This window comes from Phalacrocorax aristotelis, chromosome 6 (genome assembly GCF_949628215.1).
Source record: "Phalacrocorax aristotelis chromosome 6, bGulAri2.1, whole genome shotgun sequence".
Taxonomy (NCBI): domain Eukaryota; kingdom Metazoa; phylum Chordata; class Aves; order Suliformes; family Phalacrocoracidae; genus Phalacrocorax; species Phalacrocorax aristotelis.
In genome coordinates this window covers 17,685,993-17,950,268 of record NC_134281.1, presented here as the reverse complement: position 1 = coordinate 17,950,268, position 264,276 = coordinate 17,685,993, and the positions used below count along the sequence as shown (strand labels likewise).

The window sequence follows — 264,276 nt, the reverse complement described above, 5'->3', positions numbered from 1 at the left end:
ATTTTCACTATTTTTGCTAATGTGACAGATTTAACGCAAACCTTGAAAGAGCAGCTGAGGCCTCTTGAGCAACTTTGAAGAGCATCGTGCTTGGGGCAGCCCTTGCTGCCATGGCCACTCCCCAGCTCCTTTCTTCTCCTCCTCTTCCTCCTCCCCTGTCCTGCTGTCAGTGCCTCCTTCCAGTGACCACACCCAGATGCTCCCAGAGGCTGTCACCCATCTCCTGGGATAGTGAGGGACAAAAGCAAAGCAGGGGTCTCCCCAGGGATGAGCCCACCAGTGCAGCTGCCAGGACTCTCCGCAGCAGATGTGGTGCAGAATCAGGCCCACCCTTGCAAGGGGGTGAAGGCAAGGAGTGGGCTCATGCTGGCCTCACCCCAAAGCAGCTTGGCACCCCTCGCCTGCCTCCTGAGAGGGCTGGGGAGCCCAGGACACAGGACAGAGCCCGGGCTGAGGCCAGCAGCCCTCCTCCAGCACCCCAAGGATCGCTTTGGTGGCTCCTCTGAGGCTGGTTCCCATGGCACCGAGGCTCTTCTTTGCTGTAGGACCCTGTCGCATTGCACGGCTTCAATCCCTATATGAAGTGGGATGTATAATCACATAGGAATAAAAAGCCATACAAGACGGCAGGCTGCAAGTTGCTTGATGCTGGTGGGGTAACAGGCCAGTCCCTCTGCAGTGGCTGCCATGGCCCCGGCTGGGATGGGGCTGGGCCCCAGGGCGCCCCCCTGAGGGTGTCCGTGGGGAGACAGAGGAGCCCTGCATCAAACAGAGAAGAGAGGTGATGTTTCAGCCAGGAGAAAACATGGGAGGCCCGAGCCACTGGAGAGGGAGCCCTGCAGGATGTCAGCACTTGCTCCCAGCTCTCCCTACTAACAGCCACCTCCCACCCCAGGCCCCACCTTGGAGCTGAGACAAGACTTGCCCTGTGTTACACCCAGGGCTCCCCTCTGCCCATCCCCGTCCTGGGGCATCACCCTCCAGGGCTCCTCCAGCCCAGGGACCCTCTGCTTGCACCACCGTTGTCCCCAGGGCTTTATCAGCCCCACCAAGGCAATGGATACCACAACCCTCCAGCACCATTGCAAACACCTGGTGGGCAAAGTAAAAAGGAGCCAGCCCCCTCCCCGTGGCAGTGGGAGCATCCTCCGCTGACTGACCGAGAGGAGAGGAGCCCAGCAGGTGGAGCGAGTGGTTGCAGGGAGCTGTCAGTGCCCGGCTGTCAGAGCACAAATCCCTGGCAGCCCATGAGGTGCAGTACCTGGCTGCCCACAGGAGCTCTTGACAGAGGGCCAGGCACCGGCACATAGAGAGCAGATCCTCCACTAAGAAGTTGGACATGGGTGGAATGAAACGGGATCTATTGCCCTGGTGAATGCTTACCAAGCAGCCCCACATGCTGGGGTAGGGGGGTGACTAGGGCAGGCTCTCGCAGTAGCCCACCCAAGCTATGCTGGGGATAAAGCCAAGTGGTGGCCAGCAGAAAGGGAGGTTTTGTGCCACCTGCGCTCCTCCAGCCTTTCTCTGGAAGCTGCTCATCCCAGCAGCAATTCTGGCATCCATGGGATGGGAGACCCAGAGCAGGAGAGGATGGGTGGTGGATGCAGGCTTGTGCAATGCAGTCTGGACACTCACTGAGAAGGGAAGAGCTGCTTTTCGCTAAAAAAGGGCAAAGCCGTGATGCATGGCCATGCTTTGCTCACTGAGGGCACCAGAAAACCTCTTTTCACTGGCCCAAGGGACCACAGCTGATCACCAGCAGCTGGCCAAGAACTGTGGCATTGCCTTGGCAGTATCAGAGCAGCCAAGCCACCCCAGAGCTATCCTCCTGGGCTTCCCTTAACCCACGAGGAAGAAACTTCAATCTCTAAGCTGCCTTTCTAAGACACGTGGCAGCACTGGGAAGTATCAATACCCTTCAAAATACTCTCAGAAACCTTCTTCCATCCCCAGGGTCAGGGTTTCTCCCGAGGCTGGAGCAGCTCAGCAGGTTGGACTCTGCACATCATCCTTCCTGGGATGCTCCTGGCCAGCCAGACCCTGCATGGTGGACAGGCTGGGGTCCCTGAGCAACGGTCCCCACATGTCCCCTTGCTGGGGCAGTGCAGGCAGGGGCCTGCCAGGCTCTGAGAAAAGGGGTAACATTCCTTGTTCAGCACAGGGCAGCTGCAATTTGGAGTAAGGGGCCTTTATTTTGTGCAAAACCTGGAGGGTTTTGCTTTCCGCGTCCACATTTCAGGAGCTCTCACCCACCTGCTCCAAGAGCTGTGAAGAGGCAAGGGTTGAGCCACATCACAGCAGAGTTCTGGGAGGATGGAGGGGTCATCCCCACCCTGGAGGGGGGCAGCCCCAGCTGTCCCCTGGCCAGGCCGTGCCATGGCAATTGCCAGATGATGCATTGCAGCTCTTCAAAAAGCACAAATACCACAGCGTGAGGGGCTCAACCAAACCAAATCCCCAGCAAAATCCACACAGGAGGTGAGCAGTGATGACTGTCAGTGCAGCAGCAGGGAGAACCGGGCAAGTGACCATAACACCAGAGCAAACCAGGCATGGTGACAGTGCCACCAGGTCCTCGATTGCTTCTTAACTGCCTCCAAACCAAATTGGCAATTAAGGGATCATCATTTGATGATTTGTACAAAACGATGCATTTGTGAATCACTATACCCAGGCTGGGTAAGAACACCACCGGTGCTGTATTTGGGCATAATTACTCTCCATGAGCATGTGAATCATTAGGTATAATTACCCTAATAAATAAAAGGGTGATAACTCCAGTCTCTAGCCTAATCTAGCACAAGCGATTTTCAGAGTGAGCTGTGTGAAAAAATAGCAGGAGCACAAGGCAGAGGGAAAGGAGAAAGAGGAGAGCTTCAAAACCTGGGCACGCTGTTAATCCCTCCTGCAGCGACTGAAGCTGGCTGGCAGCGATGGAGTCTTTCCCACAGGTCCCCACCAGAGTTTGGAGGCAGAGGATTTGCCATAGAGGGATCAGGTTTGGCTGCAACAGGGTTGTCCCTTCCTGGGGCATCGTCCCACCAGAGCATGACTTCTCCTGGCAAAAGTTTCTCTGCTGCAAAAACATAATCAGGTTAAAAAAATATTTTTTTGGGGGGTGGCAGGGGGGCAACAGTTACTCAAGTCTAACGAAACCATTTTGCTTTTCCCCTGGGAAACACTGGAATAAAAAAAACAAACTCACCCCATTCAAAGTTGACATTTTGAAATGAAGCAGCAATTTTCTTCTCCACTTAAAAAATGTCATCGCAGTCTTTTGCTTAATATAAAAAAAAAAAGGCAGCCTTCCCTGAGTGACATTTTAAGGGGAAATGTTGACTTAAAACCAGAAGGAAACCCCCCAACCCATGCAATGAAACATTTTGAGCTGCAATGAGACTCCTTGCAGGGAAATCAATATTTTGGCAGAAGAAATACTGCAAGTAACTACAGATATTTTGTGGATTGAATTTCCCACAGGACAAACCAGTCCTTGCAGGTAGCATCACCACCCTGTCCCAGAGGAAACAGCATCCCCAACTCTGGACAAGTTTTCTCAAAAGCCCAGCAAAGCAAAGCAAAAAATTTGGAGTAGAGGCTGATTTTGTCCTAGAGGTGTAGCAGAAGAGCGGTGCTGGCTCTAGGCTGCCCCCACAAGATGCCAGCGCAGGAGCTGCCCCTGCCCAGCCCAGCCCTAGGGAAGATGCTGATGCCAGGGGATGCTGGGACTTGAGTGGGAGCCACAGCAAGTGATAGTGGGGTTTATTCCGCCTCCTCCAGGGCTCCCTGCAGCCTCCACAGGATTTAGTTTGCAACTCATGGGAATCCCTGCTTTCTCCCCAGGGAGCAAGAGGATTATGGCTCGTCCCTTCTCTGCTTCCAAGAAGGGCTGGGCTCTGCCTAGAGATGCTCCATGAGATCTGACGGTGCCGTACCATGCCACACTGTACCATGCCACCTCCACCTACAGCCCTTCTGCTGGATGGGGTTCGACCAGGAGCAATCTGTGCTCAGACTCCCCTGGGGCTGCAGTTATTGCTGCCTGGGTTTTGGTTTTTTAATAACATGTAATATGAGAAGCATGCCCGGGGGAGCAGAGGGATTATTGGCAAACATCACTTCCCATTTGCTGGGCTTTGAGGGGCTTTAGCCACATGGATTAGCCAGGAGTGGAGAGAGGGACACAAACCACCCGGCTGGGATAGACCAGGGTTGAATCCTTTTAACACAAAGGATGCAACAAAATCCTGGAGACAGCAAGTATCCTTCAGCCTCCAAAGGAAAGGGACAGGTGGGAAGAGCTGTGGAATTCTAATTAGCTCTTTGATATTAATGAACTGGCACTGAAGAAAACAAGCCAGCAACTGCAGCTGGCACAGCTTCTGCCACCACCTCCCAGTCACAGCACCGGGCTGCCTGCACCAGGGGGCTTGGTGGCACAACCAGGGGCACAGGGACCCAAGAAAAGAGGGGACATGTGCGACCATGGGAGAGGTGCCACATGGGCTTGGGCAGGGAGGATGCAAAGCAAACAGGACACAAGAACACATGGCAGGACATGCCACAATCCTGGTCCCCATCTCCTCAGCTGACACTGGGAGACGCCACCACTTCTACAGGGACACCCACCTTGCCAGGGGCTTTCTATAAGACCAAGGCAGAGTCACTTCATCCTCAGATGAAGCCAGCAGCCCAGGGATGGGGCAGTCTGTGACCAGCTATGCCAACAGGTGCCCACTGGCTTGGAAACCTAAAACCTAGCAGCTGGAGACACAAGGCATGCAAATAAATCCTTACGCTGGACATCAGTGCCTTGGTCCCTATTTATGGGCTCCAAAAGCCTATAGGGCACCCAGCAGGCAAGCCAAGAGGGAGCCTTGGGGTGCAGAGCCAGGGCTCCATGCCAGAGGTGCTGGGGACATCCTGCAATATTAATTAGCACTATTAGTTATTAAATGCCACTGGGCACGGAGAGGGAGTTTCCCACTTGCTCAGAGAGAACCAGTGACTGACAGCTCTTTTCTTGTCTCCAGGGCTAACACCTGCTAAGAGGGGGCAAAAGGGGTCCCTGCACATCATCTCCAGCACCCTGGGTGCAAACTGGGGAGCCACCCACCAGCAGCTGCTGGATGCACAACCCAGCCACAGCTCCACCACAAGCAGGGAACACCCAAAGAGCATGAAAGTTCTGGCACCGCGCAGGCTACAGGGGTAAGCCCTGCAGAAAGCCACCCCTGAGCTCAGGGTGATGCCAAAGCCAAGCAACACAGGCAATTATGCAGTGGCATCACCTCAGGCACAACCCTTGAGCCCAGCTCAGCTCCTACTTGCCCTTATCAGCATCACCAGCAACAAGCCCAACCCAGCAGAACATGTAAATCTTATCCTAGTGCTCAGTTAACTAGGTCCCACTCACCAGCACAACACCACAGAACCTACAAACTACATAACACCCCTCCTCAGCCGCTTTAACCTCTTATAAACCCTCCTGGAAAGGGAGGAATCCCTGTGTGCTGTGCTGAGCCACCAGAAGTTGATTAAGCCCTAATTAATTGCATTAAGGTTAGCCAATGTACTCTGTTAAGGAAGAAAGCCAATAATTAAACTCCACGTGGGGCATGCTTCTGCCGTTAGCTCCCCAGGCTGCAGCACCGGAGTCGGGCTCGGCAGGGTCACAGCCAGCGCATGGCGGTGGCAGTCAGGGAAATAATTAAGTGCCAGGCATAAAACCATCAGCACTTCAGCAGCTGGTTGACAAAACCCATCCAGTATTGTTGTCAGCAGCAGGGCTGCTGGGGAAGGCTCGAGGTGGAGGGGACCACAGGAGCACATGGGCTGCACAAGAGCATCCTTTATGGGTAGCCCTGTGGAGTACACAGCTGTATCCGGCCAGGCTGGAGCAAGGAGAGCGGCAGGGGATGGTGCAGGTCCCTGCCTGGGGAGAGAAGGCGTGTGGGTGCTGACAATAGCCTTTTATGTAGCCCAGACGAGAGCACCTGCCCTGCTGCTGGGAACAAGCCAGGGGCACCATATGGAGGGGACCTGCCCCTTGCTGCAGCAGTGATGTCTCAGCACAGGGCCAGCCTGGCCAGGGATGCAGCCCCTAGCACAGAGAGGACCCTGGGTGCTGAGCCATGCAGGATGGGGCCATGTGAGCCCTGCTTCCACCCATCACTGGTCCAGCCTGGAATTGCAACTGCCAGGCACAGCGGTGATGGGTGTGAGATGGGTATGACCATCAGGTTGTTCCTATCCACCCTGTCCCCGGGTTCTACATGCCCTGAGAAGGTGAGGGTGCTGCAGGGGAGCCTCAGCCCTGAGCCAAAACCTTGCCTTGGGGCTTTGCAGCAGAGCAGGGAGTGATGGGGCAGCATGAGCCGTTCCTGGGGCGAGGGACAGGATCCTGTGGCTTCTGGGAAAGGAAAGAGCATGGGGCACTGGGGACTCTTCCCATTCAATCCCTCTCTGGCAGCAAGCTCATTTAAGGCTTTTCTTTGCTCCCAGCTGTAAAAATAAAGGCCAAGGTAATCTGCCTGCCTGTCCCTCTTTGTCTCGGGGATAATAGCAGCCAGTGCAGTGTGGAACCCCCCAGGGCTTTGCAGATTACAGCTTTCAGAGATGTCTACAGTGCCTGGACAAAACTGAGAGGTGGTGGAGCAGAGCAGGATGGTGGGGGCGTCACAAGGTCACCCGCGCTGCCTGCCTAACCGCATCTCCCCTCTCCTTCCCGACTGGTCGGGTGATAGGATGACAGGATGGTGGCCGGGCAATGGGATGGCGGCAGAGCGTTCCTCTGAGCCTCTCAGCTCCAAAGGCTGACCCCTCGCTGAGGGCAGAGTTATGAACATTTCACAGAGGGTTTTTGCTTTATAATTTACACTTTGCCAATTCTGATAATTACACATCTGATCTGGGGCAGGGTGGAGAGAGACAAAACCACATAACCCACCACAGTAACCACGACAGTGCGAGCTGTTGCTCCTGCACTCAGGATGACTTGTTTGCAAACCACCTACAGACCTGAAATGACTGGCTGGAGACACATGGGAATCACTGTACAGGGCTGAGCGGCAGCTGGCTTTTCAAAAACTCACAGGGTCAAAACATGGGAGAAAAAATCCTAAACCAGTTCCTCCATTTCCTATTAGTTTTGTCTGGCAGGAGGCATCCCAGCCCCAGCAATGAATATCCGCTCAGGAATGTCTCATGTCTAAAAGCACAAAAAAAAAAACCAGGAGGTGGGAGGAAACCCTACGCCTGGCCTTCTTTCCCTGTGGCTGAGTTCAGCTAGCTTCGAGAGGGCAGGCAGGGGCTCACAGCACCTTATGCTCAGCAGCGCAGATGCAGGTAGAGGGGCAGATCGGAGGAAGACGCCATCCCTTGTGCATCCCTCTCTCCGGCTCTCCATCCCGCTGCAGCTGCCCATGCCAGCCCCGGGTCGTGGCCAGGCTCAGGCTCCCGCTTTTCCCCTGCATGCCCTCCCTCCCCCCTGTCACCACACACGTCATCCCTCCGAACACAGCCCATGTAGCTGGCACAGCAGTGCCGACACCAGTGAGCTGGAGGGGGCCTGACCAGCGCACCCCATGGTGTGGGGCTTGGCACCTTTGCACTCCACTCCCACACAGACCAGGTTTATCTAGTTTATCAAAACCATCGGGTGCCCAAAGCCACAACAGCATCCTCCAAAAAATCTTCCTGGGAATGAGGCATCTGTGCGGGCGTTTTGTAGACCCTAGTGTGTACGTACTCCTGTGAAACACCCCACATGCCCTCTGTGTGCCACCCACCCCGAGCATCACCTCTTTCCTGCCTTTTAGAGCCAGCCCCAATACAGAGAAGGAACTAGACAGAGCAGAGGGGAGACGGAGGCACCAGACAATAAAACCATGGCTAAACCCGCAGTCCTCAACAGTCCAGCTCCAGGCTCAGCAGAGCTCGTCACTCCTCTGCCCTTCTCGGGGTGCCCACACCTTCCCCTGGGCACCCCTGAGGGTAGCACCCACCCCGGCTGCTATCTGGGGCAATCTGTAGCATCCCATTGAAATTCTAGCTCTGGCCTCTGTAGCAGATGGAGATAAGGACAAAACTACTCCCCCACTTATAAACAAGGGGCCAGATTCTGCTGCCAGCATCCGGCAGGCGATACCTGAGCCTGTGAGGCCAAACCTGACCACACAGCAGCTCCATGCAGGGATCGCAACCAGCATCCAGCAGCCTGCCCATGGTACATGGAGCAGGAAGCATGGATGAGTCCCAGCTTCTCCTTTTACCTGGGGCCGGCATGAATCCCAGCAGCACAGGAGGAGCAATGTGAAACGAAGGCGGCTTGGGGAAGTGGGATCCCCTCCTGGGGATGGTATCAAAAACACATGCAAAAGGGATAATAAAAGACCAACCCCCCCATCACCCAACCCCGTCCCTGCTCCAGACAAAGGCAAACCTGGGCATAACAGCACACTCATGAAACACAAACCCCCAGAGATCCCAGGCTGGCTGAGACCCCCCCAGACCTGTGGGACCTGAAGGACCAGCACCATGCACAGACCCAAGCGACAGAGATGCCCAAACCGAGACACGGGGCCCATGATGAAAATTGTGCCGGGAGAAAAACCTGCCCTGGGGAAAGCAGCGCTGGGGAGGTACCTGTGCAATCCCCAGTCAAACCACCAGTGCCCCCCAACTGCGGGGCATCCCAACACCACCCTCCCTGGGAGGTAACAAGTATTTATTGGGGCGAGTGGCTGTCCTCCCCGCTGTGGGGACTGCGGCTGGAGGGTGGCAGGGGCTGCCATTGGCTCCCACGCCACCCGGGCAGCATCGCTCTCCAGGGGCTCACTCTGCCAGGGCCAACTTTAGAAAGGAAACAATTATTAATTTTTTTCCCCCCAGCTGAAACAAAGACAAGGGCTAGAACCAGTGAGAGCATGGATGAGAAAACAGGCGGGGGGTGTGGGAGTGCTGGGAAAAAACCACACTCAAACCCACAGCGCTTGAAACAAGAGGGAAGGATAAAAAAGGAACTGGAGGCTGCAGAGGTAGACGTGAAGATGGGAGCGTAAAAAATTGCAGAGGGAAGAGGCAGCAGCCAGGAGCTGAGCGGACAGCTCAGCCGTGTCACAAGTATTGCACCCCCAGGGAGCCACCGGCCTCCTCAACGGTCCTCTGAGGCCACCCTGGGGGATGCCATGCCCCACCGGGAGTCAGTCCCTTGTGGGCCAGGGCTCTGTGGGAAGAAGAGGGTGCAGGGGAGGCAAGGTCTCTCCCCGCCGCTGGGCATGGCCTCTGCACCCGAAGGGCACTCCCCTCGCGGGTGGGCTCCCACCAGGCCCCCACGTCCCCAGCATGCTGGCCAGACCGCTGAGGACGTGGGGGGACACAGCGAGCAGCCGAGGGGTCCCACAGAGCTCTCTCTCGGATCCACCTGCCGTCACGCAGCCGGCGCCCCAAGCCCACGCCCACGCCAGCGCCCAGTGTCCCACGACCCCGCTTTCCGCGGGGCAGCCGCGAAACCCCCCCCTCACCCCCGACATCCCCGCGACCACCAGCCCTCCATCCCGGGAGCCTTTTCTCCCCGGCCGGCAAGGCAACCGCCTCTCCCCCGCGCTGGCTCCGGCGGCAGGATCCGGCGCCGGCTCCAGTCCAGCGGCCCCCGCTCCAGCCCAGCGGGGCGACCCCCGCCCTCTCCCCGCTCCCCATGCTCGGGGACGCTCCCGCCAGGGCCGGTACCGGCCGGGGAGGGTCCGGCTCCGCTCCCCGCCCTCACTCCGCACCCAGCAAGCCCAGCCGGGGCGCACCCGCCCCGCTGGCGCTCCTGCCCCTGAAGCGAGGTCCCCACCGCCCGATCCCCATCGCCCGGTCGCGGTGCCGGTACCGGTCCTACCTGCGCGGCGACGCCGCCGCCGTCCCCGTCTGCAGCCGCCGCCGAGTCGCGCTGCCGCGGGGGCGGGCAGCGGGGAGGGGGGGGAACGAGCGCCCCCTCCCCGCCCCCGGCCTCCCCCCGGCACCACCGGTCCGCCCTGCCCTGCCCGCCCCGGCCCCGGCCCCGGCCCCGGCCCCCAGCGCTGGCTGGAGCTCCCCGCCCCCTCCGCAGCCCCCCTCGCCCCTCGCCCCGCACTGCCCTACATTCCCCCGGGACCCCCACCCCCGGGGCCGCACCGGCTGGGCACCGGGCTGTGTCCCCCAGCAAAGCCCAGGTAGAGGACATAGCCCGGGATGGAGGGCACCAAGGGAGTGCAGCCCGGCATGGGGGACACAGCCCGGAGTGGGGGGCACAAGGGGAGCACAACTCGAGATGAGGGCACAGTCAGGGATGGGGGGCACAGCCTGGGATGGGGGCACAGACCAGGTCGGGGGTTACTGGGGAGCACAGGGAGATCACAGCCTGGGACAGGAGCACCCACCCTGAGAGAAAGACCAAAACGATCTCAGCCAGGACAGAACATCATCACCAGCCTCTTCCCCACTCGCTCCCCACTGAGCCGTGGAAGGTCCAGGGAAGGGGCTGCGACTGTCCTCAGACACATGGCAGTGGGGTCCTGCAGGTGCATCCCACACTGGTGCTGCAGCCCTGGTGCACGCAGGTCCCCAAAACCATGCACACATGGGCATCCTTCCATATCCTCAAGCTGGATACCACCATCTCTGCCTGATACTCCAGGGCAAGGCAGCTGCCACTCACCCCCTGTGTGACACCAGGTCAGAGGGGACATTGGGGCTGGTGTTGCATCCTGTTCACACGCACACCTCCCCCTTTGATGCCTCACAACCAATTTGCCTCCCCCTTCATCTCTGAGGGCTGGGGCCAAGCCAGCAGAAAATCAAAGGGAAAGCACAGATGGTACCCAGGCTGGTGGACGCCAGCCTGAAGCACTTCCCTTCATGCCAGGCAGAGAGGGGGACAGTGAGAGGGGGACACCAGGCTGCAAGAGGTGGACCATGGCTTTCCTTTTTCCCGTGCCAGTCTAAGGGCAGCAACTTCATCCCAAAACCATGAGGGAAGGTGGCCCTTGGGGCTGGGGCACAGCTTAAGGATGCAGGTGGTTTGGACTGGTGTCCTTGTTTGGCCTCTTCCGAAAAAGCCCCCCTTTGTCCTTTCACTGTGTCCTGCCTGCTCCCAGCCCCGCAGCACTGCTGGCTGGAGGAGGGCACAGCTGCCGGGCTTTGAGCCACAATGGCAGAGGTGGCCCTGGGGCTGTTCCTGAAGAACCATGGGGACAGGGAATGTGTGGGAGCTGCATCCTACCAGTGCCGACACCCTGGGACAGCCCTGGGCTTTGCCTCCACACCCTGGGTTCACCCAAGGTCCCCAGACCCTCATGTCCACAGCCCCTGGGCACAACCTGTGCCATTCCTCTAGCATTAATAAAGCCATTAATTAATTAATAGATTGGAGAGACGGCTCAGAAATGCTGCTTTGCAAGAGAGCTGGAAGTGCCTCAATTCGGATCACAGCAATAAGCAGGCTCAAGGAGGCAGAAGACATTTTAATGCTGGGGCAGCTGTTTAATACAGGCAAATCCTTCCCGGGTCGCTTCTGAAGCCCTGTGCACACCAAGCACAAGCCTGCAAAGAAAAAAAAACACAGTAAATGAGCTGGATTTCCCAGGAGAAAAGCCCAAAAGGGGAGCGGAGGAGCCCGGGCCACTGTGCTGCACAGAGGCGCCTTTCATTACAAAGGACTGGGAAGCAGCTCAGAGCTGCCGGCAACACCGACACGATGCAAGAGGGGATTTTTCAGGCTGATGCAGCAACAAAGGCAGTTAAATCTAGCCAGGTAAGAGGCTTTCGAGGTTAGCTGGCCATTCCCACAGCACAGGCTTTTTCCTTTCTTTTTTTATCTTTCTTCTTTTTCCTCTTTTTTTTCCCCCCTCTTTTTCTAGGAGGAATTATTTTTGGTAATCCGTGCGTTGCTGCTTGTTGGGCGCTGGAGCAGAAGTAAGCAGGTAAGTGGCGCTTTCATCCCTAGCCTGGCTTCCCACTGCGGCCGGGAGTCCAGTGAGGGGCTTTGAGCCTCAAAGGGAAGCGGCGAGGCTGGGCCAAGGCAGCTGGAGCAGCGCTAAGCTCACGGCAGCTGGGAACTGCTTGTTTTATTTGATTGAAGTGATGGCAGTGGAAAGCTACCTGGAGATGAGCAGCTTTCACACCAAACGCCTGCTGCACTGGCGAAGGCTGGGTGCCATAAGGCATTGCTGGGTGGTTCGGGGTGCTGGCACCCACCCGGGAACAAAGAGCAGGGTGAACCTACCACTTCTCCTTGCCTGGAAAGGTTGGGGGGAATGGGGGCATCTCTGCCACCAGGAGTGGCAGAGAGGTGACCTTGCTGTGCAAAGCAGGGCCTGGGCCAGCTTTGGGTGACACATGCTGCCTGGACCCTCCTGCCAGGGCAGAGGGGTGCTGGGATTGGGGAAAGCCAACCATGTCCATCCCTCCCAGAGAGCCCAGCACCCTTGCATGGGGAGAAGTGGGTGCTGTGATCCTAGGGCCCCCATCACTGGCTCTGCAGGGAGCCCAGGTGGTTTGTGGACCTCGGTGGGGTATTTTGGGGACCTCAGTGGGGTATTTTTGGGATGGACCAGGACGGGGCTCAGACTTTGAAGACTGTTGGAGGCCAGGAGGGTGTTTCTGAAGGGATCTGTGTCCCCAGATACCTACATACCAGCCCTGGTCCTCCCTGGGGAAACACCCTATGTCAGGGTAGGCTTTGCACTGGACAGCCACCTTCCCATAGTTCGGCCAGGTGGAGGATGTACCAGTGGCCCATGACTCAACACCTTCTCCCAGCGCTTCACATCAGCAGGTGAGATGTGAAATGAACTCAAAGGCTGTAAAGAGCTGTGCAAGTAAAGGCAGTGCCAGCTCAGCGAGCTGTGGCACCACGCGGGGAGCCACAGCCCCTTGCCATCCCACGGGATGTGACCGTGACGGAGGGTGGCCATAATTCATCTCCCTGATGGAGCTCATCATCTTGTCCTCCTTCTAGTGAAACCTCCTTGGACATCATCCCACTAAGCCCAGAACACCCTGTGGTGATCCAGCCGGTGCAATGATGCTATTGCACAAACTCCATCCATCCTCTCATGATGCCTTTTGCATCACATCAGGCCACGTGGTGACCCAGCTGTGCCAGGACAGTGCCATGCAGCATTTGTGCCTGCTCCCCACTCCGGTTAATGGTGCAACAAGAGCACCCCACCACACTGTGCCACCCAGCACCCTGCCCTTGCCTGGGGACTTCGCGCCCTGCCTTGGCATGGGGCGAAGGCAACAGAGGATTTCTCTTGCTCCCCATCCTCCTCCTCCTCCTCTCTCTCTGCCCGGCCAGCATCTGCCACCACAACAAGATTAAACCAATTGCACTGTTATTTGTTTCATATTTAATAAGGACTTGAGGAGCAGATCTCCCAGCAAGCCCCTGCTATCAATCAAACCCACACAGAGTCCCCCTTTGCGCCTGCCTTTCCAAGAAGAAAGAAAACAAAATTGGACTAATTTATTATTCATTCATTCATTAAGTCTGTATTAACCAGACATATTATAAAGGAAAACAGGATTGCGTCTTTTGATCAGGAAACTCTGCTCATGAATATCCATGAGGGTCCCCCCCACCCCGGCACCTCTCCGATGCGCGGAGCAAGCCAACAGTGGGTGCCAGTGCCAGGCTGGGTCCCAGCACACAGCAGGGCTGGGAAGCTGATCTCTGGCTCTCTCTGCTTGCATGGTGTTGGGGAGCGGCTGTGCCATCCCATGGGACTCCAGAGCTCAGGCCACCCATGGGTTCCCAAGGCTGGAAGGGGGAGGCCGAGCCCCGCTGGAGGCAGGGGACTGATGGGGACATCCCAGGGGGCACTGGGGCAATGGGCTCCCCTCGCGCCTGCCTGGGGCTGAGCAGGGAGCTGAGCAGGTGTTGTTTCCGTGGCGTGAAAAAGCAGCATATGTCCCTGGGAAGCACGGCGGCAGGCGGCAATGCCCACAGCTCTGCTGATGCTGCGGAGAGGCAGAACAGGACCCTGAGGTGCTCTGCGGGACTGGCACAGGACCAGGGCAGCATGTCCCCTGGCTCCCTGGGGCACCCTCCATGAGCTCCTTGGTCCAGCCCAGGAAGGATGGGCCAGGGCAGGACCAGGGCCCCAGGATGCTGTTGTAGGGACTGGGTGGCACCAGGTTGTAAGCTCACAGCAATGCATGCCCAAGTGAGCCCAGGCAGCAGCAGAGTGCAGGAGAGCCACATCCCAGCCCAGCGGGCTAGTGGATCCTGGCCATGCCCAGGAGGTGCTGCACCCTGCAGCAGCACCAGGCACACATGGAAAGATGCTGGCAACACAGTTGCACAGATGCCCATGCACCCATGCAGTCCAGCAAGACCTGAAAATAGGTTGGCTTAAAAAATGCATTACTTTGAAGTTATGTAAATGAAAGGCAGTGGCAAACAGAGCACACTGGCAAAAGGTTTCCTTTTTTTTTTTTCCTCCTTGCCAGCTTCCTCCAGTTAAAATTGGGTTGCAATTCATTAATAAAGGAACAGTTGTACTGAATAAGCTCCCGTGCTTAAATCAGGACATAGAAGTGTAATTAACCCAGCTCCAGTCTGATGTGATGGAAAAGGAAAATGCTCGTCTGTTTTGGTCCCTTCTCTTAAAAGCCCATCGTGTTCTCCTGGCCTCTTGGGAATGGAGTCGAGCTTCTTATTTAAAAATGAAGCTTGCAGCCTGGCAGAGCAGGTTCATGTATATATATAAAAGCTGTCATGATGATATTTTATTCATACCCCTCTTCCCCTTCCCTTTGCTTGGAAAATCCAGGAGCAGACAGCAGACAGCTTGGAGGGAGAGACAGCGAGAATCCCCTTTTAAAAATAAATTAGAGATGCAAGTCACATTAGTTGAAGCCTCATGAGGTGGCAGATTCCTGAGCTCCAGGGCTGGCACCAGTGGCTTGGCCAGCCTGGACCAGGCACAGCAGCTTCCCACCCCGAATGATACCCCCAGGGAGCCGGAGGGGACAGGGAGGGTGGCTTCAGCTCCGGGGTTACACTGCTGATTTATACAAGCTGAGGGTGAGCTCTCGCTTCTCTAATTGGAGCTAGCACCTAAATTACAGATGGGACCATGAGGAGCTCCCATCAGCGGGTTCCATGGGTGGGATTCAGCCCACCGGCCCCAGCTTGAGGCAAGGGGACTTCTTCTCCACTGTTATATTTGGGGCTGAATTTGCCACCTTTTCCCGCAGCTGTTTGTCTGGGAGAGCTAGACACCATCCGGCCACTGTCGAGCTGGCACGCCACCCTGCATGTTGATGCAGCATCCCTGCGGCTCGGCCCTGCTCTGCCCAGCCTTGCTCCCCCCTTCCTCCACTGCTCCTTTCTCACCTGCTGTAAAAATAGCCGTCTGGTTGCGTGGGAAGGCAAAGTGTACTTTGGGTGGTCTCAGGGCAGGGAAGAGCTGCCCACAGTGACGGGCTTGGATTTGTTATGCCAGGGCAGAGGAATCCTGCAAGGAAGAGCTGGTCCATTGAAACTGGGAGTGCTGCAGGAGGGTCCTGAGAGACAGGAGCTGCTGAAGTCCCCATGGGACCAGCCATGGGCCCATCAGCATCTCCTCTGCTCCTGCTGGGGTGAGCTGGGGTGACTGCCTCAGGCATGTGCCCAGCCAGCACCAGTGCTGCCACAGGAGCATCCCCACAATGAGGATGTGAGGGAGCAGCCCTGAGACGGGGATATACAGAAGCACTTCTACAATGGGTATGTGCAAGAGCACCTCTGTGACAAGGACATGCAGGAGCAGCCCTGCAATGGGGATGTGCAAGAGCATCCCTGTGCAGAGACGTGCAGGAACACCTCTGCAACAGTGACACGCCATGCCTCCTGTGCCATGGGCTGCCCATATTCCCGCTGCAGCCTGCCTGAAGGGCTCTGTCCTGAGCATGGAGGCAGAGCAGGGGTGGCAGTGCCCCATGGCACCACTGCCTCCACCCCCATCAGGGACCTCCCTGGGGACCTTCTTATCCATATTTGTTCTGCTTCACTCCCAGTGTCCTGTGCCCATTTCCCTCTTTACCCACTTGAGCCCTACCCCAGGGATTTCGAGGCTGCAGTAGTTTTATTACCTGGGTTGATTCCCAGTGAATGGGGGGTGCTGGACCCTGCCATGACATGAACCCAACATACGTCCTGCAAGCAGCCAGGCTGGCACCACTGGGTACTGGCATGGAGAAGCAGGAGCATTGCCGGGGCTCATCCTCCCCTGCCATGCGCAAGTGAGCCTGGAAATCCTTGGTGGGGCAACCTGGGATGCCAGGGCTGGAGAAGGCACGGCGTTATGCCGGCCAGCCCTTTTGTGGCAGAGATGCTTCTGGTGAGGAGGAAAAAAAAGAGAAATCAGTGTTTGTTTCTTTTGGAGAAAATTGCTCTCTGCGCACTCCTTGTATTTAGTTATTATTAAAGGGTTGTTTTGCTGTCAGTGAAAGCCTACAATTACGGGCTCTCTCTTTTTTTTCTGGCTGTCACTACTATTCCTCATGAATGCATTGCCCACAATGTTAGCATTTCTGGAATTCAATATGAAAGAAAATAAATTTGAGATTTGAGCCGATGCTTTCATGTGCACATGGCTGGTTTCAAACTCCTCCAATTGTTTTCCCCCCAAAAAACATAATTTTGGGGGCTCAGACCAGAGCAGGATGTAGCTGTGCACTAGCAGGGGCTCATTACTCTTTCCTCCCTTGCTTGCTCAAGCCACATACCTACAGGCAAAAAGCTTACAGGAATCCCACCAATGCCAATGCTGTGGCCGGGAAGCAAACATCACCTCACACCCTGCTCCCACAAGCGCTGCCAGGGAAGAAAAATGTACTATTTTCATTGAAGACCCTTATAAATTTCTCTTGGTCAAATAAATAACAGCTGATGGCTGGAAACATGCTTCATGCCCTGCATCTGTCTGTGGCAACTCTGCATCGTGCCTCCCATGCCCTACATCCCTTCCCTGGTCCTGTGCAGTGTGGGATATCCCCAGCTGGTGCCAGATACCCATGGGAGCCAGGGGTGCAGCAGATAGGGCAGACCCAGCTCTGCTGGACCCTGAATCCTTGACTTGCCTCAAGGAATTCCCCCAAAGTTCATGGGGACGCAGCTCCTCTCTCTGAAACCCTCCTCCCCAGCTGTTTTGCTGCTAATCTAATGTGGCTAATTTTAAATGAAACTGCCCTCCCTTGACATGCATCCCCCCATGGCACTGAAATTAAATGTAGGCTGTAATTTGGCATTTGAGAAGTGAACGGGATGGTGGCCCTAAGGGAAAAGATAACAGCTTGGCTGTTTGTGTTAAATAGCTGTCTGTGAGCTTCAAACTGCAGCCGGAGATTCAGCTCGCTGGTGGGCAGGCTGCCAGCCACTGGCCTGCTTTTTGGCTACAGCTCCTTTGCAGCAGGAAGCTCAGTGGGGATATCTCAGCCATGACCCCAACATCACATCTCACAGGGCATCTGCTTTTTCCCCACTGTCCATGGCTTCTGCTAAAACTATCTCGCATTGTCCTTGCTCCAGCAAGGGTAGGTGTGCAGGGGGCACAGCCACTGGGCAAGCACCAGGGACCGATGCACAGCCTTGGGGAAGGAAGAGCATGCTCCTCCAGGACACCCAGAAACCTGGCATGGGGCAACACAGCCTGGCAGGGACATCCCCGCTGCATGTTGCAACTTGCACATCACACCTTACACCGTGCATGGTTGGGGCAGCCCAGCAGAGATGTTCCCATTGTCCACTGCATGTTGCACAGCGGGTGCTGCGCCACCAGGGAGGAGGAACACACAGGGTGGCACAGGGTCAGGGCACCGTGGGTGGCACTGTCCCTTGTGCCAGGCCTGGGGTCCGCACCAGGCGAAGGTAAAGGCTGATTTTGCACAGAGCAAGGAGGAGCTGCCACCAACCCAAGCAAGCTTGAAACTTGCTTGCAACAGGAAGCGTAACCTTGGCTGCCACCAAATGCCGCACCAGCACAGACTTGCAGCCAGCGGTACTGGGATTTGGCCTCAGCATGGCACAGAGGTCTCTAGAGCAGCTCCAGCCCCCAGCACTCCTCACAGAGGAAAGCTGCTTGGCACCTGAGGACTTTGCTTTAAATAAAACTTTGCTTTGCTCAAATAAAATGTTTCTCTTGGCCCGAAACAAAAATTAATTCTAATTTCAAGCTTGCTTTTTTAAAATTTTAATGGATGTTGTTAATAAAAGGGAGACTTTGAGATAGTCATTTCTAGCAGCAGAACATGCCTGTTTTGGGGGCAGTTTGTTTTAAACCAGAGACACTTGCCAAGCCTGTGGGAATTTGCCTGTGCTCCCTTTGCACAAAGTTCTTGTCTGGTGGGCATGTGCCTGCCTGGGACAGGGACCCTGACCCCCAAAACACCTTTGCAGGGAACACCATGACAGGCAGGGAATGGTAATGGATGGGGAAGAAGAAAACGTCCCCACGCCAGATCCAGCTGCAGCGCAGGGACGGGTCTTGGTGATGGAGCAGGTGACCTGATGCACCCTGCAGCCCCTTGACTCCCACAGGACACCCAGCCCTCCCACCACCCACCTTCATCCCTCTGCCCTCTTCTTCCTCGCCCACACTCAGTTGCCATTTCCCAGGAGCTGCTCGCCCCTCCCAGCCCTTTGTACCGCTCGCCTCCATCGTCCCCTTTGTTTAGCATTTTAATTATTTTAATTACCTTGTTTGCCAGCTTATCGCAGCGCTCAAACCCATCTGTGTGCACGCAGGCAGATACACAGACTTTTATCTCCAGCCCACCGTCAGTCCGATTAACATTTTCTGCTCCAGCATTTGGTGGAGGAAAGGAGAAATTAGCATTTCTGCCTCAGCCAGTGGGGCAGGCACTGCCACTGTCCCTCATCTCGCAGGGTCACTTCATTCTTCCCAGAAGAATGGGAATAATTTATCTCTCCTGCCCTTGTATCCCTTGCAAATGAGAGCTTAAAAAGATAATAACTATAAAGCCCAAGTGGGGGGCAACGCCTGCACCCTGCTGTGGGGTTTTCCCTCCCCAGGGAGGCCGCAGTGCGCAGGTGAGATAGGTGCCATCCCTGGGGAGCACCGTTGGGTTGCCAAAAGCAAGGTGTATTTGGAAAAAAGCTTCTTTCTGTTGAATTTAGATACCAAAATGCTGCTTGGTGTGGGAGGTGGGGGTCAAAGGCAGGGATGCCAGAGCTGATGGTGAGCAGGAGGGGATGGGAACACAGTCACGGGCTTCACACCTGGTTAAAACATCCATATTGCTACAGTGGTGGGTGTTTTTTGGGTGGGCTGCACAGCTGGAGACCCCTGCTTTCCTTCATGAACAAACGACAGATTTCATTGCTGGAAACACTTTTCCAGGATTCTCTTAGCACTACTTAAATGCTTCTTCCAAAAAGAACTGGCCACCAATAAATGTGTATCAGTTCACTTTCAAATGCACTTTGGTGCCCTATTTTCTCTCTGCAACAACAATATTATAGCCCTGGTTTTGGAAACAGCTGCCAACCCCCCCTCTGCCAGGCTCCTCTGAGTGACTGGAGACCCCTTTTTCCTGCAGCAAAGCATTGTTATAGGTGCACCATGAGCTGCCCTGGAGGACCTGCCCATGGGGACGGGTGTGTAGTGAGGGCATTGCAGGGAGTGAAGCTGGGTGACCAGCAGGCCCTTGGGGGAGGCTGGGGTGCCCAGGGAGTTCATGGGTGCCTGGCTGTGCTATGGTATGAGCAGGGTGGAAAACATCCCATGGAGTGGGGCTGGGGAGCCAGAAGCCCCATCTTGGACAGTACATCTAGGGGGACAGGACACCTCATGGGGACAGGATGTTCTGTGGGGACAGAATACCCTTCAGAGAGAGGACCCCCATCCAGGGAAGGATGACCTTTGGGGACAGGATGTCCCTTGAGGACAGGACCACTGTCAATGACAGGACATCTCTCAGTGAGAGGATCTCCCCTTCCAGAACAGGATGCCCCTTAGGGACAAGACCGCCAGGGAGGACAGGATATCCCTTGGGGACAGGACACCCCTTGGGGAGAGAATGCCCATGCAGGGCATAACGTCCCTTGGGGACAGGAATCCCATCCAGGACAAGATGTCCCCTGGCGTTAGAAATCCCCTTGGGGCAAGGACACCCCTTGGGGACAGGATGTTCCTCAGGGTCATGATGACCCCAGGGCACAGGCCAGCCCCTTTGTTGCCAGGGGGTGCTGGTCAGCCCCACCAGCAACCCTCAGAGCCCTCCCCACTCCCACCACCTGCTTCTAAACCCTCCTTCCTTTAAACACTCAACATACTTTAATATGTGAATAAAGGGCCCCACACTTCTGATTCCAGTCTTTGGGGAGAACAGAGTGAATTAAACAAATTCTGGATCAGGACAAATCTCCCAAATGCCTACATGCCTTCTCCACACCCAGTAAAATTCTTTAAGATGCAGGAAAGGCAAGAAAGACAAATTTATTGGTCCTAAACCCATTAAACAAATGAGCCAGAGGCACAAAAGCATCTGTCAGCCCAGAGAGGCTTGAGGGAGGCAGGCAGAGTGGCCCATGGGATGGGGTGCAGGGACAGTGGCCCCAGCAGCTGGGGACCTGCTGCAGCTCTGCACCACAGCCTGCACCAGGGAAGCAATAGGCAAGCGCTTTGCCAAGGTTTGGGGAGCGGTAACTTAATGAGGAAGAAATTAGAAATAGAACTTTATTAAAATAGTGTTAGGACATCATCCCACCAAAGGGCTGGGATGAGGAATGATAGAAGGTGTAGGGACAAAACCTGAGGGAAGGTAATATCTGACATGGCACTGTTCATTGAATCTGCTTGGGCAAGAAGACGAGGGTGAGGAGGAAGGGCTGCCCGACCGCCTTGGCGGAGCCCAGTGCCACTTGCTGGTGAGGACGGGCTTGGCTGTGCAGTGACAGTGGTGGCAGGGCAGGTGAGAGAAGAGCACCGGTCCCAAGGTGTCCAGCCATACTGTGCTGTGCCATGCCATGGGGGACAGCGACTCCATTCACAAGCACGTCACGAGCTCGGCAGCTCCACTGCTGCTGGAAAGCGCAGCAAATTTGATCTATAATTTACAAAGATGTCCGTCTGGGGAGCAGCTCAATAAGCCTGCGAGAGCAGCACTGCCCTCTTGGCTCTCACTCTTCTTTTAATTTTAAAAAAATCTTTACATTGAGGGACAGTATCAATAAGGGCTGGTGAGAGGTGCCATCACCTCCCTACTCTGCCACTGCCACCCACCTTGGCTTGCCGCAGTGGGTCCCCACACCCTACTTTTAGCCTAGACAGGACGTGGTTCGGAGGTGCTGGCTCCTGCACCTTTTACTCAGGCTGTCAGGACGCACTTTCTTAGGAAGCCTCTGGAGAAATGCTGCATCTACCAGGGCTGGGCAAGATGATGCTGGTTGCTGTGGAAACAGCAGGGCCAGATCCAGGGACCGCGGCATCCTCCCTCCACCCAGCACCAGCTCCTCTTGCCCAGTTTGCAGCTGGAGAGCATAGGACACAGGAGAGCGATTCTGGTGGCATTGGGCCATCCCAGTCCCCAGCCTGCCTCAGTGCCATCTTCCCCAGGGACCAGTGGGCTCACCCTGTCCCACCCAACCTGTGTCATGCAACCTCTTCCCTTGCACAGGACTTCCCAGGATGGGAGACAATGCATTGGACCTTGGCCACTACCTCTCCTCCCAGCCACCTGGGGGGCCAGATCCAGCCATCCCACTGGGCACTGCATGGCACAGCCTAGCACCTCCAGGCCATCATGCCCCCAGGAAAGCCTTTTGCACTGGCACCAACACTATGCCCACCCAGTGCCCCACCACAGGCTCTCCTAAATGTCACCCAGACCTGGGGAAGGTGGGACACAGTGACAAGCCACGCAGAGTCCCCCATGAACATAGCCAAACCCTATCACTTGCCAGGCAGGTGCACACCAGGTGCCAGGTTCCCACCCATCCCAGGCTCATCCCTGCTCTGTTCACAGGCACCACAGCTTGTTAGGGATGCCGGGATGATGGAGTATCCTGCCGGAGCAGAGGAAACCAGGCAAAACCTCTCCATCCATCAGGGCCCCCACTTTCTGTCAAGCCCATTAGGGGATAATTAAGTAAAAATAGGCCTTCCGACCAGTGTAGCTCATTAAGGCCTAATTAAGTTAATTAGTGCCAGGTGTGGATTGCAGCGCTTGCGCGTGTGGCTGTTGTTTGCTGTAATTGCATTTTCTCAGCAGCTTCCTGCGCCAGGCTGGAGCGCAGCCAACAAGGAAGGTATTCAGTGCCCTGCTGTTGGTGCAACACTGAGCAGCTGATGGGCACGGAACATGGCACTGCACCATGGGCAATTAACCCTTTTCTACCCATGCCCCAGGGTGAGTGTCCCATCCCAAAGGCAAGGCTTAGCCATGGGGCAGCATGCGCAGCCCCAGCCCATTCCTCTTCGTGTGGTCCTCCTGCCTACATGCAGGGGAGGGATGAGAGCATTTGCCATAGTGGTCCCCAAAAGCAGCCAGGAAGGCAGAGGACAGCAGCAGGCAACATCACCTCAGAGTCCAGCAGGGTCACAAGGACTGACATCTCTGAAGGCATTTGAAGGTGAATACAAGCAAAGATGAAGCAGCACAGAAAGCTGAGTGATCTGGTTGTATGGGTGCTGGCAAATGAAAGAGGGAAGGCAGAGAAAAGGGTGGAGAGGATGAGAGAAAGGCAAGAAGAAAGCATGAGAGAGCAAGAAGAGAGCTGCCAGGCCCTGATCTCTGCTCTCCACACCCAGGAGCAATTAGAGCTACTCCACCTGTGTCCTGCAGAGATGCTGGAGGGATGAAGATGTGACAAAGACCAGGCTATTTTTTGCTGAGGTTACTGTCACTAATAAATGGAGACTGTCCCTTGCCACATGTTCCTGCTCCTTCCAGTGTCTGGGCATTTGGCATCCTCTGAGTGCAGCCCCACCAGTAGCAGCCTTGCTCGGAGCTGACCTGTGCTCCCTCCAGAGAGGCAAGACTTGGAAACAATCCTGTGAAATATGGCTGGCAGCCAGAGAGGAGACAGAGAGGCCACACAGGCACTGGGAGCTCTTCCCCCATCCCTCTCCCCACACCATGAATCAGCCCCCACCGAAGCAGTAGCCCAGCAGGGAGTCCCATCTATAACCCAGGACGGGTGCCAGGGAGCACCGCCAGCATCCTGGGGGGCTGCCTTGCCTGCACCCTCTGGAAAGTAACTGGAAAGTTACTGCTGCCTGAGCCACCATGGCAAGCATAGCGGGGAAAAGGCAGCTGGACGGGAGGCAGGAGAAGAGCTTGGTACTTGCACCCCCACTGTGATCTCTCAATGCCAAGATAATTGCCTGGAGGTGACAGATGAGGTCAGGCATGACGGATACCTTGGGAAGAGCTCCCGGCTCCAAGACTTCCCTGCAGCAAACCAGTTCAATACTGGGGTTGAGAAGCAGTTTTTCCAATCTCTCCCAGCACAGGCTCTCTCTGCGTGGGGCAGGGTTCAGGCAGTGACCCTTCAGGCATCCATTCCTTCAAAACGCATGCAGCCCCATCAAACAGCTCAACACACAGACCATGACCCCCAGTGAGGGATGGGGAGTAGTAGGGTACCAAGCTTGAAGTCCTGGAGCTCCCATGGGGTGCTCCAGGCAGAAGCAGTGCCCACCTGGGTGTTAGTGGAGTAGAGATAGACCTGCTCCTGCCCTTTATTCCTCCATAACCAAAGGACGCTTTTCCACCTTCCTCTCACTGCTCCTTGCCACCCCATCCTGATGCACCAGGGATGCGCAGAGCACCAGGTAGCCCCATTTCATCTGCCACAGGGGAGGGGGTGTCCTGCAGCCCTCTCGGATGGCTGGGAAGCTGGTGGCTTCATCCCTCCCTCTTCACTGGGCTTGCTGCCGTGGGGCTTTGCTTGCCTGTCCCCTACTCTGGTGGTAGACATGGGGCAGGGCAGGAGAGCTGCATGTTGTGCACAGAGAGGCCAGGATGAGACACAGAGTGTGATGCCACAAACTCAGCACCCGCAGGAGTGAGCATGTGACCAGGCAGAAAGGAGCAGGCAAGGAAACAGGCAGGCAGCATGCACCAAGGCAGCTCCACAGCACCCTGGCTGCCCTCTCCCCAGAGCCGGGCATGGAGGCTGACAGGATCATTACAGCCGCTATCTGGGCTCACTGGCTCGTCCCTCTCCCCTTTGCCTTTTGCATAATGGATAGGCTGTGAGTAATGGGAAATGGCAGCCCAGCCGCACTTGCTGGCAGCCCCTTAATGAAGAATATGGAAATCTCATCAGTCCAATCAGGCCAGCAAATGAAACTGCTTTCCCCTGCCGATGTGAGCAGAAGGCTAAAGATCCACACTCCCCAGCTCCATCCCTCTCCCAGGAAGCCCCCCCTTCCCCTTTCCGTGTTGACAAGTGAGCTGTGAACTTAATTTTTTCTGGCAACCAGAGCCCCAGCTCATCTTCCTTGCCCCCCTTCTCCAGGCTTGGACCAGCAGGTATTCCTGGTCTGGGATCTCAGTCCACCCCAGGATATTTAGAAGGATGGTTGCCTTGGATGAAATCCTGATGGATGCAGACTCAGCTCTGCCTTGGACTCTCTGCACAGGCTGTTTGCCCAAAATCTGCACCAAGACTTTGTAGGTAGACTTGCTGGGTCCAAAACGTGGCTGAAAATAGGTGTTTGCACAGCACCTTGCACCAGCAGGTCCTGGCCTCCACAGCATCATCCTCTGGCCTTTGCAAAGCTTTAGGCAGGGGAGAGCAGCAGCATCCTCCCCTGCATCTGTCTGCTCCATGGACAAAGGCTGGCAGGGAAACAGCCACTCGCTGGTTTGGGGGAATGTTCAATTGCTGCCTTTCACAACCAGCATGTAGCTCCTAAACTGATGGTGTGCTTCAGCTGTGAATTTGCCCAGAAGTACTGAGGTGGGTATATGTTTTAATAAAATCCCAAACTATGTATACACCCAGGATATTCATCCACGCATAAATACATCCGTAGCATATGCTTTTTGTACAGCAGAGGATGCTTGCTCAAGGCTGGAGGAAACCATTCGTTTTCATGAGTTATAAGGTCATACCTGGAAACACCTCTAACAAGCCAAGATCAGCGCGGTGGCTAAGCTGGCGCTGGTCCCCAGCACAAGCTGTTTGCACACACCAGTAATGATGCGAACGGGCTGCCATTCAATGGGCTGATCAACATCAAACCATTGAAATTAAAGGCTGAGGAGAGGCAGAGCCATAAACATTTATTGCAACACTCTGCGTATCATCAGCTGCTGATTTGGAGGCAGTGGAAATGTGCTGTTGAAGTAACAGGATTTATCAGAGGCTGAGATGAACTGTCCTTGATGGATGGTTGTAGAAGGGAAACAATGTGCCATCTCCAGCACAAGACCATTCTTAAAATACAGCAAGGGGGCAGGGGAGGGGGCGATTGCCTTTATTAACAATAATCTCTCACGATTTGAGAGCCCACACCAGCCGTCAGACCCAACAGTAGCTGAATGAGAAAACCAGCTGGAAGGTGATGCACTGGAATATCCCAGAGGACTGGAAATCAAACATGTGGTCTCTAAACACTGTGTAATTTGCTGGAAAGCTGACACCATTTCTACTTCACCTTGATGCATTTTCCGTTTGTTTGTTCCCCTTTACATTTTTATCTCCATTCTTCAGACAGAAAAAGCAAATCTAGGAATTTCTTCACTGCTCTCTCTTTTCTTCCCTATTTTTTCTGTTGCTGCAGTGACACAACTCAAGTTCATTAATAAAGACACACACAGTTCGCCTTTTAAAGCAGAAGCACCTCCATCTCCTACCACCCACCAAAGCAATGGATGTCCATGTTTGGTGGGGAGACACACAGCTGCCGTGCTCCCTGCAAACAGCAGGTTAAGGCAGGAACCAATGGACCTTGGAGCTCAGCACTGCTGTAATCGAATTGTCTCCTGTCACCTCGGAGCACTCCATAATGGTCCTCCAGCTAACGGGTTGGGAGGAGAATGTTGAGAAAAGCAGTGTCAGAAGAAAACAGGAAGAAAATAATTTTTTTTTTTTTTTTTACATAGATCTGAAAATTGAGGTTACGGATTGGTTTTTAAAAGGGACCTTCAGGTAAAATCTCTCTGTCTTTCTCTCTCTCTATTTGTGCTAGAAGTGATCCCAAGGAAATATTTCCATGTAAAAGTCTCTGACCAAGGTGTCAGACCAAGCTGTTTTATGGACGTCAAAGTACCCAATAACTGAAACAGGAGACAAACCTCATTTGACTTCATCAGATTTACAAACAATTTAGCTTTGGCTGCATCGAATGTCTGCCGCAGGCCCCATGGAGAACTGTCTTGTACCTCTGCACCTAAACCTCTCCTGGGGACCACTGGGCATGGCTGGATGCAGAAAGGCGGCTGCTGTGACAAACTGGCCCTAATTTGCCCTCTAAAGAGGTGTGGGGTCAGCATTACAGCTAATACTTTGTCAACCCTCTATGGCACTGACAGGACAAACCCCGCTGGACCGAGGCAAGAGGGAATGCAATGATGTCCCTGTCCCATCTGAGACATCCCTGACAGCCCAAAATTTAGTTCTACATTCATACCCCATTGGTCTCTTATCTAGCCCTTCGACACCAGCATCTCCGATAAAAGAAGCCTCCCCAGGAGCCTCTACTGTATCTCATTTTTCTTGCTCAAATGGGTTGCAGAAAGGACTTGCTTTTGTTTCCACCAACACAAAGCCAAAAAAAAACCCCAAGGCTACATCAGTATGGGACATGGGTGGTTGGAGAAAAATGGGTTTCCTGCTGCTTTGTATGTCACAAAGCCTATTAAATGGTACTCCATCTCAACCACTTCTTGTTTTGCCTGACAGGTTAAGCCTGCATAGGCTTGATGAGACATTAGCGGCCAAACTTCTCTTGTGCCAGCCTGCCATGATTCCCACTCCTACAATTCAGATGCCCAGTGATTAGCTGCTGTTGAAAATGGTATTTGAAGTCACTGCACTGCCTCTCCTGACTGAGACCTCAAACAGACCCCGTAGCCCTCTGAAGAATGTTGTGAACTACATAGAAACAAAATTGGTTTCTTCGAGATGAGGTTGGATGCAGCGAGTGACCAAGACAATTCTGGGGCTACAGGGGCATCTAAGCAGAGATTTGCTGCTCGCTCTGCTGCTTTGGGCATTTGGCTTCTCGCTGCCCAAGTCCCTGCATGCACAGAGGTCCCTGCAACACTCACTCCTCCCTGGGAATCCCTGCTTCACAGACCTTCCCTCAGAAATGAAGCTGGTCATCCCATCTCTTTGTGAAGGTGAGAAGCAGCCCACAAGATATCTGAAAGGGCTGGGATGGGGTCTGGAGGGGGTCTTTTCCATAGGGCTGCGGTGGTCTTGCCTTGATGTTGCAGATCCCAAGAGCAGTGGCCACATAATGTCCTTTCCCAGAGTGGCCTGGGGCTGTAACCTGGGACTGAAAGATGTAGGATCAACCCCTCTGCTATGTTTTCAGGTATAGGAGCAAGTACCTTTTGACCAGTTGCTTTGGGTGAAATCAATCTCCTGTGATTTCTGTTGTTTAAAGGATTAGAAGCCTAGTGCTCAACTCATCAGCTAGGCTCTTCCTATCACCAGAGGAGAGAGAGGGGCTGCTACAGAAGATGAGTTTCCATCTGCTCAAACACGTTTCTCACAGTGAAACAAACCTCCCTTTCAGAAAAAGCCTCAGATCAGATGGCCCATGTTTCCGAAGAGGAATCCCCTCTCTGGATGTCTCTAGATGATTATTTCTGCTGGATGGTGTGTGATGTGGAGGAAAAGGGGTAGCTGGAAGTTGACATCTTTCTCTCTATCATTGTCCTGGCTCCTGTGCTACTACTGGGTGAATAGTTGGAGGGGAGCTCACAAGGCCACTTACCAGATTGCATGCCATGTCAGTTCTCCCTGTGTCTCAAAACTTTACCTAACAGAACTGCTTTTTCCCCTCCCTCTTGTGCATTAAGGATCCCTGTATCAGCCTTTGCTCTTCCCCCTGAGCTGGCCTTGCCCCCTCCCAGCCTTCCAAGAGGCCCGTTCCCATCAGCGGTGAGAACTTCAGTCCTCATTTCTTCTCATTCAGAAGCAGGTTTCTTCTGCTGCACTTCCTAATAGAGACCTATTTGTGACTGCATCTGAGCCTGCTTCCTTTTACCTGACCTGAGCCTTACTCAGTCCCATGAGGAGGAAACATAAGAAACATGAATGCTAACACTCCTACAAATGCAGGAAAAGGAACCTTTTCAGTCACTTCACGTCTCAGGGGTTGCTCAGAAGCTCTTCTCAAGCAGTTCAAATTACATATTGAAATTTACAGTTCTGCACCTTTTGAAATGGAAAATCAACAGTCAGGTAAGCTGCCCAAAAATGAGGGGTCAGCAGGCTGGTGTGAAGGAGGCGCAGGTGATGGAGGAGCAACGGGAGAGTGCCTGCAGGTGCGTGATCCCTCACTGTGCCTGAATCATTAACCCCTGAAACACATATATCAAACCCAGCTCAGGGATTACTACACCTGTGGGTATACTCTGCTTGATCCAGGAGGGCTCATCATAGCAGCAGCATTTGGAAAGACCTTGCCAAGACTGGATGACAGGAAGGAAGGGCTGCCATGTGTTTCTGTTTGCATTGACACATTTCCCCCATTATTCGTGGCTGGCGTGCATTTTGCTTCCACTTGGCTCCCAGCTTACTTTATAGCTGGATTTTCATGCCTTCAAGGCAAGCAACACTGAAATGGTGCCAGAGTGATAATCCTTTGCCAAGAGCCAACTGGGCATGCCCTGGGCTTTGGTTTTCATTGGTGATAGTCCCAGGAGGTATTTATGGTTCTCCATTGCCTGTGTTGCCTCTCCTCTTCCCAGTCCAGCTCACTAATAACTTTTTAAATTTACTAGCTGATTTTTTTTAAGTAGACATGATGGAAGGGTAGGAGTCTTAAAGACAAGTGTTACGAAAACAGGTGTCTAGGTCTTTTTCCTCCATCTTCTTTCAATGCCAGCTGAAGGGAAAGGCTACAATGTATGAGCTCACCTTTAATTAGACATCAGATAATCCAGTTGGGAAAGAGCAATACCATATAAATCCATTCAGGGCTAAAAAAAGCTTCCACTAGTGCCTCTCACCATCCAAAAGACACTCACTGTCTCTGCCAAGAGTTGCAGGCTCTTCTCTGCCACCAGATCAGCCAGGGCAGAATCCCCCAGGATGGCTGAGCACTGGGGGAAGGAGGATAGCTGTGGGATGCTGCCCACAGCAGGAGACACTCACTTCTGGATGGGTCCTTGCCCAGCCAGACAACATTGACTCGGTCTTTATTTTCCATTTATGCCACCAGCAGAACTGAAGAAAACCAAATGCCCATCCTGCCCAGCATCCCACTTCTGCCCATGCCTTTTGCTTTGCACAGTTGCCCTGAAAACAGAGCAGCGTGGGGCAGGGTACATTGGAAACAGCACTGCCTTGCAAGTAACAGGTCTTCGAAGTCTTCTGCCCAGACCGTGGATTGATTAGCCTTCTCCTAAGACACTATGAGGTCTGAAGGCCAGGAAGAGAGTGATGCTATGGGACCCACCCCTGAAATGAGCTACATAAACCCAGGCTCAGACCTGGTCAAATCAGGCAAGAGTTTCTCCAGGGTGTTTTGGCTGCTGCTGGAGGTGCTCAGCAGCACAGCAGCACAAGGCTAAAGACTTGCTTGCCTTTCCTCCACAAAGGCAGAACTCGGACTGCACCCGCATCACTTTTCCCCTGCAACGCAGCACCAGGAAGTTGCTGCTGCTCTCCCAGTGACAGGCACGAGGAAAGCAAACTGGCCATCCTCTGCATTTGATATGAGGCTTTCCACAAACACCAGCTAATAGGAATTCCTCAGTGGTGTCCCTGGGAGCTTCGATATTGGATGTCAAGGCGGCCTTTTGTCTTCTCAGCGGGCAGTCAGACCTGACGCGCTTAACCCTTTCCAGGCTGAACCAGAGGGCAAGGGCCTGAGCATGGCAGGATCTCAGAGCCAGTGGGGTTCCTGCTCTGGCTTTCTGCCATGCTTGGCTGCTCCATGCCCTGGCCTCAGCCACACAGTGGTTCTGCTCCTGTAAACTCAGTGCATGTACAGCTTCATTTTATTGGCAGGGGGCCTCAGAGGTTGGGGATCCAGGAGGATTGAATGTCTTGCAGCTTTGAGCTGGCAGGCACATGGGGCATGCTAAAGGGTTTTGTTTGTGCCTGGTAAGAGCAGCTGTAGGCAGGAGTGGGTGAGCAGGGAAGTTACAATAAGAGAAATAAGGAAACAAAAGGCATGTTGGGGCAGGGGGGGTATGTTTGCATGGGGGAGGGCAGGAATTTCTTTTCTTTGCCCAAAAGTCTAAAGTGCCTTTCTTTAGTGCCTCTGTCGCTGCATGGGGCCTTGGTCAATAACATTCCTCCCTCACCCTGCGGAAGGAGACAGGCCAAGCAAGATGCAGCTGAATGAAATTCCTCTCACCTCACCCCATAAACATCCCGAGAGTCTGGCCCCATTATTGCTGGGTACAAAAGTCTGGGTCCGAGGCTGAACAAAAGGATGGGGAAGAAAGTGCAGGTTGCCAGGGCAACGCTGTCCAGGCCGCCTGGTTTTATCAGCAAGGGGCCTGGGTTTTCTGCCTGAGTTACAGGAATCTGAGGCAATTTGTTTCCACCACAAGACAGAGTCTTTAGAGGGCAGGCACGGTGAGGCTCCAGCTTCGCTTTTGGTGTTCACAGCAGGGCAGGTGAGGTGGGAGCAACCAGCACAATCTCCAGGGAAGCTGGGTACCCAGGCAGCCAGCAGCATCCTGGGCAGTGTTGGGAGCAAAGCAATGGCCAGGACATCTCCTTCAAAGGTTAACACAGAGTGGTGACCCTCTAGCGGGTCTGTCTCTCCTGCCCATTACAGGGTGTGGGCTCTGTCCCAGCCTCCTCTGCAACATGTGGAGTCCACTCATCCCTCTGTTCACTGAATCTATTCATCTCTGTTCACTGAGGATGGATTTACCCCTTTCTCCCTGCTCAGGGATCCCAGTGACCCAGCAAGTTGGATTAAATGAGGAAAAGCTGTTTTTCAGTGGCTTGACAGAGAGGGTTTTACAACTTAATCAGGGCACACTTTCTTATTTTCCTTCCAGATACAGGCTGGTGACTCCCAGGTCTAGCGTTGTTCTCACTAGAGAGGATCTTGTCCATCCCCAGAAAGCATCAAAGTTGCCTCTGACAGGCCTGGGTTGCAATGGGAACATCTGGGACCCAGTGCCTGAGGGTCAGAAGAAGAGGGACTACCAGGAACCCTGGCATGACATTTAGCAAAGCTACCATAAGACCTTAAAGCTTCCCGAGCCCCTGAGGGCTGGATCTGGGATGTGTTGGTCTCACATTGGCAAGGAAGAGTTGAGCTATGGGAAGCCCAGTTCCAACTGGATCTATGTCCTCCCCTACCAGTTTTGGTGACAAGAGAGACAGTACTATAGAGACCTGGAAGCAGTAAGGATAACATGGCAAGTGAAGCCGAGATAAATCTTATAAAGGGTGTTATGACACAGGGGAGAATACTATTCGGCATCAGTTCAACAGAGTAGGTCTGTTGGGTGGCAAAAATGTTTGTGATGTGGCTCCCAACCAGTCTGAAGGAGATAACAGTGCTGAGTGTAAGGTCAACATGCATGATAGAGAATGATGGCATAAAGACTGAATGGTATAACAAAATAAGAGACAAAAGTCAGATATTGATGCACTGCAGCCAGGACAAGCAGGTATTTGTGGTTTCCAAACAAACTAATGTGCAAAACTGCAGGTATGGTGGCAAGGTTTCCAGAGGCAGAACCTCTCACAGAAGAGAGAACCACACTGAAGATTGTGAATATAATACCTGTTCTTCCTCTGTTTTATTTTTTTTACTGTGGGGCTTGGGGATTTTGTAGGATGGGTCAATAGCATGCAAAGACCTGGAACAAAACTTGCAGACCAGCATGGTTAAATGGCTGGAGGAAAACCAGCTCGGCATGCCACAGAAAGCATTTAGCCGAGACAGCCTGCTCATCTCAATTTATCTAGACAAATTCCTAGACAAATGCAGCAAGCTGTGCTCAATAGAGTAACAGGGAAATTGCTAATTAAACTGAAGATTATGGGATTAGTGGAAGAAATAGAAGCTGGGTACAGAAGCTGTACCTCTGGACAGAGGCAGTAGCAGGCTAGACAGAGTTCACGACTAGAGTTTCTCTGGAATCGATCCTGAGATCTATCTTGTTTATTCTCTCTATGAATGATGTTGTCATAAGAAGTGGAAGCGCTTAGGTTAAGCCAGCTGATGACGCAAGAGGGGGAGGCATTGTGAATGCAGAGGAGACGGGAGATCAAACAAAAAGCAGCAGACAACCTTGAGCACAGAGATGCAGAAACAAGTTGAAATTCAACAGCATGAAATGCAAGACTAATCACAGGGTTGGGTTTTTTGTGCTAGAACAGGGAGTGTGTCAGTTGGACATGACTGAGGAGGAGGTGAACTTAGTTGTAGCAGTCATGAGTGATTATGAAGCACCAATGAGCTAAAGGCACAAAAAGGTGAACGAGACCTGAAGGGCTTGGGATATTTCCAGCAGAAGCAGAAAATTATTAACAGCATTTGCAAAGTACTGACAAGACCTTGTCTAGCATTGGATAGGAGTCCTGGGCAGGTAGGCTGAATTCACGCCAGAAGCAGTGCAGAAAAATTCTTTGATTATGATCAAGAGACTGCTGATCCTACTTCACAAGTAAAACAAAGGATGGAAGGAGCAATTTTCTCCATTGTTTTGGTAGCCAGCGTGGTGGAAAGAGCACATAGGAGGAAGAAAAGCTATATAAAATAATGGGTGATGTTGGCCCAACAATGAGTGATATCCAAGCACACCAGAGAAACTCAGTAATTAGAAAGCAAGGGTCTTGACAACCCCAAAGACCCTGTGCCCCTCTGCCTCCAGCCCACCTGAAGCTACCTGTGCTCTTGCCTCCCTCAGGATCTCTTGCAGAGTGATTGTTTGCGCCCTGCTCCTTCCCCCTCCCTGCCTTCGTGTTTGGAAACTGATCCCCACTTCAACTTTAAAGAGGAAAAAAGAAAAGGAAAGCCAGTAGACTGGTCCTTTTGTACAGCAAAGCAGATTAGGGGCCTCCCAGGGACTTGCATCTTGTGTTCAGAAGAGGGAAGGGCTGGGAAACGGAGGGAGGGAGGGAGGAGGGAGGGAGGGAGGGAGGGGAGGCTCTGCTCTCATCTGCTGCTGGGTAAAATTCAGACCTGCCTTTGGTCTGCTCCTTGCAAACTCTTTTTTGTCCACCTTCCTTCCTTTTTCTTCCCCCTGCTTGACACCGTGGATCAGCATTTTGGGGACTAGGATCTTTTCAGCTCCTGCAACAGACTTAATTTCTGAAACGTGTGTCATGTTCCCCCACTCCCATGCTGAATCAGGAAAGCATTGGCCCAAACAAAAGCCAAATCACCCTCCTAGGGCCAATCAGGAAAAGGGGTCCCAGCAGTGGTTTCTGGTCTGGTGACAAAAGGGTCCTTGGACTATAGACAAGCAAGTTAGTGCTGCCATGGATTATAGAAACAGCTGTGGATGGCAGGGATTAGCTACCACCTGTGTGATGAAGGCTACGTGGCTCCAGTCCCAGGGACAGGAGGACACATGCCAGATGCTTTGTGCTACCTGTCTGCCCAAGCTTGACCCTTAAGGTGTTTTCTTTATTTTCAACTCGCCCCCCCAAATGCAAAGTGCCAAGGCTATGATGAGCCACAGTTGCCTAGACCCAGGTTTGGATAATCTCAGAGTGTATTCAATTCAAATGACTCTTTGGTTCTGGGCTGTAGGAAATTATTTGGCACCAGAGAGCATCCAAAGGTAGTGCAATGACTGGGTACAGTACTAGCACAGACCCCTCTGCTGCCACCCAGGCACAGAGATGCTCTTCGTGCAGCAGCTTGGTTGAGCAACTCCTTCCACACTGGTGTATGCTTAACTTTCCAGGTGTCTGCTGTGGGGCAGCTGGCATTCAGAAAGACTCCTGTCCTGAAGAGAAGCTGCTACACTTTTCTAAAAGTGCTCTGTAATGTCCCACCTGAGGTGTGTCCATGCAGCACCCCATAAATCCCATCTCTTTAGCCCTTCTGGGCTCAAGTTTTGTCCTCTGTAAAACAGCCATAGCACAGACCCATCCTGTGGCAGGGGAGTTGCAAAGCTAAAATCATTAATGGTTTCAAAACATTCAGCTATTTTAGAGAACTCAATTGAAAAGCTTTTTAGGAGACTAATAATCTTACCTCCCTCGCAGAGATTGAATAATGTGCAGTAAATCCTGCCTAAGGCTTCATGCATTGAGCACCACAGTGGAAATGAAGTACTGCAAACTTTTTGCTAACCATGCAATGTTTGTCCTGTGTGTGGGATGAACCAGGGTCCTCTGGAAAACAGCTCAGCTGTTCAATTAACACAAAAATTAAAAAATCTGTGCAATAAAAAAAATTAAGGTCCGTGCAAATGACTTTGAATGTAGCATTTCTCATGCTGCAGCCAGGTTGGTCTTTGGGTAATTTTGTGTGTCTATAACCATGCATGTTTTGTTCTGTAATAGTCACCTATACAGTCCTTTTTGCCAAAGAGTTTTTAATTTTGGCCAAATTTGGATATATTTCACAGGGATGACAAGAGCTGAGAAGAACAAGAACTTCTGTTTAAACATTAAACAAAAACCTTTACTGTAAGGGTGACTGAACACTGGAACAGGCTGCCCAGAGAGGTTGTGGGGTCTCCATCCTTGGAGATACTTAAAACCTGATGAGATGCAGTCCCGATCAACCTGCTGAAGCCGACTCTGCTTTGAGCGAGGTGGTTGAACTACATAGTCTCCAGAGGTTCCTGGCAATCTCAACTGTTTGATGACTTTTAAGTAGCTGTAGAAGGTGACAGAGTAAATGTATACATAAACTTCCCCCAAACTTAAGAAGTAGACGCATTATAGAGAACACTCAGTGAAAACAATTAAGTTGGGCAAAATTCTAAGCAGCTGAAAAATTGGTCTTATAAGTGGGAAATGTTCAGCAAGCCTAACTGATACTTCTGACCCTGCTGACAATGGGGTTCTCTCTTCTGTTTTAATTATCTTCTGCAAACTCTAGAGCTATTTTAGGTGTTTGGAGATGCTATCTCCTATAATAAGATAGACAGAAGCTTGAATTTTGACAGGGGATGTGAAGAAACTAGTTTTTCCAATCCCTTTTCAGAATATCTTAATCGGGCTTATTCATCATGTCGGGTCAGCCTGAAGACTCACCTCCTATACCACTGCTTCTGCTGGCAGCCATGGGTGAGTTCTTGGAGGAGAGATGGTGTGTGACCCTTCCCTCAGGCTCCTGAAAACCAGCTGTTTAGGATGTCAGTGGATTGGGAGAAGATGGTTTAGCCTCTAACCTTCAGGAAATGAGGTTTGCCATGGGCACTGACCAACTAGATGCAACAGCACTGAGCCTGTGATCCCTTGTGAGCTGAGGGCAAGGTGACACCCTGCTACCCACAGAACATGAAAAGACTCTTTTTGCTTCTTCCATTCTGTCAAGAGAAAAAGACAGTGGTGGTGGCCTGAATTATGGCACTTGTGGCTGTCCTGTTGCTCGCAACAATGAGGGGCATCATTAGTTTCCAGGCAACTGATTTTGTGGCTTTCTGAGGGCCTCTGGCAGTGGGGTTTCTCACTGAGGACCCTGTTTCCTTCCCCTACCTTTGTGAGCGTTACACTTTCACCCAAATTGCACAGACTCCACTCTCCTGGTTGTAGGGATTTTGCAATTCCTTGGCTTTGATTTTCAGATCCTCACAGCTGCTTTTTGAAATATAGGCCAACATGGGCTCTCTTCATGAAAACCTCCAAAGCAAGTAGGTCTGGAAGGGCAGCAACACAAAGTGACAGTGGCAGAGATTAAAGAACTGGGCTGGTGAGATTGGCAGAAGACACAGTGGTAAGGTACAACCCCACATAAGGACATGTAAGCTTGGTGCTTCTCATAGCCTAGAGTAATTAGACTAAAGAAGACAATGAACTGGGATCAGCACACAGCTTTGACAGACCTTCATACCTACAAACACTCAAAGCCACTCAAAACAGATTTGGCTGAACACAACAGAGTCCTCATCTCAGGTCATGGTGCTACTGCAGAAGGACCTAAGGAAAGAGATACCCATGATGCTGCTAAACGTCACAGCCCATTTCCTGCTAAAATCAGGGCTATCTCACTGCTGAGCCTGTAGCTTCTGAAAAGGAATAAAGCCAAAATACTGGTCTTTACCAGATAAAGTTGAATAAAACTGGATATTTCCAGGTACAAGAGAAATTAAATTCTCCAGACTGTATTTCAGAAGTGGTCCCCAATGTTCTCTGGCCCAAAACCACCTAAAATGTAGATATGGTTCTTTTAACCATAGAGACCTGACATTTTAGAACCAATGTGATGGGTATTTTTTTCCTGTACCTATACTTTTTGTCTTTAAAACATGAAACTCCAAAAAAGGAGGAGAGCTTATAGGTTTCTAGGAACAGCAAGGATCAACTGTTTCCCAATGGAAAGCAAGCCAGGAGTCAAAGGTGACCCTGTACAGACATTGCCCTCACAAGTCAGGGCACAGTCCCACAGCATCTGAACCTGGCAGGCAGAGCCAAGTGCTGGTAACAAGGGTCACAGATGGTCCCAAACAAGGGACCATCCATGGAGTCCTGTTAGGAGCACAACGGCCAGAGACAGAACTGGAGACAAAGCTACAACATGGGTCTAAAGTCCATCCAGGAGGCAGGGCCGGAGACAGGACTGGAGATAGACACACCTGTAACATAGCTCAGGCAAGAACTGGGAGACCAGGTCCGAGCTTGAATTGTGCTCCTGGAGCAGACTGGGGAGGGGTATACCCTCGGTGAGGCTGGTCCAGGCCACTAAAGCCTATTAGTGCCCTCAGAGCCCTGACCATATGCTTCACAGCCTTGCTGGAAACAATAGAAATACTTTAAAACCCTACAAAACCCAAGAGGTAGATCCAGCTCATGCCTCTGCTAATAATCACTTGAATATTTCCCAGTGCCTCCTGTGTATTACTTGTGTCTGAGAAAGGGGTGGAACTGGAGCTGGGAATCAGAGTGCTCAGATCAACCCCAGGGACACAGCAAACATACCAGACATGCCCAACATGAAATGGGATCTAAAGGGGAAGAGAACAGGGAAGGCGGAGGGGGATCCATTATTCATGAAGGCAACAGTAGCACAACACAGCCTCCACAGACCCATGCAGCATCGGGTAAGGTTACTGCAGAGACAAGAGCTGGTAACAGCATGCCAAACCTTTGCTTCTTCAGTGCAGAAAACAGAAAGGTGTTGAGCCCTGCCCTTCCTTTACCTTCCCTTCCCATAATACCCTCCTGGGTTATATGACAGCAGATATAAGCTTCCTTGGGAAGTTCTACTTGTGATCTTTTGAGGAAGATTTGGGAAGTTAGAAGCCCACACAGCACAGGAAGAGAGAGAAGCAGCTCCCCACAGAGGCGGGAGACAAGTGAGATCATGGTGGCAGAGAAGCAGAGGAAGCATGAACACAAATCAGGTGGTCACAGGCTTTTGGTCGGCCAGCCTCAGAAGGTGGGGTAGGAGAGCTTTGGTGCAAGCTCCTGCATAGATGCATCAGAGCTTCCAATCTCCCTGTGTGTGCTACCTGCCCCCCTTCTCCTCCTCTTATCAAGGCTGATCCTGATTTCCTTGGGAAACCTATCAGGTCTTGGCACTAGTCTCAAACTACAGCATGTGTTCGCTATAGCTCTACCATTTCTCACAAAAAAAAAAAAAAAATTTCTATTACATGTCCTAGATGTCCCTCTTTTTTCTGTTCAGGGCTTTCTCTCTTCCCCTTGCAGCCAGAGACAATGGCTCCTGTTTGGCAGGCTTGCTGCAGGGTGTCTCTTGCATCTGGGTGGGTGAGCAGGTATCTATCTGTGTAATGCTGACTAGTACAACACAGAAGATACATCCCAGCAACTGTCCCAGGGAATTAAACATCCCTGGCTGTTGGGACAGGAGACCAGGCTCTGGCTTTGCACCATTTGGCTTAGGAGCATTCTCAGAGTATCCTGGAGTATTTGTTACAAAGAGGGGAAGCCCCTGGCTCATGGGAAAATGGAGGTTAAAAGAGCTAGATTGATTTGTGGAGAAAGGGCTGTAGCCTTTATAGCTCATTTCCCCTGGAGTGATGTCACCTGCAATGGTTTCTTTACTAGGCTACTTACATTGTGCATGATAAGCTAGATCTAGCCCCTCTTTCAGGTTGAAAAAGGTGGCTATTTTCAGTATCACTGTAGCTGCTAGAGCCTGATCACGTCTGTGGGCAAGGAGAGGGATTGCTTCCTGGGCCCTTGGTGGTGTGTGTATGTATAACACAGATGTTGGGTAGGACAAACGTGGAGGCATTTTTCTCAAACTGTTATGGTCCTGCTCACTTTTTGGGTCTGTTTGGTGTGTAGGGGAGAGGATTATCTATTAAAATTACAATCAGATGTTGAATGTGAATATGGACTATCATCCAGGGGAAAAAATTCACTTCTCCAATGTTTTTGTTCTGCCTTAAACAGAATCAGACCTGAAATCCTGGAGCTCGTAGAAAATGAAGTATTTCCTACCCTGGACAGCTTGTGCAAGGCAGAAATGGGTGCAGGCTTGCAAAGCAAAAATGATCTCTCAACTTAGCAGGTGAGGGTGCAGCAGCAGATGTAAGCTCATGCTGGCAAAGTGGAGGCTCTGGGACTGCAACACATTTGCAGAGGCCACTGTGATGGACTAGAGTGCAGGCTGAATCAGGCCCTTGTGTAAAGAGCTCTAACTCGGCTGAGGAAAGCTTTTCAGGATCAGACCCTGTTGGTACTGCAGGAGGTGCTAATAGCAAATCGGTGCATGTCACTGTCAGGCTATACCTGGAGGGATGTATGGCTCGAGCATGCTGGTTTGGATCATGTCCCAGGTATAGTACTGGGGCTGCCAGGCACTGTAGCCAGGAGCATTTAGTGCTCATCTGGAATATGTTGCATGATATATTTGGAAACTCTTTTTTTTTTTTTCATTGTTTTTAATTACATCCAGCTTTTCTGCTATTCCTGCTGGTGGTCGGCCACATGGTTTTGCAAAAAAAAACCTGCCACCCAGCAGTGTGTGGGCCCTGTGTCTGCCTGTGAGCCAGGTCCCATCTGGCTGTAATTACTAGCTTCACATCAGCAGACGAGTGTAATATTTAAACACAAATGTTTGATGTTTGCATAGCAAACCTCAGGATGGAAAGCTCTTGATAATCAGGCTGCAGGAGAGGAGGTAGGCCTGGTGCAGGTGAGTATTGAGGTATATGGGTTGTAGCAAGACTTTGTCGCTTTTCACAGGAATAGAGGGAAGAGCAACACTGAGTCCAGGAGCCTGGGAGACCTACATGCATTGCTCCAGGCAGAAGATCTACACAGCCTTGCAGTCCTCACTTGCTCAAAGAGGAGCTGCAGGCAGAGGAGCTCCAGCTGCAGGCTACGCACCATGCAGAGCAGTGCAGAGCAGGCAGCTGACCCTGGCAGGGGTCTCCCATCTCCTCCCATTCAGTACTTGTGAGATGGTCATCAAGACTGGCAAGGTGATAGAAGAGCTACTGAAATCAGCAGAGGCTCCTTGCCCAGAGCAGTAGCCATCAGGATGGATAACAGTGTCTGGTGGATCTCAGCAGCTCAGTGACCAGCTATCCCCAGAGAGGAGCACAGGCTCTGCCATGTTCCTTGAGTACCCAAGCTCACAGAAATACAGACAGTGTATTGCACTGGCCGCTAAAAAGTAAGACTCAGAGCGTAGCAGGTGTTAGCTACTACAGGGTGGACCTTACCTCCCCCAGAGAAGGTGGCTGATGGTGAGCCCCAGCCCTTCCCAGGGGTCTTTCCCTACCCACAGGGGACCCAGTCTGATCTCTCCTGTGTATGAGACACTGCCTCTCCACCCTTCACTGCTGATCCTTTGGGGAAGGAGTACAGCAAGCTAGTACTTCACCCTGCTCTGAGTGGGATGACAAGTAAGAAAACAGTTTCATCTGTTCCCAGGCATGTATGGAAGGTGACAGAGACACACATGCTGTATGCAGCATCCTCTTTTTGGCATTAAGGTCTGAGGATGACCTGGCACACCCAGCCAAATGACAGTCCTGGAGCTGCTGGTCTGTGTGCCACCTCCTGTAGGGTAAATGGTGCCCTCAGTTTGCTTTCCTGATGGAGAAGAAAAGGCATGCCTGGATATGGCTTTCATTCATGATGCCACCATGTGGCTAGTGACTTTCTCTTCCTGAGCTTGTCCAGCCAGGGCTCAACCTGTTGCAACTTGTCATTTTATACCAGCAGGAGGCCAGAGCAGATGCAGCATAACAAACACCTCCTCACTGTCTCAGGATTTTGGGGCCTCTTCTCTGCAGTGTGTGCACCCAAGGCAAGCCAGCCCTACCGTCGTCATTGCCTCCGAGAAGCACTGCTCATCTCGGCAAACTTTAAAGCTGCATCCCGACAGACCAAAATAAATCAATCAATAAATAAATTGTCTGCCTCATCTACTGGATTCTGCAGTTTATTTCCTCAGTGCTGATGAAAAATAGTTGGATGCTTAGTAGCTTCATGAGACTAATTATGATAAACGGCCCCATCACTGCTAATATCCGGCCATTAATTCCCAGATGGAGCTGCAGAAAATGTCAGGAATGGAAATGTCAGCTCTCTAAAAGGACCTGGCAGGTATTGAAGTGGGGACTGGAGCGTCAGCAGGGGAGGGAGCAGGGGGAGAGCTAGGAATTAGCAGGATGACGATATGCATTTGGAAGCTATAATTCTTCTGACTTGATTGCCCAGTTTCTCCCAGTTACGTCTCTCTCAAGCAACGCCACGACCATGGCTTCCTTTGGATTTTGCCTACTCTGAGCTCTGTTCCCAGCACCGAGGCAAAAGATTTGACACTCACTAAGTGGGTGACACTTCCTTTGGGCAGAAGTAACTCAACCTTAAGCTTCAGGAATCTCCTACCTGCTGAGATCCCCAGAAATGTCACCCTGCTCTACAGGATGGACACACCAATAATTCCCTTTACACCAAGCACAGGGAAGGCAGGCTGACTTGCAACAAAAGGTCATAACAAAACTCAACTTACATTCTCCTCTGGGTTTCATATTTGTATTCACATTCATATTTACATTGCTACAATAATCACAGCTGCATACAAAAATCAGACCAAAACCAGCAAAAAACCCCACTTGGGTTGTTTTGCTTTCCATCAATATTTTTTAATGGTTTCTCTGAAAGACCTTTCTATGGGAATATTCACTGTTAAGTGAGAAGGTACTTCAAGAGCAGATGAACCAGCCAGATAAATGATACGAATGCCCAGATATTGACAGCGCTGTGTTACTGATGGCAGGAAGTCAGGCTGGCACCTGGTGCAATAAATCAGCTGATGAACAAGTGTCAAGAAGGTATGTTTTGAAGCCATTCTAAATAAAAAAATGTTGTGTTGTTCTCTTTGTGCACAGATGCTACTCTGACACATTGGCATGCTTGAACCTCTGCTTCCGGTGGTGTTACCCTTCTTCTAAGGCCTGGTGCAAAGAGTTGCATTGATTTTGTTGCTCTGTTCAGCTCATCAGCTCGGGTTCTGCTCCGTACTGCTTCTGAAATGGTGTTGTTCAGATGAGGATCTATCCCAGCTTTTGGCACATGCTTTCAAGGGGAAAAAATCTGAACAGGTTGGGGATTCCTTGATCAAATGCCAGAAAGGCTTTTTTTAGGAATCCATTCCTGTTTGTCAGCAAAGGATGGAATTTTTGCTCAAAACAGGATGATTTTGATGCTTGCCTGCTGAGAGGAGATACAACACTGAGCCTGGTGGGTCTGGTCCAGACCACAGATTTGAACCAGAGCTCCCCACACCCCACAGCAAGTGCCCTTATGGTAAGGAGCCAAGATGTCTCTGTCTCTCTCGTGAAAAGTTTGATGTTCCTCTGGAATCTTCAGGGGAAATTTCCAGCCTTTCTAACAGCAGGCAAGTAATTTCTTCTGATTTTATTAAAAAAAAAAAAAAGTGCCCCCCTGAACTCCCTTGAGCATTCAAAATTCAAAATTAATCGGCTGAGGACCCCTATCCCTATATGTTGTCTGGGAATGCCTGAGTTGTAAGACTGCTAGTAACTCTTCAGAAATGGCTTGCAGTTCTTTTGGTATCATTTTCACTGGGGGCGGGTGATAAATTTCCTATAAGAGAGCAAACTCTATCTATAGCCTCCTGAGTGCTGTGTTTTGCATGCTTGAAGAGTGTTTATGTGTAAATCTCTGAAATTTCCGAGGAATGCCAGGAAACGTTCACCTCTCAGGCTACATCCTCTCCAGTACAGACTGGGCATATTGGCTTCCTCATGAGGCAGACCCTGGTATTCTTTCTTGGGATGACTTGTGTCCCAGCTGTCAACAGCCCCCTCCCAGCAAAAGCAAGGCTACAGCCAACTATCTTTACGCTCCTGGGTGCCAGTGGTTAGACTGATGGCTCCATTTTGATTCTTTCTCCTAGGAAGACAGGAAGTGCCTGCACCATATTTGCTCGGGGAGCTACAGAGCTCTAAGCCCCCTGTCCATGTTCTGACAAATGACTTGTCTGCACCTCTGGCTGCATAAACTCTGGCCATTTATCTGGCTGGCGCTTCTGAGGAATTTAACTCTAAGGGAATTGGAAGCCAGAGGGTGAGATCTTCAGGACCATCTCTGCCACTAACCCTCTCTGAAATCAAGGTCCTTATAATGCACATACAGGCTCCTGGAAAAATCTTCCAGCTCAGTGGTAGCTGACAGGCTCTTTCTACCTGCAGCCATATGGAGAAGACAGCAGTGTTGCATTAGAGACAGTTCAGGCCAGTTCAGCTGAACCTGAACCCATTGTGTAAAAATGCTTACTGCAAGTGTCCCTGCCTGCCGCTTCTGAGATCTCATCATTGAGGCTTGCTTCACTTCTCCATCCCCACCACTCCCTGCCTGCTCAGGCTTGGCCTTGGCAGTCTTCATTGCCATCTTCCTACTTCTGGCCAGGCCCACACTTTCTGCTCACCTTCATTGCAGAAGCAACCTCTGTCTAAAAATTCCTTTGGGTAGCCTTCTGGCTGGGTTGATGGTGTGATCCTGAATGTGAAAGAATGCACCCTGGGGAGATGATTTGTTGCACTATGGTGGTGGAGGCGAGGGAGAAAGGTAACCAACAGAAATGTCACTCTGTCAGGTCAAAGTCTCATTCATTTTTTGAGGCTGCAGTGAAACTGTGGTAGAAAGCACAGAGTTGGCGCTGGCTGCTACAAACTGCTCCACCGGTCCCAGCCTGTCTGAATTCAAAGCAACAGCCTTGCGTTGAGAGAGCTGTTGAAAGTAGCAGGAATAGAAGGTGAATCTGGCTTGATACCGCCTTCCCAGAATCAAACTGCCCCTTCAGGAGAAGGGTGCAGGCAACATGAAGCTAGACCTCATCCTGACTCTCCCTGCTTTATGACTTTCTCGTGGGTTTGTGTTTTGGGGTTTGATCTAAGGAGTTTCTGTCAAATGTACTCTTAGCGTTGTCAACATGTGGTGATTTACTCCAGATTAATGCTGTATCTTGTGTGTGGGAACACATGTAGGTGTGGAGACAGAGAAATCTAGGGCCTTATTCTCCAGTGGCCTTGTGCTTTGAGGATCATTTACACCTTCTGCAAAATGTGTGTGGGGTGGGTATGGAAACACTGCTAAATCTGAAGGGACCTGACACCCACATCGGGTAGGTGCAAATGATGAAAAAAAAACAACCAGTGTATCATCTCTGAGGTCCACAGAAGTTGAGGTTCTTGATAGTTTATTATTCCTCCCATAACTAGAGGAAGGCTGTTCTGTGTAAAAGCAAACTTTGGTATGATATGCTGTCCTGCCAATCATGTTTTCTGAGCTATAGGTTTGGGATAGATGCCTGAGAGCCAAAGGGTTGAAAGTGGAGGGGAGGGGAGGAAAGGTGGCTCCAACAGCTCATGTGCTTTTTGGCTCTTTAGCCAAAAAAGAGCCTTAGAGACAGAATCAACCATTAGCACTTCTCACATATTTCCCTTTCCCAGTGCCAGCTCACATCCTAACCCCTACTGAAACCGGTTTGATTCTCATGTCTAGTAACTGGGGGAGATGAGACCTCTCTCCCTCACTGTGGGTGCAGAGTCTGCTAACCCTTGCTTATGCTTTCACCATGCCAGTGGTCTGGCTGGTTGTACAGGGAGAGCAGTGTTTTTCTTCTCCCAAAACAGCCTTGCACAAGGGAAATTCCTGGATAAGTCAATGATCAGCCTGTTTCAGCAGGGACTTGGGAACATCTTCTTGAAGAACAGTTTTCTTGGGAACTCAGCATCACCTGTAATTACAGGCAGATCTGTGGCCTCAAAAGAGCCCATGGCAGAAAAGGAGCAGGTAGAAGAGCTGTTGGAAGACAGACAGCACTAAACCATTTGTAGCAGCCTAGCTGAGGACAGGATCTCAGCCCAGACTGATATGAGAAAGGGAAAGCACAGAGATGCTCATCTGTGCCAACTGCTGCCACCACCATTTTGAACCTGCCTTTTGCAGGTGATTAGGTCTCATGCTCCTCTGCCTGGCAGTCCTGGGCTAAAGGAGCACCCATGGAAGCAGAACATGGTGTCAGTGCACCCTGCTGCAACCTCTAGGAGCAAGTCTCTGGGGAACCTCAAGGCCCTTTTGAATGCAGGTCAGGAAATTAATCAGTCATGGCAGCACATGGATGGAGAGCGAGGTCGCTCACACACCTGTCTGCTTTCTGTTCTGGCCTGGTGGGTTTGTGAAAGCCCAGACAGTCAAAACAACTTGGCTTTCATCTTCTGACTTGCTGAAGCATTTTGTGTCAAACTTTGAAAGCTTGGTCAAAAATAAAGCACAGCTAACCACAGGGACAGCAAGACCTGCTGTGAATCCCAACCTGCTGCAGGGGAGATGAAGCCGGTGTGAAATGGATGAGTATTTTTCCCATGCAAAGAGTGAAGGGGTTCCACTGTTGCTTCCTCCCAGCCAGAGCAACCATCCAGGATGTGACTCCAGGGAACTCCAGCAAAAGCTGTAATTATATCAAACTTAATCGAGACAAGCCAGCAGGCACTCCTTTCTTAAGTAAAGTGCCGAGGCCAGCAGTATGACAGAGAACCTACACCTGGGAGTTTCTCCAGCAGCCGCTGCTTTGAGCAGGGCCGGGGCAGTCCAGTGCAGAGTACAAATCTGCACAGAGACCTCCCTGCTGTGTGGGGCTGATCCAGAGAATGCCTTGGCAGGAGCTGAGTGTTGCTGGGAGGGAGCTTCCTTATAGGGAGAAGCTTGTGTTTCTTCCCTGAGGCTCTGCCTGCCACAGCCTCCACCACTCTGCCCAAACGTCACATCCCCTTGCTTGCAAATTTTTGGATGGCACAAGTGCCTCTTCCACCCTTGACTCCCAGGCCCTTTGCACCCAGCGTCAACCTGACTGCCAGAGTGGGTGCAAGGGTGGGTGCCTAGGCGGGGGAGGAGCTGGTGCTCATCGCCTGGGCTCTGCTGCCTCCCTGTGGCATGCCACACCTACCCCCCTCCCCCCCGCCGGTGCCAGCCTGCCTGAACCTCTGCCCCCATGCAAGGCCATGCAGGCATCCCTCAGCCAACCTGCCAGCTGTTTGTCTGCAGGAAGCCCTGCAGAGCTCTGCTCCTCCAGTCCTGTTTTCTAGGACATGCACCTCTCCTGGATGCAGAGCTGTGCAGCAGCAGGACTTGCCCTCAGCTCTCCGCCTGCCTGGACAGAGCCATCAGGCATGGGGGGGCAAAGGGCCTGTGAAGCAGTCCCTGCCCATCCACCTGCCCGCAGCTCCCCTCCTGCAAGAGCCTCACACTGGTCTCCTGCTTCATCCTTTCCTCCTCCTCCTCTGCCCTTTGCCCTTCCTCACACTAGATATCTTACTTTTACAGCCTTTTTTTAAAAAAATTTAAATCATCTCCTCTCTGCTTCTTTCACCTCCTCCCTCTCCCCCAAAATAATCCAAACCTGTTCTTCCTCACTCCCCTGTGAGGCTGGCACTGCTTGTCCCTTCCCCAACACCCCCTCCCTGAGGGACCAGCTTGATAGGGCCCTCCCAGCAGGTCCCAGTGCCGCCTTTCCCTCTGTAGGGCATGACATGTTCTCCAGGGTCATAGCACATGGTAGTAGTCACCTGTCCCCACCTGACATGACCCCCTGGATGTGACCACTCAAGAATTCCATGGGTACATAAGCTTGGCCATCTTGCAGGTCTACATCCCACAACCCACCTGCCTACAATGTTTTTGGCGCTGGGATGAATGAAGGAGAAATCTGCTGGACCTTTCTGGACAGCCACCAGTGGGGTTGGTGGCCAGCTGGCACGGAAGGTGGCACCAGAGTAGCAGGCACCCAGCCCTTCGCCTCCCTTGTGTGGTAACTGGGGGCTGTCCCCAGAGGCACCCTGGGGCTGGCAGCCTTGGAAAGCAAGGGCTGATGGTGGCTCTGTGGTGGCCCCACAGCAGTGGCCTCTAGTGGCGGTTCTGTGGTGACTCTATGGCAGGGGTCCAACGGGTGGCTCTATGGCTCTGTGGCTGTCCTATTGCAGGTCGATGGTGGCCCTGGGGTGGCAGTGGTGGCCCAGTGATCACTCTGTGGGGGTTCTGTGGTGGCTCTGAGGTGGCACTGGGGGCTTTGTAGTGTCTCCGTGGTGGTGTCCCTCTGGCGGTCTCCCCGCGGCTACGGTAAGGGCCGCCGACGCCTGCCTCGTCCCCTCCTGTCCTGTCCGACGGGACCCCTCCCCCCGCCCGGGGCACCTCCCCAGGACCAGTCCAACCGCCCGCGGGGGGGGAGGGAGCCGTCCCCCGCTTCCAGCAGGGTGGTTGCGCCCGCCCCCTCCTGCCGTAGCAACGAGGCCCGCGCCGGGCCGGCCGGTGCGTATCGCCCGGTGCGTACCGCCCGCCGGGAGGGCCCGGCCCTGGCGGCGCCTCCGCGGGCCAGGAACTTCGGGGTGCAAGGAGGGGTTGTGGCGGGGCGGGAACGGGGCACGGGGCTCCGCTCCGCTGGGCTGGGCCGGGCCTGGCCTAGCGGGGTTGGAGGGAAGGGGGCCTGGACGGGTGGAGGATGAGCGGGTGCAAGGTGGGCGGCTGCACAGGCGGACAGACGGACACGCAGGTGTGGGTAATGAGGGAGTCTTGTGTTTTGCAAGACGCTGGAAATGTTGGGCAGGGGCTTGAGTTCCTCAGACCGTGAGAAGTGGGGTGTGCCCCTGCCGCTGGTGCAAAGCGGGGGGCGCGGGGAGCTGTTCCCCTTCCCTCAGGGTGCCTCACTCTCTCCCATCTCCACAATTAGCACAATTAGTTACTGGCCTTGGGTTGCTTCTCCTGCACCCAGGCAGCAACAGAGGCTGTTGTGCTTCATAAATGAAGCAAACGTTGTTGGAGTCACGGTCTAAATACTTTGTGTGGTGTCTTGTAACACCCGCCATGGCAATAACCTCAAAACGTGTGGTGTAACCTTGTCGTTAAGGCTGTCTGTGTAATGAGGAACACTGTTTGCCATCACTCTTGCTGTTCCCCGCTGTGTCCTCACGTTCTAGTGGTGGTTGTGCAGTGCTTTCCCATGGAGAAAGGAAAGCATTTAAAAACCTGGAGGAAAATCAATTTTAAAACGATGTAAATTGTCGGAGGGAATGGGCTGCTATAAAACTCAAAATTACTTTCAATTCCCTTTTTAAAGTAGAAGAGATTTTAAGTAGAGGATAATGTTTAAAGCAGATTGTGGAGAGTGCATCACCTTGTCTGAGCTTATATTATATGGCTTAAATTATAGGAAGGAGGAATTTCTACGTGTTGGTGTCTGGATGGTGTAGTAGTTGGGGTTCTGGCTAATCCACAGGTAAATAGATTTCAGATGACTAACTACTACATTTCAATCTGTGGTTTTGCTTAGGGGTTAGATAATTTTAAAGTACTTTTCTCTTTTTCTGTTGCAGTTTTTAGCCATTCTGAACCTTATTTGAAAGAAAAGAGCCCGTTTTGTCAAAGCTTTGGATCAAAGAATCGAACTAGAGGCAACAGATCAAAAAGCTCATACCAGACATTGAGCAAGACACGTGGGAGTTTGACTTCTTGGATATGTAAACCCTGGATTTACCAAGAAATTGTAATTATAGTTTTGCCACAATGACACACAGATGCTGTAGCTAATGTTGTGTCAGCAGTGCCATTAGAATACGCTCTCATTTTGAATAGTTCGATTTAGCATAGTACAATGCCCCTGGTATATCTAGGAAACATGCTTTTCAGGTGTGAGAGAGCATGACTGAACTGCTGGAAAGATAGGCATTTCAGTAGTTGTGAAATGATTTTCAAAGCTTATTATAGGTAAAGCTGGGCTGGCTGGGTGCAAGGCAGATATTTGCTGTTGAAGGGCAGGGAGATGCTCCCAAGGCGCACTGGGGCAGAAGGGAGTGAAAGGTTGTTGAGGTGGGCAGAGGATCTGCTTTCAGGAAGATATCTCATCTGCCTGCAATGAGCTGAACTCCTTTTCCCCCCTGCACTTTGAACCTCTCCTTGTTGAAGGGAAGCTTCAGCCTTGAGGAAAGCTTCTGAGTAGGAAGGGATTGAGGGCTGTGAACGTGGCATGCAGCCGGCCTCCTGCCCGCAGCAGCCAGACTGTGACACTAACAGGGCCCTGGCCAGTTTCACTGCTTTTCTTCAGGATTCCTTGGGCAACCAAGAAATCTTCAAGTGTGAGCAATTTCACGCTGTTGGCAGTTGCTCTAGCAGAGCTGCCTGAAAGCTTGGGCTGCTCACTGCAAGGTGGAAGCTGTTCCCTGTCGCCCAGGGGTGAGGGTCCAGGGTCACCCTTGGATGGAGGGTGGGGAGGACAGACAGGAGGAGTCTGCATGCTGCTTATCATCTTGGGGGTAGTGGGGAGGTGGAAGGTGCCAGTGGCAGAGTTGGAGGCTGGGGAAGAGTGAGCTGCTCTGCAATAAACCCCTTGGCTCAGCAGCTAGGCTGAATAAAAGAGAGGTTCTCTCTTTTCATCTTTTAAATCAACCTGGAGACCATTCCTGAGAGCTGGATAGGAGCACCAAACCACCCGGTAGCTGGAGGCTGGCACTGGAGCTGGCTCCCCAACATGCTCTGGGAAACCTTGCTGGAAACCCTGGCCACATCTCAGCAGCTGAGGTGGCAGAGGAGCAGGATTCCCTTTGTGCTTAGCAGTTCTCCCATCTCTGTATCAGCTTTAGCACAATCAGACAAGCTGTTTTACTGATCTGTCTGGGGAATTGCCGGGAAAACTTTGGAGGCCTGATTTTGTTCTTTATTTTGGGTGGTGTGTGTCAGGTTTTTTTTCAGTTACAAACATCAGACCCTCCCTCTGCAGCTGTGAGAGCATGACAGATGGATGTTTTTGAGCTGGACACTGAGCAGCAGTTTGTTTTATTTTGAGAGAAGTGCTCAGGAAGGACTTTGCAGAGGTGTGAGTGAATACACAGGGAGAAAAGCAGTGAAGAATTAGGCCTGCTGTGGGCAGGCTTGGTACATGCTTCCCCCTGTCACAGGAGCTCAGCCTGTCATCAGCGGCAGCCACATTATTTCGGTTCTAGACAGATGGTCCTGCTAAATTGGGAGTGGGCTCAGTCGGTCACCCTACTAAGGGTTTGGATGAACCCTGTACCCTGGAGTTAGCTTTTTTGAATTGACAGATTTAGGATTCTAGTCCTAAGAGGTAAAAGTACAGCAAGGCACATCACCACCTCCGCCCCTGCCCCAGAAAGAGGATGCTTAGGTGACATATGAGGAGATCCACTGCAGGGTCATTCCGCCTTGCTGCTGTTCCCTGTGCCAGTGCAGCAGGCGCAAAAGAGTCCAGCAGTGGTTCATATGGAATCCTTGAATCTTGGCTGATACCAATCAATCCTGCTGGGCTGCTAAAATATATATGGCCAGAGCATAAAATAGCTAATAAAACCAAAATCCTCCATGGAAAATTAATTCTTCAGGGTATGAGGTTCCAGTTGCTGTGCCAAAGAGAAGCTGAGGGGAAAAATTTGAGATTTTCTAGTTTGAAGGAGGGGAGGGGGTGTTATTGATCTTGTCTGTCTCCCAAGTCTCTCCAATCTGTTCGTTTACTCCATTTCACTTTAAAGGATTCGCATCATGGTAACCTTGATTTATTACCTGATTTCTTTTTTGAATGAACATCTCAAAATGGTGCACTGGCTTGAACCTGCAGTAATAAACCAGCACAGTTACTCCCTCTTATCTCCAGCATGCATGTAATGCTTTCTCTGCTGTGTGTACCCGATTCATTCTTGCGGACAGACAGCAAGGTGAAATTTAGAAAAAATTGCCCTCTCTGATCAAGAGCATAGGACGGGCAGAGTTTTTGTTCTGATAAAGAGTAGAGCAGAGAGGGCATGGTAGGAAGGGATGCTGTGCTGTCTCCACATCAGGATGAGACTCCAGACAGGTACTATACCAGCTGTGGCCTACAAGACCAGGCAAGGTCATTCTAACACTTAACTGTGGCAAGCTGGAAGAATCCCACCTAGCAGCCTGTTGCAGAGGCTTGGCTTCCAGAAGTAAGCAAGGCAGTTGTGTGGCTCCTAGCAAGGGTGCAGGATACAAACCATTAGTCAGGTAGGATGAAAAGTCTGGGTCTAGCCCCAAGCAGGCATTGATGAATAAGCCATACTGCACTTGGAGTATCCTTGAGAAACACCACAGAGAGCTTTGACTCATAATTTATAGGAATAAACTATGTGGATATGTGTACATCATTACATCGGTGCATGTGTGTGCAGGCTGGAGGGGCTTGTGTCACTTCAAATGTACTAATTATTTACAGTAGTCATCTCTGTTTAGACAAGCCTAAAATCAAGAGTTGCATTTTCATTGTGCCAGAAGCCTGAGGGCTGCTTTTAATTAGTATCTCTCAGTGCACGAAGGTTTGTGTAAAATAAAGCTGTGATATTTGCCTGGACTTGCGTCTCCGAAGGTGGAAGAGTAGAAATTTTTTGTGAGCTGCAATCACCAGCAAGAATATCTCCTGCAGGAGAAGAGAGAGGGGAGCTTCTGGCTATATTTTAATATTCGTTAGGTGATGCTTAAACATCTCTCCTGCATTATTTAAATGAGAGAGTCAGACTTTACACCTGGGAGTAGCTGTGTTGGTATCTAGGCTGTAGATACCTGGAGTCAAGCGTGACAAGGTTTTTAAGGGATTTGGGTACAGCAAAAGTAGCACTTCTGTTGTAGTCCCAGTTTACTAAAATTCTCTTCACAGCCTTTTGAATGCTGCCACAGGTCCGGAAAGCCCCTGCTGCTTCAGGAAAGCAGCTTTCATTGTGTATACTGCTGGTTTTCCACCTCCAAAATCCATTTGGAATAATAAAGTGCCCTCTTTCCCTAGGGTTAGTGAGCCGTTGAGTCAGCCACGTGAGCCCAATGGCCCCCAGGTCACAAAGGCAATGCTTGGTACCGAAGCAGGGGGTCGAACCTGCCTTGTTACCCACTCATCGTCTTAGTGAGCAAACGATATCCAGCACGGTGGGAGGGTGTGGAGGAGTGCCAAATATAGTGTTTAACGGGCTGAATGTCTTTCTGCTCTAGCAAGTCCAGGGTTGCATCACAGCATTGTTCCCCTAAGAAGATGGATAAAGCAAAGAAGGATTTGACGAATTCTCTGGGTAGGAGCCCCAAGCCTCCTGACACCAGCAATGAGGCTTTACAATGGGACTGCAGTCCACAAGCAAGTTTCTTGCTTCCCGATAGCTGCAAACAGGGGCCAAAAAAATACTCGGACTTCAGACAAAAGACATTTCATGCTGATGTCTTCACTCCAGCAGCCTCCAGCATCTCGGAGGTAAGTGCAAAGAGCAGTTCTTTTTCTACTACTGTACTTCTAAAATTGAGAGACCTACAGTACACCTGGTATAGAGAAATACAGCTTTCACCCCAGGTCCTAGCCTTTCATTTTGGTCAGAGGCTTTTGGGCAAGACGTTGGCCCTTGCAAAGTGTGAAGCCATAAGGCTCTTCCTGATTGTAATTGTGCTGCCTTCCTCAATGGCCAGTGCTATCACTTTCATCATGATGTTGCCTGGGTTTAGGATGCCAGTGTGGCAGGGCAGGCATATGGTTCTGACTGCAGATGATATTTGGAAGTAAAATCTTAATGACTGCCTACCTCATCAGCCCTCAATCCACGTTTTGAGCTGACACCAGGCTCCACTCTGCTGACAAATCCCCTGCCTGTCTGTGCATCAGGCTGAAGTTTCCAGGTATTTGAGCCTCCTTGAGCCTTTTTCTGACCATTACTCACAGTCTCAATTGTCCCTAAAGCTCTGGTAAATTCAGTCTTATAGTCTCACTTTCTCTCTGGACCTGTGCTTCCCACTGTGCTACAACTGTGATTTGTTATCTCTGACACTTCCCTCACGTGCTACATTTCAGGATGTTTGTGCTGGCCCCCATATGTACCGTGCTTTGCTAAGACAGGCGGACCTCGAGCAGTACACCCCTAAAGGTAAATATACTGAGAGGAAATGTGACATGGCAGGAAATGGGGCCATAACTGTTATGGTTGCTTATAGTGAGCATGCTGGGAACTAGGCTGATGACTTTAGGTTAGCGCTCTGCTTTTGTTCTCCCCTCAGTGAATGTCCTGTGAAAAGTGAATTGCATTTAGAGATGGAGCAAAGTGATCTGACTGGGCGGTAAAACCATGCTCCCTTTTCTACTCGATAGATCTCCCCAGGGTTCAGGGTAGACTGCATTGCTGCTGATGGGAGTATGGTTCCACAGGCCATACGCCAGGAAAGCACTAATTTGCATGCATTATGATTGTGTACGGAGCCAGCAATGCCCCTTTCCTGTGAAATGGGACCTGCCTGTGAGAGCTGTATTCAGCATCTACGTACCCATAGCTGAAATCATGGTCCTTTCTCATTTATTCATTATGTATCCAGCTGTGCCCCAGAGCGGCTTGTTCTCCTTAGATGCAAGGGATCTTTGTGTATATGGAGCTGCTGGTCCTACCTGCTTTCAAGAGCTTGTTGTGTCATGGATGTTCAAATATAGAAACAGCATTGCTGAAAGGTTTGCCAGCACTTTCCTAGCCCCTAGAGCACTCTTAGGAATATGGATCATAGGCTGGCAGCAGGTGGGGAGAAAGTGTGCATGTGAGAATTTTCGTCTTAGAGAAAGATGGTAACTATATATACCACCTTACTGTGCTTAGAAATGACATTTATTTTCATGAGTGAGGACAAATGACTGCATCCTCAAGTGAATCTTGACAAGCTAGACTCATCCCTAACAAGTAGAGACAGATCTCTATTTATGATCTGCTGCTTCTTCAAGGGGGAGGAAGCTATCAAGCTGGAAATGTAAATGCAAATGAAACGCTAAGTATTGGCATAAATAGTTGATAGTGCACAAAGTGCCATAATGGATGGTGCCATGGATTTTGCAGCAATGAAGTGACAAAATTGGAACAGCTGTGCTCCCTGACAACAAATATAAATCAGGGCCTTTCTGTAAAGACCCCAAGCAAGAGATATGCAGGAGGCTAAAGGAGATGTAGTAAACCCTCTGCATTTTAGGGATTCCTCAAGATTACTGTAAGCATGCATGTCAGTATGGACAATGGAAATGTTTAGGATCATATTTATTCCAGGCTAGGAGTCATTCCTAAGAGAGGGGAGTTCAGTGGCTATTTCCTTTAGTCCCTAAGCAGACAACAGGACCCTATAGGAGTTGTTTCAGGGGCCATTTAAGAAGGGCAAGGGAATGACCTCTTAGAGGACCCTTTCTGTGCCTGATCGTCCTGAAACATGTCTGGTTTCAGCATTATTGGCTGCTCTGCACAACTGCTTTGAAATCAAGGGGTTGCATCCATGATGCAAGGAGAAATACACAGAGCAGGGTGATTGGATCTAAAGCTTGATGTCTCAAATACCGGCTTACGAGCCAGAACCTTAAGTTTCTCCTTGGTAAAGTGTGAAAGTTCATGAAATGAAAAGCTCATTTCACTAAAATCTATTTTTAGCTCAGCGCTTAGCTCTGTCTGGGGAATAGTGCTTTTTAAGCTTGCATGCAATTACTTAATTTAGGTTAAGCTTCAAATTCCCAGTTCGCTGCTGTTCTATTATTTGTGGCTTGATTAACAATATAAACAGTTTAGTTTATTTATGGGTAAATTACATGGTTTAATTTTAGCCAGTTCTTAGAAATGTATATTTTTTGCTTAGTCCAAATTTCCATTGAAAACATTTGGCCAAATTGTGAGATTGTTAGCTGTTTAATTCAATTTTTTTCTCTCACCACTGCTGATGTGAGTGGGAGGTTCTCTTGAGCAAGAACTGAGGAGAGGTTTGTCCCAAGTAAGGTGTGGAGAGGGACTTTAGCGCATACAGGTGACCTGAGCACCTCATTCTCTCCTGCAATATTCATAAGCCTTTTATCACTGTCTCGACTGAGTTCCTCCCAGCTATGACTGACTCTTGGTCTCAGGGCACCCCAGGGAGGCAGAGGAATCCCACCCCTTTCTGAGAGTGAGGGAAGCTGCGCACTAGAGACAATAACTTGCCCATGATCACGCAGAGAGTCTATAGCAAAGCTGGGAATGGAACGGTGCTCCTTAAAGCCAGGCCAGTGCCCTACCTCCTAACAAGGTGCATGACACTAATTCTTCTTCTATGCCATCATTTTGATACTGGAAAACTATGACATATTGCAGCAGGAAAAAAGTCTTCCCTTCTGTTTCCCATTTGATGTCCGCTTGATTTCTCTCACAAACCTGGTGAAGTAACTTCTGCAGACAACCCAGGAGACAGCACAGTCGTCCTCTGTGTGTAAATGTAAGAGTGATGTCCGGTGGTTTCAGATGTGTGTTTCTCTTTGTCTCTCAGTCACAACCTTCAAGATGCCTGAGGACTTTGGAAGTGTCCTGGATAAGCAAGTGATTGGACCAACCACTGAGAACCTCATCAAGTCAGATTTCCCAGTACAATCATTTAAGCCCAAAGTGCAGATATCCTTCCAAGGGCTTCCAGGGCAATGCCCTCGGAAGATTGAGGCTGAGAGGTAAGTAACCAGAAGGTGGCTAGAGACATCATTATGGAATGGGCACAGCAAATTAGGGTGTTGATTTTTGCTTTCAAGGCATGACATGCCAAGAATCTTTAGGAAAAGACTATCCTGTAAAGCAGTGGTCTTCAAAGTGGGGTGTGCACATCACAGGGGCTGCACAAGGCAATTCACTGGGATGCAGGAAGAAAAAATTTTTTTAAAATAGTGTTTATTTCATCTTTTTCTCATCCTTTTTTAACTTCTATTGTTGTATATGCTCTATAATGTACATAATATATTAGTACAGTAGTACATGTATATAATTTATAAATTGGACTAGATGATCATTGTAAGTCCCTTCGAACTGAACTAACTGAACTAAACATTCTGTAGATGAGGAAATATGCATGTTTGCGGTGTGTGCTCAAAACCTTTTTTACTAATAGAGATGCATGATCAAAATGTGGAGTTACAAGCATGGGAGCCCTTCTAGGTGCATTAAGTGATTATTTCCCCCTCTGATTCAAAACAGGAGAAGACGGCTATATCTCACCTGTGATATTGCTCAGCTGTTAGCCAGCAAGGGGATAGACTCCAATCAGCTGATGCCAAGGCACCATGATCGTGACAATATGCCAACTATTGAGGAGAAGAAAGATCCTGTCTTTCCCATCTACCTCCCACTAAAGGTAAGAGAGTGTGGTTGGCATTTGCGGTCTGTCTCATTGTTTATACCAGAGGATGTTTCTGAGAATTGCAGGGCACTTAGCCATCATTGATACAACAAGCAATAAAACAAGAAAATGCTTTAAAGCAAGCTTGGGCCCTCAAGAATCTCTACAAGATACTGAGCGTCTTCTGCAGGGTGCTCACAACTTCCATCAAAACTAATAGTCCTTGAGGGTGCTGCTCACTGTCATTTGTGTGTCCAAAGAAAAGGTGTTGTCTCATGTTTCCTTCTGGATGCAGTAGTCTGCAATATTACTGTGTGACACCTCTCCAGGTGGTGTCTCTGCTCCCTAGGAAAGGGCTAGAGATACAGAAATTGCTGTTTGGGAGAAGAGTGTTGATCAAAGATCAGCACAGCTTTTGCATCTGGACTGTTTTATCTTTTTTTAGCCCATTTAGGAACTGCATGTTAATTTTCCTCCCATGAAATCTTGTATCAGGCATTTCCTTCTTTCTGAAGTAAGACTTCATTTCACTCATGTCCTGGCTTTTTAGATATTTGACAATGACAAGTATGACTGTCGAACTCCAGAAGAGTGGATCTCACTAGGACTGGAGCCAGGATCTCACAATAGAAAGCCGGTGCCTGGAAAAGCGCTTTTACCTACAGATGATGTACTGGGACACGGTAAAGGCTGAATGAGTTACTGCTCAAGGGAGGCAACAGTAACAATTACAGGCCCACTGAGGAGCAGGGAGCACGTAGATTCTGACAAATGCAGCTCTGAATAGCAGAAAAAAAATAACTCATTGTGATCGGGTGATGTGGATGTCTGTCACTTTCATATCACTCAGAGCCTTCACAATGAGAAGGCATCACTAGGTACAACTGTACTAGTGTCCAGTTGTGGCTGCAGCTCATATCAATACATCTGCACTAGGTTTAAAGTGTAGGAACTGGCATGCATACTGACTGCAACTCTGGGGAGACCTCCAGGCGTGGCTGTCTGCAAAACCTAAGCATAAAACCTAAGCTGTGTGGATCCTCGGACAGCCAGAAAGTGATGGCTGAGTTATGCTTGCAGTTGGCTTGGGGAACACTACACCTGATCACTCCCCAGACTGAATGAACTGTTCTGTACACAAGTAGTCAGACCCTTTAGGCCATGGGGGAGGTGAGACCAGTGGCATCTGTATAGCGCCAGCACTGTTGCATATTCATATAGTTCAGACCCATGGTTAACAGCATCCGTTCTCAACTTCGGTATACTGCTATCCTGACCTGTATCTATATTGATAGCAATATAAATATACCAATCTGGATAGCACTTCCCAGCATTTAAGAGCATCCAAACATTTAAGAGTTAGATGCCCTGGGAAAGACCCAGAGAAATAACAGACTGGGGGAGAAGGCACAGGGTTTTATGCCTGCTCCCAATTACAAGAATGAGGACTTGTGTGAGAGCAACACAGAGCTAGAGCCTCACATGGGAAAGGAGAATGGGATCCCCACAGAGCCCATGAAGGGTCCTGGATCAAGGGGTGAAGGAGTTGGGAGGCAGAAGAGTCCCCAGGCATGGGCTGAAGGAGAGGATGTAGGGGCATACAAGACCCAAATATGAGACTATGGCTGCAAAGAATGAGTGGCAGTGCCTGAAGCAGGAGGTGGGAGGATGATCCACAGGGAACCCGCAGAGGTAAGAGAAGGAAAATGGAGGGCTCTGGTGTGTGCAAACAGTTGGAAATGCTAAGCTGTAAGACCTGAGTTCATTATGTAGTTTATTACAGCAGAAATTATGTGAGATTGACCAAGATTCAAACTAGTGAATGGATTTGACTGTAGCGTCACCATTTGCTGTAGTCTCCAGGAGAATGGACTAACACTGTTTTAATCCTTGATTCTCTCAGAGGACCCGAAAAGCCAGAAGTTAATCTACAAGTGGATTGATGTTGGTGTTCTGGAGTATGACAAAGAGTCAGAGCTCTACTTGGTCCATAAAACAGATAAGAATGGGCTGGTGCGGGATGAAGAAGGGAGACCCATCCTCAGTGGAGGAATAACTCCACAAGGTGTGTTTCAAGTAGGCCTTTTGGAACTCTGAGAGCCAGTCCACTACCCATGCTGGTCCTAGGTAGAGACTGGAAGGATGTCAAGAAGTAACTTAATTCTTCTCCCTGTTATCACTCTTGACATGTCTGTTTCACCTGTCCTGAAAAATCTCCAGGTGAGAGAACTCCACACTTTAGTTTGACAACCTATTTGAGATTTTTTTTTTTTTAATGTCTCCCATCTTTCCTGCCTCCAAGAAAAGTTACATTGTGGTCTTTCTGGGCCAATGCCATTTTGAGGGGGAATGTGAACAGATTAAGATCAAGTACCTCCCTTTTGAGAGGTTTGGAGATGCTGCTAATTCCATGCTCTTTATGCCTTAGTGTCCTCAGTTTTGTCCCTCATTTTGATGTCCAGTAAGCCGGCCCAATTATATTGTCCTTCAAAGAGCTGCTGTCAGCGTTGCAAGCTTTGTTCTTCCTGTAGACTTTTGTAAGTTTTACTTTCATTTTCCAGGAAGAACCCTATTGTTGTCGTGTCAGTACTGGGTGCCACGAGTTTGCCTGCTGTTTCTGGCCGAAGATCCCCAGGTGTTTGCAGAGCGGGTAGTTTCTGCCAATAACTTGCGTAAGAAAACGCAGGCGCTGCTACTGTATCACCTGTATGTGGACTGCATGCCCACAGATGGACTAAATAGCATCAGCGAGAAAAGCATGCAGAGAATGAAGCAGTTGGCTATGCACACTCCCAAACTGAAGAATGAGAAGAGGTAAAGCATCAAGTACATGTCTGGGGTCTCAGCCTTCAGTCCGTTAACATTGTAGGATTTCATAGGGCTACAAAACAAGTGGCAATTGATGCAGGTGGTCAACATCCAGCTCCATAGCCTGTGGATCATATCTGCCTTCCAGCCTGTGCATGTGCACACCACCCTTTTGCCCAGAGTGTTATCAGAAGTAGGTAGGACAAGAGCCCCAGGGACACATGTACAGGATGGGTGATCTGTCAGTGTTCCGAGATGAAGTAGATATACTTCTTATGCAGATCCATTAAGCCATGCTTACAGCTCCAGTCAAGTGGTCTTCAACAGCAGGACAGATGGACAGAACTGGCGTGGCTGACCTTGCTGTTTCCCTGTGCTTTCAGGGAACAGGTCAGTCGTTGCTGAATTGACGCTGTGCAGACCACCAGCTGTCTCCAGAGAGCAGGTTGTTGTCTCCTGGTGGCTCTTCTACTTATTAACAGCTGCTAAAATCAAAAGAAGGTCTGCACAGCATGAACGAAACAGAACAGGAGATCTCCATCTGGATATACAGTATCTCTTTAGGATGCAGTTCATATCAGGAAGGCGTTTTAAGAGTCCCTGGGCTGATGAATCATGAGCCATTGGTGGTGTCGCTGGGAATCAGCTGTGACCGATTGTCCTGCTCACAGACAGGAAGGTGTGAAGGGCTGCATGGTCTGCCAGCCTAGAGAGTAGGACAGTAATTAGTCTCTATTTGTGAGCAGAAATACAGATATAAAGAAAAGCACTCTGCCTGCTTGAGGTGAATGATGATTTCCTAGGGTAAACAGAGCAGGGTTTCATACTTACACACATGTTTTGGCTGAGGAGACTGATTTCAAGAGGTGTTCAGCAGGAGGCAGTTGGGAGGACAGCTCAGCCCAGCTTTTCCAGGACTGCCAGCCAGCTTCCTCAGTTCTTGGGTTTTTTCCCTCTCCCCTCTGTAATGCTTCTTCCCCTGCACACCCCCAGTGGAGATTTTGCTTTGATCTGCAAAGACACTTGAGAAGGCTGCAGTCCTAGTCCCAGGTCCCCGCTTGCCTCTGCCATTAAATGTCCAGTTGATAGCTTTGCTGGCTGCTTCATTGTCTGCACAGCTCTCCTAATATGTTCAGTAGTAGGTGAGCTTCTGGGTTAGCAAATACAGGAGGGAGGGAGTGAAGGGTGGGTTTCACAGTAGAGCTACAGATATGCTTATGCTCAAACACCATGGGTTATAATTGTTTCCATGTCTTGTAACAGGGTGTTAGACCATATGTGCTGCCTGGAGAGAGAAGTGAGATTAGACTATGAACGCACCATGAACAGGCTCAGCTTTGACAGAGTCGTCACTTCCAAACCTCAGACATTTTCTTATGTCACCCTGCCAGACAAAGAGGAGAAGAAAGTACCAGAGAAAGGTACAGGACACAGTGAAGCAGTTTAAACTCTGCGTGGTTAGAGGACCTCTTGTCTTGATAGGATTCATGCTTTGTTGTAGAAACTCTTGAGGTTCATGTTAATGATTAGGGCTTATAAGGGGCAGCTGCAGGAGATTATATGAGACTTTTGAGTATGTCTCATCTTTTTTAGGGTATATTTGCATGTTCACGTTACCTCAGTATAACATATTACCATCCATCAGCTAAGCTTCAGTAACTCTGCAAATGTACCCTTAATGGCACCAAATGCAAGGCATTGTAATTAGCTTAACTGCCTTTTGCTCTGCACGGTATCAGTGGAGCTGACCGCCTTCCATTTGCTGTGCTCAGCTGTGGCATACCTCAGGTGTGAAAGAGGGCTCAGGCTCTTAGAGTCCAAACTGGAGGAAAATGACCACAGTAAAAGGTGGGGTGGAGCTTATTTTGTGCACTTTGAACTTCCAAATATTGGAATGGCTTGAGGTGGGTCACAAGTGGCCTCTCACAGATGAGATGACTCAGCTGTGCCTTGAAGCCTCAGTGGGAAGATTCTTCAAGTCTAATGTTCTTTCTCATGGAAGCTTCATGAACCCAAGCCTCAGGAAGGTCAGGCACCAAGACAGTCCCTCAGCCCCTAATGGGAGGCTGCAGAATGTCTCTGCTGCAGAGCAGAGACTCTCTTTTAATCCAGCCATCTGCTGAAACTGCTACATGATAAGGCCTGTGCACCAGAGGAGAATCCTTTTCACAAGGGCTGTACCAAAGAGAGCTGCACTCTTCCTCTAACACAGAAGCTGGAATGGCTGTTGCAGGCAATAATGTGTTCTTTTTTTGGTGACAGGGCTCATCTGGATCCCAGACTATCCTTTTGATGAACGACAAGCAGATTTCAACTTTGTCTCACTCTTGACCAGGCCACAAGTCATCCTTCTCCTTACACAGGTGCAAGATGAGTGCAACAAGGCAGCCACCATGTCTCTGTTTATCTCAACCTTAGACAAGCATGTCTGCCTGGAGGAGTTTGAACAGATCCAGACCCAGACCTTTGCTCAGGTGAGCAAAGGAAGCATAGAGGATGAACACATGGAGCAGCCAGCAGGGCTGTCAGCATGTATTAGACAGATGCAGCAGCTGCAGATCAATTCCCTGGAAACGGATGAGCTTTCAAAGGAGACATTGTGTGTGGGGCAGGAAGGAATTTCCGTGTCATGTTTATTGGGACATGGGGAGAATGGGCTGAAAGAGCCATAGCCCCCTAGTTAGCATCAGCCAATGCTGCCCATGTTCTTAGGCATGTGTTGAACAAGTGGCCACATAGGGCTACAGTCCCTCTTTCCTCCTCCTAGTCTCCATGCAGATAACAGTCCTGGTTTGCACTCAAAAGTTTCCTTTTTTTTTTTTATTTCCCTATCCCTCCAGCTGCAAGGCACAAGAGCTTTGATTCTCCCCTGAAGCACTCATAGGAGTAATGCTTTTCTACACTCTGTTTGTAATGTACTTAATTAGATGACTCTGCTTGCAATTCCAGTAGACAGACTAGGACAAAAATTTGCAACTCTGGTAATTCTTGCCAGAAGATCTTAATGCCCTCTATATGAGGGTGGTACATAGCATGCTGGATGTGGCCACACAGAGTAGCTTGCACAGGGTTACACAGTAAATTGGTGGCAGAGAGCGTGTGCTGGCCCTTCCCAGTCCCATGCTGTTTCAGCTAGGCAGTGCTGTCATCCACTCAATGACAGAGGTTGTTTTATTACACACAAACAGCAGCTGCCTGCAGAGCAAAAGTGACACTTGGTGGTATTTTAATAAATTAAAACACTGCAGACTGCTGCTGCCCATGACTTCTTCCCCTCTTTCTCATCGCTTATCAAGAGAAGACAACATTCTGTCCTCTATTTGCTCATCATACTGTCTACACAACTTTTTATGAGGGACCCTGACACAGGCAGCTCCAGGGATACTGCTCTATAGAAAAGAGAACAAAAAGAAAACACAGTTATAAAAAGAAAGAATAGAGCACTCCAGCTTTTTAATATCCCTTTCTTTTTGTAGGTCTTTTGTCAGTGAAAGAGATGTATGGCCAGGTTCAGATGCTACGTGTGCATGCATGAATTTGAGAGCTACTGTTTAGCTGCCACAGCTCTGAGAGAACAGTTATTTTTCACAGCAGAGAAAGGTCCAGCAGTCCCAGCTAGCAACTAACCTTGTCATACTGCTTTCCCATCAGCCCTTGGAGGATTACATAGCTTGCTTTGTTTCTTTCCCCTAGGTTCAGGTGTTTCTCAAGGATACTTGGATCAGTACTCTAAAGACTGCAGTAAAGAGCAACCTGAGAGATGCAGGCAAAGACTGGTACAACCTAGAACAGAGTCACTGGGATGTCTACCAGATGTCCAAACTGCATAAGCTGATGAAGCGCATCAGATTAATCCTTCAGGACTCTGTGCGCTCTCTGGTCCAGAACTCGCTGATGAACTTCACCCAGCTTTTGCTGGATGCTTGCCATGGTGTCCTGAATTGCTCAGAGGACATGGAATGGGGAGATGACCTCATCAATAGTCCCTACAGGTAAGGAAGAGAGAGAAAAAAAAAGAGTAGAAAGAGCAGAAAAGTGTAGTACCATTGCCTTTCTAACTACTGTTTTTGCAAGCAAGCTTTGCATTGTATGGGGGCTTTAGGCTGGGCTGTTCCCCCCAGTCCACCACCTGACACATTTGCTTGAGTCTGGAAGAATGACACACAGCTGGCTGTTCTGTTAGTAGATTTTAAGTTGCTGTTAGTGATATGAGGCAGCACATCAGAACCTATCTGGCAGTACCTCAGTACTTCGACACACTGTTATAAAGATTAGCCACTTCTAGCACTCTAGGAGGAGCAAGTAATTACTACTAGCTTTTTTCTGGAGGTCTAGAAGAAGAATACCAGGAGGCACGGCTGCGTAATTCCGTTCTTGAATTAAACCTCAGGAGTAGGATCTGGCCTGGGATCTCTAAAGAATACCAAATTCAGGTTGTACCAGTGACTAGAATTTTCTTCTCTTGGGTATTGATTTAAGGATTTCTGTCCTTCATGGTATTAAAAAAGGAAGGTTTAGAAATTGAAAACAGGGAGAAAAGAAAAAAAAAAAAACTAACCCTGCCATTTACCTTGCCTTTTACCTTGAAATCAGTGGGAGTCTTGACACTGACTTCAGCTGATCCTGAGCTGTGCTGGTAACATACAAGATTGGGAGATACTGAATGTAACTTTCAGAAGGTACATTTTAAGAGTATATTGGATATGCTGAATGCCCAGTTTGAAACGCATCTGCAATCTTTCTGTAAAGCAGCTCCAGTTCTCAACATAAGGTTATGACTTTTGGGGATCTTGGTATGTCATAATTGATACTTCCTTCACCTGTGATAGGCAAGAGTTCTCAATGTCTTTACTCGTAAACTCAGAATGAAGTGTTTCATACCTTCATCTGCATGGGACAGTCCTCTTCTCCTCTGCTTTCATTTCCTGCCTAGTAGGTGTTTTAGTATCAGCACCAGAGGATTATAGTTGTGTGCTATCATCTCAGAAAGCATCCCTGTTTTTCCTTATCTCTTCCCACTACAGGCCTCAAAGGAATCCACTCTTTGTAACAGACCTTGTGCTAGACAGCAGTGGTGTTCACTTCAGCCCCCCTGTGGAGAAATTTGAGAAGTCCCTCATTTCGCTGTTTGACAACGGAATCCTGGTGACTCATGCTGTCCCACAGCTGGAGAAGGTGAACTCTTCTGTGATCATACAGCTGTGCAAGTCTTCTCAGTGCATTGCAGCTTGGCATAGACACCCCTGACCTTGTACTGAGGGAGAAAGTTGAGAAGTGGGTAGCTGGGAATCCAGTTTATTTAATTTGAGCACAGCATTTTGCTAATGCGTTTCTATTGTGACACAATTTCGTCAAGCTCCCCAGACCTGTAGCTCTTCTATGTGGTTGCTATCTCTGCTTTGGAGCTACAGGTTCTGTGGAGATATGTCCTAAGTATCCTGGTTGCCCTAAGTTCATGGCAGTTGCCAAAAGCAGACTCATAAAGGAAATAGCACCTTTTCCAGTTCTGTCAGTCTGGTGCAGATCTCTTCTGCCTATGCATCCTTCTGCCTGTTACTGTGAAAGGCCTGTCTCCCAAGGTCTTCCTTCTTTGGGGGCAGCAACATAAAACTAATAGAACAATTCCTGACACAAGGTAGACGGCTGGACTGCATAACATCCCAAAGATGCCGCTAGTGGTTGTCTCACCTCTCACCTGAGGAGGCATGGTTAGCTCTGCTAGTCCTGAAAGACCCTCTCCTTCCTCTTCCAGTATGTGTTGGAGAACATACTTATCACAGGCACACCCTTGCTGGACTCAGTGGGCTTGCATGAACCAGAAGTGGAAGAACTACGTGAGGCTATGCGATCTGCCATTCAAAAGGCACTGATCCCTCTCCAAGCCTATGCCAAGAGATATGAGAAGTTCTTAGAGCTAAACAACAATGACATCCAGTACTTCCTAAGGTAAGTGGCTTCTGAGAGAGGCACCTCTAACCCAAATAGCAAGCCTTTTCAGAAGCTGTTGTGTGGATGTGCGTGAGAATGCAGGACCTGTTCTGAGACCACAAATGTGCATGATGTGCCTCAGGTCTGAGGTCAGGCATCCTATCAGAGGCAGTCTTCAGCCATGGGCAGTGGTCCATGCTTTTTAGAGGACCTTGGTGGTAGCAGTGAGAATTTCTTCCTGCCTCTGACAGCAGTCACATTCCTGTCATGTTTGTAAGTGTAATTGGAGATATTAATGGCCCTAAAAATGACTCATCCTGTTTGAAAATCCAGTTAGCATTCTTGACTCTGACCTCCTTCAAATAGGTCTGTTCAGGCTGATAACATTCTGTAGAAAGTAATGCTTTCTTTCATTTCAGCCTCATTGTTTTCACGGCCAAAACTCTCCACCTATTCTGTCCTTTAGCCTCTGTTACTTTAATGGTTGTCTTTTTAGGCCTCATGTTTTCTCCAAACAGTGAGAGTGAAGCCCTTTTTTTACTTTGTTATTTCAGCTTAATCAATTTACAAATTCCATCTTACAAATTTCTGTCGCTTCCCAGAACATGCTGAAGTGCCTGCTGCCCCCCAAGGTCCCTGCTGATCTTGACCTGTTTACACCAGTGCTTTTATTTTGTCTCTCTCTCTCCTCTTGCCTTATTACCTCTTTCATCTCTTTCTTCCACTCCTTTTCTGCAGCTAAAATATCTTGTGCTCTTATTCCACTGCATACCTGTTATGCTTTAAAACCCATAGTAGATTTGAGTCTGTCCCTTCTCTTGCTCCCCAGTAATGTTCCTCAGCTACATACCAGTTCCATGTCTTCTCATATACACATCTTCAGAAACTGTGGGCCTGACTACACAGCTACATGGGTGTGGCTGCAGTTAGGTAGGCATAGGCAGCCTGGCTTCCTCTGCTTGGTGTTGGTAACCGTAGCAATGAAGACACTGAAGCAGAGCCTTCAGTGCAGGTTGGTCACTCAAACAGGTGGACTTTACATGGGATGTCTTTGCTACTATAGCTTTCCATGCTCAGCTAAAGCTAGCACTCATGTACTTGACTGTGATGCAAACACTCCTTGCTTCCTACATAGGTATATCTTAGGTTGTAAGGTCTAGAAGACATTGGTACCCTCTCAGTCTGTGCTTGCAGGAAGTTGTATACATTTTAATAGATGCATGTTTTGGTAACAGCAAGCATACTCACTATTAATTTAATGTCTTGATTCTTCAGTTGGACATGTCTGGACTTCCTACAAACAGTGTGGATGCTCAAATAATCTTAATGTCTACGTTACCTTTTTTTGTTGGTGTTCTTATTTACAGAGACTACAAAGAGCAATGTCCACCTGCCCAGGAGGTGATGAGTATAGTAAATATGCACTTGTCTGAAAAGGAGAACCTGGACAGTACCCTGCCTAGTTCTATTGTGATTGGTCCCTTCCATGTCAGCATAGAAGGTGTTAAGCAAAATCTGTCTGAAAAATACAAAGCACTTGCCACTTCCATGTTGGACATACTGGCTAAAAACCTCCATTTGCAGGTGGAGAATGTAAGTTACCTGGTTCAATAGATTATCTGTCCGTGTCTTGTCTTGTCCTTCTGCTTTTGAAGTCGCTGTGTTTGTGAAATGGCCAAAAGACAGCAACTGAGATCACATTAATGAGGACATTTTAAAGATTTCATTGGAGTGATTATTTTTAAAAAATGACCAGAGAGGAGATATGCAGACTCATCAAAACAAAGTATTAAATATACTTAATAAATTATGTGTCTGAAAGCTGTATCTCTTGAGAAAAAATTCTTCCAAGACCCTGCCATCTTGTAAAAATGTGTTGGTGAATTGAAAAGATCGTCCTAGCAGACAACTGGAAGGTCCTTCTGCTTGCTCTGAGGAAAACTGGAATATAGACAATTGCGTCTGCCAGAGGGTTGTCTAAATCTGTTATTGTCATCATTTCGAATACATACCTGCCGTTCCTCTTCCTCTTTTTTTTTTGGCAGTCTCGTTCCATTTGAGCTCAAATGAGATGGATAGAGAAAGTCTGTGGGGAAAAAAAAAGATGGAATGGGACTGTGTACTCATCGCTTTAGACTACCTTCAGAATGGGGAGCAGGTGGATCATGGCAGGTTTTCCAGTTTGCCCATTAGCAATTAATGACTTTTTTATGGTCTTTTCTCTGCTGTGTCCTCCTGCAGATCTGTGATGCATACAAAGCCATCAGCTGCAAAATGCATGAGAAACCAAACAGCATCGAGGAGTTGGCTGAGCTGCGGGAGTGGATGAAGGGAGTCCCCGAGGAGCTGGCTGTGCAGCAGGTAGGGAATGCTCCCCTTATGGACAGGGGACACCAAGAGAAGGGAGGAGGAAATTTGTCAATGCAATGTGTGATGTCTCAGAAGCAGAACTCCATGTTTTTTGCTTGGATGTCTTTGCATGCAATGCCATAATATGCCTGGTTTCGTATTTTTGTAATTCCTAAGATTTGTATTTTTAAATACACATATGAATTTAAACACCTATGCAAAACAAAATAACAGTTAATAAACTTGGCTAAAAGACTTATGTATGCTTTTTTTGCTACCTTCATGATCCATTCCACATTTGTGTACTGAATAGCTGTCTTCTAAAAACTAATGTTTTCAAGAAAATATTTCTGCTACCAAATGTTCATATTGCTGTTAGCGTATTTCTTGTAATAGGACATTCTAGTGTCAAGTTATTTCAAAGCTATTGGAAGTGTAGGTCTTCTTCCAGCTGAACAAATGGGGAACAAAGGCATCAAGCTGTAAGCTGACTTGTCCATGCCAAGGAAAGAACCTGGAGGATAACCCAAAACACAGTTTCTCTCCAGCACTTTATCTACTAGGTCACACTTCTTTTCATTCATGTAAAACAGAGGATGATGATAGTATGATCACTCACAGAACAAGGGGTTGTAAAATCCATTCCCACGGTTCACACAGCAGAGAAGTGGCCTACATCACATTAAGCTTGTGTGACTAACACCCTTCAAAGGCACCTCATGAAAATGAAGTATACACCAGAGAATTGGAATCAGTATGGCCTAAAGGTGTCTATTTTTTGTCTGTTTCTCACTCTGTGCAGGAACAGATTCACGAAGTCATGGAAGATTACAAGGTCATGGAGGAATTCCTTTACAATCTTACTGAAGAAGATTTCAATGACAAGTGAGCACAAAGCATTTCTCCCACTGTCAAAGTGGGACACTTTGCAGCAATTGCCATTCTCAGTGCTTCAGGGGCTATGTGTCTACAAGGGCTCCAGCAGAACTTCTAAGTGACTCTCAGGCTATATGAGCGCTAAATTCTTGAAATGAAGTTTATAGAGAAGCAGCATGGGTTCATGCTGCCTTCTGGCCTGGGGCAAGACAAACTGGTAGCTATTAACCTGTTTAATGTATTAAAGCTCTTTTCTCTTGTGGGTTTTTTTTTTTGAGATATTTGCAAGGTCTCAAAGTCCACAATTTAGTCAGTGTCTGAAACTGAATGAACACTTCCAAGGTAGGAAAACTCCCAGGGTTTTCTTAGGACTAGGAAGGAACATGAACCCTGTATTATTACTGCATTTCTTTTCAATGCAGTCTCCTCTTAGTTTTATCCTTGGCTATGTTATTCAGATTGGGACCTGACTGTGCCCCAGTAGCAGAAACAGATCAAAACCACAGCTATACAACTTCTAAAGTCAGCTCAGCCCTGGAAGCACCTCTCATATGACATGGACTTTGTCCAGAGAGTTGCTCAGGTTGCAGACACACTGCAGAGTGCTTCTGAAACTAGAAACATGGGATGCACAGTGCAAAAACCCACAGAAGCTGCATAAAAGCAGCTCAGTTCTAGGACAGCTTAGCACAGATGTAGCTGTATGCCCAGACCGCACCAGACTGACCAACCTGGCACATGCAGAACTAGTTGGAGATTGCTGCATCCCCAAGTGCTGGGAGGGGAATGACCTCGAGCGTAATGCTGCAAAGCTTGCATCTCGCATTGTACGCAGGCTAACAAGTCCAAATGGAGGAATGGGTGGGCTACAGCTGAGCAAGAACCAAGAAATCTGCCTTGGCAGGAGCAGCCACTTTGTGCAGCCTTTCATGTATCTGCACTGCACTCCCCAGGGCACTCTGCAGAAGCCTTGCTATCCAGGACTTCACTGTATCTGGGTTACCCTGGCCCCTCACTGCTCTGCTTAACAGGAGATGGGCTTTTTCAGTAGCCCTGAAAAGCCACAAGCCAAGACTGACCCGATTTTTTTCAGTTCCTTGTGAATACGTTCAAAGACAGACATTCCCTCTGGATGCCAACCGTTATTTTGCTGTCTCCTAGCTTTTCAGCAACATACTGGATTTGTTCATTTTAAAAAGGCCCTCCACTTTTCCCCAGCCCTCTCCAATTGAGTAGCCTAGTTACAAGCACTGCATATCAACAAGACAAGCTGGAAAAAAAAGTTTTGTTGAAACCACATGTTTCTGTTATTGTAAAGCTTCCTTGTTTGGTGGGAGTTGGCTTTCTCATTCTGTTATTTTCAGCATTTCAAACATATGCTCAAAAAGCTTCTCTCTCTCTACTTTTTGTTTGTTTGTTTGTTTTGTTATATCATGTGAGCACAGGTGGGCTGCAAGTTACTGGCCACTGAAAATAACTATGCAAGCTGAGTCCATTCAGCTCCAGCACCTGGAAGATGAAAACAAATTTCGCAAAATCCATGTCATAGATCAGAGTGGCTTTCAAGACAAGCTGGAAGAGATGCAGGTATTAAGCCCCTGACTATAAACTGTCCAGAGAAGGGGACCTTGAAGCTCTTGTGGTCAGACAGGTGGGAAATTTTCAGATGAGATTTTAGTTAGATGAGTTTTTAGGTCAGTGTATTGTTGGACCAAAAATTATCAAAACCCCCCAGTTTTTTATTGGAAGCTGGGCTTTTGATTAAGAGTTTCATTTTCATATGAAAGACAGTACTCTTTGCAGAAATACTGATTTTTCACTGGGAATGTTTTCACTGAGATATAATATTCTGATTCTTGGTGCTTGGGCAACATATGCACCTCCTTTTTCTCTCTTGTGCACTCAGTTCCCTGCGAGCATCTCCCATGGTTCACTGCCATCAAGGGGCAAAAAATACAGCATTCAGTCATGGAAGTCATCTCGTGTGAAAGAGCCTAAAACAATAGCAGAGTTTTGGAGCTGAGTTACCTCTGGTTTCTGCTGAAATAGTTTGAATTTTAGTTTTCACCAGAAACTCTTAAATGCAGGAAAAAAAATCATATTGAAAAGGCTGTAATCAGTGACCTAGATTATCTTGGAAATAGCCTCCCAAAATTATAATACCCCAACACTGGATTAAAAAAAAAAAGAAAAATCCCACCAAAACCCCCACACAACTAAACAAACAAACAAAACCAAACCACCAGAACAGAAAAGTTATTAGAGAGGTTCTGTACGTGTCTTGTTAAACAATTCTTGGAAAGAAACTGAGTGACCTCGTAGAGCTATCATTTTCACTTCACTGATTCTGTAACTAATGACAATATAAATTCAGTAGCAAGAAATTTGAGCACAGACTCATTGCTCCTACTCCTCAGGGATTAACTATTGTCACAAAGATGAAAAGCAGCTGGTCATCACATTTGCACTTTCAGCCACCTGAGGTTATTGCTTCTCCTTACCACTTTCATTGTCTGAACAGAAGTGGAACTGGATTAGGGGAGGTGAAATTGTGAGCATAAAAATCTTGCCTTTGAATGTAACAGAGCACACCAGGAAGCTGAGGTGTCCAGAGGCAACACTCAGCCTCATAGCCACACATCATGCCTGCTTTTTCTCTTCCAGCTGACTGTAGGTGGATTTTCCATCCAGGCAGACGTTAACCAAGCTCATGAGTTGGTTAACAAAGCAAGGGAGGTCAGGAAGCAGCTGAAGGAGCTTCAGAATTTGGCAATTCTCTACAACAACAGGGAAAGAATCCTTGGGATGAAAGTTACTAATGTAAGTGTCAGGTCCTGTACGTGCAGGACCTTGATCTTTGTTGGGCCTTCTAGGTGGTAGGTAGAGCAAATAATGAGACGCAGTTCCTCAGGAAGGAATCCTTCATGCTGTTTTGGTTTATCTGACGAACTGCTCCACGGTCATGTAGAGCGACCACACTGCTCCGTCACTCTGCCGTGCTGCAGAAGTGCTGATCCCAGGCAAATGTGGAAGGCTGTTCATGGGCCCGATATTGCCACTTCTGTGAGAGACTTTGGGTGCCCACACTCAGATCTGAGTGATGTTAATGAGGAGGAACTGGATGTGGAAGGTCTTGAAGCAGCAGTTAAGATGCATCAATTTCTGTAACGCTGTTACTGCAGTTATATAGATGTGCATGGGAGTGGTTGCATAGTGGTGTGCAGGGAGCTGGCTGGGCTCGGAGTATAACATGTTCTCCAAAGGCAACAGTTTATGTAGTTGCAAAGACTCATTTTGCCTGTAGCTGTTCAGCTGCCAATGAGTCATTGTTATCCATGTCCAGCCTAGTCTCGCTGCAGAGTCGAAGCATGTGATCCTTTCCTACCTCTCCGTCTGTGGTTACTTCTCCTTCACTGTAAGGAGCCAAGTTTTGATATGATGTGCAGTGTGTGCTTTCACTGATGGTGTGTGGACTGCCCACCAAAATCTCCTTATTCTGCAGTAAAGCATTTGTAGAGGCAAGTGGAGGGAGTGCTTTCCATGCCAGACACATGGTGCAGGCACAGCTCCACCGGATGCATTTTGGCCTGAATGTGTAAAGCCCAGCTCTGCTAGTTGCTCTCCCTTGGAATCTATATTGTGGTCCCAGGAGAAGGTAGCCTGAGACATCCTCTTGAATTATATGTTATCTCATTGCTTGCTTGAGATTCCAAAAAGAATTGTGCCCTTTTCTGCCTTTTGACACGCATGCTGTTGTCCAGAGGGTAATATATTTGTTTTTTATGCTTGCTTTTTCTCTATGTCCAAAGTACAGTAAGCTGTCCAGGATGGTCAAGGACTTCCAGCCATACTACAATCTCTGGACTACAGTGTCAGACTGGATGCAGTGGTATGAGAGCTGGATGAATGATCCTCTTGCAGAAATTGAGGCTGAGCAGCTAGAAAAGAATGTCAGTGACGCTTTTAAAACAATGCAGAGATGTGTGAAGCAGTTCAAGGATTCACCAGGTAGATAAGCAGTCTGGGGAAAGGAAGTTGGTGCATATCAGCGTTTTGATGTGAGGAATGTCACAGACTGTTCTGAACAGGGAGTGTCAGGATGTCACATGGATGTGTTTTGCGTATTAGAGCCAGCTGAGAAAATGCTAGCAAAGTTATTTTCCACGTTTTTTTTTCTGGAACTATGATGATTCACATCTAGATGTTAGTTTCCTGCTTGAAGTACCAGTTTGGCATGGAAACAACCAGGCTGCAAATCCCTTTTATACCTAACTCCCAAGACAGTACTGAAATAAAACCCACACTCTTATGTTGCAGTTAATATTTACTCATTTATATAAACTAAAATAATCCAGACTAGTCATAGAGAATTACTGTATAGCCCAGTGGCTAGACATGTGGGTTTAAGCCCTTATGCAAGTCAGGCAGCAAAGGAACTTGAATCTGGGTCTTCTAGGTGCTGTTTTCTTGGCCAATCTGATTTTCTCTATTGGCCAATGAATTTAATGGAAAACCAGAAGAGATCTTCATTTTGCTATGAATAAAATGAAATTGCAAAATCTGAAAACGATCTGTGGAATGTAATGGATTTTCTTTCCTGCCTGAATGTGTACGAAGTTTACATGATCGTATCCAGCCCTTGCAATTCACACGAAGGTCTTTTAATCATGACTTCTAGTAAAGCTGGCATTAGGACTTCAGTTGTAGCTTAACTTCCCATTCCATGATTCTCAGAGATGCATTGGTCATTCTTCAGAGCTAATTCTAAAATCTCATGCCAGATGGCTTAGATGGAAATATATTTTGCAGTGGGAGATTTTTGATTCATCCTTTTTAATGTGAACTCGCTCTTAAACAATGCCATGAATCAGCCCAAATGGAGGAGGTGATGAGTGGATGCATGAGTAACTATGAATCATTATGGTAAACAGAAATACTAAGAATACCTGCTCATAGTCATTGCAATACTCCCTGGCACCTGGTATGCTTTGTCCTTGAGTTTGCCTTGTCTTTGCATACCACCCAGCAGGGAGGGTGAGGTGATCACATCCTTGCTGTGAGTGTTCAGCGTAGCCACACAGGGTGCAATAAAAGGAGACACATGCTGTAGCCAGATTTTGGAAAGGAAGCAAGCAAGTCCCATGTTCTCTGCCTGTCTATTGCTTTACTCGCAATGGCACAAGCTGAAAAAGGGCAGGATGTGGACAGTGCAGAGACCTGGGCTTCCAGGATGCTCCCAGAGAGCAAAGCACTTTCCTTGACTTTGTCCTTCCTACAAGGCAGAAGTCCCTTTCCCTATAGTGTGACCGTAGGCTAGCAGGACCTTTCCTGTATGCTTTCCATTTCCATAGTCGGCTGTGATCCTAGCCTACTTCTAGCTCCTGTGTATAGTGTCCATCTTCTATTTAGGATGGCCTGGGCTGGGGTGAGGTAACTTGCAGCCCAGTCCTGTTAAGAAAGTGAAGATCTTGGAATGATGACTGGATCTTCTAAAATAACTGTTGGCAGATGGGGCTTCATCATGCTTGGGCCCAAATTAAGGAATTAAATTTGTCTGCTTCTCATCTTCCAGTGAGCTCTAGGCTAAGGCACACTTCTGCTTAGCATGGACTTGCATATAACAGACTTTTGGCTAATAGGCAGGTCTGCTTCTGGGAGTGGACTTGAATCCTTGCTTAGTAGCTGCGTAGAGAGCACCTTTGTGTCCTCGTTACTTCAACCTGCATTTTCCAGTCCTCTCTTCTGCTGTTTACCTACCCCATACCATGTGTCTACAAGCACATCAGGCTTTAGATAACCTCTAGGAAGTTCCGTAAGGCAACTTTCTCACATAGTGTCGTTGCTGATGTTTTTCTTTTTCTCCCCTTGAAAGCCTGCCAGGGTGTGGCAATGGAGTTTCGAGACAAGATTGAAGAATTCAGACTGTATGTCCCCTTAATTCAAGGGCTGCGCAATCCTGGTATGAGAAACCGGCACTGGGAGATGTTGTCAGAAGATACTAACATCAATATCAAGCTAGAACCCAATTTGACAGTTGGTTGCTGCTTGGACATGAACCTGCTGGACCATATTGAGAGCATTACCAAAGTAGCTGAGATAGCTGGCAAGGAATACGCCATTGAGAATGTGAGGAGAGAGGGACTTCCTGTGTATTTGGTTGTTTCTCAAATATGTTTCTGTTGAGCAGTCAGTCATTGCCTTGGGTCATGTTCCTGTTGCCCCAGAGCATTAGACACATTCTGCAGCACAAGTAAAAAGACTGCTGCCCTTAGAGAGGGGAGCAAGGCTACGCAACTGAGTTCACACACAAGAAGTCGTCATTTTGCCTTGCATAGAATTTACAGTTGTAGCATAACAGCGCTGCCTGATGGTTATGCTGATCCACTGGTTGGGTCTCATACTTCAGTGTGGGATTAGTAACTGTTTAAGTTAAAATAAATCGTTTGTCTGCTTTCTGCCATTCAAACATTGTGTCAGGGAGACTAGCTGTGACTGGAAACGGAGGTGGCAAACGCTTTAACACAGTAAATGTACAAGGAAGACTTGCTGGCTCTGGAGATTCATAGGTTAGATAGTCTTTCAGCTTCAGTTCACCAGGTGAGATGTGACCTAAGATGGGCTTGATTGAAAGTCATTACCTTCTGGCAGCTTTTTTTCTCTGAATTCTCAGAGTTCCCAATGGATAGCTATGCCTTTCACAAAGGCACCACTAACCATAATCATTAGTAGGCACTTTCCTGGCAGCCTCTGTGCACCTAGTAGCATAAATAGGCCTGGAGATAAAATTGCCCTTTTTTCCCCTCAAGGTTTTCCTTTCAGGACAGCAATGAGGTGTTGAGTCCTTGGGTAGTCCAGAGGAAACGTGCTGTTACTGAGTGTGTCATGCATTGAATACATGCCTTTAGTTTCCAGTAGAATCCCAGAGCAAAAATCTGTCACTTGATAGATGGAGGCATTAAGAGAGTTGTGGAAGCTGGGATAACCATTTTACAGGTTGTATCTGAAAATTAAATTGCTTATCCTTCTGTTCCAGGCACTCAACAAGATAGAGAGCAAATGGAACTCTGTTTTATTTACTGTGACGCTTTACAAAGACACAGATACCTTTATTCTGAAAAACACTGATGAAGCTTCTCAGCTTCTAGATGATCACATTGTCATGATTCAGAGCATGGCCTTCTCACCATTCAAGAAACCATTTGAGGAAACGATGAACACATGGGAAAACAAGCTGAAGATGACACAGGTATTGGTTTCTTACCTGCACACATGTGGTGAAGGCAGGCAGCTGGGATGTGCTGTCGTGCTTGAACATGGACACCGTGCTGTTGCTGCTAGGGAACTGGGAGGACAACTATCAAGAGAATATTAGTCTTTAGGGAGGAAGAGAGTGCGTCAAAGCCCTCTGACTCTAATAAAAGAGGGAATGAACTCAGAGCCTTATTCTGCAAACAGCAGTGATGAAATTGCAGCTCTTTTGCTGCCCATTGCAACACTTTTTGGTAGGTCCAGGACTCTCCCCTTGCTGTGAATAGTCCTACTGGTGTCTCTAATCATATTATACTAGGTGGACCTTACAGATTCTTACAGGCCCTGTGAAATCCATGCTAATCATTCACATCTCAGTGTAGGAAAGCACATGGAAGACACTTGTTTAGAGCAGGATCTGGCAGACCATGCCAGTACTTCATCAGACCAGAGCCTGAATGCTCAGCACAGAGCAGGACTCAACCAGCAGAATAGCATTTTGCTGCAGGAGAAAAATTCCAATACAAGTATGTGGCTGAAGAACTCTGTGTAAATGCTGGTGTTTGGTTCACGGCACCATTATTATCTGTTATTCATAACTACCTTAATGTCTTTATTGATGCTTACCATCTGGATATGCTTGGGCCATGGGCTGCCAGAGGGCTAGCCTTGTCTCATGAGTTCACAAATATGCTACTCTAAGCCCTAAGGCAGTAGGTGACATGGGGAAATTCAGTTATTTACTGTGTGGTTTTGGCTGTAATGTTGTCCATGTTCTCACCTTGCCTTTCCTACCCCTTCTTTTGATTTCATTAATTCCTGACACTAAAGACCCATGAATCTGCTTCTGGGAAGTGGCTTATCGGGATTACCTGATGGAGTATGGCAAACATCATTGCCTGTATTACTGGAAAACCCCACCTCTTGCTAGGTCAAGTGGCTGCCTGTGCTCAGGGAATGGTATAATGCCGTGTGACTAAGGCACTCTGAAAGGGAGTCAAGCACTTGAGCTGCTTTGCAGTGTTGGGCAGGTTCCCCATACCTTCCCATCTCCCATGCCTGAAAATGGAGGAGGAGGATGTTCTTCCAACCTAATCCTCTTGCTCCTTTGAATGCCTGACAAACAGAGTTTCCTGTCTGGTGTCTAACTTCAGTGTTTAGCTTTTCATTTATTCTCTTAATTCAGTGTGTTGTTCGAAGATCTTCTCATGGATTATTCTGTAGGCCAAGACTGGGGCTGAGGTACATCAGGCAGAAGAGAGGATATGACAGAATTGCAGTCTGGCATATTTTATTTGTCATTCTTCCCCAGAAAAGCTCTTTTCACAAAATAAAATCCCCATCTTACTATGGGCTGATGCTGTGTTATCTTCCATAAAATACAGAAACACGAGCCACAGAAATTTGACCTAGCACCACAAAGTCCCTTTGAGCTTCAGTATTGGCTTACGTATATTTCTAGACTACTCCCATTAAACTAGTGGGTGTTGATTCTGAGGCCTGCTAGCAACAGTTAACAAAGGGGATTGCTGGGAAATTTTTGATTATTTGGGAAGGAAATTCCAGCTGCTGATGCTGCAGGTAGATTTTAGAATTGTAGAACGTCTAAGTGCAGCATCACCTCTTTTATCTTTTTTCCTTTGTTTTTTTTTTAAACTCATTCTGGTGCACACCTTGAATGGTTTAGACAAACAGGTTCATAGCATGGTGTCTGATACACTCTTCTTGCATCCCACTAGGATGTCCTAGAGGAATGGCTGAACTGCCAGCGCTCTTGGCTCTACTTGGAGCCCATCTTTAGGTCAGAGGACATCAAAAGACAGCTCCCATTGGAAAGCCAACGCTACCAGGCCATGGATAGGGACTGGAGGAACATCATGAAGAAAGCTAATGAAAACCCTGAGGTGTGTGCCTTGACAAAAGCCAGTGCAGGTAGCCCAAACTCCTCGGAGCTGTGCTCACACAAGGACTGCCTTGAGTCATTGTTTTTGGAACAGTGTGGGCATGAGCAGCACTATATAAACAGTGCAACCTTGCCCAGTGTGGTGTGCTAGTTTTTTTCTCTTGGAATTTGGCCTTTTGTTCTGGTGTCCAAATGGACAGAGTCATTCCCTGTGATGCCTTGTACCAAGCTGTCCACCCCACCAGATACCTTCTCTGCAGCACCCAGACTCCCTACCTCCTATGACTCTTGTAACCAGCCCTGCTATAATCCTAATCCATAAAATAACTCCTTCAATTCCTCCTCAAGACAGACTCTTTAAATTGTTTAGAGCCATTGTTTTTGCCTGTTTCTGTGTCCTGGTAGCAGTATTCTGCACTCTTCTGTTCTCCAGACTCCACTTCCGAGGACTCCATCACCACTTGTATTCCATATTACAAATGTTGGTATTTAGGGGAATCTGGAAAAGTGTTTGTCACATCCCTAAGGGCTGTTTCCCCTCCTTGCCCACAAAGCTCACACCTCTCCAGATCACTGCGAAAATACCCCTGTGAATGAGTCATTTGAATCCTATCAGTAATATCACTGAGTAACCCAATTATCTCTGCTGCCTTATCTCCCACATGCTCAGAATACTGATGCTTCCTCTGTTCTCCATTCTGTTTATAGGTGATTTCTTTGTGCCCTGATCCTGTGCTACTAAAGAGCCTGCGAAAATGTAACAAATTACTCGAACTTGTGCAGAAGGGGCTGAGTGAATATCTGGAGATGAAGAGAGGTGCTTTTCCCAGGTAACCCCAAATTTCAGTAGGCTGGATCACACTCCCTGGTTCAGAAAATATGAAAGGAGAGGCTCACTCCAGTTTACTCTGCCAAGAAAGAGCAAAACAACCTAAGCTTAGGATATTGTCATGAGACTGCAAACATAAGCAAGATTGCATCCTTCAATGCTGCCATCTGATGGGGAGAAAACAGGCAGACACAAATGTTATGAATTAAGGGCAGTCTGGTAGCATTGTTGCATATCTGTGCCTCACGATTTGTCTAGAAAGGATGGGGTAAAATGAAAACCTCCATGTAACTCCATCCCTTATTCCTGAAGGAATACTTCTATTCTTGATACTCATTTAAACCCACTTTGCATGGGAATAACTGACTTCTGCAGACAGAGAATTCTTCTTCTATGGAAAGGTAGAAGGCTGGACCGTGGCTGCTACTGTCCTGCAGAAATACAGAGAAACCAGTGAGCAGCCAGAAACAGTGTCCCTAGCAATAGGTTTGTTCCTCATCTTAGCTCCTGATCCTACAGTGAAGAGAGCCACTTCTCATGCCTCACTCTGTGTTTCTAGGTTCTACTTCCTTTCAGATGATGAGCTCCTGGAAGTACTGTCTCAGACAAAAGACCCCCCTGCTGTACAACCTCACCTCCGCAAATGCTTTGAGAACATTGCACAGGTAAGCAAAGCAAGCACCCTAGTGGCTTGGCCCACCTTTGGGAAGCTGGTGTCATGGGAACTTGGAGGCATGCTGTGATCTGGAAGAGCGTTCACATTCTGCTCTGTGGAAATATATCTCCTGGGAACCTTTAACTGTACGCAGGCATTGCAAGGTGCTGCCTGCCCTGGAGTGGGATTCAACAACCTGACTTTAGAAATTTCAAAGCCAGATGTCTACCTATGAACTGGGCACCCTCAATTGTTTTTTTAGACAATGAGGGGAAAATAGGCATCTGCAAAGGTCAACTTACAGAAATTCACTCCTCCATATTAGGAGGAGAACACACTCCCTCTGGAGATGTCTGTCCATCCTACTATAGGGGCCAAGAGAAATAGCTCAGACTTAGCTCTCTACTCGCAGGCACCTGGTTAGGATGGAATCCCACTCTTGCTGACAGCCTTGGGAAGAACAAGGAGTGAACAAGCCTGAGTTGAATTACGTTTCCGCCTTCATCCCTGCTTAGGAGCTGGGGTTAACCTGGCTATTTTCCCCCTTTATTTTTCCTAATAGACTTCAGACTCCATGGCTAGTCACAGCTCACACTACCACAATACTCAGACACTAAAACCAATCTCTTAGTCATTAGCTTGGGAAAATAGAAAGGAAATTGAACTGGAAACCTGGTACAAAATCATTTGAATAAATAAGGGGACTTTCAGTGATGTGCAGGGGCATTGGAGAAGCTGTTAGAATTTTACTCATAAAACCAGGCACTCTGACCTCAAGGGAAATTATTTGAATCTGCTGAATTGAATGGGAGTCAAGGGTTTGGGTCCTAGACAGGCAATGAGAAACATTCATCCTACCTATAACTTGATTTGCTTCACTCAAGTTAATCCAGTGGTGTGAATCTCTTGTTCTCATAGAATCATCCACTGTTTCTTGGAAAGGTTATTTTACACATCTGTCATACACTTCATTATCACTATTGACAACCAAGCTGGGCACCAGATTTATAGTGAGCATAGACTACTGCAGCCTAGCTCACTCCCAGTGGCAGGAAGGCAGGGATAGAAAGGAAAACCTCCATTCACATCTCCTGTTATGCTTCTTTCATTAGCTGCTGTTCCAGGAGGACCTACAGATCACACACATGTACTCCGCAGAAGGAGAAGAGGTGAAGCTGTTCTTTCCCATCTATCCCACTGACAATGTAGAGGACTGGCTGCTGGCAGTTGAGAAATCCATGAAGGCCAGTGTACGGGACAACATAGAAAGGTCAATTGGTGTTTATCCAGAGGTAAGAGTGTTATCACAGACGTGCAGGTCTCTGATGTCTTGGTTTCAGGCTTGCTATAGAGGTCACCAGTGATGGGGCTGATGAGTCTGTGATATTGTGCTATTTTTAAAATACAACCTTTAATCCAACTGTGTGTGGGTCAAGTGCAGAATGCGCAGTTGAGCAAGCAGCTAATGGTCCAGAAGAAGGCAAACCGTGCACACTCACTTAACAGCCACAGAACACTTCCCAGTACCATAGAACAACCCTGCATGAATCCATTTCTATTCCTTTCTCCAGGCAACTTCCTCTTTATAAGGATCTACCCTCTTTTGTCTTCTTCAGCTCCCATGTCTTACACAGTATGGTGGTAAAAGCAACCAAAGAACTGTGAACTACTCATTTCATTCAATGCATCAGGGGATGCATTTTGGCTCTGGTTTCTGTGTAAAAGCTATGCTGGTAGAAAATCCAAATTTTTATTTGTTTGGGTCTAGGGAGAGAGAAGGGCTGAAAAAAGAAATGGTCTCAGATATTTCTTTTACTGTCTTCTACTCAGTCTGAAAAATTGAAGCTAGGAAAGTTAGAACAGGTCAGAAGAGGGGAGACATTCACTTGGGTCTCAGAGATTCATCTCAGAGCAGGGAGATGTAGAAATAAAAATAATTGTCTTACAACGTTTTTGTTTGGTTGGTTTTGGTTTTTTTTCCTTCTTGTTTAAGACTCCACGTACTACATGGGTCTTGCGGTGGCCTGGGCAAGTGGTCATTGCTGGCTGCCAGATTTTCTGGACAAAGGAAGTGTCTGAAGCTCTGGAAGCTGGAGATTTGTCCAGCAGGCTTTTCCCACAGCTGAGTACCCAGGTATGAAAATGAATGTATGGGTGAGATTTTGCCAGATGGAGACTGTTCAGTCATCAGACCTTACATAACTTATAAATACAGACAGGACAATACTGTAGGAGAAACAGAGATGCAGTCCTGCATAGCTCAGCACAAAAACGGGTAAAAAACCCAGGTTCTTACCATCTTAATCAGTAGGATATTTGTCATCATAAACCTCAAATAATGTACAGGACTGTATGATCATTTCCTGAAGACAGAAAGAAGGTGAAAGATAACTTCTCCAGGGTCACCAAGAAATCAAAGGTGGGGAGGACTGAAGTGATGGACAGTAGATATCAAAATGAAACTGCATCCTTCATATCTGTTCCATGCATCTAATCATACCTAATACCTGGGAGATATGACATCTTCAGCTCTGGGCCGCATCGTGGCTCCAAGTCTTCTTTTCACCTGCAGATGGTAATAATGTAGGCAAAAGTTGGCTCTGAGCCAGCCCTGAGCTGTATTTGCTTTCTGAGCAGTAATCTGTATTTCTTACAAGATAAGAGGCAGAAGTTGCCTGGACACAGCCTATGATCTGGACTTAGCATGCTGTAAGTTTGAATGCATTGTGTTAGTACAGCCTGGGTCTTTGGGATATGGATTGCTTCAGAGTACTTTGTTTTTGTTACATAGCTGGGCAATTTGGTTGCCCTTGTCCGTGGAAAATTGACTAAGATGCAGCGAGCAGTGTTGTCAGCTCTTATTGTGATTGAGGTCCACGCCAAGGATGTTGCAGCAAAGCTGATTGAGGAGAACGTGACAAGCATGAATGATTTTGAGTGGATCTCCCAGCTCAGGTAGAGACCACAGTTGTTGAACCTCACCTGAGCTCCCTGGAGAGTCTTCATTCTCCTTGCCCATCAGCCATGTCCATGACAAATGGAAACAAGAGTTTGCATAGTCTGTAAGCAGTATTCCTAGTCGCCTCTAATGTCCCTGTGGGGAGTGGGATTGAAGTCTGCTAAGGATGCCAGTTCCAAGGCATCTGAGACAGACCTAGTTTTGATGGCATCCACTTTGCCAATATAGACTAAGCCATACCATGGTGTTTCACAGCCTCACTGAAAGGGCATGCTCCTGCCCAAGACAGTGTGGTACTTGATATAACACCTAATTTCAGGTCCTATGAGAACTCCTGTCCACCTGTTGTGTTACCTTACCCTTTCTTCTCTCAAGAGGGAAATCTCATGACATGCAAGTCTCCAAACCTGCAGGCTAAAGTCTTCTGAGCTGCTGTATTGTCTGCCAGCCAGTGTTTATCTTTCTGATGTCATGTTCACTTATCATTAGATACTACTGGACAAGGGGGGACCTGTACATCAGAGCTGTCAATGCTGAATTTATCTATGGCTATGAATATCTGGGGAACAGCGGCCGTCTGGTTATCACGCCCCTCACTGACAGGTAAGGAGATTGTTTTCTGGGTAATAAGTGTAATTTTTTTTTTCTGGATGAACAAGGCTCATTGAAGATTAAACCAAGGATCTGACCATGCTGGTCATACTGCTTAATGTAGGTAAATAGAAACCATTTGTAAACTAAAGGACTACCTGAGACAATGACGTAGGAACACCCTGGCATTGATTCTACTGTATTTCTAGTGATCAGTGCTCACATTGATTGCTTTCACTCTACTTATTCTTAACGTAGTGTTCTGACTCATAAAATGCCCACCTTATAGCTAACGAGCTCTTCTACAAACCAGTAGATAGGGGCATCTAATACTCTAGAATATGCAGCAGCAATAACAGTTTTACCCTTTTGTAACTGTCCTTTTTCTGGAGAGTGAATTTGTAGCTGGTGGCAGAAGGATTTATCCATGCAGGGCCCCATGAATACTAAGTAAGGCCGTATAACTAACTCTGTTGCAAAGTGCTGCATATCTAAGCTGTTCTGCAGAACAATAAAGGATGGATTCCTACCTGTCTCCAGCTGGATAGATCATATGTGTCCCTTACTGAAATCAGTAGTAGAAATGTTTTTCATCATCTGGTCTCTTCTGTGTTGTAGGTGTTACCTGACACTTACAGGAGCTCTGCACCTGAAATTTGGAGGTGCACCTGCAGGCCCAGCAGGAACAGGCAAAACAGAAACAACAAAAGATCTGGGGAAAGCACTAGCAATCCAAACTGTAGTGTTCAACTGCTCTGACCAGCTTGACTTTATGGCAATGGGAAAGTTTTTCAAGGGACTAGCCAGGTACAGTGAAATACTATGTGTCATTATCAAGGAGTGGGTAGGATACAGTTTTTCAGAGCAACCCAGAAGAACAGGAAAGCCTTAGTAAGGGCATTACTGTATTCCAGAATGAACAAAGTTACAAAATTCCTGCCAGAAGGGAGGGACAGTTGAGCCAATTCAAAAAAAAAAAAAAAAAAAAGGATAAAAAGAGATCCTGTTCATTTAAGGCAAAATTAAAATGCTTTGCACCAATCCACTATTAGACATCTGTGCAACTGTTGCCAGCTCTGTCCTTTGTCCTTAATATTATACACATTGAACTGAGATTCAGCCCACAAGCTCCTTAATCTTAAGAAGGAGAGAATTTGCTGAGTGTATCCAAAATTGAGCAGCCAAGAGAGACTGCTCTAAGCCCTGAGGGATCCTCTCAGGGAAGCATCTCGCTCCTACATTTCAAACAGAGCTGGGCCAATTAGTCTGTTGCACACTGGTGAATCTGAATTAGTTACTCTATAAAAGCCGATACTCTTTTCTCAGATGTTTTCTTTGTAAGTAATTTAACTTCCTTCTTAAATCATGCCTTGTGGGAAGATCACCTTCCTCATATACGTGCTTCCAGCTTTATATATAGTCTTCCAAGCTCTGAAAAATGGCCTTAAGAGATGTCTAAATTGTATCTGCTACACTTATAGCTCAGATACAAAACAGGAACTCAACATAATACACCCTTAAAGCCCAAATCTGTAACATGCAGAATTTGCTCCAGGCTGTAGGATCAGACACTGCCATGGTCTTGCAAGGACCATGCACCTTCTCACTCATCACATGGCCTGGGATGCATAGTTCGGGTGAGGGGCAACAGCCCCTTCCACTGTACCAGTACACTGTGGCTGTGTCACTGCCTGCTGTGGAATATTAGGGAGCTTTTCACTTACTGCCTCTGTGCTGCCTCCCCAGTTGTGGGTTTATAATTTTTAGATCTAGCTGAACTTTTGACTGCAAGATTGCTCCTGTGTGATATTCCTGACTCCCCTCATTTTCCTTCCTTGTCCAGCTCTGGCGCATGGGCTTGCTTTGATGAGTTCAACCGCATTGATATTGAGGTGCTGTCAGTGGTAGCCCAGCAGATCACAACCATTCAGAAAGCACAGCAGCAGAGGGTATGTAGTGAACATGTGGATGGGAAGGCAGACAAAAAATCTCCACTTGAGCTAGTCTAGGCAAGTCCTTGTCTTTGCATGCATCTTTAAGGAGGACCAGCTTCACCTGCTCAGGGGCAACTCAGGCAGACGTACTCGAGCTTGGAGAGGCATGAGTAATGCTCTAGCTCTGGCACATCATATCAGGACATTACATAGTCAGCATCCTGGGTGGATTTTGTAACTTTACCCTAGTCTGTGCTGCCACAGTTGCCCACACTCTCACAGGCTGAAGTACATGTCACCTTGAGCTGCAGTGCCAGCAGACTTTGGTGTGGGAGACGGATCCACTGAGCTGATACAAATTGGAGCCATGATAAAGGCAGCCAGTGTTTTGCCATGAGCTGCTCAGCACCACATTTGTCTAAATGTGTTATCCAAGCTTTAGTGGACTCACAAAACCCAATATATGCAGAAAAATGCATACTCATGCACACACAGAATTGCAATGTAAAGTTGGCTTTATATGGAGACTCAGCTGTCAGCCAGTCTAGCAGCCAGCCTCTGCTTTGTTCTCTGGAGACTCAGAGGGGTTAAGACCTGAATCTCCTTCACTTTGGCTTGGAATTAGAAACTTGCTCTCCGTGAATTCTTCTGCATTACTTTATCCCCCATCTGAAATTACTACCTACACAGCTTTAAAAAGGATTTAGGTTTCTCTTTGCCCTCTCTGCCACGAATTAATTCAGGTCCAAACTCTACTGCAGAATAAATGGAAAGATGTTTGTTTACAACTGCAGGGATAGAAGTCTGTTCAAGAGCCAAAAAAAAAAAAAAACAAACATGTCCTATCAGTAAATCTTCCATGAGCCCCATTTCTTAAACAGGGAAAAATATTGCTGGTAGTACTTTATTCCTGCAGTGGGACCAGATTGAGTCGCTACAGTTGTGCACAGCTCTGGGTGTCTGTGCTTGATAATTTAACTACTGAAAGCCATTGTTTTCCTCTTAGAAGATTTTGCTACATTATTTAATTTGCAGGTCAGGCTCTGTCCTTTGAGGATGATCCTATTTCTAATTTTCTAGGTGGATCACTTCATGTTTGAAGGCACAGAGATCCCACTGGTCCCATCCTGTGCAGTCTTTATCACAATGAACCCAGGGTATGCTGGGCGTACTGAACTGCCCGATAACCTGAAGGTAAGGAGGGTAGATTGCATAGACAGAACAAAGAGGGGCGATACAGGTGCTAGATGCTACCCAGAGCACTAGTGTGTCCATGACAAGGATTAGGATGTGATACTTTTGGAAAGTTTCTAGCATAATTTTGAGATTTGAATCACATCTGTAAGCGAGTGGCACTCCTCAGATTGCAGTCTGCAGGGATGCTATCCTGACAGGTGTAAGGCACACTCATGCTGTGTCCTCTAAACAGTTTGGGATAGATATTCAGCCATTTCAGTTTGCTGGAAAAAGCAAGAAACAACAGTGGTTTGATCTTGTCGTGGAACTGTATGTTTCAGGCTCTCTTTCGTCCTGTGGCAATGATGGTCCCAGATTACTCCATGATTGCTGAAATCTCACTCTACTCTTTTGGGTTTAATGAAGCCAAAATCCTTGCAAAGAAGATCACCACAACGTTCAAACTATTGTCAGAGCAGCTCAGCACCCAGGTAGGTGTTAATGTCCATTAAAATTTTTTAAATGTGAGGCTTTCTCAGCCTAGGCACAAAGTACCTAGATGGTTCTCTTGGTGCCTTGTTATAGCATATCACAAAAAGGTCACGACACCCATTCTTCATCTACCTCCCTCCTTTCTAAAGCTCATTTCTCCTCCTGTGGCTGGACTTGCATTCACCTTCAGTCCTAGTTAGGATGACAATGCCAGGACAGTTAAGCCAAGCAGCCCTGCCTACTTCTCCCTCCATCTAGGATTTTTCATCATCCAGTTATTCTCATCTTACTCACCCATAGTCTGTACAGCTGAGGACTAGTTAGTTGTTTGAAGGATCCTGAGAGCACAATTGGATGAAGGAGCAGTTGTTCTGAAGGCATAACTCTCTAGTTTTTCTTTTCTGACTTGCTAAACGAGTGCATGCATAGGTGCTCTCTTTTTAGAGATGACATTGTTTCCTCTGTGCCTTCTCCAGGACCACTATGACTTTGGGATGAGAGCTGTGAAGACTGTCATCTCAGCAGCTGGCAACCTCAAAAGAGAGAATTATACTATGAATGAGGTAAATATGCTTACATTTCACACTGTCATAGACTTATGTGACCTTTTCTGCAGCCACAGGAGAGAGGCAGGATCTTTGAAGTTCTGAGTTCTTAAATCTTTGCAGGAGCTGATCTGCCTGCAGGCTATCAGGGATGCCAACGTACCCAAATTCCTGCAGGATGACCTCAAGCTCTTCAATGGTATTGTCTCAGATTTATTTCCCAAGATCAGAGAAAACCCGGTTGATTATGGCATCCTGGAAGAAGCCATTCGCAAATCCTGCATCAAATTGAATCTGAAGGATGTTGATGGTGAGGGGAAAGGCTCTCCGCAAGCTCCCTCTGGGCCTGGACTTTTGTCCAGTGCTCTGCCCTAGGAAGGAGACAGCTGGTCCCAGACCCACGCCACGTCATCTTCCTCTACAGGTTTTGTGACTAAGTGCATCCAGCTCTATGAAACCACTGTGGTTCGTCATGGCCTTATGCTAGTGGGGCCAGCAGGCTCTGGGAAGACAAAGGTATGGTTGAGACACTGTGCTGGCGCCAGCAAACCATCACCTACCTAGTGATGCAGAGGGTTAAGCTTCACAGAAGACTTGCACTCTGGCGTTTTCAGCTTCTCTCAGATAGAAGTCAGGGGACCAAGGTGCTGCCTTTTAGTATTGATTTAGAGCCATGGGCAAGTATATTAGTAGCTCACTCTTTCGAGTTGGGAGATTAGACTGAAGTTTATTAGCTCTGCTGCAAATTTCTAAGGCTGAGATGTACTCTGACATCTCAAGATGCTTCAGGCCTCTTGCACGGGACATCTAACTTCCTCCCCCTGCATCTGGCATGTTTTATTTCTGTGAATACAGCCAGGCATCACCTTACTATGATGTTATCCTTCACTGTGTCTCCTTTCTCACTGCCTTTTGAATGCAGTGAGAGCAAGTGGCTTTGTCATTATGGAGCCATGGCAGTTAACTCTCTTGCTCTCCTGCTTTTGCAGAGTTATGAAGTCCTGGCAGCTGCAATGACGTCCCTGAGAGGTCAGCCTGCAGCCAGTGGTGGGAATTACGAAGCAGTCAGCTACTTTGTACTGAATCCCAAATCCGTCACAATGGGCCAGCTTTATGGAGAGTTCAACTCACTAACACATGAGTGGTAAAGTACAAAACCTGCTTTCCTTTATTCCAGATGGGAAACATTTTCCTTCTGGTCCTGAGCATCTTCTCTTCAAGGCTGAGAACTACTTAGGGTAGTGGCATAAAACCAGAAGCAATCAAGTTCTTATCCTGACCAAGCTACAATAGCCAGTCACGGCGATTTAAGCTGACATCTTTTATTGTGCGCTTGGCCCAGCTGCCAGCACATGCCCAGACAGTTATTGCAGCTCAGCTGACAGCATTAACTGTGTAACAAGGAGTAATTCAATTGCTTTGGAGCACATGCCCCTCCTCTGAGGTACAGCGGCTTAAAAACACTTGCTTTGCTTCTGAAGAAAAGTGACCTCTGTGCTGCCCACTTGAATTGTTCTGTGTAAATACACTGGTGGCCTTGAGTGATGAGGGAAGACTTTCAGGCATAAAGGAGCGTTTCATTCCTGTTACCAGGGCTCTTGCTTGCTTACATGGTTTGGAAGTGAGAACCAATAGACCTTTTGCCCTTTTGACAGCCAGGTCCTACTGCTTATGTTTCCATATGTGACCTGAGGCTGACGTTGCAGCTCGCTTCATCCAGAAGCTAAGGTGTGAGAAGCAGCGTGAATCTCCCTTTGGCCTTGTCATCTACCCCTTGCTTAGGGGCAAAGCTAAAGACTGTCTTCTGTAAAACCAGAGAAACAAAATAAACATGAAACTAACTGCCTCTAGGAAAAGTAAACATTACTGATGCTGAGACCCAGAGCTGCCCAACCTGGGCTCTGGTGCATCTTTACTGAAGGACATTTTATAGGATATTCTAGTTAAGCTCAACAGTTTATTTATGATGTGACTCTACCCAAGAGCAGCACACAGGCACATCAACATGACAAAAAGAAAAATACAGCAGCTATGTAAAATGTATTTGCAGACAAATCCATCTGTTTTAATCAGCTGAGCTTTAGAACAGACTGTTTTCCCTTGATCTCAGTAACAATACCATGGAATTCACTAGCGCTATAAAAATAACAAATAATTACTTAATAATTGGAGTAGAGTTCAGGGACTGAACAGAAATTCCACTCCAAGTTTCCAAGTACAGATGAAGCTCTAACTGTCCATGGCCAGCATTCCTTGTGTGTTTGCTCTCCTGTTCACCAGCTCAAGCACCACCTAGGTTCACAGGCAGCTGAGGATGGGGAACCACAGTTATAAAAACGGTAGAGTCATGCTCTTTAACCTGGATTCATCCTCCTAACCTATAGTTACCCAGCTGAAGCACCTGAATTAGCAGAGTAGCTGTCCTGAGCCTCCCTTTACACTTTGTGGAGAAAGAGACATCTCCAGAGAGCGGATAACCCATCTATGACCTGTACTGAATGCTGGCAAGGCCTTTTTGCTTTTCACTGAGCACAGAAATGTTAAAGGGAAGCTTGGCATTTTATAGCAAGATGACACGAAGTCCAGATCCTAATGCCCAAAGAAGTTGTCTCATGGTGCCACTCGGGCTCAGATGTATGTCTCAGTAAAAGAAAGAATGTGATGATCCTTGATGCAGCTCATCAACAAGTGAGGCATAGGTATCCTTCAGCACATGAATCAGGATAAGATTCTGGGTTTCTTGACTGATATGGTGGAAGCTTTGCCATTGATTTCAGCAAAAACAGAATGGCCCACGCCCTGCCTTCCTCCCTCCTTTCAGGACAGATGGGATCCTTTCCTCACTCATCCGGCAGGGAGCTGCAGCCACCAACACCAGCAAGAAGTGGTACATGTTTGATGGGCCAGTTGACGCTTTGTGGATTGAGAACATGAACACGGTGCTGGATGACAATAAGAAGCTGTGTCTCAGTTCAGGGGAAATCATCAAGCTGACAGAGGTAACTTATCCCTCCCGCTTTTGCTGCCTGTTGTCTGTTTTCCTTCCTCCCTCCTGGAACAGGCTTGCCTTTTACTTTCCATTTGGTGTCTGTGATGGACTCGTATGGAAATTGGTATCTCAATTAGCAGACCTTTGTTGGCCAGACCTCTGCTGTGCTGCACAAACACAACAAAAAGAGGGCTTCTGTAACAAAGGGGAAAGGGCAGGGCAGCTTCACCAAATTATGCTGAAAGACATCTTAGAAATTATCAAGTCCTTGTTCTCCTTTCTCTCCTTTTGCAATTTCCAGAGCATGACCATAATGTTTGAAGTCCAGGATCTGGCTGTTGCTTCCCCTTCCACAGTCTCCCGCTGTGGCATGGTTTACCTGGAACCCAGCATCTTGGGGCTGGAGCCCTTCATAGAGTGCTGGCTGCAAAAAATCCCAGGCATCATTCAGCCCTTCTCACAGCAGCTAGTGTCTCTCTTCAGGAGATTCCTCAAGGTGAGCTACCGTGCTGTTCCAGCCCTTCTGTGGCTTGGAGCTTGTCAGCTTAGATATCAACCAGACCAGCCTAGATTTAAATACCATTGTGGGAATACTTCAGACTACCAGTATACACACTAATCTATGAATTTCCTGGGTTTAATAGAGGCTATTCACTGATCCCTGCAGATGTGTCTTAGTCTTATTGGTCGTTAGAGTTTGTTTTATTTCCTTTTAAAATTATCTTCTGGATAATGTCATCCCTGGTGCAGCTCTATTGCTTACAGTGGAGTTACTCTAGGGAGAAAGTTGTAAGAACAAGTCTGGTTATTTCAGCTCTTCTCCTGAGCCACTATTTTAATTAATAACCTAGAGCTTCAAAGGAGAGGTCTGAAGGGAGCAAAACATTTAACAGCAGTGATGGCATAAGATGCATGTCACTGTTGCACAGAACCAAAAGGCAGGCCCCAAGGTTTCTTGTGGCTAAGACTGAACCAAGCAGTTTGACTTTTCTCCAGTCAAAACGGTTGTACTCGGGACGCAGTAGGAAATGACAGCATTCTCAGTCATGCCCTCCCTGCTAAATGTAGCTTGCAAGGAGGCAAGATGAAACCAGAACCCTAGAAGGTAAAAGCAAAGTCAAGTGTGTTGGATGGTGACACTGAGCCTCTCCTTACAGGAGGCCATCAGTTTTGTCCGGAGTTCTGTGAAGGAGGTAATTGCCTCAACAGACAGTAACCTCACAAGGAGCCTTCTCATGCTCTTGGAATGTTTGTTTCAGCCTTTCATTCCCACTGAGGTAGGATTTTGCTGCTGTCGCTTGTGTGCACCTGTAACTCTTAAGGGCACTAAGTCATGCAGAGGGTTAGTCACCAGAGAACAGTGTTGGTGCAGAAACGTTACGCTGTAGCTCATCTACGTGGCATAAGGCAATACAACATCCTGCAAAGCACAGGTAAACCTGGAAGGATTATGCATTGCCCACTGAAAGAGCAAAAGAAAAACTCCATGCCTACCAGGCTGGAGGGAAGATGTTCACTTTTATTTATAGCAGAGGGAATTAGAGAATGAGTGGAAAGCTGAGATCAGAGCTAAGCAGCAATGCACTTCATATTGCAGGTCCTTTGAGAAGTAGCATTGAAGAAGGCTGGACAATTTTCAAATTAACAAGAAAAGACTAAATTGTTCTCCCAGCTCCTGTTGAGTGACACTAGCTCAGCAAGGGGAGTCTTTCAAGTACACCAACGAAACAGCAAGTTTAAATCCACAGGATACATTAATAAGGCCTGTGAAAAACTGGCTAGCAAAAGCTATACAGAAGCTGAATAGAATTATGAGCACATTAAGTGCCTGGTGTACCTTAACCATGCCTGAGAATTTTACTTCTCTTCTCTGGTTCTCAGGGAATTGGGATGATTCCACAGGAGAAGGCAGCTCGTATTGGAGAGCTGATTGAACCCTGGTTTATATTTGCCTTGATCTGGAGTGTGGGCGCTACTGGAGATTCCCAAGGCCGCATGGCCTTCAGCTTGTGGCTGAGGGAGAAGATGGCAAAGGAAAAGGTGAGTAAAGGAAAAGAAGATCGCCTCTCATTATAGAGGAACTGGTAATGAGGAATGGGAGTCAGAGCTTCTTGAATGCCTGGAGGCCTTGGATGGGCTTCCTCTTGTGATCTGGTATACCACATCTGCTTCAAACTACAAGGGACCCTAGAGCTGGAAGATCTGGGAGAGAGATCTGCCCCTCCTGGCCTGGGCAGCATCCTGTCAGTAAAGTCTTCCTTGCAGTAGTGCAGATCCTCATATGAATTCAGCTGAGTGGCAGCAAGGTTCACCTTAGCTTTATTCCCACAGATCCAGTTACTTTTCCCAGAAGAAGGAATGGTTTATGACTATAAACTCTACGATGCTGGGCTTAGCAGTGCTGAAGATGATCTGGATGAGGACATCATTAGGGAGGTAAAATATTTCACTTTCAACTCCAAGCTGGGAAATTTGGGGGGAGGGACCAGGAAGCAACACAATCCTGCTGGATTTGGTAGGATTTTCTTATCAAGGGCAAATAATAAAGGCCAATTGGAAACAAGTGAGAATGTTTAAAGTGAAATGAAGCTTTCATGAAAGGAAGAAGGCAGTTTCTTTCCCTCAGGGTTGTGAAGCAGATCTTTTGAATCTGAGCCAAGGACTGGTCAGTTGAGACCTGAATACCTCTGCCAGTGGTCAGAAAAGTGAGAGGGCTTTACAAGTGTGGCTGCTGCAGGAGGACTCAGATGGAGAAGCTCAGGTGGAAAGGTCTGTCTGTGTTAGAAAGCAGTGCACAACAGCAGAACAGCTGTGTGCAGCAGAGTCTGGAGGAGGAGCAAGGCAAACAAATATGCCATCTCTTTCACAGGAGACAGCAGAGCAGCAGGGCATGCAAGGCCCATCTGACTGACAGTTACCAGCCCCTGGGCTGGGGGGAGGAAAGAAAAAAGAGTAAAAATGCTTCCCCTTCTTACAGAGCAAAGTAAGGAGCTCTACGAGAGCATCAGATGCTTAGCAGAAGCTGCCAGCATCATCTCTGTGGGAAGGCCACATGAGGTGGCCAGTAATGCACATTTTCTCAGTGTTCTTCAGCACATCCCTGACAAAACCTCCACCTTACTTGTATGGTAGTCTCTGGGAGGTTAGCCTGTGACTTGATTCTAGCCCAAGTCATCTGTGACTTGTACAAGTACAAAACCTCCCTCTGTCTCTGAGTGCAATACAGGTGATGGTACCAAACATGAATATAGGATCCCATCTAAGCCCTCTTTGGCCCTCTGCCATGGGGACCCTTACAGGATAGGACAGCTTAGGAAAGAATTCCCATTCTTGCAGATATCACAAGTGCTCCATCACCCTTTGATTCCAGTTTTCAGATGGAGGACAAGTATGCTGCTGCAGGTGCAATGATCTCTAACTCTTGGGCTACCTCCCTCACAAAGGAAATGAGTCAGGCACTCACAGCATTGCCATACAGAAAGGTATAGGTGGCAAGACTAGACAAAGGGGCTGGAAACCTGAATTCCTCATCAGAATTTGAGCTACTACACAAGGAGCTGTGATGGGGGAAAACACAGCAGAAATACGGTTTTCCTGTTCCCATTGGGAATTGATACAACCACCCCCTCTAAATACACCCATACCTTTCAGGTGTGCTGGGAGAAATGGCTGGACTCTACGGCAAAGTTCACCATCGTTCCTGATACCAACTTCTGTGACATTATTGTGCCCACGATGAACACAGTCCGAATGGCCCATCTGCTGGAGCTGTTGCTCACTAACCATAAGCCAGTACGTGCCCAGCCTTGTCTTTCATTTTTTGATTCAAGCCTGTTCTCTTCAACAGGGGCACCTTTTCCTCTCCCAGTGCAGTCAGAACCTAGCAGCTACCTGATACTTCGAGATTATTTCCCACTCTCACTGATTTATATTTCTCTGCACAAAAGCTGTGCCTAAGCAATAGGAGCTCTCCATTCAGTCCCCAGACACCATGCCAATGCCCCAAAGGAATATCAACACTCAATCAAAATGCAGCAATTGCTAGATAGCCCATCACCATCCCTCTTTACCTGTTTCCTATGGTTCCATTTCATACTCCTTGGTTGCATTCCTTGCACACCAAGAGATCTGATGAACAGCTGTCCTTACTGAAGAAGCAAGCCTTCTGTCCTCTCCCAGCCTTTGAATGCTTAAGTGGGCAGTAACCTGCCTTTCCTCCAGCAAATGTCAGAGCGCTGAGAAACACAGACTGTATGCCTATGGTTACACTGCATTGTTGATTGTGCTTCTAGGTTCTCTGCGTTGGTCCCACTGGCACAGGGAAGACTGTCACAATTACAGACAAACTTTTGAAGAACTTGCCTCTTAGATACATCACACACTTCCTGATGTTTTCGGCACACACCTCTGCTAACCAAACCCAGGATCTCATTGACAGCAAACTGGATAAGAGGCAAGTTTCCTTTCTGGGTTTGCAAAGGCAGTATCACCGAGCTCAGTGTTTCTATCAGCTTGGCCATGTAGTTTCATACCAAGACCTGAAGGGGTCCCAAGCGCATACATCTGCAGATAACAAATAGGACACACAGAAAATCCTAGCTGGGATTGTGAGAGCCAGTAATAACTTGATAAAATGGCAAGAAAGTGAGAAGGATTAGTAAGGGTCTATAGAAGTTGCTCCAATTCTAGTTATTCCAGAAGGACTACATTTCACAGCACAGGTGTTTGCAAACCCTGGTGTGGAATCTTTATAGAAACTGATGGGAGAAAACATGGTTGCTGACCCCCAGTCCAACTCCCCGTGGTTAACAGCTGCCCTTTTTCCACCCTGCTCTGCCACTGGTTTGAAGTTTCCAACAGATTCATGGGCTCAAGCTTTGCTTTTATTTGCACCCATTTATTCATGTACATTGTGCATAAGTAGAAAAAAAATTTCGATTGTGTTTGGAAAGAAGCCAGTAACTCAAACACCACTCTGGATCTTTTCTGTGCAAAGGCCCAGATAAAGTGATATATGGAGCATAAGTGTAAGGATAGCTGAAACTGCTGACCCAGGAAGCCTCTGGAGAAAAAACTGCTTTTGGATCAAGTTAGGAGTACCTTTGCGACAGGAGTTGTCCTGTGTCCTTATAAGCCTTCTGTCCTTACAGGCGGAAGGGTGTGTTCGGGCCTCCAGTTGGGCGGTCTTTCATATTTTTTATTGATGACTTGAACATGCCCATGCTGGAGAAATATGGTGCTCAGCCTCCCATTGAGCTGCTACGGCAGTGGATGGACCACCAGGGCTGGTACGACAGGAAACAGATCGGTATGACCCAGATCCTTTGCCCAGTAGTCTTGGCAAAAGTTGGCCTGCTGATAGATATGCATACTGCTGTGGAGATTTGTGGTGGGGGTTTTTAGCTACAGCTTAGCATTCATTCCTGATTTTGCACTCTTCAAGGTACTTTTGTGAAGCTGGTAGATATTAATTTTGTCTGTGCCATGGGACCTCCTGGAGGGGGAAGGAATGCTGTCACTCCACGCCTCACCCGTCATTTCAACTACCTCTCCTTCACAGAAATGGAGGACAGCAGCAAGAAGGCTATCTTCTCCACCATCCTTGGCAGCTGGATGGGTAAGTTCTGCAGACAATTGCCACCTTCTCCTCGTGTTACAAGTCAACCTGATGATAATGGAGGTTGGAAGGGGAGGAATAAATATTGATGATCTGATCAAAGTGTTGGAAGCTGGAAATTGCATTAGCTTCTTGAAGATGCTTTTGGAAAAGTGTTGTTTGAATCTTAGCAAACAGAGAGCTCATGTGCTGTTTAGTCTCAGGACTGAACTCTGCTGGTACAAATCAGCAAACTTAACTTTGGCTTTCATGGTTTCATAAGGTATCCCATAGACTAGGCCTTTCAAAGAGGATTTTGTCAGTGATGGGTGGTGCAGATATCCTTCACCTCAGCAAGTGAAGTGGTAATTCAGGTGTTTTGTCTTTTTCTGGCTGGACTCCTAGGAGAAAGAAGTTACAGAGATCCTGTGCGTAAGTAAGAGCAGAAAGATGAGAGAGACTGTGAGCAGAACAGGCTGATGGGCACAGCATGGCATAGCTTACCTGTGCTTTCAGCAGACAGACACTTGCCCAGACAACAGCCTTCTGTGGAAGCAGAGCCTTCTGTTACTTTCCATCTGCTGCAGCCTGTGGACAGCTGAGCAGGGAGGATCTAAACATGGTGCTACAGCACCCAGAAAAAAGGGTTGATTTGGAGCTAAATGAGTCCTCTTATATTTGACAGGGTGGGAATTTAGGATCATCTTTGTAAATGTGCCCTCATCTGCAAATCTGCCAGTAGAAAGGAGTGAGAATGCTGCGCTGTGAGAGACAGAAGCAAAGCAGAGCTTTCTGAGTGCTTGCAATATTCACAAGCATTAGTACCTGACTGTGAGCTCAGGCACACTGAAGCATCTAGCTGTGATTTTAAAAGAAGTTAAAGACTTTTGGAAATAATGCAAAAAAGTGCAAAATGTTAGGGTGTCAGAGGGCTCCACTTCCCCAGCAGTGTTTGTAATTAACTTCATTGGAAGTAAAAAAAAATTAAAAAGCACAACCCGAAACTGGCAGCTCTGTTTAAATTTTGCCAGACTATTGCATAAGAAATTATTCCTCAGTAGTTTTGCATTTGCTGAGCAAAATGAATTGCAAGGCGATTTAGCTAAGAGGACACTCACACCTCCTAGCTTAAAATTAGCTGGGACTCCACTGAGGGAGTATAAGGGGGGAGAAGGAAAACCTGCCTGCAAGTATATCAGGTAGGCACCAATTACCTGTCTGGCAGTGTCTCCTCTCTCCCTGGGGTGTGTGGAGTCTTAATGCTGCAGGATTGTTGTGATGCGTTCTTCCCTTCCCAGATCTGATTCCCTTTGGTTGGGATACTCATTGGCAAACTGTCCACTGCAGTGAGCAAGTGTTTGGTCAGGTGCCCACACAGTCTCTGCATAAGAAATCAGAAGACAAGTGTGTTCCTGGCTAAGTCCTAGCAACACCTCTGCCACTCAGTGCCACCTGCCTGCACTGCTAGGACCTTCTCATCCCACAGTCACCACCTTGGCATCCTCTCCACCTTCCTCTGTCTCTGCAGCAGGAGCACTTGCAGTCAAAGACTTGAACGAGCCCTTGGTTGATGCTACTATCTATGTGTATTTGACCATCACATCCCAGCTGCTGCCCACACCAGCAAAGCCACATTACACGTTCAACCTGAGAGACCTCTCCAAGGTGTTCCAGGGCATGCTCATGGCTGAGCCCAGCGACATCAAGGTGAGTCCTGCCATCAGCACAGCCATGCCACCCATGGGAAGACCAGAAATGTTCCAGTTCAAGCCTTACTGACAGGCCTGCAAAGAGGCCTCAATTTCTTGTTGAAGCTGCATTTTGATACTTTTTGATGAATGTGGTGACCTTCCCTTTGGTTATATTGCATAGTACCAGTAGTAAACAGACACCCCACCACCCCAGCCCTTCCTTGGCATGAAAGCAGGTGAATGGCCACAGGGATTCAGTGTGACACAGCCTGGCCATTCAGGGCTGGATAGAACCATAGGGGACCAGACGGGGGACCACTCAAGGGCAGAGGTGTTGTCCTGTTCACCAGCTTGCAGCAATGGAGGCTTCTGCCCCTTTGGCTCTCCCGAGGGCCTTCCTCTGGCTCCAGCCTAGCCAGTAGAGATTGACTTATCAAGGAAGTACTTGGGACACTGGCTCTGTGCTACACCCAAATAAAAGGATCTTTAAAAAAAAATTAAAACTTCTGAAAACAGTAAAAAATTAAATCAGACTGGGGGCGAGATAAGGACAAACAACATGAAATTTAAATCTCTCAAAGCCTGACATATGGACAAATAAATGGAGGATTAGCTGAAGCTGTAAGGAGCGCTCTGCAAAGCAGCTGTTTTGATAAGAGTTGTTTTTGAGAGGAGAAGGGAATGCAGCTTCCTCCATCCAGTTCTTTCTCCACTCTAGCTGCCTTCTAGTGGGAGTGGAGCTGGCCATATGCATGGCGGAAACCAGCTTTCCTGGCAGCAAGGCTCTTAATACTTCTCTGCTTCTCTCACGGGGGTGTTTTGCTGGGATTTCCTACCAGAACAAACTGTACCTGCTGAGACTATGGTACCATGAGAGCTGCCGGGTCTTCTGTGATCGCCTGGTCAGCAAGGAGGACCGGACCTGGTTTGACAACCTAATGAAGAGTATGATGGAGGAGTTAGGCACCACTTTTGAGGAGGTTGTCCCCTCCCAGCCAGTTCTGTTTGGGGACTTCATGGAGCCAAGTGCCAATATCAAACTCTACAAAGCAATTGACAGCGAGGAAAAGGTAAGGACCCTGGGAATCATTAATATGTGAACTATGTTCACATCTTCCAAGTCTTCTGCAAACAAAAGAAAACAGTTAGCAGTAACCAGGGGCTCAACCAGGGGCTGCTTGATTTGAAGGTGTCTGGAATCACAAGCCCTCCCAGGGCTCTCCTGTGAAATTCCACCACAGATGTAGGCAGTGGCTGCATTTGGTGCAATGGGAAGTTGAGGTGGAACAAGCTGTCTCTGAATTGCCATCCTGGGGCAGCCTGCTATGCCAAATCTCAGAAATGAGCTGCACTTGGGATTGAAAAGTGAAGTTTGCTGGAAAGAGATAGCACATTACCCCCAAACAATACTACTTTTGCCATTAAAGACTTCAAATTGACCTTTACAAGTAATTAATGTTACTGCCATATTCCCTGTTGGAGAAGATACTGGGAGTACTTTGGTAGTGATAATTAAGCAAAGGCAATGAGCAGTGCATTTTGCATTCATTATCAGAAACAGATGATTACCCTGTCACCTCTCCTCTTGTGATAGCTGTGTGACAAGGACTGGTAATTAACTGAGCTTTCCAATCTCTTTCACAAAGTAGGTGGGCCTCTCCCCCACTGGGGTGAGCACAGCTGGGACAGCCAGACTTACCAAGTTGCTGCACAGTCCACTGATGTGCCACAGGACTTTGGCACCTAGGCAGGGATCTCAGCACTGTATGAATTCCAGCTGATGATGCTTGCTCAGGTTCACAGTGAGATTGGCAAGGGAGTAGGATAAAATCCCACATGTCTTCATGCTTCATCTCCTCTGGCCTGAAGGTGCTGTTGAAGAGAGCCCTGGAAAGAACAGGAGAGACTGCTCCTGCAGCTATTCTGTGTGATGGCTGGACTGGGAGAGGAGTGTTCTTCTCTAATCATCTACACCCAGCAGGGTTTTCTTCCAGAACCTGCCCTTTCCAGCCAGGATCTTGACCACAGGGTGCAGCAGCAGGCAGTAGTCAGCCATAGAGCAAGGAAGCTCTGCCAGAGGGAAGCCCTGGAACAGCATGGATCAGGCAGCTATAAACTATTTTATTTTGAACTATGCCTTGCTGTTTCTCCAAGCAAATAGCACTGCTGGGAACAGCAGACCTTGTCACTTGCCTAATTTAGTTTAAAGGCACCATTCAACAACTGCTGCCACCACTACTAGCTAAATTCAGCCCAGTCCAATGGTAGCTCCTGTAAGAACATGGAGCAATGAGAGCCATTACCACCCCACAAGCAGCTCCTAGGGAGCAACTGAGTGAGGCAGCTGCTCCCAGACACTGCTGAGCACCAGGGTCATCCCAGAAGCCTGGCTGTGCTTACACACAGCCACCCACCCACCATTGCTTTTATCTGGTAGCCACAATTGACTGTTTCTGCCCACAGCTGAAGGTTGTGATTGAGGATTATCTGGAGGAGTACAATCAAATCAACACCCCAGAGCTGAAGCTTTTGTTTTTCATGGATGCGATACAGCATATCTGCCGAATCAGCCGGATCCTGCGGCAGGCTCCAGGGAATGCTCTTCTCCTGGGTGTTGGGGGGAGTGGGAGACAGTCTCTCACCAGACTGGCATCTCATATGTAAGTAATGCGCTCCTGTGCACGTAATGTGGAGCAGCTCCGTTGGGGATGCCTCTAGAGAGTCTCTTTTCCTGCCCTTCCTGATACTGGTTATGCATTTTTCTGGTTGCTGACTCTTCAGATTTAACACTCGAGAGCTAGGGCTTAGTTAACACACACATGTACACTAGAAGAGTCATTCCTGGGAGCTGAGCAGCGAGAAGACAAAGACGGGAGTTACTAGTGATAAGTGATGAAGTGACACTGGCAGCCTGGCAAGTAGGACTTGTGAGTCTTGGGAGCCAGGGACCTCAAAAGGGAAATATGAAGAGCCAGGAAACTAGGCTGGGGAAGCAAATTCTTCCAGCTCTGAATACAGGGTGTGATCCTAGAGAAACTCAGTCACAGGTCCCAGGTGCACCAGGTTCCAAGGGCAGCATCACAAAAAAAAATCCATGTTGAGTTGATCCCTCTGCACTCTGAGGCACTGGGCCCAAGAAGCAGTGTGACTCTTAGTTCATGGAGTTGTACTTCTCCTGGATTCCAGCTAGCTCAGGTATCTCTGCTTTGAGTAAAACATGCTCTTGAGTTGGTGACTGAACATGCACAAGGTCAGGTGTGTGCTGAGGAGTCATTGCAGGAAAACAACTTACTTGAGTCCTCTCCCCCTGAGTCCACGACACATGCTCAGGATTGACAAAAGAGAGATTTTAGTTGGATGTAACTCCCCAGGATTCTCTTTCCTTTAGGGCAGATTATGAGTGTTTCCAGATAGAACTGTCCAAAAATTATGGCATGACTGAATGGCGAGATGACGTGAGGAAGATCATGATGAAGGCAGGCCTTCAAAGTCTACCCAAGACATTCCTGTTCGTAGACACACAGGTACAGGAGTATTAGCATGGTGAACTCTATCTCAAAAGGAGTCAGAAACACACTCTAAGCTCAATAAATCTCCCTAAAAAGGATTGAGGAGGTTGATACAAACCAGGCACAACTTGTATTTCTTAAGTACCCCATCTTCATCATATAAAAAAGCCCCAGGGATACTGAAGGTGGTACATTTGTTGCTAGAGGGACTGTAGAGCTGTGTGTGAGTAGGCTAATTCTTCTGTTGCTCAAGTAAGCCTCTTTCAGCTCCATCCAAGGGTTTGATGGAATCAAAGATTTTTAGACCCAACTGCCTGAAGCTAAGCATTATGCTGACCACTGATATTAGAAGTCCTAATCAATATCATTATCTTTCTTTTCAAAGATAGTAGAGTAGATAGATAGTAACCAGTAGAGTTAGGGCCTTACACCTGCTGGTTCCACAGGATAATGTTGGCTTGTTACTGTAAACTGTAGCTTGCTAATGACTAGGCCAACTTCTGGAATTCATGGTTATGTTGCCCAAAGACTTTTTTACTGCCTTCATTATCATAGGAACCAAGTCCCTTCTGGCAGTGCCCTAAGCAGTGAGATGAGCATCTGCCAAATGCTGCTTTTTCCTGCATCCTTTTCCCTGCAGTGAGAAACATATGTGGGAGAAGGGGGGCACAGGAGGATGCATTTAGTCAAGTAATGGATGCTGTGTGTTTCTGCTTTAGCAAAGGTGGAGAGGTGAGTGTAGCTCTGGAGGGAGATCATCCCACAGACTGTGACACATCCCTACAATTACTCTGTCTCCCACATCCATCAGCTCTATCCTAATAGTGAAGCGTTCTGTGCTGCAGGAATGAAGACCCAGAGCAACCTGAGGTCTGGCTGCAGAGTCACTGCGAGCCAGGGAGCAAGGCCCTGAGCATGACTTGTCTGTAAGGACACAGTGAATGGGCTTAACCCCTGAAATGGCTGAACATGGCTGTTGAATTAGAAATGCTGGACAAGGGTCAGAGTATGCTTTACTGGAGCCGAGTGATCGTAGAAATTATTTCTTATGACAGAGGCTGAGGGCTATATTTATCCAGAGTGATCTACATGGCACGTGGAGATATGACTGTCTCATGACTTAGGAAACTGCTTTTTCTTTCCCCCATCATCTACTTAGATTAAAAATGAATCCTTCCTTGAGGATATCAACAACATGCTCAACTCAGGTGACATTCCCAACATTTACAGCCCTGATGATCAAGAACAGATCATGACAGCTATGAAGCCTGTTGTTCGAGATCTAGGGCAGCAGCCCACCAAGGCCAATTTGATGGCTGCATACACAGGACGGGTTCGCAGCAATATCCACATGGTCCTGTGCATGAGGTACAGTTCAGGGGTAGGACTCCATGCTGTCAATATTCTTTTTTTGCCTCCTTGTCCTTTGCTTTGCATCACTTTGTCAGGCGACCTTTGTTTCCAAGCCCCTGACTTCGGAGGAGAAGGTTTGCATACTACCTTCCCATAGGGCTGGATAGGGTTTTTTTAACACTTTGCAGGTTTCTGGATGAAGTTTAAAAAGTTTAAGAATATGATTATATGTGATCCAGATTAAATATAAGCTTCCTCCTCCTTCATGCACTGTTGAGCTTTTTGTTATAAAAATACCTTGTTTTAATTTGGGGCTCATTTGCACTGTGTTTACACATTAACCTAGCGCATAGTCCATGAGCAGCTTGCTTGCAGGAGGGCTGCCAGAAGGTATAGGGCATTCTCTGTGCAAGTACAAGTGGAATAAATGGGGCTGTGATTTTGGTTTGGTGATATGATCTCTGCACTTACCTGCTTGAAAGAGGCTTCAGATCACATTTATTTCTTATCCCTTAAGTGTTCTCCCTAGGGAGGGACACAGAAAACATTACCCTACTTCCAGGATATATCCAGGACTTCCAAGGAGTGAGCTGGCATGTCCCAAGGTACATGCCAGCTCACTGCCTGAACTTCTGTTCCTTATTTCCCTCCCTCCTTCTTGTTCCTTGGGTATATTCCCTTCCTTCCTACTCCGTAAGAGTTTGGGATGGTTCTAGGGAAGTAGAAAAGATATTTTTATCCTTGTATCTATAGCTAGTTGTAACATCTCTTTTCTACACGTCTTTCCCTCAGCCCTATTGGAGAAGTCTTCCGCACACGCTTGAGACAGTTCCCCTCTCTTGTGAACTGCTGTACTATCAACTGGTTTAATGAGTGGCCTGCTGAAGCCCTACAGTGTGTTGCCTCCTCCTTCCTGCACCAGATCCCACATCTTGGTGCCAGTACTGAGGATGTCAAGGGGATGGTAGGTGCCACACTGAACACACAAAACACAGCTCCTGTATGCTCAATGTGCCATGCCTCTGGGCGCACATAGACAATGGATGCAGGACACACCTGCAGAAAGGTCCTATGCTGTAGCAGAAATGTTTCATGGCAGGGTCATTCAAATACAGAATGGGTTAACTTTTGTATACTGGGTATGTCCCTTCATCACCCTCTCTACGACACTGAAGCCCATATGCATATGTAAGCTTTGCTGTGACTATATACGTAGGCTCTTTGTAAGCCCTTTGTGCTCTGTGGGCATCACATAGGCTTCCTTACCACATGTTCAGTACTGAATAAAATTGTTTCTTTCCTTTCACCTTGTAGATTCAAGTATGTGTAGAAATCCATCAGAGTGTGGCAAAGAAGTGCCAAGTGTACCTAGCAGAGCTGGCCAGACACAATTATGTTACTCCCAAGAGCTACCTTGAGTTCCTCAGCATCTTCAGTTCCCTGATTGGAAAGAAGAAACAGGAACTGAAGACAGCCAAGAACAGGATGAAAAGTGGCCTGGACAAGGTTCATCCCTCACACCTGGGAGTTTTGAGCCCACCTTAGCTGCTCTGAGCGGTGTATTTGTAGCTGAAGAGATGCAGTGAGATAGCTTACACATCTCCTGTGTAACAGGAGAAAACTCATGCTAAAGCAAATGAGAACTATGTCTTCTGCCAGAGCCAGTCTTTCTGAAGGTCTGAGTCTTTAACATGTCTAAAAGAATGATGGTCCCAGTCTTTGGGTCCACAGACCTCTCTGTAACTTGTCATCTCTCAGGATGTTCCGTATTAACCTTTTAGTTGAAAGCCCTATAACAGCACCATTGTTCTGCTGACAGATTGCCATGAGTTTATGAAGCCATGCCCATCGTGTGCAGGCACCATTAGACGCTATTGTTTATAAGCACACAAGTGCCAGACTGTTACTTAAGCGGGGACCAGAGCAAGACCTGCTTTGTACAGCCTGGCACTGGGCAGGGAGCACCTGCCAGGGCAGTGCAGCCCTTTCCTGGGGCTTTCCGTGGCTGCTGCCTGTGCTTTCACTGTGCTTTGCTCCCACAGCTCCTGCAAACAGCAGAGGATGTAGCGAGGATGCAGGAGGAGCTGGAGTCCGCTCGCCCTCTCCTGGCACAAGCAGCCAAGGATACACTGGCAACCATGGAGCAACTGCAGGTACTGCTGCTGCTTTCGAAGTCTGGCTACTCAGACTGGACACAGGGCCTGGGGAGGCCTTGCAGGGATTGTACAAAATCCTGCTTGATCTGACAGTAAAAATGCCCCAGATAAACACAGCAGGTATTTATGCAGAGCAGCACTGCCAGGGAGAATGGCCTTCTGCTGGGGTCACTGCTCTGGGGTTAGTGGGGGCCAGTCACAGCCTACCAGCCAGTTGCTAGTAGAAACAATGGCTCACATGTCCCTGTCTGAAACCACAACCCAGGGGTCAGTCAGCCAAGCTACCAACTCCCTCTTCTTGCTGGTTTAGATCCTTGCAAGCACAAACTAGCAGCACTACTAACAATCCTCAGGCGACCTGAGCAGCTCTAAGCCTACGTTGTTGCTGAGAGGGATCATTCCCCCACATCCCGTCCCCAGGGAGCTGATCCAGCTGCAGTCTGCCCCTGCTAGCCCAAACCTCAGGGATCATCACACACGGTCACTCATGCCACTGCAGAAGGGGGAACTGTCCTGTGTTGGCTGTCACTACCCTCCCTCCTCCTTGTGTTCCTCCCTGCCTGCCTCCTACTGTGGGATGGCCAGACTGAGACTGAAGGAACAGACATGAGCATCACACAGCTCTGCATGCAAAGGGGAAAGAGTCTGCAATCTCTCATCTTCCCACACAGCTTTGGGAAGGTGGCCTGATCCACTCACGGAAAAAGATTTTACTATATTCCACATTCCCTTTACAGCTCCTGGTAGTGTTTTAAGCCTGGGGGTGGACAGAAGTGACAGTTTTAGAAACAAAACCCTCAGCATATTTTCTTATTCCTCCATCTCCCTATATGTTTGCATCCCTATGCATCCTTTCCCTATGCTAACAGGAAAAATTGGTAGATCAGCTAATTCCTGCAGGTCTAACACCATTCCAGGCACAGCCAGAGCTGGAGCTTGTGGATGATCTCTACAGGCTGACAAAACCACCCTGCCAGTATGATGCAGGAAGGGGATCCCCTCCAGCAGCTAGATCCAGTGTGTCTCTATTAGAAGAAAACACATGACCTGCCAGGACAGCTCTGATCCTTACCTAGCAGTGCTGGACCAAGCCAAAGGTGTGTTCCGGCTCCAGCATGCTTCTGATGCAGTCTCTGGTGTTGCAGGTGGACACAGCCGTGGCCAAAGAGACAAGAAGTGCTGTGCAGGCAGAGGAGACGAAGGCCATATTGAAAGCTCAGACAGCCCAAGCCATTGCAGACGATGCTCAGAAGGACTTGGCTGAAGCCCTGCCAGCCCTGGACACTGCTCTTGCCAGCCTGAGAAACCTCAACAAGAGTGATGTTACGGAGGTAACTGCATTGAGGGGGAGGATAGCAGAGCCAGGCCTGGTCCTGGACAGCCACTCTGCAGCAGTTCCCCTTCTATAGTCTTGCAGCATTCTCAGCCTTTTCCAGCATCTCCATCCATCCCCCTGGGCTCACAACCTGGGCAACTGTCCATGCAGCTTCTCAGCTTCACTCCTTCGGAAGCAAAGACTTTTCGAGGGCAGAGAGGCAGCATCTAGCTCCTAGGTGTTCCTACATGTTGTTTACAATTTATGCCAGAGATGGTGTTGAGGAGGGCTCACCCCATGGTGTCTGTCCTTGGGGGTAGGTGGCAGGCAGTACCACATTGCAACCCTGAGAATTGACTGCACAGCACAGGGACAGACCTAGAAGTACACTGTCTGAACCAGCAGGTTCTTTTGAAAGGGAATCCACCGCAGACAGAGAGAAGAGGAAGAGGCAATGGCTAGTAGGCTGACTTCAAGGAATACTGGCTTGAAATAGGGTAATCAGAGAAAGGAGGGTGACTGAGCCTGGCAAGCATCACAGCCCATAGCCAAGAGAGCAAACTCATCAAGTACAAGATTTCACTGCACAGGGTGTAACAGCTGTGGAGAGGAGGGACAGGCAGTAATGAAAAACAGACCTTTTTATTCCCCACAAAACATACAAAACTCTTCCCCAGAAGGTGGGTAAAGACACAGTGTCAGCCCACTTGCCCCCAGCACCTGTCCTCTTGTAGAGTTGGCAAGAAAAGTACTGTCTATGCAAGGCTTCCAATGCCAACTCACAAGATGCATCAATTTCTTAGATATCGTCTAACCCACCCACCAGCTTCAGGAAACTCTTCATTTAGGGAATAAACTCCGTGCTTCTTTTAAGCCCAGCTTCTGGGCCATGACTCAGGTGACCTGTCACTGGAGCCAGGACCACCAGAGTTCTCTCCCAGTCCAGGATTAATGATCCAGCCCAACTAAAAGAGGACCTCACTTCTATGGCAGGGAGCAAGCATTCCTTTGACCTACTCCTTCACATAGGGCAGCTCCATCAATGGTCCCTTGAAGAAAGCTGACACCTGCTTCTCCAGCTCCTCTACCACCTCTTTCAGCCGATCTTCATCACAGTAAAAATACATATAAAGATTACACTGTCTGCAGGATAAGGCTCCCCAGACATCTGGACTTGACCTTTCAAGTCATTCAGGAGGTCTGTCAGCAATTGGTAGAGGTTGTCATGCATGGTGACCAGTTGCTGCATCAGCTCAGTGATCTGAGGGGCAGAGCATAAATGCATGTGAAAGTGCAGAAAGAGGGGATATCCTCCCACCTATGGAACAGCTCAGCCCACCAGAAGCAAACTACCCACCTGGCTCTAGCCTCCGAACACATCTAGCCCAAGGAACAGAGGTTCCTTGGATTAGTGGGCCACCTTGGCTAAGGCACCCCAATCTATATACTTAACAGCACATGTGAAACAGTGAGGATCATCTTTGTCCCAAAAGCTATCTAGTGAGGCAGAGGCTAGCTGAGGGACAAGGCCAGGGTCAGGCCAGCCTCCTCTCCCTCTGTGGGCTGACAGGCAGTAAGTTCTACCCCCAGCACCCAGGGAGGACAGCACAGAGGGCTCTGACTCACAGCCCTGTGCCACCCAGCAAGGCCTGGTGGAGCAGGAGTGCTTGCTTACGAGAGAGGAAAGCTGCAGCTGGTTGGAGCTGTTGTACAACTGCTGGTAGAGCACTTCTGTGAATGACTCCCCAGGGCTGGGAGCTGGGACATAAGAGCTGCCAGCTGTGCTTCCAGCACCCTCTGGACCTGAACCGTCTGGGAGCACTGGGCTGCTATCATCTTATAGCCGTAGAAGAGTTGCTTCTCCTGATCTTGCCCCACCAGCACGTCCCAGAGCCTGCAAGACAGCACAGTCAAGCACAGTCAGCCAGAGGTGTGAGCAGTGTGCCAGCGCTGAGGAAGAACAGGGCTCAGGAGACATTGTGCACTCTGGGACTGGGATGTAAGTGGCTGTGGGGCAACAGTGAGAGGACAGCCACTCCTGGTGAGCAGCATAGCATCCTTGGAGGTCTGGGAGGAGCACCATAAAGGACCAGGCTAGCTGAAGAGCCAGTCAGAGACTCCTTGCTGGCAGACACCAGCACCAGCTAGTCCAGAGCTGTGCAAGAAAGCTGAGAAGCCCTTGTCAGTGCAGGACACCCAACTAGAGAAAGCTCTTGCTCCAAGCTGCTTGTGCTTCCTTCTGGCCTAGCTGTCCTTCTCAATGGCTGAAGACTTGCCTCTTCACATCCTAGGAAAACATCTGTTCTCCATACTCATTCCCTTCTCCAAGCCCATGCTTTGCTCTGTCAACCCTAGCCAGCCAGGAAGAAGCAGATGCCATCTTCTGGGGAATTTCACACCACCATGGAGTCAGGGTGGCACTGCACTTGCAGAAGAGCGCTACTAGACTGCCTGGTAACTTGGGTCTGCTGTATGCCTCTCCCATTCCCATGCCACCTCCTCCACGTCTGGTTTGTTCCTTACGCACACACACCCCCAGGCCATTACCATACAGCAGAGAGGTCTTTGGGGTCTATCCATGAGCATGGACAACCGTTCTGGGAGGAGCTGGCATTTTTTAAGTAGTCCTGCTGCTTCTTCGGCCTGGTCTGGGTTTCTCTCATGGCAGTTTCCATCTCCCCTAGCTGAGCAGCCTTCTGGCCCAGCTCCTTCTCTCCCGTTTCAGCTGGAGCTCCAGCAGATCCAGGTGGCTGTGCTGGTTCACCAGCCACACAGCTGCCTCCTCCTGCCTTGCAGCAATGTACTGCAGACGGGCATCTTCCAGGCTGAGCTGCCTCTGCAGGATAGGCAGGTGAGAGAGGCAGGCCTCTGCCTTCAGCAGGGGTGGCAACTGGTGAGTCAGGGCCTGCGTGATGTTGCAACACAGGATGTGAAGCTGCTGCTGAAGCAAGGCAGCCTGACTCCAGGGCTCTGCCTCAACTACCTGCTGTGCAGGGGGAAGACAAGACAGGCTGGTGTCAGGGAACACTGCTAGCACTACCTGGCTTTGCCACCCCCTCCTGACATGTCATCTATGCTCCAGCATTCAACAGGAGGGACTGCCCGCAGCACAGGCAGACCCTGCCACAAAGGATGGTGGAGAAAGGGGAGCACTGGCCCTACCTGGTTTTCCTCAAGAGCTTCCAGAGTCCTCTGGGCCCACTCCAGCACAGCACAGTTGCCTTCCACTTTTGCTGACATGACTATAACCTCCCTCTGGGCACAGATATGTGCTTTTTCCATTTGGTTCATCTCCTTCCAGTAGGTGTCTTCGTCTCCCGGTAGCTCATCTCTATCAGCCCAAAGACTTTTTGGCATTGTTGTTTGCTTTGTGTCCATTCTCTCTGTTGCTTCTTGGCTGCCATCTCTCTCCTCCTCATCTGCCAGGCTCAACACCTCTCTCCTTTCCATCTGCTAGCAGCTCTGCCCTCAAGCCTTGGAGCATTCCCTGACATGCTGTTGTCACCTCCCGTGGTGTTTTTGCATACTCTTGATGAGGAGCTTCTTGTCTTCTTTCTGGTATTTCCCCGTCTGGGTCCCTCTGTGTCCCAGCTTCCAACCTTTCCTTCAGGCTTCTCTCTCCCTGTGCACTTGCTCCAGCATCTGGAGCCTGGACACTCCCCAGTAGGACCTGCTGGATGAACTTCTCAAACACATCAGTGGCCTGTTGTTCTAGCTCCAGGTAAGGGCTGAGATCCATCTCGCACAGCAGTACCAGCAGCTGGCCTTTCCCCACATCCCCATGTGACTCTGCCAGCTGCTTTGCAGCCTTGTTGATCTGGCTCAGGACAGCATTGGTTTGGAAGATTGCCACTTCCAAGCCCTTCTGAGCCTTCTTTACATCCAGCTTCACCACTTTCTCCTCCTCCTCCAAATACCCCAGCTCCTGTGGCAGGTTGGCTGGCCAAACATGCAAGCTTGCTGTGGTGCCAGAGCTGATGGTCACAATAGTTCTTCAGCTCCAGAAGCTCCTGCTGCAGGCCCTCCAGAGAGGGACCCTCATCATCTGGTATCACGCTTGAGAGCTGGGGGACTGTGCAGCACATCTGCAATGCCTGCTCAAGGGCATTACCTTCCAGGATGGGCTTGCCTGCAGGCAGCAGGGCATCATAGGCCTCCATCTTGGCCGGGCTCAGCACATTCTCCTCACTCACCGTGCTGCAGAACTACTCAAGGAATTGCCTTGTCTGAGGGCAGTCAAAGACCCAGTCAAAGTCCTTCTTGCAGAAGGTGTCTGCATGGGGTTAGATCAGCCTCAGTGTTGCTACAAACTCTGCCCCTCTGCTGACTGTGTCCAGTGGGAAGGACTGGGAGTATCTCTGGCTGAACATGGCAAGGATGGTCACAAGTAGAAGGGAAAAAGCAGGCATCATCCTTAAGGGTCTTGATACCCACAGCCATCTCAAGGGTGCTGCAGCAGCACTTGTAGCTGCCTGCTTAAGGAGAGACTCAAGCAGTCCCTCCACAAGTGCTGCAGACCAGCTCATGGGGTGCTGAATTGCTACGGTGGGGTACAAAACAAATGAGAGCCCACAGAGTAAGGGAGAAAGCCTGCCCATGCCCCATTTCTATACAGTCTCATCCCCAGGACCATACAGATCTAGCTACTTTGCTAAGATGTCTTCAGCCTGTAAGATCTACCTATCAGAGCACTGAGGCAGGCTTTTTCAGCCTACCTGTAGTTTGCTCCGAGCCTTTTCCAATAACCAGACCTCTTTCCTTCTTGTCTGTGCATTGCATCCTCTAAATGTCCTGCCTCTGGTCCCAGTCTCCCCTGGGCCAGCTGAGGGATGAGCACCCTATCTCACCAAGAACCATGCCAACCCACTGTCTCCATTTGGGTTTTAAAGGTACGAGCAATGCAGCGGCCTCCCCTCGGTGTGAAGATGGTGATTGAAGCTGTCTGCATTATGAAAGGAATCAAGCCCAAAAGGGTGGCAGGAGAAAAGCTAGGCTCCAAGGTGGAAGACTACTGGGAGCCAGGCAGGGGCCTTCTCCAGGACCCAGGGAAGTTCTTGGACAGCCTGCTTAAGTATGATAAGGTAAGTGGTGGCAGAGGAAGGCTGTGACCAGGGATCAAGTATTGCCTCACAGAGATCCTTCTCACAGCAGTGAAGCTTGAAGCTCCTTGTGGGCAACACCCTTCAACAGCACAGAGGATGAGGACGTATTTGGCCTGGAAGTCCTCATGTCAGCTGGGTGCACTTCATTGCCTTGGACAGTGGGACCCAGACACAAAGGTCTTCCCCTTCTGTTCCTCTGCTCTTTCCATGCAGAGAACCTGGATGGAAGCGGTATGGGAAGGGATTTCCCCAATCTCACAGCCCTGCCTCCCAGGCCTCAACACACAGCAGTTTGTTTCCTCTTGCTCCAGTGCAATGGCTTAACCACCCTGCCAGGTCCTGGGGCAGGTGGCAGCCACTGGGGGAAGCCCTTTAAGACCTTTCTCAGTCAGATCTCTAGCACCCTCATCACCGTTCTCCTTTCTCTCCCACCATTCTTTGCAGGACAATATTGCAGACACTGTGATCAGGGCCATCCAGCCCTACATTGACAGTGAGGAGTTTCAGCCAGCTGCCATTGCCAAGGTCTCCAAAGCTTGCACCTCCATTTGCCAGTGGGTGCGTGCCATGCACAAGTACCACTTTGTGGCCAAGGTGGTGGAACCCAAGCGGGTAAGAGGCAGTATGACCCAGCTGCTCTAGGTGTAAGGGAACACAGTACTAGCAGTCCCCTTCTACAGGAGATGCCAAGAATCACCATGTTCTGCAGGTCAGGGTGTAATGTTCAGATGAAGCCTTAGCTGAGCCAAAGCCTCAAAATGCATTAACATAACAAAATAGCCTGGAATATGCTGGGACAGAAGTGATACCTTGTTCTTAGTGCCAAGTTCCTAGCTCAGCAGAAACTGTACTTACAGAGAGGGCATTCCTACATCTCACTAGTGTTTCAGCCTGAATCCTCTCCAAGCCTAGCTATTTTTTTATTATTTTGGGACAAGCAGAGGAATCTTTCCTCCTTTTCACCAGTGGGCCACATCCTGAACTTCTGCAAGCTGGCACAGGTTCTTGGCTTTTTGGAGCCATGCCAAAATGCTCTCCTCACCCCTGCTTTCATTCCTGGGCTTGCAGAACATCCCACTGGAGTTAGGTAGGTCAGCCTTTGTCATACATGGAAGGATCTCAGTATCAGCTATTGCTTTTATGGGAAAACATTTCAATTTTTATGGAAATCTTACTCTTGCTCCAAGGTCTCTAGCTTTTTTGGGGGAAGAACCTGGCCACATGCCCAACATACCCACTGTTTCCTTGTATATCTCCCCAGCAAGCCTGGCGGGAGGCAGAAGAGGACCTACATGCCACTCAGCAGGTCCTTGAGGAAGCTAAGGAACGCCTGAGAGAGGTTGAAGGTGGCATTGCCATGCTGCAAGCCAAGTATAAGATCTGCATAGCCAAGAAGGAGGAGATGGAGGTGAAGTGTGAGCAGTGTCAGCAGAGACTGGACCGCGCCAATATGGTAAGGGACAGAACTGGGTTCTGCCTGCTTACATGAGACAACCTGATTTCAGGTCAAGGAGCACAGTGGTGAAAATATCTGTGTGCCTGCAGCTCACAACAATCCTAGGTTGAAGTTACCTGGCCAGATCTCAGCAGTACAACAGGACTGGGGAAGCTAAACTAGCCAGGTACTGGTGTGAAAAGCTGCTGTCCTCCCCTGCAGCACTTCTTCAGGCAGCAACAGGTCTCCAGGACAGCTGAGAGCAGCCCAGTAATCCCAGGATTAAGTGCTCAAAGCTGGGGACAGAATTCAGGATATGGCAGAGGACACCCTACAACCTCTGGTCACCAAAGTCACTTGCAGCATTACCCAGAGAGCAGCATGTCCAGGGCACAAGGCTAGACTACACAGCAGCTCTAATGTATGCAACTTTTATCCCACAGCTTATAAACAGCCTGGCTGATGAGAAGGTGCGCTGGCAGGACACTGTAGAGAATCTGGATTACAAGATCAACAACATCACTGGGGACATGCTGATTGCAGCTGGCTTTGTGGCCTACCTGGGCCCTTTTACAGTAAGTGTGCAATGCTCCCTGCGAGGGGCTCGGTTAGCTGCTCTGCTCTCCTGGCCTCTTGCTGTTGCTGGCCAGATCCACTGGGAAAAAGGACTAGGACAAAAGAGTACAAAATCCCTCCTGGATCTCTCTCCGTTTGTGCCAGAGGCTGCACAGGGTCTCACTTGAATGGAAACGGGAGGGTTTAGGTGCTCACAGCAGACTAGCTGCAACAAAAAGAAATGCTATGATGGTGCTTCTCATGGCAGGGACACTACCGCATAGCACTGTGCAAGGAGTGGGTGAGGCAGCTGTCAGAAAACAACATTCCTCACACCAAGGAGCCAAACCTGATCAGCACCCTTGGAGACCCTGTGGAAGTCAGCTCCTGGCAGGCAAGTTGCAGAAAAAACCCAACACTTCATGCTGAAGGTACCTCAGGTAAAAGCTAAAACACTCAGCTCACCACTCACTAGGATCACCTGTACTAGAGGACAGACCCAAGACCAAACAGCTCAATAACAACCAAGTTCCTCTGCACTGCAGAGCTGGAATTGCTGCCAGGGCTCTGTGTGCAATGAGCAGGAGAGGACCTGGCAGTATCCAAGGCAGAAGCTCTGAGGGTATCAGCCCTAACCTGTAAGAATTCCCCTTTACAAACCACAGACTTAGGGCAAATCCCTGGCTGTAGCCTCCCCAAGCCCAGCTCTGCCAGCACAGCTCTGTCCCATGGCTGAGCCACTTCAGGCAGAGCTGCAGCTCTGGGCTCAGCTGCTCTTAGAGGTACCCTCACCACTATCCCCTATCCATCACGCAGGGGCCCAGGCAGGAAGGGCTTCTGTCTGGTCAGTTGTGTTGTACTACCAGGTGTTCCAAACAGCTTTTTCTACCCCATTAGATTGCTGGTTTACCCAATGACACTCTGTCTGTGGAAAATGGGGTAATAACACAATTCTCCCAGCGCTGGACTCACTACATAGATCCCCAAGGACAAGCAAACAAGTGGATCAAGAAGCTGGTAAGAGCTGTGGGGAGGAAAGCCAGGTCTGTCAGGATAGGGGAAAGAATCTTCTGTTAGGAGCTGCATAGAGCAGCCTCAGACTTTGGGCTCCAGAGCTGCAAGACTCCACACTAGGCCAGCCCAGCCTCCCCAGCACCGGGTAGGCTTCATATCTGTATTCATGCCAGGCAGACTTCCCTGCTTGGGGAAATCAGCACAAGGCAGGAAGGGCCCTGCTGTAAGCAAGTGAGGCATCAGATTCCCACTCTTGCTCTCCACTAGCATTCTGGAGGCCTTACATCCTTTACCACACACTAAAACACACAGAAAAACACTAGCATCTCCCATAACAGCTCTTAGGGTCCCTAGGATAGAAGGGATTAGGGTAGCATTACCTGGCTAGTAAGTACAGTCCCTGCTATCAGAGCAGTGAGAACACAAACCACCACCTTTTCTCTTCCTCTAGAGAGGTACCCACTGCCCTTTTGAAGGGTCAGGCAGTAGGCTCTGGTGGCCGCTCCTGTTTTGCTCCCAGAGGGCTTTTCCCACCCATCTGCTCTCATTTTGCAAGCAAGTGAGCTCTGAGTTTCCAGTGTGGGGCTCTGCAGGGATATGGCTCCCCCCTCCTTCCTCATTGGAAACAGCTGCCTCATTGAGCTGTCTCTAGTGCCTGATGACCTGGACTAAATTTGCCAAAATAGCCAAAAACTAGCCAAGCAAGAAAAGAGATTATTTCTGCTGCTCCAGGGAGCTAAATCAGCCCAGTGAGAGGCATACCATGCACCAGAGCTGGATGTGAAGGTGGGCAGGACACCACAGGGACCCTGCCCTCCCCTACTGCCTTTCAGGAGAAGATGAACAGCCTGGAGGTGGCCAAGCTGAGTGACCGGGACTTCCTCTGCAGTCTGGAAAATGCCATTACCTTTGGGAAGCCCTTCCTGCTGGAGAATGTTGGCGAGGAGCTGGATCCAGCCCTCGAGCCTGTTCTGCTGAAACAGGTCCTATGTCTCGCCATGGCAAGGAGGGGCAGGGGGTACTTGGCTGGGCTGTAAGGGGGCATCTGGCCAGGGTGTAATGGGATGTGGTGGGTTTGTACATGGATGTTTGTGCACGGATGCTACCTGTTCTGTGCTCATGTGTCTTGGTCAGGGCTCCAACGTGTTGGCAGCCTCCTGCCTACCCCAGGCTCCTACCAGCAGGTGTCTTTGCCTGGGAGGCAGGGCCATGGAATACAGCTGCTCTATTCACATTCAGGCCTTCGGGTGTGCCAGACAGCTTTGAGCTCCTCTGTCCAGAGAGCCTTCAGACTCTCTTCTCACTGCAGAGCCCAGAGCACAGCAGGATGCCTTCCCTCACAAGAGGTAGCCATCCCAGCCTTCCTGTATTTGTCCCCCTCTGGTACAGACCTACAGACGGCAAGGCAACACTGTGCTGAAGCTGGGGGATATGGTGATCCCCTACCATGAGGGTTTCAAGATGTACATCACCACCAACCTGTCCAACCCTCACTACAGCCCCGAGGTCTCCACGAAGCTCACCCTCATCAACTTCACCCTCTCACCCAGGTACCCGCTTACCCCATTAGCTGCCCATGATGCTCAGCCTCATTCTTCACAGTCCTCAAACGCTTGGGCCTGTTGACTGCCCCCTCACCTCCATGGCTTTTGTAGTGGCTTGGAAGACCAACTGCTGGGACAAGTTGTGGCTGCCGAGCGGCCTGACTTAGAAGAAGCTAGAAACCAGCTAATTGTTAGCAATGCCAAGATGCATCAGGAACTGAAGGAGATAGAAGACCAGATCCTGTACCGGCTCAGCACTTCTGAAGGAAACCCTGTAGATGACTTAGAGCTCATCAGAGTGCTGGGGGCATCCAAGCTGAAGGCAGGAGAGATCCAGGTCAGAGGTGGAGGTGCTCTCCTCTTGCAGCTGTGCATCCCCTGCCAGTACTGCACTAAGCATGATGTCTCTTCTGTCCTCCAGACCAAGGTAATGGTGGCAGAGCAGACAGAGAAGGACATCAACATCACCCGCCTGCAGTATGCGCCTGTGGCCGTCCGTTCACAGATCCTCTACTTCTGTGTCTCAGACCTGTCCCATGTGGACCCCATGTACCAGTACTCACTTGAGTGGTTCCTCAACATCTTTCTGATGGGGATCAGTAACTCTGAGAGAGCAGGTGCCTTCCCAGAACAGCCCCCTCCTAACCTCTTCTTTATCCCACATTCCTGGTCTGTCAGCAGCAGAAGCCAGGACACCTGCAGAGTCAAGGCAAATGTGGCCGCTTGCATTGGCTCTCAGCATTGTCCCGAGCTGCCCCTAGTTGTGTCCACACAGCAAGGGAAGGTGTGGTTGCAGCCTCTCCTCTCTTCTTTTCCCCAGTACTTCTCTGCTGCCCTGTCTGACCAGGCAGGAGGCATGCTAGAGCTAGGGCACAGCCAAGGTACATGATATCCTGGTAATGGTGTGGCTCTGCTTGCCACAGAGCTGCCTCCAAGCACAGGTGTTGGCTGCTGCTGCCAGGCTGTGGACAGCTTTCTTTGCCCAGCAGCCTGTGTTAGCCAGGATGGTGGTGGCTGGGCCCATGTAGGCTGCCGTGGTGCAGTGTAGACTCCCTCCTGGTGTTGGGGCAGTGTTTTCTTCTGTGTGCTGAGCCTCACAGCCTTGTGCTTTCACAGGGGTTTCTGTGCCAAGTCTATATTTGAGAGCAGTGTCTCTTCTTCCTGGGCAGGGTGCAGGTGTGCCCCTGTGACCAGGACCTGACAGCTGATGTGGAGAGCACCCTCCATGTCAGTGGTAGAACCCACCACCCTTGTCTGGTTGTTGCCTTTTTTTTCAGATGCCCTGAAGGACCGGATCAAGAACATCAACAACTACATTACCTTCAGTCTCTACAGCAACGTGTGCCGTAGCCTCTTTGAGAAGCACAAGCTCATGTTTGCCTTCCTGATTTGTAGCCGGATTCTGATGAACGATGGGCGGATTGATATGGTGAGCAAGCCACCTTTGTCCTTTGACAGAATCCCATCAGGGCAACTCAAACCCAGCCTGATCAGCCCTCTAGAGTAGCATGCTAGGATGGAAAAGGAGCCTTGTCCCCTGGAGCTGCAGACAGGCTTGGCAGGCTAATTGCCAAATCCAGGGCCTCTCCACTCAGATCTCAAACCTTTCCTTGTGTGTACATGCAGAACTCTGTGGTCTGAATCACCTGCAGTGTGCCATTTTGCTGCCAGACTGCTGCAAAGGTTAGTAAGTTCAGAGGGCACAGGCAGGGATTAGAAGAAAGAAAATGTAGTGGCAGCTGAACAGTGATGTTGATCTCACCAGACCTTCCAGTTCACTTACTCGTCGACACACACACCTGGCAGGAGAGACAGCCAGAAAGTTACTACAGGATTTTAGTTAGATATGGCACAAACCCATGTGCCTCAGGCCCAAGCAGGTAGGCTATAATCCATGACCACATCCTATCCTTTTCCCAGGATGAGTGGCGGTACCTTCTGTCAGGAGGGACCACAAAGGAGATGAGGGAGAACCCAGCTCCAGCCTGGCTGTATGAGAGAGCGTGGGGAGACATCCTGGCCTTAAGCAGCCTGAAGAACTTCTCTGGCTTCGCCAAAGATTTTGCAGCCAACCTTGTAGCATTCAGGGCCATTTTTGACAGCCTCAAGCCTCACAGGCATGTGCCCGCTGCTTTGTCGGTTTAGCTGTACTGCAACCAGCAGGTAATGGCTTCCCTGGGAGAGCACAAGGAGCTGATACAGCCACGGTGCCGGCTCTGCTCCCAGTGCAGTGCCATGCAAGGGAGAGTACAAGGCATCACCTTGTCTCCACAAGGGTGGCCCTTGCCAGTTGCTTGCCCAAGGCAGAGCCACGTGGTGCAGTAGCCCAGCAGTATTTGGTGGTTCCCCAGTGGAAGCATCTCTGGCTTGCCTGCTGATGGTTACAAGGCTATGGACAACCACCTCAGCCAAGTGACTGGAAGGCCCTTGTCCCTTCTGAAACCCCAGTGGCTGCCTGCAAGCAACTTGGGTGCTTCTTGGGGAGCTACAGGTTCTGGTACATCTCCCCAGCATGCACGTAATTGCTTTGCAGAGAGCCCCTGCCCGGGAAGTGGGAATCTGAGCTCGATGCCTTCCAAAAGTTGCTGGTTCTGCGGTGTCTGCGGAGAGATAAGATCACCAATGCCATGCAGGACTTTGTGACGCTGAACCTGGATCGGCACTTCATTGAGCCACAGGTATCCAGCCAAAAGGAGCTGGTGGGGCCAGGAGTAGAGCAGGAGGCCTTCAGCTTGCTGTAAATGGGCCCTCAGCATTTTCCAGTTGCAGTGAGTATGCTCATGCCTCTCTGCAGATGCAGTGTCCCCACAGTTGAGGAAACACATCTTAGACGAGGGATGTCTTAGCTAATGTCCACCAATTAAACCACACTGGGAGGGGGCAGATAGTGCAGGCATATGAGGGATGAGTTTGAATGACAAATGGGAAAGTGATTACTGCCCTGATCCTAATGCTGCTGGAGGAGAGCTGTACTAGGCCCTTATTAAACATGTTTCTGGCCTCAGCACCCAAGAGCATGCCAGTGCCTTGGAGAGGAGCTGGAGGCCAGGCAGGGTGAGGAGGTGCTGAGCATGTTGCCACTACGGCACCTCCACTCTGACCAACTTTCTGTGTTGCAGGTCACTGACATCTCAGTCGTCTTCAGGGAGTCCACTGCCGCCACCCCCCTGGTGTTTGTGCTGTCCCCGGGCACCGACCCTGCTGCTGACCTCTACAGGTTTGCTGAGGAAATGAAGTTCTCCCAGAAGCTCTCTGCCATTTCTCTGGGCCAAGGCCAGGTAAGCTGCTGGTCCCCATCTGGGCCACCACTGTCCTGCTGGCACTCCCAGTGATCTCACCTAGCTCCAAGTGGGTCAAACATCCTTACAGCACAGTGAAAACATCCTCCTGCCCCAGGGCCCTTACTCACCAGCCTTCTGCTAGTTGGAGGAGCCAGTTCAGTGGGGACCTACAGCGGTTCCCCCTATAGTGCCCTCTAGGTCCCCAAATCCATCCCCAGTTCTTCCATTCCCTCCATGCTCCCACACAGGCTTGCAAAAGCTGTAAAAGGGTCTTTGCTGTGCCATCTGACAGCAAAGATGCAGTTTAGCCAAGGCAACAAATCCAGGCTGTAGCTCTGGAAAGTGGTCTTTCCACCCAGCAGCTGTCTCCCTGTCCAGCTCATCAGGGCACAACCACGAGGGACCAGGATCTCTAAGCTCTTCTCATCTGCCTCCTCAGGGCCCCCATGCTGAAGCCATGATGCACAGTGCCATGGAGCAGGGCAACTGGGTCTTCTTCCAGAACTGCCACCTGGCCCCTAGCTGGATGTCTTCACTGGAAAGACTCGTTGAGGGCATTGACCCCAGCAAGGTGAGCTGTTTTACTGAGCAGCCTGCCCACTCTGAGGATAACACGCATGAAGCTGGAGCCCTGGCAGGAGCCCAGGTCTAGTTTGATCCCATCCACAGGTTCCCTGTAAAACCAGAGGGTCAGTGCAGGAGCAGCTGCTGTGGTCTGCACCCTCTGAACACTTGCTTCCTTCTGGTTTTCCAGGTGCATCAGGACTTTCGCCTCTGGCTCACCAGTCTACCGAGCAACCACTTCCCTGTGTCCATCCTCCGCAATGGCTCCAAGATGACTGTCGAGCCCCCCCGCGGGGTCAAGGCCAACCTGCTCAAGTCCTACATTAGTTTTAGTGATGACTTATTGAATTCTTGCCCCAAGGTAAGACCCAGGTTGTGCTTTGGTTTGCTGTCCCCAGCTTGTGTCCACTCCAGTGTATGCTCTCCACCTGGGTGTTGCTCCTCTCCCGGCATAGATCTTCCTTTCCACTAGAGCTCTCAAGTAGTAGAGAAGGGCTGGTGGTATTTCTCATAAGCCCACATCTACTCTGTGATGAGACAATTAGAAGTTTCACTTTGAGAAACAGAAGCAACAGGATTGCGGAGGCCCAGCGTAAGACTCTCACAGCTCTCTTTATGCAAGGGAGTGGGCCACAGCCTTCCCCAGCACAGCACCCTGATGGAGGTTTCCACCTTTCCAGGCTCCAGTTGGCACTGCTGAATTAGCACGTCTGCCAGGTCCCAGTTGGAACTGACCCCATCCAAGCGTGCCTCTACCCAAGCTGAGCACCTCTTCTCCCTGCTCCCCTGCCCACAGGTTGCAGAATTTAAATCCTTGTTGCTGTCACTTTGCTTCTTCCATGGGAACATGCTGGAGAGGAGAAAGTTTGGGCCTCTAGGGTTCAACATCCCCTATGAGTTTACAGACGGAGACCTCCACATCTGCATTAGTCAGCTACAGATGTTCTTGAGTGAATACACAGACATCCCGTACAAGGTAAGTGTGTGAGCTGGCCCGTCCTGGGGAGGGAACAGGCTCATGATGCATGTGTCGGTCAGAAAGCCAAGGCAGAGTCCCTCACAGGTTCTGAAGTACACAACTGGTGAGATCAACTATGGCGGTCGTGTGACTGATGACTGGGACAGGCGCTGCATCATGAGTATTTTGGAAGATTTCTACAAGCCTGAGATTTTAATTCCTGGGTTTGCCTATTCGGAATCAGGGATCTACAAGCAGATCAGTACCTCTTCTGACCTCGATGTAAGTACTCAACAAATTGCAGCTCACAGATCCAGGGGATCGTCATAGTGCAAAGGGGACCTACTCCTCCCTCAAAGCCACTGTATTGCAGTTCCCTGGGGAAACAAGTTTGTAAGCACCTGGGGATCTTCAGATACTTTCAGGAAGCTGCATCTGTTTGAAGCAACAGGAGGAAAACCTTATCGCTGTGCACAGGAGGTGGTAACAGCTATCACCAGAATTTCCCAGCTGAAAGCTTTTGTACCCTGAATCATTTTGATATCACATACCTAAAGTACCCAAGGAGCTCTGCAGGAGACCCAGCAGGAAGCTCATTGCCAAGCTACTCATTCTCATAGCACATGTTTGCTTCTACACAACTGCAATTTCACTCTCCAGCCAGATCCCAAACCTTGGCCATGACCTCCACTCAGGTACCGAACCTGGCTGAGAGGAGCTGTCACCCTGTCAGCCTCCCCGGCAGCCCGAGTCCTGCATCAGCAGGCATTGCTCTGGGCACACATAAGCTGTCCCTAAGTCAAAGCTGCACGTGGCATTTCCTGGGTGTGACAGAAGATAAGTTGCTTTGTAGAAGTCAGATGAATGAATCTCAAACACCAAGACTAGGATTATCTCCTAGCTGAGTCTGTGATCTGCTGGGTTTAGCTTATCCAGCAACCCTGGCTTAGTAATTTATTTTGGGCCAGGCCCATAGCAGCCCGACAGGGCACCACAGCTTTATCCCTGTGCTATTGGCCTCAGAGCCTGTGCGGATTCCTCTCCAGGGCTACCTCCAGTACATCAAGAGCCTGCCACTCAACGATAACCCAGAGCTCTTTGGTTTACACGACAATGCCAACATCACCTTCGCTCAGAACGAGATCTTTGCTCTGCTGGGGACCATTATGCAGCTGCAACCCAAGACCTTCATGCTGGGAGGCCGCAGCAGGGAAGAGGTGGGTGTCCTGATCCTGTCAGTGCTCTGGCAGCCAGTGCCCAGTACAGGCGGTAAGCACAAACACCAGCTCTCAGCAGGTGCCACCCTGCCTGCCAGGTGTCAGCAGTGGCACTGCCATCCAGGCCTTGGCTCTCCCCCTTCTCGGCAGCTGTGGCCAGGAGGGTGCTCACCCCCTTGCTGTCTTCCTTCCAGCTCGTGGAGGAGACCTCCAAGGACATCCTGGCAAAGCTGCCTGCCCCCATGAACGTGCAGGAGGTGATCCACAAATACCCGCTGCTCTACAAAGAGTCCATGAATACAGTGCTGGTACAGGAGGTGATCAGGTAAAACCCCTATGAGATCACGTCCTGGGCCAGCAACTGGCTGCTCCCTTGGATAACAGCAGGGGTGTGCAGGTCCCTGCTCCCACCCACCCTTCAGGAAAGTCACTGCTGAGCAGGGCAGTGGGGTTGGCAGCCACACTAACAACTCTGTTGTCCCAGCCAGCACCTTCAGCTGATCCCTGTCCTGTGGGGCCTGACCAGTGCCTCCATCCACCACCATCAGCAGTTCAGGGCTGGGGGGGCAGCTGTGAGACTCCATTAAAGAGGAATGGAGCCAGGGGTTACATGGAGGAGCTTCACTCGTCGTACAGAGATCTATACCCTCTCCAGGAAGACGTGGGTGATACACCACTGCACTGAGTCACGCTGTTCCCTCTGCTCTTTCTGTGTAGGTACAACAGGCTCCTGGAGGTGATTGCTCAGACACTGAAGGATTTGTTGAAAGCTCTGAAGGGCCTGGTCGTGATGTCCTCTCAGCTGGAGCTGATGGCCAGCAGCTTGTACAACAACACTGTCCCCGAGACGTGGCATGCCAAAGTATGTGCCCCAGCCAGCCCAGCTGCCCCCAGGAGCTCACCTGAACTGGGGCAATGGGTCATCAACCACCACAGCTGGGCTGGGCTGACTCACATGGAGCTGGATCTTGCTCTCCTGACAGAGAGATGTCTCTTGCCTAGTGCAGCTTGCAGTATTCCCAGCCCCAGGCTGGATGAATCCCTGGGCTCTGGGCAGCTGTCAGCAACTGGGGCACAAGGTCTAGAGTGCCCTTGACTGCGTTTAACACCTTCCTCTGTGGTTGCCCCACAGGCCTACCCCTCGCTGAAACCCTTGGCATCCTGGGTGAATGACTTGGTGCAACGGATTGAATTCCTGCAGAAATGGACCAGCCATGGGATCCCCTCCGTGTTCTGGATCAGCGGGCTCTTCTTCCCCCAGGCCTTCCTCACCGGGACACTGCAGAACTTTGCCAGGAAGTCCGACATCTCCATTGACACCATCTCATTTAGCTTCAAGGTCAGTAAGTCAGCCAGAGGCTCTGAATTTTTCTGGAATCTGCTGCTAGAAAGCCACAAAGGAGGCAGTTCTAGCCCTGACCTGCCCAAGAGGTGAAGCCACAAGCTGCACAACTGCCCATGGACCCCATCATCCCCTCTGTGCTCAGATACACCCACCCACACTGCCAGGCATCTGCACAAGGCAAGCAGAGACTTCTCTACCTCTCCAGACCTGCTCACATCCTCCCCCACAGGCTTTGCCACAGGCTGCCCCACAGCCTCGTGATGCAAGATGCCAGAAAACCCAGCCCACCTGAGAGCTGGGGCAGGCCCCACCTTGGGCAGCACTGACTTAACTACGAGCAGCTTAAGGGTGTCCTCAGGGCTGAGCCTCTATGGACATGCCTCACTCAGGGCCCTGGGCCCACTCTCCTGCAGGTAATGAAGGAGTCAGTGAGTGAGCTCACTCGCCATCCTGACGAAGGCTGCTACATTCATGGCTTGTTTCTCGAAGGCGCCCGCTGGGACCCAGCTGCGTTTCAGCTAGCAGAGTCACGCCCCAAGGAGCTTTACACAGAGATGGCCGTTATCTGGCTGCTTCCTGTCCCCAACCGCAAGCCTCCAGCCACTGGCACCTACCTGTGCCCAATCTATAAGACTCTTACTCGTGCAGGTAGGTGCCCTAAAGACAGATCTCCAGAAGCAAGGGAGATTGTAGAAGCCACTACAAACGGAGCCCAGGAGAGGCTGCAGGAGCAAGGCACTGTTGACCAAGACCAGCCAGGGAGAAAAAGATTTCTCCTGCTGAGGCTGTGGAGATGGAGCAGCCAGGCACCCTGGCTCTGCAGCAGTGCCTCTGGCCAGGCTCTCCTCAAGCCCACACCCAAAAATACACAAGCCTGTCTCCCTCAGCCCTGCTCAGCCTGTCACCTAGCACAGAGATTGGACAGGGGATCTCCCACGGGGTCACTTGTTTGGGGCGCCCCAGTCAGCGTGCAGCAGCCAGGGCTGCAGTACCACCCTCTTGCTTCCCCCGTTACAGGCACGCTGTCAACAACAGGCCACTCCACCAACTATGTGATTGCTGTGGAGATCCCTACAGACAAGCCACAGAAGCACTGGATCAAAAGGGGCACAGCCTTGATCTGTGCCCTGGACTTCTAGCCACAAGACACACCCAGCCCAGGAAACCATACCAGCTGAGGGCCTGAGCCAGCACCTCCACCATCCTGCACCAAGGTAGGCAGCAGGAGCCAAGCACTGACTGCCAGCACCCACTCTCCCTCTGCTCCTGCCCTCTGAGCTGTGTCAATAAATTGAGCTTTCACATTCACCTGGTGTTATCCCCACAATCACCTCAAGTTTTTAGCACCACAGAAAAGGTGCCAGCATGGCCCAGAGCAGGCACTTGGTACTCCCAGCCTCACGCACCTCCCCCTTGGCTGGCTGTTACAGGGTAGCTTTATTCCTCAGACAAATCCACTATTTACATTTGATATTAGAGACAGCAAGAGACAGAAGGGTTTTCTGCCCTTCAACAAATACCAAAAGAACAGTTTCATTCCATAGTCAAGATCTGTACAAATTTGCACATTTGCAAAATTCAGTCTTGTCTTGTGGCACCTCCCCTTGGCCCAGCTGTTGCTGGCCCAGCTCTGCCTCAGGACACCTCAGGAGAAAGGTGGTAACCTCTGGCTTCTGAGATTACTGCTAGCCTGCTGGGGACAGGCAGAAGACCATGGAGTGCTGGCAAGGCTGGTAGGAGACAGCAGGTGAGAGGCAGGCCAGGCCTGCATGCAGCAGTCAGAAACAGGCTGCTGCACCCACCAGCAAGCTCTGGGTTAGCGGCCAGCGAGTGGCTTGGGCAGGAGGAGCAGCTTTGGGCTCCCTCCACTGCTTCTGCCCACCACTGCGGTCCACATCCCATTAGAGCATTAGAGCACAACCAGGCACCTCTCCACACGCTGAAATGCTTCTCCAAGGGCACCAAGTGACTCTACATCCAGTGTCCAACCCACGCTGTGCCCAGCGGAACCAAGGCCACCCTATGAACTTGTTCTGTTCATAATTCACAGGGTTTCTCTGGGGACTGGCCCTGGAGCAACCCCGTGTGACCCACAGGCCCTGCTAGGGCCACAGAGCCAGTCCCCAGGAAAGCAGCCATGGGAGCAGAGCCATGCACCACCTTCCAGCACCACCATGGAGGGCTGGGCACAAGGCCCAGGTCCAGGGATGAGCCCACCCATCCTCACCCAGCAACAGAACTGCCAAGGCCCACAGGGGAGCCTGGGTGCGCTGGCCCAGGGTGCTGCTATCCCCAGAGTAGGAAGGGCAGGGCAGGGCAGGACTGCCTGGCCACACCCAGCAGCTCTGGGAGTGGGGCAGTGCAGCAGGGGGTAGACGCAGGAGAACAGGCTCAGTCCAGGAGCCACCTCGCTCAGCAATGGCCATAGCATGGGTCAGAACCAAAAATAAAGTTGGGGAGGGAGAGGGATAGAAAACAGACACAAATGTCCTGGGGAAGCAGAGCTGAAGGCCTGGATGCAGGAGGACACAAGCCACAGTCAGCTGCAGCCAGCACAGCCTTGCCTTGGCATTGCTGGCGTTCCCACAACACCAGACCTGTCGCTGGCCAGGTGGGCTCTTCCCCTCCTGCCACGGTGCCGAGACGCAGGCCCACAGCCTCTGGGCACTGCCATGGCACAGTGAGGCAGCTGGGCCCTCCGGCTTGCCTTTGGCTGCAGCTTGAGGGACTCTGCTGAAGACAACACATTTCCACCTTTCACAACTCGGGCTCAGAGGAATAGCTGGTTTCTCTTTGTCCCCAGGCTCCACCTCGGCCGAGGGCTTGTTGCTGTGGTCCCTCTTCCTTGGGCAAAGGGTAACAGATCCAAGTGCCACTGCCCAAAGCCACAAAGCCCAGCTGCTTCTTCTCATTCTTGACTCCCAGGCTACTGACGCTTGGCTTTATATGGGCGGGAGCGTTTCCGGCGGTCTGGCTTCCTCTGCTTGTGCAGACGGCCAATGCTGACTCCCTGCCGCCTGCGGACGGAGATGTTCTGTTCCACGAGGCTTGCCAGCATGCCTGCAGGGGGAGAGGCAGACACACTCCACGCTGGAGTGCTGGTAGTGTCCATGTCAGAGTGCAGCCCTCCCTCTCTCACCCAAAACCCATCAGTGGGCTCCTCCTGGAACTACAAAATCAGGACACAGAGCAGACACGTAGCTCCCCACACTGAGCGCTACCTTATGCCCCGGGTCTGGCAGAAGCAGAGGTCGGGGCAGGGTGAGCTTTCCAGGCTCCCAGCCACTCCTCTGCCATGCTCAGTGCAGCTCCCCTAGCTGACTCTGAACGCCACGCTCCGTCCCCTTGGCCGCACAGCCAGCTCACCTTCCTGGGCCAGCATGGAGATGAAGGTACAGATGAACTCGTCATAGTTGTGGGTTCTCCTCTGGTCGTCAATCTACAGAGAGATTACAAATCCACAAATAATCCACAAACAGGTGGCAGGGAGAAAGGAGAGCTCAACGCTAACCAGGCAAAGAACCAGCATGCCTGGCCCATCCCACAGCCCAAGGAGACCAGAGCAGGAAAGGACCCAGCTCCCAGCCCAGTGCACAACTGGGACAGTCTCCATCCCAGTTCAGATGCCAGCATTTTCCACAAAGGGCAGCTGGAAGAGGCAAGGGTGGGCAGGGGAGGAATCCTGCCAGGCCTTGGGACAAAGACTCTCCCCTTCCTCCTGTCAGTGCTGATGTTCAGTTGTGGCCCAGCTGCAGTGCTCCATCCTCTTCAAGCTAGTTAGTGCTGCTCTGGGTATTTGGTCTGCCCTGGCAGGAGCTCTGCCCATAGGGCTGTCTGGTAACGAGAAGGGGACCTGGAACACTCCCCATGGCCATTCTCAGCTGAAAAGGCCTTCTTCCACTTTGAGGTAAAGATATGCCAGACAGAAGCCTTCAGGGAGCTAAATCGGCAGCACAAAGAAGCCATCAACAAACATACCTTGAATTTCTTCCTCTTCTCCACCTCCTCCTTCAGGCAGGCCTCATAGTTCGCAATCTCTGCCTCCACACACTTCAGTAGGGCCAACAGCTCCTGCCAGGATCAAGCAGAGCAAACATGAGCAGGCAGACCCCTGCCACAGCCCAGGAGCACAGGTTGGGATGGTGGGTGCTCCTCTCTGTGCTGGGAAAGGGAGGATTCATCAAAGCAAAAAACACTTGCTTGGGGCAGGGGGGGAAGAGCAGTTCATTGTAGGGAATTTCTGAGTCAGAGGATAGTCACCATGGCCAGCCCCAGGGGAGCTGGGTTCTGCCCAAGCCTGGCCCACCTCCATGTACCTGGTTCCCTGGGACAGGGGGGAGGGTTGCGTGCATGCCTGAGAAACACCCCAGGGCCTGGGTCTTCTCAGTAACAAAAAAGGAAGACTTTGCTTTTGAGTAAAAGTTTCTAGCCAGCGCTCCTCTGGGAGCCCTGATGCACTTGTGCTGTCCAAGCCTGCTCCTATCTCTGGCTGGAGGGCAGAGACAGGCAGTAAAGTTACCAGCAGGCTGGGATTTGGGGGTGAGGGTCCCATCAGCCCCTGGCCCAGAGAAGAGCACAGCACACTGAACATCTCAGCCGTGGGAGACAGCAGCTCTGCCCACTGCCAAGGCAAATGTCCCCAAGATGACACACGGCACAAAACCTGCACTGCCCTGTGCCTTGAGGGACAACTGTGGCGACACCTGAGCGGGACAGCGTGCACATGCGGTTCAGTCACAGCCAGCGCTGCTGCGTCTCTGGGTGAGCGCAGGGAGCTCCACATTCCCAGGGCTGTCACAGCACAAAACTCACCTTGGGAGAATACTTTTCCCCCCCAGGGTGATCACTGGTCCTGCCAAGTCCCACCTTCTCTTTGCTGTCACTGGCCTCACTGCCCTCCTTCTCGTCCAGTTTGATTGTGACCGGGGCCTCTTCACTGGGTTTGATAGAAGGGGGGGAGCTTTTCCCCCCATCTGCACACAGAGGAAGGAAGCATTAGGAGCCGTTGCAAAGGACCAGTATCCACTCCCAAAGTCCAAGGACACTGTCCAGTCACCACAGGGGAGATGCCACCCCCCAAAAGCTGGCAGGCACCTACCTGCAACAGTCAGTGGGCAGAACATGCCATCCTCTGTGAGATGCAGCAGCCCAGTGCTGATAACAGGCCCCAGGTCCCTGACGGCCCGGTTGTAGCGCATGCAATCAACACGCAGCAGGCCATCCTCCTCGCCAAAGAGCACCTTGGAGATGTGGGAGGTGACAGGGCTGGAGGGGCGGGTAGGGTTGGCCGAGCGGATGGGAGAGCGCAGCGGGGAGTTGAAGGCGCTGCCGATCTCAGAGGCAGTGTCCGTGCTCTCGTTGCTGGGGGTGGGAGAGGGCTGCGAGTGGGTGACCACTGCCACCGCAGCACCCCCGCTGCTCGTCTTGATGGACAAGGGAATGGAAAGATCCTTTTGAGATTCCTTCAGCTTCTCAGCCAGGACATTGATGGTGTTGGGCTGGAGGACAGACAGCTGGCCATCCACAGCCCCCGTCATGTGCTCTTGCTTTACCTGCCCTTTCCTTTTGTACCTGCCCAGGAACACAGCAGGGAAGGTGAGAAGCTGATGGAAGGAGGTGGAGGCCCAGCGCAGGCACTGCCAGCTCCGCACTCAGCACTCCAGGCTGTCTGCAGGGATGAAGTGAGGCCTGAAACATTTCTAGGTCACCCCCACTGCCGCCAGCTTCTCTGACAGCACTCCACCCCACTGAACTGCTCAGCTACAGGTATTCCTATGCAGGCGGGGGGCACAGGGGGCTTCCCAAAGGGTGCTGTGTACCTCTCCCCTTCTTCCAGAAGCCCCAAGAGCAGCCTCGCTGTGACCCCACCTTCTGGACCTTCACAGCAGCCTGAGCACACCAACACTGCCACCAGGAGCTGATTTAGCAATCAGCACTGGAGAACTGAGGTTTGTTTTGGGGAAATGAAGCCCCCCAGGCAGTGCACTCCAAGTTTCCTTGACCACCAGGCACCCTTCAGCGCAGCACAGCCAGCCTCCACCCTCCATCCACGATATACAGTGATCAGCTACCAGGTGACCTTCTGCAGGTCAAGCTCCACCACCCACACAGCCACCAGTGCCATTAGAAAAGCCCTAGCAAGAGGGAGCTATGGAGGAGCCCCCCAGAGCTGGGCTATTCCATTTATTCAGGAACATTTGGAGAAGTGGGGAAAGTAAAGAAGCCCCAGAGTTTGCTGCCAATACACAGGTACCCAGGGCAGCCAAAATTCAGGGCTGATTGTGAAGAGATACAGAAGGGCTTCACAAAATCCAGCAAGGGAACAGTAAAATAGCAGGCCAAGGTTAACAGCCCTAACTGCACACACAAGTGCAGGCTCTCACACAACTAACAGCGCTCAGGAAAAAGATCTGGAAGTCACCACTGGTGGTTCTGCCAACGTCTGCTCCCTGCCCCTCACCCTTGGCTCAAGCATCACCTGACGGCCGAGTTGGTGTTACGAACGTCGTCATCATCATCATCATCGTAGTCATCCTCATCATCTGAGTACTGCTGGTGCTGTCGGACTGGAACCCGGCTGCGACCCACTCCTGCTGCAAGGTCTTCCTCCTCCTGCAAAACACAGTTGCTGATGGGCTGCCAGCAGCAGGGCAAGGAGGAAGAGCCCAGCAGACACATCCTCAAGGCCAGCTGAGCACTGGGGCTTCCCCTTCTGAGCGGTGAGATGGGGGACTCTTCTCTATGCTTGCTCAGTTGACCCACGTTAACACTAACCTCTTTTGCCAGGTCACTCTTTACCCTCTCACCTTCCAGCCTGCGTGAGTGCAAGGGTAGGCAGGCTGCAAGGCAGGGAAGGGCTTAGGCTGGGTGATAGCGATAGTCACACGGAGTGAGGGACTGGAATTGAAAAGCTCAGCTCAAGTCAGGCACGCTGCTGACCTGGAGCTCCAGCCTACCTGCATGGGGGATTTGGCGTAGTTGTGATTATCCAGGAAGGCTGGCAACCTCTGCACAATGGGATTGGGGTTTGCTGGAGGTGCCCCATTGATACCGCTCGCTGATGTCTTTGCCACCGGTTTGGATTTGTTGGGTGGGCTCTGCATGGCCGCAGGGTGGCCCTGGCTGGTGGGCTCGTCGGTGCCGTCTGCCATAGAAGCACAGCAGAGCCTTTCATGACCAGCACCATCATATTTTACTCAATGTCCTCTGCCGCCCCTTGCCCAGCCCACATCGCAGAAGAGTTCTCACGTTCCACCAGACCACCACACCCACCTCCCATTCCACCTCCAGCTGTTGCAAGAGTCCCCATGCCTAAACCCTCCCATTTTCAAGCTCCGCACCCCTCCAACACTTCTCCCAGGCATCTACTATACCCCAGCGCAGTGCGCACAGAGCTGGGCTTGGAGAAAAGAAAGTGAGGCTGACCATAAAACTCCCTCAAGCTCCAGGTCAGCCAGCCATCGTCACCAGCCTGTGCTCGCTCCACAGCTGGCCAGGCTGACTGGCAACACCACCAGTACAGGGTCTACCTGGATGGGCACTCTCTGGTGTCACAATCTTGTTGCTGGCTGGCTTTGCCTCTTCCGGCAGCTGAGACTCCTGAGACTTCTGGGTCTGGATCAGCTCAGGCTGAGTTACTCGGATAAGCTTGAAGGCAAATGACAGATAGAAACTGAGTGCTGGAGAGGGGTGACCCAAACCACATCCCTCCTGTTCAAGCACTGCAGAACGAGAACTCGCAAGGCTGAGGCAACCTCCAAGTGTCCATGCACACAGTCAACTGACAACGCCACATATAACCTCCCAGGTGAGCAGCAAAAGGCCACGCAGTGAGGCTGGTTATCTCCTATACCCAAAACCCATTTCCCAAGGCCAAAAACCCCTATGAAAGCCAGGGCCTCTACAGCACAGGGTGATGCCCTGACAGCAGAGCTTATGCCCTCCCCAGGCTCACGCTCTCTCAGGACTTGGGCTGTCCCACCTGCTGCAAGGCCTCCAGCACAGTCTGGCGGTTCATCTTCAGGATGTGCAGTTTGGACTCATACTTCATCCTTCGATCTGGCACCACTGCCATCAGATTGAAGCGGATGTCATGGTATGGCTCCCTGCAGGAAGGGACAGCGCACATCAGCTGCAAGGTGGTGGTGGGAAGCCCATCTCCCAGCACAGCAGGGGTCTTCAGGCTGCCAGCCATTCCCCGCACTTTCCAGGCTCTTTCCAAGCAGCGCCTCCCCAGCCCTGGCATTTAACACCAACACATTGTGGGTTTTTCCCCCAAAACCAACTCAAGCTCACACTGGCTGAAGAAGCAAAGCAAGGTTACTTCCGCCACAACGCAAAACACCCTTCACAGAGTAACCAACAACCTCTCTGAGCAACCTGCGCCAGAGCTCGGTCACCCTCATGCCCAAGGACCCAAGAGGCCCAGCTCAGGACCAGAAGCACCTTTCCTTCTCCTGTGCACTCGAGCTAACAGGGACCTAATCTGGCCACTCTTACCTGCGTAGCCATTTGCAGGGACTCTGCATCGCACAGAGGGTGCGGCTTCTCTGTATGCTCTGAAGGCAGGTAGAATGCAGGCAAGAGAAGACAAGGAGACAGTGCACCTGCACCCTTCCCAAGCAACATCCTCCACCCCCACTTCCACTACTTGTCTCACAGAGATCACACTAAAAACAATCCAGGGAAAAATGGTGAGGGGCCAGTGCCTGCACCGCGGCCTGGGACATTACCCTGCAGTGGCTAGGCCGATGCGCTCCATGATCACTCTCCTGGCTTTGTCTGTCCATTCCTCATCATCAGCCCATGGCCCTGGGATAAGGAGACAGAGCTGGACTTAGCAAAGCAGGCCAAAACTCCTACTTCAGACTCACAGAGAGGATCCCAACATCCCCACGAGAGGCAATCTCATGGCTCCCTTATGTACCAGGGAGCAAGTCAAGAAGGGGCCCAGGAGGGAGAAGAACCACGCCGTCAGCCCATACATGGAATCCCCTGCCTCTGCCTTCCAAATGGAAAACACGAGTTATCTGCAGGGCAGAAAAGTGAGTTTTGAACCCTACAGACCACAAGCAATTCATAGGCTCCAGGCTCACAAAGTCCAAGGAAATGCCAGCTCCTGCCACTGGATCTGATGCCATGCTTAAGAAACCGAAGTACATGAAGTATACTTATGAAAGGGCCTGACATAAGCAAAGTCCTAGAGGGAACAAATAAGTGTCCAAAAGACAGAACTAGTGGTCAAGTTGTAGGAGGAGTAACCAGAGCAGTCTCCTGGGATCTGCGTTAGGACCTTACACCTCAACACACCTTGTGCCTCAACACACAGCGGTTATTTGGCACAAGGTGAGGAGGACACAAATACTGCTGGTGATACCGAGTTACTTCAGAGCAGCAGCAGGACCTCATGACCCTCAGCAACTGGGAAGGAAAATGGCAAGGCTAGAAAAAACAATACAATGCATTTAGAAGTAATTGCCTTCTAGACACAGTCCCCGGCACATAGGCTCCAAAATGAGCTATCAAAACTCAGGACAAATCTGGGAGCCACTGGAGTGATTCTCCACAAACATTAGCTAATGCTTAGTGGCAATGAAAAGTAACGCATACATTTGGGCATACCAGGGTGTCTATTCAACTGTGCCAATGAGTAGGGACGGTCAGACTCTTACCATGGTCAATGGGATAGACCTTCAGCCCATCCAGCTCAAAGAGTCGTCCCTTGATGGGGACATAACTGACAAAATGAAAAGCCTCCATGGTTCGCACAGCGCTGATACCATTCTGCTTTTCCGGCAAGTGCCGTGGCTCTGGCCTGTGAGGGCAAGAGCAGAGAGAGGTCAATGAAGAGTCTGCTTCCTCTGGCGAATGTGAGCTGCAAGACAACCCCTCACTCACCTGGCATGGCTGTTATGGGCCTTGGCCAGCTCTGGGGCATTGCCAATGGCATAGCCTTTACTCTGCAGCAAAGAGCAAGAGAGGAAAACAATTGAGAAGTGACAGGAAACAAACAAAATGTTTCATCCACCAGCTCCCCACTCCCTCCCTCCATCCATACACAGGACTGCAGGAACAACTGTCAGGCACATCCTCTGCCCTGCTGAGTTACAGGTAAAACCCAAGATAAAAGGAACACACAATTCATGCTAAAGAAATTACAGTTAGAGAGAAACACAGATTTCAGGATAGGTCTGAAGGTAGGAGAGAGGACTTTTGATCACAGATTTAGAGAACACACCTGGACTAGGGTGTAACATGACAGATGGCTCAGAGCTGGGCCCAGCGTAAGGGGACCAAGGCTCTGAGCAAGGCAAGGTAGGAAGATGAGAGAGAAGAGGCAATACTGACATAGCATGCAGCTACAAAGGGCTGGAAGGGAGCCAGCTCATTAGAGCATCATCCCAAGAGGGGAGCAAGAGGCAGATTCACATGCGCCATCCATGCACAGCCCTGCACACCTCTGCCCCTACCTCAGGGCTGAATCCTTTGGTGAAATCCTTCATGCGGCTCAGCGTGGGGCCCAGGTCAACATTGTTGCAGTTCAGGAGGACACTCAGCAGGGCATGCGTGGCACAGGAATTGGGGATCAGCTGGAGGGTGACACAAGGATCATCTTACCCAGCAAGAACAAGGCAACCCTTCAACAACCCCTCAGCATCAACAATAATCAATTTTAAAGTACTGACGCAAGAACCACTTGCGAGAGCTGCAATTTGACCTCAGCTCTCAAAGGAAGGAAGGAGGTCAGTCTCATTTAGCAAGCCACACCATGCCCTCATGAGCATCTCTCACAGCTCAGGCCAGAGACAGGCTCGCAGCCCTCACTGGATTCCCTCCAACCCGCAGCTCAGCAGAGAGACTCCTGGGAAAGAGGAGCTGTCCTGAGGGCCAGCAAGAGCAGTGTAGCCTCTCAGCACCACATTGCTTCCCTGAGGCATCACATGAGGCACTGCCCTCCCCCTTTACCCTCGCCTCCAGGCTACCTGGTGAGCAAAGAACATGTTATTAACAATGTCATCGTCGATCACTGACGTCTCATCCACCAGGGTAGAGACTTTCCGGCGTGATCTGCGCTCCTCAATCCACTTGAACAGGAAGATGAATCCATACACAGGGCTGCAGAGAGAAGGCAGCAGCTGCATCATTTTGGATGACCACACCAGTGGGGCTGCTTTGCCCAGTACCAGAAACCTTCTGTTTCAAACCACAGGCAGAGCAAAGACAGGGAGGCAAAGCAGAACCACCAGCCCCATCTTTCTGCAAGTGACCATCCCTGTTACCCAAGACCTTCTCCTGCATTGATTGTTGTCTGAGCCTGGGGCATCAGAGTTGAAAACTTTGCGGTTTGACAGGTCTTAAGAGGCTCAAGACAGAGAAATGGGAGGTGAAATCCACCTCTGGATACTGACTGACCTGCAGAACCACCAAATGACCCCTCCTTTTATACATACATTGTCTTCATTTTCAAGAGGAGATCAGACAATGGCTTTTAAGAAAGCGACAGCCTCAAAGCCATTTTAAAGTACTGAGACAGGGAGAAAACCCACACTGCAACTACACCAGCTTGGCACTGTGCCTCGCCATGAGAGAAGGGAAATGAATCCCCTGAAGTATGTCCCCCACCTGCCCCATGAGGCCTTTCTTAAGGCATGAGATCACCCATCTGCCCCAAACCTGATGAATCACTCCTGGTCATCTCTTACAACACTGACCGACAAGCTCCCACAGGCCCTTCCAACCACCTGGTGATGACTTCGTGGGCCCACAGAGGCATTCTGCTTAATAAAACTCAAACTTTCACACCTATGACTTACCCTTGGCATTTGCTCTGCAGATCGTAAATCTCTTCAACCTGCACTCCCTTGACCCCTGCAAACAAAGGGCAGAAGCTGGTGTAAAGCCCACCAGAAAAGACTAGAGGTAATGTCAAACATGAAACTGACTTTCCAGGAAGCCTTCCTGTACTCACCAAAATCTTCAACCAGAAGTGTGAAGAGACCTGAAGAGGAACAAAACCAACAGGTTACTTCTGGCTGAAGAGAGCAGAGAGGAAACCTGCTGCCACCAGCCCCTGAACATCTCATGTGGTCCCAGGCGAAGGCGCAGCCAGAAAAACCACAGTGGAGTTGGCACCAGGATCACGCTGACTCCCCAGCAGCAGAGCTGTTGAGCCCTGGCCTGCTAAAGAGGTGCTCTGGTGCTTCATCTCTCCATCCCCATTCATCAACCCCTTCCTTGAGAGGACCTGAACCAACCCTCTCCTGTTGGAGGCTGGACCCACCTTCAGCACCTTGACGCACTGCAGATGACCTGCTAAGAAGTAAATCCCCACCATGACAGCAGTGGGGAGCACCTAAACGACACACACTCTTCTGATTGGTGGGAAACATGCCTGAATAGATCACAGGATATTTTTCGAAAAGATTGTTTACATTCTTGTTAGCAAAAGACAGCCAGTGAAGAGAAAGCCAGCTCAGAGCAACAGGGCTGCAGGTGAGACCAAGGGCAAAAGGCTCATCTTCATCTCCCCTTCTTCTAGGGGACCATATCCAAGAGCCTCTCTCCTGTGACTACAAAATTCCCACTACAGAAGGACATAGCAAAGAGACTGAAGGATTATTAGACATCAGAGACTGAGCTGCAGCTTCCACTACAATGCTGCAGCAAAGGCAGACAGCCCAATTCTCAGGCAGTCCCCCCGCATGCGGAGTTAGCAAGCTTGAGACTGGAATAATAAATCTGCTTCTTTCGCTCCCACATAAAGGCTGCTGAAAGCCTGGGAGAAAGTCCAGGGAATATCAATAAGAAGGATTAAATCCTGAGAAACATCCCTGTAAGCAAAGGGTTTAAGGAACCCTTAAGTAAGTGGTTCAGTCAAGAAGGGAAGAGCCCAAGGGGCTTCCACACCAAAGTTAAAATGATTAGAAGAGGCAGGAAACTTCTAGGAGCAAAATGTCTTCATTAATTTAGCAGAAAACATTGTATTTCTTACAAAATTGTCAGTGGGAAGAAACATGCTATGGAAATAATATGCTTTGAACCAGTGACAGCCTCCTCACCGTGGAACACCATTACAGCAAAGCCCAGCACCCTTCTGACAGAGATGTGTTTGCTCAAAATACTTGACGCTGTGGAGGGCTGCGTTGTACAGGTGACATCCACAGAGACTTCAGGCAGCGCCGCAGTCTCGCTGCCTTCTTTGCAGCAACTCCCTTAGATCCTTGCAGACCGTAAGGGTCTTCAGGTGCTTATTACAGTCACTGTTCCTGTTCCCTCTTTAGATGGCGTCTGTTACAGAAGCAGGAGTCGCAGCTGTTTACACATAGAGTCTCTCAACTATAAAAGCTTCTGCAAAAGTTGAAAGCCTTGCTCACTCTCCACTTTCAACAGTTACAGTCTACTGATCACAGCAAAATATATGTGATACAAGATGTGAACCGTATCACAAGCTCTGCCTCGCAGCCAGTGAAGATCTGCATCAGAGGAAGACCTTGCAAATACAAACAACCGTAAATGCCAAAAGCAGCATTGCTCCCACAGGCACCACCAGAAGGAGAAGACCAGGCAGGACTCCCAAGCTCTGTGTGGCTCAGCCCGGAGCACTCCCACATCTCTGCAGCAGCTCTACAGGACCACACATCAGACCGACAGGGCTGCACCAAAGGAGATGGGAAGTCAGCCATCATGTGTTTTCTTCCTGTCTGATCAATATACCACTAGGGAGTCAGAGAGAGATGAAGCCAAACTTCTCCAAGCACACCACGAAAAGACAAGAAGTGACGGGAACAAACTGTAACAAGAGAAATTCTGAATACACGTCCAGAAAAAAAAAAAAAAAACAACAATTCTTTGCTAGCTTCATGGTCAGCCCTGGGACTGGGGCGCAGAAATCTCCTTCTTGGGCATATTCAAACTCAACCAGACATGGCCATGAGCAACCTGAACAACTTTTGAAATTAGCTCTGCTTTGGGCCAGAGACTTCTAGGGGCCCATTCCAACTGTGTTTTTTCTTCTATTCACTTCAATGTTTTGTATTACCCCAGCATCCACAAAAGGCATAGTCCAGCTGCAGCCATCACTACTGGAACACCCGAAACCCCCATCCTAAATTATTTGGCTCAGCTGGAGGAAACATCCTGGTATCCACAAGCACATGCAACACTACACCACCACCCTGGAAGCTTCCAAGACCCCTCTCTCTGCCCAGCAGCCATGGCAGACAGCCCAAATCTGGATCTACCAACCCTTCCTCACCAGTAAAGCATGGAGAACTTTCAGTCCCAAATCCCGTGGCGAGGGCCAGGCAGTTTATAGAATGTGCTGAAAGCTGTGAGCAGCACATGGGTCACTCCTAACTGCTGTCCCAGCTCCCACCTCAGCATTCAAGCACCCATACACACCAAAGGAGTGCAGCCACGGCATACTGAGCACCTGTGTCTGCAGCAGTATTAGGGCAGGAACTTGGCCCAGACAGATTATCTTCCAAGGAAATAACCTTCCCTCCCAGGTGTGAGAATCCAAACCACGTCCTGTCTTTGGCATTGTTGCAATGAAAAAGAAGGAGGAGGATGGGAATGATTTTGGCAGCTCCCGAGTACCAGCAAAAGACGATAAAGAGCAGCAAACTGGGCTGACTGGGAGACCGACAGCAGCAAAGAGAATACTTCACTGAGTGCAGAAAGACAAGTATAATGCCAGGGGTCCAATTTCTTCACCCACACCCTCAAAAATACACCACCAGACCCTAAAGACCAGCTCTCAGCCTCCCAGAGGACAACCCCAAATTGCACCATAGCAACTCAGACGCATTAAAACAACGTCCAGGCAATGCCCCAGCCAACGCCAGCATTGGCCCTCAAATTCTAACCCGCAAAACAAACTCTGGGACTCCACCAGGAAAACCACTTTCTCTGACACAGCGGGAAGAAGCAGCACAGCCATCCTGCTCCTGGCTGCTCGGGTGCCATACCGGACTCTTCAGCACTTTTCCTGGGCTACCTGGGGGACAGCATTCGAGCCACTCGCTCAGCTACAAAGCAATGACAAGATCTGACACGCACAGGATGGAATCACCACCCTCACGTGCTCCCGAGTGACACAGGTTGTCCTCAATTGCCTCTGAAGCTCTGCGGCAACTGCCGGTTTGAGCTGTTTCTGCAGCAAGGGGCACCCCCCACACACACCTCTCCATGTATTCCAGCAATATTTTGGGGTGTATTTGCAAATGACAGGAATGCTTCATGCTACACCCTCGCAGCATTTCAGATGTTTTCCACAGAGACCCCTGGGTTTATCAGATCACACACAGAGAGGCGTCCAGCGCACCTCAGACCAATGTACAAGTGCTCCCAGAGCCCAGGACCCTCTCTGAGCCTTCACAGTGCTCCTGCAGCCCTGTTCAACCCATCCCTGCCCTCATCCCACGACTGCAACACACAGCCTCCTGACATCCCCTTTTCTGCCTGCCCCACACCCCCATAACCTCTCCCTGGGTCCCCCACAACCCCCCCGGGCTCTGTCCCATATGCCATGACTCCGTACTGCCCCCCTCCCTACAGGGCCCACACCACTCCCGCCCCACACACCCCCACAGCCCCGCCGGTCCTCCCAGCGCCCCACCCGCGCCCCCAGGCACCCCCTGGCCCCCCTCAGCAGCTCCCCCTCCCCTCCCCAGCCCTCGCTTCTGCCCCACGCCCTCCACGTTCCCTGTCCCCCCGCGCCCCCACTCTAGGCCTGTACACTGCAACCCAGCCCACCTCCCCACACCCCCAAACTCACCTACACCCCCCTCCCGCCCCCCCGAGCCCCCGGCCCAGGCCCTACCCCGGCCTGTCCCCCAGACCACCCCCTCCGCCGCCCCCCGACCCAGGCCCGCCCCGGCACCGCCTCCGCCACTCACCGGGGTCGCTCTCCAGCTCCAACCAGCCCTTATTCATCTTCCCGCGGGCCGGGCCGCGCCGCCATGTCCGGCTCCACCACTCGCCCCGACTCCGGGCCCAGCCGCCGCTGTCGCCTCCGTCGTCGCCCGCCCCTGTGCGTCATCGTAGCGCGACGCCGCGTGACGTCAGGGCGCGCCGCGCTACATTGGTCCCGAGGGGTGTGGCGGTGGCAGCTGCGCCACAAAGGTCCTGCGGTGGCGGCGGCGGAAGGCCTGGGAGAACCCTGAGGGCCGGGGCTTCCCCCCCAAGAAGCGGAGTGCAGCGGGTACTCTAGGCTGGACCTGGGTTTCCACAGCCCAGAGCGTCCTATGCGGCCTGTCGTGAGGGGCCTGGGCCTGGGCCTGGGCCTGTCGTGAGGGCGGGGCTGCCCCTTGTAGTGTGAGGGCTTCCAGCGAGGCCGGGGCCAGCTGTACCGGCCCTGACCCTGCCAGCAGCTCTACTTACAGTGCCTCGGAGGCGGGAAGGCTCCCAGGGTGAGCGGGCGCCACTGTGCTGCTTTTCCTTAGGAAGTGGGCTAAAAATAGGAGCCGGAGCCGTGGCTGCACCCATCCCCCCACCACGGCTTTGTTCTATGCCTGTTCCCACGCACACCCATCACCCAGCGTTCCCCTCACTCCACTCCTGCCCAAGGACAGGGCTTGGCCAGCAGCACCAAGGCCCGGGTGGGTTGTTCCCCTCATGCAGAGGATTGTATGGGCTCATGGGCTGCAATGCTGTACCTGCCCACCAAAGTTGTCCCCTTCCACCCTTTCGGGGTGGGTGAGGATGTGTTCGTCTTTATTCAGCCTCTGGAAACTTCTAGGGACCTAGGGTGCCTCGGTTGGTTGGCTATCACAAGGAACAAGGCTAGAACGGGAGCTGTGCAGAGCCCCTGACAAAAGCCCTTCTACTGTAGCCTTACTGATGCAAACCTACCCCAGAGGGCCAGGCTCAGCTGACACAGAGATTTATGGGGATTTACCAGGAGGCAGAGGCCCTTTTGGGGGCTGGTTTCTTCTCATCTTTGTTCCTGCTTAGTTTGAAACATCATTGGCCCCAGCATCACCTCCAGCCTCTGCCACAGCTCACCTTTGGGCCTGGTCCTGCACGCAGCAGAGTCCCCAGGATCCCCTCTCACTGCCTCTCCCAAGGTAGGCAGCCTGGCCCCTGCTCTGCCGGGCACTGGGGTTGCTCAGAGGTGATGGGGCACAGGCGCTTCAGTGGCTGGCTCATTGCAACTGCTTCAGAGCCATTAAATCCAGGCCCTGAGGGATCAGACTTCTGTCTCTTATTTCTGGCTTTACACCCACATCCCTCCTTGTCTCTACTTGTTGCTTATCATTCTCCTGTGGCCCCCAGGCCTGCGATTAACCAAATGCACACGTGCTTGGCTCCAGTCTGGCCTGTAAATCAGTGCTACCAGCTCCACTCCCCTCCCTGCAGAACATGCCCCAGCCCGCCAGCCCCATCACAGTTCTCCCATCCCAAGAGGCACCCTGAGTTTGCAGGACAGGTAGGACAGGGAGCTGGAGAAGAGGGTTGCGACCCACAGCTCATCTCCACGGGTACACCATGGCACAGGGCAGCACTGCTGGGGGACTTTGCTCCCACCAGAGCACCGCAGCGAACCATGGTGCTCCACTGCTGCTGCGCAAACACACACACACACAGGGCGGAACGATGATATCATGACCTGGCTTTGCACAAGCTATTTAGGGGGTTTAATTATTATTATTATTATTTTTCTTTCCCGTTCCTCTGCCTCCAAACAATGCCCAGCCCAGCAGGGCCACAGTTCACACCATTGTGTGGGGCTGCCCTGCCTCAGGAAGGTTGAGATCCTTATCACTCCAGACTGACCAAGCAAGTGAGCTCATGTCAGGCAAGGAATCAAGTGAGCACCTTGCTGGCAGCTTGGGACAGCACCCAGCCTTCAGGTGCTCTCCACACACCTACCCCCAACAGCTGCTTTTGGGGGAGGCCCTTGGGGCTGGTTTAGCTCCACCAGCCCCCCCACTCCACCAGCATCAAGCTCCCCCAAACCAGCCTTGTCCCACCCAGCCCCACCAACGACCAGAAACACACCAGGGTGGGGTGCAGGCCCCGTCCCGAAACTGTGCTGGGGCCACCTTCTTCTGCCTATCCCCACTCCCACCCAGGCACAGTGTTGGTGATGGCATCAGTGCCTCTCCTGTGTTTACCCAGGAACGGGTCTAACCTGCCCGCAGCCGTTTGCTTTCCTCCTTGACCCAGCCCAGCCCTAAAACGGTCTGTGGCTGGGGGTGGACAGAGGGAAAGGGGGGAGCTGCACCCAGACACAGCCTGGCACTGCTGAGCATGTCCTGGTGCCACAGGGAAGGTTGGAAGGAGCCCTGTCCATCAGGCTATGCAGCACAGCACGGCACGGCTCCAGCTCCCCAGGCGCAGCAGACGACAGGGCTCATCCTGGGCACTGAGGCTTTTTGGGGTGATCCTCAGTTTTGCCCCTCTGTGAGAGAAGGCATCATCTTTTCTAGGCCCCATGCTGGCGTGGAAAGAGCCTGGAGCTGTCAGCGGCTTCCCATGGTGCCACGCTCGGCCCCTTTATTTGCAGAGAAAGCCAGCCAGCAAGCTCCCTGTGCTGATGGTACAGTGGGGGCACCACACGTGCTGAGCCCCAACCCGCCCCAGTGACCATGCCCCCACACCTGCCACAGCATTCAGCAAGAGTAGGAGAGGGCCAATGTTCCCACCACACCGCCTGTTTTGGAGGTGGCCACCAAGGGTGGTGGGGGCCTGCCCAGGAGCTGACCCTGGCATCCCATCCACTGTGGCTGGGGGGACCCAGCTGGTGCTGCTGCAAGCCATCCACCAGGGCAGGAGGCCCCTCAAGGCTGGGGCTACCAGCAGCATGGGGAGCTGGTCCTCGCCCATGGCCACCCCACATCCATTACCCTGACCTCTCTAAGTGGCCGATGCTTGCCGGGGCATACGGTTCTTCCCACTGTGGGGTTTGGTCATCTGTCCCTTCTTGCCCACATCCACGCTGGCCAGGGCATGCTTGGCCTGGGCCAGCTTGCTCTTGCGGTGGTGGGGGCGGCTGCTGCACCAGAGGCGAGCGCAGTACTCCTCCACCTGCTGCAGGTTTTGGGAGTTGATGAGGTGCATGATGTCCTTGAACCAGGTTTTGGGAGCCTGTGGCACCAGCCGGGGCTCAGGGCAAGGCATGCGCTGGGGCTTATCACCCCGCTCCCGGTGGAAGGTGTGTGCCAGCTGCTCACTGGCAATCACCTCCAAGGCCATCTTGGCCACCATCTGGGTGAAGCCGTGCTCCAGTGTTTTGCAGTAGTAGACACCAGCATCGTGGCGGTGCAGCTTGCGGAAAAGCAGCCCTTGCTCCGTCTGCAGGATCCGTTCATCCGTCTTCACCTGTTGGCCACCATGAGGTTGGGGGGAGACTGGGTTGGGCCCCACGTCCCTCTCATGTCCTTGCAACGGGAGCAAGGCAGGTGCAGGGGGAGCCTCACCTCATCCCGCTGCTCATCGGGAGGCCTCTGGACAAACCACTGCACGCTGGCCTGCGGGGACCGGGGCACACACTCCAGGAAGGTGCTGTTGTCTTCCGCCCCATAAAGCACCTTCTCCTCAACGCTCTCATAATCATCCACTGGGGTGAAGACAGACACAGGCTCACGGAGAGGGCAGAGTCAGGCTTCCATGTGCCCAGATGTTAGCCCCCCGGGCCACCGTGTGGCTTCAGTCCCCTTCTCACCCTCACTCTGGGGACAGACCCCAGCCCCAGCAGCACCCACCTTCTCTTGGGGCACCCCTTGGTCTATGGGACAGGGAGGTGAGCATGACCCAGCCCAGCTGGGATGGCTGCAAGCCCCTCTGCGTGCTGAGGGCTGCAGATGCTGGGACATCTCAGGGCACTGAATGAGTCCCTCAGCCCTGTGAGTCCCGCCAGTCTCTCACCAGTCAGGTTCTGGTCCAGACACTGGTGCACAGGGTTGCCATGGCGGATGTCCTGGCGGCGATAGCGGCGCTTGCCAGAGGGCTGGTAGCGGGTGCAGGCAGTGCCGTCCCAGGCACAGTAGGGATCCCTGGCCAGGCAGCATTCGGCACAAGCCGTGCCATAGCTTTCACACCGGTGCAGCCGTACCTGGGCCACCCCCAGGCTAGAGCCCACGTAGAGCATTTGCTGGGGGAATGGCACCAAGATGGTGATGCTGGCAGCCCCTGCAGGCACAGTGCCCAGCATCCCCAGCTGTGACCCACCCCGGGGCAAGCACCATGTGGGCTTTGACATTTGGTGACAACAGCTCAGGCCCACCTAGTCACATGCCCTGTCCCCAGACCCGTGGCCATGCCGTGTCTGTACTCACACGCTTGATGGAGATCTCCATCTGGGTGATGGGCACAGGCACCTGCAGGGGAGGAAAGTGGACATGAAGCTGGCAAAAATCTTGCCATGGAGAGCCCAGATCATTTAGAGCTGCCAGGGTTTTTCAGAGGCACAGGGATGTTTTTGGGGAGGGTGACAACACCCCAAGCTGCCCTCTGCCCTCGCAGCCCTGAGACGTCCCACTGCTCAACGGTGCGATGACAGCCCTGATCTTCCACCCTCACATGTGTCCCCAACCTGAGCCCACCCCACTGCCCCCCTCCCTTGCAAGCAGGGCAGCAAATGGCACCTTAAAAACCTGCAGCTCCTCCAGGACAACATCCTCAGTTGTGGCCAAGCTTGTCTTCTGCAAGACCACAACTTTCAGCACCGAGCCAGCATCTGCAGGGAGGAGGATGATGGAGGTGTGAGCACCCTGCCATTGCACACCCCAGCAGCATGCCCACCGGTAGCCCCAGCACCGGGACTTCTTCCTGTACACTGCTCGTGCTGCTCACCTGTCCCGAGGAAGAGGACATCGTGCTGCCCATCCTCGGCCTCCACCCGGTCCACCACGAGCTGGCGCAGGTGGTGGGGCAGGTCAGTCTTCACCAGGAGGGGCTGGCGGTGCCGGGGGTACACAGGCTTGTACATGAGGGGGTGAGCACGAGCGAAGTGCAGCACCTCGTCAGGGAAGTCCTTGGTGGTGCCGTACTGCCGCCGGGGCTGGTTGGTGGTCTTGCTGGGACACTGCAGGGATGAGAGGGGACCAGCTCAGCCTGGTACCCTAGCACCCATCCCTCCTTCCCCCTCTGTCGCCCTGCAGAGCTGGTTTGGTTCCCTCCCCACCTTCCAATTTGGGATCCATCTTCTCCACCCCTTTGCCAGACTTTGGTTCCCAGCTGTCCCAGGGGGGACCCCATAGGGACACCATCCCAGCAGGTGAGAAAATGGGGAATTGGCCCCACCTCCCCACCCCCAAAAGGTCAATAGGAGGCATGGAGGGGACCCAGATCTCCAGGGAGTCGCTCACCACGCCCGGCCGTGGGTAGGGCACCCTGCCCTCGTAAGCGTCCCACTGGTGGTGGGGACTCTCCCGGTGGGCGAAGGGCCCGTTGAAGACCTCCCGGATGTCGGCCATGTGGTACACACAGACAGCGGAACCCTGGAAGACATGGCTGAAAGGGGATGGTGAATGGAGTGAGCAGAGCCATGTTCAGCACTGGTGGCATCGAGGGGCGTGGGAGCACCAACATCTCCATATGGACCAGGGAAGAGCTGGCAGAGGTTGGGGAGTAGCCAGCAGTCACGTGGTGATGGTGACAGGGCAGGTTATGGGCAGCTGCAGCTGGATGTTCCCAGGGGCTGGAGCTGGACCACCCACCTGATGGTGCTGAAGAGGGCATAGATCTCCGGGCTCTTCCCATCCTTTGTCCTCAGCAAGAAGACATCCTCTGGGGAAGAAACCATGGGGTTTCTCAAAGCCACTGAGTAAAAGTCCACCCCTGGTGAGGTCCCCAGCTCCATGCACACCTTACCCAGCTCATCAAAGTGTGTGTCGATGCCACCGGGGCCAGGGACAGAGCACACCAGCCGGGCTTTGTTGAAGGTACTCCACTTGTTGACCAGCACCCTCTGGCCACCAGCATCATTCTGCAGGGATAGGGAGCATCAGGGCCACCGCTGTGACTTTGCACATGCCTGTGCCCAGTGGTCCCCACCAGCATCTTACCACGCAGACCCGTGCCACCCGGCTGACGATGGCATGCTCTTTGCTGCCTGCCTCCACCACCTTTTCCGTGAAGAAGAAATAGGCTTTGTCGTTGTCCCCGTCATTGTTGTCTGGGATCAAGTGGGCTGCCACAAATTTGGGGTCTACAAGCAAGAGCCAGCCATGTCACATGGGGCAAGAGGGCACAGCCACCGCCTCTGGACCCCCACACCATGTTGGGTCTGGATGCTAGCCAGGAGGACCCCCAGACACTGCTGCCCCAGTGCCTTTCCCTACTCATACCTGGCATGGGGGATGCCACACTGTAGCCAGCAGATGCCGTGGCCACCACAAGGCCCCAGCGTTAGCCCAGCCAGGGTGGACGGACAGGCAAAGGGGAGCCATTACCATTGAGTAAGCGCTGGTCCACCTCAGTGCGCAAGGCAGAGCGGGTCCCAGTGCTGCGGAAGATGCCAGGATCACGGCCCAGGAAGTCTGCGGTGAGGCCAGCATACAGCTCCCCACCTGGCAAACACACGCCACCACGGGGCTGAGAGCCAGTCCTGGCTGGCACAGGGACCATTTCTGGTCCCAGCACCCCAAAGGCTCTCAGTTCCTGAGGAAGACAACCCACCGATGACAGTGCTGGCAAAAGTGCGGCTGGGCTCATGCGGGCACCTGCCCCGGCCGGCCTCCACACTGGCAGGGTCCAGGCTGAAGGTGTGCTGGGTGAGGGGGAGCAGACAAGGAGCAGGTGGGTGAGCCCCTAGCCATGCCCCAGGCAGTGGGGCCATGCCTGGGCATGCAGGGGCTGGCACTGGTCCCTGCCCAGCTCGCAGGCACCTCACTGCAGGCATCCATAGCCCCAGTGCTCCCAAAGGGACTGTCTGTAATCAGGATCCATGCTTTCTGAGGCAAGTCTGATGCTATGAGGATGTACACCAACTGGAGAGACCTGCCAGCCCCACCACTCTCTCATCAGCCTGGCCAGAGGCATTGTGGTATGGGCAGGGCTCCCACTGCCTGCATGGCACCAGGCTGTGTAGAGGGAACAGAAGGCCCTGCCTTTCCCTGCTAGCCAACCTGATTTATGAGCAGCAGGCTGGGAAAGGAAGAAATGCCACCCATGCCGCAACCCCTGACAGGACACCAGCCCCAGGGGACATGTCTGGAAAGGTGATGCCAGGCCAGAAAGGTGGGGTGGCTGGGGAGGGGGTAGCACATGGGCCAAAGGGGCAACAGGGAGCTGGTTCCTGTCCCCTTCCCAGTGTTCATCATGGGGCAAACGCTGCATCCAACATCTCCACACAGTCCTGAAGCCCCCTAGGAAGGAGGCAGAAGATGGAGATCTACCTCCCAGGGGCATCCTGCTGGGGATGCTCAGGATGGGCACGGTACTGCCCTACCTCTCCACGGTGCCCCACGTAGACAAAGGCACAGATGGGGTGGAAGGCACCTGTCCCGCAGACCAGCAAGTGCGTCCGGTTGTAGGGGTGCAGCACGCGGACATAGTTGGCACAGTCAGTCTGGGGGAACAACAGAGGAGGGGAAGGCTTGTGGGGGGCTCGGTACTTCACCTACCACCAGCTCCCTGCCTCTGCCTGGGGCCCCATGACAATGAGCAAGCCCCAGCCCTGGCTCCCTGGGCTGCACCCAGGCTCTCTGCCTTCACCCCAGTGCCAGGGGTGGAAGATGGCAGCTTGCACCCACTGGCGGGGCTTACAAGGGCTTGATCTGGGTGAACTCCAGCCCATTGCAAAAGGACAAGGCTTTTTACTGGTCCTCCTGCCCCTGAGAACATCCCCAGCAGAACCACACACGATCCAGCCAGAACCTGGCCATGTCCTGGCCATGTACACTCACCCATCACACATCCCACACTGGCCAGGAGAGCAAGGTCACCCACCCAGCAAGCTCCCACCAGCAGCTCCCGCACCCAGCCCCTAGGGACCCTCCTCTTCCTGGTACCCAGGACACAACCAGATGCAGGCACATCCTTCCCTGTTGTGTTCCTGCTTGCTCCAGGGAAGAAACAAAAGGAGGAAATGTGGGAGACGGAGACGGATACCCACAGGCATCCTTGGCTGCCTCCAGGACAGCCTTGATCGCTACAGTCTGGGATTGTCCCCTTCCACCAGGGACCAGTAATGATGACACCCCTGGGGCCAGAGACCTGCCACCTCTGACTCTGCATGGTCTCTCCTGGCAGTTCCTGCTAGAAAAAGGCTCCAATCCTTCTCCTGCTCAGGCATCACCACCATTAGCTCAGCAGGCCCCCCTGGCCACCATCAGCCCTGCCTGCTCCCCATTGTCCCCCCCTGGCGGGACACAAGGCCCCTTGTCTGCTGGGAACATTGCCCCTGAGCTGCCCCAGGGGTTCCCAGCCTCCCCACTGTTTATTTTCCCTTTGCAAAGAGTCTCTAAAATAGCAAGTTAAAAAAAATATATATGTTCAAGAAAAATAAAAAATTGAGCCTGACCAGCTTGGATCTGTCGGTGAGAACTTGTAAAATAAACACACAGAGCGGGACATGGACTCTGGGGAGTAATTAGTCTGGGCCAGGGGAGCCTCAGGGACTTTCTCCCCGCCATAGTCTTGTTTCATATTGGGACGGAGGGGATGCAAAGAGGGATAAGGTTTGGGGAGCAAGCTACACATTTCCCACTATCAGGGAGAGCCAGGATGGGCCAGACCACGTCACTGGGCTCAGAGCACAGCACAGGGCTTTCAGCTCCCCTATGCTCAGGTCTCTGAGCCTGGCTATGGCTGCCCACTCGGTGCAGCTGCGTGTGGGGCACAGTGGCCACTGCTCTGCAGCCACTGCACTGAGCAGAACCCCAGAGATGAGTTTTCCAGAGCTCAGTGCAAGTGTCTCACACAGCCAGATTTGGTCACCAACTCCCTGCCTTAGTTTCCCTCACGCACCAGGATGGTCCCTTGCTCTGCCCCAGCATTAACTGCCTGTGAGGCCTCCGGGCCATCCCCAGCAGGATGACATGGCACTGGTGCAGGGGGAGCCAGCTGGCACTGGGGCACAAGGGGATTCCCCCAGCTCAGGACAGAGTATGCATGGCGCAAGACTCACCCCTGGGTCCTTCCCCTTCCGAAAACACTCTTCTGTCTGTCCAGGGAGGGGTGGCCAGTAGATCTGAAACACAAAGGACCTGTTAGAGCAGGGAGGAGGGACCGCAGGGACCCAGCCTTGCACATACATGTTCCCAGGCTGCTGGTAGCATGGTGATGGAAAGAGGGACTGAGAGAGGGACAAACAGCTCCCTAGAGCCCACCCAGCGACCCAGGGCAGGACCCTTCCTCCTGGGAACATGCACCCCAGTGGTCACAGCCCGCAGCCAGGCTGGATTTTGGTGGTCATGCTGGGGTTGGCCAGAGCTGGCCTGGAATGGGATGGACTCGCGGGCAGTGTGCAGAAAGGGTGCTGCGGGACAGCAGGGAGAGATGGAGCCCGAGTCCTCCACAGCCTTCAGCATCTCCCAGACCAAGGGCAGCTTGGGTACACAAGCCCTTGACCCCATCGCAGTGACTCAGCATGCTGAGGGGCACTTCATTTCCTTCTCCACTTTCTTTAGCTAGAAAAGGCCCAGAGCCATGTTTAAAAAACAAGTCAAAACTGGAGAGGGTAAAGGAGGAGAGGAACCACCATTCAGCATCATCACTCTGACCCATCACCTCTCCCACCAAGGCCAGCCATGGTCTGGGGGCTTTGCCAGCTGAGCCCTGGCACAGCTCGTTGCAGTGATGGATGCTTTTAGCTCGTTGTCTCTGCAGGCATTCAGATGTATATTTAGCCTGTGAGGGGGATGCCTGAATAGGGATGGGGACCACTCACTCTGCTGACAGAAGCTTTTTAGGAGAGCAGGGTCCAAGACACCGCTCAGCACCCAGGACTCATGGGTGGGCTGTGCCACCAGCTGCCAACCACAACTAATTGCCATGCAGTCACCATGGCCAGCCCTCTCTTGCCAGGCAGCACAAGTTTTCAGATGCATTTCAGGGCACTTAGGATGGGGAAATCCCAGGGCAGATCTTGCTTCAGGGTGGCTTTGCCTGGCTCAGCCAAGCACCATCTGCTCTGAGGGGCGAGGGGTGTACAGTGGGGCCAGAGTAGGGACAAAGACCCCAGGGCACTCAGCTGGACCTGGCTCACCTCCTTGGCGTCTGCACTGGCCCTGTCCAGGAGCAGGGAGTAGAGCACATCCTTTCCCCCAATGAAGAGCCGGTCACGGTACTCATCCAAGTAGAGGGAGCGGAAGCCCAGAGAGCCTCGGTGGCCAAAGAAGAGGACAGAACGGTTGGTGCCCAAAAGCTCTGCCGGTGAGGGGGGGAAGTGTCAGGAGGAGCCATCCCAACCCCAAAGATCTGCAGGGTGTTGTAAGGGCCACTTGCCCCAAATGTCCCCTCCCAGTCACACACACAAGCACTTGTCGCGGGAGCCTGGGGGACATCCTGCTCCCTAGCAGCCCCTGCCATGTCTCTCCATGTGCTGTGCATGCAGGGGTCCCCCAGACAGCAGCCCACAGCCCACCCCGCCAGAACAGCGCAGCCTCACAGCCCCAAGCTGTCACCCAACATAAGGACAGGAGGGAAAAGCAATGGATAATGTCCCACAGCTAAGTGCCCTCTCACACCCCTGGGAGTTTGCCCAGCTGGGGCCCAGTCATCAGAGGATCATGACAAGGGAAAACAGAGAGCAGTGTCATCCAGGCTCCCAGCCTCCAAACACCCTTCACACCTGCTTGGGAAATGTGAAAGGTTGCTTGGACCCCCACCCTGCTAGTGGCACCAAGGGGTCCTAGCTTTTTCAGGGGGCTACTGGAGGGCTGCGATGAGTGCAAAGGTGGAAGGGTCCCTATAAGCTGCTGCTTCTGAGTATTGCAGAGCTGTCCCAGGGTCAGCAGAAGAGCTGCTCCCACTCACTGTGGGCAGTAGCATCCCTCTTCATCCCTTGCCTGAGGCACAAGCATACCAGCCTCACCCTGCCGGGTGTGCTGCTCCCCCTCCCAGCCGAGTGCAAAGCCACAGAGCCAGCAGATGGCAGGGTCCTGAGCAAGTTTGCCCCCAGCAAGCTTCAGCTGAACCACCCCCGGGTTCCTACTGCAGCCTTGCCACAGTGAGTTGGGGTGCACAAGAGCCTGGTGAAGCCCATGCCTGACATCAGCCCCAGGCTGGGCTCACGCGGAGCCCAGGAGGGTGGTGAGAGTGGACACAGTGTGGGGAGAAAGTGGGTCCCGTGCCATCTGGGTGGCAGCCAGGGACACATGAGCAGGCACCCAGCCAGTGCCATGGGGAAACCGGCACACAAAGGCCACTGCCACTGCCATCAGACTTCTCTGTCAGGTAGGCTTCCTCCCCACCGTGGTACAGGGACAGCACTCAGGGAACGGCACTGGCACAGGGATGCTGCATGCCTGGGACGGACATGATGTCCCAGCACCCCGAGAGCCCAAAACAACAAGGTCAGATTGTCAAGGCTCCCAAAGCAGGTCCAAGCCCAAATCCTGCAGGATTTCAAGGGGACCCTCGTGGTGATGCCACCACAAGGACAGTGGCATGACTGGCTCCTGGTGGGAAATGACTTGCAGGGTCAGCGAGCCGAAAACTGCGGCATAGTGCTGCTGACACAGATGCCACAGAGGGAGAGGGCAAGAGGGAGCGGCTCAGCTTCACCAGGCTCTGAAACCGCTGTCCCAGCAACCACCCTGACCCCGGGCCAGGCCACTGCAACTGGTGGCAGACGAGGAGGAAAACAAAGTGCCATTGATAAGCACAGCCATGTCCCCAGACACCCTCCACCAAGGAAGGCTGCCAGCTGCCACTGCTGACCCCAGGGGAATCCCCAGCCTGAGCATCTCCCACGCATGTCCCCATGCGAGGAGAGGTGGTACTGGAACAAGCCCAGCTGCCAGCAGCGCAGGACAGCGGGGTACCAAGCCCTGCACTTGCTAGGGGGATGTTTGTCACCTCCAGCAAGGAGGTGGAGCAGCACAATGCCCCCATCCTGGTGGGAAATGCCTCTTCTGGGACCTGAAAGGAAGACAGGGTCCATCCCCAGGGGGAACAGCCACACACAGCTCCACCAATCACACACAGCTTCCACCCCCACCAAGTCGCTCAAGGGCAGTCCCAGAGCCCTAACTGGTGATGCTGGTGGCATGGAGGGATATAGCCCCAGCAGCTCTATCCTTACCAGGAAGACCCCTGTGCCTGCAAGCAGAGCTGGAAGAGGGCATGGGGGGTCCCTCCAGCCCCATCTCCACAGGGGGTACCCTCCTCCCTGTGCCCTCCCAGCATCTCAGGTCCTCCCTTATCGCCAGGCCCAGCCCGGGAAAATGCTGTCGTCTCCTCCTATTCTTGCCCTGCAGTAATATTTTCCCAGCTCAGAATAACATTGGCAAAGTCATCGGGCTCCTTTCATTGTTTCAGGTGAGGCTTCCATCTCTCCCTCAGCCCTGACAAATTCCTCCTGTGCCTCAGATTACACCGGCGTGGGGTGCCTTCCCCTTCCCTGGCTCCATCTCCCCAGGGAGCAGCATTCTGCCATGCTCCATCCATTCCCAGCACCCCTTTACCCCCAGGGTGGGTGTCCTATAGAAGTCACTGCCCAAGCACTGCTGCAGAAGCACAGGGGTCCCTTGAGGGAGATAGTGGAGAGCTTGGAGGGCACCAGGCTGTGCTGAGATGCTCCTGGTGCACGCAGCAGCAAAATGCTCTTTCCCCTCTTACGCTAGCCACTGCTGGAAGTCAAAGTGGAAGGAAAAGAGCAGCTGGAAGCAAGAGGGAAAGCTGGGGACGCAACCACCCCTGCACTCACAGCATGATGCCTTCCCCTATGGCCCCCCCCAAATGTCATCCCACAGCCAGAGCCACCAGCCACGCAAAGCCCAAGCCGACAAGCTAAGCACAAGCAGCTTCAGTTCAACCCAGTTTTCATTTCAGAGGCTTCTAATGGTTTTAATTGAAATTTTCATTTTCTTTTTCTTCCCCACAGGGAGAAGGCGGTGGCAGAATTTATTTCATGGGAAATTTCAGTTTCTGTTTCCAATTTGGAAGAGGAACAGAATAATCAGCTTAAGAAGAAAAAAAAAGCTTCAAAAGGTTGCTCGCTCCCTGCGGGAGGCCAAGGAGCCCGCCCAGCCCTGGGGAGACCCTCACACCTGGGTAACAGCATGGCATGGCCAGACTTTGGGCTGGAGTAGATCAGATGCCAAGCCAGACCTAAGCCCCACAACCAAGCTCTGCCAGGAACCCGAACCTCCTAGCCCTGCTGCCAAGCCCAACCTGAGGACACCGGTCCCACCAGGGGGCAGAGCTGGGAGCCATCCTGGGTGCCGGCTGCCTCCCAGGGTAACCAGGGCCACTGCGTGCCTCTGTTTCCCCCTTTCAACGGGGAGAGAGCCCCTGGGGCCTCCTGCTCTGCCCCAGGACAGAGCCAGGGACACAGCCAGCCTGTGCCCCAGCGCTGGGGGACCCCCAGCCCAGGCAGCACAAGGGCAGACGGCAGCTTTCGCCCAGCACAGGGACATGCCCTGCAGCTCCCAGGGCTCTCTGACAGCTGGGCTGGCCAGGACTTTCCCATTTTTGGGAAGTGGGAAGACGTTCATTATGTAATTTATTTTAGTTTAGTTTTTTTAGAGCAGGTTCATTGCTTTTAGGCAATAAGGAGGAGATTTGGGGCGACCTGGACTCCTCTGTCAAGCTTGGCTGGAAGCAGCCCGTGGATTAAGCCGGCAGAGCAGGGGACGCAGTGAGCCAGAGCAGGATCACAGTGAGAGTTTTAATTAAAACCAAGCATTCCCAGTGCAACACCCCGAGGGCCCCCCTGGCACCCCAGCACCTGCACCCCAGTGTGGCGGGGCTCAGAGTGCGCCCGGGTGGCGCAGCACGCAGGGTACCTGCCGGGTAGCTGGGGGACAGCCTGGCTCCCACGCAGCAGCAGGCAGGATGCTGAGCACCCACGGGGATGCCCACGCCAGGGGAACACCCACGCACCCACCCAACCCACATGCCAGAGCACGCCGGTGCCAGGACAGCGCCGCGCCTCAGTTTTCCCCCCACCCCACGTAGGAAACGATCCCCCACGGGAAGCGGCGGGGCTGGCGCGGAGCCCCATCACCCGGCTCCCCCCCTTCCTCCTCCTCGGGAGCCCCCCACGTCCCGCGTAGGAAACGGGAGAGTGCCGAGCAGCCACCCACCGAAACCCCAGCGTAAACCCAGCCTCTAGGGCAAGGTGTCCCCCCCCGCCAATAAAACCCCCACAAACCCGCACTTTGGGCGCAGCGCCCACAGCTGAGGCTCCCCAAGCCCCTACCCGACCCCCATGGGCATCCCTGTGTGGGCAGGCGCCCCCCTCACGCCCCACGCTCCCCCGCAGCAGGTGCCCCCGGCCCGGCTCACCGCGGTAGGGCAGGCGGAGCCGGGGCAGGCTGTGCCCCGCCGCCAGCAGCGCAGCCCCCAGCCAGCACACCGACACCGCCGCCCACATCCCGCTGCCGCTCCCGGGGCTGCCGGTGGCACCGAGCTTTTATGGGGCAGCCATCTGACCGCCCCCGGCCCGCCCCGACCCGCCCCCGCCCGGCCCCACCACCCCCCTCCTTCCCCCGGGGCGGCGGGGATGCGCAGGGCGGGTGATCGTCCGGAGGGTCGGCCCCATCTCCCTGGGGGGGGCACCGAGAGCTCCGCACACCGCTATATCGTCGCCTGCCACCAGCGTTTTAGGCTTTATTGCTACACGCCCCCCAAAGCCCACCCACAGCCCCCGAGCCCAGCCAGCCCCTCTGGCTCGTCCCTGGGGATGGGGAGCAAGGGAAGGGAAGCTGGGGTCCCTCCTGGAGGGGCCTGTCCCCTGAGAAGGACGCTCAGCGTGGGGTGATCTCCAAGCACCAGCAAGCATGCGGCTCTTGGGTCCCACCTCTGCAGCCAGGCAAGCTGGGGATGCCAGGCTTGGGGGGGAGAGGGCTGAGCGGGGTTGAGGAGGGCATGGGGTGCTTGCTGCGCCCAGCCTTGGTGCACTCAGAGGACAGGGGACAGGGCAGCAGGGATGCACAGCTGTCTGCCTGCAGAGGTGCCTGCTCACCTGCACCCTGAAGGTACTCTGGCCAGCAAACAGAACCCCACAGTACTCCACGGCACCCACACTACTCCTGCACCATCCTCTCTCCCAAGGCTGCAGGGTTAGGGGACATGGCCACATGAGACATCAGAGAATCCACACAAGCGCCCCTGGTGAGCCTTGGCTCACGGGCAGGTGTCCCCCTCTCCCAAAAGCCTTGGACTTTCCCCCTACCCTGGATGGAGAGGAAGAAGCTGAATAGCTGGTGGCTTCTCCTGCAGCACTGCATTGCCACCAGCCTCATCCCTTCTCCTAGCCTGGCACAGGGGCAGCTTCAGTTGAAAAGCAGGGCAGGAGGATGGGGGGGTTCCAGCTCACCCTCAATCTTTTCTAATGGCGCAGCTCCATGACCCCCCCCGGACCTGGGACAAAACCACTTCAATTCCACTCAGCGAGCCCTTTGCTGGCCCATCGCCCTAGTTTCCCCAGGGAAGACCACAGGGGTGGGTGGCACAGCATGACTCTGGGACAGATCCAGCACCCCTGGGTGCTGGAGGGCAGCACAGAATTGGTAAGAGCAAGGAGGAGATGCAGCCCACAGGCATGCTTACTGCCTGCTCAGACCCGCATGCTGCCTGCCCGGACCCAAGGGTTTGGGGGAGTGGCACCATGGCAGGAGCTAATGGGAGGGAGGGAGTAGGATAAACCCCAGCACCACTGGCTGCTCCTGCTCCCCCTGGCACCCTGAGGCTGATCTGGAGTGGAAGCTTCCAAACAGCGGCCCCACAGCCTGACCAGGCAGGATCCTGCCTGTAGCATCGTCCCACAACCCGACAAAACCAGGGGAGCGCTCCAGCAGACAGCCCCATGCTGAGGAAATCTGCGGTGCCTTGGCCCCATGAGACCCAACGGACAGCACCACGGACAGACAGACAGAATCCCCACTCCTGTCTGTGCTTACCAAGGAGATTTATTGACCTGCATGGGGAGGATGGGGGCGCTGGCCCCAGCTCCCCCAGCAAGTGGGCAGGGAGGCAGGACGAGGCATAGGCAGGCAGAGCAGGGCACCAGACAGCCCCTTACCCCCCAGCCAGTGCAGCCAGAGATGGCACAGGGACAGGGGAGGCATAGCCAACAGCAGGAAAGGCAGGAGGCACCCAGGCATGGGGCTCTGGTGGCAGCCAGGCAAGGGGGACACAACCCTTTGGTGGGCACAGGGCTGATTGCTGGGGCCCAGATTTCAAGGGCACAGGCAGGACACTTGGCACAGGCATCGCCACTCGGCCAGCCCTGAGCACAGCCAACATGGCATGATGGCAGCTGGGTCCCTGGCATGCTGGCAGGCATTGGCTGTGCCCACCCCCTGCCCCTTTTTTAAAGCCTTGTGTCCCACTACTTGGCACCCCCCTGACCTGCCCCTCACCAGGGCGCTCAGCCCTCACCAGGCAGCGAGGCCACTGATGCCAGGGCAGGCAGGAGGCGGGTGTAGATGTCGATTCCCTGCAGGAAGACTTGCTCATTGAGGAACTCATTGTGGTCGTGGAGCAGCACCGGGGTGCGGTTCATGGGTGAGAAGCCAATAGCAGGGTGTCCTGCCTGGGGATGGAGGGTACTGGGTGAGGCCAGGGCTGGGACAGGCAACATGTGCCCCCTCCACCCAGGCATGGCTCCTTCTTGGGGCTCCAAGTCTCAGCCTAGGTAGGGGACCCATGGGTGGGCTTGTATCACACTCACCGCACGGATGTAGCGGCTGTCGGTGGCAGCGGGGAAGATCTCAAGCTTGAGCTGCAGCTTCCTGACAAGGAAGACCTTGCATCAGCACAGGCACAGAGGCAGCCAGGTCTCCTGTCCCCGTGTCGCCCCGTGGGTAAAGAGACCATGCCAGGAAGGTCCCTGAGTCCTGCAGGACACTCAATCCCATCCCTTTTGGGGAGGGCACAGGGAGATGACCTGACACGGCATGCAGAGTCTCCTCCCAACCACTGCCATGACCCCTGATACCCCCAGGGATCACCTGGCTCCAACCGGAGGATGTCCCTGTGTGCTTGCCAGGGTCCTGCCCTTCCTGGGGACATTACTCACATGTCCCTGCAGACCCCACTGAAGGCTTTCCACCACGGGTCTGACTCCTCGGTGGAGGTGATGTGTTGGTCCATGCATTTCTGATGGAGGGAGAGGGCAGGTGAGGGGCGGGGGGGTGGACACATGGCAGGGGAGGGACAGGCATGATGCACCTGGGTGGCTGAGATCCCTCACCTGGTGAAACTCATAGGTGACGCCATCCCCGGCAGCCTGGCACCACGCAGCCACCTGCTCCTCAAAGGCCTGAGGCAGAGACCAGTGGAGAAGTGTGAGCAGGGTACCACCCTACCTGCTCCCCTCCCAGGTGGGGCCAGTGTGACACCCACCTTCAGGTCCATGGTGGGTGGAATGCGGATGTCAAAGCTGGCCGCCATCTCAGAGGGCACCACATTGAAGGAGACACCCCCCTCCAGCATGGTCAGGTTGAGCGAGGTGACATCCCCTAGGGTCAGGCTTGAGTCGGACTTGAGCCTCGGGGGATGCATGGGAGCGTCACCCTCTGCCACCAGGGGAGGAGGGGAAGCACTCTCCCACCCCACCGTCACCCCTAAATGGGGAAACTGATGCACGGGGCAGCAGCACTGGATCAGACCCTGGCTTGGGATCCCAAGGACCCCCTCCATGGACCAAACTGAAGCTACCACCATACTGCTGTCCGTCTCCTACCTCTGCTTCTCGCTCTCCCTGAAGGCCAGGAAGGAGCTGATGACTTTGTGCTGGGGATGGAAGGATGGGGGGTGAGGACCAGCCCTGCGGGCAGGCGCTTGGCAGCCCCAGGGCAGGCAGGAGGTGTGTGCAGGGTGTACACCCTCTCTTACCATCTTCTCAGCTGCCGTGTTGCTGATGAAGCGGGACCCGTGCCCAGGGCTACCCATGCACTTCACCTTTATCCCTGCAGCAGCAGGGGGAGAGGAACGCATTGAGCAGAAAGCCCAGGGTGGCAGCGTTGCCCCAGCGCTCAGCAGAGCCAGGGATGGGGTGATGGGCATGCAGCTACTCACACCATGGGCTCTTCTCACCATAAAAGACGCTGAAGGTGTCGGATGGGCTCGCCAGGCCTGTGGTGGGCACAGACTGGGGGTCAGCAGAGCACAGGCATGCCACAATTTGTCCCCCTCTGTTGTGCCCTGGCAGCATTTCCCCTCCAGGCCAGCACCGTGTGGGTCACTGGCTGGGGGAAGGAGCCCCCAAGGGGGTCGCCAGAAGCAGTGCTGGGTGCCGGTGCCCAGGGGGTGATGCCAACAGGCAGAGGGGTGTGTGCCAAGAGGAGACACGTCCCTGTGCCAGCCCTTGTCCACTCACCCTCATCCAGGGCGAAGCCCACATTGAGTGCTCTGAACTCGGGGCGCTGTACGAACATCTCCATACCTTTGTGTCCACCCATCTCCTCGTCTGCAGGGGAGAGTCTGGCATGGAGGAAGGAACTGGAGCATCCCCCAGCCCACCATCCCCCGGTCCTCCTTCCACACCAGCCTGGGTGTCACCAGTGCACAGATGTCCTTGGATCTGGAAACCCCTCCAGCCCCAATCTAGGGGAGCTCAAAATCCAGAGAGGCTGGCAGGGGGCTGCCTGGCTGCCACACCACAGGGAACTCCAGAGCATCACCCAGATGCCATCTTCTCCTGTCCCCCTGAGAGGGGACACCCTGGGGACTCACCAGGCACAAAGGTGAGGTGGATGGTGCGGGCAAAACACTTTCCCTCTGCCTTCAGCCTTCTGATGGCCTCGAGGTACCTGTGGGGAGAAGATGGTGCCTGGGTATCACAAGAGGAGAGGGGCTGGTGTGCCCTAAGCCACCCCAGAGGGGGTCAAGCAGTGGCACCTACAGCCCCAGGGACCCTGGGGATGGTGGCATTCTGTCCTGCATCACTCAGAGGCACCCTCATGAGGTGCCTGCTTCCCCCAGCCGGTGCAGACCCCTCCACTCACTGGATGGAGACACACTTCATATCCTGGGCACCCCGGGCATAGATGTTGCCTTGTGAATCCTTAACAGCCTCGAAGGGTGGGTAGGTCCAGTGTTCCTGCAGGGAACAGCAGCCATGACAGCAGAGAGGCATGGCAGTCACCAGCAGCACCAGCTCCCATTTGCCTGCCACCCTCAGTCCGCCCTGCCATGCCTGTCCCACCCCTTGCCCTGTCCCAGCACCTCAAAGACAGGCACGACATCGGTGTGGGAGTTGAGGAGGATGGAGCGCAGGAGGGGGTTCGTGCCCTGCCAGGTCAGGATCAGCACCACATGGCCCTGGCATACCTGTAGGGCAAGGGCAGGATGTTACCAGGGTCCAGGCTGGGGACAGAGGGGCTGGGACCAGCAGGCTGGAGCTGAAAAGCATCAGTCTGGGAAAAGTTTCTTGATGCTACCTGGCAGGTCACCCCTTTGTCCACTGGGAGAGGGCAGGCAGCAGGAGCAGGCATGCCTGCACCCCCAGAGTCAGACATAGCCTGGCTGCGGGCGCGAGACCTGGCTGCCATTCAGATGGAGGAGGGCAGATGAACCCAGTGTCTTTCCCCAGTGCCCATGAGTCCCCTGGGACAGCCGGTGCCCAGCAGGAGAGACATCCCCAGGCAACATGACCCTGCCAGGTCCCCGGCTAATCATAGCACAGGCAGCCGCAAAGGTCAGCAGGGACCGGCCCAATACAGGCTTAAGGAAGGGCTCAGGTCAGCAGAGGATTACAGGCATTGGGGATTCACTCCTGCCCAGCTCCAGGGTGGTGGGCAGGGGAACAGACCGGTCACTAAGGTCCTGGGCACAGATGGATGGATGGATGGATGGACTAACTCAGGCCTGCTGCTTGCCTCGCTCACCTCCACTTTCTGGCAGGCCAAGCCCAGGTCGGTGCCAATGCGCTCCAGAAACCGGACGGCCGCATCTGGGGAGGAGCAGGGATGGCTGGAGTTACATTGGGATCTCCCTCCCCTCCCACTGCAACCCCCAAGGGACCCCAAGGCTCTCCAGGGTTCCCAGGCCAAGGAAAGAAGTGACCAGAGAGGGCAGGTGATGGAGGTCCTGAGCAAGAGAAGTGGCTGCAAGTGGGGACAGGAGCAGTTCATCACCACCCCGTTGGGGTGAGGACTAGGGGAACATGAAAAAATCAATATTGAAGGGAGCGAGTTCAGGGGGGATGGTCCTCCATAGGTCCTCCTCACCAATAAAAAAATCTTAATGTACTTTAGTGGGAGGATGGAAAAGTTAACAGGAGATCTAAATAAGGTTATCAAAAGCATCCGTCCCAGGCCAGGGCAGCAAGGAAAAGGGAGGCCCTGGGGCATGGGGGTGGAGGAAGTAAATGGCCACTCTGGGTGTACTCGAGACTGTCCCTGCCCCAACCAAAGGCGCCAGCAGAGATAAGGCACAAAGGTGTCCACTTAACACCACAATCAAAACAGCCCCATCCAAGGACTCAGGCACCTGGGTTCAAAGACCAGAGCTACAAGGTAGAAGAGAAGAAGCCATATTGCCAGAGCTTCCTGTCCCATCCCCCACATCCTCACCATAGTCAGGCTTGGGGTGGACGGTGTCGATCCTCAGGTACTCCCGGAAAAGTGTAACCGAGGGGTGCTCCGAGGCCCCTGTGCTCTTCCCGGGCTTCCCAGGTGCCATGGCAAGGACAAGGGCTGTAAAGCTCTGGGGGAAGAATGGGAAGATGGTTAATCACCCACTGGCCCCTCCAAAGTCCGCCAGCAAGCTCGGTCGTCACAGAAACCAACGTGGGACGGGGCAAAGGTCTCCCTGGCGCAAGTCCTAGGACGCAGCCGTCATAGGAGAAGTCTTCCCCACTTGGGTACAGGGGCAGGTCGGAGGTACCCCCCACACCATCCTTTCATGGCAAAGTGCATGTTCCTGCCCCAAATGCAGTGCCAGGGCAAGCTATGATTCCCAGGCATGGGGCGAGGGGTGAGCTTTGGAATAGGGCTAGCTGGGGTGTAGGTGGCTAGTAGAGAGGAAAGCAAGGTGGAGAAGGGGATTATGGGAGGAAGAAGGATGTATGGGACAGGAGCATGCAGTGGTCAGGGTTAGCCAGTGGTCGGGTGTCCAGGTGGATGTCGGGGAATGCAGGCAGGGAAGGCAGGACGGTGGTGTAAGGAGGTGCATGTAAGGAAAGGGGGGCTGGCCAGGGGAAGCAGGAGGACACGGGATGCTTAGGGGCCCACGGGGGTGCAGCAGAAGGGGTGAAGGGGAACACTGGTGGGATATAGGACTAGGGGGTGCAGAAGGACTACAAAAGAGGTGCAGAGGGACCATAGTTAAGGGTGCAGGGGTGTGCAGGGGTACTGTGGCTAGGGGTGCAAAGGGGAACAAGGGGTACCACGGCTGGGGTTTAGGGAGGTGGCATAGCTGGGTGCAGAGGTACTGCAGTGGGGGTGCAGGGGCACCATGGTTAGGGTCGTGGGGAGTGTAGGGTACCATGGGGTAGGGGTGCAGGGGTACTGTGGTCAGGGGTGCAGAGGGAGGAAGAGAGGGTAGGATACCGTGGTTAGGGGTGCAGGGGGATGCAGGGGGCATGAGGGTGCTGCATGGGTTGCAGTGCAGCGGTCGCATTATTGGGGTGCATGTGTAGCACGAGCAGGAGGGCAGAGAGGTGCAGGATGCCGTGGTTGGGGGTGCAGCGTACCGAGGTTAGGGGTGCAGGAGTTACGGGGTAGGGGTGCAAGGATAACGTGGTTAGGGGTGCGAGGGGTGCAGGGTACCGTAGCGAGAGGCCCAGGCTTGCGGGGGGACGAAGACACCGAGGCAGCCCCCCTCGGGCTGCCAGGTGCTGCTGGCCCGATCCCGCTTCCCGGCCGCCGGCCCTACCTCTGCGCTGCTGTCGCCTGCGTCTGCACGCTCCGCCCCGGCCCCGATCCCGCCCGGGCCCCGGGTCCGGGCCCGCTCCGCCCCAGCCCCCGCTTCGCTCCGCCCTAGTCCCTGCTTCGCTCCGCCCCAGGCCCCGCCCCGCCCCGGGCCCCGCCCCGCCCCAGGCCCCGCTCCGCCCCAGGCCCCGCTCCGCCCCGCCCCACCCCGGCCCCGCTCCGCTCCGCCCCAGGCCCCGCTCCGCCCCAGGCCCCGCTCCGCTCCGCCCCAGGCCCCGCTCCGCTCCGCCCCACCCCGGCCCCGCTCCGCTCCGCCCCAGGCCCCGCTCCGCCCCAGGCCCCGCTCCGCTCCGCCCCACCCCGGCCCCGCTCCGCTCCGCCCCAGGCCCCGCTCCGCTCCGCCCCACCCCGGCCCCGCTCCGCTCCGCCCCAGGCCCCGCTCCGCCCCAGGCCCCGCTCCGCTCCGCCCCACCCCGGCCCCGCTCCGCTCCGCCCCAGGCCCCGCTCCGCCCCAGGCCCCGCTCCGCTCCGCCCCACCCCGGCCCCGCTCCGCTCCGCCCCAGGCCCCGCTCCGCTCCGCCCCACCCCGGCCCCGCTCCGCTCCGCCCCAGGCCCCGCTCCGCTCCGCCCCGCAGCCGGCGGGCAGGGCCAAGCAGGGCAGGGGGCAGGCAGGGGGTGGGCTGGGCGCCCTCCTGCCCCATACGTGAGGCAGAGAGATGGGGCTGGAGATCCGGGGGCCCCGCGGCGCTTGGGGACACACGCAGAGACCAGAGCAGCATCCGTTTATTGGCCTCATGACAGACAACACCCTGTCCTGCCAGCAAGGGACACCCTCAGTCGTCCCGCCCACCACCCTGGGGACACCCTAAAAGAGCACAGCACCTTCATGCCTGTACCCCAGTCCCTTGGGACACCCTGGCCCCTCATCTTCTGCTCAGCAGGGGACGAGGCAGCACTCACTTCAGCTGGCGCAGGAAACCGAGCAGGGCCCGATGGAAGTCCTCTGGCTTGTCCAGGTAGCAGGCATGGCCAGCATCGGGCACCACAGCCACGCGGTGCCTGGGGAGGTGCTGAAGGCTCTGCAGGGCCTGGGGACCCAGGCTTGTGTCACGGTCACCATACAGGATGAGGGTGGGCGTCTTGGTAAGGGGAGAGAGAAAACCAGAGCTGTGTCAGAGGGGGAAATGGCCAACAGGCTTCCCCGGCACTCTGCCCACCTCCATCTATTATCATGGGGGGCTACAAAGCCGAAGGAAGGCAGGTGCCAGCCCCACCATGAGCTGGGGGGCATAGGTTCCCCTCACTCACCCCAAAACAAGGTCACTCTCCATGCCACCCTACAACCAGCTCACCCACAAGGCTTGCCAGCACCCAGGGACTCTCCAGGAGCCAGCAACCCACCTCACCTGGACCTGCCGATACTGCTCAGCAGTGTAGTCCTTGGTGCCCACAGGTGCAATGGGCACGAAGCCAGCCAGCCGGTCCCCCCGCACCAGGAGGAAGGGCAGGGCAAAGCGGCCGCTCATGGAGGGACTGATGAGAACAGGTCTCTGCATGCCCAGCTCCTGGAGGACGCGGTCCAGGAAGGCCACCCGGCCCTGTGCCATGGCAACCGTCTCAGCCCGGGGTGAATCTCCGTAGCCTGGCATGGGGCAGAGGACACCAGGTGGGCACAGGGCAGGGGGGGATCATGCAGCCTGCAGTGGTCTCTCCCCACCAAGAATCAGCTGGCTTGGCCAAAAATGGGCACCCATTCAAGCCCCAGCAGTTGTACAGCCACAGCTATGCACCAGCTGGACCTAGCCAATCCCAGCCAAAGGGTTTGGGTGGCCACAAAGGTCAATGTCCCGGGGCAAAACCAAATCCCAGGCACACTGCCCCAGGGACAACCACTAGTTTCCTAGAGGTCCAGAACCCTCCCTGAAGAGGTCCAGAGCCCAGTGGTAGATGAGGTGAGGGACAGGAGCTGCCCAGAGGGATCAACTTAGAGCACAGTGCTGCGGTCCTACCAGGCAGATCTATTGCGACCGCACGGTAGCCTTCTCTGGCAAGCAGTGCCAGCGTGCCCAAAGCCTCCCACGTCTTGGAGGTAAATGCCTGGCCGTGCAGGAACAGGACATCGGGCCTGCGGTGGGGAAGACAGGCAGGAAGGGCATCAGGGAAGATGGCGTACCCATGGCCATCCAGCAGCCATGAGGGCTGGTGGAGACTGATCCCCAGGGACTGTCACCCACCACCTTCCTCTGCCACAGGAGCCAGCAGGCTGACCCACCTCCCGGGGCTGGCAGTCCCGCTGGCCTGTGGCCCTGCAGAAACCTCCCGGTAGAAGACGGGGGGCTCTCCTGCAGCCATTACTGTTCGTGCAGTGGTGTTGGCTGCCTGCCAGCCCCACTTCCTCTTGTCAGGCCAGGTACCCACAGAGCGCTGCTCAGGCTGGGGAGCTGGGAGCAGGAGGTAGAGGACAAGGGTGAGGAGCGCCCCGAGGAGCAGGAGCCCCAGGCGCCAGCGGGCAGGTGGCATCTCTGCTCCCCCTGGAGAAGTAAAATGGCAGCGAGGGGCTGGGAGTCCCAGACCCCACTGCTGCAGACCACGGCCCTCTCCTCAGCTCCGGCCCGGCCTGCGCCCCTCGCTGCCGGCCCCGCTCGGCTCCCGAGCGCCCGTTGCCTCCGGCCACCCGCCCCGCAACCCCTCGGTTCCAGCCGGGACATGCGACGCCCCCGGCCCCGGCCCTCACGGCGTCGCGCCCACGGCCCCGGGCTCCGCCTGACGGGCAGCCGCAGCGCTGCAGGCCCCAAGGGCTGTCAGCCGGGGTCCTGCCCGCCGCACCGAGCCTCGCCGGGGCCCCACCGGACCAAGGACCAAGGTCTCGGGAAGAAGCGGCCGGCACCGGGAAAGGAGCCCCGTCTCGGCTGGGCCTCGGCTGGGGGTCGGCGGAGCTCGGAAGCGCTCGGCTGGGGCTCGGCAGGACTCGGCTGGGACTCGGCGGGGTTCGGTGAAGCTCGGCTAGGCTCGGCGGAGCTCGGCTCGGCTCGGCGGGGCGGCGGCCGTTCCGAGGCCTGCCGCGGGCCTTGTGCTCCGTAAGGCGGTGCCACCGCTCGCTGCCTCCCCCGCCCCGCCCCGGCAGCCTATGGACCTGGGGCGCGGCACCCCCAGCCCCGCGGCGCGGTGGGGAGCGGGAGGCGAGCGGCGCCCGGCACCAGGGGCAGAGGAGCAGGTAAGGGTTGCCAGCCCAGCGCCCGGAGGGGAAACTGAGGCAGAAGCGGGCCCGTGAGCCCGCCTGGCAGGGGCGAGCAGCCCCGGGCACCCACCCTGGGGCCAGTTCCCTGTCGGTGTCCCCCAGAAGGAAAGGTGCTGCCAATGTAACCCCTGTCTTCCCGGTGACAGTGCTGCAGCCCAGCTGCCTTCCCACGACCACCAGGCCTTGACAGCAGGACACTGGCATCCCACCGGGGCCAGCCTTTCCTCTAGGCCGCACAGGGCTGCCGTGCATATTGGGTCCATTTCCACATCTAACCCCCCCAACAACTCTCTCAACCGCCCAGGCATGGCCACCCCACAGCTCACCGAGAGCACCGTCACGGTGGAAGGCCAAACCCTCTTCTACCGCCAAGCTGAGCCGGCCCAGCAAGCACCAAAGCTGACGGTGCTGCTGCTGCATGGCATTCGATTCTCCTCTGACACCTGGCTTCAGCTGCAGACACTTGCCACACTGGCCCAAAACGGCTACCGGGCTGTGGCTATCGACCTGCCGGGTAAGGCATGGTGGATAGCATGGCCCTGGAACAAGGTGTGGGCCGGGGGGAGCTGATACAGCCACTCACATTTGTGGTGCTAGGATGGCAACCCCAGCATCCTGCTGTGCCAGCTTCTTCCTGTCACAAGGCAGCAGAGAGTGTGACACAGCAACTTCTGTCTCCCATGGCTCAGGGCTGGGGCGCTCAAAGGATGCTGTGGCCCCAGCACCCGTGGGCCAGCCAGCGCCGGCAGCTTTCCTGAAAGCAGTTTTGGAGGCTCTGTGCCTGGGTCCAGCCGTGGTGATCAGCCCGTCACTCAGTGGCATGTACTCCCTGCCCTTCCTCTTCCAGCACAGCCACCTGCTGAAGGCATATGTGCCCGTGGCACCCATCTGCACTGAGAAATTCACAGCGGAGCAGTACACCGAGATCAAAGTAGGGCCTGGAGGGAGATTGAGGGAGGTTGGGGAACTGGGAGGGGATGGTAAGGAGGGGACCCTGGCTCTGGGGTTGGCCAGGGGAAAGACCAAACAGGCCAGAAACCCCATTGCCACTGGAAAAGGGAAATGTGATGGTGAAGGAATGTGACTGTAGGGTAGCAGGAGGGAAAGAGGGGGTATTAAGAGATCCAGAACTCTGAGCTTCCGTTTCCCCTCGTGGTGGGCAGGGTAGAAGGACAAGTGTCTTCTCTCCATCTCCTGGCCCCAGGGTGTCCCTGGCCAGGAGGAGCGGGTGCCTGGATGCCATTGGCAGGCTCAGGGTGCATTCCCTCTCTGCAGACACCCACCCTGATCGTGTACGGGGACCAGGATGCAGAGCTTGGGCAGGCCAGCCTGAACAACCTGCAGCACCTTCCCGAGCACCACGTGCTGGTGCTGCAGGGCGCTGGACATGCCTGCTACCTGGACAAGCCTGACGAGTGGCACCACGGGCTCCTGGCCTTCCTGCAGCAGCTGGAGTGAGTGGGATGGGCTGCATGGAGAAGCCCATGGAGCTGGTGTGGCCATCCCACCCATCTCTCCTGTGTTGTGGACACACCCTTGCGCTAACCCAGGTGCTCACCTGGTCTCCCCACCCAGCCTCCCTTGCGACCAAATAAAAACACCACCACTTCCCTGCCACCTTCCTCCCACTTCTTTCCACCCTTCCTTCCTCCTACCCTGATCCCCACCTCCTCTGTGGCTGCCATCGCGTGCACATTTGGGGGGTGACAGCAGGGGAGGTGCAGTCACTGATAGGACATTTGGGGAGCATTGCCTTGTAGGTTGGTGAGTGCCAGCTGCAAGGCCTCTGGAGCCCACTCATCACCTCTGGCGGGACCCCTGCAAGCCTTGGAGAGTGCCTGGGGAGCCCCAGGGTTGTTCTTGGGCACAGGTAGGTCCCCCGGGGCAGTGGCACCTGTGTCCTCAGTCTGCCAGCCTCCTCTTCATCCTCCTCTTCCTCCACCCACCCCTCCTGGCAGGCACCCAAGCCCAGGGTAATCCACAGGGTCTTAAAAGGGAACTGCCAGCCCCCCGGCAGGCTCCTGCCTGTGCTGGCAGCAGCCCAGTGCCCCAGGGAGGCGGGGGGACAGATTTACCAAACAAGTGGCTGCCATGAACAGATTGGGGGGTGGGCGGGGAGGCCTGACAGACGTCTGGCAGGACAGACAGGGGGACAAGCCCCCTGCCTGCCACCTGCCTTCCCGCTCCCTCAGTGCTGCTGTGCTGGGCACTCAGGGACACAGATGGAGCCGGCAGCAGGGTGTCCCCCCAATGCCCCCCCTTACCCAAGCCTGCCTGGGCTTTAGCTGCTTACGCCAGGGCCCAGGAGGATTTAGTGGGGGAGGTAGCGGGGGGGGGCCCACACTTGTCTGTGGGCGCAGGACACCCGTGCAGGGAGCACGGGGTAGTGCCGGGGGTGCTGGAGCCCATCCCTGCCCTGGCAGTAAGGCAGGACCCCCGTCTGGAGCATCCTTCGCCCCCCACCCAGTTTAGCTCCCCTGTTGCAGTCCCAGCCCCCCATACAGGGGTACCTCCCGCCCCCCCCCCAAGCGCTCCCCCCTAGCAGCACCCCTGGGTGCTGGCGGGCCCTGGGGTGCCAACCGCCCCGTCCCTGCCTGTCCGGTGTCCTTGAGCTCTCCAGCCCTGCCAGCTGATCGGCTTCCAGGAAAAAAAAACCGCAATTACAAAGAGGGGCGATGTGTGAGCCAAAGCGGGGGGGCAGGGGGGACAGGAATGTCCCCAGCGGTGGCAGATGGCCTTACCCAGGGTGCATTGTTTCTTTTAGTGTCTCTTATCCGCTGTAATAGGATCCCGGAGGGAGGGATGTGGGAGAGGGGAAGAGCGAGGGGGGCCCCGGCGTGGACCGGGGTGGGGGCCGGGGCTACCAGCCTGGCCCTGGCCTGTCAAGCGGCTCATTGTTCCTGCCCCGGGTGTCACTGGGCGCCGCCGGGGACAATGTGGCACTGAGCGGGGTGGCCGGCGGCGGAGGGACGAGGCGCACGGAAAGGTACCCACCCGCCAGGCCCCTTCCCGCGGGGGCCGCGGGGCTTGTGGCGGCCGGGAGGGCGAGCGGAGAGAGGTTCCCCCTGGGACGGGCTGGGGGCTTCTTCCTCTGTGTGTGTCCCCCCACCCCACCCCGTCACCTCCCTTTGCCACCTGAAGGTGCTCCGAAGGACGGGCGGTGCCCGGCGTAGTGGCTGTCCCGACGCCAGCCGCAGAACGGAGCAGGTGGCCTGTGCCCATCACGGGGGCCTTTAGGGTCCCTGCCAGCCTGGCTCACCTGGGGGAGAGCAGCCCCCCCCGCCAGCGGACCCCCCACATCGCCTGTGGCAGTGGGGGGACACCCGTGGCCCTGCCGCCTCCCCCCTGCCCCACCGCCAGCCCCCTCCTTCTTTTCCCGGTGGGACCTTTTGTCCCCGGTGGGTCACTGCAGCCCTTCATCCCCGGGGGGACGAGGAACCCGAGCTGGCTGCCAAGCCCCACCGGCACCATGCACGGCTCCAGATGCTGCGAGGAGGAGGGTTACAGGCGGTACCACCCCCACCCCCCCCAGTTTCAGGTTCCCCTCCACTGGGAAGGGGAATATTGCCCCTTCCCTAGACTTTCCCCCTTTCTGCAGCCCCTGGTAACGGTGGGGTGAAGACAGTGGGTCCAAACCGCCCCAGGGGTGCAAGCCGTAGCACTTATGGGGTACAAGGGCAGCCGGCTTGCCACACCCTGCCCCATTACCCTGATGCAGGAGATGTGCCATAGCGGTGGCAAGTCTTGCCAGCACCTAAAATATCTGCCCCCCCCCGCCATGCCCACAGACACAGGCCCCAGCCCCAACACGGGTGCTTTGTTTCAAAGCTGCTTGGCATCGTCCAGCTTGCTGGGAGCCAGCGGTGCCACAGCCGCCCACCCATGCCTGGACACATGGCGATTGTCCTCCTTCTGGCCCTGCACTGGCACTGCGGGGTCCCAGCCGCCCCCATTCCCCAGGCACAAGGTTCAGGGGCAGCCCTGGGGTGCTTGGGGGGGGACAGGGTGCAGCGGCATCGTGCATTGGGCATCATGCTGTGGTTTGCATCGAGCTGGCAGTCCCCATCAGGGAGGTTGCCTCAGTTTTCCCTGGGACTTTGCGCACGGGCAGGGGGAAGGGAGGAGGAGAAAGAGGAAGGCTTGCACAGCCTGCAAGAACACTCAGGCCACCTCTGCCCCCCCCACCCTACGTGCCACCACCCCAGCAAGCACCTGCAAACTAAACCCCTTCCTACAGACACGTTTACCACACTTTTCTGCTTCCCCCCTAATATCCATCCAGCTCCTGGCTTCATGGAGGTGCCGGCTCTGGCCAAGGGCCATGTGCAGGTCAGGTTAAACGCAGCTGCCTGCAGGCTCAGACAGATATCTGGCAGCAGGTCCCTTTGGGGAGCTACTGGAAGGGGTGCAGGATGCTGGTGGGGCCCTGGGTCCATGGGGCTGTGCGAGCCTCCCCCACCAGAGGAGGGCATAGTGCTGCCCCTGCCTCAGTTTCCCCTCTTCACAGCCATGGTGCTTTTCAGGTTGCAGATTTGGGGTTGGGGGGTGTTAATTAGGGCCTACCCCCTTTCTGGAGACTACTGTGTCCTGCAGGCTCAGCTCACCCTCCCACCATGGCATCGCCAGATGGAGCCAACGGTGTGGGCGGCAGCCCTGAGGAGACGGAGCTCAGCATCACCCTGACCCTCCGCATGCTCATGCATGGCAAGGTAACAGCCAGGGTACTTGGAGCTGCTCGGGGGGGTCAGCAATGCCCTGGGTGGGGGGTCATGCTGGAGCACCAGCTCCTTGCCATGCCCTGTTTTTCTCCCCTACTCCCTATCTGCCTGGGAACAGCATTCCCAGAAGGATTTCTTCCCCCATCTAAGCCACAGAGGAGCCTGTTTGCATGCCCCAGTGTCACCAGCAAGCCACCCAGTGGCCACGGGGCAGGGCCTGCCTGTTGCCCCTTGGCCAGGCTGTGGGCAGAGGAGGGATGTGGCAGGCAGGGAGCTGACTGCTGACAGGCCACCCTCATCTCTGCCTTTGCAGGAGATTGGCAGCATCATTGGCAAGGTAAGATTTGGGGTCTGGGGCACTGCCAGCCCCGGGCTCCCCTGGACCTGACCACTCGCCCTGTTCCTCTCCCTGCAGAAAGGAGAGACTGTTAAGAGGATACGAGAGCAGGTAAGGGTGTGCTGGGGGACTGCCAGGTCCTGCTGCCTGTCCTGCCTGCACCTGGTGGCTCCCATGTGCCAAGCCCCTGGCCACCCCCATTCCCAGGTGGACCCATGGGAGACACGGCCACACCCCAGGGAAGGCTGCCTGGGGCAGGTGGGAGAGGGAAAGCCCAGGTCCACAGGCATCAAGGCCACTCCTGGTGAGCTCTTCCCTGGGGGGGACACATCAAGCTCAGGGCCTCCAATGTCCCTGACGGGGTGTGACACCATCCCCAGAGCAGTGCGCGCATCACCATCTCAGAGGGGTCCTGCCCCGAGCGCATCACTACCATCACCGGCTCCACTGATGCCGTCTTCCGTGCCGTCTCCATGATCGCCTTCAAGCTGGAGGAGGTAGGCAGCACCCGCCCTGCCAGGTGCTTCCTGAGCTGGGAGCACTTGCCCCATGCTGGTGGGCTCATCGGGGTCCAACACTGCATCTTCCTCCTGGCCTTGCAGGACCTGGGAGCGGGGAGTGATGGGGCAGCAGTGGGCCGGGCACCGGTGACACTGCGCCTCGTCATCCCAGCCAGCCAGTGTGGCTCACTCATCGGCAAGGCGGGAACTAAGATTCGGGAGATTCGAGAGGTGAGGTTGAGGGTGCCCTGGGTGAGGGCTCCCCTTTTCCCCCAAGGGACATAGAGCCCTCAGCACAGGGGCTGCTGTGGTCCCACGGGAGCTGTGGGAGGTGATGCAGATGTTGCAGGAGTGGAGCATCACCCTGCAGGTCCTACAGAGGTCTCCAGGGGCCAAGGAGTGAACAGGGGAGGTGTGAGGTGCTGGGGGTGTGGCTGAGGCACCCCAGCATCTCCCTTTGCCCTCCCCAGAGCACGGGGGCACAGGTGCAAGTGGCTGGCGACCTGCTGCCCAACTCCACTGAACGGGCTGTCACTGTCTCTGGGGTGCCAGACACCATCATCCAGTGCGTGAGGCAGATCTGCGCTGTCATCCTGGAGGTACCTGCTGAGCCCCATGCCCAGCCCAGGGGGCATGCACTGCCTGCCCCAGGGCTCCCTGTGCCCATGTGGACCTGGGCACTGGGGTCCCCCTGTGCTGAAGCCTGTAAGAACACCCTGCCTCAGTGGTACTGGGGGCCATACCCAGCTTGTTGGGGGCGTGGGGGGGGCAAAGGGAATCCAGGGGTCTGCAGGGGTATTTGACCTCATCTCTCATCCCCTCCACCTCCTTCCCTCCCTCTCCAGTCGCCTCCGAAGGGGGCCACCATCCCCTACCACCCCGGCCTCTCCCTGGGCACCATCCTGCTCTCTGCCAACCAGGTAAGGGGCCGCAGCCCCTGTGGGGGCACAGGCTGACTGGGGGGGCTAGCCTCTGCTGGCAAGGGGCAACTCCAGTGGGCTCAGAATGGCATCCCTGTCCCAGGGGGTGGCTTGAGGCAGGGGTCCTCACCTGGACCCACCACTGATGCCCCTTCCTTCCTCTACCAGGGCTTCTCCATGCAGGGCCAGTACAGTGGGGTCTCTCCCACAGAGGTGAGTCCATCCCCATGGCAGCCAACGCCTGCTCCCATGGGCTCCGGGTCTGTGCCCACCGGGATGCCAGTGTCTGGCCCCAGGAGTGGATAGGGCACTCTCTGCCGTCACCCCTAATGCCTCCTTCTTCTTCCTCCCACTGCCCGGGCAGGTGACGAAGCTGCAGCAGCTGTCAGGGCACACGCTCCCCTTTGCCTCCCTGGGCCACGCACCCTCCATGGTGCCAGGTGAGCATCTCCCATGCCTCCCCCAGGGCTGGGGATGTGGGGTGCCCCTCCTGACCCACCCAGCCACCTGGCCCTAATGAGGGGGTCCCTGTCCCCTGCACCCTCTCTGCTCCTGGCCCCCCTGACATGGCTGCCTGCCCCCCAGAATGACCATCCTTGATTTTCTGAGGCCCCTGCACCCACCAGAGCCACCCAACCTGCAGTAGGGGAGCACTGGCACAAAATTACAACTGGTCCCCATGTCCCATCCTCCCTGCCTCTCCCCAGGGATCCTTCAGGTTTGACCCCAGGGCCACTGACTGTCCCAATATGGGGCTGGGGTGGGTGCACAGGGCTGCTGGAGACCCAGACCCCATGGCTAACATCCCTGTTTCTTCCTCCAGGCCTGGACACCAGCTCCCAGAGCAGCTCCCAGGAGTTCTTGGTGCCCAACGACGTATGTGTGGGTCCCAGGAATGGCAAGGGAAACCACAGCTTGGCCCCACCCATGTGTCCCACCCTGCAGCCACTTTGCAAGGGCCAGCACCCGCCACCCCACACAGTTGTAGGCTCTGCCCCAGCCCCCAGAGCTCAGGAGCAGGATAGGCTGCTGGGGCAGAAGCAGCTGGAAGACAAGGGAAACTGAGGTGGAGGAGGGAGAAAAGACTTGGCCAACACCGAGAAACAGCCTTGGGATGTGGCACACCAGTGATGCCATCTGGGGGGGTGGGGTGGCTTGAGTGAGACCAAAAAGCAGGGTCTGCCCAAGGAAAGCAGTGCCCTGCCCTTCTGGTGTCTGCCTCAGTTTCCCCACTCCTCCCAGGCTTAGGGAGTAGCTGGGTGAGCCCCTGGGAGCTCCCTACTCAGCATGGCTCCTCCAGCTGCTCCCAGCTCACCCCAGTCCCTGCTCCTCCAGCTCATTGGCTGCATCATTGGCCGGCACGGCAGCAAGATCAGTGAGATCCGGCAGATGTCGGGCGCCCACATCAAGATTGGGAACCAGACTGAGGGCTCCAGTGAGCGGCATGTGACCATCACAGGGTCCCCCATCAACATCACCCTGGCTCAGTACCTCATCACAGCTTGGTAGGTGCCAGCCTGGGAGGGGAAACACTGGCAGCCAGCACCTCTACAGCACCCCGATGCAGCTTGTGCAGGATACCACCCTCAGCATGCTCAGGAAGGATGAGCTGGGTGGTGCTTTGAGGTCCTGAGATGGTAGGTGTGGGATCTGGGACCCCATGGGGTTTGAACCCCAGCTTTTTAGCCCAGCAAGATGCCCAGGATATGCCATGGAGACCTGTGCCTCAAGGAATGGGGCGCATGGTCCCTGCACCCTAAGACAGGCAGGTTGAGATGGGGGACCTACTCTGTTGCCATGGTACTCACCACCCCACCCTTCTTCTCACTTCTGCAGCTTAGAGACAGCCAAATCTACCTCCCCGGCACCACTGGGCCCTGGCTCTGTGGACCTCGGCATGGGCTTCTCCCAGCCCCTCACCCCAGGCTCCAGCACAGCACTGCCCGCTGTCGCCCCGGCCCCCCCAGCCCTGCTGGGCACCCCCTACACCATCTCCCTCTCCAACTTCATCGGTCTGAAGCCGGTGTCCTTCCTGGCACTGACCCCATCCTCCGTGGCGGGTCCCAACGGCGGCACTGCCAGCTACACGACCAAGATTTCGGCAGCCAACGGCACCAAGAAAGCTGACCGGCAAAAGTTCTCACCCTACTGAGTCCCGCTGGTGGGTGGGTGAGGGGGTCTGGGGTGCGACCCAGCGCCAGGGACACCTCCCTGCCACCCACCCTGTCCCCCAGCCCCTGCCAGGTGCCCCATGCCCATGGATGCCTCCCTTGCCCTGACCCCAGGGAAGGGAAGGGTCTTCCTGGCAGCAATGCCTGCTGGACAAAAGGGCTGCTCCACTGCCTGCTGACTGTCCCAGCAGTGGTGTGCCCCCATTCCTGATTTTCCTGCATGGGGATCCCGTGCCCCAGTATGAGGTGGGGGGGGGGCTGTCTCTGCCAGCCCAGGGTCCCTTCCAGTGCCCTGTGCCAGGCTGGGACCTCCGCCTCCTGCCCCTCACCCTGCCCACCCTGCTGTCCTGCTCCTGCCCACCCTCTGGCTGGCACCCAAAAGGAGGGTCCTGCTAGATGAGAGTCTGCCTGGCCTCTCCAGCGTTCCCCAGTCCCCTGGCTCTGGTGGGGGGCCCTCCCCAGGCCATCCTGGGGCAATTGCCTCCCAGCAACCCCACCCAAGAGCCAGTCCCTGCTGGCTTTGAAATGCTGTATATATAAGTCTATATTTTTCCTCCTTTGTAACTTATCAATGGTTTAATAAAAAGATAAAATTTACACGATAAAAATAGTAATATCCCCTGCCCTGGGTTGAGACACGTCCCCACACCAAGGGCAGTCCCAGCTTGTGGGTACATGGGGTGGTGGCCGGAGGGGCATCCCTGTGGCCAGGGGGTGCTGGCTCTCAGCCCCAGGTTCTCTGGGGGTCTTCCTGGAGCCCCCTCCTTGCCATGGGGCATTTTGCGAGGCCATGGGGCAGTTCTCTCCCAGCACCCCAGTTATTACTAGGGCAGGGGGGTCTCCAACCCACTGTGCCAGCACCATCCCTGGAACCTCTGGTTGAGGGCTGGGGTTGATGTACCCCTCCAGGGTTCCCCCCAGCATAGTCCAGTCCCCTTGCTTGCGCCGTGGGGCTGGATGGGAGGGTTCCCAAGTCCTGCAGAAGCAATGAGACTGAAGGGGGACAGTGCCTCCTGGTCCCCTCTGGCTGCTGCTGCTGCCCAGGGGTGCCCCACACAGCCACCCTGTGCTGCCATGTCCACCCCAGCATACCTCTGGCCAGCAGCCCAGTTTGGCTGGCACATGGCACCACTGGCTGGGATTCAGCTGGGCAGCTGTGTCTTTAAACAGCCCAGTATGGACACCCAGCCAGCCAACATCCCCCCTGGAGGGGCAGCCCCTGCTAGCTAGAGGGGACAGAGGGCACAGCTGGGCATGGCTGGTGGGCATCGCATGCTGCTACGCCAGCAGGAAAAACAGACACAACCACAGCCAGTCCCGTGGGTGCCATCCTCCTAATAAGTACCGTGGGTGACAGGAGCTTCTCCACCCAGATGTTAGTTTTGGGTTAAACAGCCAAGGATGAAACAACCTGTTCCATGACAGCCATACAGGCTCATCAGGGTGCATGGGGCCCTGGTGTTACTGGTGTTAGTGGTATTAGCTGGGTCATTGCTCCCAGGTAGGGTGTGAGGGACCTCTGCTCTTCCCCACTGGCCATGAGTGGTCCCAGCAGGGTGACAGAGATGGAGGCACCCCCTCCCCTGCCACTGTGTAGAAGACCCTTGGCTTCCCATGTCCCAGGGAGAGCCTGTCCATGCAACTGGGCTGTGCTAGTGGAGCCAGAGAAAATCCCAGCCTGCAGAAGGGAGACGAGGTGTCCCCAGGTCTGCTGTCTTCTCCAGGCAGAGAAAAACTATCTTCTACCATAAGCTCAGTGAAGAGGCAAAAACTGAACAAGGACGCCTCCAAACCCAAGAGGCTGGGTCCCCTGCCCACCCTCCTGCCCAGCACAGTGGGACAGAGCCCCCTGCTCTTCAGCTGCTCTCTTCAGGAACTTGACCTGGGATGGGGAAGCCCATCTTGGTCTGGTCCAGCCTGTTCCTGGGACTGGGGCTGATGCAGCTGGCATGGGTCTCCAGTGTGCAAGTCGCCCTCTGGAGGAACTGCAAGAAGTTTTCCTGGACAGAGGCCTCGGAAACAGAAAGACAGAGCTCCTGGCCCAGCGGCTGGTTGAGACAGCTGCGCCGGAGCCGGGCCAGCTCCTCCCGGATCTGGCGGTTCAGCAGCCCATAGAAGAAGGGATTGATGGCGAAGGAGGAATAGGCAATCCAGGTGACCACCATCTCCCCATGCCCACCACCCACCGTGCCAGCAGCAAAAGAGGAGTGCAAGTGGAAAGCAAAGAAGGGCAGCCAGCAGCACAAGAACTGTCCCACAATGAGGACCAAGGTGAGAATGGCCTTGTTGCTTCCCAAAAAGCGCTCTGGTGTCAGCCTGGGCAGTGGCAGGTTCCTGGTGGTGATGATGGTCACTTGGCTGGCAATGGAGTCGGATCGGTGTCTTGGTGCAGCTCCCTGTGCTGGCACAGGCACGTGCTGCAGGGATGCCATCCGGGCCACACGGTAGACACTGCAGTAGACAGCAAAGATGATGATGGTGGGCAGGACAAAGCAGATGATGCTGAAGATGATCACAAAAACCTTCTTGTGGGCCCCAGGGCTCCAGTAGACTGTACAGCGGCTGGCACTGGTGGCACCATTGCCTTGAGGCCAGCCCACCAATGCCAAGACAGTGATAAGAACAGACTTGACCCAAATGAAGATAACTCCAGCCACTGCCAGCCTGATGGTCATCTTGACCTCATACCTCATGGGGTGGACGATGTAGTAGTACCGCTCCACGCTGATGATGGAGATGGTAAGGATGGAGGCACTGATGAAGCAGACATTCAAGAATATCAAGGCCTGGCACTCGGCAATGCTGTAGATCACCCTGTTGAAGCAGGAGGAGCTGGAGATGATCCCCAGGGGCATGAGGAAAATGGCAGAGAGGAGGTCAACCACACAGAGGTGGCAGACGAAGATGAACTTTCTGAGAAGAGGAGTTTTGAGAATGACGACCATCACCACGGTGTTGGCTACCAGGGCAATGAGGGTGAGGAGGACCATGCAGAGGAGGCTCACCACCTCCTGGGCGATAGACTGCTCAGGGACGGAGAGTGGCTCTAGGTAGTCTGTGGTGTTCAGCCCTGTTTGGCTCGCCATCCCCCCTGAGGACTAAGCCAGCAGCTCCGGTGCCTGGGCAACAAGGGCTCTTCTCCTGCATCCCTTAGACGGAAACCCCACCACAACCACGGCTGCTGTCTTTTCCTTGCCTGTTGAGGAGGGGAGCAGGATGTGAAGGAGAAGGACCAAACTGAGGAAAAGCCACAGAGGACCCTGGAGATGACCTGAACCCCCCTGAGATGCTGGAGCAGGGAGAGGTACCCAGCAAGGTCACAGCACCCTGCCTAGCCCAGGACTGGCGCCCAGTCTGTCCCCAGCTGGGCCAGGGAGGGCACTGCCACGACCTGTGGGCACCTGTGCCAGGCTGACATCCTGTCCCCCTGCCCCAGCTGCACCACCTCACCCCAAGGAGGGACAGCACGAACCCACCTGCCCCATCCCTACTCCTTGCTCTAGATGTGGGGCACCCCTGGGTGGGTGTGGGGAACCCAGCGCACCTTTGCTCCTGGGGAGGTGGGTGATGCTCCCCTCCTTGATGGGGGTCCTTCTCGCCAGCGTCGCTCCTGCAGCAGGACAGGGGCTGCCAGCCTGTGTGCAAGGCCACACTCCCCATTCCCCACACCCCGTCACCCGCTCGTCATCCTGTTTGCCTGCAGCCCGCCAGCTGCGGATGGCACCAGCTGTCACTCCCGGGCGCTGCCTGCACTGCCTGCACTCGTGGCAGCCCCACGAGGACAGCTGCTGGGTCCTAGCAGCCAGCAGGGGCTCAGGAAGGGGGGACCAGGGTCCCCGAGCCCTCTGTCCTCCACCCACTGTGCCAGGCCTGGTCCTTCTGCAAGGACAGCTCAGCCCTGAGGTCCCCAGGGCTCAGGCAACAGACCTACATGCAGGACTACAGCGTCTTCTCCCCACTGGCACATGGATGCTCTGGAGCATCCATGGGGCATTGGGGTAATGCAGGCAGGAGTTGCCCATCCCTGGCACACATGCACACAGAGATGTGCTTGGCATGGGCGCCGGGCTGGGCCAGAGCAGCAGGCACGGCTTCAAGCATGGCACCAAAGGGAGGGCAGTCACTCACCCTCTGGATGGGTGGATGGATGAGCTCCTCCATGCCCAGGCAGGGCAGCACATCTTGCTCATCATCTGTAGCTCTGATGTCATGGTGATGGGCATAAGCCACGTGCCTTGCTAAGGTGTTGAGGGCACCTGGCTTGCAAAGCCACCAGCTTTCACCCGAAGGCTGTCAGCACCAGATGGCCACAACAGGGTGCAGCCCTTCCAGAGCCACCCACTGCTGACCCTGAAAGGACCCACCACCCTTCCCTGCTCTGCACCCACCTTGCTGGGCAGGAAAGTGCAAACACTGCTCAGTACAAGGCACGTGGTTTTTATTCTTGGTCAAAGCGGGTTCTGTCCTCCATGCTAAGCCTGTCCCTTGACAACCCCAGGTGGGGTGGCCGGAGAGTCCAGAACACTGTGCTGCAGGCTGGTGGGCATCACCAGATAGTGCTGGAATGGGGTCATGAGGTGCCTGAGCACCCTCAGAATTGGAGCTGGACAAGGTAGCAGATCCGGCACTGGCTTTCGTGGTAGATGAGGTACTCGCTTTGACTGAAGGAGGAGTCCTTGTAGGTGGGCATGGGGATGGGCTTGCCCTGGCACACCAGCACCTTCTTGCCATCCAGCAGCACCTCTTCATCCTGTGCAGGGTCTGGGTGAGAAGACACCCCCAACCACTACGTCAAGCTCAAGGTCTGGCCTCTCTCCCCCTGACCCTGTGCCCATCCCAGGCCCACAGACCTCACACCCCCTCCTGCTCCAGGTTCACCTGGCTCCGTCTGGCCACAGGCCAGGACACTGTCATAGCCAGTGGGCGGCTGACACAGCATGGGGTCATCACAGGTGATGTGGTAGGGGTTGCCCAGGGCCACCTCCGTCAGGAACATGATGCCAACCTTCTTGGATGTGCAGCCCACTGCCATGGCAGAGGGGTATGGGGATGATGGCACCAGCCCTGGCATTCCCATCTGGTTGTGCCCAGGCCACCCCTGAACAGGGAGTGGCTGCCACAGCAGGGAAGGGGCTTGACATGCCCAGCAGCTGCCTGGCAAGGGGTATGTGAAAGCAGCTGGGCTCCCACAACTCTGTGGGCCCAGGACCCTCACCATAGCAGGCTGACTTGCTGTTCTCAGAGGTGAAGTAAATGCCCTTGCCCAGGTGCCCACCTGAGTGGGGTATGATGCACAGCCCACTCTTCAGGATGGCTGCAACCACCGCCACATTGGTGCCGTGCCAAAGAAGGCGCTGGTGCTGCAGGAGGTCATGGGCTTTGAAGCGCTCGTCCTGGAGAGATGCAAAGCTAAGGGCTGTCCACAGAGGGACACATGGGTGCAACCAGGGGTGGGGACTGTCACCCAACCCCAGTGCCAGGCTGCAGAGGCAGGGGAGCGGGTGCTCATTTACCCCTGGCCAGCTGGGCTCAAGCCCCCCTGGGTGGAGATGTCCAGAGCCCTAATGCAGACAAAGCTCCATCCTGGGGTGCAACCAGGGTTTCCCCACTGTGGGACAGGGATAAACAGCTCCTTCTTCTCACATCACCATCTCAGGCCACCTGCCAGATGTTGAGGATGTGGAATTTGTGCCCAGCCTGTGTCACATAGTTTTGAATCAGCTGCCAGGGAGGGAGGCAGGAAAGCAGTGTCACCACAGGCAGCCATCCCAGCAATGCCCACAGTCCCCCTGGTGCAGTGGGGACCTTTAGGATGCCTGCAGGACTCACACAGTTGCTCCCAGTCATGGGGCACTGTGGCACAAGCAGCACCTGGTGTTCCTAGGAAGCTGGGTCCAGCAGGGAGAGCTGGCAGCAGAGCAGGGCGTAATCCTGATCCAGTGGATGGATGACTTCCTCCGCCTCCTCCTCCTTCACCTTCTGTGCCTGCAAGTTCTGTGCTACCTCGATGTCGGCCAGCACCTGGCAGGCACAGACCGGGGACATCATCACCGCTGGTGCTGGGCACCATGGCGGGGGGACCAGGGCAAGCCCAGCCTCCTGCCAGCACCTCCCTGCCCCACAGGCAGGAGCCCTCCCTGGGGAGGGATGCCACCCCCCAAGTACCCCAGCATCTCACCAACAGCATGTCCTTCTTGGCACGCAATAGGTCAGGGGAGTTGATGGGCGGTGGCCGTGCCCGCCCAAAGTTATGGGGGATGATGATGTAGAAGCAGGAGGAGAGATCCTCCAGGCACGCAGCCTCAGGGGGCTGCTCCTGCAGCACTGCCTCCAGCTCCTCCAGCACTTCAAAGCCCCTTGCAATCTGCTGCTTGCTCAGCTTCCCCAGTGGCATCTTCTTCACATCTGACCGGGGGGACAGGGGAAGGTGTGGGTGAACCCATCCACCCCACTTACTCCACAGCTACTTCCAATAACCTCCAGCATCACCACGGGCACATGCAGGCACCCACCATGAGGGGCCCACAGTTACACCAGGTGCTGGGCTGTCAGCGGGGATGCTCTAAAATCTGCTGGCACCTCTGCCCTGTTCACCTCCCTGCCTTACCTCCCATTCCAGGCCCCAGACCCACTCCATGCCACCCACCACCTCCTATCGATATTCATGGTCTGCATGGCATCCTGGAACATGTCGTTGCTGAAGATGAAGGACACCAGGTCCTGCATGGCTTTGTCCAAGGTGCAGGGCAGCTCCTGCTGCTTGCAGACCTTGTCTCCATCCACACCATCCACCTGCAGTCCCCCAACATCATCATGCTGCCTGTGAGCCTGCGGGAGGTTATGGGGGCACAGCAGTGGGACTGTCCATCTCAGTTGAGAGAGCCTGGCTCCTGGGCAGCACAGCAACATGGAAAGCAGTCGCCTCTGCTTTCCATGACCAACGCCATGCAGATGGCTGTGGTTCTCACTTGGGATGCCCTTCCACTCAACCTCAAGCCATTAGCGCCAAATCTCTGCCCATGTGCTGTTTCAGCTTGCACCCAGACCCCTCCCAAAACCCACCCCATCCTGCTGACCCACTTGGATGTCCTGGTGCCCAGTGGGCCAGGGGTGGGATGTGAGGACTACCCCACTACAGTGACACCCCAGCTGCCTGGCACACTCACCCTGGGGGCAACTATCACCTCCTGCCCAGCCCTCAGCTGCACTTCAATGAGCATGTACTTCCCTGGCTGGGCAACAAAGTTCTCCCTTGCCGCCCAGCTGTTCTTGGTCTTCTCCTGAAACTTCTTCTCAAAGGCCTTCTTGTCAGCCTCCAGGGAGGCAGAGGGCATGAGTCTGGACTGGCCCACCTCACCCTGTCAGCAGATGGCATCCATCAAGACCCACCCTGCACCCTTGCTCCACCAGCCCCATGCTGGAGGGAGGCGGGGGGGCTGAAATGCAGGGGTTGTGGGACACCAAGCAGGAACATGCTGAGCTGATAGCACCAGGTATGGGGGTCCCTCCATCTCAGGGAGACACCCCAGGACTGCTTGCTGGGGTGTCACATTCACTGTCACTACAGTGACAAGGTGCCATGTCCCCCAGCCAGGCTGACCCTGCTGTGTGGGGGCAAGTTCCTGAAGGCCCCTGCAACAAGGGCCTATAGCAAGGCTACTCGGTTGCTTGGTTTGGGACTGAGAACAAGGGATGGGGACCACCAGGTTCATCTCCAACCCTTGGGGGTCTCAGGGCAGGGTGGGGACAGCTGTGGTGGGGGAACACAAGCAGTGCTGGGGTCAACTGCCCAAAGAGTTATGGTGAATGGAGTTAAATCCAGTTGATAGCCAGTCACAAATGGTGTTCCTCAGGGCTCAGTACTGGGGCCAGTTCTGTTTATATCTGGACGAGGGGATCGAGTGCAACCTCAGTAAGTTTGCAGGTGACACCAAACTAGGCAGCAGTGTTGATCTGCTGGAGGGCAGGAAGGCCCTGCAGAGGGACCTGGATAGGCTGGATCGATGGGCCAGGGCCAGCTGTGTGAGGTTCAACAAGGCCAAGTGCCAGGTCCTGCACTTGGGTCACAACAACCCTATGCAATGCTACAGGCTTGGGGTAGAGTGGCTGGAAAGCTGCCCAGCAGAAAAGACCTAGGGGTGCTGGTCAACAGCTGGCTGAACATGAGCCAACAGTGTGCCCAGGTGACCAAGAAGGCCAACAGCATCCTGGCTTGTATCAGGAATAGTGTGGCCAACAGGAGCAGGGCAGTGATCACACCCCTGTACTCAGCACTGGTGAGGCCGCACCTCGAATACTGTGTTCAGTTTTGGGCCCCTCACTACAAGAAGGACATTGAGTTGCTGGAGCGTGTCCAGAGGAGGGCAAGAAAGCTGGTGAAGAGTTAGAGAACAAGTCTTACGAGGACTGGCTGAGGGAACTGGGGTTGTTTTGCCTGGAGAAGAGGAGGCTGAGGGGAGACCTTATCACTCTCTACAGCTAACTGAAAAGAGGTTGTGGTGAGGTGGGTGCTGGTCTCTTCTCCCAAGTAACAAGCGATAGGACAAGAGGAGTTGGCCTCAAGCTGCATCAGGGGAGGTTTAGACTGGACATTAGAAAAGATATCTTTACGGAAAGAGTTGTCAAACATTGGAACAGGCTACCCGGAAAGGTGGTAGAGTCACTATCCCAGGAGGTATTTAAAAGACATGCAGATGTGGTGCTTAGGGACATGGTTTAGTGGTGGACTGGGCAGTGCTATGTTAATGGTTGGACTTGATGATCTCAAAGGTCTTTTCCAACCTAAATGAATCTGATTCTAGGACTCACTACATGGCCCCAGTGGAACCAGACGCTGTAGGCACCATCGTGCTCAAGGAGCTGGATGATGTAGTTGTTGTTGGCGCTAATGTTGGTCTGGTTCAGGGTGCAGTTGTAGTCCTCGTAGACCCACAGTGAGCAGCACAGCTCGAGCTGGCACCTGGGCAGTGTTTGGGGATGGAGGGAGTGCAGAGCTGACCCAGTGGGGACACAGGGTGGGTCTGCAAGCAAAACTGGGGCTGCCCCTGTGTCAGCAGGGTGGGGCTGCCCTGGGACTCCCCTCCTCTCTCCTGCCCATGTCCCCCCATCCCAGCCCCTCTGGGTACCCGAGCCCTGCTCTCACCCGTGCGCCTGGTACTGTGCTCAGGGGGCACAGCCCATTGATGGTGGCAGGAGGTTTCTCCTTGGGGGCAGTTTTCAGAGCTGCCAAGGTGGAGCTCCAGGTGTCATCCTCCTCTGTCCTCTTTGCTTTCTTGACCCTGCCATCCAGCATGCGTGGCACTTGGAGGCCATGGATGAGCCACACCCACGAGGCCAGCGCAGCTTTAATCTCCCAGCAAAAAGCCTCAGGGGGAGCAGAACTGGGGGTGAGAGATGCCGAGCTGTCCTTCTGGGAAAGTTTGGCTGGGCTGTGCCTAGCTTTCCCTATGCCTCCAGCCCACAGCTGTGCTGGAAGAGGGGATGGGACCTCTCCCTCCAAACTGTCTCAGCCTTGCCCCTCTGCTCAGGAGGGGGGCAGAGCACCTTGGTAACCTCCTGCCCTCAAGTCAAGAGACACATCCCAGTAACACGGAGCCAAGGGGGAGCACGGGGGTGGGGGCACGGCCGCTTGCATAGCAAACTCAGGTCTGAAGAGCTGGAAGAGGACAAGAGTCTGCTGGAGGGAGGAGCCTGGAGAGCCCTGACTGGCCCCCACCACCCCTCACCAGGGAACCCCAATCTGCAAGAGTGTGTTCCCAAGGCTCCTCTAGCCCTCTGCCCCCAGAGACATGCAGAAGAGGAAAGCATGCAAATTTGGCTCCCCCCAAAACATGCAATGCCCCCTCCCCAAAATCCTGCCCAGGCCCAGTGAAGAGGTGCAGCACCCTGCAGGGCAAGGGTGTAGTGCTTTGATTTGGGCACAGAGAAGGCTCAGGTAGCCCCTCATCTCCTGTGCCCCCGTGGTCCCAGCTGAGCAGGGGGTGCTGGGGACAGCAAAGGAGGGAGCAGAGTAGGGACTGGACATGTCCTACTTGCTCCTGCTGCCGAAGGCCAGTGACCCCAGTGCCGAGGAGCCTTTGGGCAGGGCAGGCAGCCCTTGGCAAAAGCAGGCAGCAGCCAGGGATGACAATAGAAACAGCTGTCACACCCCTAGGTAGCGCATGCACCCTGTGGCAGTGCCTCCCTGCCTGCCTGCCAGGAAGTCCCTGGACAAGGGGTGACCCTGCCTCCAGCTGCCCGTCCAGCCAGTCCCCCTTCGCCATGCTCTGGGACAGGGAAAACAGTCTTGAAAGGACTAAAGCCTACATAATTTTGCATATTAAATGTCTTTTCTTGGGTCCCTACCAAACAGGCAGGGCTGAGGATCAGGAAGGGAGGAGTAGTGTATGCTGGCATTGAAACATGTTTTGAAGGGTTCAAAGCAATCGCTGCCTTCTCCTGCCTGCAAACTGCCTTGATATAAGAGGTGCACATCCCAGGCAGGAGCAGCTGCACAGCCAGTGGGGACAGGTGGTGTGGGCAGGAGGCAGAGCTGCCTTACCTGCTGGGGACGTGCAGGGGACGATGCTGCTGGAGCCAGAGCATTGGTGGCTTTGTAGCTCCCAGGCTTGGCCATGTCAGCCTGAGGCAGTGCAGGCGACTGGACAGCCCCATGTCCTCCCTTGGGGGCTGAAAAGGTGATTCAGTTTTACCAAGGCAGGTACTCCCCTAAAAGGACTGCCGCCCATGGAAGAGCCTGCACTGGGCCGAGCTGAGTAAGGAGCAAGGAGTGGCAGGAGGAGACCAGAAGCTCCTACCCTGCTTGCCACCTGCTGCCTCACAAAGGGACAGGGAAGGACTGAATGTGGGGTGGCAAGGACACAAGGAGTAGAGACCAAAAGCAGGAGGGGACCAGAAGCTCCTACCCTGCTTGCCACCTGCTGCCTCACAAAGGGACAGGGAAGGACTGAATGTGGGGTGGCAAGGACACAAGGAGTAGAGACCACAAGCAGGAGGGGCAGGTGGTAGCTGGCATCAGGCATGGAAAAGGAAAAGGCTCCCTGACCACTCCCTTTTCTTTATGTCTTCTTTGCTTCCTCATGCCTGGATCTGTAGGTAAAAGTGCTCTTCCATGGGCCCACCACCCTCTCCAGAGGTTCCCACTTCTCACTTCTATAGTCCATGGCTCAATGTCCAAGTGGAAACCAGTAAGGAGTGGTGTCCCTTGAGGGTCCGTACTGGCACCTATTTAATATCTTCAACAGCACAGACAGTGGGATTGAGTACCCCCGCAGCAAGTTTGCGGGTGACACAAAGCTGAGTGGTATTGTTGATTTGTGTGAGGGAAGGGATGTCATCCAGAGGGAGCTTGAGATGCTGGAAGGGTTGGGGAGAAGAGAAGGCTCTGGGGGGACTTTACTGTGGCCTTCCAATACATAAAGAAAGATGGAGACTAAAGATGGAGAATTTTTACCAGGGCCTGTAGTGACAGGACAAGGGGTGATGGTTTTAAACAGAAAGGGGGCAGGTGTAAGGAAGAAATGTTTTCCGATGAGGGTGGCGAGACATTTGATGAGGTTGCCCAGCGCAGCTGTGGGTGCCCCACCCTTGGAGGTACTCAAAGTCATGCTGGATGGGGCTTTGCGCAACAAGATCTAGTGCGAGATGTCCTTGCCCACAGCAGGGGGGTTGGACTGGATGATCTTTGGAGGTCCCTTCCACCCAAGCCATCCCGTGATCCCACGATCCACAAGAAAGCGCGGGGAAGAAGGGAGAATTCCCCCAGGAGACTCACTCCCACCCAGGGCTGCGGAGGGGCCACCCGCCCCGCACTACAACTCCCGGTGTGCTCCGCGGCTGGCGGCTACCACAGCGCCTGCGCGCCTCCTGGAAACTTCCAGGCGGCGGGCGCGGTGCCTGCTGGGTAGAAGACAGCCAGTCACCTCGGCGCCATTTTGTGGCGAGGGAGTGAGGGGTTGCGTGTGTGTGTGTGTTCGGCGCCCTGTGGTGGCGGTTAGTGCTGTGTCGGGTGCTTGCGGATCGTGGACGGCGTCATGGGATCGGACAAGCGGTGAGTGTGTGTAGGAGGGCGAGGGAGGGAGGGAGGGATGGATGGATGGGGAGGGGGTGATCTGGCGGGGGGCCCCGCCTGGTGTGTGATGGTCGGGGTCGCTGCGGGTTTTTCTCGTTCTGAGCCGGGTCTGCTGTGCCCCTCAGGGTGAGCAGGACGGAGCGGAGCGGCCGCTACGGCTCCATCGTGGAGAGGGAGGACCGTGATGAGCGGGAGTCCCGGAGCCGGCGCAGAGACTCTGACTATAAGAGGTCCAGTGAGGAGCGCCGCGGTGACCGCTACGATGACTACCGCGACTACGATAGCCGGGACTACGACAGCCGAGACTATGATAGCCGCGATAGCCGAGACTGCCGGGACTACGACAGCCGAGACTACGATAGTCGCGACAGCCGGGACTGCCGGGACTACGATAGTCGTGACAGCCGCGACTGCCGGGACTATGATAGCCGCGATTGCCGGGACTACGACAGCCGAGACAGCCGGGACTACGATTGCCGGGACTACGATAGCCGGGATTGCCGAGACTACGACAGTCGCGACAGCCGGGACTACGATAGCCGAGACTATGACAGAGACTACGATAGCCGCGACTACGATAGCCCTGAGGTCAGTGAGGCGGGCGAGCCGGGCCGGGGCGGTGGCCGCTGCGGTTCTGCTTGCCCCGGCGGGGAGGGAGGGGGCGGACCGGCGCTGGTGGCCTCGCCCCAGCCCGGGGTCCCGGTACGAGCCCTCCTGGGGCCGGGCAGCCCGGTACCAGGGCTGGCGTCCCGGGGCTTTGCCGGGGCGAAAGTGAAGCGGGAGTTCGAGTGAGTTCGGTGTTCTGCCTGAGGCTGTTGGGACCAAACCTGAGAAAAATGGTTGTATGGGGAGTCGGTGGTTTTGTCTTCCTTTGGTTTTCTGGCATTGCGGGGACATGCCGCTAAGAACTGCGGTGGTTAATTCTGAGCACTGCCTTCTCAGAGGGAGCGGGAGCGCAGGAACAGTGACAAATCAGAAGATGGATACCATTCCGATGGTGACTACGGAGAGCACGACTACAGGAACGACATTAATGATGAGAAAGAAAGCAAAACTATCATGTTACGTGGCCTTCCCATCACGGTTACAGAGAACGATGTAAGTAGCTAGGATGGGGCTTTGCTCTTCTTGCACCCTGGGAAATCGGCAGCTCTATGTGGTAGTCTCTGGTGCCATTTTGTTGAAAGCAGCATCATGGTGGCCCCCGCTCCAACGTGTTAGTGGCACTGCCATTTTGAATCCAGAAAGGATTTAAACTGTCACTGTTAAGTAACAGAGGTCAGTTGAACGTTAAGCATCTTCTTTCAAATGGAACAGTCTGTCAGTAGTCTTTTTTAAATGCATGTTTGGATGCTTTCCCTAAGAGTGCTCTCTTCAGCTTCTCTGTATAGGAGGGAAGGGACAGCTTTTTTTCTTCCCCCCCTCCCCACTGAGAGAGTGAGGGGAGGGGGAGGGGGAGGGAGATGGAGAGGAGGCACTTACTTGCATTTTTCTGGGTCTTTTTTGAGGCCAGAAGCTCTGACTGGTGGGTTACACACACACCGAGCTCTTCAGCTCAGTACACCCCTGCACAAAGCTGCTTTGTGTGCATACAGCTGTGGAAGTCAAAATGGCTGCTGTGGAGCTGACGGAGCAAGTACAGATGAGCTTCGTACACGGTTATCTAACTTTTTTTGATAGAAAGATAAGGAAGGTGATCAGCTTTTGAGTTTGTTTTTTTTCTTCCTTGCTGGATTGTTTTGATTACCGAAATACAAATGTACAACTGTCATTTGAGGGGTGGGGGTGAACCCTCTAAAAGCTGAGCTTTTACAGTTCCAGTTTGTTTTCAGGCAGACTTCACCTCTGCTTCTGGGATCTTTGTGCATCGTTTGCTAGCATGGAGGATCCTTTCTACACCATTTCGGCAATAAAATTTTTTCTTTTTTTCTTGATTATTTACTACCTTCCTAATATTGTTATTTTTAATCAGTGTGCTGGTCTGAGTTTTCCTAAGTGCTTGATAAAGTAGGCTCCTGCATCCAAACGAGACAACCCAGTCAGACATTACACGCAACATTTCAGAACAGTTTTTGGTCTTGAGGTATTAATGTTGTAGTTCAACAGTTGTGCGAATAACTGTAGCATAATTTGTGGGAAAGTTTTAAATTCTGGACTCATCTTTAGAGTACAGATGATGCATATTGGAAATACTAGTTGTTTTCTTAAGTTAACATTACTTCAGCACTTCTGTGTATATAAGTGTACATGTATCTCAGTTTTTTCCACTTTTTTCATGGAAAAAAAGCTACTTGCACTGAAGAGGTCGGAGTCAGCCAGCTTATAAATGGGCAGCTTTAGATTGGTTCCGAGTCTGCTGAGCAGCCCTGTTGATGTAATGTAGTTTGAGTTCTGTAAGAGCTGCTGAAAAAACTCTTTTTGTCTTCTACCCTAATGTTTAAAAATTTGTTAACGTGTTTCTTTTTTACATGCCTTGCCACAGTAATTTATGTAGCCTATGCCACAATTTAAGCAGCTGTGTTACGGCTGAAGAACTGATGTCTCTTCAGGTTGTTCTTTGATGATACCTTCTTCATAAGTCTACTCTGTCCCCTGGAAAACAGAAGGGGAACTATTAGAGGATGAGAACCGTAGTGTGAGGCTTAAGAATATATACATCATGGAGCCTCACCAGTATAGCAGTCTCGTTTGCCTTTGCCAGGGGTATTTAGGTATGCAGGGAGAGGGATGCTAGTAGTGTTCTTTACAAAAACTTTGGAGCAGACACAGTATTTACTGAATCTAGCAGAAACAACCTTGGAATGCAAGACAATAGTGATTCAGATTCTGGAGGATTCTGCAAAGTGAAGACGACAGTTGTTTTAGTGTAGCAAAGGACTGTGTGGGTTGTCTGGTGCTCATCAGTCTCCTGTTAGGTTCTCCCTAAAGGTGTTCTTTTTCTCTGAGGTAGCACTGAGAATTTTATGTTTCTAGATACCTCCTGTATGTACTGTAAGGTAGGTTGCTTCTGTGGCTGTCCTAGCTGTCTGCCAAGATGTTAAAATTTAACTGTCTGATTAAAATCTCACGCAGATCCGGGAGCTTATTGAGTCCTTTGAAGGTCCTCAGCCTGCAGACGTGAGGCTGATGAAAAGAAAGACAGGTGAGAGCTCTTAATCCAGTTTTTGACATCACCTTCCTCTTCCCTAGCCCAAAACAGTATCCAGAATTGTCCCCAAACTGCAAGCACATGCAATAATAAAAAAAAAAAAAATTAAAGGTTTGCCATGGCTAAGGAATGTGGCTTTTTGGAAGACTTTTAGATAGATGGTCAACATGTTAAAAGAAGTCTGTCTGCAGGGGGTTTTGTTAACAGGTATTGGTAAGTAATACTAGTATAAACCCATTTAATAGTATGTAGTCTGTTGCATGGTTACCTTTAAACATGGATTCAAATCGAGTGAAATGTAGCCAGTTAAGGGAGCTTGGTTCCTTGCCATGGCAAAATAACGAGCAGATCCCAGCAGTTGACGTCGCATTTGTAAAGCTGCTTTGTCATGAAGTAATGAAGCAGTTGGAGAGAGATGCACCTGTTTTAAAGGAACTGACTAACACAAGTATCCCGTCTATATCTGAATGCTGTCTCTAGGTGTAAGCCGTGGTTTCGCCTTCGTGGAGTTTTATCACTTTCAAGATGCTACCAGCTGGATGGAAGCCAATCAGGTTGCTTCACTCACCAAGTCTAGATATTCCTGAAAATGGAACAAGTCTGTACAGTTAAAAAAAAAAAAAGAAAATAAAGGTGGAAGGAGTGGTTTTGTTCCATAACAGTAATTTAAAAGAATAAAAAGCTTTGTATATACTAAAATTTTGTAACAGTAGAACAGAATTTGAGGTAACATTAGGAGAGAAAATTGGCGATTTTGAGCACTCCCTGGTAAAATATGCCATTGTTTTAAATTACTTGGGTTTAATTTAATTGGCTCATGAAGGTTTAGCAGGTAGTCTTTAAAAAAATCCGAACTTGCTTCCATCTGGTGTTTCCTTCTCTGTTGCCAGAGAAAGCACCAGATCTCTGTGTTACATTGGAATTAGCACTGAAAGAGAAGTATCAGTTCATGGCAGTAGGGTGTTCCCCCAGTTAATGGGGGAGAACTGACTCTTCTAGAGGAAGAGCATGTTTATTCCAGGTAAATTTGGTAGGGAGTGAGTTCTCACATACATTATGCTGTATATTTTGGCTTTTTTGGAGTATGACTTGGTAGGAGCCAAAATGCATAGGAGTTCCCTAGTTTCTTTTCCAGTGAGATTTTCCTGCTGCACTGCGGTTTCACTGGCTTTTGCTCCTTTTTGACTATTCATAATCTGTTTTAACAACAGAACTTAAAAATACTCTAAAAGTGAGCAAAGTGTATCAAGTCTTTTTTGTTTGTTTTTACAACTGAGTATTTGATGTGAAGGTCATTGGTCAGCACGAGGAGTGGTGTCCTGCTCTGTTGCTGTTGTGTATAAAAAAAAAAAAAGCACTGTCATGGGATTTGTAGGCAGTTAGTTCCAGCAGCTGGAAGTTGCTGTTTGCCTTATGCTGGAATAGGGTTTCACTTGTCCTGTACCGTGGGTGATTTCCCCAGCCAGAGAGCAGCGTTGTAACTCTTTTCCTGATGTGCTGCTCAGTATGGTTGGTGGTTGCAGCAGAAAGACACATCAAGAAATGAATGCTGATTGTTCAGAAATAAGATAATTTTAATATATACAAAGCTGTACTGATGCACAATTTATTGAAACATATTCAAATTCACTCCAGTAACCAGCCACCCTAGTAGTAGGGAAAACATAGAATCTCCCCAGCAGCCCGGTTGCTGACTGTTAGATGAAAGAATGATGTATTGCAACTATGCCAGCAGCTTTGTTTCTATGTGTGCATATCCAGTGAGTGCTGGGCCCTCCAACCCTCCCTCCTGCCGGTAGGAGAAATGGCTTTGCCCTATTTAGTTGTGCAGAATGTGAAAGCCTTATTCATACTACGTGCTAGATCTATGTCAGACCCTGTTAACCAGAAAAGTCACTGGTCCTGGCACCTCTGTGGTACCTCTGCAGTAAGCCAACCTTCTATAAAAATAGTTCTTCTGTTAAAGTGTCTGGGGTTTGGCTGCTAATACGCACTTCCTCAGACATACTTCCACCTGCTTGAAATAAGTTGATGGCCATATTTTGAAAGGGCGTTCTGCATACCCACGCTTGGCAAAGTGTGAGGCTGCGAATCAAGGCTTCTTAAATAGATGTAAATTCCTAACTCCTCTGAAGTCAGAGTGAGAGGACATGCTGAAAGCATTATGAACTTTTCCTACCCCTGGAGAAGCTTCATTTGCAGTCTAGTTGCTCATTTTGGAGAGCTCCTGCCTGAATGAAGAACACAAACCTCTTGTGCAGGCTTCCAATTGAACTGATGCATTAGTCAAAGGAAACCACTCTGAGTTATGTTTCAGTTGATGGCACTTGTAATCCAGCCTCCAAGAAGTCTAAGCAGGGTCCCTTTTGGAGGAATTACTGTATTTTCAAAGGGACACTTCTGAAGAAAGTGCTTGGAAAAGTAATCCAAATGTGATTGTTAAAAGGTCTGGGGTGTTTGGAGTAGGGGAAGAAGCGAAGCAGTCACCTAAGGACATGTTTAAAAAGTCGCTCAGAGCTATACCAGAAGTGAATAGAAATGTGGGGGCAAAGAGACTCCTAAGACTGTGTTAATCCTGAATGCAGCAGGTTAGGACTTTGTCTCCTTCGAGACACTTCCTGGTTCCATGTCAGCGTTTAGTGTTTGGCAGCTTTTTCAACACCCTGATTCCGTTTATCTTTGCTCCACATCCCATTCTCTTACTGCCCTCGTCCTCCTCTCTGCAGGATTGGATGGGCAGGGTGTAGGTGGCGGTGGTTGTCCTCCACATCCTCCCCATATGTTGTCCATTTAATTCAGGAGCACTGATTCCTCCGAAGGGTGCTCTGCCATGGGAAAATGGACATGTGTTCCTCGATGCAGGAATAATTGAAACCACTTTTTTTGCAGAAAAAGCTGGTGATTCAAGGGAAGCAGATTGCGATGCACTACAGCAACCCCAGGCCTAAATTTGAGGACTGGCTTTGCAACAAGGTACAGTGCATGCTTTTATTGGAGGGAATTCGTTTTAGCTTTAGTGCTCTTCATCAGCTCAGTGGTTTGAACAAAGTGGTACGTGATTCATATTGCTGGTCTGGATGAGATCATCGGAGTAGTAAGGTGCAGGAACAAAAAGGTTTTGTAGCTGTGTTGGCAAAGTAGAGTGATAAAGGTGTTGTCCCAGAAGACGTGGAGATCGGGTGGTGAACTGCACTAGAATGTGAAGTCATTAAGTGATGGCTAATCTAGCGTTGAATTGCTGGTCTCCTACATATTTCTGTGCAATCTTTGTTTGACCCTCCCTAAGTGGAGAGGGGAGTAGTAAGATGATGACCAGGCTGTTTTGTCCAGCTGTAATTACACTTTACCTCTATAAAGGTAAATTAAGTTTCCAGCCTGTGTTTCATTTTGACACTGCTTTCTGAACTAGTTACTATGCCTGGGATTGTAAATTGAAGACTACACAGTTAAAAAACCGAAATAATTCAGGAAGACTAGGAAAAAGGTGTCTGGGATGTTCTGAAAAGCAGCTGTGATATGGACATGGGTAGCTTTTGCTGTTCTTGATCATGCTGATGTGTTTAGCTCTGTTGTGTTTTGTATCAATGTCTTGTTTTCACTATTGTACAGCAAATGCCAGAAATGATTACTAATTACCTGAGTTCTTACTAGGCCTCTCTTATTCCTCCTAGTGCTGCCTTTACAACTTCAGAAGGAGGCTAAAATGCTTCCGCTGTGGAGCGGACAAATTCGGTACGTTAGGTTGATCTCTTCAGCTGTTTTTGATTTTCTGGGAGACTGTAGGTAACAAAGTTCACTCTGGGTCCTAGGTTGGTTTGTGAAATGGGGTTTGAGTGAGCCATGTTGTGACTAAAATATTTTCCTCTTCCTATGAAGATTCAGAACAGGAGGTGCCACCTGGAGCAGCAGAAGCCGTTCAGTCTGTGGATTATTACTGTGATAGTAAGTTATCTTTGACTAATTATATAATGTGAAACGTAAATGCAGATACTAAAGTCCCTCCTGTACCTTGGATTGCCCACTGCAGAATTTGAAGTACTCTGGAAAGCTGTTGCATGTACAGCTAATGTCATACTCTTCTTTTCTCCTCAGCCATCATTCTCCGAAACATTGCTCCTCACACAGTAGTGGAATCCATCATGACTGCCTTGTCTCCTTATGCATCTCTGGCAGTCAATAATATTCGTCTTATCAAAGACAAGCAGACTCAGCAAAATAGAGGCTTTGCGTTTGTGCAGCTGTCTTCTGCCATGGTGAGGGCCTTACTGATGTGTTGGAGAGAAACAGCTTGTTAATGTGCTTCCATAGCTGAAGTTTTCAGAGCCTTTGAGCTGTCTGAAGGACCACCTCAGTTCACCGAGGGTTAATTGACACTCAGTGTGTCAAAGCCTTTCATCATTAGCTGCAGTTTGGAAAGAAGGTGGTAGGATGTTGTTAATGCATCAGAAAGCTAGTTTTGTAGCAGAGTGGTGTTCTGGATTGAAGGCTAGCTTCGCACTTGGATCACAAAAATAGTAGTCTGGGACCATATTTTTATCACAAAAATTAAGGGCTGGGGCATTGAATGTGGGAGAAGGTGCACAGAATTGGGCTTCTTTCATCTTGAGAAGGGGGATCTCACTGCTTTCTGCAGCATCCGGTGGGAGGGTGCAGGGACAGAAGAGATGTTATTCTCAAGGGTAGGCAGTGATAGGAATGTAAGCAACAACCATAAATTGAAATATGGGAAATTGCAGTGAGGTACAAGGAAAACCTGTTAACTGAGGGAGGTCAAATACTGGCACAGGGTCCCTGAAGGGCGGTCGTATCTCTGTTCCTGCATATTCCAAACTCAATCAGCAAAGTGATCTGTTTGGACCTGCTTTAGGCAGAACGGAATAGTTTGTTCTTGGATGAAAATGGGTGGCTGATCTCAGTCTCTGCTGGGCCTCCCTTTCAGAGTAATTTGGGGCAAATATCTGCTTTATAAAACTAAGATTTTAGAACATGTTTTAATATTTAGTGACCCAGGGAAACCCGCGCTGCGCATGGGTTGTGATCAGTCTCATTGTGCCTCTTCTAAGTGTGTATAGTGTGAGGAGATGGAGGTGCTCTTAAAGTTTTAGCTGCTTTGAGGGGCATATATGTGAAAAGGTGGAGCTATGGGAACTTCTGAATCCTCCTCAGTAACCTACCTTTCATAATAAGTATTTCTCATTGTAGGATGCTTCTCAACTGCTGCAGATTTTACAGAGTCTTCAGCCACCATTAAAAATTGATGGCAAAACAATTGGTGTTGACTTTGCAAAGAGTGCCAGAAAGTGAGTTGCGATAGCAGTTGATTATTTCCCCCCCTTCTCCATCCAATTTATATTAAAGATTTGTAGTTGTCACCCAGGCTCTTGTTATGATTACTGTCACTCCAAAGTTTTGTTTCCCTTAAGTGTCTTGTGTTGCGTTCATCCTGCTCTTTATTGTGTGTGAGGAGAGTGAAAGTAGCATTTCCTACCACCCCCATTTCCAGTCCTCTGAAGATAGCATCGTAACTGCTTGTGTACACAGCACGCTTGTTTCCTTGGAGACCTAGTGACTTGTTCTTGACTGTACAGCAATGAATCCAAAGCTCCTTTACTTGCCAAGCAATGCTTTGGCTCATTCATTACAATCAAAATGTTTTTAACCATTAAGAAAACCACTTGTAGGGGCAGGCTTTACCTCCTTGCATAGGGAAATGCATCAGGAAAAAAGCAGTATTTGCTCAGATGTGTGATTTTTTTTGTGGTTACAGAGACTTGCTTCTCCCAGATGGTAACAGAGTCAGCGCCTTCTCTGTGGCAAGTACAGCCATTGCTGCAGCTCAGTGGTCATCCACTCAGGTATGATTTGGAGGCTGTTGCTTGTAGTCCTGCTTTCCTGAAAATGAAGATGTAGAGCATATGATTTCAGTGCTGGCCACTTGCTTGGTTGAGCTGACCAAAGCTGCTATGACAGATCTGCTCTGACAGTTAGGCTGGAGCCTAAGCAGTGTTGAAATTCTTAAATGCAGTAACTTCCCTGACCCTGACAAAAATTGCCTGTTTGTCTTTCAGCCGCAGACTGGAGAAGGCAGCACCCTTGACTACAGCTACCTCCAGTCAGGACAGGATGGCTACACACAGTACGCTCAGGTTAGTACTGGCAGTTGTGCTCTAACCAGTAGGTTGTAATTTGGGCATCTGCTCGTCTTGCATTGTCACGCATTTCCCTTTGCAGTACTCCCAGGATTATCAGCAGTACTACCAAAATCAAGGAGGAGTGTTGGACACAGACGCAGCTACCATATCAGGTAGTACTTCTGACACATGGGAGATGCTGTTGTTTGTAATGATAATTTTGCAATAGTGGTATTTTACCTTAGCCTTAGTGTTAGTTTGCTGAGTAAAGGGAGACTTGGCTCGTTTTGCTCTCAGAATGTCTGAATGAGTATGTGTTACTAGAGAACCATCACAAATTCATTCAAGTGGGACCTCTAGTCTGCGAGATGAGAGAGTAGCCTCTGTTTCAGACTATTGACAAAAGCCTCGAACTCATGAGAACTGTGTAAGCAGCTCTAGACAAATCTTTAGTGCTAGCAGCTGTCAGAGGCCAAATGTTGCTGACTTCGGGAGCCGAGTATTTCCTCCTGAAAAGGAAACTATTCCTTGTCTGCATAGAGAATACCCTCTGTGTATTTGCTCCTTTTGAACGTTTATTGCCTTGTTTGGCTGCTGGAGCTGGAATTAAGAGCTGAAACTGTAAACAAAGTAATTTTAGCCCTAGGATGAAGTACTGTTTTACAAATGAGTTGGCTTATCCATTATTGCGCTCTCTTGGCAGGAGCTCCGGTCACTACCACCACAGCTGCAGTTGTGTCCCAGAGTCCTCAGTTATATAATCAACAGACAAACTCACCTGATTCTCCGGTAATTACAGCACTAATTATTCCTTGCTTTCAATGCCAGGGTTATGTCGCATATCTGGCTTAGCTGTGGCCTTTGCTCTTAAAGTGGGTGGTGCGGCAAAGCTGCTGAGTGTCTGCAGGTTAGTTACAGTGCTTGTGTTCTAAGTCATCTGCCATTTCTTTCCTGTGATAGCTTTGCTCTTAAAGGTGAGTGCTGAGCCTGCTGGTGAAGAGGAGCTAGCTGTTGTATGTGTGATGTGGGCTGCTCGTGCCTTGGCTCACTGTCCTTGTTTTCTTGCTCCTCATGACAGATTTTCTAACTGAGGTTCCTGGTTTTGGGTTTTTTTTCAGACACAATCAGCACCACCTACCACTAGCGCTCAGGCACAAGCAGCTCCACCAACTGGCGTGGTCCCTGGAACAAAGTACGGTAAGCAACTGAGAGTTGCTTTTGGGGACAGGTATCTGTCACTGTGTAGCAAGAGAGGGACTCGGCATTGGCTGAATACTCTTATCACCATATGTCAGTGGCGAAGCTGTCCCTGAAGAGTATTCTGCACGGGCAATTTAAGAGCCCTTTACAGGCATGTCTGCCATTGTGGTTGCAAATGTCCCATGCTTTCTTTTACAGCTGTTCCTGACACTTCCACCTACCAATATGATGAATCTTCAGGATATTATTATGATCCTACAACAGGGCTCTACTATGATCCTAATTCCCAGGTAAACACAAGTTCTTCCCACCTGTCTTAACTGTTAAGGTCCATTAGTTCCCTGTCTCTCATCATGTGAGTGAAACTTTGAGGTGCATAAAATACTGAACCTAGCAGGTAACTTAGCAGCATGCCTAGGGCTGGGACTTGAGTTCTCTCTGGTGTAGCCCTTCATTTTTCTCCCCTTTCCTTAATTTTCCTCCTATTTTGGCCCATAGAGGATTAGCACTTGTCACAGGCGCTGTAATAGAGCTATTCCATAGCAGAGTGCCCAGCAAAGTGCACCCAGCTCTGGGCTCTGGTGGGTTGTCTCCTGGGAGAGGGAAAAGGTTCTCCATAGTGCTCTGGGGTAGAATGCCTGTGTTTAGGGATGGGCTTCAGCCAATTCATGCCTTTTGACTCCTTTGTAGAGTCTGCAAAACTTGTTTGTACACTGCAAAATGCTTTTCATTTGATGCGGTAGTCTGAATCAGACACCTTGCTTGGGTTCTCCTGTGGATGGGAAGCTTGTATGAGGCACTCACTTGTCCGACTCTCCTCTTCTCCCTGGCAGTATTACTACAATGCCTTAACCCAGCAGTATCTTTACTGGGATGGTGAAAAAGAGACGTACATGCCTGCTGCAGAAGGTATCACATACCAACAAACAGCTACCACAACCACCACCAAAGAAGTGAAGGAGAAGAAAGAGAAGCCTAAGAGTAAAACAGCTCAACAGGTAAAAGATAAAATGGGATCGTAACTGGGCTAGTGTCTTCTGTGGAATGAGAGAATAGTTTTTTCATGACGAAGGAAATCCTAGGTTATTTGGTGGGCTGCATGCATGCAGTTTGCAGGCATCATAGAGGGCTCAAGAGAGGTGGAGTTGGCAAGGTTTCAGTGCAGAAACAAGCCCTGCACAGGAGGAACGCATATGGAATCATGCCAGGACCAGTGGGAGTATAATTGAGCTGTCACTTAGAGGATTAGATTGATAAGAAGGGCTCATATAGTAAAACAAGCAAGCGGTGGTATTTTTGAACACTGCATGCAGGGAAACAGCTGCACTACGTCTAGTGTCATGTGATATAAAAATAAAAGGTGGTGGGTTGCCATGTTCTGGAAACTGCAAATTGAATCTGTGTCATAGGAGATCGATAGCTGTGCGGGGAGCTGTCTGAGCAAACCATTCTGCATTTCAGATTGCAAAAGACATGGAGCGCTGGGCAAAGAGTTTGAACAAGCAGAAAGAGAACTTCAAGAACAGCTTCCAGCCACTGAGCACTAGGGAGGAGGAGCGGAAGGAGTCAGCAGCTGCAGATGCAGGCTTTGCCCTCTTTGAGAAAAAGGTGAAGGTGCTGGCAGTAGTGTGCAGCGGGGTGTGGTATGGTGCAGAGCTCAGTGCTAATCGCATTCTTGTCTCCTCCAGGGAGCTCTGTCTGAGAGACAGCAGATCTTGCCAGAGGTGATGAAAAATGGGGATGATGAGAATCCGCTGAAGGTGAGTATGAGATACCAGTAACCTTTGGGAATACCTGTCAGGTAAAGTGCTCTAGAGGAGGTCTGGCAGATACTTGCTTTCCAACCTGGATGTCCATGGCACCACCTATAAAAGGTTGTGGTGGTTACAGTGGTCTGGTGCAAGTGCAGTGGGCTGGGTGACAGATGCTGAGAAAAGCTGTGGTTTCTTCTGGCCTTGAGCTCAGTTGAGGTTTTGAGGTTTCTAAAAATACTGTACTCTAATTGTTTGGCTAGTGGGAGCTAAGTCTTGCAGCCACTGCAGTGGTTCTTTTGAGTTGCATTTCATCTTCAGTAATGAGTGATGCCTCTCCTGTCAGCCTCTGTGTTCTCTTCCTGGGCTCTCCTCCTTAGTGGTGACATTGCACTCCCCTCAATGCTGTCCTTCCTTTCCAGCGTGGTCTTGTGGCTGCCTACAGTGGTGATAGTGATAACGATGAGGACTTACTGGAAAGAATGGAGAACGAGGAAGAGAAGCTGACCGACTGGAAGAAGATGGCTTGTCTGCTGTGTAGAAGGCAGTTCCCAAACAAAGATGCTCTGATTCGGCACCAGCAGCTGTCCGACTTGCACAAGGTAGTTATGCTGTGCTGTCGGGAAGGTGCTTAGTTGCCATAATTCAGTGTGTAAACCAAAGCCGTTGATGCATGTTGCTGTTCGAAAAGCAGTTCCTCTTAAAGTAAAAATAGTTGCAGGTGGAGTATTGCTCTCCCAGAAGTCAGCTGCTTATGTAAAGAGTTGTGCATTTCATGTTCATGTGAATCTCTTTGTTTCAGCAAAACATGGATATCTATAGGAGATCAAAGCTTTCAGAGCAGGAACTTGAAGCCTTGGAGCTGCGTGAGAGAGAGGTCAGTGTTGAGATGAGCGGCTAATGGAAAACGTGCACAGATGATAAGTTGAGCTCTCCTTATCCTGACATGTGTCACTCGAGATAATCCTTGTAAGCCAGCCCCTTCTCGGGTCAAGTTTCAGAGCTGCCCTGTCCTGTGGAGAGAAGTGTCCCGTATCCTGCAGCTATTTAGCAGGCAAGGGTCCTTCCACCTCCAGCTCAGGGCTGCCAGACCAGGACCAGAAACCTTGGAGCGGCCATCAACAGCTAATGCAGCTGGTGCTGCGGCCAAGCTCTTCCCACGCCAGCACAGCTTCTGCTGTGCTCCAGGGACCTGAGTTTGAGGTTCTTTTTGTGGTGTTAGTCAAGCCACGTTTTAGAAAGCTGTCCACTGCCGCCTGCTATAATAGCAGGCATTTAGATTACTTCCATAGTTCAAAGATGAACAAAAGTGTCTCTTAAATCAGTACTGAATCTGGTTCCCTTGTTACAGATGAAATACAGAGACAGAGCAGCTGAGAGGCGGGAGAAGTACGGCATCCCAGAGCCCCCTGAGCCAAAGCGCAAGAAGGTCTATGACGCTGGCACGGTGTATGTATCTGAAAGCTCCTCAGCGATTGCTTCAGTACACAATGAGCGATTCAGTTAACTGATCTCTTCTTCCTGCAGTAATTATGAGCAGCCCACCAAAGATGGCCTCGACAACAGTAACATTGGCAACAAGATGCTGCAGGCCATGGGCTGGAGGGAAGGCTCAGGCTTGGGAAGAAAATGTCAGGGCATCACAGCACCCATTGAGGTGAGTAGGGATGCATGCTTCCTTGATGAGGTGTGCTGCCCACAGCAAAGCTGTCTCTCTTCACATTAGTTCCTGCCTCTGTCCCATTGGATGCTAAAGCTGGGGCAGAGCCAGGACTTGGACAGTCAGGGCTGTTCCTTCCTTCAGAATTCAGCTCCTGAGGCACTGTGGCAGTGGACCTGTGCTCGGTCTGCATACCCTGGTGCTGCTTAGGATGGGCTGCTCTCCCTCCAGCTGTTGGCTTTCCTGGGTTTGTCTGCACTCTGGGTCACGCTGTTAGGATGTGTTCTGTGCAGTTTCATTTCAGCTGCTGTGGGGGTGGGGTCAGAGTGGTGTGATGCCAGCAAGCATGGGGTTTTGTGTGCCGTCTGATCTCCTGGTGTTGGTATTCATGGCTATGTGGGATCCCCAGGGGAGCTTGGGAAGCTGGCTGGACTGATGAGTTTTTCTGTAGTGTCCTGCGTGGTGGCGTGGCGCCTCACTGTAGAGCTGAAGCATGTCTTTCTTCCCTTGCAGGCCCAAGTACGAATGAGAGGAGCTGGCTTGGGAGCCAAGGGCAGCTCCTACGGTGTCTCCACTGCAGATTCGTACAAAGACGCAGTGCGGAAAGCCATGTTTGCTCGCTTCACGGAGATGGAGTAATGCGCTCTGGCCCGCAAAGCACTTGTTAGCCAGAACTGACTGTTAAACTCTGTAGCCTTGGTGGCCTGGCTGTATTCTGGTTATGGTTTAGAGTTGACCATTTCATTCCCTTGGGCTTTTTTCCTTCTCAGCATGTAACACTTCCATGAGCAGATTGTCCAAACTGCTGCAACTTCATGCTGGAGAGCTCCTGGTTAGACCAAAGGGAATGCTGATCTTTATACGGTCCTGTATATAGTGTAATGTATTTTGTGTTTGGAGCGTGTTGTCCAGATGCCGCTCCTGCCCTCTGGAGCAGGGGCAGGACCTGTTAGCTGTGGTTTCACACCGTCTCTGCTCTCCTTTTGTTGTATTGTCTGTCTGTTTTTTTGTTGTTTTTGTTTTGGTTTTTTGAGAACTTCCCTGTACATTTTGTATGATACATCTTTGTATAGACTTTTTGAAGACTATGATTCTAGTTGCCAGTTTGGCTCATTTCCAAAAGAAATACATCCAAAAATGATCCTGTTTCTGTTTCTCAGTGGGTGAATGAAGAATTAGTTGCCAGTGCTACTTGTCCTTTCTGTGGTTCTGCTTCTTCCTTGAGACTTTATTACGGAGTCTCCTCCATGCAGCACTCTGCTTGCCTGCTTTTTTCAGTCCCTGTGTTGTCTTTCAGCTTCAGCATGGAGGCTGGCTGCAGGAGGACCAGATCTTGTATCCCCTCCTGACATAGCTGTGGGAGTGGGAGAGGACCAACAGATGTGTCTTCTGCAGGTTGCAGGTCCTGCTTGGGAAGCCCCTGGGTGTTACCAGCTGGACGTGTGGCGGGCTGAAGGAGAGGGTGGCCAGCCTGTATGGCCCCTCAGGGCAGGGGCGTGAGTCTGAGTCTGGCACAGGGTTCCTGTACTCCTCCTGGCCTTGGGCCTCCCAGGCACAGGGCTGCAGAGCTGCTGGAGGCTGGGGGACAACGAACCACTGTCTCCTCTCCCAGCTGTCTGGTTACTGTTTTTGCATTTCTCCTCTGCCTGCGCTTGTGTCTTTGATGTCGCCCTTGCCAAGAGCCAAGATGAGCGGAGAAGGGCTCAGCCCTGGCCTCTGCCTTTGCTGATGCCTTTGGCTGTGGCGTCTGCTCAGCCTCCCCAGGGAAGCTGAACCAGAAGTAGCCTTTCCCCAGGATGTAGCCAGGCCACCAGGCACAGGAATGGTTTAGGATGGAGCAAGAGCAGCTTCCACCCCATCCCTTCTTGTGCAAGGCTCCTGCCTGGGTTGAGGCTAGTTCATCATGGCTTCCTTTCAGGGGCTCGGGTGAGGCTCCCTTCGCTCCCTGCCAGATCTGCCTCCGGACCCTGGGCCCACGGACTGGCCACTGCCTGATTTTTGTTTTTGGAGCGATCTCTGATTGGGAAGCCCTCCACCCCTGCCCCGGGCACCGGAGCCTCGCATGCGGGACCGGCGAGGGGACGGGGTGCCTCCTCGTGTCTCAGCAGCAGCTGTGTCCCCGGGCCGTGCCACCAGGTGGCAGGCGTGGCCCGGCTGTCGCGCACCCGTCACGCGTGCGTTGCCTCTGCGCAAGGCGCCCTGCGTGTCGCTGCGGGCCCGGCCGCAGGAGAGGGTGCAGCCCCCGGACCCGTGAGCAGGCAGAGCGAGGGGCCAAAGTCACTGCTCCAGGCTCGGGGTGAGAGTGGGTGGAGGGCTGTGTCCCAGGGTGCTGCGTCCCGTCTTTGGCTCCACAGAGGAGGCTAGGTGGGTTAAAACAACCCGGGAGTGCCAGCTCTCTGCCTCAGTTTCCCCCCCAGGATGATGGTAGGGGGAGACAGGCATGGCGCACTGCAGCAGGGACCCCTGTGCCCTGCAGCAGCCTCCCCCACCTCCCTGTGTGCCCCGGCTGGTGATGTGGCAAAGTGCTTTGCTGCTCTGGGCTGTAAACGGAGGGGGGGTTTGTTTCCCAGCAGGCGGGCTCAATGGGTTGATATAGTGCATTTGCACAGCTCAGCTTCTTTCCAGCCCATCGATCCCCTTCCCAGTGCTTCCTCCTGAGGAGGGGCGATGCCCCAGGTGAGAGGGGGGTCCTGCCTGCAGTGGACACAGCGCAGCCTTCTCCCAGCTCTGGCTGCCTCTGGCCAGGCTTAATGGGGGTCCTGGAGTTGCAGCCCACCCCACATCGTGGGTGGGTCAAGGCACTGCTGCTGGGCACTGAGGAGGGGGAGAGGCGGTGGTATGGGGGTGTGTAGCCCCTCCACTGCCTGGCATGCCCTCCAGCCCCTGTGCCAGGTGCTGGAGCAGGGCATGGAGGCACCAGGGCCTGCCAGCACCCACGCCTCCAATTTAGGCAGCACAACGTGGCTGTTCGTGACTGAATGCACCATGGCCTACTGCCTTCAGAGGGACGTAGTGTCCCTGCCTCCCCAGGGACTGATCGCTGTGGGTGGAGCGGGGGAGAAGCCGTGGGACAGGGACAGCCCCAGAAGCGCTGGGTGTTGAGGCAGGACCCCCCCTGAGCAGAGGGGCGTGCCCTTGGGCACCTGTCCTGCTGGGGCTGACCAGCTAAGCAACCTCGGGGCCAGGGACACTGCCTCTCCTCGTGGCCTGATCCTGATGCAGGTTGCCCTGGAAGGGCGCTGGCCCACAGCTGAAATGCCAGATGCAGATTGGTGTGGGTCCTAGCAGGGAAGCAGGGTGCTGGAGGGAGGTTTGTGGAGCAGGGTGCTGGCAGGAGGGGATGTGGAGCAGACCCTGAGCAGGCAGGGCTGCACTGCAATCCTGTGCTTCAGTTTCCCTATTGCTAAGCAGTAACAGGGGGTCTCCTCTGTAGATGGTAGTGGATGAGGTCTCTGAGCCCCAAAGCACGTGGAGGCCCCAGGCTGGCAGGCGAGGAGGACACCCAAAGGGACCCTGTGCCCTTTCCTGAGGGGCAGCAGGGTTAGGGCAGGGCTGCAGCCTGGGAGGCCGGCTGCAGGGTGACCTCCAGGGCCTCGGCACCAACCAAGCTGAGGCTCCTATAATACACAGAATCAAAGATCACTGTCGGTCTGGTTTTAAGGTTTGGGATTTTTCTGGCTAGCTTTCAGCGTTATTAATATTAAAGCTCCCAGGCTTGCTCTGGCTTTCCAGGAGGCCCTCTGAACATAGTGAGCTCCTGCGCGCTAATTGAGGTGAGGAAACCAGCCAAGCTGTTAGTTCGAACAGCCTCTCTCCCCAGAGTTTGTTAATCACTGGAGTTACCAACCCATGGGGGGGCTCAGCTCTCTGCGTGGCCAGCCCCAGGCGTGCCTTGCTTGCCTGCTTGGCAGTTTGCACTGCTGCCAAAACACTGCCTGCAGGCAGAAAAACATTCCTGCACTGCCTGTCGGGGCTGCTGGAGACCCGGCATGCAGGGGGACGGGTCTGGAGTCCTTGAGGCAGCACCATGTGCTTGGGGTGCTCACAGGAGCTCGGCTTGCCCCCAGGGCTCAGTGTGGATTGGGATGGCCCTCCTGCAAATCCCCCCACCCAACCAACCCCCCACCAAGAATCCTGCTGTGCCTGGCAGGATGAGTGCTGGGGAGAGCCATGGCCTGGAGCCACCTTGGCTATACGAGTCCCAGCCAAAGCCAGGCACCTGCAGCTCCCTGGGGTTTATATCCTGGGTGCCAAAAGCTGGCCTGAAACGGGGGGTTGTGTTTGCTGCTGCAGAGGGAGAGCCTGGGCGATGGGGTGCAGGCGCACACACGTGAGTGTGTGTGCAGCTGCATATGTGCTTGTGTAGCTGCCTGCACATCCATGCGTGTTCTTATGCACCTACACGTGTGCCTGTATCTGTGTGCATGCGCGTGCTTATGCTCTTCTCCATCACCTGTCCCCGCTCCGCTGCAGGGGACTTAACATGGATGCTTCCCTTTCTCCGCCCTGCCTTGTCGGTCCACCCTCTCCTGAGCTACTGAATGTGTCTGAAATACTTCGGAATTGCCCTGGAATAGTATTCCCTTCTCTACATAAATTATTTCACCCAAATGCCCCACAGCCGCTCAGCTCTGGCCTCAGCCATGGTGCTGTGGCGGGGAGGATGGGCAGTGCCACAGTGTAGCAACCTGCCGGCATGCAGCAGGTGCCACTGCAGCCCCCCCCAGCAGCCTGCCCCTTCGCTGGGGGCATGGATGCTCCAGGACCAGGAGGAGGGCAGCCCCTTCCCTAGGGGGGTGATGGTAACCCATGCCGGGCAGTGCCAGCATCCCCTCCTGCCCCGTGTCATGGAGCACCTGTGGCCCTGGACAGCTGGCCCCATGTCACTCTGGCCACTCTCCCCACCCAGCCCTGCAGAACCAGTGTGGGTGAGGAAGAGGAGGTGTGTCCCTTATCCCTTGACCGCTCCACCCGGATGCTGTTTTGACCATTTCTGGCTTGGGAACTTCATGGCTCTGGGGCAGAAGAAAAGATGGTTTTAATTGACTCGCCATCTGCAGCAACGTGGACCCAATTTGTAACCCTGGGGGGTGGAGCAGGGGCCTCTGATGCTGTTGGAAGAAACCAAAAGCAGATGGGGGCTGGGAGCCCAGGGCCTGGGACCTGCAGCCACGCCCAGCAGTTATCCCCCTGCCAGGCAGCTGGCTGGGTACCAGACTGTGTGCTAGACCCTGGGGCTCTGCCATGCTGAGCACTGCACAGGGGCAGCTGATCCTGTCCTGGGCACTTAGGCATGTTCCAGCCGCAGGCTCTCCCGAAGGAGATGCCCCAGCCTTGTAGAAATGCCGAAACAGGAGGATGTGAATGGTAAAGAAATGGCTTCCCCAGCAGAGATTCTTCCCTGCCGCCAGCAGCAAGCTGTCAATCACCTGCCAGGCAGCACCGGTGGCCCTGGAGCCGCGGCAGGTTGGGCTGGCAGTGGTTGCCATGCAGAGTGGGGGGTGGCAGAGCTGAGCCCCTGGGGGAGAGGGCGAGGGGGCTGGCCAGCAGGGCTGAGGGGCTACAGGCAGCTGGACAAGCCAAGGCAAGGCTTGATGCAGGCAGTGCCCTGGGGACCCAGAGGGCAAGCCAAGGCCCGAGGGCATTTTATGCCTGGGGAAGTTGGCACATGTCCCAGGCCACCTCAGTTTCCCTCTTTCCCAGGCTACAGTGAACACCTTGTGCTCTGAGGGGTCCCCACACCCCTTAGTCACCTTCCTGTAGTGGCTGGTGAGGGGAATCGGGGCATGTGATTGACAGCAGGACATGAGAGACAGCAGGGTGGTGAGCCGCCACAGGATGCTGTGCAGTGTTGGGGGTGCTGTGGTGCTGGCAGCAGGTGGTGGTGGGTACAGATGGTGAGATGGTGCCTAGTCCAGCTCAGGGCACCCCACGGGGGTCACCAAGCAAAACACCTGGGGCCCCTTGCTGAGCACAAGGGAGAGGATTTTGGGGAGCCGGGCCGGCCATGGAGGCAGCACAGAGCACACCAGAGCCTGGGCGATGGGGGGAACCCCAAAGCCCCCATGGTGCTCTGTGGGGCTCCTGCTGGCCCCAGGACCGCATTCCTCAGCAGACAGAAGGGGGTGAGCAGCTCGGGCCCTTTGCCAGGCGTGGTAGCTGGGGCAGCCGCTCGCCATCTTTGCCAGGAGGGAACTTGGATGGGAGATGGCTTCATGTCAGAAACGTTTTCACATGAATTTGTCACCACCTACAAACAGCTCTTTCTACCCCACCCCTTCCCCCCCCCTTTTTTATTCCTTTTAGCAGCAACCAGACCCAAGGGGTGCATGCATGCATGCTTGCAGGTGCAATGGGGAAAGGGGAGCTGGGGTCTTTTTGCTCCAGTTCCTTGGAGAAAATTATTTGGTGCTCATTCCCCTCCTCCAAAGCCTGGTTTTGGGGGAGAAACTGCTTCCTGCAGCAGGAAAACTGGGCAAGACAGGGACTGCATTTCCTCCAGCATACCCCACCATGGTCCCCACAGGGTCAACCCCATCCTGGGCACCCCGAAACATCTGTGGACTCTAGAGGCTGCTTAAAATCCCCCACCCCCCTGCTCCATCCCTTTCCCCAGCCCGAATCAGAGTGGGATGCACCCGCAGCATCATTAGCACTCGTCTAGCCGCCACAGCAGCGGTGGTTTGAACCCATTTGAAATGCACTTGAAAAGGGTGGATTTGATGGGAGGAATGTGACGGGGTTTTGTTCTCTGAGCCCCCCAGCTGAAGATGTGCATAATGAAGAGCTATGACTTTCACTCGGGTTATTTTAGGATGGACTACTTTTTTTTTCCAAGCTGGTGGAAGACCATCAAAGCGGTGCTTTGAAAAATGTCCCAGTGTATAAATAACTCTGCTGAGAGCAGAATAACGCGGGCTCCTGCACACGGCGCATCAAGAAGAGGCAGACGGCATCTGCCGCGCGACGTTGAATTATAAAAAGGAATTATTCATCCCTTCCTTTAATTAACCGGGTACCACTCATCCGTGCAGGAGGGATGGCCTGGCACCGGGAGTGCTCCCAGCCATGCCAGCGGTGCGGAAGCTGCTCCTGGGGTCCCCCCATGTCCCCCCCCCCCGAACCCACATGCCTGCCAGCACCTGCAGCGGGTGGGAGCAGGCAGGCTGGTGCTGCCCTGCCATGGGGAACGGTGAGGCGGGTGTGCTGGTATCTGCAAGCTCAAATCCCCAGGGCACTCGCTATCTCTGGAAAACACCTGATCCACTGCCTCCCCCTGCTGAAATCCAGGCAAAGGGAGCAGGATGGGGGGCAATCCCTGAACACCCCACTATCTCACAGGTTCCTCAGCTGCGTTTTATGGTGCCCACATCTTGCTCGGGTCTGCAAGCATTGTGTGGGTCATGCAGCAAAGAGCAGCGTCTGGTCACAGAAGCCACCCAGTTCTGCCCAGAGACTTGGAGATGCGCGGCGCAGCCACAACTTGGGGTGGGTTTTAGGGTGATCCCAGAGGCATGGGAGCAGTGAGGGGGGCCCTGCGCCCCCTATCCCGGGAGGGAAGCAGCCATGGCAGCAGCAGCCGGGCAGGCTCAATGCCGCGGGTGTGCCCTGGCAAGGACACAGTGGCAGGGATCTCCTGGGAGGGAGACTAATTTTAGGAGCACTCCGGAGGGGCTATTTTGGACCCTTTGCTCTGTGTGAGTCACCTGCTATTTTTCGACCCCGCTGGGGCTATTTCTGTGGCAGGGTGATTTACATGGGCTGCGACAATGCTGCCGCTCGCCTTGGGGCTTGGAGCCCAAAGCCATGCTGGGTGCACAAACCCACCCGAGCAGGGTGCAGAGGGGGTGCCCCAGGCTGCCTGCTGGGGCTCCCAGCAACTCCAGTGCAGTGCCAGGGATGCCCACAGCAGGGTGGACCAACCTGCCACCTTCTTAGGGGACCACATGTTTGGGCTTGGGGCCCTCGGTCCTCTTCCTCTGGTGCTTCCCAGGAGAGATGGATGGGGAGAGTCTGGAAATGGTGGTGGGGTGGGGTGGTGGTGCAGCTGGCAGCTGTGGGGATGGGGACATCTCCATCTGGGGGGGGTGGCGGGTCTGTACAACCCATGAGCCACCCACTCCCCACTGCACTGGGCTCCCCCTCCCCAAAACCTACTGCTTCAGAGCCTGCCAGGCAAAAACCTGCCCATTTCAGCGTTGTCAGAGCAACGTGATGCACCTTTCAGTTACCACGGCAACCTCATCGAGAAGTTTTTAAAATTCAGGCAAGGTAATTTCTCCTCGCCGCTGCGATTTCGTTATCGCTCAGCTTGCTGTTCCCCAGGGATGCGGCATCCTGCCTTGCTCCTCCACCAGCAAGGTGAGACCTCAGAGATAAGAAACTCTGGGTCTGGCTTGGGCTGCAAGGAGGTAGAGCGAGAAGGTGCCCTCCCTGCACCCCCTTAGCAGGCCTGGCTCCAGATATGTGGGCTGGTACTTAATGAGCATGAGGGGCTGAGGGCAGATCATGAACACCCTGAGCTTAGGGAGAGTAGATCTATGGGCAGAAGGAGGGATGAAGGCAAGAGCAGATGGTGGGGTGGATCAATGGGACAGAAGAATGGTGAAGACAAGGGTGGATGGCTGGTGGTTAGATGGGGAAGAAGGCGGTGTGAATGCAAGGATGTTAAGTTGTGGTACCTGGGTTAGTCAGTGGGTGGATGGTATCTCCAGCCACCAGCCAGATGATGGGGTGGGTGGCAGGCCCTACGTAACCCCTGAGGGTCATGCACTCAACAGCAGGGTGAGCTGCTGTCCCCTCATTTCTCTCATTGGAGAGTACAGAGCTGCTGTTCTCCACCATCGCTTCGCCTCCAGGCCCTCAAGAGACAGTGGGTCCTTCTCGTGCTGCCCCAGACCCCGTGGGCCACCCCTGTGGGAGGAGGAGGCGGCTCCCATAGCACCACCAAAGTCTTGGCAGCCTTATGCAATCCGGCTCTCCTCCAGCCCACCCTGTTCCAGTCCAGAGGAGAAACTCAAGACTAATATTAGGGTTTGGAGGGTCAGGGAAGCCACGGGGTTGAAGGTCCCTTTCAGGAAAGGGAGCCAGGCACAAACACAGGGCTCCTTGTTGTGCTGCACCGCCCCATGGGCTACACAGCTGCTGGAGAACACATGGCCTTGCTGACCCCTTGGCTCCAGCCCAAATGTTGCTTATCATAAAGGACTAACGAGCTTAATTAGCGATGTATCTGCAATAAGGTTATCAACTCGTAAACACTCCAGTCCCCCTGATAGCAGCCCAGCAGTTACTGAATGAGCTTGTCATCTCCCCCAAATCTGGCTGTGAGGGTACGCACTCCAGGAAGACTTCATTCTGCCCATGGTGCTGGTGGCCAGGGCAGGGGATGCAGGGCTGAGGGGGGGCTGTGGTCGTGGGAGTAAGGAGGCAGAGAGGTGGACTCTGCTCCAGCAGGATGCCTTCCTCCCCACAGGATAGGCCCTTGCCCCACCATTAGGTTTCAGAGTGAACACTTACTGGAAGGGGTAGGACAATGCATTCCCAGCCCTCGAGTTGGAGATGTCAGTAGCAACAGCCAGTTTCCTGAAGGGAACCTGTGGGCACATCTTATGGGAATGTGGCCCCCCAGGGAGAGGCATGTCCAGGAAGCGAGCGGAAGAGGGAGGCAGAGTGTGGGAGCTCCTGGCTATGGAGGCGGTGAAGGCTCCTTTCCAGCTCTCTGAGCCTCTCTAGTGAGAATCTGACAGCCCTGAGCAAGGCTTCCTTGTGGGCTGTTGACTCAGGCTCACTGTGCTGCTGGGAGCTGGCTGTTCTGTCCCCTCTGCTGTGTGTTCACTCTGGAACATAATGGTGGGAGCTGAGGGGGCAGCTTTGGCAGAGAGGGCATCATTGTGCAAGTGTGCACCAGCAGGGGACACATTCTGGGTGGAGGGTGCAAGCAGGGCTGTGGGCAGGGTGCAGGCACGGCTGTAGGCAAGCCACCAGGTCCAAGGCTTGTTACCACCCTGTCTGCCCCATCCTGCCAGGGCTGGAAGATTATTCCTCCATGCAGGCAGCAGAAATTCCTGCTCTATGGCTGCCTTTGCTAATGGAGCCGGCCCTGGGCGAGGGTTGTAGCACATGGGACTCTCATCGTCAGACATCTTCCCCAGGGACTCAGGCTGTCATTGTCACCCATGGGGGCTGCCACCAGCCTGCGGGGACAGGCAGCATCTTGTCGTCGGTACCTGCTGCAGTGCTTTTCTTAATGACGAGCTCTGCTTGTCTGTCCCCTCAATTAACTCTGCTGTACCGGCTCATTAGGCTGCACATGCTGAGAAACGCCGCAGCAAAGGGATGCTGCAGTCTCACAGGCGTACAATGCTGGCTCAGAAATACATACACACACACACACATATATATCTATCTCTCCCCATAGATGCGCGCAGATGCACACAATCCTGAGCGCACACACATCTGCTGACACACATACATGCATGCCCAGGCACGCACATGCTGCTGACCACATGTGTCCCAGCAAGCAAACCCCCTCCCCACCAGCCCATACATGTAACTCCTGCCTGCACCCCAGCTCCTGCTCCCTGCTAATTGCAGGAGCTAAGGGCAATGGAAAGTTTTGCAGGGAAGATGCACAGAGCTGCTGTCTCTGGTCTGAGGCTTTGCCAGGCTCTATCCCAGCTAAGCCCACCCCATGCTGAAGAGCTGGGCGTGGGGTTCACGGGGCAGGATGCTGCTTCAGCACCCACGGCCTGTCTCAGGCATCTTGCCACTGCCCCGCCAGCCAGCAGACGTGCGGGCAGAGCACCCACGTCTCACACATCAGCCCTGCCCACAGCCCTCTTGGCTTTCAGCCTGGAGGGCAGCAGGTGAAGGAAAGCAAGCCCCTGGAAGGAGATGAAAGGCGGCTCGCAGCTGCGGACACCCGACACCACCTGCCCAGGGTGCTCGAGCAGGAGCCAGGATGTCCTTGCTCCCGTGGGCAGATCCCCATCCGGCGGAGGCAGTGCAGGCTCTCCAAACATCAAGCACAGGCACCCTGCTAGGAGCTGCCTGCCCATCAGGCAGCAGAGGAGCCGCATGGTCCCACCAGCCCTTGGACGAGCTTCCCAGGACAAGCTGTGGCCAGGAATCCCAGAGCTGTCAAGTCCTCATGTTGGCTGAAACCCCCATGCAATGGTGACAGGCAGCCCTCGCTGTGCCTCAGTTTACCCTCTGCCAAATACCTCTCCTCCCAGACGTCTCTGTTGGGAAAGAGAGGTGGATGCCTGGGAGGTGGGGCTGTGGGAGAGGGGGAGGTCTGTCCAGCCAGCCACCAGGCTGGCACATACCCTACTGCCTCCCTCCAGCTGAGCACCAGGATGCTTTCCCAAGGACAGACATGTCTGAAGCCCCCATCTTGCCTGCTGCGGCCATCTCCATAACTGTGGGAGTAAGTCTGAGTTCCAGGGCAAGCTGAGGAATTTCTAGCCTGGTCACCCTGTTCTGCTCTAGCAGCCCTTTCCCCTCCATCAGTGCCTGCCAAGTGTGCCTGGTGCCACCTCCTCCTCCTGGCTAATCCCTTGCTCCATATATCACCTCTGTGCCCTGGGCTGCCCCACAGGGCTGGGGGCAGCCAGCTCCTGGCAAGGGGGAGCCTGACTTCATGGCAGGCGCTGGTGCTGGCACTGGCATGGGAGCACTCAACTTCCTGAGAAGTAGAAGGGCTCGGTGACACAGACACTGCAGCTGAGATGTCTCAGGTGGCCAAGACATCACCTGGATGGGTTGTCACATCCCTCCCACCCCTCCTAGACATGCAGGCCACCATGGGGAGGTGGCCAACCCGCCCAGTTTAAGCAGCGCTGCCCAGTGCACCCTGTGTTGGCATCTCCCTGCTTTAGCCTGGAAGGAATGAAATAACTGCACATCATCAGCAGCACCGTCACCTCCTGGCTCCTCATCACCTCCATCCCATGGCACCAGTGAATGACCCGACCCAGAGTTACCCTGGGACTACAGCTATGCAGGGAATTTTTTTCCTACTAGTTGCCTCATCCCTCACAACCAGGTTTGATTCCTCTGTGGGTTTACCCCTCTTTGTGTGTCCCATGTCATTGACGCTGCAGCATCTGAGGCTGTCTCCCACCTGCCTCCCCCTGCCCAGCACCTGCTCTCAGCCCTGTGGAATGGCCGATGGTTGGTCCTGCCCAGGAGTCCTGGCTCCCACATCCCACTGCTGGGTCACTGTCTCCACCAGGAAGCCTGTGGCTGGTCATTACCCCTGCACCAAGACATTGTGCTGCAATGTTCCCATCCTTGGAAAAAAATAATAAGCCAGTGTTGAGGCCTGTGCCCTTCCTGTAAAGCTGGTCGAGGCTTAAAATTGCAACCTTGGGAGCTGGGAAACGTGTTTTCTCTGGGTTTGCAGCAGGTTTGTGGCTCAGGTGACGGCTGCCTGCTCTGGGTGATTCATCCCAATTTAATTTCCCCGCTTGCTTTGGCACCACTCAGTGCCTCTTGGCCCCTGACAGCATCTCCCCAAGATGAGACGCCCCCGAGTTGTTTTTCTCCTCCATCCGTTCTGTGGCGGAGTGGGATATTAGGTAAATCATAGCCTTCCTCTGCTGCAGCCGCCCACCTCCCTCCCACACTCCAGCCTGGGGCTGCTTGCCTGCCTGCCCCCAGCCTCAGCTGCTTTGATCCCTGCCCAACGCAGTCGTCCCCCCTCCCCGGGGTGCCTGGACATCCCACCCCCATCTTGCTGGGCATCCCTGGGCATCTCCTGACCCCCTGAGAGACAACCAGGACAGACAGATCCAGATCTGGCCCCTTCGCTTGGTGTCACGCCACATCCTGAGTGGGCTCTGCCTCCAGACCTCGCTGCCTCCCTCAGCCCCATGCATGCCCTCAGCACCGCAGAGACACAGCCCTTAACCCCAGACCGGGCAAAGGGAGGTCTCCTGGGGCAGGACCTGTCCTGTCCCCCTAAAAGACAGTGGGAAGCATCTGGCCTGCGATCTGTGACCCCCTCCAGTGGCTTTTCCAGCCTGGGACTGGCGCTAACCTTTGGCGCAGCAGCAGCTCCCCTCTCCCGCCCTCCCTGGTGGGTTGCATATTTTTAGCTGACAAAGACAAGGGGAAAAAAAAAAGAGAGAAGAGAAACAAAGACGAAAAAGTCTCCTTTTTGTGGGGTTTTGAAAAAAAAATTGGAAATTACCCTGCAGAGGAGGGGAGAAGGGACAGGGGCTTTCAAAGCATCTTCCCCACCTTGGAAAGGATGCCCAGAAGATGCTCCAGGCCATATAGCCTTTGGTGGCTTTGAAGTTCAGGTGGCAGCAGGGGAGGGATGATGGTGAAGGGCAAGGCAGGAAGGCAGCTTCCTCGTGAGGCACATGCTGGCATCAGCATTGACTGCCTAGGCCTCCCTCGGCTGGCTGGAGCCCAGCCTTGGGGAGGGTGCAGCCCCCCAGCAAGGAGCCAGCCTGAGGGCGATGGGGTTGTGGAGGTGCCAGGAAGCACCAGGTCTGGGGTGGGGGGAGTGATGGGAGTTGGAGCCTGCATCATCTCCTCGTCATGCGTGCTGGTTGCCACGGCGACCCAGGATCAGGAGCATAATTTTGACAGATTTTTGCGGGGAAGGGGAGAGGCAGGTTGTGCTTCTGGGAGAGGGGAGGGGGGAATCCAGGGGCAGCATGGCTGCAGGGTCAGGAAGGGACTCTCCCAGTTCTCCCAGTCTCCATGGAGAACCTCTCTGCCAGTATTCCCACCACAGACCCAGTCTGAGCTCTGGATTCATGCTGGGATGAACATCCTTTCTCCACCCCAGAGGGATGCTGGGGGTGGCTGGACTGTGCTGGGCACAGGGCTGAGGCCAGTATACTTCCATCCTCACCAGGATGAAGGCAGACATCCCTGGACACATCCCGGCAAGGGGTCTTGGAGCTGAGTCCCACAGCCAAAAATCCTCTACAATTTCCTGGTGCTATTTTCTCCCTGCACACTGATCCAGGTCCCAGGCCAACTTCTCTGGGAGGACCCATGTGCATGGTCGTGTCCCAGTTTCTTTCAGCCCTTGAGCCATTCTGGCTGCCACCGCCCTGTCCTCTCCAGCTCCTCTGTGCCTGTCAATGCCCACAGCTCTACCACTGACCCACTTACATGGCATGACGAAGGCCATGACACAAAGCTGCTGGCTGCCACCCTCTGCCTACATTGCCTTCCCAGGCTCTGGAAAGCCCTTGGTAGCCCCAGAAAATTGGGAGGTTATCTTAGAACTGTTGAGTTATCCGATTCTCCCGCAGATGACACTGAGAATCTCCCTGCATTTTAGGACATAGAAAATGGCTCCAGGCAGCAGTGAAGGGGAGGCCAGAGGCTGTGCACTTCAACCAATGCTGCCCTTATCCTGAAGATGATGCTTCTTCTGTCCCAGTGGCTTGGCTTCCAGTGCAGTGACATGCGATGGTCCTCATGTCACCTCCTGCATGACGAGTGAAGCACTGCCATGGGACAGGGACCAGCCATGGAGCAGGCGGTCCCAGCTGTGGCCCCAGCTTTCCTCTGAAGCAGGGAAAGTATCTTGTATTGCTCTGAAATCACTGGTATTCCTAAATTTGGCATGCATGGGGACATATCAGAGGGGATGTAGCCAAGCCCTGTGGCACAACTGCACACTATGACACATCCCTGTATGTCCCAGTGCCCCAGCATCACTCCCCACCATCCCCCCAGGCACAGGGAGCTGCACAGGTTGCCCAGAGCACTCCAAGACAAAGTGGGGGGCCAAAACTCACCTCACTGGGAGCCAGGGCCATCATCCCAGGTCTGGTTTCCATTAGCAAAACTCCTGCCCATTTCCATGGCAACAGGTGGGGTGGCACAGATGTAGTCCCACACCATGCCATGGTCCTCCACCTGTGTGTAAGCTGGATGTCACCAGGGATGCTTGGTCCCAGTCGGAGGCACTGTGTTGCTCCTGCTGCTGCAGATGTGCTTGTGGGGCCAGGGGGAAGAGTTGGGTGAGATGGGGCTGCCCCCCATGCAAGGGTGGGTGATGGCTCCTTTCTCCGGAGCGTGGAGAGCTGCAAGGATGGATGACCTTGGTGCTGCCATCCAAACCACAGCTGGGGGTGGACATCCTGCTCACCCCCCAGCTCAGAAAACAGCATGAGGGGAGAGTAGGACAGGTCCCCATGGCTGGGCTTGGTGCGGGCAGCACCAGATGTCCCCTGCCCACAGCCCCGGGCAGGGCTTGTGTGCTGTGACTGTCATCCCAAGCATCCGGGGGTGCAGCTGAGCAGTGAAACATCCCAGTCATGGGGGCAGCACTGATTCCGGCAATTCCCATTTCACAAGGCTTGAGCTCTCCCCAGCCCAATGCCTGTCAGCACATCATGCTGCAGTCATTACCAAGGCACCCATCTGCCCTCCTTCACAAGCTCCTGCACTGCCTGGGGACCCCCTGGCAGGATCTGACCCCACCTTTGCAGGCAGCTATCAATCCGCTGAGAGCCTCACCATCATCAGCAAGGGCTACTCTTCAGACACCTTTGCTGTCAGTGCTGGGCTGGGCATCGACCCAGTGCCACCTTTCATGTCCTGTGTCCCCTTCCCAGAAGAGCCACAGCCAGGCTGTCCCCTGCCCGAGAGACTCTGCTTTGTCCAGTGCCCATCTTGCTTCCAGACCCTCCGCCCCCTGCCCCGCAGCACCCACTGCCAGGCAGTGCAGCCCTCCTGCATCAATTTCCCCACCTGCAAAGCGCAGGGCACAATGGCCCTGGGGGCAGCGCCAGCACAGGGGCTGGGGTGGGGGCAGCTCTGCCTGATGGCGTCTCTGGGTGCAGGGCACATCTGGGCAGCCAAACCCCCTGCAAGGCGAACAACAGACTCAGTTTGTCACCCTCACCATGCCCACTGGGTCCCTCTGCTTGCCCTCTTGCTTCACCAGGACCTCACCCTGCCCGTCTGGGGCAGACCCCTCTGCTGCTGCTGCCAGGGGACCCGCTCGGGCACCCAATCCAGCGCAATCCCCCGTTGGCTTTCCCAGCTCATCACAGTGCGAGGCGGAGGAGATGACATCCCCACTCCTGCCAAGACAAACAAGGCGCCTTCCAAACATGCAGGGCTTGGCAAGCCCACGCCTCGGCCATCGATCACCAAGCCTGCCACACTCCAGCCCACAACAGCCCCCCTGGGGAGCGGAGAAGGGGAGAAGCAACAGGGGGTTCAGGGGGGCTCTCAGCAATCTGTCCTTGGCGCTGCTGGCTGGAGGATGGAGCACCCAGCTTCATCCCCTGCCTGGAACTGGGGACTTGCCCTGCGCTGCTGGGGTCCACCCACTGCTGCCACAGGGTGCTAAGGATGCCGGGGGGGGTGTGTCAGTCTGCAATACCTTGGCATGCAGAGGCTGCCCGGGGTGGGGACAGCTCATCTGCAGGGTGGCTGTGCTAAAAGGTGCCCTGCAGCTGCTGGCTTGGCCCCAGGCAGAAAGTTGGCCAGAGCCACATCCAGGCTCTTACAATAATAAACCCTATTCAGGCAAGCATTTGTCACTGGAGCTGGAGCAGCAAGGGCCCAGATATCCCAAACATCTGCCGGAGGGAGTGTGGGAGGCAGAGGGCAAGCGGGGAGGTCCTGGGGGGGCCAGGCAGGATCTGTCCTTTCTACAGTGTCCTAGGACAGTGGCAGCAGAGCATGGCATCTCCAGGTCAGCCCTTCCAGAGGGTTTGATTCAGCCTGGAGGGCTACTTCCTTGCATCCCCTGCAGCGGTTCCTGGGCTGGGTATTGCTCCGGGTTACAAAGGAAGCTGGCATCTCTGAAAGCTGCAGCATGTGGGCAGCTTTGGGGGACTGAGGGTTGGAAGCTGCTGTCACAGCAGTGCCAGGCTGAGCGAGGCTGGAAGTGCACGGCTGTGGCCCTGCTGCCTCCATGCACCATGGTGTGTGGTTCTCAGCAGTAAGGAAAGAGAGTAGCTGCCCTGGAGGAAATCCCACGGCCGCTGCTCCCACCTGCCTCCTTTACTGGCCCCCAACTGCAAGGGACACCTGCAGCTGGATGTCTCCCAGGGGCTGGGGTACCCCCCAGTGTCACTTCCCACAGTGGGATGAGAAGAGCAGAGTGCTGGGATGGGTCAGGGAGGCCCAGTCCCTCCCCCTGAACCCCTCCACCTCCTCTCCATCCCTCTGCACTGCAGCTCCTCCCTCCCACAGTCCCTTCATTCCCCTGCCCTTGCATTCCCCAGTCCCTGTATCCCCCTGCCCTTCATCCCCTTGCCCAGTCCTTGCAACCCTCTGCCCTGCAACCTTCTACCTTGCATCCTCCTGTCCTGCCAGCCCCATGCCCCCCTTTCCAGCTGCTAGCCACATCATCTCCCAGACCTGCACAGCCCTGCCCACTGTGTGGGTGCCCGCCACTGGCCACCATGCCCCCGGCAAAGCCCTGGCTTGGACATTGCTGCCAGCTTCTGCAGGCCAGTTCCTGCCCTGCTCTCTGCAGGATGGTGCCAGGCTGCAGGCACCCTGGGGACTTGGAGGGCCACCCGCCACGGCCCAGCCAGGTTGGGGGCTGTGGCAGTACTGGGTGGTTGCTCTGGTGAGTCAAATCTCCCTGTCCTCGGGTGCAGCAAGGGGCAGATGCCGCTTCCCTGAGGCTTCCGGGCAAGGAGTGGGGCGGCAGAGGGTTAAGCAGCTGTCTGGTAGGCTGGAAGGGGACCTAGAGGAGGTGGGGGGAGATGGAGGGAGTTTGTTTAATAGCTGGAGACGAGCTATGCAGCTGTGCAGGTTGGACAGGCCCTGCAGCCCCCCGACCCAGGTCCTGCCTGGGCACAGCTCCCATGGCTACCCCTGGGTGGGAAGGCAGGGTAGGCTGGCTGGCACAGGGCTGGCAGCTGGGGAGTGTCAGCAGAGTTATAAAAAGCAGGAATGCTTCCCCCAGCAGCACGACACCGAAGGCAATGCCTGCCAGCCCAGCAGGGGAAGGCAGCACTGCCCAGCCGGCTGGCAGTGGCAGTGAGAGTGGGGAGCTGGCACAGAGGGCTCCTAGCACCCAAGTCCAAACCCGGGGTGCCAGGGATGATTTGACACTGTGGCATGACCCAAAGGTGGCAGCAGGTTGGTCCACAGGCTGGCACGGAGGAGCCATCAAACCCAGTCCAGGCATCTCCCCACCACTTGGCTGCCAGCATTGCTCAGCTCCCTCCTGACATCATCCTCCTTGCTGGGGACACCCACCCACTGCCTCATCCTCTATGGGGACACCCACCCTGGCACCCGCTGGCATCCGCTGCCCAGGGTGGGTGAGATGGGGACTCCTGGCCCTGAGGAGGAGGCGTGAGACGGCAGGCAGGCGGGGGACAGATGGCCAGAGCACGAAGCTGGCACAGGCTGTGCCGAGGCATTCGGGAGCAGCCTGGCACCGCTGCAGCAGGGCCAGGGAGGAAAGGGAGGGGTGAATGGGGACAGGAATAGGGATGGGGATAGGGCTGGGAATGGGTACAGGAACGGGAGTGAGGACAGGGGTAGGGATGGGAATGGGACTTGGGACAGGTAAAGGGATCTGAATGGAACTTGAAGAGGTATTGAAATGGGGATGGGGGTGTGGACAGGAATAAGGATAGGAATGGGGAGATGAACAGGGATGGGAACAAGGATAGGGATGAGAATGAGGATGGAGAAAGGTATAGGGTTGGGGACAGGAATGGGGATGGGGACAGGGATAGGGGTGAGAACAGGGGTAGGTTACCAGATGGGTGGCAGGTGCCCACCCCAGGCCGCGTGCAAGGGTCAGGGAGGAAAAATAACAGCTCACCAGGAGCTGGGACAGACAGACAGACAGCTGCCCTCAGCAGTGGTATAATTTGGGCTGCATCAGGGCTTCCCATCTCAGTTTCCCTAGGGATTGCTCATGGCGAAGGGAAGGGTCCAAGGGTCAATGCATGAACAGGGAATGCAGTGACTCACCCCTCAGAGAGCCTTGGAGGTGTAAAGAAGCTGGGGGCCAATTAACCTCACTGGTTAATTAGGGCAGGAAGCCATGGGCTTAAACCGTAGCAGGGAAGAAGGAGTTATGGGGAAGGCTGATGGATTCTTGGGAGAGTTGGGGCTGTTAATGGCTCTGGGTTAATGATACACCAGGTAGGGCCAGGACCCTTTCCTTGCTGGCAAGCCAGGGTTCCTGGGGACAGAGAAGGGGGGAGGGGGGGTGACACCCAGCTGCATGGCCCTGCCTCCTTGGCAGGCCTCCAGGACCCCCACACCCATTCCGGGTGGCAGGTCCCAGAAGGGTGGCCTGGGGCAGGGCTGGGCACCCTCTCTCCTGCCTGGTGTCACCCCGCTGCAGCTCGAGGGAGCACCCACAGCCCCCCTAGCACCAGGCAGGTAATGAGGGGGTGCTGAGAGCAGCCTATGGCTGTGACTGCCCCAGTTTAATTTGCTGCCAAATATGTGTCACCACCTCCAGAACTGCAACCAGGGGCCTGGAGGCTGTGCCGGAGCCTGGGTGACCTGCTGAGGTGCCGGCACAGGGGAGAGGGTGCCCCAAAGCATCTCCCAGCTCGCCAGCTGTGAAGAGAGAAAGTGAGACAGGAAATTCAGGACAGCCTTTGTGTTTGGACCAGACCATGAGAGACTGGGGCTCCAAGGGGAAAATAAAACCTCCCCTTAGAAATTCTTTTATCCCAGGAAGCTCTCGCGTATCGTGTTTCGGACCATTTATTTGTACTGCTGACTGGGGCCATTATGGTTGCACTCTCCTGCACACAGAGTGGCTGGTGGTAAGAAGCGGTGACAAACTCCTCATTTTTAAGAGAAAGCCAGAGAAGTGTGAGGGCAAAGGACAGAGACTGCTTATTTTCAAGGAGCCATCCCTGGGGAAGGAGGTGGCAGTGGCGTGCAGAACACAGTGGGGCTGGGAGCAGACGCGCTCTCTGTCTCCTCCACCAGCCCCAGTGGGTGCCGGGGTGACAGGGTGGCCATGCCTGGCTGGAGACCCTGCCCCGCAAACTGTCCCTTCTCCAGTGCAGCATAACTGGGAGGATGGAGGGGCACTGGGATGGAGCAGGGAGCTGTGCTCAGGGGACGAATTGCTCCAGCAGCAAGGTCTGCTTGCAGGTGTCTACTGCTCTCTGTCCCATGGCCCTTGCGCTGGGATGGCCCTGGCTCTCCTGCACCCTGCTTCTGCCCAGGGACCCAGGCTCAGAGGCACCGGGACCACCCTGGGGGGATGGCCCAGGCCCACCCACCTACACGAGACATCTGAGATCAAGGCACCTTCCCCTCCAGCACCCCTTTTTGTGCTTTCTCAGCATCCTTCATGCCTCATTACCCTGCATGGGAGCAGCCTAGCAGAAGGAGAGGTGGCAAATCTCTGGATGGGACCTCTGAGGCCAACAGGAAGGTCTTGCTGGGACAGGGAGTGTGTGGCCACGCTTGGTGGTGCTTGCAGGGGCGGTTTTGCAGGCAGCATGACAGAGGCCTCCAGCCTGGTGGTAGCAGAGCAGAGGAAATAAGGCATACGCCTGGCATCTGAAGGGCTCCAAGGTGCCCAGCTCAGGGCAGGAAGGACCAGGGCCGAGCTACAGGACTCAGTTGCATGACACTTGCCAATCGCTGCCTTGGAGGGAAGCATGCTGTGCTGTGCAGGGGGAATGGTGCTGAGCAGAGATTATCCAGGGGCTGGCAAGTTTCGGGGCAGGGGGATGCAAAGACAATGATCATCCTGGTGAGGGATCACCCAGGGGGCAGCTGATCCTGGAGCAGAGGGATAACTGCTGCAGCGCAGGGATCACCCAGGGGCTGGCAGGTCTGAGGGTAAGGGGATGAAGGGGGAATGGTGCTGGAGAGGGATACCCCAGGGGCCAGCAGATCCTTGGGCAGCGGGATGTCAGGGCCCGGAGCAGGGCAAGGATAACCTGTCTCCCATGGGCTGAGGGCCGGGGGTCACTGGCTGGGGGGAAAGCGGGGTGAGGGGCAGCAGAGGGAGTGAGGTGGGGCCGGGGGAAGGAGACCCACTCCCTGCCCAAGGAGTTGTCTGTGTGGGAGGCGGTTTCTCGCTGGAGCCGGAGCTCTCACAATGCCGCCGGTTCACCCGAGCTCGGCTCCCCGCTGCCTCCCGCTGCCCCGGGCCGCCCCCTGCCCCCCGCCCCCCGCCTCAGCAGACAAAGGAGGGACGGCGCTTATTTATTCGCTTCCTTCCCCGTGGCCCGCGGGAGGGTGGTGGGCGCCGGAGGCCAACCGAGCCGCCCGCGGCCCGGCACGGCGAGACGCCGCCCGCACGGAGCAACAAAAGGCCAGAGCCGGAGGTGAGCGGCAGGGACGGTGGCGGGGCTCGAACCGGCGGTTCGGGGCGGCGGGCGGGGCTGTGACGGTGGGCGGGGATATGCAAATCACGCCCCCCCGCAGCGAGCGCAGGGGCTGCGGTGCCCAGTCGGGGCTGGGCCACCGCCCCGCCCCGCGCCCCGCCCCGCCCCGCCGCCGCTCCACGGGCCGGGGCCGCGGCGGCAGTCGCGGCCGCGAGATGGCGGGGGGCCGCGGGTGCCCGGCGCGGCGCTGAGCCCCGCCACCCTCCTCCCACCCCCCCAACCCCCCCCGCCTCGGCCGCCGCCGCCGGGACCCCCGCAGAGGTAAGGGCGGGGGCGGGCGGCGGAGCGGGGGCTCGGCGGGGGGGGGGGGCGCCCCGAGAAAACTTTCCGCCTCTCGGAACTCGTGTGTGTGTGTGTTTTTGTGTTTTTGTGTGTGTGTGTGTGTGTGTGTGTGTGTGTGTGTGTGTGTGTGTGTGTGTGTGTGTCCCCGCCGCAACTTACCGGTGAAGCGGGCAGGTAGGGCGGGAAGGGGGGGCTGCTGTCTGCGTCCGGTGCTGGGACTCCTGCCTCGAGCTGGCAGCGACACCGGCTGATTTGCAGCCCGTCGTCCCCCCACCTTCCCCGCTCCTCGCAGGGGGCGAGTACCGGGGTAGAGGGGTGTCTCTGCCGGTCCCCCTCCCTGCCGGTCCCCACCCTCGCGGAGCGCAGGCGCGCCCCGGTTCCGCTCGGGGCGGGAGGGACGGTCCCCATGGGACACGGTGCAGACAGGGACCGAGGCTGGCAGGGAGCTCCCGGGGCAGGGGGGCTGCGGCAAGGCTTGGAGGCGGGTGGGTGCCCAAGGAGGGCGTGAGGGGACACACCAGGGGACGCCCCCCTCGCCCCCAGCACCGTGGAGCGGGTGGCGTGGGGCAGCCGAAGCCCGCCCGGTGGGGCCTCCCTCTCCGGTGGGACGCGAGCTCCTGCGGGGCCGGGGAGCAGGGGACCGGGGGCTCTCCTTAGGGACAGGCCAGGGGTGCTGGAGCAAAGTTGTGCAAAGTTATTCCCCGGGTACGTGGGGCCGCGGTGGACGATTAGCATATTTTTTTTCCCTTCCCGCCGGTGACATCGTGCGTTCGGGCGCCGTGGCCGAGAGGTGGGGCAGGCTCCCCTCCTGCTGCCCATCCTGCATGTATTTTTTTTCCCTCCCAAAACGTTTCCTGCTCGCTCCCGAGGCCGCTGGGACCAGGCGTTCAGGCAGCCCTACCTCTGAGCCCCCCGAGGCACCCCCTCCACACCCCCTCTGCCCTGGGGTCTCAGCCCCCCAGAGGAGTCCCTATTCCAGCCGAAAAAGCCTTTCCCTAATTGCTTCGGCTCGACGGCACTCAGCTGACCGGCCTGGGAAGGGGGGATAAAGCCGAGCGGAATTTTGATCTTCCTGCGGCAGGACCAGCAATGGCCAAACTTTAATTGCCAAAAAACCAACCAAACAAAAAAAGAACCCCAACCCCAGCCAGCCCGGTTGCTGGAGGGGAGGAACGTGGCCGCTCTCCCCTGGAGTTTCCAGTTTCCCCGGAGCGCAGATGACCCTGGAAATAGAGATTTCCCGGCCAAGGTGCGCTCCAATGGGCCGTTTCCCTTTTTGCTTCCTTGGAATTTGCCTTTCCCCGCCGGGCCTGGGTGCCCCCCGCTCGCCGCCGGCCCTTTCCCCCCTCCTCGCCCTGCGCTCGCTGCGCTCCCCTCCTCTCCCTCTTTTCCTTTGTTTGCCATCTCGCTCCCTGTCTCTGACGCGTACGCCGCTCCATCCAAATGCAATAGTGGGATTTGCCAGAATTATTTCCTAAAGCTGCTGGGGAAGGAGGGGGGAGGTTTGAATGGGGGGGAGGGGGTATTTAACTGCAACCAACTGGAGTTTTGGCTGACGGAGGAACTGGGGGCTCGGCTGTCCCGGCCCGGCGCTGATGGGAAGGGCAGAGCCTGGGAACGGGTGGGAGAGGGGGGGGCCGGCCTGGAAGGGGACCGAATGCCAGTACAATGGAGCAGAGCTGGGTGTGCGCAGGGGGAGAAGAGCAAATCGAAATATTTACTGACTCCAAAGGCATGAGTGAGAAAAAATTATTGAGCCCCGGGGAACAGCGGTGCTGCCACGCTCCGGGTCTTGCCCTGCTGCTCGAGTAAGCGCGTTGCTGGAGGGGCCACAGCAGCACCCGCCTGCCCGGTGACGGTGCTGCTGCCCTAGTCCCAGTCGGGGTTGGGGCTGGCGTTGTGGGTGCTGTGCACCCTGGGAGGGGCCGGCTGGACCACCCGGGTGAGCTGCAGGCAGAGCCCTGGTGTGTGGGGTACAGGGTTGCCCCTCCTTTGTAGCTCAGCATCCCTCTCCGGGGTACCCCAGAGGGTTCCAGGCTGTCCACCCAGCACCTTCCCATGGGGCTGCACCATGGCAGCTGGAAGAGCCGTGGAGGGCATGTCTCTGTCGGGGTGGCACAGTGGGGACCCCCTGGTACAGCATGCTGGCAGGCAGCTCCTGTCCCTGCAGGGCAGAGCCCCTTTGGCTGAGCTGGTTGGGTGCTCCCCAGGTGCTCAAGCCCACCCGAGTACCATGGCACGACACATCCCACCCCGAGCGTGCAGCTCCCCGGGGACACGAGGGGCTTCCCACTGCGGGCCCCCTCCTAAATCCTGCCCTAAGCCTCCTGGAGCCCCCTGAGAGGGGAGGGTGGCCCCTTGGGATGGGAACCTGGGCCTGAGGGGACAGTCCCTCTCCAGGAGGGGCAGCTGGACATGCCGGGGGCAGTGTGTGCTGTGCCATTCTGGGGTGCGTGTGTGGCTTGCTGGAGGCAGCTTGGCGGACTCTGCTCAGTGCTGGAGCCCCAGGGAGTCCAGCTGCCTGGCACACAGGCAGGGCTTTTCCCCCCCCTTCTTTTTCTTCCTTTTTTATTTATGAAAAAAAAAAAAATTCTTTTTTTGTACGTTCTTGGAATAATGAAGTCCAGATTTCCTTCATGTTGGAAAGATTTGATCCCAGCTCTGCTCGCTGTGGCTTTGCTAGGGGCTGGGAAGAGAGGTGTGGGGAAGAGGGCTGGGGATAGGACCCCTCTGGGTGCCAGGGTGCAGGGAGACAGCCCGGCAGGGTGGGGATGCTGCAGGCTCGGGGGGGGCGTGGAGGGATGGTCCTCACCTGGGCAAGTCTCACTGGCTTGGGTGGAGGAGCACGCTGCAGCGGTGCTTGCCGCCATGCTCGCCTTACCCTGCATGCTTGGCTTGGCACCCAAGAAGGTGAGGCTAGGCACCCCCCTATTCCTGCACCCCTCCTCCCAGCCTGCAGAGCGGGGTTCAGCTGAGTCCCCCTGGGGCTGGGTCCCAGTTATCCCTGGAGGATGCTGTGTGCCGGCGGGTGATGAAGATCAGGATGGGGAGATGTGGGGCTTGTACCCCCATGGTGGGGGTGGGTGCAGCAAACTGACGTCCCTTCCTGCTGTGCCCTCCTTGGCAGACTTGGCCCCCCCCGGACTCCCCTTAACCTCGGCACCCAGGTGTGTGCCCACCATGCCTGTGGTCAGCGTCCTCCTCTGGGCCACCCTGCTGACTCTGGGCTGGCGGGCTGCCCACGCCAAGGACCACAGCTTTGCCACCCCGAGGGTCCAGCTCTCCTTCAAAGGTAAGAGCCTGGTGATGGGAATTGGGGGTGTGGGGGGCAGGGGGGGACCCCAAGAAGGTAGAGGAGACCAGCAGCACCCTGGTCCAGGCTGCTGCTCCTCCTTGCCTTAGGGGTCATCAGCAGGCTGCACCCCCAGAAATCTCCATGAGGGTCCATGTCCCAGTGTGACTGAGCTCCCAATCTGCCCCCCACTCTGAGTCTGGGGGAGAGCTGGTAGCCTGCCCAGTCCCCCAGTACACTTCCCCTCATAGGTGGGTGGCTGAGTGGCTCCTTGCATCTGGTGAAGCTGGGTGCTGAGGTGCGGGGAGCCCCCCCAGCAGCGTCCCAAGTCCAGACAGCAGCTTGATGTGGCCCCTGATGCCCCCAGCTGATATTAACGCCTGGGAGCTGGCAGGGAGCTGGGAGCCAGCAAGAGGCAGGAGGGGAGGATGCTGGTTGGGGCAGGGGGAAAGGGCTTAACCCTTTGGTACCAGGGCTGCCTGACCCACCCAGTCCACTCTGAGAGCCAGGGCTGGATCCCAGGTTCAGTTTTGGGGTGCATGTTGGCAGAGGGTTTGGTCCTGGGGTTGCAAACCGCAAGGAGCGAAACAAAAATTGCCCCTGCCAGCATGGTGTATTCAGTGCTGCTGGACCTGGACCCCGCTGGGGCTGGTTGCCCCTTTGGGTGTGTCCCAGCCCGGGACACTGGCACATGGAGCCTCTTGTCTGCCTCCCCTTGGGGTCCCAGTGGAGGCAAGCTGCCATGGGAGAGCTGGGGCCATGCTGCCTGCACCCCTGCCATGTTGTGCTACCGTGCCTTTGCCCTCCAGTTGCATACCAAACCAGCAAGCCCAGGGTGTGGTGGCAGAGCCAATAATGAGCATGGTGGCTCTGGTCTCTGGTCTGGCAGAGCCCAGCAGGAGGGGCTGAGGGGGCTGATGGCAAACACGGTGCAGGCAGGGCAAGCCACTGGCGTTAAAGGCTGGTCTCAGCAGGAAAAATGGCTGGTATGAAGAGTCTGTGGACAAGTCCAGGCTGGAAAGGAGTGAGCGGTTCCTCCCCATGCAGCAGGCACCACTTTCCTCCCTGAAAGGTCGTTCTGGGGGGCTGCTGGGGCACTTTGTCCGCTGTCCTTTCCCACCCAGGGATGCATCCTTGCCCCATCTCGGAGCATCTCTTCCTTCCTGCCAAGGCGAGGGGAGGCTCCAGGGAATCCCCAGCTGGACCCAATGCCCACCACCCTGGCGAGGTGTGTGTTAATGCCTGTGGCTGTTCCTCAGTTGCCTTCGTGCCCCTGGAGCGGGATTAATTCTGGGAGCAGGATTAATTCTGGATAAATGTGGTTAGGCCTACTGTGCTGCAGGGAGGGGACTGGTTTGGAGCTGGGTTTTCTGGCCCTGGTTTGGTGGAGCAGATGTCCCTGGCCATGCCTTGGGGACCTGGGAGTGTCACCCAAGTGCCCATGTCGGGATCTCCTGTTCTTCTCCATCCTGCATGGGGTGGTCTGGCAGGGCTCTCCCTGGTCTCATTGCCCAGAGGTGAGATTTACAGTGGGCGAAGGGTCAGTTTGCACTTGCACACAGAGAAGAAAAGGCAGCAGCGTGCTGGATCCGAGTACACTAGGATTGGGAAGGGATGCTGCTTGCCCATTCCCTGCCTGCACACTTGCAGTGCCAGAGGAGAATTAGCCCAGGGTCTTCCTCAGGGGTCAGCTGGGAACTGCATGCCAAGCTGCCAGTAAGAAGCTTTCCTGAGTCAATAATCTGTATGTGGCCTCCTCGAAGTCGTGGGGCTGTGAGACGGGGTTGGCAGCAGCATTTTCCAGCCAGCCCAGCCCCTTCTCTTGTGTGTGGAGCCAGGGCTGGTACCCAGATCCCCAGCCCCACATTCCCCAGAGCAACTGCAGCCAGTGGGACTGGGCGTGATGGGAACTGGGCTGCCCTGCAGGGACGTGGCCATGGTACTGTGGGGGACCCGATGGCCGTTCATGTGGGCACAGCTAGAGGGATGCTGCTGAGGCTGGGGTGCGGATCCCCTCCAGCAGCATCCCTGCACCAAGGCACTGCCTGGAGGGACCAAGGTGGCTGTGGCCTTGCACTGGTGCCTGGCGGAGTACCGGGGAAGGAGCTGTGCTGGTGGGAGCTGCCGCGTACCCGTGTCCTGCCCCCCAGTGCCTTGCCTTGGCTGCGCTGCCTGGAGCCCTGCCAGGCCCGGGAGTGTCTCCGGGTTTGTTTGCCTTTGCTTGTTATCACGCGCCGGAGGTTTGTCGCAGCTCCCTGGGGCCTGCGTCATCCTTTACGGAGCCCCATGGTCTGAGTGCTTTCAAAAAAAACCATATATAAAATAATGAAGCAACAGGAAAGGGGCTGGAGCTGAGCTCCTTTGCCCTGGAGCAGGGTGATGGGCTGGGTGGGGTTATCCCCCAGTCCCCCCCCATCCCATGACCCCCATGGTCCCTGCCTGTCTGCCCTCCTGCTCAAGGCTTTCCTGTCCATTTGTCAGTGGGAGGAAGGTGACCGGCATGGAAAGAACAGAGCTGGGAGCGGCTCCGGCACATCTCTCTTTTGCCAACAGCTCTTCCCCAATCCAAGCCCGGTGCCGGCCAGAAATAGGATGGATATTTTTAATCATCTCCTTGCTAACAATTCCCCCCCTCTCCTGTACACATCCTGCAGCCCCCTCTCCTCCAGGCCTTCCTCTGTGCAGGAGGCTTAGGCTGCGGAGAGGTCAGTGCTTTCCCCATGAGGATGCAGGAGGTGGTGATGATGGTGATGGTGATTCATCCCTCCGTGTCCTGCTCCCTGTCCGGTGTGGGAAAAGTGTGTGGGAAGGAAGGGTGGGCTCTTGCCCCACATCACAGTGGGAAGCCCTCGAGGTCAGGGCTCTCCGTGGGGCTTCAAAGGAGGAGCTGCTCCCCCCTCCCTGCGGTGACAGGAACAGCCGTGCCGGCACCTCTTGGAAAAGCTGTACCAGAGGTCCAGCTGGGGAGCAGCCCTGGCTGGGAGGGGACGAGTGAGAGACAGGGCAGTTCCTGCAGGAGGGAAAAACTCGCTTTAAAAAGAATAAATAAAGCAGTGGAGTCTCCTCTTGGCTCTGCTGCCAGCCCCTTGCATGCATGACCTCGCTTCTGGATGCCTCGTGCCTCAGTTTCCTCTCCTGCCCTGCTGGCATCTCGGCTGGTGGTGGGGGACATCGGCACGCTTGATCCGGGGCGGGGAGGGTGGCAGATGGCTGGAGAGGAGCCTGGCAAGGGAGCCGTGTTCCTGGGGGCCGCCCAGGCGCCCTCCTAAGCTGTTGCAGCTGTGGGCACTGCTCAGCGACAGCGGGCCGGGATAAACATGGGGGGGACACGGGTGGGGATGCATGGACAGGGCCATGGGCTCGGAGATGGCCATCCCTGGGGATGTGCCAGGAGGGATGGAACTGGCAGTCCCCACCCTGGTGTGGGTCAGGGGGTGCACTGGACCCCTGTGCTGCTCCTCGGACCACTCAAAGTTAGGGGAGATGCCATGTTCCCCTATCCCATGCCCTGGGGGACGGGGACACAGGGCTGAGCCCTGCAACCCCTAAGAGGATTTCTCTGGCTGGGTTGGTGTGGGGCTGCAGCAGGGTGCCACCCCACCTGCCAGGACCAGCTGCCACTAGACTGGGCCCACCAGGCTCCAGCTGCAAAGCTCCATAAGCTCCTTAACCTCACCCCCAAACCCTCCCCCCATGCGATTTCAGTCCCCCTAGGCCAATATCTAATAAGCTCGTTATCCCTCAAGTTAATGATGGTCCTTTTGGAGCAGTGTGGCCCTTCCTGGATTCCTGGTGTGTGGTATCCCTGACAGCTCCAATGCTGCTGGCTCCTGCCCAGAGCACCCCTAGCTGCTTCCTTCCCCACTGCCTTTTTGGCATGGAGCAAATGGCCTGGAAAATAAACTGCCTTCCCACCTAGCACCTTGCCCTACTCTCAGGGTCTGTAGAAGAAAATAATGTAAAAAAAGCTTAAACAAAAGCCCCAAAGACAGCAGGTGGGGACCCCTTAGTTCAGCCCTTTGCTTTTGCAGGGATTAAAATGTTTTTTCCAAAGCCAGGCACCTTCCTGAGGGGGTTTTCCTGCTACCAGAGCATCCCCTGGTCCAGCTGTCCAGTGGGGATCGGGGTTACTGCTGCTGAGTGATGCCCAGTGGGGACAGGGTCCCCCTGCCAGCGATGCTTGCTGGGGCACGTTCCTCTGTGAGCACTTCAGACAGGTTTGCTCCGGGATGAATCAGCGGTTTCAGCTGAAAAAAATGTGGGTTTATTTGGTTTTTTGTTTTTTTTTTTTTGCCTGCGTCCAAAAGGCCAGGCAGCAATGGCAGGGGGGAGTACCCGGCTGGCCCTGCTTTTATCTCATGGGACTTGACTCAGGTGGCTGTGGCACCTGTCCTCTGCCATTGGGGCCAGCAGAGTGGGTGCCAGGGGCTGGTGCGTGGTGATGCTCCTGGCGGGGCTGGAGATGGTTGGGGGTGGAAGGCAGCAAGCAAGAGCTGGAGCCATTTCATCTTCCAAGCCCCGGCAAGGCAGCTATGGATTCCTCCCACCTGTGAATCAGTTAAATGGAAAAAGAGCTTGGCTGGGGGCCACGGAAACTCTCTTATTACATGTAATTAGCTTAATTACATCATAAATAACCCATCAAGGGGTAGCGGAGTGACGCTCAAACAAATAAGCAATTCTGCTTTCATCAAGCGACCCACCCAGCTCTTTGATCAGCCCCAATAAAAACAAATGCTTTAAACGTGCAAGGGGATGCATCCAGCCCCCCATCCCTACCGTCCACCAGGTACCCGAAAAGCTGCATCCCAGATTTCAAGCAGGGAAAAAATTAGGGGAGAGCATCCCCAAAATCTGGGGCACACGAATAAATTTGTGGGATAAAATAGTCCGGGATGGAGCTGGGATTTATCCCTGCTGGGCCAGGCTCCCTTGGGATCGGTGCTGGGCTTCTCCATCGGCATTTGGAGTGAATTCATTTGCCCTCATGGAAAGAAAGGGCTCCCGAAAGGCGCTGCTGCCTCCAGCCGGGAGGAGAGCGGTTATTGAATATAAACACGCCGTGTAATTTACATGCTAATTATGTTGAATGTGCTACAAGCCCATAATTAGAAACTAATTAGGTGAGAGCGCCTGTAATTGGTTTTGGGGGGTGCAATGATGGTGCACCTGGGGAGGTGACCTGCTCAGGTCCTAATGGCATTGGCTTTTCATACTGGTGCCCTGGTGATGTTTGGGGGAGGGCTGGGGGGATTTGGGGGGCTGGGGTGGGGTGAGCAGCACCCCAGGATGCTCAGTTTATCACCCTTGCTTTGGAGATTGGCACCGGTCTCTGTGCTGTTGGTTGATGGGTAGGGACCGCTCATTCCTGCCCAACGGGGATGGTGGTGGCTGCCAGCAAGGGTGGAGGTGTGGGCAGCTGCCTGACAGCTGCTGGAGCTGTAAATTCAGCCCGAATTTGACTTTATGCAGGGAATTTGGCTTTGCAGAGCATGTAATAGGGCGATGCCGCTTGCCATCACGGTGGGCAGAGCCAAACATTGCCCCTTGTTGCTGGCCAAGGGTCTGACTGGTTCCTGGCCACCGGCATCGCTTGAAGGCGCAGGGTAATTAAATCTCTACACCTGAGGCCACCAAACACCAAGCGGACACTGCAAGGGGATGGTCCCCAGAGAGGCCACCCTGGCTGTGATGCCGGGTGGCTCCAGGCTCTGGTGCTGCGCAATTAAAATGGGATTAGGCACCCCACCATCCTGGGAAGCTCCGCTGGTGTCGGGGCTGGTGGCAGGGATGCAGGAGGGAATATGTTCATCAGGGCACATCCACTAACAAGCCAGCTTTTCCAGTCCTGGGTGGGGGGGCCTGCCCCGCTCTCTCCCTGGGGACCCCCATAGCTTCCATGGGCAGGTTTGGGGGCATGGTGGTGGAGGATTAGGCGGGGAGGGCAGGAGGGTGGCAGTTTGGGAGGTCAGAGGTTGGGGCAGGGGCTCATCCACCCCTCTGTCCCCTTTGGAGAGGGTATCATGGGGCAGAGGGTCCATCCCCGCCCTGCTGGGGGTGCCCTCTCTGATCGCTGGGGCGTGGGGGACTGAATGGGGGCCCCGGTGGGGGGCTGGGGCCCTTTGTGCTGCTGGCCCCGGCTCCTGCTGAGCCCTGGGGCTGTCCATCCTGACGGATGTGGAGGGATATTTGGGACCTTTGCTGGCACAGGGCCCTCTGCTGCTGGTGTCCTGGTGCTGCCTGGCTCAGCCCCAGGGTCCTAGTCAGGAGGGGAGGGCAAGGACAGGAGCATGTCGCCCAGGGAGGTTGGACATGGTATCCCCAGGCCAGGCAGCAATGGCAGATGTGGGGCTGCCCCAGTGCCAGAGCTCCTGCCTGGTTTAACCACCATCCTTGGCTCTGCCTGCACTGGGGTTGTCTCTGCCCCAAGCAGGATGGCTGGGCATGCAGTTCTGGCTGCAGGTCCCCAGCACTGGGGACAGCCTCTCTTGCTCTGCCTGCGTCAACCCGCTGCTGGAGCTGCCCTGCCCTTTCCTGACTCTGAGCCATGTCACCATCCCTCCGGGGGAAGCCCCAACAAATTGATTCCGTGCCCCAGGGCACTGTGTGGAGCACATGCATGCACATGCTTCATGCACACATACAGGAGCACACCCACACTGTGGGGCACACCCATGGACACATGCACACTGTGGGGGGCACAGGCACATGCAGGAGCACACACACACTGTGGGGCACACCCATGTGGACACACTCATGCACACACATGTGCACACACACACTGCGTGACGCGCACATGCACACACATGCATTGTATGGGGTACTCATCTGCACTCATACACACACACTTCTGTACACATGCACATGGGGGATACATGCATGCACACACACTTGCACACATATGTGCTGTGAGGTACGTGCACACACACAAACACACGCACACTGCATGGGCCAGCGGGGCAGCTGCAGGCCATGGGGCAGGTAGGGACTGGACCCAGTGTGCTGTGGGACAGGCAGGGGACACTGAGACAGGCAGGGGATGCCGCGGGTGGTAGGCAAGCCAGCACTGGCAACAGGGAGCACCTGGAGCCCAGCTGGGAAAGGCGGGAGGAGCGTACCATGGGACAGGTGGGTGGGCAGCCCCTCTGGCCCCCCCTCTTTCTTGCTGTACCACCTCACCCTGAATGGCAGGGGTCACCCCCAAACCACCAGCCCCTCTCCATGGCCACCACGCTTACCCTGTCCATCCAGCTCCTGTGGGTGGTGGACCCCCAGGCTGGGGGGGAGGTTGATGTCACGTCCCATGACACCGTTTCCCCACAGTGTGCCCCGACATGGGTTTCCGCCCTGTGGTGCTTAGCATGTACTGGCCTCACCACTGCATCTGAGCAGTGCTGAGTGGTCTGCAGGTGCCCTGTCATGGGGCTGGGGACTGGGGAGCACTGCTGCCAGCTGTGGGACAGAGCAGGTTCTCCCAGTGACACTGGTGGGCATGGATCTGGCTGTGCCTGGGCATCCCTGTGTCCCCTTGGCCTGGGCTCCCATGGAGACATCATCCTTTCACCCAACCAGCAGGAGGGTGAGTGCCTACCCTGCCCCAGAGGGGCTCGCCTCCCAGCCCACTCCGGAATGCCAAGCAGGGGCTCCCCAGGGTTGTACAAGGGGTCCCTGGCACTGCTGGGGTGCTAGGGTGCAGGGCACAGCCCCTCCCCTCTCCCCAAAGAGGGCAGACCTCCGCATCCCCAGAGTGCCCAGGATGGGAAGGGACCCTAGGGACACCCGTGGGATGTTGCCAGCCCACCAATGGGGCAGGGAGGTGGGAGGTCAGGGAGATCTGCAGGCATTTGGCATCCCAGCTGGGAACGGCAGCTGGCCACTGGAGCCCTGCCCAGCCCTGCCTGGAAGCCGGCGTGCTCCTTCCTGCTACTGACCTGTTGGACCCTGCTCTGCTCCCACCTGGGAAGAGGGGTCCCCAGGGGCTGCCCCCAGCCAAGCCAGCCCCAGTACCCAGTGCCTGCACAAGGCACTCCCCTGCATGGAGGAACAAACACTGTGGGGGTGGGGGTGCTCATGGACCCAGTGTCCCATGGGGGTGGCATCCGAAGGGGGTGACATCCAGCACACGTGGCATCCAATGGATGGAGGTAGCATCTTATGGCTGTTGATGGCATCCAAAGGGGTGGTACCTCAAAAGGGGGTGGCATCCAGGGCGGATGTCATCCCATGGGGGTAGGGTCCTCTGTCTCCCTCGTGACCTGGCCTCTGCCGCATGGTCCTTGGCACCGGCCCACATCATCTGCAGCACTTCTGCCTTCCATCTGGCTGCCTCATTGCCCTTGTGAATATTCATGACCCTCATTATCTTCTTTCACTCGTTGCTCCCACACTCAGGCTAAAAATAACTTCCCAAGCAGGGATGGGGTGCGCGGGGCGGGGTAGTGGCTCATACCCTCACCAGAAGCCGGCTCCTTGGGGTCCCAGGTCCCCCATCTGAGGAGCCAGTGGTCTGGCTGGGACATGGGAACACAGGGCAGGAAAGGGATGGTGCCAGAGATTTTGGGAGCTGTGGGCTCTTGGCTGGGGTGCCAGGGAGCCCCAGTTCCTGCCGCTCTGTGTATGCACTTCCATTCCCTGCTGTGGGGTGCTGGGTTTCCTGAGCCCACGTCCTGCTGCTCCCTCCTCTGGCCACCCTTAGTTGTCCCAACCAGCCATAAGCATCTCTGTCATTTTCCCATGTCCCACGTAGAGGCAGTAGCATTGTGAGACTCATGGAGGAGGATTTGGGGGCTAGAAGGTGAGTGTCATGGGCTGGAAGGTGCCAGCTCCTCTTGCAGGACATCCTCCAGCTGGGACCAGGCTTGGACTCAGGGTCAGGGGTAGCACCAGGGGAAGGCAGGCGGCCCTGGGGTGATGACATGTGCCCCTTTCCCCCTGCAGAGCTGAAGGCAACGGGTACAGCGCACTTCTTCAACTTCCTCCTCAACTCCAGTGACTACCGTATCCTGCTGAAAGACGAGGACCACGACCGCATGTACGTGGGCAGCAAGGACTACATCCTCTCGCTGGACCTCCATGACATCAACCGCGAGCCCCTCATTGTAAGCTGCTATTGTAGGGCACAGGTGGAAGGGGGGCAACTGGGCATCTAAGGGGCAGTTTAGATGCTGGGGCAAGAGCTCAGTGGGCATTGCTGGTGCTGGTGGGGAAGAGGTGGAGTTGGGTGGGATCCCTGGTCTACCCTGGCTGGTGTCTCCACAGATCCACTGGCCTGCATCCGAGCAGAGGATCGAGGAGTGCATCCTGTCAGGCAAGAACAGCAATGTGAGTAGCCACCACGAACCCCCTTCTGGTAGTGACAGGAGGGCTGGTGGCCAGCGATGGAAGGGTGATTTGTGTCCTTGTGTCCTATCCTGGAGAAGACACCCCCCAGGTCCCCTGTAGCTTGGGAGCACCTGCAGCTGTGCCAAGATGGGTTGGCACTTGAAGGTGGTGTGTGTCCTGCCACCCCTTCTCTCCCAGCCATGCAGGTCCTGCAAAGCTTCATGGGCAAGCAGGAGGACAAGCTCCCTATACTGCTTCCTCCTGGCAGCCGGGGCTGGGCCCTTCAGCGTGCCAGCTCATGGCCCATGCCAAACCCTGACCTGCGCTGTGCCATGCCAATTGCTGCTCCATGCCAACCTATGGCTCCATATCAAACCAAGACCCATGCCAACCCAAGACCCATGCCAACCCGTCATCCATGCCATCACATGACCCATGCTAACCTGTGGCCCCACCCCAAACCATAGGCCCATGCATGTCCCTTGCCAGCCCATGCCCTATGCCAACCTCACGCCTTCCTGGCTCCTTGGCCGACTTCCTCCCTTCCCCAACTCCTACTCTGTTCCAGGGGCTGGACCCCATGGTGCCCACCCCAGCATGGGTGCTGGCAGCCGGGGGAAGGGGGGTGCCCCTGTCCCCTTGCTGGCATTGGCAACCCCTCCTCTACTTCCCAGGGGGAGTGTGGCAACTTCATCCGCCTGATCCAGCCCTGGAACCGGACCCACCTCTACGTGTGTGGCACTGGCGCATACAACCCCATCTGCACGTTTGTCAACCGTGGGCGCAAAGCCCAGGTGAGGGGTGGGAGGGACGGGGATGCGATGAGCTGGTGCCTGGCCCAGCAATGACAATGCAGCCACCATCAGACTGCAGCGGGGTATGGGAGGGCGGCGCAGCACAGCTTGGTTCTGCTGGCTGGTGCTGGGAGGTTTGGGGGGCAGCAGCAGGCTGGGGGGCAATGATGGCTAATGATGCCATGCTGCTGAGTGGGGCTGAGCCGTCTCTGCAGACCGAGGACCTCTCTTCATGCTGGAACTGGGCCACCCCGGCTGGACCCTGACACTGGCTTCCATGTGATGTGCCCTCCCACCCTCCTGGCCACAGCTGCTGCTGGATCTCAGCTGGGTCGAGGGATCTATCCTCCCCTGGCTTCCCACCCACCACTGGGCCACCAAGCCCTTCGCCATGGATGTGGAGGACGTCTGGCACCATGCCAGTGCCAACATTGCACAGGGAGAACCATGGCAGAGGCCACACTGACACATGCGTCTGTGCTGGGGTGTCCCTGGATGGATGTCACCTGGCCCCAAGGACTGCAGCGTGCAGCAAGAGGGTTGTGTTGAAGCTGCGTGCCACTAGGCTGGATGTGCGGCAGACAGAGGAGCGCTTTCAGGACAGCCTTGGGAGGGAGTTCGTCTCTGCAAGTAGCAGCACAGTTTCTCCGAGGACCCTGAGTCCTGTGAGGTATCCATCCCCTCTGTGCTGGGGTGGACAGTTCTGGGCTGTGCCCTCCCCTGCAGTCGGAGCAAGCTGTGCACCAACCAGCCCTAGCTGAGGGAGGAGCACGTCGCTGGACATGGAGGACAGGCATCTGCCCCAGTGCCCCCCGCACCTGGCACAGGCACCAAGAGAGGTGCATGCTGCTGGACCACACTGGACTGGGACCAGAGTGGGCAGTGGCAGCATCTGAGGAGTACCAGGGTGCCGGTGCAATTGAGGACAGCATTGTGTGTCCCCTCCAGTGGAGCCAGTGGCAGTATGGGAAGGACAGGGGGTCCCAGTGATCCCCTCAGTGCTGGTAGCTTCCCCCATACTGTGGCTTGGTGCTGGGGTGTTGTTCCTCTGCACTGGGCACTGCCAGCTGGGTGGCAGGTGCCAGCGTTGCGTCCCTGGGCATGAGCCCAACCTGACTGGCTGTGGGCAGCCATCTCTCTACTCTGTCATGCCCTGCACTGGGGCACCCCAGTTCTGTAGGAGAGACCAGGATCCGTCCCAGAGAAGCTCCTGCTGGAAGCTAGCCCAACCCGGAGCATCCAGGGACGCCCACCAGCACCCCTGCTCTTGGGGTCCCCCTGCCCGCTCCTGCCCCAAGGGGTCCTTCCCGCCCCCCACCGGCGCTAACTCTCTGCCCTGCTCCTTTTCCCCAGGGGTTTCCGCCGAGCCAGCCGGGAGGCCGGGAAAGCAGATCTGCCGACGGCCCCCTCAGCCCGAGACCAGCACAAAGCAAGGTGGGAACCGGTCTGGGAGCCCGCCACAGCCGTGTCCACCTCTGCCCCGGGCCATGCCAAAGCCATGGGCTCCTCCTCCTTCCCACTGGCACGCTTCCGACCCCCAGCGGGGGGCTTGTGCCATGAGCATCCCTGCCATCTTCTCTCGGCACAGCATCCTCCAGCCACCGGCCTGGTGTCTCTGCTTTCCTTCTCTCACTAACTCTTTCATCCCAGGCCACACATGGGTCCTCTGTGGGGGACACTGTCAGGGACGGTGGCTTCCCCTGCCCCACTGCCAGCTTTGCCCGGCTTCGGGCTTGCTGTGTCCCTTGGAAGCAGGGCCACGTGTCGGCAGAGCCATGGGGATCTGGATAGTTCAGGGGAGGATACCAAGGCGATGTGCAGGAGGTGTTCTGGTATATCTACAAAAACATCACTGAGCAGCTGCTTCACCCTGCCGCAGGAGGCAAGTGGGCTCAGGGAGGCGACGGCATCCCTGTCTTCTGGGGACACGCAGCATCCAGCCTGCCCTGACAGTGTCACCCGCCGAGCCTCTCCCCTCTGGACTAACGTGGGTCAGTGCATGGGCTGGGGAGCGCGTGGGGCGTGGGCACCCTGTGGCAGCCTGGGGCACCCCCCACCCATCCCTCTGCCCCCAGTCTCTGTGCTCTGGGTGGGTGGTAGGTGGGCAGAAGGCAATGCTCGATTGTGAGCATCTCGCTGGCTGCAGGCAGCTCCAGCTGCCAACTTCCCCAGTGCCAGCTGGGGAAGCACAGTTGCCGTTTCAGCCCCCTTGGCCCCTCCAGGTTCCTCTCTCACTGCTGGATCTGGTCCCAGCATCCACGGGGAGAAGGTCCCCAGTGTGGCTTCCCATGCTCTGAGCAGGGGCTCACTGGGGGCTGCCAGCACCTGCTTTCCCGCAGCTCCAATGCATTTCAAGGCACATTAAGACAAGCAGCAGTGCTATCACCTTGACAGCTTGTAGGTTGCCTGGTTGGGAGGGTGAGGTGGTGCAGCTGGGGCAAGGGCTGTTCTGGAGGGCTAGGTTGTCCCTGCAAAGGGTTTGCCCAGCTCGGGAGTGGGGCCAGCGCTGTGCAGAGGTGTTTGTGATGACGGTGGCACAGGCAGCTTGGTGCAGCAATGGGGACTGTGGAAGCATGGCCATGCCCATCTCTGGGACTGGGTGCCCCAGAAGGAGCTGGTGCCAGCAAAACCTCTGGTGGGAGTTGTGTGCAGTGAGCATCCCGGCTCCCTACTCTTCCTGTCCTTCCCGGAGCCAGGGGCTCTGCCAGGACCCCATGCACCTCTCGACAGAGGGTGGCCACTCCTGTGTCTATCACCCTGGCACCAAAGCCAGGGCACAGGGCCAGTAGGCAGCTCCACCAGCCTGATTCGGTTGCCCAAAGTTCCCCCCATGCCTGGGCTCCCCACAGGTGCTGACATATTGCTGCTTCATCCTGGCACTGCGGGTCCATAAGCCGGGATGAGGGGTGACCTGGCTGGGCCAGCCTGGCCCTGCCTGCCCCCAGCTGGCACTGGCAGAGGATTTTGTGTACATCTCTGGAGGCGGTGTGGGTCTCGCCCATGGCTGGGGACACATGATGGTGGCAGGGATGGCTGCGGGGAAGGCAGAGGTGACAGCGGCGAGATGGCTCCTAATGGCATGGGGTGAATCCCCTGGAGTGGGCGCAGCATTTCACCATGATGCCAACCTGGTGGCGCCCGCAGGAAAACGGGTCCTGGCAGGACGAGCATGGTGGGTCCGGCAGCTGAGCAGTGCCGAGCTGTGCCGCTGGCCAAACCCTGCCTGCTGAAACTGCTGGAGCTGCATGAACTGGAGCTGGCCAAGTGGCATCCTGTGATGTGCACCACAGTCGGCTGGAGCAAAGAGGTGGCCAGAGAGAGATGTTTGCCCAGAAGCGGGCACAGGGGGATGGATGCCCTGTTTCAGCCTAGTGGCTCAGCCAAGTCTCCAAGCAGTGGAGGGCATGGAGAAGCACCCAGCAACGTTGGAGGAGTAGCTTGCGGGTGCTTCAGCTTCTCAGGAGACCTGCAGACCCCCAGTGTGGTCCTTCCACATCACAGCTGCGCTCCATCCTGGAAGAAGTTGCCTCTCCCAGAGGGCTTTGGAAGGTGACACAGGGATGGAGGGGTGAAAGTGTAACCAGCTCCTCTGTTTGCTTCCTTCTCCAGGATTATATCTTCTACCTGGAGCCGGACAAGCTGGAGTCAGGCAAGGGGAAGTGTTCCTATGACCCCAAAGTAGACACTGTCTCTGCATTAATAAGTGAGTCCTGTAGCTCCCTGGGGCTGGCACTGCCTGCATTGGGCAGAGGGAACACACAGACAAGGTGGGACGACTGCATTGCCCAAATATCCCTAAGGAGTCAGGCTCCTGCCCCTGACACCCCTGCGCACTCCAGCTGTGAATGGCTGGGCACCTGGCATGCCCAGTCCTTGGACACCTGGCCCAGTGGAGGTGGGGGTCCTGGTTACAGACCAGTGCCAACCTCCCAAGCTCTCTGGGGTGGCCACAGGCAGTGGCTCTTTGTTGCCTGGTGGCTGCTGGCTGGGGCTGGATGGAGCCTGGGGCAGTGGGAGGAGGTGGGTTGATGGGACTAGGTGGGAGCTCCCTGCTGATCTCAGCCCTCTGCAGATGAAGAGCTCTATGCTGGTGTCTACATTGACTTCATGGGCACAGATGCAGCCATCTTCCGCACCATGGGCAAGCAGACAGCCATGAGGACAGACCAGTATAATTCACGCTGGTTGAATGGTGAGTTTGGGGTGTCATTGGCCCAGGCTGCCTGGGTTCCCCACGGCTCCAACCCTAGAGATGAGACCCATCATATTGTACTGCATCCTTCTCCTGGGACAGAGGCAGTAGCCAGCGTAGGCAGGTAGATGGGGGGTGGTGTGGCATGGATGGATGGATGGATGGATGGATGGATGGATGGATGGATGGATGGATGGATGGTTGGTTGGCAGTTGATGATGGGTGGACATATGATGGATGGATGGGTGGGTGAATGACCAGATGGATGATGGATGGATGACGGATTGATGACAGATGGATGGATGGAAATCTAGGGCAGATGGGCAGAGGGGTGGCTATGTGGGGCACGGTGACAGATGTGCCAGGGGCTTTGCTGGGCAGTGGGAGCAGCCAGCTGGTGAGAGATGGGACTGGCTCTGCCAGAGTCCATGCATGGGTTTCTGCAGGGCGGAGATGTCAACCATGTTGCCTGCAATCAGTGACCCTGAGCACTCATCTTGCCCCCCTTGGAGCACCCCTGCCCGCGGGGCGGCAGCTGAGTAAACAGAGCAGAGCAGATGGGCTGATCCTGCTGGGCCAGGGAGCCAGCAGGGCAGTAACCCGAAGAGGGGAAGCTGTCAGCGCAGGCTGGGCACCAGCTGATGGATGGCAGGGAGAAGCTTCCTGAGAAGCTTCCAGCTGTGTGGTTCCTCCCTGGGGAGAAAGGCCAGTTCCCACCACCCTGCTGATAGAGCTGCTGGAGCCCTCTACCCTGTGGACCTCAGAGATGCTCCCAGGGACTTCACAGATGCTCTGAGCCCGTCCTGGAGCACTGATGACCACCAGAGAGACCCGGTTCCTCAGCCCATCTCTGCAGCTCTGGTCCACATCCAGCTCTCACCCTGTGACTGTGACTGCTTCTCCAGGAGCAGGGTGATGCCAGAGGAGAAGGGAGCTCAGCATCCCTCTGTGGCACAGGGCAGGGGATGCCACTGGGCTGACAGTGCTGTACCATGCAATGTTGTTCCAGACCCAGCCTTTGTCCGTGCCCAGCTCATCCCTGACAGCAGCGAGAGGAATGACGACAAGCTCTACTTCTTCTTCCGAGAGAAGTCAGCCGATGCCCCACTGAGCCCTGGGGTCTATTCCCGCATCGGGCGAATCTGCCTAGTAGGTGGAGCGGTGGGCAGGCAGGGAGTGGGCAGGGGGACAGGCAGGGCTGAACGTGGGGGTTCCTCTATGGCAGAATGACGACGGGGGCCACTGCTGCCTCGTGAACAAGTGGAGCACCTTCCTGAAGGCCCGGCTTGTCTGCTCTGTGCCAGGACCCGATGGGATTGAAACACACTTTGACGAGCTCCGTGAGTGGGCAAGGGTGGGGCTGGGGGCCTTCAGCACCCCTGTGGGCTTGTGGAGCACCCTGGGGAGGGTTGGGGACCCCCTTGCTGCCCCCATCTCTTACTTCTCCCACGTGGAGCTGCTGTCCCCTTGCCCCAGTGTCCCTGGGTGTGAGAGGGGTCCTGCTTCCCCCATGGTGACACCCCCATCTTTCTGTCCTAAGAGGACGTCTTCATCCAGCAGACTCAGGACACCAAGAACCCTGTTATCTATGCCGTGTTCTCTGCTTCGGGGTGAGTGTTGATCCTTCTGGGATGGAGTGGCAAAGGAGGGGTCCCCAGCTGATTGGGGGTTCCAGTGATGCCGTGGTAGTGGGCAGCATCAAGCCAGAGGGTGGCAGCAGGTCCTTCCTTCCAGGTCAGTCTTCAAAGGCTCTGCTGTCTGTGTCTACTCCATGGCTGACATTCGCATGGTCTTCAACGGGCCCTTTGCGCACAAGGAGGGACCCAACTACCAGTGGATGCCCTACACAGGCAAAATGCCCTACCCCCGGCCGGGCACTGTAAGTACCCCCCTGGCACACACAGGGAAGTGAACCGGTGCCTGCCAGGCAACTGGCACCCTTAGACCCATGCCTGGAAAGCAGGTCACTGAGTGCTGGTGACATGTGTGCCACAGTGTCCTGGGGGGACCTTCACCCCATCCATGAAGTCAACCAAGGACTACCCTGATGAAGTGATCAACTTCATGCGTGCACACCCACTGATGTACCACGCCGTCTACCCCACCCACCGCCAGCCGCTGGTGGTCCGCACCAATGTCAACTACCGCTTCACCACCGTGGCTGTCGACCAGGTGGATGCGGCAGACGGGCGCTATGAGGTGCTTTTCCTGGGCACAGGTACCCACGCCGCACACCGCGGGGAATGCAGCATGCTCCGGCGCGGCCCCGGAGGGCACGGGCACCAGCAGGGCTGGCCAGAACAAGGTGCCCTCCGCCACACTGGAGTGGGGCGAGGGGTTAAGACCTATCCCGAGATCCATGCCCCTCCTCAAGGCTCCAGCTTGGTCCTTCTCCTGCCCAGTGCCCATCCCATAGACCCCACCATCCAGCCTGGTCCTTCCCTTAGCACAGTTCCCAGCCCCAGAGCCAGCAATCCAGCATGATACCTCCCATCCTAGGCATGCCACCATCCAGCCTGGCCCTCCCCCTGCCCCAATGCCCACCCCAGGTGCCCCACCATCTATCCTCATCCTTTCCCAACTCTGGTGCCCATCCTACAGCCCACCATCATCCAGCCTCAAGCTTCTTCTGCCCAACCGCCCATCCTAGAGGCACCAGCATCCTGCCCTTTCCTTCCCCAGCCCTGGTGCCCATCCTGGGGGCACTGTTGCCCAGCCTGGTTCTTCCCCTGCTCTAACATGCATCCTAAACTCCCTGAGATCCATCCTTATCCTTTCCCTGCCCTGGTGCCCATCTCCGGATGCTGTCCCCACCCTGCCCTGGGTGGTGGTGGTACCTAGCCATGGGTAGTGACCTGAGCCCGTACACCACACCCCAGGCACAGATGTCCGCTGCAGCAGGAAAGAGATGGGGATGGGCTTGGGGGGGATCCTTCCTCCCTCCATCCCCAGCAGGGGCCCCCTTCCCAGTAGGGGAGGGTGCGGGTGCTCACGAGTGGCACTGAGCACCCAGGCTCTGTGGTGTCTTGCAGATCGGGGCACTGTGCAGAAGGTCATTGTGCTACCCCGGGATGACATGGAGACAGAGGAGCTCATGCTGGAGGAGATTGAGGTGTTCAAGGTATAAGGGTTGTCCTGTCCTCCACATTCTGCTGAGTGTCCTTGACCCAGCCAGCCAGCCCCTTGGGACACCAGCCAGCCCCTTGGGACACCAGCCAGCCCCTTGGCTGGTGCTGGAGGGAGCCCAAGCATTGGTCCTCCTGCCTGCTACCTCCTCACAGCTCCTCCTGCCTGCCCCTGCCCACCCCAGCTGCCTGGGGGGGCCTGGCATGCCCATCCTGGGCCTGCAGTGTCAGGCCATGTGCTCACCCCTCCATCTCCTTCGCTCCTGCTCCCGTCTAGGTGCCGGCACCCATCAAGACAATGACTATCTCCTCCAAGAGGGTGAGTCAAGGCATGTGGCAGGGGGCTGGGCATATCCCACCACAGGCCCCGCTGCGGCACTGCCCAGCATCGCCGCAGCACCAGAGCAGGAGGCACACAGGTGGCCCCAGGATGAGCTGGCTCTGGTGGGCCTGGGTGGCTCTGCTGTCTTGACTAGCCCCAGTACCAGGAGGCTGCAGCTCACTCCGGGGGTTCCTTGCAGGGTGGGGATGAGATGACATCTCACCCTGTCCTCTTTGTCCCCCAAACAGCAACAGCTGTACGTGTCCTCGGCCGTAGGTGTAACCCACCTGGCCCTGCACCGCTGTGATGTGTATGGGGAAGCCTGTGCCGACTGCTGCCTGGCTCGGGACCCCTACTGCGCCTGGGACGGCAGCGCCTGCACCCGCTACTCCACCTCCTCCAAGAGGTACAGGGAGGCAGGGGAGAGCAGCAGAGAGGGAGCGCCTTGCCCCAGGCTCTGCCGCTCACCTCCCACCTCCCCACAGGCGGAGCCGACGGCAGGATGTCCGGCATGGCAACCCCATCCGCCAGTGCCGAGGCTACAATTCCAACGGTGAGTGAGGTCTGCGGCACAGCCCTGCAGCATGGTGGGTGTGGGGGAGTCTGCTGAGGATGGGGGCAGGAGGGCATGGGCAACGGCCAGGATGGATGGATGCCTTGGTGGATTGATGGTTGTGTGGGTGGATATACGGGAAGAGGGTGAGCATGGATGGATGGATGGATACATCGGGGAGTAGGATGAACATGGATGGCTACATTGGGGATGGAATATAGATGGATATGTAGGGGAGGAGAATGAGCAGATTTGGATGGATGGATACAGTGGGGGAAGGATGACCACAAATTGATGGGTGTGTAGATGAATGAATGGCTGAGTGAATGGAAGGATACTTCAGAGGAAGCTGAACATGGGTGGGTGGATGGGTGGGTAGATGGATGTATGGATGGACAGACACCATTGTGGAAGCATGGCTACACTAGAGGTGGAGCATGCTTGCTGGGTGGCTGGCAGACACATGGCTGGAGGTGGACAGGAGCATACCCTTGGAGAGTAGGTGGGCTGGGCAGGAAGGGAGAGGCACAGGGGCACAGAGGCGTGCATGTGACCTGGCTGCCTGTGGCCCACCCCTGCAGCTAACAAGAATACAGTGGAGGTCCTGCAGTATGGGGTGGAGGGCAGCACCGCCTTCCTGGAGTGCCAGCCCCGCTCGCCTCAGGCCAGCGTCAAGTGGCTGCTACAGAAAGACAACAGTGACCGGCGGAAAGAGGTAGGGCAGGGTGCTGCGCTGGAGGGTGCTGGGGGGCCAGGTGCCAGCTGGCTGAGCTGTGCCATCTCTCCCCCCTGCAGCTGCGGGTGGAGGGTCGGGTGCTGCGGACGGAGCAGGGCTTGCTGCTGCGCGCCCTTCAGCTCACCGACAGCGGCCTCTACTCCTGCACCGCCACCGAGAACAACTTCAAGCACACAGTGACCAAGGTGCAGCTCCGCATCCTCAGCAGCCGCGCTGTCCATGCTGTGCTGGTCCAGGCGGAGACACTCCCCCCGCTGTCGGGTGTCCCCACTCCCCGCTACCAGGACCTGCTGCAGCTCCTCACCCAGCCTGAAATGGGACTCCTGGACCAGTACTGCCAGGGCTACTGGCGGCACACGGCTGCCAGCCCACCCCAGCCACTGGCTGGCCTCAAAGCCAAGGAGCAGCAGGACCAGAAGAAGCCTCGAAACCGCCGGAATCACCAGCCAGAGACCTACAGGCATACATGAAACCGTTGTCAGGGACTTTGCTAGCACAGTGGTCTATTTTTCCCCCCTTTTAATATTAAAAATATCTATAAATAAATAAATATATATATCTATACATCCACGCACACACGCAGGCAGACACACACACTCCCCCCTCCCATGGGAGATGGTATTTATTTGTAGGTTGTACATAGTCATTGGGGCAATGCAACCCTCCCCTCCTGGCCCTGGGGAGGAGCAGGGGTGCTGGGGTGGGCTCAGCCAGCTGCACTGTCTTGCCATCCACCCCAGGACCCCAGGATCCTGGCTTGCAGGGACCACTGGGCACCATGGCTGCTACCTCCCCCCAGCTGGGGCACAGCACTGTAGGGGGGGCTGGAGGTGCCAAGTCCTGGAGCGGGAGTGTGATGCCCTGGGGAAGGGTACAAACTCCAGCTAGGGGTGATGAGGCAGGGGGAGAGGTGGCACTGGGCAAGGTCTGTCCCTTGCAACCTTGGCACAGCCCTTGCAGCTTTGTCCCTCAGTTTCCCACCCAGTTGTTAAGAAGCAAGTGCTTTCCACAGGGAAGGTGCAGACCACTGGCAAGCCTAGGAGAAAGGGGCTGTGGTGCCAGGGTATGCAGCCTGGTTCCTGTCCCCCTAGGAGATTGGCAGTGGGGAGACAGGACGCTTGAGACAGGACCCAGGTGTCCAGGCCATGGTGGGGGCTCGGTCAGGGTCTTTGGGTAGGAAAGGGAAGGAGAAAGGGCTGTGCCAGTGTAAACCTTGGGCAGCTGCTGGCACTCACTGTCACTAGCATCCATGGGCATTTGGGGCACCCAGCGCATCAGCCATGCCTTCGGGGCATCCCAGTGGGTGTGGGGGCCTGTAAATAGTTGTAAATGGGGAGTGCAGGGGTGGCCAGGGCCAAGCAAGTGCCTGCCACTGCAGCTGGGAGCACCCAGAAATAAACACTGGCTTTGGGATGGATGCAGGCGCCTGCGTGTGCTCTGTTGGGGATGGGGAGTGGGCAGCCAGTGGGGGGCTGCGGGGCCACCTGGCCCTATCACATAATCCCCTTAACTCTGCCCCTGAGCCCTGCACCTGCCTGAGGCCAGGTGGGGAGTGGGGGGGCCCTGTGGGAGCACTGGGGAACACTGGGAAGCTGGGGGCACTGGCTGCTGGGGAGGCGCACTGGGCAGGACAGGGCGGGCACAGGAAGGTGGCAGTACTGGGTGGTGCCGCCTGGGTGCTAGGGGTATGCTGGGGGCCTACGCCCGGCTGGGCTAGCAGCCAGTACTGGGTGTTACTGAAGGTACTGGGAGTGCTCAGTACTGTAGGCACTGGGGGAAGTGCTGGAGCACTAGGATTTGGTACTGGGAGGCAGTACTTTGTGGTACTGGGGGCATGAAGCAGGTCGGGACTCTACAGGGGCACTGGGGGTTGTAGTGGGCAAAACTGGGCTGTACTGGGAGCACTTTGGTCGGTACAGGGGGCAATGGGGGTGGTACCGGGCTCCTCTGGGCAGTCCTAGGAGGCATCAGGGTCAGTGCTGGGACATCCTGTGGTACATTGCGGGTAAGTGCTGGGGACACTGGAGGTTGGTGCTGGGTGGTACTGGGACCACTAGGGGCACTCACGGTCAGTACTGGGAGCACCAGGAGAAGTACTGGGGCGTTACGTTTTGGTACTGGGAGCCGGTACTTGGTGGTACTGGGAGCACGGAGTGGCGGAGTGGTAATGGGCTCTATAGGGGCCACTGGGAGTGATAGTGGGCAATACTGGGCTGTATTAGAGGCACTCTGGTCAGTACTGGGTCAATGGAGGTGGTACTGGCCTCCTCTGGGCAGTCCCGGGAGGCACTGGGGTCGATCTTGGGCTGTACTGGGGGCAGTACTGGGCGCACTGGGGGCGACGCGGGGCTATACTGGGGGCGCTGGGCTGGACTGGGAGCTGTGCTGAGTCCTTTCTCCCCCTGGCGGCCGAGTGCGGCACTGCAGGAGCCCCGTGGTGCGCGGAGTGGGGCACTGGGGACAGCGGGGGCCGTCGGGACCCGGGGGCACTGGGCTCCACTGAGGACACCTGCTGGAGTCTTGGCAGGGCCTGGGGACACTGTGGACTGGGGTGTGGGGACACAGAGGGGTTACTGGGGTGTCCCTGGTGTGGCCACGATGGCAAGGGAGGGTGTTGGGGACATGGGAGGGGGAACTGGTGGCCTAAGGACACTGGGAAGGGGCACTGAGGGGCCTCAGAACAATGGGGGTGGGTCACTGCGGTTGGCATGGGAGCAAGGAGTGGCACTGGGATGTGCCTAGCTGTTGGGCAGGGGTTTTGGTGGTGGTGGTGGTGGGGCGCATCCTGAAGACACTGGGAGGACACCGGGCTCTCTCCTTGGGATACTGAGGAGTGTTTGGAGGGGGAGCAGGCTTGGAGACCCTGGGGAGGGTATTTGGGCATCCTGGAGGACGTTGTGCAGGTGTGGCTGGCAGGTCCTGGGGACACTCCAGAGGATGATACTGGGTTGGCCTGATGACACTGGGATTGTACTGGTGGCTGATTGACGACACTAAGGATTGCATCCAGGGGGCCTGAGGACATTGGTGGAAGGTCCTGGAAAGGGCCCTGGGGACACAGGATGGGGTCACTGGGTCTGGCATTCAATCACTGGTCGGGTGCCCCTGGGAACACCGGGCACAGGGACATGAGGATACTGGGATGGCTTACTGGGGGGGGCTGTGGGCACTGAGCCAGAGCAGGGGGATGACCAGTGTGAGCTGGGGACAATGGGGACATTTTCACCCACTGCCCCAGCCCCTGCCAGACCCCAGCAGAACGCCCCAGCTCCAACTGCCTCAGGGTCCACAGCTGAGCTGGATGAGGGTCCCACATCCGCAGGGGTGGCCGGGTCACCGTCCCCAGCCCGGGGGGGGGGCAAAGCGGGGGCTGGCCAGCCTTGTGCCCCCCCGGCAGAAGCACTGACGCCGGGAGACGTGGAATTGCTGAGCTCAACCCACAGCAGATTTAATGGGGTTTATCTGAGAAGGGTGGGGGGAGGGATCAGCTTAAGCCACGGGTGCTGAGCACAGCACCCCACTGGGCAGCCCCCTGGGACCTTGGCCCTGTCCTTGGCCCACATTAGGTGGGTGGTGGTGGCAGCAGCAGCCAGGCAGTCAGCAGCAGGCGTGGTGGGCACAGGGAAGCGAGCACTGGAGGCGGCAGGGGGCTGGAGCTCATTGCCCATCCTGGTGCTGACCTCCAAGGAGCGGGTGAGCCGCAGGGCTGTGGGGCCGAGGATGGGTGCTGGGGCCAGCGCTGAGGAGAAGCACTCCCGTGAGCTGGAGAAGAAGCTCAAAGAGGATGCTGAGAAGGATGCCAGGACCGTCAAGCTGCTGCTGCTGGGTATGTGGGAGACAACACCCTGGGGGAGATACCCATCCTTTGTGCATCCGATCCCAGCAGCTCACCCAATGTTCCTCTGAGATTTCGCTGCACCCCTCAACCCAACCAGCCCACCCCAACAGCCTCCCCTAAACCCAACAAGCCCACCCGTTGTTCCCCTGACCCCCAGATGCACCCCCAAACCCAACCAGCCCACCCCAACAGCTCAGTCAATGTTCCCCTGACTCCCCTAGCACCCCTAAAACAGCCTACCCCAACGGCACACCCATTCCCAGACAGCCTCAAACCACCCACCTCAATGGCCCACTCAATGTTTCCCTGATGCCTCCAGCACCCTTAAACCCAACCAGCCCACCCCAAGAGTGCCCCCAGCAGCATCCCACTCCCAGGCACCCCTAAAAAAGAATGAGCCTACACCAACAGCTGACTCAAAGTTTCCCTGACCACCCCCTAAACCCAACCAGACCAGCCCAACAGTCCACCCATTCCCAGGCTTCCCCAAACCAGCTCAACAGCTTACCCAACAGACCTCTTCACCCCCACCCCGTCAGGCACCCCTAACCCAAGAACCCATCCCAACAGCCCACCCTAAGAGCCCCCAGCTTCCAGGTGCCCCCAAAGCCAACCAGCCCATCCAACAGCTCACCCCAACATCCCCCCACTCTCAGGCCCCGCCCCAAACCCAACCAACCCATCTTGAGTCTTCACTAATACCACCTATGAGCAACCCACCCCAGCAGCTTCCCACTACCCCATCCTCACAGGCACCCGTATGAGCCCACACCACCACCCCTCTGCCCAGCCCTGGGGTCTGTCCCTGCAGCCTCTCAGCACTACAGGTCCATCCCAGTCCCTCCCATCTGCCCAGTGATGTCCAAGAACTAGGGTGCCCTGGACATGGCGGGACCACGGGTACCATTGCTATCCTATCCCAGCCCAGGCCACATCCTCCTGTACTGCCACAGGCTTGGGCATCAGGTGGTACATGGCAGGGTTGCGATGCCACTGTGTCCCCTAGCCCTCCCCTGGGTCCCCAAGCACATCCCCATCTGAGCTGCCACAGATCCCATTAGCCACAGCAGCTCAGCCCAACCTTAATGCCCACTGGCACCAGGCTGTAATCCCCTTGCCCTGTGCCTCAGACCTGGCATGGCCACCAGTGTCCCCTGGCTGTGCCAGGCACCAGGGTCCCAGAGGGCCAGCACGGGGCACAGCCAGGGGGGCCCATGGTGCAGGCACCCCTGTGATCTGTGCTTTGTTCCCACAGGAGCAGGGGAGTCGGGGAAGAGCACCATTGTCAAGCAGATGAAGTAAGTGTCGGGGGTGACACTTGGCCATGCCCCATGCCTGCCCCACACAGCAGCCCCAGGGTGCCCCGTCCCACCATGCCTGGCTCACCCCTATGCCACAGCCATGCTATGCACTCATCACTTAGTGCCTGGCTCAGCCCCGCAGCTCCCAGTTCAGCCCCAAGCTACACCCACAGGTGCCCCCTCCCCACGCCACAGTGCCCACCTCAGCCCCATGCTGCATCCATGGGTGCCATCTCACCCTGCGGCACCCAGCTCAGCCCTGTGCCCCCCCCCCGCCCCCCCTGGCCAGGATCATCCACCAGGACGGTTACTCACTGGAGGAATGCCTGGAGTTCATCGCCATCATCTACAGCAACACGCTCCAGTCCATGTTGGCCATCGTGCGGGCCATGACTACCCTCAATATCCAGTATGGGGACTCAGCTCGCCAGGTGAGGGGCACCCCACGCCAGGCAGGGGGGTCCTCCCAGCTCCCCAGCCCCGCTGAGCCCCTCTCCCTTGTAGGATGATGCTCGCAAGCTGCTGCACCTCTCAGACACCATTGAGGAGGGCACCATGCCCAAGGAGATGTCAGATATCATCGGGCGGCTCTGGAAGGACACAGGCATCCAAGCCTGCTTTGACCGTGCCTCTGAGTACCAGCTCAATGACTCAGCTGGCTAGTACGTGGGGGGATAGGGGGAGGGGCTGGTCTGGGCAGGGGTGGGTCTGGGGATGCAAACCCATGTCTCATGCCCACTATGTGCCTGGCCAGCTACTTGTCAGACCTGGAGCGCCTGGTGACCCCTGGCTACGTCCCTACAGAGCAGGATGTGCTGCGCTCCCGTGTAAAGACCACCGGTATCATTGAGACCCAGTTCTCCTTCAAAGACCTCAACTTCAGGTGGGGTCTGAGCCCTTGGTGAGGGCTGGTGCCAGGGGCGGGGGTGGGCAGGGGTGGGGAGTGCTGATGTACGCCCTCCACCCTGCTCAGGATGTTTGACGTGGGTGGCCAGCGCTCAGAGCGGAAGAAGTGGATCCACTGCTTTGAGGGGGTGACCTGCATCATCTTCATCGCAGCCCTCAGCGCCTATGACATGGTCCTGGTAGAGGATGATGAAGTGGTGAGGAAGGCTCCTAAGGCACATGCATCCCCACCACCATCACAATGTGGGGGGTCGCCATGGGCCTAATGGGGCTGTGTCCCTCTGCAGAACCGCATGCATGAGAGCCTGCACCTCTTCAACAGCATCTGCAACCACCGCTACTTTGCCACCACCTCTATCGTCCTCTTCCTCAACAAGAAGGATGTCTTCCTGGAGAAGATCAAGAAGGCTCACCTCAGCATCTGCTTCCCTGACTACGATGGTGAGGGTGGCAGTGGTTAGCCCACCAGGGGCAGGCAGGGGGTGGTGGGGTGCTGGTGAGGGGCTGGGTGCCAGCACCCTGCAGCAGCCACCCACCAGGTGTCCTCAGCACCCCATGCAAGCAATGCTGCACTAGCGTTGCTCATGGACCAAGTGAGGTTTGCCCACCCGGGGGAGCGCTGGGTGATGCTGGGCCAGCACCCATGGTGGGGGGACACACCAGTCCGGGGGGGACCCCTTCTCACTGCCACATCACCAGGTCCCAACACCTATGAGGACGCAGGCAACTACATCAAGCTGCAGTTCCTGGAGCTGAACATGCGGCGGGATGTGAAGGAGATCTACTCCCACATGACCTGCGCCACCGATACTGAAAATGTCAAGTTCGTCTTCGACGCCGTCACCGACATCATCATCAAGGAGAACCTCAAGGACTGTGGGCTCTTCTAAGCCCCAGCCCCAGTGCCCCCTCCCCAGCCTGGGTCTCCTCCTTCCCTGGGGCCCAGCCCCACTGCTGCCCCCACACCACCTCCACAACAACCTCCACTTGCCCTGAGCCCCCTGGGATTTGACCCGCTCAGCCCCAGAGCCGTCCCTGGGTGGAGGGCAGGGCCCCACTCCCCTTCCCCACCAGCCCTAGTGCCAGCCAGCACTGCAGAGCACCTGGTGTCACTGAGTGCTAGGGGTCCTGGGCGCTCTGGGAGCTCCAGGGTGCTGGATACCCTTGGGTGCTAGGCATCTCTGGTACCCTTGATGCTGGGAGTCTGTGGTACCCTTGGAGCTCGGTAGTGCTGGAGGTCCCTTGGGCACTGCAGGGTGCTGAGGGTCCCCAAGTGCCGCTTGGAGCTGAGGGGTCCAGGGGTCCCTGGATGCCCTTTGGAGCTGGGGATACTCGGGGTCCCTTGTGTGCTGAGAGTCCCTGGATACTCCTTGGAGCTGAAAGTACTGGGGGTCCCCTGGGTGCTGGGCATCCCTGGTATCCTTTAGTGCTGGGGATCTCTGGGTACCCCTTGGAGCTGAGCTGTGCTGGGAGTCCCTTGGGGTGCTGCGGGTCCCTGGTACCCTTGGAGCTTGGTGGTGCTGGGGGGTCCTTAGGCACTGCAGGGTGCTGGGGGTGCCTGAGTGTCCCTTGGAACTGAGGGGTGCTGAGAGGTCCTGGGGTCCCTGGTACCCTTTGAAGCTGAGGGGTGCTAGGGTGTCCTGGGTAGCCTTTGGAGTTGGGGGTGCTGGGGGATCGCTAGAGCGCTGCAGGTTGTTGAGGGTTCCTGGGTCCCCCTTGGAGCTGGGGTTGCTTGGGCTCGGGTGCCCCTTGGAACTCAGGGTTCCTGGAGGTCCCTGGGTGCGCCCTGGAGCTGGGGGTTGCTGGGCTTCTCCAGGAACCCCTTGGAGCTGGGGGATGCTGTGGGTCCCTTGGGTGCTGCAGTGTACTGGGTGTCCATGGGTGCCCCCTGGAGCTGGGAGCAAGGGGTGCCAGATCTCCCTCAGAGCCACATGTCACTGGGTGCCCCAGATGCCACTGTCCCTGATGCAGGGCCAGGGGGTGCTCATGGCTCCCGCAGCAGCACAGCACACCCAGCTGCTAAGCCAGCACCCCCTAAGGGGGGCTTAGCCCCACCAGCAACAACCCAGCTCCCTGCCCAGGGATCCCGCTGCTGCCCTCACCCCCCACACCCAGGGGATGCTGCTGAATGCCTGGGGTGATGCCAGCCCACCCCTTGTCCCTCTCCCACCCCCAGGGACTCCCCCTAGCCCTCCCTCAGAGGTGAAACACCCATGCCCACACCCGAGTCATGGAGGGGCATGTCAGTATATATTTTTTCTTTTTTTTTTTCTTTCTACATTTTATTATTTCAAATCAGGTGACAAATTCAGTAAAATATCCCGTGGGAAAAGCAAGGCCACAGGCACTGGCTGAGAGGGCCCCCCCCAGGCTGTGGGGGACCACAGGGGCCATTCTGTACAGCATGCTCTCCTCGCCAAATGCAACAGCTAGCCCTACAAAACTAGGTTTAGAAAATGGGGGGGGGGGGGGGGGGAAGGGGGCAAGAAGATACAGGCAGCGGGCCGTGCCCACCCTCCTGCCCATCCCTCTGAGTGGTGGTGGGCAGCAAGGCCAGGTGGTATGTGGACACACACACACACACACCCCAAGGCACACAGTTGGGGGGTGGGCTGACCATGGAGGATGCCACCACCATGTAGCACTCAATGCTTTTAAATAGTTCCGTAGAAAGGTTTCTTTAAAAAGCAACCTCGACCCAGCCGGTGTGGTGTGGTTTTTTTTTGCACAGGTTTGGGTTTGTTGTTCCCCCCGTCCCGTCCCCCCCCCCCCGTTTTTTTATTTCTTTTATTTACTAAAAGGAATGTTGTTGGTCGTGTTTTCTGCCAGGTGGGCAGACCCAATGGGGCCCCTGTGTCCCCCCTATGCCAGCAACACTTGTAATGTAAACAGTGAGAGCGCCAGGGCTCAGGAGCAAATAAACGGGAGGGCTGGAGTGGTTAAGGGGTTAAAAATCAAAATTAAAACACCATTTTCCCCAGGAAGGCAGAACAGGTGACACCAGGTGAGGAGGATGGCAGGGGGGCGAGTGGGGATGGCAGGGGGGACATGGGCCCTGCCACCATGCTGGCACCCAAAAAGTGTCTTTATGGGATGGGGGCATAGGGATGAAAAAAAGAAGCAGGAGTGGGCAGGTGGCACGGTCCTTCCTTCACTGGCATGGACGAGGATCCTAGGAGAGAATGGGTGGTGAGTGGGTGGGGTCTGGGGAGGGGTGCACAGGCCCCCCCTGCCAGCTTGTGCCACAGCAGGGAGAGCAGGCAGCACCTGTCCTGGCCACGGAGGGTGCTCTGTGACCACCCCATTTGGGGGGCCACCACCAGGACCACCACCCACCTGGGCAACACCAGCCCTCAGAAAAGCCCACAGTCCTTCAGGTTGTTTTTGATGATGACATCAGTGACAGCGTCAAAGACAAACTGCACGTTCTTGGTGTCGGTGGCACAGGTGAAGTGGGTGTAGATCTCCTTGGTGTCCTTCCGCTTGTTCAGGTCCTCAAACTTGCTCTGGATGTAGCCAGCCGCCTCATCGTAGTTGTTGGCCCCTGGGGAGGAGGAGACGCTGGGCTGCCCTGCAGCTGCCCAGGGACAGCAGGACCCCCCTGCCACTGGCACCTAAGGGCTTTGGGCTCAGCTTGGCTCCCCCCACCACCACAGCCACTGCCCCAATGCCAAACTGATGCTCCCCAGGCACAGTTAGCCTCAGCTAAACCCCCCCAGGGCTGCTGCCCCTTGTTCACTCCCATCTTCCCCCATACACCGGGGCACCCCAAACACCATGGCAACCCACTTTCTGCCCCAACACACTGCTCCCTGGGCACAAGAGGCAGCATCTCCATCCCTAGCACCTCCTGCTACAGTGTCCAGGCAAGGCACTGCCTGCTCCTCCTGCTCCTCCTGCCAGGGGGACCAGGGAAGGCACTAAGGGACCCCACAGTACCTGTGTACTCAGGGAAGCAGATGGTCAGGGGGCTGTGTACAATCTTCTCCTCAAAGAGGTCCTTCTTGTTGAGGAAGAGGATGATGGACGTGTCTGTGAACCACTTGTTGTTGCAGATGCTGTCAAACAGCTTCATGCTCTCGTGCATCCGGTTCTGGCAGGGAAGACGGCAGCCTGAGCTAGGCAGGGACCCCCAGGCAGTGCCCACCCCACTGCTGCCCCCACTGCTCCTGCCAGCCTGGGCAGGGGATGCCGAGGGCCCTGCAAGGCTTGGACCACACTGGCCAGGGCACTGGTGGCCACTAGAGGAGGGGGTGCTTCCCCAGCCACCCAAGGAAGGGACAGCTCACAGTGCCAGCTCCATCCCACCCAACTCACCATCTCCTCGTCTTCAGCCAGCACCAGGTCATAGGCACTCAGGGCCACACAGAAAATTATAGCCGTCACCCCCTCGAAGCAGTGGATCCACTTCTTCCGCTCCGAGCGCTGGCCACCCACATCAAACATCCTGTGGCAGGGAGGTGGCATGGTGGCGGGTGGCAGCTCCCAACCTCCCTCACCCCATGCCCTGCTTCAGTTTCCCCAGCTGCCCAGAACAGGAGCAGCACTGAGGCAGGCAGAGCAGGGTGCCTCTACCCCAGTGATTTTGCCAGGGCTGCAGATCTGCCCTAGCACCCACTGCCCATCCCAGGGACAGCACTGTCTTGGCTCATTTCCCAGCCAGAGCAAATTCATCCTGTGAGCCAAGGTAGGATCAGGCCGCCTTTCCCAGGAGGTGTCAGTGCAATGCTCCCTGAAGCCAGGCTCCCGGAAGTGGTTTTGGAGGCCCACTCCAGAACGGGTGCTGCAGAGTGTTGCCAGAGACCTTGGACCAAGGGGAGCCACAGTGCTTGGCCAAGCAGCTGGGGTCTCAGTGGGACTGCAGGCAGCACGAGGGCTGAGGGGATGCTTCTGGTGCACTGTGTGCCTCTCCCACTGCAGGCAGCAGAGGATGCCCTGCCTCCATGGAGAAGAGCCCAGAAGCAGTGCCAGGTCCACTTCCAGCCACCCAGCCAGCAGAGAGGCTTCCTCACTGCTGTGCTCCCCTGCCCCCAGACCACCCTCTCTGGCCCACTGCCAACTCCGAAGCATGGCCCTGGCAATGTGCAACCAAGCACAGCCATCCCACCAGGGTGGCACGGGGGGCGCTGAGAGCCCCCTGCACTAAGGGAGGACCCCAGCAGATCTTTCTGCTGACAGCTCTGTTGCCAAGTGACTAAATCTCCTGGGATATGGGCGATGCCAGCTTTCTGCCTTGGGAACTGGAGCCCTGACTATTTCCCCACTGGTTTTTGGTGGAAAGCAACCCTGGGCTGCCAGTGGGAAGCAGCACTGGTTCCCAACCCAAAACCCCTGGCTGCCACTCAATGCCCTTCCCATGTCGGGAAGCACGAAGCATGGAAGCAGCGTCACGGCACCGGAGATGCCTTCCCCCTTCCTCTCCTTGCCAGAGGCTGGATCCGCCCCCAGGCTGAGCCCTACGAGATGTTTCTGAGGCTGCTCCAGCTATTTCGGTGGTTTCCGCTCTCTGAAGCAGCAGCTCCCGCCATGAGCAAAGCTGGGGGGGCTTGGCGTGTGCGGCGTGCAAGCAGGATCTGCCCCAGCATGGGGAGTAAGGGTGGGTTTTTTTTCATCTTGGAAGGGGTCAGACATACTTGAAATGCAGGTCCTTGAAGGTGAAGTGGGTCTCTACAATGCCAGTGGTCTTCACTCTGGTGCGCAGCACGTCCTGCTGGGTGGGGATGTAGTCGGCACGGGCTATCCTCTCCAGGTCATTCAAGTAGCTGGGGAGGAGGCAGAAAGGTGCTGTGGAAGCTGGACTATGGGGCATGACCCACCCAAATCCCATGGCGAATCCCCACACCACCCAGGGTCCCCTGCCCACAGCCTGGCATTATCCATTCAGGGTGTGCAGTGCTGAGCCAGGCAGCACAGCAGACCCCATCCACACGCTGGGGTCACCCCACCACCCTGCCAGACATGGGCAGGGCATGGCAGGATGGCCAGCTGCTGGGGCAGCAAGAGGACACATGGGAACAAGGGGCAGTGTGCTGGCAGCTGGGGCCAGGCAGGGGACACAGCCAGGCTGGGGGGCTCCCCCCGTTTCCTCAACAACTTGCATGGGGGAAATGGCAAGAAGAAAGTATTCACTGCTATGGCAACCAGCCGCAGCACCGGCGGAAACAATTGATGGCACCGTGCCATTTATAGTCAAAAGACACAAAGGGCCGGCATCCTGGAAGGAAGCGGGAGGCGGGCAGCCAGAGGGATGGGGAGCACCATGGCTGGGGGGCTGCTGCTCACCCCGAGGCCCCCAGGGTGACATTGCCTGCCCTGCTGCCTGCCTGGCCCCACCAGACCTTGGATCCTGGCAGCAGTAGTAGCTCAGTCCCCAAGCAGCCCACTGGGACCAGCTGAGGGATGCCGGGGGGGACCAATGCTGGTTTTGATTTCTCCAGCTCACGTTGCTTTAATTGGGTTATTATAAACAGGCTCCTTTAAGCAAATTAGGTTTGCCCTAATTAAGGCCTTTGCAGCCCTGTAATCTGGTGAAAGTCAGATTACAGCTTGCAAGGTCATGGAGATCCCCAGCTCTGATGGCAGCACGGCTGCTCACCAGCTCCCAGGAATCCAGAGCCATGGGTGCCCCAGAACCCTGCTGTGGGTGCAAGGGCGGGGGGGCCAGCACACTACTGCCATGGAGCAGCTCAAAAACAGCCGGAAACACACACGGCCTCCGGCTGACAAAAAAACAGGAAACACTGTGGCAGCGCCGTACACGGCGCCGGCAACACTTGGACCTCACACCCAGCCCCAGTATGCCAGTAAGCACCCACCCGAGCTCCTGGCACCCCAACGGACTGTGGAGGAGGAGGCTGAGGGCTGCTGCAGAAAGCTGGGGCATGGGTGAGGTGCATGCTTGGCCCAGCACGGGGCTCCTCATCCCCAGAGTGCCCTGTGATGGCAGCACTGCAGGTGCAGCACCATCCCCAGGGGACTGGACAAGGCATCAGCTACCCCACCAGCATCTCCACGGGGCCGGAAAAAGGGTGGGGCAACATCTTGAGGGGGCTTCTAATTAATAGTTGCCCAACCCCCATAGCATGCCTAATCCTCCATAAATGTATTTATGGCAATACTTGATTTACAGACACTTTGCAAATGTATTTGCCTGAACTGTGCATGCGAGCTGCCAGGCACCTGCCAGGTCTCCCGTGCCTCCAAGCCGGCACCCACGGCACAGTGCGGCACTACCAGGGAAATGCTGGCACTGGCTGGGGAGGGATGGGGCTGAGTGGGACAGGGGTTGGGGAGGGCAGCCAGGTGCCTGGCAGGAGGAAGCGAAAGCTGCACACACCAGAGGAAAATGCCGACAGAAGCTTCTTTGGGGTCAGTGCTTGCCAGGAGTGCTCCTGCAACCTCTTCCCCCCAGTGACCTCAGTGCAGAACAGGGACCCGCCAGTGCCAAGCGGGAGGGGATGGCTGGCCTGGCATACGGGGGGAACCAAGCAGCCCCCAGAACGGTGATGAGTCCCAAGGGTGCTCAATCCCCACTGCTGCCACCCTTGGCAGGGGTTTCCCAGCACACCACAAGCTCCCCTGGTCCTGCTTTACCACAAGGGGTCTGGACACAGAGGGCAGGAAGGCATTGTGCAAGCTGAACACAGCCTTGGCTGCACCACCCTCTCCAGCAATCATACAGATAATCACACAGATTAATTTATTTATTAAATCTCTTCAGGGATAAACCCAACCAGATGCAGGCAATTTATCTACCTAAACACTAGCTTGCTGGCTAATATGCTAGTGTAATGCCAAGTCTTTCCCTACAAACTCAGTTAAAAAGAAAAAGAAAAGCCTCTTGTGCATCCTAATTGGCCTGTTCAGACCATACAGGATACCCAGTGCTTTCTTTGGGCCTCTTTCTTGCCTTCATAGCCCATAAAGGACCGTGAGGTCAGGCAGGACCCTTGGCCGTGCTCACATCGGGGGAGCCATCTCAGGGAGGCCAGGGGAGAGCATCCTCTGGGGAAGGGCATGGGCACAGAGCAGTGGCAGGAGGGGGATGCAGCACCCTGCCAGAGGAGGAAACAGCTTTCGAAACATCCGCCTTCCCAGTTCTGCTCCAGCCCAGCCCCAGCACTGGACAGGAAGTGGCAGCGCCAGCCCCCAAGCCTGGCGATGGGCAACAGCAGCCCCTGGGGGATTTTCTATTGCTCAATAAAAGCAACACAGCCCACAGAGCTTGGATCCAGCCAAGCTGGGGGACAGATGCAGGGTACTCACTAGGCAGCAGAGTCATTCAGCTGGTACTCTCGGGAGCGGTTAAAACAAGCCTGGACCCCGTTGTCAGTCCACAGCCTCCGGATCACGTTGGCCAGGTCCTCCGGCATGATGCCCTGCTCCTCAGCAGTGCAGGAGAGTGCGAACAGCTGCCGAGCATCATCCTGCAGGGAAAAAACAGGGCTCAAGCTTTGGCATGGGGTTATTGAAGCTTGCTCTCCCCCAGAGGACCTGACCAGAGCCCACCATGTCCCACAGGGACAGCAAGGCAGGAGCTCCAACAGTGAATGGGGACAACACCCAAGGGAAGCAGCAGAATCCCCACTCCTGCACCCATCGGGTGCCGTGCTGAGATAGGCCACCCATGGGTTATGCTTTGGGTCCTGCCATCCTCAGCACCAGGGACAGGAGGTCACAGCCAGCCAGGGAGCAGCAGGGCTTGGACAGGGCCACTCTTGATCCTGTTCTCCAGCTTTGGGCACATCTGCTTTTGCCCCTCAAGAACTCCCACCCCTGCCAGATGCAGTGGGAGCAGGATGACACTCACTGCTCTGGAGGAGTCTCCAAAGTCAATCTGCAGGTTCCCCATCGCCTTGATGATGGCCATAATGGACTGGATGGTGTTGCTGTAAACCACGGCTTTGTACTGCCGGCACTCCTCCTCTGAGTAGCCATCCTCATGGATGATCCTGGGGCAAGGGAGAGAGACAGGCAAGGTTAGCCCTTTGCAGGGCACCGTGGGGTGCTGCCCCCCACCCATGCTCTGTGGCAACACTGATGGGGAGCTTTCCCTGGGTGCCACTGGTTTCAGAGCCCACAGTCAAGGTCTGCATGGTATCAGCCACCGTGACATTGCAGGGACCACTCACTTCATCTGTTTGACAATGGTGCTCTTCCCAGACTCACCAGCACCTGCAGAGAAACAAGAAGGGGACATGAGCAGTGAGGTACTGCCCAAAGCCAGGGACTGCCCCCAGCCCAGGGAGGGAGCGTGGTGGGCACCTCAACCATTGGAGAATAGCTCCCAGTGTTGGCTGGAGATGCTTGCATGGGTTCTGGGGATGTCAGGGCCAAGAAAGGGGGAGGAAAAGGAGGGCCTGGGGGGGACCTTGTAGTAGCTCCCAAGAGGAGAAATGACACCTGCTCTGGGCCAGGAAAATGGCATCAATGCACTAACATTTCCCCTGCAGTCCCAGCATGCTGCAGCCAAGACAATTGGCAGCCCTGGCATCAGTCGAGCTTGGGGATGCCCTGCAATGAGGGGCTAAGCCCTGCCTATCACCTGCCGTCCCAGCTCAAGGCAGAGCTTGAGCTTAGCTGCTGCATCCCGCATCCCTGTTGCGCTGGGGAATGATGGAGTGCCAGCCTCCCTGTGTGCCCACAGCTGGAACCAGCAGCAGCCAGGACATGGAGATGCTCGTGCCACCAGGTACGGGCAGAGGGCCAGGCAGCTGAAGCCAAGCACCCCAGGGAACTCGGGAAGAAGCTGCCGCCTCCACCAGCCAGCTCGAGCGGCTCCCAGTGGGATCAGCCACCCCCGGGTTGCTTTTTAAATAGTGTGCACTTTCCAGCCTGCTGGGTCCCGTGCCCCAGCCAGGCTGTGGAGGTGGCTGCCAGCAGGGAAAGCCAACGGCTTTTGCAGTGCATTTATCTTTCAGCATCCATATGCAGGATGCCAGGGGTTCAGAGGGGACTGCCAGAGCACCTAAGGCTCCCCCTCTGCCATCCCATCCCCCTTGGAGACATCACCCCCACACAGGGAACAGTGCAGCTCCCAGCCCAGCCCTCCCTCCCCACACTGGGAGTGGGGAAGGAACAAAGTCACCCTGGCTGCAAGAAAGGGGAAGCTCAAAGGGGAAGCTCACAGGGACGGTGTGTGTCCCTTGTCCCCTCTCCGGGCAGGGAGTGCTACTGAGATGAATGAGTGCCTGGTTCGCCTCACCCCAGAACATCCAGCAGGATGAGTTCCCTTTGGCTGGCAACCAGCGCAGTCCCTGCCTCCAGGTGCCAATCCCAAGGGATGCCCCTGAGCTGAGCACCTGTCTCTGCATCCTCTCCCACCCCTCTCAGGGGTCCCTCTGCCACTGCCCTCAGTCACAGAGCTGCCCTTACAGGGGGCCCCAAGCAGACAGCAGCAGGGCTGTGCCAGCACGGCCGCAGAGGGGGAAGAGAGATTACAGAGGAGGGAAAAGAAAAAAATTTTAAAAATAAAATTGAGATTATGCTAAAATTAACTGGGAAAAACAGAGCTCGTCATACCAGCTGAGACATGGCAGCAGGGAGTAAACACCTTCTGCCCGTGCCACCAGCATAAATGCGACCTTGGTGATGGGCACATACCCCTTTGGACATCACCATGAGCACTGCTCAGGGCACGAAGCCCCCTGAGATTGGGGCTATACAGGCCCTTTATTTACTGTCATCATCACCCTGCTCCACAGTTTCCACACTGTATGTGCTGGGGGAACAGCTTTGCTCATCCCCAAGGGCGGGTGACCCTCCACCGGCGCCCTCAGGATGCTGACGCGGCACCCGGCACAGCCCGGCCAGGCCGGCATTCGTGGTCAGCACTGGCAACTCCTGCCTGAAGCTGGGAGCAGCTGGGGGAAGGACTCAGTGTATCCCTTCATTTTTTCCATTAAATATCTCCGATTTCTGGCAACGCCACCCCATACCACAGGGCTTGGCAGCCAGGGCTGGCTGCATTCACCATGCCCCTCTCCAAGGGGTGCCGGACAGGGAAACTGAGGCATGCAGCAAGAGAGAACCCTTCTTATAAGCATCCCTGGGGCAAGGTGCCAGTTTTCCCCCAGCTCCTGCTCTGCATGACCCTGCCTGCCATTTGCTTCCTGCCCAGGAGGGAACAACCCTCCCGGGACCTTCTGCCCACTCCTGGCAGGACAGCTCTCTCAAGCAGCTGCAGAGGCTGGCCATTTCCCTCGCAAACTTCCCCCATGGCTCCTTCCGCACAGGCTGCAGAAGGCAACCGCACCATTGACCCCCCTTTCCAAGCTAGCACCTCTGCTCGCCACTGGGAGCTCGTCCAGCACAGGAGCCCATGTGATTGCAGCAAGCAGAAATTCAGGCCCTAATTAATAACATCCCCCAGCTGCCCTGCCAGCACCCAGAAGGAAGCTGGGGCAGCAGCAGTTAGTGTATGTGTGTGTGCGTCCTAATCTCCCTTTCAAAGCACTGCCTTTGCCTAATGAAGGGGCCAGGTAACTGCCAGGGAAGCTGGCCTGCTTCCCCCCAGCATATGTCGGGGCCCAATGGGTGCCCTAGCACTAGCGAATCCCACCCAGCTGAGGGCAGGGGGACCCTTACCAGCCCCCCCAGACAAGCACAGCAGAGGGGAAGAGTTTCCAATCCCTGGAAAACCCCAGCTGCCATCCCATTCAGCCCCAAAACAATCCCCAGGCAGGGTGCCAGCTCCCACCCTCCTGCACAAACCAGGCAGGAGGCAGGCAGCACCAGAGGGGCTTCACACCCTTCGGACCCCCTGCGCCAGCCAGGCATGGGGCGGGGTGGGGGTGGGGCAGAGAGAAGCCCCCACCGTGGGCTGACCCCACAGCCCGGCTTCCTCCAGCCCTGCCTACTCCCTGCCCATCCTTCCTGCCTGCCAGGACCAGGCAGCGCTCTGGGCAGCGCTCATTCCCAGAGTGGTGCCTGTCAAAATAGGAGGAGAGCATGCTCTCAGGCCAATTTCCCCCTCCTTTTCTTAAAAATAATCTTCAAAAATTTTAAAAAGCAAGCAGCTGCCCAGCTCCAAAACATCCTGTTAATCCACCAGTGAAAAATGTATTTAGCCAACATACATTTTGCAGCCCACGATTTAAGATACTTTCTGGCCAGCATATATTTAATGCAATATATTTCTGGCCAGCAGGTATTTAATGCCATACATTGAAGGAGTTGGTCACAGGTTTCGTGGTCCACCTCACCCTGCATCGCTGAGAGGTGATTTTCCGTCTTGCCACACGGCACCATCCTGTTTTATGCCTTCAAATATCTAGGCATGGATTGCAGTGATGCACAGCTGGAAAATTTTCCTTATAATGGGGGAGAAGCTGGAATTCAATCCACCAGTGGGTCCCTGAGCCATCCCCACCCCTGGCACCCAGAGCCCTGTCCCCAGCCACTGTGCCAGCAAGTCCTCCCAGCCCAGCAAACAGCAGCTACTATTTAAGCATGGTTTTTACTGCCAGACAAACCCACTGATCCCCTTCCCTGCAGGATGGACGGACAGCTGGACAGAGGGACAGCTGCGGAGCCCACCCCCCTTAGCATGGTGGGGTCCCCACCATCAAATGGAACTTTCAAAGGTGTGTGTTAAAAGCAGAATTACCCTAAAGACAAAAAATAATAAAAAGAGATTCCCTTTGACATTTTCCTTCCTACCCAAAATAGATGGAAAATAGCTGTAAAAATAATCGTGTTTTTTTTTAAAACCCCACAGCGACACAAGGCGTTTTTCCCAGGGGCCATCCCATTCCACACAGTGCTGGCCGCTTCCCAGGAGGAGCCCATGCATTGGTGGCCAGTGGGATGCTGAGTGCTGGGCATTACCCCAAAAAATTGGGGGGCCCCAGGGATGCACAGAACCCCCCTATCCAAGGGAGTCAACGGAGACATGGCTCAGCCTGGCAACCCCTGCCCCCACCCCCACCCCCAAAAAAAAAAAAAAAGATAAAGCATTGGAAAGGATGTTCAGAGCAACACCGGGGAAGAACAGGTGGGCTGGGGACACTTTCCTGGGGAGCATGGCAAATACATCCCCAGTACCAACAAGGGCTGCTGGTGGTTGCAAGCTGGACAAAACTATCCTTGTGCTGGGCTTTTTCCAGGAATCCCAGAACTTTGCTGCTCTGTTTCTGCTCCTGCCATAGCTTTAATGGTCTCTCCCCCCTCCACTGGCACCAGCTGCCTCCATGCCCTCGCCCCCCACATCAGCTACGCTGGCACCAGGGTGGTTGGGGAAGAGCCCCCACACTCAGGCTCAGCAGTGAGCTGTCCCCTCCTCCCAGACACATTTGGGGTAATCAGCATCAATTCTGGGGCTCAGCCTTAAAAAAGGGGGTTCCTGAACACCATCACCGTCTGCGTCCCCCCCAGCCACTCTGGGCACAGGGACACCATGATGCTCCCCCATTCCCCCCCACCAACCCCAAACACCTGGATTGGCTCTGGTGCAGCCCATACCGGACAGCTGTCCCCAGCAGTGCCATGTCCCCATGCTTGGGTGCCATCATCCCCTCCATCCTGCCCTGCTGGGGTTGGGGGTCACCCACTGGCACAGCTGGGATGCCACCAGCACCCTGCTCACCCCATCTGGGTTTTCTGCCAGCGGGGATGAAGGATTACTCAGCTCTCCCAGCTCTAGTGATTCAGCCAGCCTTCAGCCCAGAAACCCACACTCCAGGCCGGCACAGAGCAGGAAACCCGGTGGCTGCAGAGAGGCCAGGCTGGCCCCAGCTACAGCAGTGGCATTTGGGCACACTGCCATCCCAGCCCTGGCACCTGCTGGCACCCACAGCCCTAGGCAGGCTCAGCCCACAGGAGACCTTCTTCTGTAAAGGTATATATATAGGTAAAGCAATATATATCTACCTATGCACTTTTTAATATATATATTAAAATCAATTTATATACTGCTCCATACAAAAAAGCAATATATATATTTAAATATATAAAATATATTTCTAATGCATACATGTAAATAAATATATATAAGCCTGTTGCCTCTCCTGGGCAAAGCCTAAGTGCTCACCTCAGAGCAAAGGGCAGCTGCCTGCACCTGGGACATCACCAGCTGGGACACTGGGGTGACCTGTCCCGGGGCCTGGGTGCCAGGCTCCTTGCTTCTGTCCCATCCCAAGCCCAGCCACCAGCTCCAGATGGTTGGATGTGGTGTCCCCCAGATCTAATGACACTGAGCTCTTCCCTGCTCTCCAGCACCTCCCAATCCGTGACCAGAAACACCACCAGAGCCCCACCAGTGTCCCCACCGAAAGGGGGTCCTCGTCCCCTCCCATCACCCCAGGCTGGGGCAAGAGGAGGGACAAAAACAAAACCCCAAGACAGGACGAAGCGCAGCAAACCCGACCGCTTGCACAAAAGCCCAGGGCAGCACCGGGGAAACACAGCCTCTGAAAGTCACAGCTGGTTCCTCCCTTCCTCTATTTTTATGCAAGCCCCTCCAAAAAAATACAAAGCTGCTGAGCCCTGCCCTGGCCATAGGGGCAGGATTTGTTTCAGGCAGCTGCCTGTTCTGACTCACCACAGTGCAACCCAGGCTGTGTGGGATGCAAGAGGAGCATCCTTGACCTGGGGTTTGCACCTCCACCTAAACAGCACCAAAACCCACTGGGGATTGACCTGCCAGTACCTTCCCCCACCCTGGGCACCTTCCCAGCCTCAAACACCTCCTGAGCAGCCAAGAAAACCTTTTGCTTTCCTAATCCTCCAAAGGAAGATAAGGAATTAGGGGCTTTGAGCACTGTGACTGCTTGCCTGCAGCTGATCTTGCATCACCCCCAGAGCACCTGGCTCCCGCAGGCAGGGCGGTGTGCTGGGCAGGAGCCAGCTTCCACTGCTGCCTAGCAGAAATGGCCAGCAACTCCAGCAGTTTGAGCCCTGGCAATGCCGAGGAGCCGGTGGTGGCACTGCAGCTGCCAGCAACCTTGCTCCTCGGGGCAGATGCTCCAGGTGCCCTCAGCTGTCAGTGGCAGCTCCCAGCCTCTCCTAGCACCAAAACTTTGGGAGGTTTCTGTTTTCCAGTGACAGGGAGTGGGAGAATGGCTGCTTAAGGGGGGATGGCTTCATCTAGGGGGAATTTCTCCCCATCAGAGAGACCAGGGCTTCAAAACATCCAGCACGCAACCTATCTGCCTGAGTCCCCACCTGCAGTCCCAGGTGCCACTGGGGGTCCTGCCTGCCCTCACCACACCAACAGCCTGCATCCATCCCTCTCCAGCTCACCTGCCACAGCAGAGGCAAGGAAGAAGTGGGCTCATGGCCACACACAGGGCATGGCACCGAGCCAAGGCACCTTCACCAGTCAGCCCCGAGCCCTCCATGGTGCCAGTGGCCAGCTCAGCCCTGTGCTTCCACTGCCACAACCACACACCAACACTGGTGTTCTCCACTCACACCACGTTCTGCCCGGCTGCACCAGCAGCTTCAAGCCGTGGCTGCAGGATGGCACGAGACACCAGCAAAAAAACCACAGTGCTTGCAAGAGGCATCTTCTTTTCATGCCACAGGCTGATTCAGCACAAAGGGTGAAGCTATTTTTCTCCTTATTTTTTTTCCTCCCTAATTTTTCTCATTTTTTTTCCTCCCTAATTTTTCTCCCCTATTTCTGGAAAATGCAAGAGTGCTGCAGCCCCCAGGAAGACCACAGAGCTCTGCCTTGCCAAGTGCACCCAATAGCCATGGTGCTCACCAAAAAGTGCCTGCCTGAGCTCATGCAAGGCCCTGGTTCTCCTCAAAGCTTCCTCTGACCATGGGGAAAAAAAATAAGCCACAGGAAGGGTAGGCAGCTGAATGCCAGGAGCATCCCCCCCCAGCACCATGTCCCCACCTCCAGGAGTTCTTGTGGAGCCAGGGATGCTGTGAGCAGCAGGTCCTGGGGGGGGTAACACCGGCCCCACCTCCCCAGCTGCTTCCTGCTGGCTCGGGAGGATTTTCCGGCCACTGCTCAGCTCGGAAATGGGCAGTAATGACCCAAGGCTCCAGTGCTATTTACACCTGAACAGCTGTGAGGGGAAAAAATAAACATTTTAAAAAAATCACAAAAAAAGGAGCCATTTTATTCTGTTTTTGGCTTTAGAAACCAGCTGAGATCAGAAATGCTTCCCATAAACTCTGGCTCTGGCAGAAGGGAGTGTGGCCATCCTCTTCCTCCCACCTCCACTTCAGCACAGAGCAGGATATGGGGAAAAGGGGTGCTGGCCAAGCAGCCCGTGCCACAATCCTGGCTGACCAGCAAGCCCTTGTCACCCCTCAGTGATGTTCAGCCAGCCAGCCAGGCTCCCTCAACCCAGGCACCCAGAGCTGACCACACTGGGATGATGCTGCCCATCCTGGCCAGACCCCAGAGCCTCCCAGAGCCCTGCAGAGAGGAGGTGCCAAAACCCCCCAGCCAGCTGCACCCCCCGGCACTGTTATTTCATGCCAGGCAGCAGTCCAAGAGGAGCTGAGCTGGAGCAAGGCCTGGTGCATGAGCAGCTCACAGCAAAAGGGGGACCACGTGTTTCCCCAACAGCCTGCAAACCCCATGGGGTTTCGCTCCACCAGCGCACTCCCCTCCCCGGAAACAAGCAGGTCAGCGAGATTGCAAAACCAGCGAGCCGCCCCCCCCCCGCCTCCCAGTGGCGCAGACCCCTGGCCGGACCCCCTAGGACAG

At 54.2% G+C, this 264,276-nt stretch overlaps 13 protein-coding genes and 1 pseudogene across 33 annotated transcripts in view; 6 read left to right on the top strand and 8 right to left on the bottom strand.

The window, feature by feature from the left end:
- Positions 1–47,026: 47,026 nt before the first annotated feature.
- DNAH1 (dynein axonemal heavy chain 1) lies at positions 47,027–123,139 on the top strand. Of its 6 annotated transcripts, XM_075096265.1 has the most exons (81): positions 47,035–47,094; positions 47,979–48,044; positions 48,142–48,311; positions 51,773–52,025; positions 52,614–52,686; positions 55,073–55,247; positions 55,765–55,921; positions 56,457–56,589; positions 57,810–57,971; positions 58,468–58,720; positions 59,978–60,135; positions 60,977–61,188; positions 62,408–62,706; positions 63,739–63,889; positions 64,467–64,660; positions 66,010–66,235; positions 66,884–67,003; positions 67,794–67,876; positions 69,313–69,454; positions 70,532–70,687; positions 71,677–71,875; positions 73,740–73,993; positions 74,901–75,113; positions 76,855–77,019; positions 77,727–77,848; positions 78,407–78,512; positions 79,615–79,794; positions 80,496–80,636; positions 81,294–81,457; positions 81,951–82,064; positions 82,671–82,859; positions 83,896–84,001; positions 85,067–85,180; positions 85,504–85,653; positions 86,131–86,217; positions 86,323–86,509; positions 86,624–86,715; positions 87,189–87,343; positions 89,021–89,198; positions 89,490–89,684; positions 90,346–90,465; positions 91,070–91,228; positions 91,520–91,624; positions 92,840–92,980; positions 93,481–93,641; positions 94,339–94,496; positions 94,632–94,805; positions 95,178–95,216; positions 96,313–96,491; positions 97,315–97,545; positions 98,939–99,135; positions 99,864–99,999; positions 101,144–101,352; positions 102,130–102,301; positions 102,652–102,843; positions 103,380–103,490; positions 104,639–104,824; positions 109,698–109,889; positions 110,355–110,522; positions 111,172–111,363; positions 111,789–111,920; positions 112,169–112,294; positions 112,798–112,917; positions 113,748–113,897; positions 114,304–114,464; positions 114,570–114,795; positions 114,880–115,075; positions 115,736–115,887; positions 116,379–116,575; positions 116,992–117,136; positions 117,578–117,736; positions 118,179–118,310; positions 118,494–118,664; positions 119,100–119,279; positions 119,367–119,543; positions 120,308–120,478; positions 120,673–120,803; positions 121,196–121,340; positions 121,611–121,817; positions 122,237–122,471; positions 122,841–123,139. In XM_075096265.1, exons 4-81 carry the CDS (start codon positions 51,813–51,815, stop codon positions 122,960–122,962), a joined length of 12,675 nt encoding a protein of 4,224 aa, XP_074952366.1. In that variant the 5' UTR covers positions 47,035–47,094; positions 47,979–48,044; positions 48,142–48,311; positions 51,773–51,812; the 3' UTR covers positions 122,963–123,139. The 6 variants fall into 6 exon arrangements, with proteins under 6 accessions (XP_074952367.1, XP_074952366.1, XP_074952368.1 ...); XM_075096267.1 differs by lacking the exon at positions 122,237–122,471; XM_075096268.1 differs by lacking the exon at positions 122,841–123,139 and having other exon boundaries at positions 122,313–122,470.
- On the bottom strand, positions 105,675–109,178 carry LOC142058677 (HAUS augmin-like complex subunit 3; annotated as a pseudogene).
- Positions 123,140–123,241: 102 nt separating the features above from the next.
- Positions 123,242–138,245, bottom strand: BAP1 (BRCA1 associated deubiquitinase 1). Of its 3 annotated transcripts, none has more exons than XM_075096277.1 (17): positions 137,723–138,245; positions 133,792–133,821; positions 133,637–133,691; positions 132,833–132,938; positions 132,293–132,412; positions 131,721–131,782; positions 131,495–131,637; positions 130,556–130,634; positions 129,805–129,928; positions 129,353–129,470; positions 128,780–128,967; positions 128,302–128,435; positions 126,922–127,394; positions 126,636–126,796; positions 125,802–125,894; positions 125,190–125,262; positions 123,242–124,883 (listed from the first exon to the last, which is right to left on the bottom strand). In XM_075096277.1, exons 1-17 carry the CDS (start codon positions 137,757–137,759, stop codon positions 124,750–124,752), a joined length of 2,130 nt encoding a protein of 709 aa, XP_074952378.1. In that variant the 5' UTR covers positions 137,760–138,245; the 3' UTR covers positions 123,242–124,749. The 3 variants fall into 3 exon arrangements, with proteins under 3 accessions (XP_074952378.1, XP_074952377.1, XP_074952379.1); XM_075096276.1 differs by having other exon boundaries at positions 132,806–132,938; positions 137,723–138,240; XM_075096278.1 differs by having other exon boundaries at positions 126,690–126,796; positions 132,806–132,938; positions 137,723–138,240.
- Positions 138,246–140,263: 2,018 nt separating this feature from the next.
- SEMA3G (semaphorin 3G) lies at positions 140,264–152,344 on the bottom strand. 4 transcript variants are annotated; one of them, XM_075096271.1, is made up of 16 exons: positions 152,229–152,344; positions 147,973–148,142; positions 146,902–146,964; positions 145,222–145,341; positions 144,450–144,540; positions 144,224–144,340; positions 143,837–143,979; positions 143,643–143,757; positions 143,489–143,558; positions 143,138–143,282; positions 142,623–142,854; positions 142,415–142,506; positions 142,106–142,147; positions 141,696–141,921; positions 141,248–141,387; positions 140,264–141,149 (listed from the first exon to the last, which is right to left on the bottom strand). In XM_075096271.1, exons 1-16 carry the CDS (start codon positions 152,314–152,316, stop codon positions 140,685–140,687), a joined length of 2,319 nt encoding a protein of 772 aa, XP_074952372.1. In that variant the 5' UTR covers positions 152,317–152,344; the 3' UTR covers positions 140,264–140,684. The 4 variants fall into 4 exon arrangements, with proteins under 4 accessions (XP_074952372.1, XP_074952373.1, XP_074952374.1 ...); XM_075096272.1 differs by having other exon boundaries at positions 147,982–148,142; XM_075096273.1 differs by lacking the exon at positions 145,222–145,341.
- Positions 152,345–153,835: 1,491 nt separating this feature from the next.
- Positions 153,836–159,862, bottom strand: ACY1 (aminoacylase 1). Of its 8 annotated transcripts, none has more exons than XM_075096287.1 (15): positions 159,768–159,862; positions 158,465–158,597; positions 157,778–157,842; positions 157,116–157,220; positions 156,896–156,990; positions 156,624–156,700; positions 156,268–156,357; positions 155,967–156,023; positions 155,784–155,857; positions 155,632–155,681; positions 155,292–155,436; positions 155,140–155,208; positions 154,966–155,045; positions 154,618–154,678; positions 153,836–154,479 (listed from the first exon to the last, which is right to left on the bottom strand). In XM_075096287.1, exons 2-15 carry the CDS (start codon positions 158,571–158,573, stop codon positions 154,315–154,317), a joined length of 1,242 nt encoding a protein of 413 aa, XP_074952388.1. In that variant the 5' UTR covers positions 158,574–158,597; positions 159,768–159,862; the 3' UTR covers positions 153,836–154,314. The 8 variants fall into 8 exon arrangements, with proteins under 8 accessions (XP_074952388.1, XP_074952383.1, XP_074952381.1 ...); XM_075096282.1 differs by having other exon boundaries at positions 155,985–156,023; positions 159,768–159,841; XM_075096280.1 differs by having other exon boundaries at positions 159,662–159,806.
- A 668-nt stretch (positions 159,863–160,530) lies between these two features.
- On the bottom strand, positions 160,531–162,521 carry LOC142058682 (protein ABHD14A-like). The gene is made up of 4 exons (XM_075096290.1): positions 162,036–162,521; positions 161,773–161,888; positions 161,170–161,405; positions 160,531–160,902 (listed from the first exon to the last, which is right to left on the bottom strand). The coding sequence occupies exons 1-4, from the start codon at positions 162,281–162,283 to the stop codon at positions 160,720–160,722; spliced, it is 783 nt and encodes a 260-aa protein (XP_074952391.1). The 5' UTR covers positions 162,284–162,521; the 3' UTR covers positions 160,531–160,719.
- Positions 162,522–162,860: 339 nt separating this feature from the next.
- On the top strand, positions 162,861–164,618 carry LOC142058683 (putative protein-lysine deacylase ABHD14B). Its single transcript, XM_075096291.1, has 4 exons — positions 162,861–162,977; positions 163,306–163,515; positions 163,691–163,932; positions 164,277–164,618. Exons 2-4 carry the CDS (start codon positions 163,308–163,310, stop codon positions 164,457–164,459), a joined length of 633 nt encoding a protein of 210 aa, XP_074952392.1. The 5' UTR covers positions 162,861–162,977; positions 163,306–163,307; the 3' UTR covers positions 164,460–164,618.
- Positions 164,619–165,788: 1,170 nt separating this feature from the next.
- On the top strand, positions 165,789–172,244 carry PCBP4 (poly(rC) binding protein 4). The gene is made up of 13 exons (XM_075096279.1): positions 165,789–165,987; positions 167,595–167,710; positions 168,033–168,056; positions 168,135–168,167; positions 168,437–168,553; positions 168,659–168,787; positions 169,027–169,155; positions 169,402–169,476; positions 169,645–169,689; positions 169,841–169,916; positions 170,300–170,352; positions 170,812–170,981; positions 171,313–172,244. The coding sequence occupies exons 2-13, from the start codon at positions 167,615–167,617 to the stop codon at positions 171,626–171,628; spliced, it is 1,263 nt and encodes a 420-aa protein (XP_074952380.1). The 5' UTR covers positions 165,789–165,987; positions 167,595–167,614; the 3' UTR covers positions 171,629–172,244.
- Positions 172,245–172,840: 596 nt separating this feature from the next.
- Positions 172,841–174,785, bottom strand: LOC142058681 (putative G-protein coupled receptor). Its single transcript, XM_075096289.1, has one exon. It carries the CDS (start codon positions 174,731–174,733, stop codon positions 173,504–173,506), a length of 1,230 nt encoding a protein of 409 aa, XP_074952390.1. The 5' UTR covers positions 174,734–174,785; the 3' UTR covers positions 172,841–173,503.
- Positions 174,786–176,238: 1,453 nt separating this feature from the next.
- Positions 176,239–180,939, bottom strand: PARP3 (poly(ADP-ribose) polymerase family member 3). The gene is given in 10 exon segments (XM_075095448.1): positions 176,239–176,408; positions 176,526–176,672; positions 176,863–177,040; positions 177,291–177,368; positions 177,519–177,668; positions 177,826–178,052; positions 178,280–178,439; positions 178,814–179,005; positions 180,456–180,593; positions 180,790–180,939. Coding segments are annotated over 10 exon segments (1,590 nt in total).
- Positions 180,940–183,522: 2,583 nt separating this feature from the next.
- RBM5 (RNA binding motif protein 5) lies at positions 183,523–198,753 on the top strand. Its single transcript, XM_075096264.1, has 24 exons — positions 183,523–183,696; positions 183,843–184,305; positions 184,660–184,815; positions 186,790–186,859; positions 187,346–187,419; positions 189,755–189,838; positions 190,537–190,597; positions 190,742–190,807; positions 190,958–191,118; positions 192,068–192,165; positions 192,633–192,720; positions 192,934–193,011; positions 193,097–193,169; positions 193,700–193,785; positions 194,115–194,193; positions 194,395–194,486; positions 195,030–195,194; positions 195,658–195,804; positions 195,885–195,956; positions 196,370–196,549; positions 196,750–196,824; positions 197,299–197,396; positions 197,475–197,604; positions 198,121–198,753. The coding sequence occupies exons 1-24, from the start codon at positions 183,680–183,682 to the stop codon at positions 198,244–198,246; spliced, it is 2,739 nt and encodes a 912-aa protein (XP_074952365.1). The 5' UTR covers positions 183,523–183,679; the 3' UTR covers positions 198,247–198,753.
- Positions 198,754–219,088: 20,335 nt separating this feature from the next.
- SEMA3F (semaphorin 3F) lies at positions 219,089–242,124 on the top strand. 2 transcript variants are annotated; one of them, XM_075096262.1, is made up of 19 exons: positions 219,089–219,206; positions 222,355–222,519; positions 231,457–231,617; positions 231,778–231,840; positions 232,515–232,634; positions 233,988–234,068; positions 236,244–236,337; positions 236,707–236,826; positions 237,836–237,975; positions 238,052–238,166; positions 238,367–238,436; positions 238,561–238,705; positions 238,822–239,044; positions 239,859–239,947; positions 240,229–240,270; positions 240,522–240,679; positions 240,759–240,826; positions 241,408–241,541; positions 241,622–242,124. In XM_075096262.1, exons 2-19 carry the CDS (start codon positions 222,408–222,410, stop codon positions 242,030–242,032), a joined length of 2,346 nt encoding a protein of 781 aa, XP_074952363.1. In that variant the 5' UTR covers positions 219,089–219,206; positions 222,355–222,407; the 3' UTR covers positions 242,033–242,124. The 2 variants fall into 2 exon arrangements, with proteins under 2 accessions (XP_074952363.1, XP_074952364.1); XM_075096263.1 differs by lacking the exon at positions 233,988–234,068.
- Positions 242,125–245,282: 3,158 nt separating this feature from the next.
- Positions 245,283–248,497, top strand: GNAT1 (G protein subunit alpha transducin 1). The gene is made up of 8 exons (XM_075096260.1): positions 245,283–245,388; positions 246,656–246,698; positions 246,991–247,132; positions 247,206–247,363; positions 247,456–247,584; positions 247,675–247,804; positions 247,895–248,048; positions 248,307–248,497. The coding sequence occupies exons 1-8, from the start codon at positions 245,283–245,285 to the stop codon at positions 248,495–248,497; spliced, it is 1,053 nt and encodes a 350-aa protein (XP_074952361.1).
- A 1,363-nt stretch (positions 248,498–249,860) lies between these two features.
- GNAI2 (G protein subunit alpha i2) overlaps positions 249,861–264,276 on the bottom strand; it is a 16,047-nt gene continuing 1,631 nt past the window's right edge. The window contains exons 2-9 of one of the 3 annotated variants that reach the window (XM_075096258.1): positions 256,739–256,781; positions 256,417–256,558; positions 255,873–256,033; positions 253,241–253,369; positions 251,925–252,054; positions 251,547–251,700; positions 250,944–251,151; positions 249,861–250,779 (exon numbers count right to left, since the gene is read on the bottom strand). In XM_075096258.1, the coding sequence (XP_074952359.1) occupies positions 250,961–251,151; positions 251,547–251,700; positions 251,925–252,054; positions 253,241–253,369; positions 255,873–256,033; positions 256,417–256,558; positions 256,739–256,781 (950 nt within the window). In that variant the 3' untranslated portion in view covers positions 249,861–250,779; positions 250,944–250,960. Of the gene's footprint in view, positions 251,152–251,546; positions 251,701–251,924; positions 252,055–253,240; positions 253,370–255,872; positions 256,034–256,416; positions 256,559–256,738; positions 256,782–263,451; positions 263,512–264,276 lie in introns of those variants that run through there. The other 2 variants (XM_075096259.1, XM_075096257.1) reach the window with 2 other exon arrangements.

Excerpts from the sequence above, each read along its gene's own strand:
- DNAH1 (XM_075096266.1), top strand. The coding sequence starts at position 51,813 with ATGGATAAAGCAAAGAAGGATTTGACGAATTCTCTGGGTAGGAGCCCC. Across the intron at positions 87,344-89,020 it reads AACTCACTAACACATGAGTG|GACAGATGGGATCCTTTCCT; the intron begins GTAAAGTACAAA and ends CCCTCCTTTCAG. Across the intron at positions 96,492-97,314 it reads CTGAGCCCAGCGACATCAAG|AACAAACTGTACCTGCTGAG; the intron begins GTGAGTCCTGCC and ends ATTTCCTACCAG.
- BAP1 (XM_075096276.1), bottom strand. The coding sequence starts at position 137,759 with ATGAATAAGGGCTGGTTGGAGCTGGAGAGCGACCCCG. Across the intron at positions 129,471-129,804 it reads TGCTGGAGGCCTTGCAGCAG|CTTATCCGAGTAACTCAGCC; the intron begins GTGGGACAGCCC and ends TTTGCCTTCAAG. Across the intron at positions 125,263-125,801 it reads AGAAGAGGAAGAAATTCAAG|ATTGACGACCAGAGGAGAAC; the intron begins GTATGTTTGTTG and ends ATCTCTCTGTAG.
- SEMA3G (XM_075096271.1), bottom strand. The coding sequence starts at position 152,316 with ATGTGGGCGGCGGTGTCGGTGTGCTGGCTGGGGGCTGCGCTGCTGGCG. Across the intron at positions 146,965-147,972 it reads ACGCCAAGGAGGTGAGCCAG|ATCTACTGGCCACCCCTCCC; the intron begins GTCCAGCTGAGT and ends TTTGTGTTTCAG. Across the intron at positions 143,980-144,223 it reads GGACCAGCGCTTACTCAATG|ACCCCAAATTTGTGGCAGCC; the intron begins GTAATGGCTCCC and ends TCTTGCTTGTAG.
- ACY1 (XM_075096287.1), bottom strand. The coding sequence starts at position 158,573 with ATGGCACCTGGGAAGCCCGGGAAGAGCACAGGGGCCTCGGAGCACCCC. Across the intron at positions 155,437-155,631 it reads AGGGAGAGCGAGAAGCAGAG|GCTCAAGTCCGACTCAAGCC; the intron begins GTAGGAGACGGA and ends GCATCCCCCGAG. Across the intron at positions 155,209-155,291 it reads CACCCACCATGGACCTGAAG|GCCTTTGAGGAGCAGGTGGC; the intron begins GTGGGTGTCACA and ends TCTCTGCCTCAG.
- LOC142058682 (XM_075096290.1), bottom strand. The coding sequence starts at position 162,283 with ATGCCACCTGCCCGCTGGCGCCTGGGGCTCCTGCTCCTCGGGGCGCTC. Across the intron at positions 161,889-162,035 it reads GGGACTGCCAGCCCCGGGAG|GCCCGATGTCCTGTTCCTGC; the intron begins GTGGGTCAGCCT and ends TCCCCACCGCAG. Across the intron at positions 160,903-161,169 it reads AGCAGTATCGGCAGGTCCAG|ACGCCCACCCTCATCCTGTA; the intron begins GTGAGGTGGGTT and ends CCCCTTACCAAG.
- LOC142058683 (XM_075096291.1), top strand. The coding sequence starts at position 163,308 with ATGGCCACCCCACAGCTCACCGAGAGCACCGTCACGGTGGAAGGCCAA. Across the intron at positions 163,516-163,690 it reads TGTGGCTATCGACCTGCCGG|GGCTGGGGCGCTCAAAGGAT; the intron begins GTAAGGCATGGT and ends CCCATGGCTCAG. Across the intron at positions 163,933-164,276 it reads AGCAGTACACCGAGATCAAA|ACACCCACCCTGATCGTGTA; the intron begins GTAGGGCCTGGA and ends CCCTCTCTGCAG.
- PCBP4 (XM_075096279.1), top strand. The coding sequence starts at position 167,615 with ATGGCATCGCCAGATGGAGCCAACGGTGTGGGCGGCAGCCCTGAGGAG. Across the intron at positions 168,057-168,134 it reads TTGGCAGCATCATTGGCAAG|AAAGGAGAGACTGTTAAGAG; the intron begins GTAAGATTTGGG and ends CTCTCCCTGCAG. Across the intron at positions 168,554-168,658 it reads TCGCCTTCAAGCTGGAGGAG|GACCTGGGAGCGGGGAGTGA; the intron begins GTAGGCAGCACC and ends CTGGCCTTGCAG.
- LOC142058681 (XM_075096289.1), bottom strand. The coding sequence starts at position 174,733 with ATGGCGAGCCAAACAGGGCTGAACACCACAGACTACCTAGAGCCACTC.
- RBM5 (XM_075096264.1), top strand. Across the intron at positions 193,012-193,096 it reads GCTACACACAGTACGCTCAG|TACTCCCAGGATTATCAGCA; the intron begins GTTAGTACTGGC and ends TTCCCTTTGCAG. Across the intron at positions 197,397-197,474 it reads GTCTATGACGCTGGCACGGT|TAATTATGAGCAGCCCACCA; the intron begins GTATGTATCTGA and ends TTCTTCCTGCAG.
- SEMA3F (XM_075096262.1), top strand. The coding sequence starts at position 222,408 with ATGCCTGTGGTCAGCGTCCTCCTCTGGGCCACCCTGCTGACTCTGGGC. Across the intron at positions 236,338-236,706 it reads CACTGTCTCTGCATTAATAA|ATGAAGAGCTCTATGCTGGT; the intron begins GTGAGTCCTGTA and ends AGCCCTCTGCAG. Across the intron at positions 238,437-238,560 it reads GCCGTGTTCTCTGCTTCGGG|GTCAGTCTTCAAAGGCTCTG; the intron begins GTGAGTGTTGAT and ends CCTTCCTTCCAG.
- GNAT1 (XM_075096260.1), top strand. The coding sequence starts at position 245,283 with ATGGGTGCTGGGGCCAGCGCTGAGGAGAAGCACTCCCGTGAGCTGGAG. Across the intron at positions 245,389-246,655 it reads CGTCAAGCTGCTGCTGCTGG|GAGCAGGGGAGTCGGGGAAG; the intron begins GTATGTGGGAGA and ends TTGTTCCCACAG. Across the intron at positions 246,699-246,990 it reads ACCATTGTCAAGCAGATGAA|GATCATCCACCAGGACGGTT; the intron begins GTAAGTGTCGGG and ends CCCCCTGGCCAG.